This window comes from Podarcis liolepis, assembly GCF_965112155.1.
Source record: "Podarcis liolepis genome assembly, chromosome: 3".
In the NCBI taxonomy this organism is placed as follows: domain Eukaryota; kingdom Metazoa; phylum Chordata; class Lepidosauria; order Squamata; family Lacertidae; genus Podarcis; species Podarcis liolepis.
In genome coordinates this window covers 79,962,641-80,167,286 of record NC_139557.1, presented here as the reverse complement: position 1 = coordinate 80,167,286, position 204,646 = coordinate 79,962,641, and the positions used below count along the sequence as shown (strand labels likewise).

Genomic DNA, 204,646 nt, shown 5'->3' with positions numbered 1-204,646 from the left:
CACGGGCTCCCTGACACTCTCGTCTCAGACAATGGGACTGCATTTACATCAGGAGAATTCCAAACCTTCACGGTGCAGAACGCCATCCGCCACATCCGTTCGGCGCCGTTCCACCCTGCCACCAATGGCCAAGCAGAACGCATGGATGAACATGTGGGATGGAGCTGCCCACACCTCTGCAGCGCCTGCCCAAGGCTGTGGAGCCGAGCCAGGTGGGGAGCGGGATGGGGAGCTGCTTTGTAGCGAGCAGAGGGATTCTCTGCTTCCGGCTGCAGCAGTGGCCAGCGCCAGCAGCGCAGCTGTTCCCAGACTCCCGTTGCTGGGCGCCTGAGCCCAGTGACCCTGATGGGCAGGCGCTGTGGCGCAGGGCACCACTAAGCCAAATAGAGAAGACGGCCCTGTACAGGGAAGTAGGCAGAGGGCCTTCGCGGTAGTTGCGCCTGCCCTGTGGGCAGGAAATAAACAACTACCTGACTTTTAGAAGATATCTGAAGGCAGCCCTGTATATGGAAGTTTTTAATGTTTGATTTTTACCGTGGTTTTACAACCTACTGCCAATACTTCTTGTTAATCAGAATCCTGCGGCCTGCTTTTTCACAACAGGACTTAATTGCAGGACGAGAGACCCGTTTGCAAATTTCATTTCAGAAATTATACACTGGGCATTAGCGGATAAATATTTATGTCTAATCCAATCAAAGCAGAAGTAACTGGCAAAATGAAGACATGTTGTGATGAACAGCAGCAGAATACACAAAAGGTTTCCTTCAAACTTTTTTCCTTAAGGCTTTTTTAATGGCTAAATGGTTTAGCTATATATAGATACAGTGCAACACCACTGATCATTACATGGCCCCAAGGCTAACAAAAAGCAGAGAGTACTAAAGAGAAGAACAAAATGTCACTTCATAAATAGGCAGGTAAGAAGTTCAAGATTTTTCTTTTCTGCCATAGAATAGATGCCATGGAGAATCAGGGTCACTGGTTGATCACGATTTTGCAGAAGTCACAACAGAGCTGAAAAGCCAGTTTGATCTGGTTGCTCTGGAGCTAAAAAACAACAACCACCCTCTAGCAATATCTCATTTTCTTCCTCCTTGAGTCTTAGTTTATATAGCAAATGCCTTGTTAGAGTATGTGAAACCTAAAGTGTTTTTAAATGAAATTTATTTTGAAATAAAGCTAAGGCAACAAAAAGAAAGAACACACATAACAATACTCTTTTAAAAATACTAATAAAGGGAAAGGAAACTTGCCGATGATAGTCCTTGGTGGGCAAACATGTGGTGCAATTGCGAGTAAAACAGTCTAAGGAGAAATTTGCTGTGTTTCAATGTGTAAGTAATGTAGCCTAATCATAGTCAAGAAAAACAATTACTGTATACAAGTGCATTTGATTAGAATGTGAACAGAAGCTTGGGACTTCTCCACAGGAGATAAACAGAAACTGGGACAGTGTCAACTTTTTTAGAAATAGTATTCCTTGCTTTCTGCGTTTGCTGAGTAGTTTTGTAATATCCTCCACTTGAGTTCATCCCCAGTGAAAGTTTTTTTGGGGGGGATTAATATTAGTTACGGAGGGATGCGGGTGGCGCTGTGGGTTAAACCACAGAGCCTAGGGCCTGCCGATCAGAAGGTTGGCAGTTCGAATCCCAGTGATGGGGTGAGCTCCCGTTGCTTGGTCCCAGCTCCTGCCAACCTAGCAGTTCGAAAGCACATCAAGGTGCAAGTAGATAAATAGGTACTGCTCCAGCAGGAAGGTAAATGGCATTTCCGTGCACTGCTCTGGGTCGCTAGAAGTGGCTTAGTCATGCTGGCCACATGACCCGGAAGCTGTACGCTGGCTCCCTCGGCCAATAAAGCGAGATGAGCACTGCAACCCGAGTCGGTCATGACTGGACCTAATGGTCAGGGGTCCCTTTACCTTTACTAATATTAGTGACATTCAGGTGCAACTAATTTTGCAGAAACTTTCAGGGATGTGCTTCTCTTAAGATGAGGAAGCCAGGAATTTTTAAAAACCAAACCAGGACAAAATGCTTTGCTGCCACTTCAAGCAGCCTGTCAGCACTCCTTCTGTAATTTGGAACAGAATGTCATAGAATGATGACGTGTCTCTCTCTCTCCAGGAACCCCTCTGGGAATTATGTTATGTCATGACATAGTGCTATTTCCATGGGACATTGTCTACGATTACAGAGAGAATGTTACCAGACTACTGTGGGCAGCCAAGCCCAATGGGATAGTGAAGCTGGCAGGCGGAGGCAGTGGCTTCTTCCCAGTGGCAGCACTGCGCTTGTTGAGTTGGGAATGAGGTGACAAGGTCGAGAGAACTCCAGGCTGGTAAAGCTGGCCTTGCGCAGAGCTGTGGTGCTGCCACCGCAGAGCTTCCCTGACCTTGCTGACTCCTTGCTCCGTTCCAAAGAGCACACCTCAGCTGGGAAGCACCTCCATTCCCCCACCCCCAGGTAAACAGGAAAGTGAAGCTGGCAAATGAAGTTACACTTTCTTTCTCCTTTGACGTCTCGGAAGTACCACCCTACCCAAACTTTCTATTTTTAAAGAAACCATGAAGCATTAATTGACTGACCTGTAGTAGCACAGACACAAAGCTGGCAGATTTTATTTATGCAGACGACCTGCATAACTACGTGGGAAAGGGATGTTAAGCTCTGCCTTGCATACAGATAGCATGGCTGTATTCACACTCCTGTTTACTGTGCACTCGCTGCATTTCTAGTGCTGGGTTTTTAATCTGTATTAACACCTTATCTAATATGGGCAAGTAGCCTGTTCTTTGTTATAAAATACTTGATGCATTGCTTCTCAAACCAGATTCACGCCAGTAAGTCCTTAAGCCGTTCCTAATTTGCCAAGATTGCACCACCTTTGCATACGGTAGATGAAATATACTGGAGTCGAGAGTGGATTTCATGCTCTTTTTTCAGCTGTGATGTGTACATAAACAGGAATATGATACGAATGAAGTCGTGCTGATGTGAACAGCTAGGTTAGAAGAGCTGTGAAATGTACGGTGGGGGGGGGATAACTTCATTGTGCTCTAAGGTGGTACAGTGGTACCTCAGGTTAAGTACTTAATTCGTTCTGGAGGTCTGTACTTAACCTGAAACTGTTCTTAACCTGAAGCATCACTTTAGCTAATGGGGCCTCCTGCTGCTGCCGTGCCACCGGAGCACGATTTCTGTTCTTATCCTGAAGCAAAGCTCGTAACCTGAAGCAATTTCTGGCTTAGTGGAGTGTGTAACCGGAAGCGTATGTAACCTGAAGCGTATTAACCCGAGGTACCACTGTACTGTGAACACACGCTACAGCTTGCTGGACTTTAGAAGTTGAAAGGGACCTTGACACTTTTCCAAATTATTTGTTAACATCAGAACTTTTAAAAAGAGTGAGCGGGCTTTGGGGATTTATAGCTTCCTCTACCCATAAACTTTATAGCCTGTCTTTTCTGCTAGTCTGTTGGTGTGATTCGCAACCGACAACAAATCTGCAGGAAAGGCAGCTGGCTGCAGGACAGGGGGCACAATCCAGAGGCAAATTCTCCTATGCACATTGCACTGAGCTAAACAGGGCAGTTCGCAACATAAAAATACAAGATAAACACACAAAAGACAAAAACGAGAACAAGAAGCACAAGGACAGGGACAACAACCAACACGAACCAATAACTCCCACTCCCACAAACACATTTAAAGGGGTACTAGTGAAAAGACAGGTGGCAATGCAGCAGCGGCCTAACACTTTAGTTTTTGAAATGCTTTTCACCTGTTTGTTGAATGGTTGCAAATACTGTACTTGCATTGCAAAATGAATTCTGTTCTGAATCAAAGCAAGAAATACTGTGCCATAAAGAATGCATGAAGTGTCAATCATAGCCTTTCTCTGTCTACTTCCCTAGACCATAAGGCATTTTGATTTAATACTACCCCAGTCCTCATTCTGGATGTCTGAGGCACTGTATGTGAACAGTTGCTCTGCAGCACAAACCTTTGTATTCACTTTGAGCTACTAATGCACTTGCATTTAAGGGGATAAATCAGATGCTGAAATGAGCAAAAGGATGGCCAGGAGCTGCAAATTAGGGGTCCTTTTTTGGCTATATAAATGCAGTACTGATCTCTCGTACAGGAAGTGATCTCTGAGGAAGAAACTCTAGATAACTGCTCAGGATAAATGGCTGAAATATTCCAAAATCTAGAAAGAGAACTGCTGCCCAGGATAGTAAGCTTGAGAGAACCATATCTTGATACTGACTCTATAGGTAAGCCCTGTAAGGACACTTCTGTCTAAATTTACATTCAGATGCCCAATCCCTTGAGTAATCACGTTTTCAGCAAAACTCATAAATATTAAACCACACATTAAAGGAATTCTGACGTGGTGTGCTACTTTGGGCATTCTAGCATGTTATTCCACATAAATAATGAAACAAAAGATGTGTTTCATATCATATCCCAAAGCAAGGCAAAAAGGATCAATTCAATTTACTTCTATCTGGTACAAATTAGTTGGGTTTTTCTTCCCTCCGCTTCTTCTCACAAATAAATCACAAAGATAATGAGTATTGCAAACAAGGACTTACAGAAGTGAAACTAATCCATATGCATTCCTCATGGGAGATTTAGATGAGGAAACAGTGCAAGACTAGATTCTGTGGACCAGTCAACGTTGGGCACATTTCAAAAAAGGGCTCCATGTGCTTAAGCCCACGGAAATCAATGACAAATCCCATCTAATTCTGAGTTTGTGGCCATGTTCTTCAGGTCATAGCCTCATAGAGTGATGAGAATAATGGAGGACAAAGCAAGTTGCCTTCCGAATTCAGATTCTAGAAAATCTCACAACGGCATCCTAAAATTGCAGATCACCTCCACAACGTTATTATCTGATTTCATCCTTCAACCTGCACTAACTGCTATGAATGAAATTAGAATGATTCATTCTATTTTTTAAAAAATATAATCATAGGAAGGAAACACGTTCATCTAGAACAGGCATCCCCAAACTCGGCCGTCCAGATGTTTTGGGACTACAACTCCCATAAACCCTAGCTAACAGGACCAGTGGTCAGGGATGATGGGAGTTGTAGTCCCAAAACATCTGGAGGGCCGAGTCTGGGGATGCCTGATCTAGAATGTTAAGATTTGCTACAGATGTGCAAAATACTCAAATTTTGTGTCTTCTGGAGATGTTCTTGTAGTGTTTACATACATAAATGTTGTAGAACACACCCCAATTCAGTTTTTAAAAGGTGGTCAAGCTGGCTTGTTTAATAAAACAAAACAAAACAAAACAAAACAAAGTTGTTAAAAACCAATAAAAATAGATCCCCCAGAGTGGCAGAATGAAACAGATATGAAACACCAGAGAAGTGGTAGAATGCAGAATACTTTGCTGACAGGTGCTTTGTGGAATGAACACTATGGGAATTTTATGGCTTGACCGGAGCCTATTTGTGAAAGTTGTGGAATATGTGTGCTATATAAATGGCTATTATCTTCTGAAAAACTGCATGATATCTAACTAAATCATATGCAGAGTGGACCCATTGGAATCAGTTGTCTTGAGTTATTTGTCTTGATTTCAATAGGTCTTTTCTGAGTTTGACTAAAGTTGGATATCAGCCTGTATAAATCCCCCCCCCCCAAGAAATAAAGATATGGAGGGTTTTATAAACCCCTAGATTTGTACAGAGAATACCTGCCCTGGCCCTTGGTTGGTTGACTGGCTTCCTTCAAAGTTGACTTTCATGTGTTTTATTTCATATGGAAATAAAACACATTTGCTTGTAGGGTTCTGAATCCTGTTTATCAGAGGAAAACAATAAAGTGCAGAGCTCATAGCAGGAACATAAGAGGCTGCCCTATACTCAATCAGAACACTGGTCCATTAAGTTTGGGAATTGTCTACACTGACTGGAAGAGATTATCCAGGGTTTCACTCTGGGGATATTCTCTACCTGAACATACTGGGGATGGAACATGGGGAAATGTTCTGCCACTGAGCTATGACACTTCCCCAATTAACTAGAAACACATTTTAAAGGTTAGATCCCTGAACTGCAATGAATCTTCTAGAAAGACATATGGCTAACTTACCAAAAGAAAACTAAAAATCAATTATTGGTATTCCAAATCATCAATCTTCCCCATGAGAAATTAAGCAATGTGTGTGCTGTGATTTGAGTGTTCAATCACGGAACAGTGAGAAGTTTAGAATATTTCACAAAGCACAACAGATCATCCATACTAATAATAAGTGTTTCAATAACATTTTGTGGTTTTTTAAATCAAGATATTGCTGTGTGTGTACCCAACTCTTCTCTTTGAAACAAGAAGACTCTGTTCAGAAAACATGCAGCACAGATACACATGGAACTCATTAAAATGAAAGCTAATGTAAATTAATCCAGCTGCCTGCTGAGAGCGCAGAGAGGAGAGAATTTGTTTATTTTGCTAATTGGGAAGTATTACAGCTTTCCAGGACCTTGGCAAGGACCCAAAGAGCTATTTAGGCATGCCTAAGGGCTTAAATGCCCAGTGAAGTTTTGGACTTTTTTTTAAAAAAAAGAAAACTTCTAATGCAAGGTTGATTAGAAATATGATGCGGTGCGGTGATGTAGAATCATAGAATCATAGAGTTGGAAGAGACCACAAGGGCCATCGAGTCCAACCCCCTGCCAAGCAGGAAACACCATCAGAGCACATGTATAAGAGGCACAAACCTAAAGCCCCCTTAATCATGTGATCCTTTGACCACTGAACTTTAAAGCAGCGATCCTACACACTGACCTTGGAGTAAATCCCATTAAACTTGATGGAGATTGCTTCTGAGTAGATGTGAATAAGATTACACTGCCAAGGGCATCCAACGACATAGCTATCGTTATCATTATTTACATTTAGACAATTTCCAAAGTCACAACTTGTCAAAAACAAACAAACCCCATCTTAGGCAGATTATTCATCCTACTTTGTGATTTATGCATTTGTTCAGACACTACCATCAGGTAATCATTTGTATGAATCAACACAGAAAGAACTTTTCTATCACCCAATGTATTTGGCAGAGTCATCAAGCATAGGGCAATTCAGGTGATGTACACACAGCATGATTAATCATCATTCCCTCCACTATCAATGTTCAAAGATGAGTGTCATTCACAAGAGAGGCAACAGCAGGCTTGGGGAAGTATGAAAAACTTTAGGGAAAAAACCCTTAGGGGGTAGGGAAACCTCCCAAAAAGAGCTCAATGAAGACTGAGGGCAGCCATGAATTGAGGAGGGCGAAGTTATGGAATGGCTGGAATTCTGAACAGGAACACTCTACACTGTAACATTTTGTTGCGGTTTTGTGTTCAAATGTGTGTTATAAAATGTGTACATGCGTGTTACCCTATTTTTCGCCCTATAGGATGCACTTTTTCCCCTCCAAAAATGAAGGGGAAAAGTGTGTGCATCCTATGGGGCGAATACAGGCTTTCGCTGAAGCCTGGAGAGCGAGAGGGGTTGGTGCGCACCGACCCCTCTCCCTCTCCAGGCTTCAGGAAGCTATCTGCAAGCCGTGGGAGCCCGCAGGAGTTCCCCCGGGCTCCCACGGCTTGGGCAGAGCTGCCTGCACCCCGAAGCCCCGGCTCGCTGAGCAGTCGCGCCAGGGCTTCGGGTAGCTCTGTGCAAGCCGTGGGAGGGCTCCCCCGGCTTGCGCAGAGCTGCCTCTTATCCCGAAGCCCTGGCGCGCTGAGCAGTCGCGCCGGGGCTTCGGGTAGCTCTGCGCAAGCCGCGGGAGAGCTCCCCCGGCTTGCGCAGAGCTGCCTCTTATCCCGAAGCCCTGGCGCGCTGAGCAGTCGCGCCGGGGCTTCGGGTAGCTCTGCGCAAGCCGCGGGAGGGCTCCCCCGGCTTGCGCAGCACTGCCTCTTATCCTGAAGCTACCCGAAGCAACTGCCGGGGCTTCGGGATAAGAGGCAGCGCTGCACAAGCCGGGAGAGCCCTCCCGCGGCTTGTGCAGAGCTACCCGAAGCCCCGGCGCGACTGCTCAGCAGTCCCCGCCCCGGCGCGCTGAGCAGTCGTGCCAGGGCTTCGGGTAGCTCTGCGCAAGCCGCGGGAGTGCTCCCACGGCTTGCGGAGAGCAGCCTGTTCTGGGGGCTGTTCTGGGGGCCTCGCACCTTGGGGGGGAAATAATTTTTTTCCCTTTATTTCCCCCCAAAAAAACTAGGTGCACCTTATGGGCCGGTGCGCCCTATGGGGCGAAAAATACGGCAGTTTGTTTTCTATCTGCCTCTCACTCCAATCAAGTTACACATTTTCCCCTTTTTAGGATCACTGGATAACAGGTGAGGCATAAATCTTCAAAACAAAGTTAAAAAACTGCAAATTACAGGCAATTCCATTGTTCAAAGGCAAATGAGTAATAAATAGTTATAGCTTAGCTAGTTTAATGATGAAATATAGTTGAAAAACAGCTCACTGACATCTAACAGGTATTATGGATTCGTACATCCCAGCGCCATGCCTGTTGATTCAAGGAATACGGCCATGCCTGTTGATTCAAGGAATACGGCTCAGAGTTCAGAAGCATACACAATGCCTTGATCTTTATAACCTACATAGCAATATTAGTTTAAGTAGGACAGATAAACGAACACACTACGTGTCACATTTATACAAGCCGAGTCACCCTTAATACTTGATAGGAGCAATTCTCTACATACTTGGAAGTCAGCTCTAGAAAGTTGGCTACCAACTTATATGGCTTTAAAAGAGGATTAGACAAATTCATGGAGAAGGCTCTTGATGGCTACTAGCCATGGTGCTTATGCTCTGCCTAGACAGGCGTCTGGTTGGCTACTGTGAGAACAAGATGCAGGACTAGATTCATTAAGCTCTTATTTCCTAGGAGCAGCAGCTACTGCTTCTGATGGCTGTATAGTACCTTCAAGACAAGAGGAAGCTGACTACCAGCTGCTGATAAGAAGGGACAGTGCTGTGTTGTCCTTAGGTCTTTATGTAGAGACTCCCTACAAGGTGAGTGAATGGTTTAACAGAACTTACTTCTCATGAGGCCTGAGAGCCTGCATAGAATAGCAACAAACCTCTCCAACCAGGCTACATCTCTCAGTCAGCTCTCCTGGGGCTGGTCTCCTAGGTTGTGTTTCTCTTCAATATAGTGCACTGTTTAGTCGTTTAGTCATGTCCGACTCTTTGTGACCCCATGGACCAGAGCACGCCAGGCACGCCTGTCTTCCACTGCCTCCCGCAGTTCGGTCAAACTCATGTTCGTAGCTTCGAGAACACTGTCCAACCATCTCGTCCTCTGTCGTCCCCTTCTCAGGGTCTTTTCCAGGGAGTCTTCTCTTCTCATGAGGTGGCCAAAGTATTGGAGCCTAAGCTTCACAATCTTTCCTTCCAGTGAGCACTCAGGGCTGATTTCCTTCAGAATGGAGAGGTTTGATCTTCTTGCAGTCCATGGGACTCTCAAGAGTCTCCTCCAGCACCATAATTCAAAAGCATAAATTATTCGGCGATCAGCCTTCTTTATGGTCCAGCTCTCACTTCCATACATCACTAATGGGAAAACCATAGCTTTAACTATACGGACCTTTGTTGGCAAGGTGATGTCTCTGCTTTTTAAGATGCTCTCTAGGTTTGTCATTGCTTTTCTCCCAAGAAGCAGCAACTTTTAATTTCATGATTGCTGTCACCATCCACAGTGATCATGGAGCCCATGAAAGTAAAATCTCTCACTGCCTCCATTTCTTGCCCTTCTATTTGCCAGGAGGTGATGGGACCAGTGGCCACGATCTTAGTTTTTTTGATATTGAACTTCAGACCATATTTTGTGCTCTCCTCTTTCACCCTCATTAAAAGGTTCTTTAATTCCTCCTCACTTTCTGCCAATATAGTGCATACGTTACACAATTGTCCTCATCTACCTTGTGGACTTTCCAGGTTAACTCCTGTGGGCAACAGGATGTTGGTTGGGCAGATCCAGCCTGGTTCTTCTTGGGTCAAGAGTGCACTAAATGGCAGCATTAAAAAAAAAGTTGCCTCCAAACAATCCACCCAGGGATTGTTCATCATATATTGCTTGCTTGTCAGCTGCCGAGGGAATATTTAATATAACCTTAAAAAAAAAAGAGTAGTTCTCCTTTTTATGGACAGGAGCCCAACGCAAAATATTAACCTTCCAGACAGAGGGCAAGCAACCACTCTTTCGACCAAGTTCCTTCCACACAAACACACCCAGTGCCAGATTAACGTATAAACTAAACAAGCTATAGCTTGGGACCCTACTGTCTTGGGGGCCCCCCAAAAAAATTAAAAGAAAAAAAATGTACATTTCTTAAATATAAGATAAAAAACAAATAAAATAAAACCTACATACAGCAACAGTGTTTTGTGTTGTGTAGGCTCCTATTTGTTATGTGTAAATAGCTTTAGATACCTATTAGGTCCATAAATTACAATATAGCATATATTCAACACACAAAACAGTGGCAATTTGTTGTTGACAAAAGACAGCTGGACCTATAAAGAGCCCCATTACCTCCAGTAGCTTAGGGCCTTATCAAACCTAAACCCGGTCCTAAACAGCCCCCTTCCCTAACTCGAATTAAATTCGCTCAGGATCGGATTTAAACTCCGACGGACTGCCGCTCGCGAGGGGAGCCCCCTGGAGTTCTCCCCGCTGACTTTCTCGCTGCCCGCGCGCTCTCCCGCGCTTTGCATTCTCCCCGGGGTAGCAGCACGAGACGACTCCACGCGTCGCGCCGGCCTTTCAGAGCAAGGCGCCTCACGACGCCCCATGCCAGCTTCTCTTCAGGCGGGCTGGCGGGCCGGAGGCGGGCCCAGGCCCATGGCTCCTCCCTTCCCCGCCCTTGTGGCGCCAAGAGCGGCCGCGGCGGGAGCGCTTCTTTTGCTGGCTCTCGGACGGACTCGGGCGCCAGAGCCGGGCGCTGCTGCGGAGGCTGCGCTGCGGCGGCGACGGTGGTGGTTGTGGCGACATGTGAGCGGAGTTTTTTGCGCGCCAACGCCGAGCGATGTACTCCGGGAATAGCAGCAGCAGTCGCAGCAGCCTGCAGCCGACGCCGGGGGAGCAGGACTCGGAGCAGCAGCCGGTGCAGCCGCCGGACCCGGCGGCGGGGCCGCCGTTCAGTGCCAGCACCTACGAGCTGCTGGCGCTGCTGCTGGCCACCATCGGCATCCTGGGCTTGTGCAACAACCTGCTGGTGCTGGTGCTGTACGCCAAGTTCAAGCGGCTCCGCACGCCCACCCACCTCTTCCTGGTCAACATCAGCCTCAGCGACCTGCTCGTGTCGCTCTTCGGCGTCTGCTTCACCTTCCTCTCCTGCCTGCGGAACCGCTGGGTGTGGGACGCCGCCGGCTGCGTGTGGGACGGCTTCAGCAACAGCCTCTTCGGTAAGGGGAGCCGCGGAGGGAGAGGGCGCCTCTGGCCATGTGCAGAGAGACGGGGTCCAGGCGGGGAGACGGGTGAAAGAGGAGCTCGCTGTATGCTCTGTGTGTGTGGTTCCAAGTTTCTGATGTTCCCCAAGGATGCAGATCAACACTTCTGCCTTTTCAGTAAATGAATACTGAGGAGGAAAGAGAAGGGTGCCGTCCCCCTGGCAGCCCATTTCTCCCACTTGCGCCTCCCGGAATAAGGGACTGCCCTTCCTCCAACCAGCTGGCCTCTCTCCTGTAATCCCTTCAGGTCAAGTCCTGTATGGCCTCCTTTTCTTCCCTCCCTTTCCTCGGATTATAATCACCGGACCCATAATGTGGTTTGAGAGTGAGTGCAATCCCCCTCACGTTCTGTCAAAATTAGATGATGCCTCTGAACACGTGCAGAGTTCTCACAGTTCAGTGCTAGGAAATGGAGCTTCTAAGGAATCGGTAACCTGAACGTTATTCTGGCAATATAGGTGTCTTTTGGCTTGAGCTAGAAACTGCCATAAATGCTGCACATCGCCCCCCACCCCACCCCACCCCACCCCCTCTTATTTTCCACTTCATGTTTGTGTTCCCTATCTGATTCACTATGCATGCTCATTCCTGATCCTGCAGGTGGTATCACTTTCATTTCACGCCCAACCTTCTGATATGCAGATTTTCTCCTTTCTCCTCTAGCTTCTTTGGGGTGTCTTCCCATCTCATTAGGAAGGGTGGGGGGGTAGTTGTAGATCCATGAAGCAAGAATTGTGTAGACCCAGGACATCTCTTTGCAGAACACTGGCTGAGCGATGGTACCTGATCACTTTGGTCTGCAGTGCTGCATGCATGGTTTTGCTTCTTATTTGTACAAGTGGTACTGAGGGTTGTGCGCCAGTTGCCTAGATCTGCAGAGCCTTCAGGCTTATGTCTTTGTGGAAATGTCCTTACATTCCACTTAATGGGACTGAAAATTATCCCACACTTCATTTTGCCGTGGAAGGTAATCAGTTTTGTAGGTGCGTTAGTAACAAGAAAGGGATGCTGCTTGCAAATACAACATTAGGCAAGTCTGGCAGTTTTGAAGTGCTTGGCCTTGTTTATTAAATAAAATTAAAACAAACATGCTAAATTAGACCACTCTTTAGGGTACCAGAATATATCCTGATGCAAACTGAAAATTACCATATGCGGATTTGCATAGGATTTTTTTTTCTGGGGAAAAATCCGGCTCAATTTTTTTTCCTTCTAGAAAACCCACATCCCTTCATTCCACACAGTTCAGTGGCTGCTTCCTGTGCCCTTTCTAGACCTCCTGTGTACACAATCCCAGGTGTGGGGAACCTTTGACCCTCCAGATTCTGTTGAACTAACACTCTCATCAACCCCAGCAAGAGTGGCTGATAGCCATGGATGATAGGAATTGTAGCTTAGCATCCTTCGGAGGGGCAAAGGCTCCCAACACTTGCCATTCCCTGTGCCCCATAGATCTAACCTCTCTCTCTGACCATCATTCCATTTTACAAACATCCCCATTTTAGCATTACCCCACGAACACCCATCCTTTCACCATATCTTTATTTTGCCAGGAACACACACCATACCTGTATGTGATCTAGGGCAAAAGCCCCCCAAGGAATAACTCTCACCACATTTATGATGCCACCGACTTGCATTTGCCTCAATCTGGTCCCCCCTTCCCCACTTAAGTCTTGTGTCTTCATTTGCCCACAGGCACCCATAGTTCCTCTATCAATCAGCTTCCATATCATGCACACTGTTTGTAAGTGACCTCTGCAGCTCCTGCTTGACAGCTGAACTTTTGCTTTCCCTTTAAATCCCTACAAAAGCTCATCTTCTCTATGAGCCTTTTGACTTAATTCCCGATTGCCATTCCTAACTGTAGCTGATACCAAAACTTCCTCTCTACCCTTGTATGGCCAGTTATCTGTATTAGGGTGAAAGTTCCTTGCAAGCAGGTGATTGCCTTGTTGTTACCTATTCAACTCTGGAAGGCCCTTGTGTACACTGATGGTGCTGTAGATATCCTACTAATAACAGACTCAAGCTTTGAGGGTAGATCCTCAAGATCAGGCTTGGGGGAACATCAATATTTCCACAGGTTTTAGATGCTTAAACTTTAGGGGGGGAGCTCTTAAGGGGAAGGGAACCCCAAAACAGCCGAATGCTGACTGAGCATCCTCAGTGGCCATGGAATGCTGATTGACAGAATGAAACGGAAAACCAGGTGGATGGAGCAGGAGTGAGGAACCTGGATCCCACCAGATGCTGCTGGGTGATACTCTCCCCCCCCCCCGAACTATTGACTGTGCTGATGGACCCAGTGGCGTAGCGTGGGTTGTCAGCACCCGGGGCAAGGCAAGTAATTTGCGCCCCCTAACCTGTGGATTTGCGCCCCCTAACCCTAACCCCCAGATGTTGCGCCCGGTGCAGCCGGGCCCCCCTGCATCCCCCACGCTACGCCACTGGATGGACCGCTGCTTCCTGACCCCAGGAATAGATGGGATGGCTGGCTGGAACCAGAATAGGATCTACTCCACATTGCCTCATTTTGTATTTGGTCCCACTTGTAAATAATTTCAGGGCAAAACCACCTGCATCATTCGCCATTTCTTTTCTAATCTGCTACTTCCTTGGCAATTTCATCTTCATTTTTCTCGTCTTTTCCTCAGACCCATCAGATACGTTCCCACCTCCTTTCATTCATATTTCCTTGCGTTTCTACAGCACCCAGGATGATTCACAACATCAGTGTTCAATCTATTGAGTACGTTTTTCCTCATCTTCAGTTGATTCCCCACCCCCACCCCGAAATGAATCACAGGCTGCAGCTGTTGTGATTCAGGTGTCTCTATGAACCAAAATCACACAATTTTGTTTATATGTTTTCCTTCCCGAAGTGGAAAATGGGTGAAACTGCTGAAGAACAAATCAAACAATGCTAGTGGAAATTTGCTTCCCCTTCTCTGAAGCCATTTGCAGAGACATGTAGTTATTAAACTTCATTTAAATTGGTGTCTTCGGTAGAACGGAGTATGCCTTTTAATTCATTAAAACACACACACACACTCCCAGGTAAGATAGCTATCCCCAGATTTTTTACATTCACTTGACATGCCAGGAGTCTGTAGCTATTTTTGTAGAAAAGCTAAAGGTACGTGCACAAGGAAGCCATTTGTGATGACACATGTACCACATCGCTGGAAAGCAGTCACAACCTCCTCCTAACTCCTGTGTGTTTCTATGCCTGGCAAATTCCTTTTGAAGGAATTTAGGAGCCAAAGCATTTCCATGAAAAGCAGGGCTGGTGTCACAGAGTGGCCTTCCTGGCCTCAGTGTGTGGGTCCCAGACAACACCCCTAACCAGCTCTGCTTTGCACAATCTCTGAGTGTTTTGGCCTGGCTGAAATGTGTCCTGATGGTGCTTCCAGCTTTCCTGGATGGAAGATAGAGAGAGTTGTGTGTGTAGAATCTAGCTTACTGCACAGAGCTAAAATTAACACTTGATGGTTTGCCCACGGTTGCCTCTGACTTTGGCTGCTGCTGGTAGCGGTGGAGCAAGCCAATCGGGCGTCTGGGGCGGCACGCGTGCCCAGCTGCCTGCAGGGGCGGAGCCAGCCAGGGCAGGACGCTCTGCGGGGCCTCCTCCCACTCAGCTGCCCTACAGCTGGGGGGTGGGTAGGCAGCGGGCGGACCATTTGGGCAGTGGGGAGCCTGTGTGCACCCAAGCCACCACATCTTTCCCAGGCTCGGGTGTGATGCAGGCCCCGCGGTGGGTGCCGCCTGGCATTTTGTCACCCCCCTCAGTGGTGACACCCGGGACAGACTGCCCCCACTGCACGCCGCTTCCTCCGCCCCTGGCTGCTGGTGTGCAGCCCCCCCAAAGATTGTCCCAGAAAGAAATGCGGCCCTTGGCCTGAAAATGGTTTCCCATTCCTGATGAAAAGCCTTATTTTTTAAAAAAGAATGCCAGCAACATGATGGCTGCATGCACATAATATTGGAGGTTTCCGTACCCATGGAATGGATTCCTACGAGGGCTGTTCGCACACAGGTGGGCATCACTTGGTTTCTCTACAGTCAGTTATTCTTGGGAATTCAGAAGCTCCACATGATGCATTTGTTGTTTGTGTGTATAGGGAGTGGGGAACCTGTGGCTCTCCAGATATTGGTGAATTCTAGTTCCCATAAGCCCTGCCGGCATGCTCAGTGGTCAGGGTCCCATTGAAACGAATGTGATTTGCACAGACCATCTTCAAACTCATGTGCAAATAGGTTCTATGGGCCTGCTAATATAGGAACTTAAAGGTGAAGTCCCTGATTCTCACTAAAGGTTATCTGCCCGAGGAAGGCAGCTCAGCTAAGCCTTGCTCCTTCACTCATTCATAATCTATATTCCCAATCCATGTGTCAGCTGGTGCTAATTCTAGGCAAATGCATTTATGGATGCTGTCTTGGAGTGCTGTTGCTTTTACTGCCTTAATTGGAGTTGTCAGCTTTTAAAAAATGCGGAATGGTACCTAACACTTTATCCTCAAAAGGACTCAATCTCTTCTTGTACCATACAGAAAAGCACAAATTGTTCTAACGTGCTGTTTTCTGCATTGTGGCAAGAAGCCGTCATCTCCAAGCCACAACTCCCTTTAGAATGTATCTCAACTGCTTTTTGACAGTCATATATCGGAAAGGAATTAAGTCTCTTCTTAGAAATCTCATTTTAGATAGAAATCTGACTTCTGATTGTTGATTGGTTGGGATGCAACATTGGCATCTGCCGGAAGTTCAGTTGCCCACTTAAAAGAGGCACACCCCTTATAGTCCAGGAACATATCATACAGACTGGTGCAAGTTAAGGCTGCGGTTGTAAACACAGTTGCAAAGGGGGTAAACCCAATGGAATGCAGTGGGAGTTGCTTCCAGGTGAGCAGGTGAAGATTTGTGCTACTTGCCTTTGGAAAATAAGAAAATAAACTCTCTGACTACAGTAATGATAATGTACAGGGACACTGTGGCAGTGCTTTTATAATGAATGCAATTCATATAAACAACAGTTGCAGTGACCCAAGTTTATTCATCTTTCCTTGGTTCCTGGCACATGACTGGACATTTAAATAATGTTGATTCTGCTCTCGAATATTTGCCACCCGTCTGATGTCTTTGAGATTAACTTCAGTAAATAGAAGCGGGGAAACACAGCCGCTTTACCCTTTCAGGATATGCTGCAGGGTGTATGGATACCATATTGAATCATTTTTTTAATGAATCATTTTATATGTAATCAGCCATATTGTAAGATGCAACTTGACGGCCAGTGGAGGGAGACAAAGCTTTCATCTTCACATTGAAAACAATTCAAGGACACTTTTCACTATTATTTTTTCTTTTGAACTTAACTGACATGGGGAACAGCTTCTGTTTGTTTAAGGAAATGTTAATAATTTGAGTTAAAGAGGACTGCAAGGATCCTAACCACCATCCCCACCCAATCTCTTGTGCTAAGGTGGTCTCTTCCATGCTGCACTTCTCCCATCCATTAAGTTCCTCATCTCAACTGTTACTCAATTTCTGCAATTCTAAAATCAGTGATCAGCTGCCCCGTGTCAAATGTGCCTTTCTGGCTCAGGGGTCCATTTAGAAAAGGATCCAGGAAGCATAAGCCAGTAAATTAGGTACTGTTAAATAACCAAGTTCTTTCGTAAGGATATAAAGGCCAGTTTTACAAAGTTGTATTTAGAAAGTAGGTCAGTATGTACACACAGGCACAGTGATGCGTAAAATTAACTTTCCCATAGAATTTTTCACTTAGTTGGTTTTTTGCAGTTGAAGAGTGGTAGAGCAGCATCTTTACATTGTAGAACGGAAATAGAAAGGTGGACATAGCTGTTCGCTAAATCCAAAATTGAGTCTCCTGCTTTAATGCATTTTTTCCTACTGCCATACAGCTAGAAAATCACTTCTGTTGTGTCACTCTATTCAGGCCTGACTCTGCAGGAGCAGTAAGCTGAGGTGCTGAGGGAGCTAAAAGGTGGTAGGGGGTTGCACAGGCATGCATCCGACACGGCTTTTGGCCCATGGGCTGCATGGCGCACCTTGCTCTTTTTCCCATTTGGACCCAACTATTCCTTCAGCTTCTGCTAATGATGCTGGACCTGTCATATGCAGAATCGTACTGTCGGCATTGGCGGGCAGTGACCCTCCAAAGTTGTAGACAGGGGCCTTTTTCAGCCGTACCTGGAGATGCCAGGGATTAAACCCGGAACCTTTTGCAAGCGAAGGAGATGCTCTGCCGCTTTCTGGAATTTGGAGGTGGGTGTGGCAAAGTGCATGCAACGCTACTGAGAGAATAAGGAATTAATAACTGCAAAAGGGGCTATCTTCCATTCCAAGGTAGCAGGGGAAAGAAAGATCCCTAGGTGCTGTTTGTGTTGCTTGATAAGGAGGTCTGCATCTCAGTTGTGTTCTGTTTTAAAATAAGCTGTTAAGTTCCTTTAGTAAGTAGTCACATCTGTTCTTACTGGAAGCCTGAGGGTACCTCCAATTCTACCACAGGCTTTTCTTTTTTGAAGGCTTCATTTCCAACTTCCAGGGGTGACTTGGGCTGCACTCACATGGCAGCTTATTCCATTTCCCTCCATTCTAAGTTCTGCACTATATTTGAGCTTTCACGGGAAACAAAATGCACTTGCAGAAATATAGCACAGGTTTAGTGCTCATTGCCATCTTATTTGCTTCCAGAAAAAAAAAGCTTGTACATAGCATGAAAATGCGTGCTAAACTTGCCCTATGTTGTTGTTGTTTAGTTGTTTAGTCGTGTCCAGCTCTTCGTGACCCCATGGACGAGAGCACGCCAGACACTTCTGTCTTCCACTGCCTCCCGCAGTTCGGTCAAACTCATGTTCGTAGCTTCGAGAACACTGTCCAACCATCTCGTCCTCTGTCGTCCCCTTCTCCTTGTGCCCTCCATCTTTCCCAGCATCAGGGTCTTTTCCAGGGAGTCTTCTCTTCTCCTGAGGTGACCAAAGTATTGGAGCCTCAGCTTCAGGATCTGTCCTTCCAGTAAGCACTCAGGCCTGATTTCCTTAAGAATGGAGAGGTTTGATCTTCTTGCAGTCCATGGGGCTCTCAAGAGTCTCCTCCAGCACCATAATTCAAAAGCATCAATTCTTTGGCAATCAGCCTTCTTTATGGTCCAGCTTTCACTTCCGTACAGCACTACTGGAAACATGCCCTATATTCCACTGTATCTCTGGAAATGGCTTTTTTGTAATGTGAAAGCTCAAATATAATGCAGAAATTAACAGTTTGGGAAACTGGAATAAACTGCTATGTGGATGTAGCCTTGAATTGGCATTTCTTTTTGCGCATTAGACTTCATTTTCCCATTCAGCTTCCAGCCAGCAGATTTAAGGTGGCTTACATGTTTGAGCATATCAGGATGCAGATTACAGCGTGTGGCATATCATTTCTTTGCCATGTATCTGGACTGTGACTGATTTCAAAAAATCTGGGCAGTGGGATTGTTAGTAAAAATCTTTCCCTCGGAATCACTGCTTACTATTAGTTCCATATAACGGTGAGCCAAGAAAAGGTTGTTGCCTCATTGCCTTACTTCCATGTTCCTTAATATTTGAAGTGAAAACAACTATTTCAAGTATGACGTATGTTGTTCTTCTCTTCAGTGACATTTGTAACCATTGCATGGTTCCTACTTTGTTCTCTTCTTTTGCCAGCTTTTGTTGTTAATGGATGAGACACTGCTTTATTATTATCATCTGAAGAGTGCTTGGAACCAGCATGGTGTATTAATTAGAGGGTTGGACTAGGACTGTGTGGATGCAGGTTCTGGTCCTCAATCAGCCGTGAAGCTTGCTGGGTGCCCATGGGCCAGTCTCCTCATTTGGACACAATGCGAAACATTACGCCAGTCCTCCTCCAGCATGGCTACAAGGATGAGTTCAAAAGCTTTTGTTTTCATTTTAGGTTAACCGCAGATTGTGACAGCCTGCATACTAGGAGAAACCTGCTCATCTTAACTCTGGCTTGCTAGAACAAATCCAACTTCAGATCCTAGTTTATGATGCCAACTTGTTTTAAGATCAACCACAGTTTAGAGTGCAAATGACATACTAAACCACAGTTAATCTAAAACATGCTTAACGATGCTGGAGGAGGAGAGGGCAGGGCTTGTGAGCCCACTGGATGATAAGACAGTTACATCTTCAAGGTAGAATCAAAAGGACTTATTCTCTGTTTTGGCAGTGGAGGAAAACATGCCAGAAATCACAGAAAGCCCTTTGCCTATGAGCAAGCACCTTTGAGCAGTAGGAGCTATCTGCAGGAAACAGTTCTCCAGCAATGATTTCTGCAGTCAAGTCACTGTGCACTGTAAATAGCTGCCTGGTTACTCTTAAGGACAAGGTGTATTGCAGTTAGAAACTGTTCAGTCTAACAATTTTTGCTTGCGGGAATCAAGTGAACTATGGAACTAGGCTTGTTTGTCCACTGTATGTAGGGCAGTACTGCATCCATATGCAGAAATGGATTTCTGTGTGTCCTTTACCCAGGTACTCTGCAGAGGCCTAAGCCATAGCATTGATATGGGGGGGGGGGAAGTAAAGGGATTTCAGAAAAGCCAGGGAAGTCCAGAAGCCAAAGGTAGTGCTCAGTTGTTGACGTACGGAATTTAATTGGGCATGGCTTTCATTGAAGCCTGTAGAGCACTGCTTGTGTTGGAAGACTGGGCTATATTTAGCTCTGGCATCTCTAAGCCTTGGGAAGCTTTGGAGCATTAAGAGAGGTGCTGGCAGCAAGCCTTGTGCAGCCTTCAATCTTTAAACTAAATGAGCACTGCTCCACCAAGAAGAGGACACTGAGCTCCCCCAAACAAGTGCCAGCTTCTTTTTCTTGGTTGTGATACATATCTAGTTATTCGAACCTTAAGCTAGAGCTCCACATTTACTAATAATAATTTCAGGCATTTCATAGAATGATAGAGTTGGAAGGGACCCCGAGGAACATCTAGTTCAACTCCCAGCAATGCAGAAATAGGTAGCTGTCCCTTATGGGGATCAAACTTGTGACCTTGGCATTGTCAGCAGCACCACATGCTAACCGACTGAGCTGTCCATGGGAGAAGAGCGGCGGGCGAGAGATGATGATTCTTAGCCTTTCCCCCATCATCGGCTCTGGATCCATTCCAGTCCGGCTTCCACGCTGGTCATGGGACCGAGACGGCTCTGGTTGCCCTAACGGATGATCTTCGTAGACAGCTGGATCAAGGTGGGTCGGGGCTGCTGATTCTTCTAGATCTGTCAGCAGCTTTCGACATGGTCGATCACGAACTTCTGGACCACCGCCTTGCCGACGTGGGGATCCAGGGCACAGTCCTTCAATGGCTGCGCTCATTTCTCTCTGGTCAGGGACAGAGGGTGGCGCTTGGGGGGGGAATTGTCATCGCACCACTCCTTGGTGTGTGGAGTACCTCAGGGTGCGATACTCTCCCCAATGCTTTTCAACATCTTTATGCGCCCCCTCGCCCAGCTTGTCCGGAGTTTTGGGCTGGGTTGCCATCAGTATGCTGATGACAACCAACTCTATCTGTTGATGGATGGCCATCCTGACTCGGCCCCAGACACACTGACCAGATGTTTGGAAGCTGTGGCTGGATGGTTACGTGGGAGCCGGTTGAAGCTAAATCCTTCGAAGACAGAGGTCCTGTGGCTGGGACGGGACGATATGGGTTTGGGGGGGGGCAACTCCCATCTTTTGCGGGGGTGCAATTAGTGCCAGCACCGTCCATTAAGAGTTTGGGTGTAATCTTCGACACCTCCCTTTCCATGGAGGCGCAGATTGCAGCTACAACAAAGGCGGCATTTTTCCATCTCCGCCAAGCTAAGCAGTTGGCTCCTTACCTCTCTCGCCCTGACCTAGCCACTGTGATCCATGCGACGGTCACCTCCAGACTGGATTATTGTAACTCGCTCTACGTGGGGCTGCCCTTGAGACTGACCCAGAAACTCCAGCGGGTGCAGAATGCTGCAGCGAGACTCCTTACGGGGTCTTTGCTGCGAGATCACATTCACTCGGTGCTATACCAGCTGCACTGGCTCTCGGTGGAGTACAGGATCAGGTTTAAGGTGCTGGTTTTAACCTTTAAAGCCCTATACGGCCTAGGACCCTCGTACCTACGGGACCGCCTCTCCTGGTATGCCCCACAGAGAAACTTACGGTCTTTAAATAAAAACATCTTGAAGGTCCCAGGCCACAGAGAAGTTAGGCTGGCCTCAACTAGAGCCAGGGCTTTTTCGGCCGTGGCTCCGATCTGGTAGAACACTCTGTCACAAGAGACCAGGGCCCTGCGGGACCTGACATCTTTCCGCAGGGCCTGCAAGACAGAGCTGTTCCACCAGGCCTTTGGCCAGGGCACAGCCTGACTCCCTCCCTCGGCAATCTTCGCGGAGCTCTGGCCCAATGGTTGCCAGTGGCTTGAATTAATTAATTTTATAATGAATGATTTTAGAGTGTTGTTTGTCCTGTACTTTTGTACTGTTTTATTGTTGTTAGCCGCCCTGAGCCCGGCTTCGGCTGGGGAGGGCGGGATATAAATAAAATTTATTATTATTATTATTATTATTATTATTATTATTATTATTATTATCTTCTGGTTCTCTCAGGCAACCCCACTGTTTCCCCACTCCTAATCTTGGAATGAGTGTTCTTTGTGACAGTTGTAGGTGGAATAGGGAGAAGTGTCCAGAGGGTGGGGTAGGGAAGGAGAATTGGTGCATGGCGGAATGATTATTCACATCCCGCCTTATTTGAAAGCACTGAAACCAGAGAGGACAGAGATGGCAACACGCAGAGGCAGAGCTGGATGCTTTTTAGGCAACAGCAGGCAGAGTGCGTGGAGCACCCATGACTTCTCAACGCTGTTGCTTACTGAGAGCTTACTCCACACAGTGTTGGCACAGCAGCGGAGTCAGTTTGACGCTGCCTCTCGCTTCCTCTCGGTAGGAAGCCAGGTGAACCTGTCTCCAGATTTTGGGCTGGGGAGTTATAAAAACCTGAGCACAATCCATAAAGCCACACCTGGACTGCCCTCAATTTTATCCTAACCTTGCCCTCCACCCAATCTTTTAAGAAAAGTTGTAAGTAGCTAAGGGGGCCAGCATGGGGGCTTGGAGAGGCAAAGGAAGTACAAGGGTACTGTTTTGAGACTTGGACTCCCCCTCCCTCCCTTTCTTGCTTCTGTGAGGTGTTTTGCCCAGCAGCCACAGAGCTGATATTTGTGGTGTGTGCTAGCATGTGGCTATCTATGACAGAACTTTTGTAAGAGTTCTGGGAAGATGCCTTCTTGTCCTTCCGGTTTGCCCTAACAATCTGGCCCTGCACCAAACGGCACCCAGCTAAGATTCATTTTTGGTGCCCCTCCACCCCCAAAGTTGTTCAGCTTTTCAATTTTGTATCACAGTTGTCGTCTGTTCCGTGACTTTGGTGCTCCATTTTGTGTGCGTGATGTATCTTTGTCATACAAGATGATGAACCTGCATGCCGGTATCTAAAGTTCTGTGTTTATTCATACCATATGAGCTGTTTGTGCTGCTTCTTTCAGCTGGCGAGTGGATGGTTGAGTTGATAGACCATGACAGATGCTTCCAAGCATGGGGCTACAGGCAGTCACCTGCCCCTGAAAGCCAACCCTGTGCACTCACCCATGCACAGGGCTAGTTCAGCACATACGAATGAACTGAGAAAAGATGACTCATCTTGACTTCAGCATGTAAAAAGTGGCTGTTTGCATTTGCCTTTACTTAAATTTGAATGCCTGCTTCGTCAAGTGTGCCTTAATTGACTCATGAGCTCCCTACTGGGGCGAGGGGTCGGGGGGAATGTGCATCTTTTCTCATGTAGCAGATGATGCACATGCTTTGAAAACAGAACTTTGGGTTATTTTTTCACGTGTTAACATGTTACTGATAGCAAGCAGGCTGCACTGGTTCATGTAGCTGCTTCATGTAAAGTTGGGAAATGGCCCAGACCCAGGATGCACAACCTTTTCAGCCATGACATTTGATGCTGGCTTGTGTGCATGAGCATGCGCGCGCACACACTCCCACTCCCACTGCGCATGCAGGGATGCCACCATCACTTGCCTCCTCTCAACTCCCCAGGTGGGAGTTGCTAGCAGTTGTGCTTGCCAGGAAAACATGGGGTGGAGCAAGCTAGACAGAGAAGCAGTGGGTGGGGGGACAACTGTGGTCTGAACAATGTTTGCTGTCTAGAACGATCTTTCTATTGACTGGAAGTGCTGTGTTCAAAGAAGGCATCAATAACAGGCACTCTGGTGGTTTTGTTCCATCTGGATCTTATTGCGAGTCCATCAGACTGTCGTGGGACACCTGCTGAATTCATGCTTCCCTTTTGACTTCCCTTTTACCGTCTGCTGAATAAGCCTTTTCAAAGTGTGTGTGTGTGTGTGTGTAGCAGTAGTGGGTGTCATCACGACAGAGCTTGTCTGAGACTGCTCGTAATCTAATGCCTTTTCTGAATTTGATTATAAGGGGTAATGGTTCTAACATAAGGTTACTGGGTTTTTTGTTTAGGTTTTTTCTTGAGCTAACAGGTTATAAGTGATAGGTATTCTTTGACTACTAATAGACCTGTCACCAGCAATAGTTTTCAATGTTTGATGCTTTGCTGTGTTTTTATTATTTTGCAAGTCACCCAGAGTGGCTGGGGCAACCCATTCAGATGGGTTGGGTATAAGTAATAAATTACTGCTATTATTATTATTAACATAAATTATTTGCTTATTCAGTCAATTGGATGTTTTATTTTGACCATATAGAACTAGGTATACAGAGCAATGAAACAAGCGCCACAAATCACAAGGCTGCATGCAAAACCAGAAAACGTATATTTATTGGCTAGGAAATTCTTATGGAACACTCTCCCTAAGGAAGCTCTCCTGGTAATCTATTCTGTACTAAGTGAAGATGTATTTGTTTTTCCAGGTATTTGGATGTGCACTATTAGTTTGCCTTATAATAGTGATATTTGGTTTTTGTTCCTATTGGGGGGGGTGTGTGTTTATTTTTTAAAGTGGTTTTTTGTGGGGGGGAGGGGTGAATGATTTTAGCTTAATTGTGTTTTTCTACAAAGTACCGGTACTTTGTTATTACAAAATGCATCTCTGTATTGGGGATAATTTAATAATCTAAACTAAACTTTTTATTTATGTCTCCCTGCAGGAATCGTTTCCATTATTACTCTCACTGTCCTGGCCTACGAACGCTACCTTAGAGTAGTCCATGCAAGAGTGATTGATTTCGCGTGGTCTTGGAGGGCAATCACATATATCTGGCTGTATTCCTTAGCTTGGACAGGAGCACCTCTCCTAGGCTGGAATCACTACACTCTAGAAATTCATGGATTAGGTTGTTCAGTGGACTGGAGGTCAAAAGAGCCCAGCGATTCTTCCTATGTCCTCTTCTTCTTTCTTGGCTGTCTTGTCACACCAGTTGGGATCATGGCTTACTGCTATGGACATATTCTTTATGCGATACGAATGGTGAGTTAATTCAAGCAGTAGCTTTTCACTAGAATTCATTAGAAGTGGCCAAATGCAGAGTGATCAAAATGTGATTTATGTGGATAATAATAATAATAATAATAATAATAATAATAATAATAATGTATTATTTATACCCCGCCCATCTGGCTGGCTTTCCCCAGTCACACTGGGCAGCTCTGAACAGAGTATTAAAAACTCTGTAAAACATCAAACATTAAAAACTTGCCTAAACACGGCTGCCTTCAGTTGTCTGCCTGGTTCCCTTTAACCTCACTTCTCACAGTAAGGGAACTGCCAGAAGGCCTTCGGCGCTGGACCTCAGTGTCTGGGCAGAATGATGGGGGTGGAGACGCTCCTTCAGGTATACTGGGCAGACGCCGTTTAGGGCTTTAAAGGTCAGCACCAACATTTTGAATTGTGCTCGGAAACGTACTGGGAGCCAATGTAGGTCTTTCAGGACTGTGTTATGTGGTCTTGCCAGCCACTCCCAGTCACCAGTCTAGCTGCCACATTCTGGATTAGTTGTAGTTTCCGGGTCACCTTCAAAGGCAGCCCCACGTAGAGCACATTGCAGTAGTCCAAGCGAGAGATAACTAGAGCATGCACCACTCTGGCAAGACAGTCTGTGGGCAGGTAGGGTCTAAAGATATTTACAAAGGAATACATAAAATCAAAATTGATGGAACTTATTTCCAAGTAATCATGCTTAGTATTGAATTGTTAAACCACTGAAATAGATTGTTCAAGATTTAACAATACAATATTATTATATACTTGTTTTAATAATGCAGAAAGTCACACTAGGTAATTTTACATGTATACAATCACATGTATATGTGTGATTGTAAATAAAATCAATAAATCTATAAAAATTGCTAGTATTAGTAATTACAGGGACTCTATAGGGATTGACATAAAATTGCTGTAGCTCAGTACATAGTGAGTTTCTGCTGTTAGTGTTTTTGTTGGTGTAATTGGACAATAACAGATAACAAAATAAAAGGCTCTGTGGCACCTTATAGACATAACAATTATTATGGCATACGTTTTCATGGACAGGAGGTAACTTAATCAGTAGTCTTCAAATTTATTCCAAATTTGTTAGTCACAAGACTCTGATTTTGCTGCAGTAGATTAACACAGCTATTTCTCCAGAAGTCAGGGCATCATCAGAAATCTTATTTAAATGAAGCTGGTGAGAAGGATGATGCCTTGATAATTTTTGAAACGTGGTTAGCTGTCAAATAATAAGACCACTTACAACAACATTCTTCTCTCTGAAGGATTTGGAACTGAATGCTCTTTAAAATATGTGCTGTTTGATTGTTTTTCATTATTTTTCTTTGCAGCTTCGTTGTGTTGAAGATTTGCACACTGTCCAAGTGATCAAGATCTTGAGATACGAAAAGAAAGTAGCTAAAATGTGTTTTTTAATGATGACCACCTTTCTTATCTGTTGGATGCCTTATGCAGTGGTCTCCCTTTTAGTAGCCTATGGGTATGGCCACCTTATAACTCCAACAGTGGCTATTATCCCATCTTTATTTGCCAAGTCAAGCACTGCCTACAATCCAGTTATCTATATCTTCATGAGCAGAAAGGTAAGCAGCTGAAAAACAGAGTTACGGTATTTACTGAGGCCGAAAGGATCACATCTAATGCATTACGCAATAGAGGTGGTCTTCCTCCCGACACAAGCACAACATGGCAGAAATTACACATAGTATTATCTTGCATCTATGGGAAAATAGGCAAGAAAGGCACAGAAGGCAAGACTGACAGAATTTCTTTGGGGAGAAAAGGAACAATGAAACTTGACCAGGATAAAGCTTCCTAGTAATTTAACAAGGGCGCTGTTCCTTTTACCACTAGCACCATACATAGGCTCAAAGCATGTCTGGTGGATGTCCTAGTTGCCGTCCTTGCATCCAGGGCACTGATTCATGAGGATGAAGAGGATGTGCTAGGGAACACTTGGAATTGTAAGTCTACCGTGAGCATACAAGGGAGCCACCCTAGTTATTTGGGTTTCCACCAATTTCGACTCAGGAACATGAAATGAAGCTGAATCATTGGAAGGTTCAGAATGGTAGACAAAAGTGCTTCTTCGCATAGCACATAGTTAAACTGCAGGATACATTCCAACAGCAGATAGTGATGTCCATGGATAACTTTAAAAGAGGATTAGAAAACTTAATGGAGGCTAAGGCTATCAGTGGGTACTAGCCACAATGGCTATGTTCCGCCCCAACTGTTGCAGGCCATATTCCTCCTTGGATACCAGTTGCTGGAAACTGCAGGAGGGCCAAACCGCCTTGCAAAGCCCACTCTATGTGAAGTGCGTTACAGTAGTAAAGTCTGGAGGTGACAAGGGCATGGACAACCGAGGCAAGATCTGACTTCTTTAGGAAGCGTTGCAGGTGGTTCAAGCTAGTAAAAGGCACTCCTGGCTACCTGCAGCACCCAAACTTCCATTCAGTCCTGTTGTGAAAACAGCAGCATCCCCAAACTTTATCCAATTCTGTGAAGGACAAGATGAGCACCTCTGCACAGGCTTGCAGGTTCTCGCACCACTACTTCTGCTTTGTCTGGATTAACCTTCAGGTTGTTGTTCTTGTCTAATCCAAAATAGCCTCCTACTACCAGTTTAGAAGTCCACAGGCTGTCAGTGGGAAAGAGGTAAAGCTGAATCCCATCTGCATGCTGATGAACCTTCAGCCTAAACTTCTGGATGACTTCTAGCAAGTTCATATAACATAAGGGACAGGGTGGAACATGTGAAACAGCTGAATGGGATGGAGGCACCCCGTAGACAACTGACAGTGTGGCAGAACCAGTGACAGAAGTTTTCTGGAATATTATGCTATGTGTAGATTAGGATAACTTGTGTTGAGGAATTTTCATTACAAAGTTTTCGGCTGCCCTGGGGAGCAGTCTAAATTTAGCATGTTTATTATACTTAAATTTAGTAAACAAAGTTTAAAAAACTTTGAAATTGCCAGGCTTGCTCCATGACACTTGCCTAATATTGTATTTGCAATTGGCATTCATTCATTGCTGCAAAAAAGTGTACAAAGTTGAAAACTTTCTGTGGAAAACTAGACCACCAGAAAATCTTTCGCCCTACACCACTGGGTGGAACAAAAGTCTCTCAATATGACTGTTAGGGTGCCTCTGATCCTTAATGGATTGTCAGTCCCTATCACTTTGCCTCCTAAGCTCAGCCCATGGAGTACATGAGTATACCATGGCAATTCAGAATTAGATATATAGTAGTGACTTCGGGTGGGCTTTATAAAAGCTACTAAAATATGAGCATGCTAATTCATCCATGGGGATTAAGGAGCGGAGTTTTCCTTTGACAAAATGAGGCAATCATTTTGGCTGTTATCTGTTCTGTTCTGCGCCTGGATCTTGCATTAGCTGCTACTGAAGTCTAAATAGGTTAATAGAAGCAGCTGAAATTCATTATGACTGATGAAGTGCTGTAGATCCCCCCCCCCCGCTGCCGGATGGTATTATATATGCTAGATAAGATCTAATCCATCCTAAGTCAAAGAGAGGCCAGTTTGCATTAGTGCTTTTGCACCCATTGAAAAGAAATTCCTTTTGGGGAGTTTTCTTGCTCACTCTTCACCATACGGTTGGCTGATGCAGTGGCCAAACATATGGAATTATCCTATAATGCAGGAGTAAGAAACCTCTGGACCCCCAGATGTTTTTGGACTCCGACTCCCATTGTCCCTGACCACTGGCCGTGGTCAGATGGGATTCGAGATCCATCACCTAGAGGATCACTGGTTCCACCCCATTCCTGTTCTAATGTGTTGGTGCAAATCAAGATTGTCACACGTGCAGATACCTGGTCTGCTGCCAGCATGAAAACTGAAAGTACAGCTTCTCCATGTATGTCTGGGAACCTATTGAAGGAGAGTTATCAAGCCACTGTACTCCAGTGTATCACATGAGTGTAACACTCAGCAGGCTCTGAAAACTGATTTTATATGGCACCTATGTCATTCTTGTATAGGTAGTGTGAAAGTGTCGCTTTCTGAATGACGGGTTTTCACTGTAATTTGCTCCCCTTGCAGTTTCGGCGATGCCTCATGCAGCTCTTCTGTGTCCGCCTCCTGAGGTTCCAGAGGCGCTTGAAAGAAAAGCCAGCAGTAGGGAACGAGAAACCGATAAGGCCCATTGTTGTGTCCCAGAAGGCAGGCGACAGGCCAAAGAAGAAAGTGACTTTCAGCTCTTCCTCAATCATTTTCATTATCACCAGCGACGACACACAGCAGATAGACCACAGCACGAAATACGCGGGCACAAAAATAAATGTAATCCAAGTGAAGCCACTATAGGGGCTCCTGGGATTTGAGCAGACTTCTGCTAACCAAACTGTTAGACTATCTTTGTGGCACAATTAGTAAGAGCAGGCACCGTCTTTCAGAAGCAAGATGTGGAAGTAATTCAGACTGCAATCCTTCGCTTGTGTACCTGAGAATAAGTCCCATTGAAATCATTGGGGACTACTTCCGAGAAGAAAAGTGTAAGATTGCCCTGCCGCCAGCCTCAAGCTCTCTGTAACATGTTAATTGTTGTGGCAGTACTGAAACAATGACACATGGCGGATGGGCGGGTTTTTATTTTATTTTACTTAGAATATTTATTTTTCCATATCATGTCTTGATCACCTACCTACCTATCCCTTGCTGCACTGTACACGAACCAGGGAAATAAAGGAGCTTTTAAAGTAGGCCATAGTTCCTTCAGCAAGGCCTCGCTGATTTATTTCTTTTTAAGCAATGTCTGGTGCTGTATTTTAATATGGTGTGATGTCACAAGCCGGTTTGAGCCCGCTTGGCAGCCTCAAGCACTTGTCTTGAATTCAGTGTAGGGGTACATATAGGCAGTGGCGTGTTTTTTGGGGGGGGGGGTTGTAGGCCAAGCTTCCGCCTCAGGTCTGAACAGGTGGCAGCTCAAAAGCAAAATAAATTGGCTCCTAAAGGAAATTGTATCTTAGTGGTGTGGCATTCCCTGCCCCCCCTTAAAAACTGAACTGATTATCTTTTCGAGAGCTGAGATAGTTAGCAACTGGCATCTCCCTTACAGCCGCCCATAAGAAGTGCTTGCGCTGAATATATTTAAGCAGAGAGTGGTAGCGCTTCAGGCAACTGCGAATTCCAAAAGGTGCGTGAACATTTGTTACAAGACATGGATGATGCTGTAGTGGATCTTCTCTGAGGCGGGCGCAGAAGTTCAAAACGAATGAATGATTCAAAAGGGCAAACAGTCAAAAGGGCCTAAGGGCCAAACTATATGTGAAGCTGGATTCATGACTGAAATGCTGTGTTTTTATTTTATTACTAACAGTTGGGAGGGGGGATTAACCCTTCTCCCACTGCATTCCCAACAAAAATCATAGTGACTCCACTTTGAGGAGAGGTTGCAGTACTTGTGGTTTCTTAATTTAGAGAAAAGGTGAGTCAGAGACACATAAAAAATTATGCATGGTGTGGAGAAAAAGGACAGCATAAGGTTTTTCTCCCTCATAACCCTAGGATTCATGGACATCCAATGAAGTGCTTGAAATACTGTATACTTACATTACTAGTTTGTATAACTACATACTGAATACAATTAAATAAGGCTAAATATTTAAAATAGGAAATAATAAGCAAAAATATATACATTAAAGGAATGCTACTATAAATGTAGTACCCCTTTGCAATAGTCTCTAACACTTGTCATTCTAATGCAGAGAAGTGAGTGGATGGAGGACTTGGTTGTATTGCAAAGCCTTTACTGTGGTGTTTATATATATATATAGTTGGAAGCTGCCCAGAGTGGTTGGGCAAACCCTATCAGATGGGCAACATATAAAATTATTATTATTATCTATTATTATTATTATTATTTTATTTTATTTGGCTTCTAGAAACATTGCATCCTCTCTGCAGGATTCCTATGAGTGAAGTTGAGGCCATACACTGTTTGGTGGAAGGCAAGGTTGCTGTCACCGTAATAGTGCCCCCAATCACATTGTTTTCCTAACAGGACTGGCTGGCAGTCAGTTACATAGGACAAAGTAAAGGGTGTGCTGGGATGGGAGCAAAGCCTGCTTCCTGTCTCTGGTCACCTCAGCGACTGGGGTCCCAGACACCCTTCTGTGTCTTTATCTCTCTGCTGGGTTCTAGCTCTTGGAAAACGGAATCTTGGTAAATGAAAATGTATCTTGTCCTTTACTAACTTTGATGTTCAGGTTGTGCACATCATTGCTTAGGTAGGCAAACAGCCTACACAACCACAAACACAAGGTCTCAGCAGGCTTGGGAGAACCTCAATGACTGTAGATTTGTTTGTTTGTTTATTATATTTATTTATATCCTGCCTTTTTCCTTTACACTAACTCAAGGTGACCTGCAGATGATGATGATGATAATAATATAGCAGAGGGAAATTAAACTGAGCCTACTCCCATGCCAAAGTGACAATTATGGCAACTGCACCATACCAGCTCCCTGACATATGTGTGAATTTATAGGGAAAGAGAATCCAAATTAACTGGATGAAACTAGAATGATGGGAACACAAAGGATCCAGAGTGCTGTTGCTCAAACCACATAAATAAATAGTGCACTGCCTATGTGGGTTAGTTCCTGCGGCTTTGTGGGGAGAAAGTTGATGTATACCACCATCTGCTGGACACCATGAGGTAATTAACCCACAGTCTCCTTGTCCTGTGTGGAATATACAGAAACAAGTGAAACCTGCAACGAAATGCTGCAGTGTGTTCTCCTGTTCCAGATATTCCTTTCCTTTCCCTCCTCCTCGTTCTCCAATGCCCTCCCCCAAGTAATCAGCATTCTGTAGCTTCTGAACACACTCAAACTACACTGGGCTGTTTTTTGTGCTGGCTGTTGACATCCATCTGTCTCGAGAGACAATGGAGTGCACTTCTGGAAGTAAAGCCAACCATTGGGGAATCACAGCACCTGCTGTGGCTGCAGAGACTGGTAACTTGTATTTGCCACCTTCCACGTTGTTTTTGCTGCTTTGGCAGCACCGAAATGACCTCTCCAGGGGGCAAGCCTGGGCAATGTGTGTATGGAGCTCCTGGGCTGGCCAGATGACAAGACTTCTCTCTTGGTCTCACGGATGTGGTCCAAAGGAAAGCAGAGCAATACATTTGGCACCAGCTTGGCTGCAGGAGTTGCTGGAAGGAGGCGTACAAGGTGCCACCCAACCGCCTTTTCTTCTATAAAAATATTTTCCACTTCTGTAACCTTGGGATTACTCCCCCTGACCCTGCTGAGACCTCCATTGTATGCCTGGATGGTGCAGTTTGGGCTAGCAGGGATTAGAAGAAGAAGAAGAAGAAGAAGAAGAAGAAGAAGAAGAAGAAGAAGAAGAAGAGTTTGAATTTGATATCCCACCTTTCACTCCCCTTCAGGAGTGTCAAAGCGGCTAACATTCTCCTTTCCCTTCCTCCCGCACAACAAACACTCTGTGAGGTGAGTGGGGCTGAGAGACTTCAGAGAAGTGTGATTAGTCCAAGGTCACCCAGCAGCTGCATGTGGAGGAGCGGAGATGCAAACCCGGTTCCCCAGATTACGAGACTAGTACTTGAAGAATTACTATTAGTATGTATTGGAGTAACCAACATGGAGCGCTTCGGCCCTTCATCATCCCTGACCACTGGTAATGCTTCTTGGGAGTCCATACACATTCTGACAGGTTTAGCCACCTCTGCAGAATGCCTCATAATATTACTTACTGGGGATTCAAAGTAGGAGAGGCTGATATAACCTGCTTGCGTGCTTCCCATGGACACCTGGTTGGCCACTGGCAGAACATAACATTGGCTGAGATTGGCCTTTAGTCTGATCCAGCAAGGCCCTTCTTATGTCCTTATGGGAGTCTGCAGGAGGGAAGAGTACAGAGACTGGGCCACCAATCACAATAGTCATATCAATAACATCCATATTATATCCCATATAGCCAGCTCCCCTCAAAAAAACCAACAACAAACATTTGCAGGCTTGCAGACACTTGTGGACTTCTGGGAAAGTTTTGTGGGTGCCAGTCACAAAATGGTTGCAGTGGGGCATTGGAAAAGTAAGAACTCCAGAGTTGAAAAGAAAAAGATCCTCTTCTATTTGCATGATATTAATATGGGATTTCTCCCTTCAGATGTAGGTCTCCAAAAATCATAGCTCTAGCACATGTTTGCACCACCATGGCACAAAACACGGATCTCTGGGTTTTTACAAGGCACCCCCCCCACCAACAAATTAAAGATAACATTGATGTCTCTGCCTGACATTATAAAAATTACCAATCCAGTATTTACCAGATCTGCTGTGACACAAAAGCATGGAGCAGGAAGCATGGATGCCGATGGATCTTTGTGTCTTTGCATGGGCCCCTCTCCCGCAAACCAAAGAAGACATCTGTGGACACAGATAGGACCTGTGTTTTGATGACAGTTTTCAGGTTTTCCTTGTAAAAACAAGGTCCATGAGGTTCTGTGCATGTATGAGGCTGAGAGACTGGCTCAAGGTGAACATTCTGGCTAAATGAGGATTTGAACCTTGTCTCCTGGGTCCAAGACTTGAACCAGCCTTTGCCAACCTGATGCCCTCCAGCTGTTTTGAACTACAACCCCCAGCAGTCCCAGCCAGCAACTAGGATTGATGGGAGTTGTAGTCGGGGGTGTGTGTCAGGGCAGAGAAGTGGATGGCACCAGAATGGTGAAGGCTGCTCTCACCACCACGTCACACTAGTTGAATATGATGCATTTTAAAATTAAACTGGTTTTAAATAGGTGAAAGAAGACAGCGAAGAGGAAAGATACTCTAAAGAAGAGAATCAGTCAATTGTCTGTGGCCTCTGTGCTTAAGGAGGAATGGGAGCAGTTCTCTAAAATGGACGGTGTTCTTTTAGTACACGTGGCATTAGTTAAATCTGTATATTTATTTATTTAGATTGCATTTACATCCTGCCTTTTGCTCTAGGGGAGCTTGAGGTGGTGTCCATGGTTCTCCCCCTCCTCATTGAATGCCCACAACAACCCTGTGAGGAAGGTTAGGCTGTGAGTGACTGACTGGCCCAAGGTCACCCAGTGAGCTTCATGGCTGAGTGGGGATTTGAACCCTGGTCTCCTAGGACCTAGTCTGGCACTCTAACCACTACAGTACACTGGCACTGTAAAGATGCCTGTATGCAGGATTACTGCATTGCGGGGGGTTGGGTATTATTATTATTATTCCCTGCCCATCTGGCTGGGCTTCCCCAGCCACCCTCAAGGTCCCTTCCAATTCTATGATTCTAAGTATATCTGTGGAAAATAAATATTACCAGGACTTTTCATGTTCCATAAGTATTTAATTTGATTTAAATGACAGCTGAATAGCAGGACATTTGCAAGAGACATTGGGAAGTTTCTGCACCTTAGTTAATGGTATTTTATCATCTTTTGCTGAGAAACGAATTCTTATAAGGAATGCTTCATCAAATAACCTTCTATACTGTGTGCATAAGTAAACTACAGAGAGAGAACTGTTTCTCTCTGTGCCCTCCTCTGGTTCCTGCAGCTCCGCTATAGTCCACACAGACACCTGCGATAACCGCAAGAATGCTATTAAATGTGAATCGTAACAAATTACATCAGATTCCTAGCATGCCGCAGAGTTTACTAAAGTGCAGGATCTCCCTCTAGTGGCAAATGGATCTCATTATAGTAAGCAACAAAATGTGTGACAGGAAGAAAACAAATAAGGTGACCTGCATATTGATTTTCTCACACAAAGCTTGCTCTGATGTTAGACTATACGCAGTCGTGTGGTTAGGTTATACAACACTTAGTTTGCTTGTGTGGAGTTCACACACCTTTCCATTAAGTATTTGTTCATCCCACAAATTTCAGTGCCTTTCCCCACTACTCTGCTAACCACAGAAAATGATGTTGTTGCACTAGGGTGACTGGGCTCTTTAATCCATTTTAATTGTGCAAATCTAAATGTTTGGTATGCACTTGAATCCCTCCCACAGAATACTGACAGTCTGGAGGCATCAAAGAAGATATCTTTTATTTAGTCATAATTTTCTGGTTTAATACTTTGGATATGTTGGTTTACAGAGGGTGATCTGTTTTACTGGTTGGCTTCTAATTCAGAATATGCTGAAAGTCTGAATACTGTTAAATCCAGCTCCAATAACAAATATCATCCCTACTTACAGACTTGTCTAGTCTACCAGTTTCCTACCGGTCTGAGTCACATATATGATGCATTGGCAAAATTAGAAGAATCTCAAAACCAAGTCCAAATCAACAGCTAACAGAGGATACCAACTGTGAAATAAGGAGAGACAAAAATCAGAACACACTATCACCATTGAAAATACTGTTTAGCATCCATGAAATGGCAGGGCCTGGACTGAATATTGCTAGTGTTCACAGGAGATCGTGACATGGAAACTGAACCCTGAAAAATTACAGCTCTAGCAACTCACACTGGTAACTTTCAATAACCATGCATTCCCAAAAGGGAAAAATATGGACACTATGTGGATAGTGTCATTATACGGTTTAATCACTAGGTGGCACTGGACTTAGTTGTATCTGGGTGGTGTCAAAAGTTTCCTGTTGCTGTTCTGTTTGTGTTACAGACAATAGAGTTCTCATCTAGCTTTCTGGCTGGTGTGTGGCCTTTAAGCCACAGCTGGTGAATGTTTGGCTCTCTTGATGTTGTTGGACTACAACTCAGATTTCCTGACCGTTGGCCATGCTAATTAGGGCTGATGGGAGTTGGAGTCCAACAACATCTAGCGGACCACCAGTTCCCTACCACAACTCTAAGCCTTCCATGACAGACAGTGATTTACCATGAATAATAACAAGCATGGTAACTTGGGAAATTGAGCATTTGCCTTAGGAAACATGCATCAGAATCACATTATTAGTGTCTCTGTAAATACAACCAAAGTTAGGTGAACCAGGCAGAAACCTTCTGGATTTTCTTCCCTTGCAATATGGGAACACAGGTTTCCTTTACCAGGCGTTTTGGCTTCCAAAAAGGCAACAGCTGCTGAATTAAGTAAGGATTATGGGCTCGATCCAAAGAGTAGTTTAGTCATTATAAAGCTAGCAGGAGCCGTGTGTGTGTGTGCGCGCGCTATTGTTTAAAACGTCAGAACTATAAATCATTCCTCCTTCAGTGCTAACTAGCAAGCTTCCCATAGGAACAGATTGTCTTATAAAAGCCAATGCTGGCTCCATGAGCTGGGATGAAGAAGCATTGTTAATTGCCGAACACTGTTTCCTTGCATACCAAAAGGTATTAGGTTCCCCAACCTGGTTTGTTTTGTTTTTGTTTCCTGACACTTTTATAAAGTCAACAAAATCAATGAATTCTCATGGGACATGTAAAAAAAATTGGCAAGCAAAATGACCGAGGGGATGGAGAGGCTCCCCCATAAAGAAAGATTGCAGCCCGTTCAAGGTAAACTTGTTGAACTGGTCAAACCATTCCCTTTCTTAAGAGGAAACAGTCCTAACTTGCCCATCTCCATAACTGAAGGGCTGACCATGTTGCCATAGTGACCACTAAGCGATGGTGCCCTCCAGGGGGAGGGGTAGTCATTTCTGTACCCCCACACCTGACTGGAGACGACATTATCTTGTAAGCAGAACAGCAGCCAGAGGATTTTTTGTGGGAGTTTTTGGCTGGGATAGAAGCTGGACGTAACGGCTGGGCTTTCCCTGTGGGCTGAATCCAAAGCTATGGCTTTGCTGGGGGTTCTTCCCTGGAAACCTAACACAGAGGCAAGATCTGGAACGTTAATGCTTGTGAGCCCTTCCTTCCTTCCTTCCTTCCTTCCTTCCTTCCTTCCTTCCTTCCTTCCTTCTTCCTTCCTTCCTGTACTTAGCTTGTATACAAAAGGACCCCTGACCATTAGGTCCAGTCATGACTGACTCTGGGGTTGCGGTGCTCATCTTGCTTTATTGGCCGAGGGAGCCAGTGTACAGCTTCCAGGTCATGTGGCCAGCATGACTAAGCTGCTTCTGGTGAACCAGAGCAGCGCACATAAACGCCGTTTACATTCCCACTGGAGCGGTACCTATTTATCTACTTGCACTTTGACGTGCTTTTGAACTGCTAGGTGGGCAGGAGCAGGGACCGAGCAATGGGAGCTCACCCCATCGTGGGGATTCGAACCGCCAACCTTCTGGTCAGCAAGCCCTAGGCTCTGTGGTTTAACCCACAGTGCCACCCTAGTTTGTATATAAAGGTAAATGTAAAGGGACCCCTGACCATTAGGTCCAGTCATGACTGACTCTGGGGTTGCGGAGCTCATCTCACTTTATTGGCCGAGGGAGCCGGCGTACAGCTTCCGGGTCATGTGGCCAGCATGACTAAGCTGCTTCTGGCGAACCATAGGTGGAAATAAAACCAGCTATCCCAAAGACACCACAGTCTCCATTGACTTTCGTATCAAGGAAGCTGAACCTAGATTCAGCACTGAAATCCCTGGAGTCTCTTTGACCAGAGTTTGGGCTGTGTGCATGCAACAGTATCAATGATACGATAATCTTTATTGTCATTGTCCCATACAGAACAACGAAATTGAGAAATCTACATAAGACATTCAAAACCCAACAAGCCTGCTATCCCAGCTATCCCAACCTGGTTAGCCCCCTAAAAACTCTGATACCCCATTTTTAAATACAATATACAGACTCCTTGCAATGCGTCTAAAACCAAAATCGCATTTGGGTAGAAACTGTTTCTCAGGCGTTATCAACCATAACATATCAGATAAAGTGACATGAAAAAGCAACACCCACCCATCCTAGGAACACGAATTTGTGAACAGACTCTTATAACCCTGGCATGTTTGAGTTCAGTGGGTTCTCCCTCCCCAAAGTGTGATTATTTTAGTTACCCCATTTTGTTCTCTCTCCAAAGCTACTCCCCACTCTCACCCCATGGCAGGTCTTTTAGAGGAATTAGGTAAATAGGGCAGAGTTGGGCAAGCATAGTCTACCACTGGGAAATCATTGTCAAGCTCTCTCCTGTTGAGGAAACTGTTCATTGGAAGTGATGGATTTGGCACTTAGCACATTGCACATTTGTGTGTCACCTTGTGGCACATGCTAATAGGCATTACATATGCAAAGCTTTTGAATAGCTATATTGGGTAACAGTCCACGTACCTTGGGATCCCAGTTTCGTTTCATAACAAATCAAGGAAGATTGGCTCTGTCATCGCAAAAGAAAAGAAAAGAAAAGAAAAGAAAAGAAAGTTATTTTGTAGCAGCTGTGCTTTGCTTCACGGAAGGTCTCTAAAATCCTGCTGGAATTAAACATTACAAAATTAAAACTCATCCCAGTAATGAAAAGCAGTGTATTCTCACACAGACCCAGGCAGTGTGTTGATAGACGCATCTATATAATTGAGCCTTGGAGAAATGGATGTCAATATTCAATTCTGTTTCTGCCCCCTCAGAGACAAAAAAGAATTGTACCAGCAGAGGTTCCTTCACAGCTCGTGTCATTGTTTTAAAAACTGTGTGTGTGTTTTCATTTTCACTTCAAGGACAACCAGGGCCCACAGCTCGCAAAGATGACCTTTAATATACACAAACCACAATAGACAAGCTACACAGAAAATGCATTATTCAGCCAAGTCCCTATGATCTGCTGTTGACAACCATTTGAAACTTCATAAACCCTCTCCTCTCTCCTCCCTCCTCCATCCATTCACCAACACCAATTCAAAGATCCTGGCTTGTATTAAGCCAAAAAATTCCCCATTATGATGTAACATCTAGTTTGAAGCCAACTAACAAACCAGGAAAATTTGCTGAGATCAAATCCTGGCATATTTATTTTTTTTAAACCCACATGAAGCCAGAATTCATGGAATGCATTCCTTAACACGGATGCTACAGGTAGAAATCATTACTTTTTAAATGTCGTAGTCCTTTTAGTCCTACCCAAAGATACTTTTGCCACAAGATACCTTGATGCTAAACACTGTACATTAAAATAAAGTTGAAACCAGTTATTTCCACCTTATTTTGTCTAACCAGTAATGCAGCCCTATGCATGAAAGAAAACGAGGTTTTGCTCTTATGTACAATGCCAACAGAAGCAACTTAGCCCGCAAAAGCCTTACCCTCTCTCCTTCTGTATGCTTTTGGGATTTGAAAAACCAGGTGGCGGAATTTCGGATATATGAATGATGAGACAAATGCTGCAGGGAATTGAGACTGGTGGTTACAGTAAAGACCACTGTATTAATCGTAGCGGTATAAACGCGTAACCTTAGGACATTACTGCTTACTCCACATCCAGTGCACTCCCTCTGCTAGTTTTTGAAGTTGTATTCGCATGATGTTAACCAGAGACAGTGTGGTGTAGTGGTTAGAGAGCTTATCTCAACCTTGGGTCCTCAGATGTTCTTGAACTACAACTGGCCATGATGGCTAGGAATGATGAGAGTTGTAGGCCAATGACATCTAGTCCAGAGGCTAAGAAATGCTGGGTTAGAGTGTTGGGCTAAGACCTGGGAGCCCAGGGTTCAAATCTCCACTCAGTCATGAAGCTCATTCACTGCCTCTCAGTCTAACCTACCTTAGAAGGTTGTTGTGGAAAGGAGGAGAACTATATAACACCACCTTGAGCTCCTTGAAGGAAAAGTGTGATATAAGTAAATTATTATTATTATTATTATTATTATTATTATTATTATTATTGTCCCATTTCTGACGTGAACAACACTGCAACACATTGCGAGGAAATGACCATGCCCTATTTTCGGCTGTTGTGAACATACCCTCTTGTAGTCAAGTCCTATGCATGTGGAAGTAAATCCCATTTTCATAAGTGGGAAGAGGTGAAAGAAAACCAAACTCAATGGCCTTTTGGTCCCATCAAGCCTTACAATCAAACTGTTGTATAAATCACCATAGCAATGAATCGGCCATCCCTCTGGGGGAACATTCGTAAATCATTGCACCTATAAGGAAGTAAGGAATTTTGAATCATTACCTGCAAGTCACTCCGAAACCTTATCTGCAGCAAATATTTTTGTTGATAAGCAGAGAGTGCAACCAGCAATTCAGTGTAATGCATATGCGTTAAACAAATACACAGACAAGGCAGAAGTGAGGAAGTGGGTTAGGACAGGGGAGAATTGAGAAAGAAGCATTTTCTTTTATTTAAACCATTTCTATACCACTTAACTACTATTGTCTCTAAGTGGTGTACAAGGAATACAATTCAGAACAAGTAAAAACCCATTAAAACTTGAAAACCAGGTTTCAGTTAAAATGCCTGCTGGATTAAAAAAAAAGTTTTCAGTAGGTGTCAGAATTTCAGCAGGGAGAGGACCTGTCTGTCTTCAGCTGGAAGGTTGTTCCTTAAAACATGCCAGTAGGTTGCAGGATATCAACAGAGGAAAAGCAGCCACCCACAGAGCAGCAGTGGGTGTAGCTCTCCAGATGTTGCTGGACCCAAACTCCCATCAGCTCCAGTCAGTACAGCTAATGGTCAGGGATGATGGGAGTTGTAGCCCAACCAAGATTAGGGGACCCACAGGCTCCACATCCCTGCTGTAAGCCAAAGAGGGAGCTGTGTGCAGACTAGAACTGGCTTCTGGCCTGTTCTGCAGGATTGCCTTATCCACAAAAGTAAAGGAATTCATTACAAGAAAATTACTGTCGTCGTTTCTCATCTAACCTTTCTTTCTTTCTTTCTTTCTTTCTTTCTTTCTTTCTTTCTTTCTTTCTTTCTTTCTTTCTTTCTTTCTTTCCCTCCTTCCTCTGCTCACACCATGTTGCTAAAACCATAAATGCCTTGCGCACTGACTGAAATGGGGGAGTATGCACATACTGTATCACAAATAGAGTTTTTAATGAGAAATGTTTTAAATGCAGATTTTCCCCCCTAAGTCTCATGAAAAACTACAGGCGTCTCCCCACTTATATTCCTGGGCACCATGCGTATATGTGAAATCACATATAGTGGGGAGCACCATCTAAAGAGCTTGTAAACATCATCTAAACCTCCGGAAACCCACAAAAATCCACCATAATCACTCCCTTCAAACTTCTTTCCTCAAACTCGAACTCTCCACAGGCCTCAAAGCTCAGTTCAAAGGCTCCCAGCGCCTTTCCCCACTCTTTTTGCACTGCTTTTGCAGTTCCCCCGTTCATTTCAGACTATTTTTGAAGGTTAAATTCATACATTTAATTATTTCCCTGCACGACGCATGAGTCAAACACACATAAGCGGAGGAACGCCTGCAATTAGGTTTAGAGCTTGTCTGACTGAACATACTGAAAATCCATGAAGTTATTCTCAACAGAAGATATCAGCATACAACTTTGCAGTGCTTCCTGGTTTTTGCTACCTTGTCCTCAGGTGCTGCTCTGCCCACAATGAGTTAAGGATATTGGTTAGGTGCTTGCAAAATATGTCAGTGAGGAGTTAACACAGAATACCTAACTTACATATTTATATTAGTAAATGCCCATTACTGTTATCTGCAGCTAAGCATGCTCACAAAGTGTACCTTTCATGTAAGAGGTAAAAAGGCTTGTGGGATTAAGCCCTGCACGCTGCTTGATCATTTTGCTAGCTTTAAGGTTACCACTTTTGTTGAAAAAAAGATTTCCCGAAAGCACTTGTTTTCAGACAGTGTTCTGGGGAACCCCAGGCTCCCTTTGAAGCTCATTGACAAAAGCTCTCTCAAAGACAAGATCCACCTTGGTTGGACAATCTGCCTCAAAGGAATGCTTGTTCTGAACTATCAGCCTTCAAGGACTGACCTGAAATTGATCAGAAAATGATTTTCTGAATGTTTTCTTTTTCAAGCTCCTCCAGAACTGTTGGGGAAATTCAGTTCTTATTTGGGAGGAAGCCTCCCCATATTTGCAGTCTGTGAATTTTAGGTGTGACTGCAGATCCAGGGTTAATATTTTTGGGGGAGGCCATTTTAGCTCAGCCCTACAGTCATTCCCTGTTCTGTGCAGCTGCTGGAGAAGGATTATTGTGTTCCAGGATGAGCACTCAGTTACAAGAATTGTTTCAAGAACGGAAGGGGACTTTCAAGATCATCTGGCCCATCCCCCTTCTCCATGCAGGATCTAAAATGCAGCTACAGCAACCCTGACAGGTGGCCATCCATTCTTCCTTTGCCTAAATTGCTCCAGGGAAAGAGGGACCATCACTTCCCAAGGCAGCCTGTTCCACTCTCAAGCAGCTTGGGCTATTCAGAAGTTTCTCCTAATCCTGGACCAAAACCTGCTTCACTATGGTTTCTACCCACACAGGAAATTAGAAGTCCCAATAGGCTTGAACACATCACTTGATGAACCCCATAGTGTATTCCAGAACAGGGATGGAGAACCTTTTGCAGCCCGAGGACCATGTTCCTTTCTGGGCAACATTCTGAGAGCCACATGCCATTGGTGGGTGGAGCCAAGGCAAAAGTGGGCAAGGATCCTGATGCGAATTTTACCTTTACACCCCCTCCCTTCCTCTCTCTCTCTGTGTCCTCCATCCAGGGAAGCAAAAAGCATGATCAGAGTTCAGTGACAAATTGCAGAAAGGCATAAAAACTCAAGAGGACTGGTGAGGGATGTGGCCTGGGAAAAGTCTTGAGGACCAGACAGAAAGGTTTGGAGGGTCAAATTTGGCCTCTGCGTCTGAGGTTCCGGAACATTCTCTAACTGTGATGGAAACATCACTTTCATTTTATTTAGTTAGGGCATTTCCAGCCCACCTTTCCAGTTGTCACAAAGTCCCTCTTTGTTTTGAACAGGGGAGAGAGCATTTGAAAGCTTCTCGTTCTGTTTAAAAGCTACATTGGAAAGAAGCCACACAACTGGATTCTTATCATTAGATGGCGCTAGTTTTATTCCTGCGGGAGAGTATCTAACTGATGCTCTCCTAACTGCAATGGCACATCTCGCCTCTGGTAACATCTATTGTTTGGTTTTATTCCACAGACAGGAGCTACTTATCCTGAAAATAATTATACATTTTTCTTGTCCTCTAAAATTCATTCTAAACTGATGTATTTTCTGTGTTTAAATCAGCACTCCGACATCATCAGTAAATGAAATGTTTTGCTTGACTCTTCTCACTCACTGATGCAGTTGTTTCACATGAATTCTAGCTGGGCAGCCACTACATTTTGTGGGCAAATGTACTTAGGAAAGGCAAGCGGAAAGCAAAACCTGATTCACAAGGCTGCATCAGCTCTTTTTCTCAAAGACTGGTTCAAAATTATGTCTGCCTCCATAGGAAAGCTTTTGGACCAATCCTGGGGTCTTAAGCACTAGGGAAATGTTCTGTGTCAGAGCTACAAGAAATATTTATGAGCAGGATACTGGTTTGAGCAGGCTGCTGATAATGGATCTTTCCTTTAAATAAATGCATATGTCCTGTTCATTCTAACATTATTATGAGGAAGCTTCCTTAAGTACTTTGGAACTCCCTGCCTACTGAAACCAGGCAGGCGCCTTCACTGTATTCATTTTGGCACCAGGTGAATACATTCTTATTTAGGCAAGCCTACCCAGAAGTTCATGGGACATGGGTGGCGCTGTGGTCTAAACCACAGAGCCTAGGGCTTGCCGATCGACAGGGTGAGCTGCCGTTGCTCGGTCCCTGCTCCTGCCCACCTAGCAGTTCAAAAGCACATCAAAGTGCAAGCAGATAAATAGGTACCGCCTCGGTGGGAAGGTAAATGGTGTTTCCGTGCGCTGCTCTGGTTTGCCAGAAGTGGCTTAGTCATGCTGGCCACATGACCCGGAAGCTGTTTGCAGACGAACGCCGGCTCCCTTGGCCTATAGAGCGAGATGAGCGTGCAACCCCAGAGTCATCCACGACTGGACCTTACGGTCAGGGGTACCTTTACTTTTACCTTTACCCAGAAGTTCAGAAAAAAAACCTGTGAGTTGTAATTTATTTTAATCTATTCTGTTGTGGTTTTAACTTTCTTTACGTTTAAACTATAGTTTTTAGCGGTTCTGTTATTATGTTATCTTTTTTGTAAACTGCTTTGAGGTTTGTTCTGCAACCAGGCGTTATATAAATTTCATGAAGTAAATAAAGAAATCACAAATAGGAATAATTCCAAAAGCACTTCCCCTAGACCTAAAGGCAGTGATTTTTTCTGAGGGGACACAGGGGTATGCATACTCCTAAACATTTTGTTAATCTTTGTACTTTTGTCCATTTACAGTATTTATTTTTTCCAATGTGAACTATAAAATGGTGATTTTCTTGAGTCAAAATGAGAGTACCCCTAAACATTTTTTTTTAGAAAAAAAAGCACTGCCTAAGGAGATAGGTCGGCCATTGCCCTTTGACTTTCTGATACACACATGGAAAATAAACACTGTTGTTTATGTTTATATAACATGCCTCGTGCCTCACTCATGTAGTTGCCTTTCTGGAGCACACCTGAAAGTGTCATGTGATTCTCTGAGCATTGATATGAAATGCCTCTTCAAGTACAAGCTTGTCCATGGCATACAAAATTAAAAGCAGAACTGTAAATTCAAAGTGTGTGATATCTTTCCTGCTTATGAACACATTTGGAAGACTACTTTTCTCACTTTCACCATACAGTGGTACCTTGGGTTACAGATGCTTCAGGTTACAGACGCTTCAGGTTACAGATTCCACTAACCCAGAAATAATACCTCAGGTTAAGAACTTCGCTTCAGGATGAGAACAGAAATCAAGCAGAGGTGGCGGTGTGGCAGCAGCAGGAGGCCCCATTAGCTAAAGTGGTACCTCAGGTAAAGAATAGTTTCAGGTTACGGACCTCCAGAATGAATTAAGTTCTTAACCTGAGGTACCACTGTACTTTGAAATAAAACTTAGGAGGGCCAGCAGCAGCCCGATCATTTGTTCTATGGGTTATATCCAGCAGCAGATGGGTGGCCAGCCAGCCTTACGCCAAAATGAAACAGAAGCAGCAGGAATGTGCTTTTGTGCATCAACATGAGAGCAAATGGAAGAAAGTGCATGGTGTGTAGATCAGAGCAAAGGGAAAAGAAAGCCAAGAAAGGGGGTGGGGAGAATATGGAAGCATTAAAAAAAGAACCCACCTCCAATACTGAAATGACTGCTTGTAAATTATTAAAGCTGAAAGAACTGTGAAATTCCGCTTTTCACAGCTTCATACTGTTTTTTAACAGCCTTGGGCTTGAAAAATGGAAATCAATGAAGTCAAGTTTGCACTTTTCCTTGTAGTGTCAAAGTGTCAGGGAAGAGCTGTATTGGTTGAAAACCCCTTGGATCCACTTCTCAATTATACCGTGGTTCCTTTATGCTGATGTGTCAGAGACCTTACAGGCAGAAATAAATGACAATGGTATTGATTCTTATATCCCCCACCTTTTTGACAACTGGAGCTGCCTTTGAAAGTTCTGCTTTGGTGGGTGAGAGAAGTGTATACTTTGCCTTGCTCTTGAAAGTGGGTCATTGCTGGTTAGACTACTGCAATGTATCGTATGTAGCGTTTACCATGACCATTTTTTACTATTGTTAAGTTGTGGGCGAACATATCAGACGACACAGCGATTCTTCCAAAGCAGCTCTTTATTTGTAAGCTGGAACAGAACTGAACTGAGGAGCTCAGTCAGCCTGCTTATATAGAGCTCCACTAGAATGCAACGGTAACCATTTTCTGTAACTAGCCAATTATTGAACATCACTTTCGATCCTTCATTTGCATACAAACTATCCAATCACTGAACGTCACTGTAATGGGAATTGGGGTTGCTTGTGCGTAAACTGCAAACTGCTCCAAGCTAGTCGTATAGCTAAAACTTTCCCTGGTTTGACAGCCCTTGAAACGCGACTGTCTTAGTCACTGGCAGAATCCGTCAGTGGGCGGGACCTAAATTTCCTCCAACATAAAAGTTGCTTGACTCCAAGTCTCCTCCTAGATTCTCTACGTGGAAGCCTTCTGCGCAGCGTGGGCGTGCCAAGCGGAGGTCCTGTGCTCTCTCCGCTGATTTCACTGGAAGAGTCTCTGAGCCTCCGCTCCGCAGTACTCTCCGCCTCTCCTTCCTTCCTGGTGTCCCCTGGATTTCCTTCCCCAGCGGAAGCTCTTTCTCTCTCCTTGCTAGTTCCCTCCCCTGCATCACTGGAGCGTCTTACCTCTCCACTTCCCTCTGATGGCAGTTCCCTGACAGTCACTTTCGATCCTTCATTTGCATAACTATCTACAGTATCCCCCTGCTGGCCCAGGGTGAGAACTTCAGTACATTACAACTATGATCATTGGTTTTATTTTTACTATGACCATTTTTTACTATGACCATTATGTACTAGCTGGAACAATAAGTACCAGTTGGAACTAGCTGGAACATTAAGTACTAGCTGGAACTAGTTGGAACATAAAAATTGGCTGCAGGGATAAGGGTTTCAGGATTCAAGGACACAATTTAAGCAATTCTGCTGGCTGTGCAGGTCTGTTTTGCCAGTGTATTCCCTGCATGGTTGATGAGCAGAGGGTTCGGTTCTGCTGGCTGCAGGGGGAACATGCTGGTCCCCGCCCACCAGCTGACACCACCCAAAGGTATTAACTGATGGACAGGTGAATGTGGTTTGGGGAAAGTGGTCCTTTGGGCCAACGTGGACACCCTGGCAGGTGTAGATTGTCCCATGGGCTAGAGGTTCCCAACTCCCAATTTAAAACTTAGAAGCAGAAAAGCAAGACCTAGCCATATTATTGGATTAATAAGCAGACACCTTTGGTGAACTTGGGATGTTCTGAAATCAAGGGTGTGCATCGCAACCAATGCAACTGCAGTATAAAGGGAAATATTACCATGGTTTAAACAAAAAGAGCCCTTTGGTGGCCTTTATCCAGGGCAAGGACAGAATCCACTTGAGTCTACATCAAGTCAAAGGCAAGAGTTGAAATATATTGCAGGTATTGCAGAAAATGTCCTCTAACCCTCTCTACACTTTATTGTCTAGTGCCCAACCATAATTAATCCTCTGTTTCTCGCCTTGGTATTTTAAACAGAATATGAGAAGGCTTAGCCGGATGTCCAAAACACCAGACGACAGGAAGACACCAAAAAGCAGCTGTTGTTTGGAATACTTACACGAGAACAGTGTGATCAGGCAGTTAAGCTGAAAAGAAATAATTGGTCCTTCAGACCCCATTTTTAGCAGGAACAGTTGAAATCGCTGGGGAAGAGTGAAGTTGTTTCACACGTTTTTTTCTGACTTGTTGCCCTGGGCCTTCCTCCCTAAACAGGCTATTTTAATTTATTTATTACATTTTAGATCTCACCTTTCCTTCAAGGAGTTCAAGACGGCATACATCTCACCCCCCACCCCATATTATCATAACAACCCTGTTGGTTGTAAATCCTTTTGGGCAAGATAAAGTAATTATATATATATGTCAGGCGGAGAGTTGGTGGCTGGCCCAAGGTCATTCAGTAAGCTACATGGCCGAACGGGGATTTGAACCCTGGTCTCCCATGTCCTAGTCTGATGCTCTAGCCACTACACCACACCCAATAGCTCCAGGATGCCAGGAGGATGGCCTTCTCCCTCATGTGTGCCCACATCAGAAGAGGAATCTCTGATCTTCTGCATACCTTGAATTTTGGAAACAAGGCTGGTGGGTACAAGGGGGAATGGGTTCTGTGGAGGAGTATCGGCTTTCCATACAGAAGCTCCTAAGTTCATTCCCCAGTAGTTGGGAAATATTCCTGCGTTGCAGGGAGTTAGACTAGATGATCCTCAGGATCCCTTCCAATGCTATGATTCTATGATGCCACGGCCTCCATTAGGTGAGAGTCAAGAAGCCACCGGCCATCTAGGCTCTTTATCTGGTGTGGTTTCGATGTTCAAAAAATCCACACCTTGTGCACTGGTGCACAAATGTGCAGTTTCTACCCATGCTTGCTAGTGTCAATGGAGTGTATCCAAGGTTGGCACCAGGGTTGAAAGGGCACAGGTGGGCATCCCCAGGGCACACAAAGTGAACCTACCAGTGGTGGGCAGTTTAAGGAAGGTGGGAGAATCTGGGAACAGGTGGCAGCACTCAACCCAGGGCTATACATGGAAGTAAGAAGAAGAATTTCTGCAACCATCACATTCATTGCACCAGAACACCTTTGGGGCCTGCCATAATGGCAGCTGCTGCTCACTACAGAGCCAGGCTAAGAACGCCCCCCCCCCCTTTGAGCCACATTGAGCCTCTGGGGTCAGATGTCCATGCCCCATTCTAGGTGCTGGCACTGGGCCTGAGTGGGTCATGGTGGTTGCAAGTAAAGGTAAAGCACCCTTGGACGGTTAAGTCCATTCAAAGGCAACTCTGCGGTTGCAGCGCTCATCTCGCTTCAGGCCGAGGGAGCCGGCGTTTGTCCACAGACAGCTTTCTGGGTCATGTGGCCAGCAGGACTAAACTGCTTCTGGCGCAATGGAACACCATGACAGAAGCCAGAGTGCACGGAAATGCCATTTACTTTCCCACCGCAGCGGTCCCTATTTATCTACTTGCACTGGTATGCTTTTGAACTGCTAGGTTGGCAGGAGCTGGGACAGAGCAATGGGAGCTCACCCCATTGTGTGGATTCGAACCGCCGACCTTCTGATCGGCAAGCCCAAGAGGCTCAGTAGTTTAGGTACTGTACATGTGCAGCCGGCATGAGTAACCCCTTTGTGGGGAAGGAGCTCCCTGGCATCTCTAGGTAGGGCTGGGACAAGCTCCTGCCTGAAACCCTCAAGAGAGACTGCCAGTCACTGTAGAGAAGAAGAAGAGGAGGAGGAGGAGGAGGAGGAGGAGGAGGAGGAGGAGGAGTTTGGACTTAATATCCTGCCTTTCACTCCCCTTAAGGAGTCTCAAAGCGGCTAACAATCTCCTTTCCCTTCCTCTCCCACAACAAACACTCTGTGAGGTGAGAGGGGCTGAGAGACTTCAGAGAAGTGTGACTGGCCCAAGGTCACCCAGCAGCTGCATGTGGAGGAGCGGAGACGCGAACCCGGTTCACCAGATTACGAGTCTACCACTCTTAACCACTACACCACACTGGCCAATGGTCTGGCTTGGTCTGACATTCACCTCGCTACTCACCACCGCTGTCCTTGCACAAGGTGCTATTTGGCATCCTCAAAACAAAACTCACCAGGGAGGAATGACAAATGTTTGTGATTACTGCAATGCAAAAGCTCTAGTGCTTGCCTCAAACGCCACATGTGCGCTGAGGAATGTCCCATCTACAGAACTCAGTGTTTGCACTGGGGGCCACTTCATGTGCCTCTGAACCCTGGATTGAGGTGGACATAAATACTGTACAGTGGTACCTCGGGTTACAGACGCTTCAGGTTACAGACTCCGCTAACCCAGAAATAGTACCTCAGGTTCAGAACTTTGTTTCAGGATGAGAACAGAAATCACGTGGCGGTGGTGCAACAGCAGCAGCAGGAGGCCCCATTAGCTAAAGTGGTGCTTCAGGTTAAGAACAGTTTCAGGTTAAGAACGGACCTCCAGAATGAATTAAGTTCTTAACCCGAGGTACCACTGTACTTAACAAGTAATTTACAAACTGTGTATCTGAAGAAGTGTGCATACACACGAAAGCTCATACCAAGAACTAACTTAGTTGGTCTTTAAGGTGCTACTGGAAGGAATTTTTTTGTTTTGACTATGGCAGACCAACACGGCTACCTATCTGTAAGTAATTTACAGAAAGAAGTCTATATTGGCTTAGAAAAGAATGAGCTCTATCTCCTGTTAAGTGAACTGAGCATACTTTCTTGCATGAAGCTCCAATAGCACACACTGAATTTCCTGTATGTGCAGGAGGGCTGCCGAATCAGGGATGTTCTCATTAGCGTATTTACCAAAAATCCCCTTTTCAGAAGCAAAACTGTGATGAATCATTGAAAATTACATGCTTTCGCACTGATTAGCCAACGTAAAATCCTGGAACTGCAATTTAAACCTCTCTGCTTCAGCAGAAGCTTGTATAAAAAAATAGATAAATTACTGCAAACATACATGGATCCTTTGCAAGTTTTTTCTAATGATGGGCAAATAGTCTAATTTGACACATTTGCATAAACCACGCACCTGTGTTGGCTGCTTAGTAGTGCTTTTTAAATTTGTCTTCCAGCATTTTTCCTGATTGCTTTGACATCGGGATAAATTATCTATTATTGGGGGAGGGTACCTTTTAGTGGAGTATTACAAATGAGGTTTTAATTGCTTGAAAGCCAGGAAACTCCAGAATAAGCGACACAGCAAATGGAGACAGGGTGCCTTTTAATGTACACAACATTCTGTAGTCACCAGAAAAAAATCAGTGTTGTTTCCAGGAATTGTTACATAGCTCCAGTTACAGGAGGACAAGAAGACATACCAATTGGATAAATTTGTTTCAGTTATTTAGTTTGGTTATTTATTCATTACAAAGAAACTGATTATAAATTTCCCAAGGCAGTTTAGAACTTCATTTAAAAGCAACACCCACACAATATAAAATGTAACTAATCAGTTTTTAACCTACTCACCAGGAATGCCAGCTTGGCCCGGTGAATGTGGGTGCCAGGGGCAATGGGTGCATGGCCCTGGTGCTGAAATTTGTGGGTGCCCGGCCCCTTCATGGGGAATTTTGTGGGGCCCAGGGAGTCAGGACTTCTGCTACGCACCTAAAACATTTAGTAGCGGATACATTCTGTGTACCAGGTAATCATTTGGTAATTTCTAACACTTCAACTGCATATATTCGACAAGTTTCTTGCTTTTTTAAAAAAAATCCAGAGGTGCCCCATGCACAGATTCATTTCTGGATTGGCACTTGCATGCCAACCTGGATCACAGTGGCATCATCATTTTTTAATTTGTATACTGTCTTTCTATCTTACAATACTCAAGGCGGTTAACAACAACAACAACAACGATTTATTTATACCCTGCCCATCTGGCTGGGTTTCCCCAGTCACTCTGGGCGGCTTCCAACAAAACACTAAAATACAATAACCTATTAAACATTAAAAGCTTCCCTAAACAGGGCTGCCTTCAGATGTTTACAACCTCACAGTTCTTCCTCCAGGACCTGCTCCCTTATGAGGACTCCTAGGGTCAGAGGATGGGGCAAGGCAGGTGGAAAGAGGTCTTGCCTGATGGAGTCTCTCCCCTCACAGAACGAGGATGCATGATGGTGCAGGGTGAGAAAATTGTGACCACTTCACTCTTCCCTGCTGCTGTTGCTCTAGCAGGAGCTCCGGCATGGTTTGGCTTAGCTTTACATCCAAACCTGAACTTGTAGCTTCCTTCCCCAAAACAAACCATGACCTGTAAGCTAAGAACAAACCTTTGTTACAGCTGATAGCTGAGCTTTCAGCCATGGCTTAGCTCAGGCTTCCTCAACCTCGGCCCTCCAGATGTTTTTGGCCTACAACTCCCATGATCCCTAGCTAACAACAGGACCAGTGGTCAGGGAGGATGGGAATTGTGGTCCAAAACATCTGGAGGGCTGATGTTTGGGGATGCCTGGCTTAGCTCCTGGTGGCAGGAGGGTGGGGGAAACAGCCACAGTTTTCTCATTCTGCACAGTCCAGCTTAGTATTATGTGCAAACCATGCCATTGTCTTCTGCTGGATCTTCATTCCCACCTAGCATTCCATATGTGCTGGATATTTCCATGTTCTTCTGAACCAGCCACGACACCCAAAACCTGTTACGGATGGATAAGTAATAAGTTTACACTTCTTTTAGCAATCACTATGGCACCTGACTTTGAGAACTAAGCTCCTCGATTAGGTACACATTCTTTCGGATCTCATTTCTTTGCAGGGGCGGGGGGGGGGGGGGATATACCTCTTTCACCAAAATGCCAGTTCACAGAAACAGCAAATGAAGTGATAAAATTGTAGCTGTTCAGAACAAAAGAATAACAACAACATAAAACCCTGCACAACTGAATGTTCTTCCATATAAAAACATAGAAAGTTGGAGTGTCGGGGAACAGTTGTAGCTGACCCTTCTCCCTGAGACACTTCTTTTTTACATGCAGGAAGTATTTTTTTTTTCCAGGGAGAAACATTCCATAATATGTTTCTGCATATGCAAGCTGAAGTGCCATGGTCTGGGACTAGACATGCATTGGCAAAAAGAAGAACTGCATAGACATGACTGCAAAGCAATTTCCCCAAACCATAACACATTTTTTTTGCATGTTGTTTTGACTAACATACACATCTTTGCTCACACCTTATCTCGATATAGGCATTTTTTCTCATGTTCACAAATATGTCCTCTCCATAGAGCCAATGGTGTGTCTGGCCCTGAGGATGGGGAGCGTCATTCCAGCCCCCCTCCCCACGTGTCACATGGCCACCTCTTTCATGTGGATAAAATCAGGTTACCAGATTTATTTTCAGTGAATCCAGGGACACTTTTCAACTTCAGTCAACTTCAGTGGATTTTGTCAGGGGACTGATTTGTAAATCCGGGAACTGTCCCTGGGAAACGGGGACATCTGGTAACCTTAGGATAAAATGCAAAAGGAGTGCAGCTGTTTCTCGCTATTAGCCTGCAGCAGTGTCATGGGCCAAGAGTTAGCTTCGCCTGCTGAACAGCAGCCTGAAGGGGGAGAAGGCAGAGTGACTCCTTCAGCTGATCAGCCTTCACAGAGGAGAAGGCACTGGCAGTGGCGTAGCGTGGGTTGTCAGCACCCGGGGCAAGGCAAGTAATTTGCGCCCCCAAACCCGTGGATTTGCGCCCCCTAACCCGTGGATATGCGCCCCCTAACCCTAACCCCCAGATGTTGCGCCCGGTGCGGCCGGCCCCCCTGCACCCCCCACGCTACGCCACTGGGCACTGGTGAGAATCAGCTCTCAGCAGCAGTCAGATGCTGGAAACTATACCTGTGGTTCCCAGTTCCGTCTTGCTGCTGCATGCTCTCCATCTGGACTCTTGGCTCTGTGATCATCTGGATTCCCTGATCTCTGGACTGTCTGACTTTGCATGTAAATTCTGCTCCCAGGCAAGTGTTCTTCAGAGACTCCTAGCCCCTGCTTGCTCAGCAGCGGGACTCGGACAGGGCTACAACAAAAAGAAGAAATGGCAGAAAGCCTGTATTTGGCTGAAAGCATACCCTCCAATGTTTCTCTGATGAAAATAGAGACGCCCTATTCCATAATGATAATTTTACTATTCATACCCCACACATCTTATTGGGTTCCCCAGCCGCTCTGGGCAGCTTCCAACATATATAAAAACATAATAAAACATTAAAACAAACTTCCCTATGCAGGATTGCCTTCAGATGGTTCGGCTAACTCCATACCCTCCAACATTTCTCCAATGAAAATAGAAACATCCTAAAGCAAAGTGGGACATTCCAAGATCAAATCAGAAACTGGGATGGCTTCTCTAAATTGGGGACGTCCCTGGAAATTAGGGACACTTAGAGCATCACATGAAATCAATCAGGCCTGGTGCCAGAGGTCAGATGGGTCAGGCACCAGCAAAGAGTCATAGAGGCTTAGAAGGTGGGGGCAAGAAATGGTAACTGGAGTCCAACATCTGATGGACCACAGGGTCTTCACCCCTGGGGATGCCAATGTAATAAGCAAGTTGAAAATAGTTACAATTTCTCATGCTGCTGGAGTCTGCCAACAGGCTGCTGCCAGCACAAATTATGAAAGTGCTAATATTAATTAAAATCTATTTTCAAGTATATTTCACAGTTTTGAACATGGCAGGAGGAAGTGCCTGTTACTCGTGTGAAGTGTCACACTGTACTCTGGAAAACAGGCAGGGTTTTTTTGTTTTTGTTTTTTTAAAAGAAACATTTTAAGAAAGAATCTAAGAGTGAGAAAGGATGCCCAAATTGACAGATTAAATACTTGCATTCATTGGAATCCATTCAGAGCAGCTTAGCATTGCTTCCCAAGGGGGGGTCTCTCTTCCTCATTCAACTTCCAGGTCCAGGCCTGCCCAGCTTCTGCAGAAGAACAACAGGATGGTTATTTTAATTTATTTGCAACATTTTTGTTCCACAAAAGGTTCTCCAGGCAGTGGCCAGCATTCCCCTCCCGCTGCTTTTACACCAAAAATTTACAAAATATACCATGGGATGAAATCAGAAAAAGAAATTGACACATCAGAATAAAAATAAAGGAAAACCAGGAACAGATAAAACAGGAATGCAAAAGATTTACAAAGGCTGGAAACAGATTAAAATGCTGCATTTAGAGAATATTGGGGAGAGGGAAAAGACACAGATGGGCCAGAGGATGTTCAAACATGACTTCCCCATGAATCCGAACATGATTTCCCCATGAATCTGCAGAAGATATAATGCATTTTTGTGTTTTTATAATATAAACTGCCCTTTGATTATTGGATGAAGGGTGGTGTATAAATTTAATAAAACAAAATAATTCACAACCCTGCACAAAGTTGGAAAAACAGCCCCAATTTTGATGGTTTGTCTCCACTGCATAGAGCTGTTCTTGAGTATTCTAAGCAGGGTTGGGCAATGTTAGCAAATCCAGAGAGGCAACCCTGTGATCTGTTGTAATGTGTGTTGGTCTTTCCACAGGGTGACTCAGAATGGACCCCAATTTAACACATAATTCCAGTGCACAGTTCATAGTAAACTCGGACAGCTGCAATTTGTCTCTGACTGCGGGACAGTGTAGGCAGAGCTTAAGATCAATGCCTGATTCACAGTTATTAACTCAACATCTTGCCATAATCCGAGCATCAGGATGTAAGAGAAAGACCTCGTTTGAGGGAGAGAAGAATCAAACAGCTTCACAACAGCATTCTTGCAACTGTGACCAATAAATAAATAAATACAGATTGCACACTGAACCGTATGAAATTACGGGTTTCAAAGAGAACAAATGGTTTCTCTTACACTTGTGGCGTGGCAGCAGTGTCAAGCTAGCAGTTATGCCCAACCGTTCCCTGTTTATCTTCTCTAAAATCCTTGCCAGAAAAGGAACCAAGTTGCTCGATATAGAACAAAAGAACTAAGAGGGCAATTAAGCCTATAACCCAAGGACTGCCAATGTGGTACCTCTGGGTGGCACAGTGTCCCCTCGCCCACTGAAAGTAGGTTTGAAGAACCATTCCACTGTATCCAATAAAAAGGTTGCCATCTGTTTGAATAGCATGTGCGGTGCCTGCAACCAGGGGTTATTTTTATCCAGAACTTGCCAGAACTCAGTTCTGGCACCTCTCGGGTGGATGCCAGAACAAGGGAGGTGTTCATGGTGAGTTCCACCACCTCTGTTCCTAGACAAATATCACTGCCTACAACAATGGAAGAGGGATGCAGGTGGTGCTGTGGTCTAAACCACAGAGCCCAGGGCTTGCCGATCAGAAGGTTGGCAGTTCGAATCCCCGCGACGGGGTGAGCTCCTGTTGCTTGGTCCCTGCTCCTGCCCACCGAGCAGTTCAAAAGCATGTCAAGTGCAAGTAGATAAATAGGTACCGCTCTAGTGGGAAGGTAAACGGCATTTCCGTGTGCTGCCCTGGTTCTCCAGAAGCGGCTTAGTGATGCTGGCCACATGACCCGGAAGCTGTCTGCCGGCTCCCTTGGCCTATAGAGTGAGATGAGCGTGCAACCCCAGAATTGTCCGCAGCTGGACCAAACGGTCAGGGGTCCCTTTACCTTTACCTTTACAGCAATGCAAATGTGCTCATGGTTCCCCCCAAATTGTCAACCTCTGCTTTATACACTTATTTGGGACAATGGGGGAACGTGCCTTTGGCGGTGAAGTTCAACTGTTGGAAGGTTGCAGCATCTGCTGTGGTTGTCGAGACTGACACTGGAGAGAGATGTTTTGTTGCAGCTGGGGCAGACGAAGGCGCCCAGTTGTGCTGCTGCAGATGAGCCACAGTGCTTCTTCTCTCTGCGCTCCTCCCAGAAGTCATTTCTCCTCTGGTCACTGCTATGGATACACGACTTGACTGCCTGTCTCCACGCACTGCAGTCGTCTGCAAGGAATTCCCATACACAGGGCTGGATTTAGGTTTGATGAGGCCCTACGCTACTGAAGTTAATGGGGCCCTTTATATGTCCAGCTGTTCTTTGTCAACAACAAATTGTTGCTGGTTTTTTGTGTTGAATATATGCTATATGGTAATTTATGGACCTAATAGGCATCTAAAGCCATTTGCACATAACAAATTATGTATTTTATCAAAGTAATTGTTGAACTGAAATACAATTAAGAAGAAGTATATTAATAGTAAAATACAAATAATTATTAAGCTCTAACTTAAAATGATTTTTTATTCATAACAAACTTAATAATGCATTTGGCAATAACAAAAGTTCCTTTAGAAACACAATTTACAAAGACTCATAATTTTTTGGGGGGCCCCCCAAGAGAGTGGGGCCTTAAGCTATAGTTTGTTTAGCATATACAGTGGTACCTCGGGTTACAGACGCTTCAGGTTACAAACTCTGCTAACCCAGAAATATTACCTCGGGTTAAGAACTTTGTTTCAGGATGAGATCAGAAATCGTGTTCTGGTGGCATGGCAGCAGCAGGAGGCCCCATTAGCTAAAGTGGTGCTTCAGGTTAAGTACAGTTTCAGGTTAAGAACGGACCTCCAGAACGAATTAAGTTCTTAACCCGAGGTACCACTGTACATAAATCTGGCACAGCAGGGTTGATGTTGCCAGCCTTCATGCAGACATCTTTGTGACACAGAATTGGTCTGCCATAGGAGTCAACTCCAGGGGGCTGTGTGTATTTGGACACCCATAATAATATAATTTTGGAGGCTAGGCACCTACAAAGCCAGAGAGAGGCAGCCAGCCAGCCTCTGCAGTGCTGCCTTTGAGAAAGAAGCAGTTCAGCTCCATCCTCCGCAGATAGACAGCGAGTCACCCTTTTCCAGGGACAGCTGCAGTCCTAGGGCACTCTTACTTGTCAGTTCTTTGAACTCAGCGAGGCTTACTTTGGAGTAAGCATACTTATTGCAGAGGGCTGGTTTTTGTCATCAGCTTTACAGAATCATTGCGATGAGGCTGGAGCTGTTTAAAAGGAAGCCCAGGTAAATGACACAAGGTGGGACTGGAAGATAAGATCGCTCTGTTCCATTTGGAACAGTTGTATCTTATAATGGTAATGATTTTATCTGGGGGAGTGTTAAATTGTATTTGCAGTTGCTGTAACTCACGTTGGAACCTTATGGTGAAGGTTGGGTAAGAAATCTTATTCAATAGATAAATAAGATCAGAGGGGTGGAAGGAGTTGTTTCTGCTTTATATACCACAGAGAAAGAGGGTGAAAGGAGGACAGAGGGCAGGGCAGGGAAAAGCAAAAATTTAATAATAATAAAAAGCTAAGCAAAAATTAATGGGGATGCTGTCCTCAATACTGTCTGATGGTGAGCTGGGACTCTGAGGTCCAAGAGTGGCTCTTTCTTCTCACATAAGAGAGGGATGAGAATGCTCAGATGGTTGTGGCCTTGTGAAGGGTACAACAGAAATTATATAAGAGTCTATTTAGTACAAGTAATACAACGATTCATATTTCTCTCTCTCTCTCTCTCTCTCTCTCTCTCTCCCCCCTCTCCATAAAATGGCTACCACAAGCAACAAAAGGGGTTGGAATGACAAAGTTGAGAGATTTCACTGACAATGCTGAATTTTATAAAGTGATTTGCCGTCTTCCTTACCCACAAATGGATCTTCCATTATGATGCACTGTAGGGTTTCCTTCCAAACATCTAATGATATTCAGGCCTTTTCCCAGCAGTATGGAGTATCAGTACCATTTTTGCTGCACATGGAAGCCATTTTGTGCTGGCACCTCTAGCACTTTTGTCAATGTGAGTATAAGCACCTTTCCTTTCCTTTCCATATAAAAGCACTGATAGCACAAGTGACTAGATAATTATCACCTTTTAAAAAGCGCTTAGTCAGTACAATGGATGGCCACTGGTACCGGGAATTCCCAAAGCAGATTGTGCTACACCGTCAACATGTCAAGAAGGTGCTTACACCTCTACGCACATTCAATGTTAAAGCACATTCAATAAGATTACGTCTGCCCCAGCGAATTTGTAAGTCCTACTTGGTTGTAGGACACTATCCAGCATAAGCTCTCTATAGATGGGAGCAGCCCTTGCACATTTCCCTTTCATTTCAGTGGCCCAGATTCAATTAGCCAGGCATGCTAGCGAAAGACAGCACAAAGGCTCCCACTAGCACAAGACTTTCTTCCTCTGTCAGGAGAACCACCACATCTGTACTCGGGTGTGGGTGTGTGTCATCTAATCTGCTTGTGATGGCAGAATGATCCAAAGAGTGCAACGTTGGCTTCCTCCCAATGGGATTTGTATAGACCTTTCCACTGAATTGTGCCCCTAGTAAATATGCTTACTTGCTTGTGCTGTCTGCGCCAGATACTATAGCTTGTCCAGATACAGGGTGGAGGGCTCCCCGTGCTTCGGGCTGCAGGCTGCCGCCCCAAGCCTTGCGCGCCTGGCGGGACCTCCTGCCGGTCGCGCAAGGCTTGCGGACACCCGCCTGAAGCCTGGAGAGCGAGAGGGGTCCGTGCGCACCGATGCCTCTCGCTCTCCAGGCTTTGGCGAAAGCCTGCATTCGCCCCATAGGACGCACACACATTTCCCCTTCATTTTTGGAGGGGGAAAAGTGCATCCTATGGGGCGAAAAATACGGTATTTGTGTACCACTGGATCTGAAATCGTATATATCTGAATAGTTTTAGTTTTCTTCAATGAATTGTTTTCAGTGTTTTTATATACGGCATAAATTGCTTTGAGATGTTTCATAGGAAAGTGGTTAAAAAAGAAAATAAATTCCAATATGCCTACTACAATGTTCCTTGGTGCAGCCAGAAGAAACCCATCCCTCAAATTCATAGAATCATAGAATTGGAAGGGACAAGGGTCATCTGGTTCAACCCTCTGCAATGCAAGAATCTTTTGCCCAATGTCTCTGAGATTAAAAGGTCTCATGCTCTACCAACTGAGCTATCTTACTTACACACAGAACAATCATAGATACATGGGGGAATAGGCTCATATTGCTGGCCCCGTCCCCAATGCCCCATTCCCAACCTTAGCAAGGATGTCTGCAAAGTGATGTTTTCTGTGCAGGAATATACCACATTTTCCCATGTATAAGACGCCCCCATGTATAAGACGACCCCTATTTTTTTTAACCCAAAAATTAAGTTCTTTAGCTTTTTGGGGGGTGGGGGAGGTAACTTCCACCAATCGCTGACCTGCCTGCCCGTCACTGCCGATCGATTGCCGCAGCCACTGCCGATCGCACACCTTGCTGCAGCCACTAATTGTCTGCCTGCTCGCTGCCACCAACAGCCCACTTGCCCACTTGCCACAGCTGCCAATCACCTGTCCAATTGCCACAGCCGCAGCCAATCGCCAGCAGGCCTTGCCGCCAACTACCCGCCCCATCGCCGCTGCCAATCTCCTGCTTGCTGCTGCCATTAATCACACGTCCCCCCTCTGCATTCACTATCCGTGTATAAGATGACACCCAATTTTTGCCTAGTTTTTTAAAGCAAAAAGCATTGTCTTATTCACAGAAAAATATAGTATATATGTGGACAGCTCTCTGAAAAGTGTTTCTTGGGTGACACAGAATCCGCCACTGCATCCTGTGCCCCTGGTCTCTCTTTGCAGCAGTGGAATGGATGTTTGTATCTGGAGACTTGAGGGAGAGAAGACAAGGGCTGTTGTTATTAGTCTGTCCTTTTCTGTTCCCCCTTGTTATTTGGTGCTTATTTGTGCAAAATGCTCCATCAGAACAAAGGTATCACTATCCACTATGATTGTGTACTGTATCTTTAATTTCCCATCAGGAGAAGAGGATTTAGTAGTGATCCCATCGTCATTTTAAAAAAAGTTAACTTGAGGTTAGGACTGCACCGAGGGTGTCTTGCTTGAGGATCAGCACCGGCTTGTAAACCTTGATTTTTACCAGGTTCGAGGATATATCGGTAGGTTGGAGGGATTTGCACGAAAGCCACATACCTGCTGTTTCCTTCCAATGTCTATGTTTGTGCATGTTGCCAAGGAGTCCTTTTTATTAAGTGTCAAGAAAGAGGATGGAGGAAGCACTAATAAAACCATTTTACAGGGAAGTTTATTGACCATGTTGCACTGTAAAAAGAAAAAGAAAAAAAACAAGGTAAACCTAGTCAAAATCACACATAAAAAGGAAACAGAGTGGAAAGATCTCTACCTCAGGCCTTCAGCTGGCAAAACCAATATTAACTTTCCGTTCACAGGTGGGAACAAATGCACACTAGCTGCACCCCACCCCATAAAACCTTTATGTCAATCTTCTGCAACACCATATTCCAGTCAGCTATGATGAGGTATAGCCTGCCATGCAGTGGTTTCTCCCAACTCCTTTATTTAGTGGTGGTGATGATGATAAGTGTTCACTCTTTTGACTTTTGGGTTTGATTTACCCTGCTTGAATGACTAAGGAAACCCCCACATTTTGTTTCTTCAGATTATAACCTTGCTTGTGAACCAGCAAAATTCCTTTTTTTATCATGGCTATCATTTTGTGCAAATCGTTCAAAATCCAGCTTTTGGGAGCCCCAAGATACCAAATGGATCTGCAAGTGTTTGAAGCAACTTGCACCCTCACTGCAAGTGGTTACTCTTAATGGCAATTCCCAGTCAAGGACATTTCATAGAAAGATCTTCACAAAATGTGTTATTCAGGGCTGCTCTCAACACTTCCAGAGGACATCGTCACATATTTCTTTCCTTCTGTGATGCTGCTACAGATCACACACCCATAGGAACAAATAAGAACTTCAGATAGAGTACCTCTTAAGTATAAATAACATTGGATATCACCTGGTGAATTTAGATTAAGTGGCTTAATAGTAAAAGCATTGTTCCGGTCGGTATTGTGAAATTATTCAGCATTTAAGAACTGCAGTGTTTTAAAACTATTCCGAAAGTGCCAGCAGACTGACTTGGGTACTGCAGTGATTCCTTGATTTTATTTTACTTAAAAAAACAATGTTTTTTATGGAAGTCTATATATACACACACTCTTGAGTACAATTCCCTGTCTTCATCTAAAAGTATGAAAGTGGCTAATAAAATCTTTACTGAGTGCACAGGTCCTTTCCTCTCCTCTCTTTTTTTCTTGGTCTCAGAGTGTGCCCTCATTCTGTGAAGGTAGTGCATGCCATATATTATGCCATTATATTATTTCAGAACCAAGGTCACCCCCATTAGCAGAGTCCAGAATCACTGTTGGTATGTCTTGTACCCTCCCCCCCCCCCGAGAGAGAGAGAGAAAGAGAGAGAGAGAGAGAGATATGGGTTAGGGATGTGCTATTCTATTATCATTCCTCAGTGGGATCCTTCATCCCTTTTCACAGGAAAAGGAATTAGTAATGTTGGCCTCTCTTTGAAGGTCTTTTCTAGCTGCCAATAATTAGCTCTATAGCATTATGTTTCATATATATGTCTCATTTTCCTTTCAACAACAAAAAAAATAGGTAAAGTTTTATGAGCCAAACTATTTATACATAGCCAAACTATTGAGAGGGAAAGATCACTATTAATAGTGAAAGATCATAGGGATAAGTCCTTCTCATCTTATTTCAGATTTCAGTATGCAGATTTTACTCTCATGCCTCTTCCTAGGGGAAACTGATATGCAGCTCTGATCCTCTGCTGCAGGGGTGGCCAGCTCACAGCCCATAGATTCAATCCAGCCTGCCAGGGCACAGGAAGTCCCTCAACAGTCCCTGCAGCTTTATCTCACTATACGCTTTGGAGAATGTTCTCTAAAAGACCAGTACTGTGGTACCTCGGGTTACATATGCTTCAGGTTACAGACTCCACAGCAGCAGTGGGAGACCCCATTAACTAAAGTGGTGCTTCAGGTTAAGAACAGTTTCAGGTTAAGAACAGACCTCCAGAACGAATTAAGTTCTTAACCCAAGGTACCACTGTATCTCTCAGCCAGAGGATAAAAAGACTCCTCACTGCCTGGGTGGAGAGCCTCCAGCTACTAGGCTGAATTTGCCCAGCACAGATTCCATTTTGGCCCAGGAGGTCACTTTCCTCAAACCACACCGTCCTCAAACTACACCTAGCACATGTGGTATCAGGTGTGGGGCAGGTAGAGGGGCTGGATCAGCTGTGCAACTGAGATCCCCGTGGGGATTTCATGCAGCTAATCTTTGCAGAAAGCGGGGTTGGAATATTTGATTCAGCTGGATTGGCTTAGCAACTGTATTGAGAAGCACTGAGCACAGGACTTGCAAAGTGCTTTGTGCAGCGCTTCCCAGCAGCCAGTTGGTTGCCAAGTGCTTGGGAAACACTTTGCAAGCCCTGTGCTCAGCACATACCAAGGGCCAAGCATAGGGCTGGCAAAGCCCCTCAGATGCTGGGAGGTTGGGAAGTGCTGTGCAAGGAAATTAGACAGGTGGGTGGGACAGTCTACCTGTCAGTCAGCAAGTGGGTTGTTCTGCCCACCTTTCAAAGTTGGCTGCAGGGGTGAGGACAGATAAGGATCTGGCCTGCTGGCCCCAAACATGTTCCCTCCCCTGCTTTAGAGGATCTCTAAAGAGCAGGCAGAGGGATTTTTATCTCTGATCTTAGCACTCAGGACACTACAAAGTTGCTGTGGCTTGGTTTTAGCTGCATGGCCAGAAATGATGCCTTGTCAGTACATTTCATTTCTGGTAGGATGGGGGCAGAGGAGAGGCAGACTCTCTTACTGGATAGGCAGCACCTTTGCTCCCTTAGCAATGATTTTTGTGATGGTTGGGAGAGCAGCAACTGAGAGAACTGTCAAGCATTTGGTACTGTGTCACTGCCTTCCTGGCCCAAGAGACAAAATGAAAATTGGGATAAATGAGCATGTAGTTCAGGCAAACAGGATAAAACAAATAACAAAACTCCTGGCATACAAATTAATTCTCAAAGGTTGTTGTTGTTGTTGTTGTTGTTGTTGATGATGATGATGAGGTTGTTGTTGATTACTTGCCCTTCACCCTAAGGTCCCAGGATGGGTTACAGTGATTAAAACACAATGTTATAATTTTATAAATACATACATACTGGTTAGTTGGACTAATGGTTGGAGTAGGATCAAGGAGACCTGAGTTCAACTCCTTATTTAAATTGGGCCTCATTTAATTTACATCCTTGTTTAAATTAAATTGCATTGTGTGAAGGCACATGAGGCTAATGCCTTGTTGAAACAAGGTGGTGATCTAGTCAGTGCCTGGATGGGTGGAGGCCTGGAAACCACAACTACACTGCCTTCGATTCCACCATGGAAGAAAGGCGGGATATAATGAAAAAACAGGAATGTCAGTCCATATCTCTTAGCCCAAACTCCCTCACAGGCTGAAGGCAAAAAGTAACTTGTTACTAATTGGTTTCTTGGTGGAAGGCTGGGACAATAGTGCGATAAATAAATTATCAAGGCATTTAAGAGAAAGAGGTACATCTACATCCTGCTTGGTCATATGCAGCTTCCTCTGAAATATATTGTTTCAAATGCTGAAGAAAAATCAGCAGCCCAGGATTTCCAAACCTCGCAGAGCTGTGGTCATCTAAAAGGTGGTGATTTCTAGGAAAAGAAATGATGTCTATTAAAAATAACTGCCTTGTGAAGGGCAACCTTGAAATGTACTCTGATCATTAGACTCCAAACACTTGTAACCTTTCTTAAAGGGCAGAAGGTTATCTGTGTATCTAGTGCAGCTTCCCAGTGCTTCTGACTGTTGCATGCTGGGTGGGATGGGGTGTGTGTGTGAGAGAAGCAGAACAAACCAGCCCATTTGTTCTTTTAGCTTTTGATGTTGCACCGAAAGAAGCCTCTCAGTCCACACGAAAGTATGATTTCAATTACCGTATTTTTCGCTCTATAACACGCACCCGACCATAACACGCACGTAGTTTTTAGAGGAGGAAAATCCGTAGGTATGCCACCTGTAGGCATTCCCTCCATATCACGCACAGACATTTCCCCTTACTTTCTAGGAGGAAAAAAGTGAGTGTTATGGTGCAAAAAATACGGTACTTATTTTATCACCATGCCATCTCTTCTTCCTCAGAAGGGGCAGCAGCACAGATACTTTGCCTACAAGGACCACTCAGTCAGTGCTGAGAACACCTAGGTCACAAGTTTGATCCCCAACTGGGACATAGTCCTGCATTTCAGGGGGTTGGACTAGATGACTAGATGTGTCCCTTCCAAATCTACAATCTATGATTCTGTGAAAGGTAGTGGAGGTGGTGGCTGTGTTAGGATATTTCCGTTCCACCTTAAAAGGGAGCAGGCTTTGGGAGGATCAGAGTCTGCGCATGTCCTATTCACAGGATGTTTATGTTCTGATATTTCTTTCGGTTTTGTCAGTTGGCCAGAGATGCTGACACAGAACGGTCACGTTTTCTTTTGTTCTGTTAAATGCTAATAAAGTCTGTAAATATGCTCTTCTGCTCTTCTGCGGTGCAAGCTTTTGACTGTGCTTTCTGCTGAAAGAGGGTGCACCAGCCTAGGAATGCAGCCTGTCTATTTCCTAAGGCTTTGTGCCCCTAACTGTTGGATCTGCGTGACTACGGGATGGATCCTCCGAACTCCGGCTTGGGGGCCATGATGGACGTTATCTCCCTGGCAGTTTCCCAACAACATGGTTTCGGGCCCAGATTCACGGCACCTACATGAGAGTAAAGCTGCAACAGACTGCGTTTGAGAGGTATGAAGTGGGGAAAGCGAAAGGAAGGGACGCTTTTCTGTTTTACCTCGGCAAGGAGCTTTTGATCTCCGGCAAGGCTTAATTGGCCTGGGAGCTGCGCCAAAAAGGCTTCGTGATTAATGGCTGCCAAGATAACGAGTCTCTGAGTTAAAATAGACTCACGGCTAAAGTAAAAGCTGGAATGTAGCTTTTCCAAGCTGATGGAGATGCTCAGTGCCCTAAGTTGAATGGGCAGAATTATGAAACCTGGGCAAAATGGTGTGAGAGTTTGCTGCGTCAGTTTGGGGTATGGCATACCGTGTTTGAGCCCCCCCCCCAGTTCCTCTGACAGAGAGATGGAAAGCCGCTCATTCGAAAGCGATAGACGTAATAGTCCTATCCGTATCTCTTGAGGAAATTAAGACGCTAGCTGGCAACACCACTGCACGTGGAATGTGGAATGCTTTGTTGAAAGCTCACAAGCCAATAATCCCAGCCCAGAGTTTGACTGCATCGGAGGTCCTAGCTGTTTCCCAGAATGCGAGTGAATGCAGGGATGCTGAGGGCACCGGTTGCAAGCTGCAGGGGGAGCTGACCGTCACGTCATCCCAGGCAGCATTCCAGCCTCCAGGGGGAGCCAAGGAGTCGGCAGCTGAGAGCTCTGTTTCTCATGGGAACCAAGGTCAACGCCTTTGCAGAGGCCGGAAAGGCAAAGGTAAACACACGCAGGCGTCTGCAGATGGCCAGAAGCAGGGGGGTGAGCTGCAAAAGCCCACGCCAGTGGAAAGCAAGGTTTTGCTTGCTAGCACTGCTTCACCAAAGGCTAAATGCACGTCAGCTGGCCAGGAGCAGCAGGGGGGCAAGCTGCAAAAGCCCACGCCGCTGCAAAACAAGGGTTTGCTTGCTGTAAAGACTGCTCCAACAGCCAAAGGCAGATTTATTGTTGATTCAGGTGCCAGCCGCCATATTTCGAAGGACAGGCATCTCTTTATCTCCTTCAAGCCCCAAGAAGGTGAGATCCACCTGGCTGATGGAAGGACGTTGCAAATTGCAGGAGAAGGGACTGTGAAACTTGCAAGTCTGCACACTACCATCAGTAATGTACTTTTTGTTCCAGGAGCGGCGAGCAACTTGTTGAGCGTCCCACAGCTTACTGGGCGTGGTTTTCAGATTTCCTTCAAGAGGAGCGTCTGTGTCATCAGTAAAGGCAAAGAGGACTATTTGCATGCAAAGTTTATGGATGGTTTATTCCATATAACTTATGATGACACTGTTGCTGTTGTGTCTAATGCTGATTCTTGTTGTGTTGCACAAACTAACAAAGTTCTTCATGCAGGTTGCATTCATGATGCGCATCGAAGATTTGGTCACCTCTCTTGGAAGGCACTGGCCAAGATGCCAGAGGTGGTTGAGGGTTTGAACATCAAACCCTGTAAATTTCACATGAAATGTGTATCTTGTGCAGAGAACAAGGTGAAGGTTGCTCCAAAAGGCAAGGAGTCTAGCAGGCAGGCTTCCAAACCCTACCAGCTAGTGCATGCGGACCTGGTTGGTCCACTTGCGCCCTCTTTAGGAGGAGCAAGGTACTTCATGATTCTGATTGATTCTTTTTCCAGGTTCATTCATGTGTTTTTGCTCGAACAGAAATCGCAAGCGTTTCCAAAGTTTAAGGCATTCTGTGCTTGGTTGGAGAATGTGCACGGTAAACGTATTTCTTGTTTTTTTACTGATCGGGGCGGGGAGTTTACTTCTCAGCAGTTTGAAGCTTTCCTGACTGAGAAGGGAATCCAGCATGACATGTCAACACCCAGATTGCCATGGATGAATGGGCTTGCGGAGAGAGCAAATCAGACATTGCTGCAAGGAATCAAAACCTTGTTGCATGATGCCAATCTCCCTGATAAGTTTTGGGGGGAGGCTCTGGGGAATTTGGTTGATACCGTTAATCGCAGATTGTCATCACCCATTGGCTGTACCCCCTATGAGAAGATGTTTGGCAAGAAACCCAACACCAAACACATGAAAATCTTTGGTTCGGACATGTGGGTACGCACACAACAAACCAACAAGCTTGGGAAGCGTGGGGCACATGGTTTGTTCATGGGGTACAAAAAAGGTGCGTACAGGGTGTGGATGCCTAACTCTAAGTCCATTAAGTTCACAAGGAGTGTTGAGTACAATCCTAAGTGGGGGGAAAATGTGGGAATTTTCCAGAGTTACCCCGAGGAGGATGAAGGTGATGTCAAGCAAGCAGCTAAAGATGAGAAAGCTGCTGCTGCTGCTGATGAGGATGAGGATGATGATGATGATCAGAGTTCGGATTCCAGTTCAGTGGGCGGCGCTGCTGCTGATGTCAGTGACAGTGATGACACAGCAGACTACAAGAGCGCACAGGCCTCAGTCAGACCATCTGATGCGTCTGACAATGAACTGGAAGAACCACTGTTCACCATTGGTCATTTTTCTCCTAAGAAAGAGGAGATGAGTCCAGAAGACTTGCGTCTAGTACGTAGGTCTGAAAGGGTGACCAAAAGCAGACCTCCAAAGAGGTATGCTGATGAGTTTGCTAAGACAGCAACTGCTGTTCTTAGTAGCTCAGAGAAGGTATGGGAACCTTCAAGCTTCAAAGAGGTTCAGGAGTTGACCTCTAAAGATGCTGAGCCTTGGCTTAATGCCATGAAGGCTGAAGTTGATTCCTTGAACAGGAACCAAACTTGGGAACTGGTACCGGTAGTCCCAGGAATGAGACTGGTTGGCAGCAAATGGGTCTTCAAGGCCAAGACAGACCAGAATGGCAAGGTAGTCAGACACAAAGCCAGATTGGTTGCCAGAGGTTTTTCACAGGTACCAGGACAGGATTACCACGAGACCTACTCTCCCACAGTCAAATATGAGAGCATTCGGCTGATGCTCAAGATTGCTGCGGAGGAGAAACTGCATGTTTCCCACCATGACATTAATACAGCTTTTTTGTACGGGATTTTGGGGGAGGAGCTGTACATGCTTCCACCTGATGGGATGGAGATACAGAAGGGAATGGTCTGTAAACTGCGGAAATCCTTATATGGTCTCAAGCAGAGTGCCAGGTGTTGGAACACAAAACTCACTGAGACATTGCTTTCTCTAGGTTTTCACCAGGGCAAAGCTGATCCATGTGTGTTTGTCAAAGAGGAGGGGCAAAACAAACTGTATTGTTTATGTTTTGTTGATGATCTTCTGATGTTTTGGAAGAATCAGGCTTTTTATCAAAGCACCCTAGCTCAGCTGAAGGAGCACTTTGACATGAAGGATCTTGGTGAGGTATCCAACTATCTTTCTCTGCAGGTGGAGAAGGACCAAGCAGGTAATTTTCTGGTACACCAAACACAGAAAATTGCTGATGTGTTAACCAGGTTGAATTTGGTTGATGCAAACCCAGCAGACACACCGATGGTGACAGGTTACCAGGTAGACAGTACTGCTGAAGCGTTTTCTGACACAACGCTGTACAGATGCATTCTAGGCAAGCTGAATTTCATTGCCAGATGTTCAAGACCTGACATAGCTGTAAGCTGTAATCTGCTTAGCAGACATGCCAACAATCCTACGGTTCAGGATTGGAAAGCTCTGAAGCGCATAGCCCGCTATTTGAAAGGGACTATGCACTACAGGCTGAGGTTCACCAGTCAGAAGACTGGAGGTCTTGAAATCTTTGCAGATGCAAGTTTTGGAAGTGACACCACGGATGGAACAAGCACTTCTGGAGTATGCTACATGTACAACCACTGCCTGTTTGACTGGTTGTGCAAGAAACAGACAACAGTGAGCCTAAGTTCCTGTGAAGCAGAACTCAATGCTCTGTCATTTTCACTCATGGATTGTGAATGGTTGATGCAACTGTTTAAGGACATCAGGATGTCTGTGAAATGTCCTGTACAAGTGTATCAAGACAATAGATCGTGTTTGGCTTTGCTGAACTCGGAGAGTTGCAAGCAGAGAACCAAGTACTTGCAGATTAAGCTACATCGTGCAAGAGAGTGTATTCAGAAAGGACTGATTCGGGTGTCCTACATGGCAGGAAATGAAATTCCTGCTGATCTGTTGTCTAAGGTTGTTAACAAAGAACAACTTAAGGTTTATGTACAAAGGTTGCAATTGGGTGAACCACAGGTACAACAGGTTACACGGAAAGGGGGAGGATGTTAGGATATTTCCGTTCCACCTTAAAAGGGAGCAGGCTTTGGGAGGATCAGAGTCTGCGCATGTCCTATTCACAGGATGTTTATGTTCTGATATTCCTTTTGGTTTTGTCAGTTGGCCAGAGATGCTGACACAGAACGGTCACGTTTTCTTTTGTTCTGTTAAACGCTAATAAAGTCTGTAAATATGCTCTTCTGCTCTTCTGCGGTGCAAGCTTTTGACTGTGCTTTCTGCTGAAAGAGGGTGCACCAGCCTAGGAATGCAGCCTGTCTATTTCCTAAGGCTTTGTGCCCCTAACTGTTGGATCTGCGTGACTACGGGATGGATCCTCCGAACTCCGGCTTGGGGGCCATGATGGACGTTATCTCCCTGGCAGTTTCCCAACAGGCTGTTTGTCAACATATGTTCAAGAAAGTGTTCACTGTTAACATCTCAAATAAAAGCATTCAGCTTGCATGTGTTGTGTGTTACTACCACATGCATCAGGGGTCAGCAAACTTTTTCAGCAGGGGGGCCGGCCTGCTTGTGGTGGGCCGGACTATCTATCTATCTATCTATCTATCTATCTATCTATCTATCGGGGGGATCACCAAATTCCTATGCCCCACAAATAACCCAGAGATGCATTTTAAATAAAAGCACACATTCTACTCATGTAAAAACACCAGGCAGGCCCCACAAATAACCCAGAGACACATTTTAAATAAAAGGACATATTCTACTCATGTAAAAACATGCTGATTCCCAGACTGTCCGCAGGCCAGAATTAGAAGGCGATTGGGTCGCATTGCGGCCTCCGGGCCCTAGTTTGCCTACCCATGACATGCATGCTGTTGTTGTTGTGTATACATTACTGTTGGCTGTGGTGGAGGGAGAAGAGAAAAGGTGGTAGAAATACAAGTTGATCTATCCATCTTCACACAAGACGCATTATTTTAGGAGGTGCCTTATTCAAGTGTCTAATATCTATTTATAGATAAGGATTTTCTGCTCATGGCATAGTGCAGCCATATGTAAGTAATCATAGTTTTAGGTGACATATTCAAGATAAAATGGATTATTTTTCACTTGCCTAATCTGAACCAAGCATTTGCACACAAAATCAATGCAGTTAAAAGAGCTTATGCTTCCCTCCTGCTTTTCCAGTGCTTTTTGCATTAAGTTGGGATTCTTACCCAGGTCCATAGTGACTCAGAGCACCCTGCCCAGAAGATGCGGGGGGGGGGGTATATGGGGAAACAGTTACATGTTACTAGCAAAGGTGAGCTGTCATCTGACACCTTAAATAATTGGAAGCCAAGATAAGCTTCCAGATTTTCAATCTCAAAGCTCTGTTGTGGCTTCTTGAAGGGTTGACATATCTGCTGTCAATCATTAGCAGATGTCTACATATGGGTACTGCCTCCAAAACAGATGGCTTCCAATGATTGGCTTCTTGGATAGCAGAACCAGAGTGCTCCCATTTGTACTTGATGCCATCTGTCACAATCCTTGAAGTGACAATGTGGTAGAACCTAAGTCTATTCCAGGGTAATGTCTGGGGCTAACACCGTGCTGGTGGATGGAGCTCAGATTCCATGTTGGAGATAGCTGGTGTGTTTGTATCTCCTATGCAAGGAACCTACAGTTTTGGGGTGGTGTGTAGTCTTTAGCTCCTCCATGGAGTCTGTGTATCAGGCCATGACCCCATGAGAAACCTCTAGCTTGCATGCTCTTACACATGAGACCCAACTCTGAGAGCATGGACTGTACCTTAAGATATTATTGCATAATATATCCAACTTGAATCATATTTGAACTGTGGGTGGAATCACTCATGCACATTCGCCACTCATTTGGTAATGTTTTACAATCACCACACAGTGCTAATGCAGATAGATCCAAATGTTCTGAATGTAGAAGACTAGACTGTTTTGCCTTGGAGACTGGTAACTCAGTGCTCACCTGAGCTCACTATCAATGCTAGTTAAAATAATAATATTTAGAAGTAGCAGTATATAGAAGCGTAGAATTGTAGAGTTGGAAGGGGCAGCTGAGGGTCATCTAGTACAGCCCCCTGCAGTTCAGGAAGCTCTATATATCTATATAGAGGCAGTGGACACGACTGAATGACAAAACAGCAACATATCTATAGTTATACCTATATCCTGCTAAGGGACACAGGTGGTGCTTTGGTCTAAACCACTGAGCCTCTTGGGCTTGCCAATCAGAAGGTTGGCGATTCGAATCCCCGCAACGGGGTGAGCTCCCATTGCTTTGTCCCTGCCAACCTAGCAGTTCAAAAGCACACCAGTACAAGTAGATAAATAGGTACTGCTGTGGTGGGAAGGTAAACAGAGTTTCCATGCTCTCTGGCTTCTGTCACGGTGTTCCATTGCACCAGAAGTGGTTTAGTCCTGCTGGCCACATGACCCGGAAAGCTGTCTGTGGATGAACGCCAGTTCCCTCGGCCTGAAGCGAGATGAGCGCTACAACCCCTTGGTCGCCTTTGACTGGACCTAACCATCCAGGGGTCCTTTACCTTTACCTATATCCTGCTATCTCCAGGCATATCCCTGTTTGTTGGATGCTTAACCATGCAGAGCTCTTTTGCTGGTGTACAGATCACATTCAGAACAGCAATCCACACTCAAGACTGTCTCCCAATGGGGTGGATCTCCCTTGCTATATCGTATTATTTGTCTTTGCCCAACAAAAGGGGCCCCTGCTGAGCTTGATTGGAAGAAAGTCTTTATTGTCTGTAAACCTAAATATTTTCTTAAGGGTGTCAAAAAATGGGCAATTAGTTTTTGAATGAAATATAATAACATGATTAAAATGCTTATTGGCTCTGGGAACAGTAATTTTTAACAGCATGAATAATTATTGTTTTAAGTGCACACTGCAAGCAATAACATGTCCCTGCTAACATCATCTGGATTAAAATCTAGACCCAAATAATGTTAACTATATATTTTTATATTGCTGCTTGTTTTAACAAGACAGATGTATAAAACTGAAGAAAAACCTTATAGGCAAAAGATTTCAAGGATCTTGTTTTTCTGTGAGAGCAAAAAACAGAATCAGGACCAATTCAAATTCTTAAAGGATCCTTTTAAAAAATCCTATTTGAGAATGAAGTTTTCATTTTAAAACTTTAGCAAGAATTCTATGCATTTTATCCTTCTATAAACATACATATGATATTTATCATATTGATACAACTACATTTAGTAGTTGTAGCAATATTATAATCTGTCCAATCATAAAAATAGGACATAAGAACAAGCACATTTAATGGGAATAATATTTCGCTCCAGTAAAAGGCATCCATTTCGGAAGTAATTCTGGATTAAATTTCTTTTACTCTTTAGATCAATAAAAATAAATAGGGTGCTGATGCAACTGCAGTTAAACAGTTTTAATTCCCATTGATTAAATTGGAGGTGTTAAGGCTTGAAATCAAATGGATTTATAAGTTCTCTTGTAGCTGGGCCACGCTCTGTATTTGACACCATTGATTTGTAATTATGTTTGTCATAATGTCAGAGAATGGCACTCATGTGTTTTGGCAGTAGCTGCATGTCATATTTGTTTACAACCTGTATTATGGGGGAAATTATTTTTGTGTCGATCATAACTTGTAAGTTTTTCTTTAATTTGAGGGCTATAGTTTAACTTTGTGAGCTAAATATATTTGACCTTGTTTTGGGATTGTCATGCTTTCACAAAACCCCAAAATACAATTCTCATAACCTTTTTGTATCAACATGTCCATGGCAAGCAAATTTGGACCTTGACGCTGGGGGAGATTGAGTAAAGGAACGTCCACATTACATTGAGTTACACCATAGGGATTTTTTAATTGTGTATATTTTCCCCAAATTAAATGATAGCTCCCTTCTCCATCACCAATACGACCTTGTAATTAGATTGTATGATATTCTGATTCTGGTCTATCACTGTATGACTCAACTCACTTTGTAAAGGTTTTCAACAATATGATGAGCTGTGTTCATGGCACATAGCAGAATATTTACTGGCCTGTTACCATACAGTCTGCACCACAGGAAGGAAACTTATTCTTTTCTTATATAGCAGCTATGATCAAGAAATGGTATGTTAACTGGCCCTAAATTATGACCAACAAAACAGAAGTGAAGAACAGAAGGAAATATCTCTACACCATTATGGATGCTAGCTAAATAAATTATTTTGTGGTGTGGCATCTCTTTCCATTTCTGTAGTTCTTTGGGTGCAAAAAAAATGTCACATTGTGCTCAAGTAATTATATACCATATATTTAGAGCCAAGAATACAAATATATATCAGAAGGTATTCTTCTGAGAAAAATTGACCTTTCCCTTTTCCTCATGCCTAAGGTCACTTTGCAGAATTTTCTCCAATAGTCCCCGGCACCCCACCCCCTGCAGCTGCCATTTCCCACCCATAATGCCCTGGAACCAGGCTAGATCTTGAGCATTGGGGAGGAGGCAGAATGGTGGTTGGGTTGCCAACATAGTCACTTCTGCCATTTGCTTGGGGGCTGGATCCCTAGAAGAAAACAGAAGTTGTGTCACTGCTAGTGGTGAATCCCAACACTGAAAAATTGCTGGGGAACTCCCCCTTTGCCAGGAGAAACCACTCCCCCCCCAGCCCCCAGTTTCTCTGCCAACCAATACAGTGGAGAATGTTGAGGAGGCATTTAGACACAACTCTGCTTTGTTTGCCTTAGTCAGCAGGTGGATATTTTATTAGGCCACTCTAAACTGAAATCATGCAAAAACAAGCATACTTCCCCCTCCTAGTTTGTCTCTTGTATTAGACTATATTCAGAGAGATCTACAGAACAGCACAGTGTTGTATATGAAACCATCTGGCATTCTGGCATAGAATCAGGTGGTTTTTTGCAAACCCAGAGGATCAGGTTTCATTTACAGAACAGAGGAGCGTCTAACCCTCCTATCACATTCAGAGTTTTTGTTGAAAGCCTCAGAAAACAAGAAAGGGCGGGTCTTCGCTTGTTTACTCTTAGAATGGACCCTACCCAGCTTCAAAAATAAAAACAACACATTTTTGTTCCCATTTCGACATCAGCTGAAAGCAACATAGCTGTCAGCATCAAACTGTTACAACATTACAACCTGAACAAGTGGAGCAAATAAGATAATTGGATGCACTAGATCTGACAGACTACTAAAACGTTATCACATCACGCGTTTGCTGCGTCCCTCAATTATTAGCTAGCAACAAGTTTGGCAAAACTCCTCAGCATTTGCGCCTGGAGTAAAGCGCCAACGTGGAAGATTGAACTGAAGAATTCCCCCTCTACTCCCCAGTGCCAGGCTTGGCAACAGCTTAGTGGGGCTGCTGCAGCCACAGGGAAAGGGAGTGCCTCTGGGCACGCACAGAATGTCAACAACAACAAAAGGCGAGATGTCCGTCCCCCCCCCCCCACATTTCGGGGACTGCGGAAGGGCTTTCTGAAGAAAAGGCATCGGAGTCGCGCCTTGAAGTTTCAGCAGCCCGAGCAGCCGCACGCCACGGATGCAAAGCGACCAGTGGCGTAGCGTGGGTTGTCAGCACCCGGGGCAAGGCAAGTAATTTGCACCCCCTAACCCGTGGTTTTGCGCCCCCTAATCCTAACCCCCAGATGTTGCGCCCGGTGCAGCCGGCCCCCCCCCCTGCACCCCCACGCTACGCCACTGAAAGCGACCTCCTTTCCCACTGCAGCGCCTTCGCAGCTTGGGCTGCTTTAACGCAATTCTACACCCTCCCGCCGCCCCTTGCTCCGTTCTCCGGGTCCTCATGCTGCCGAAGTCCCCGTCAAGGTTATTGCCCGACCCGCGGGCAATTGCAGGCGCTAGTAGGCGCTCAGTGAGCGAGAGCGCGCGCGCGCTTCCCGCTGGGGAGAGAGAGGCGCGCAGCCGCTGCTGGGGAAGCAGCAGCAGCAGCACCATTGACGTTCCATTCCCCCACGTGACCGGCGGCCTCGCTCCATTCCAGGGAGGGAGCCTGGCTGCTGCTGCTGCAGAAGCTCGGGGGGAGCCGCAAGCTGTGGAGCAGCGCTGGCGGCCCCAGCCCCCCGGAGCAGCCGCGCCGCCCGCCTTGTTTGTGTGATGAACGAGCCTGGCTCTTGGCCGTCCGCTGCCGGCTGACAGAGACCGCCTCGGGGGCCAGGCAGGCAGGCAGGCGACGAGGAGAGAGGCGCCGCCGCCGCCGCGTGTGACCTTGGCCCAGGAGGTAAAGAGCCCAAGGCGGCGGCTAGCGAGGGAATGTGGGGGGCTGTGTGTGTGCGCGCGTGCGCGTGCCCGCGTTGTGTGTGGAGCCGGGCGAGGGGACGCGGGAGGCGCTGTCCGCGGTGCTGAAATCACGCGCCCAGCCTCGGCTCCTCACTGCAGGGCAAAACAAGCCCGCCTGCCATTTGCAGCCATCCGCCCGCTGGCGGGGAAGGGTAGGGGCGCCCGAGCTGGGCTGGTGCCGAGGCCGGAGGGCTGAAGGCGAAACAGTCCTTTTTATTTTTATTCAAGTCTCTGCCATCTCTGAATGGGGTCGCATTCTTCCACGCAGAGTGAGGCACCGCGCGCTCTTCTCGCCGCTGTAGCATTGTAGAGTGGCGAGGGACCCCCAGGGTCATCTAGTCCGACCCGCTGCAATGCAGGGATGGGTTTTCCGTTGGAGACTCGAACCCACGATCCTGAGGTTCAGAGTCTCGTGCACTACCAGCTGAGCTCTCCCTCCAGTCCAGCAACTGTTTCATTGGGGGGGGGGGGAGGCACCGGATGGATCCTGCTGGGGAGAGAGAGATGCGCGCACGGCGGGGGGGGGGGAGGATGTTCGACAGGCAGACACGTGTGTGTGCCCGCCTGCGTGTCGCAGAGGGAACGGTGCTGGGCTGGCTGGTTTGCGTTTAATGAGGCACAGAAGGAGCTTCGCCTCCGAGCGAGCAATTAGGAAGGGCTGCAGCCGGAGGCTGTTCGCTCCTTGACTCCCGGAGCAAAAGGTGGCGGCCAAGTGGCCTGCTTTGGACGGGAGTCGAGGGACCGGCGCTCGCTAGAAGGGTGCCTGCATCGCCTTGGTTCTCCTTAGCACACTGCTGTAGCCTTTCAAAAATAATAACAATACTCTAAACAGCATTGGAAAAGTGTAGGGTTGCCTTATTTATAGGCAGAGGGGAAAAGGATGAACTGGGTGGCCAAGGGGAAACGGCTACTTTCCCTCAAGGCAGCAAGTGGGGCAAGGTCACAGGGGTGAGTGAACGTGGCACTTGGAAGTACTCTGTTGGGAAGTCAGAGCTCTTAATCGTCAGCATCCGGAAGGGACCCGCCAAAATCTCTGACTGAGATCACTTTCATTTTCAACAGAGGCAAATTGCACTGCAGAAGACTTGCCAGCAGACCAAACCATTCAGACATGGCACAAGGAAATAATTATGGACAGAGCAGCAATGGGGTGGCTGATGAATCCCCAAATATGTTGGTGTACAGAAAGGTAGGAAGCTTTTAAATATATATATATGTAGAAAGAGAGAGAAAGAGACTTGGAGTGTGTGTGTGTGTGTGTGTGTTTGTGTGTGTGTGTGTTTGTGTGTGTGTGTATATATATATATATATATATATATATATATATATATATATGGCACTTAGGCATGCTTTTGCTCTTTATTCCCCCCCCCCCCAATGAAACTGGTATTATATAGTGTGAGAGCAAAGCCATGTTGTGTAACAATCACTTGATAGCAGTTTTTCAAGTGTAGCTGCTTAACCGTTTGACATCAAGTTTATTCCAGTGTTGTTTACAGTGAAAAGAGCTTGTTGTATATAGTGGAAAGAGTTATGTTGAAACCCATGATCCCACTCACTCATCATCCATTTTTATGCTATGAAATGACAGCAGTTTGTTGTGGAAGCTTATAAATAATTTGAATATGTGAAAGTGCTCAAGATTACAAAAAAATATACTTATCATTCCTTGCAGATTGGATTCATTTTGCTAGAAGTACTGAAACATCTCTCCAGTTTTAGGTTATTTTTTAATTTGTAGACTTTAGACATATTGCATGGGAAGAACTTCCAGAGCAGTTGTCGAATTAGTTTCTTGAAGTCAAAAGAGCAAGATCTCACCGCACCTTATATGGCATTTAAAATATTAAGTCTTTTATTTCCAACAAATCTTAATACATTTCTGATGCAAAAAAGAAAAAGACTAAAAGAGGAAACACCTGTGGTATGTAGCTAGATGTTATTATTGTATATCTTACATTTCTCCCAACTTGGGTGCCTGACATAAGTTTCCTATTCAAGATGAGGGGGCATAACATCCATGAAAGACAGCTTAAATTCATTAAATCATCTAACTGCTTTTTGAATACTTCACCTGATACTGGTTACAATCTTTATAAATGAAAATGTCCATGCATAGTTATAGTCAGTGGTTGTTTTTTTTAATGTTTAGGGGCACTCTCATTTTGACTCAAGAAAATCACCATTTTATAGTTCAAATTGGTAAAAATAAATACAGTAAATGGACAAAATTACAAAGATTCACAAAATGTTTAGGGGTGTGCGTCCCCCTGTGTCCCCCCAGAAAAAAACACTGGTTATAGTTTACAAGTAGGTATGGAAACACAGGCAAAATATTACCCAACATTGCTTGGTTCCAAATTTGTAAAGCAACACTGAATGTGCACAGGGGGTATGGTGGGTACAAGCAGAGCATTATTTCATTTCTGAAACACTCAAAAGATTAAACAGCAAAAGAGCATGGCAAAATGAAGGTTTAGAAGCAATTTTGCCTTAAGAACATAAGAAGAGCCCTGCTGGATTAGACCAAAGCCCCATCTAGCTCAGCATTCTGTTCTTGCAATAAACAGCAAGATGCCTATGGGAAGCCTACTGCGGAGCAGGAGCCTCCCCAGCTGTGCCCCCCACTGATATTCAGAGGTGCATTACCTCCAATCCCCATCCTAGTTGATAGTCATTACTACAACTTGTAGTAGCAACTGCCCTAGTTTTAACTATGGACTGTGTGAAGAGGTAGTTAACTTTTGTCTGCCTTGAATTTTCCACCATTCAGGTTTGCTGGATGGCCCTGGGTTTTCAGATTATGAGAGAGGGAGAGAAACCTTTCTCTGTCCACTTTCTCCATGCTGTGTATAATTCAACACACTACTGTCACATCTTCCCATAGTCATATCCCCCCCAACCCCACACCCCTAAAAAGCCTGTAATGTTGTAACTTTTTTCATAGAGGAGGTCCTGCAACCCCTCAGCCATTTTGGTTGCCCTTTTCTAACCTTCTCCAACTCCTTTTCAAGGTGTTGTGACCAAAACTGTACACAGTATTCCAAGTGTGGTTGCATCATTGATTTCTATAATGACATTATGAAATTGGGAACTTTCTTTTCAATTCCTTGCCTAATGATTCCTAGCCTAGGGTTCACTTTTGTTCACAGCTGCCACGCACTGGGTCTACACCTTCATCAGTCTGTCCACACAGAGGCCCTGAGGTCTCATTCTCAGTCATTCACTGCTAGCTCAAACCCCCTTAGTGTATATGTTAGATTAGGATTTTTGTCCCAATGATGAGCATCCCTTTACACTTCCTTACATTGAATTACATTTGCAAGTTTAATTTTTAAGAGATCCCTTTTTGTTTTAATGACCATGAACAGTTTAGTATCATCAGCAAACCTGGCCAGCTCACTGATCAACCCTAACCCTAGTTCAGATGTGCACAAGTTAAAAAGCACAGGTCCAAATACTGACCCTTGGAAGACTCCACTTTCTATATCCCTCCACCAGGAGAGCTGTCCATTTTTCCTTGCTCTCTGCTTCTGTTCCTTAGTCAGCTACTGATCCACAAGAGGAGCTGTTTTCTTATATCACGACTGCTAAGATTACTGATGAGTCTTTGGTGAGAGATTTTATCAAAAGCTTTTTGAAAGTCTAAGTACACAGTGTCCATTATGCCGCATGACTTTAAAGCTAGGTGCTTTGTGGCAATATTTTTTCCTTATACCGCTACATTTTTGCATACGTTTGGTTCTGCTTCGTTGTTGAATCTCTTCCAGAAATGTCTGATGTATTGGAAAGCACAATTATACAGTTCATTTAATAGTTTTCTGGTATGATTCCCAAGAATACACAGCTAACATCAGTGTTTTGATATAACCTTTCACTTCCCTCTGCAATTGCCATTTAATTCCTGTAGATAGAAGGAATTCTTTTTAGAAATACCTCATGACGCGCCTGAATATTTGTGGTGATAGAAGATCTCTGTAAAGGTTTGATGGTTTAATTTATGTTTTAAAAGCACATAGTTTATGACAAAGTACAAATATGATATGGCTGTTGGTATGATAAGATGAAGCTAAGAATATAAGAGGAGAGAGTTGGAGTCAATCTACTTATTCTGCAGAATGAACTAAACTGAACCACAAGTGGGAAGGTCATGTGCTTGAATGCTGCCTCTTATTTTTTAAGTACCCTCTTGTAAAACAAATAGAAAAGATTCCCACTTTCGTGTAGCCATCTCTCTGATGTCCTAGTTCACAGGATGCAGAGAGCTGGTTACATGGGGCAATGTTCAAAATCACAGTCCCCCCACCAACCTGCTGTCCAAATTTCTACCATCTTATTCTGTGTACGGTGTAGAATTGCTCCTAAAGGACAAACGATTGCACTCTCTCTGTATTTTTGAAAGGTTACAAAATGCTTATTTCAATAATCTCGGCTATGTGTTGCATTTTGTAACTGCAAGGAAAGCCTCCTCTGGTTTCAAAAGTTTAACAAAAAAATGTGCACACCTTATAATTTATCATTGTGCTTAGTGAAAAATTTTTATCGGATCACACTCTGTATTTACAAATGACTATTTATTAATTTAAAATAGTTCTACCCCACCATGTTTTCAAAGGAAATTTAAGGTGGTCAGCAGATGAGCATGAGGTTGGTGGTGGTACAAAAAAAAAAAAAAAATCCAAACTAAATCCAGTGCAATATAGCATGAATTAAGAAATCCACCAGTCAGTTAAAATAAACAGAGCCTAAGCCAGCACAAAGTTCTTTAATCATCCAAAAACCTTGTTAATAAAACATGCCTATTTGAGATGCCTGAAAGAATACAATGAAGAGGCCTGAGACATCTTGATTGGCAGAAGGGCTTCCATGGGTGGGCACCCCAGCGGAAGTAGTGCGAAGTCTAGTGGACACCAAACCCACCTCATGAGGTGAGGGGAAAGACAAGAGGAGGTTTCCAATGATGGTAGTCCTTTCCCTTGTAGAAAAATAGCAAGGGGTGCAGTTGGAATGACCCCCCCCCCAGTATCACCCCAAATCTCCCAAACCAGTGGGCACACCTGCACTTCTCTTAGGCATCCTGATCAAATTTGCAGATGACACCAAACTGGGAGGGGTGGCTAACACCCCAGAGGACAGGATCACACTTCAAAACGACCTTGACAGATTAGAAAACTGGGCCAAAACAAACAAGATGAATTTTAACAGGGAGAAATGTAAAGTATTACACTTGGGCAAAAAAAATGAGAGGCACAAATACAAGATGGGTGACACCTGGCTTGAGAGCAGTACACGTGAAAAGGATCTAGGAGTCTTGGTTGACCACAAACTTGACATGAGCCAACAGTGTGACGCGGCAGCTAAAAAAGCCAATGCAATTCTGGGCCTCATCAATAGGAGTATAGCATCTAGATCAAGGGAAGTAATAGTGCCACTGTATTCTGCTCTGGTCAGACCTCACCTGGAGTACTGTGTCCAGTTCTGGGCACCACAATTCAAGAAGGACACTGACAAACTGGAACGTGTCCAGAGGAGGGCAACCAAAATGGTCAAAGGCCTGGAAACGATGCCTTATGAGGAACGGCTAAGGGAGCTGGGCATGTTTAGCCTGGAGAAGAGGAGGTTAAGGGGTGATATGATAGCCATGTTCAAATATATAAAAGGATGTCACATAGAGGAGGGAGAAAGGTTGTTTTCTGCTGCTCCAGAGAAGCGGACACGGAGCAATGGAGCCAAACTACAAGAAAGGAGATTCCACCTAAACATTAGGAAGAACTTCCTGACAGTAAGAGCTGTTCGACAGTGGAATTTGCTGCCAAGGAGTGTGGTGGAGTCTCCTACTTTGGAGGTCTTTAAGCAGAGGCTTGACAACCATATGTCAGGAGTGCTCTGATGGTGTTTCCTGCTTGGCAGGGGGTTGGACTCGATGGCCCTTGTGGTCTCTTCCAACTCTATGATTCTATGATTCTATGATCTCTTGGATGTTGCAGAGAGCAGTTCTAGTCCTGGGCCTGTAGCTGGGGGTGAATGGGATGGGACTAAGCACTGCTTGATTCCTGCTCCATGAACACAAAGAGCTGGCCAGCGTCACTTTGGAGCCCCATGTTCTAAGAATTTAGACTGGGTTTTTTTTAAATGCCTAGACAAGAAGATGAAAACACACACTAGCATGGTTTCTATGAGCATCTCTCTCAGCTACCCCTTCATAACATGTGTTGACAACTATGTATGGGTTTACATGAGTTCCTCATTCCTAGTGTGATGTTATTTGGGCAAAAAACCAACAACCATATGTCAGTCAATCGTTATGAAATTTCTTCCAAGCTGTTTCCTTCCTTTATCTGCCCGCTTCCTGCCTGCAGCTGAGTTCTTAAGTGAAAACCCTCACTTTGGAAAATGGCACATTGCATAGTCTTTTCTTCCAGATTTGAAGATACTTGCATGCCAGGATACTTGTGCCTTGAGGGTAAGCTCTGTCTTTTAATAGAATGCCAGCTGCATCACTCTCTTAAGATGCCATTCTCGTTATAAAATAACAAAAAAATCATCACATAGTTGTTTTAGGAGAAAACATATGTTCTCTGCTTGCAGTTTGTGACTGGTATGAACAAAATTTTAGAAGTATTTATTTAGTGTTTCAATTTTTTTTTAAAATTCCCCCCACTCCCTGTCAGTAACAGGGAAGAATCTATCTGGATTACTGTAAGACTTTTGTTTAATTGCTTCCAGGCAAATCTTTATTGTATTTTATTCTCTAGCGTTGGTTTAAAGTAGCATGTCAAAAATTATGAACTCTGGCTTTATAGCGTTGTTTCCTGATCTATCAGCTATTCAAGCTTCTCCAATCAAGCTTCTTCAACCTTATCAATTGCAGGATAATGACTCATTAATGGCAACATTGTTAATTTTGACCTTGGTTCACAGTGTTTGGTGCTACCATTCAATACTTGGGCCACAAAACAGCAAAGAACAAGGCACCTTTAAATCGACAGAAATCAGCAGGCCCAAGCACACTTTTATATCACTTCTAAGAGTCTGAATTACAATTGCCAAATGTTTTCATATGTGCAGAGCCAACACTAGACTGCATATGTCTCTATATATGAATGGTGTTTGAAATCTGCTGATCTTTCCCCTGTGATAGCACCAGTGGGCTATTTAAGCCCATTGAAGCCAGGGTGGGATCAGAATTATTTCAACCCATAGGAATGTGGGGCTCAAAGCAGGAACTGTGTGAGTCTGGCTTGAGTTCCCTGCTTCCTTTGCCACCAGGACATATAAGGGAAGTTGATGTGGGACACTAGTGTTACAGTCCATAGTGCTTCTGGTTCTGGGAATACCAGGTCGTCAATCACAGGAGTCAATCCTGGGAACAGTCATAGCTCAGTGGTAGAGCATATGCTCACATGCAGAATGTTCAGCTCCTCATATCTCAGCCAAAATTTTTGTTTGAACCCTTGGAGAGCTACTGCCAGTCAGTGTAGAGTAGACTATACTGAGCTAGTTGGACCAATGTTCTGAGTCAGGAGAAGGCAACTTCCTGTGTCCCTAAGGGGCACAACATTCTCAGTTCAGCTGCACCCCTTTTGTTTGAGCATCCCATCACAGATGCCAGGCTACGCTGCTTGTCTGTTGCAGCTACTTACTAGCCTTGCACCTGGATGTTTGATATTCTAGGGTACCCCCCCAGTTTTACTTTCTTATGTGCTTCTTATTAGGCACTTGCATATGGTATCCCTCTGGTTATTGTTTCAGTTCCTGCTGAGCTGACTCAAGTATTTTGTGTATGAAGAAAGCAGGAGGTGAGCCCAATTTTTTGGCAGCTGCTAATCTATACCATCCTGGTCAGCCAAAGATTGGCATTCTTGACTGAAGGAGATCTTCTTTATTTAAGAAATCAATGCTAGTTAGCTTAATGAAGGTATAGTGGGATGGCTGAGGAAACCTGAATGTGTTTACTGAACTTTCAGAATGGATATAAATCTAAATTTTCCGTATTCAGCATCAACCCAACCATCTTCATGGTGAGTGTTATTCGTAGCTGATTAAATTAGTGGGAAATTAGGTCAATGCTAAGTTAAAAGAAAACAAACTTATGTTCCCAGTCAGTAGCTTAGGGGAATTTTTAAAAATGTTTATTTGTGTGTGTGTGTTTTTTAAAAAATACTGCCCTTTGATTTTTTAAAAAGCCAGGGTTGTTTACAATACATCATCAAACAAAAGAAAACAACAAGAGGAGAACAGTTGACAGGCAGTGCTAAAAACAGAAATAAAACAACAGAAATAAAAATATATAGGAAATACATCAAAGTCTGGCAGAAGAAAATATCTTGGCTGGTGCCTCACTGGCTGTGAGTTGTATTGAATGCTGAGTGAGCGGAGTTCCACTCATGCAGTGGGCTTTCCCTTCCTCTTCTTTGCTTGTACAGCCCTTAAGTATGTTCCTGAGGGGTCCCCCAGATCTCTGGAGCAGATTTTGAGGGTGCAGAGGAGGCTGCAGGGGAGAGGAACAGGAAGTTCCATCACATAAATAGAAGTCTATTGTGTAAGCAGAACTACAGTGTTGGGTATAAGCCAGTATTTTAGGTGTCAGGTGAACCTTCCTGAGGGTGGAACAAGTTCCACCCTTTTCCCTTGAGACCTGCTCTGTTCAGTGGTGCAGTAGGCAATTTTAGACCTTGGACTTGATAGTCTTTCTCTCCTTTTAGATGGCAAAAGCCATGTGTATTATGTCAGCTGTCAAAGCACCCAACAAGCATTTATCTTCTGCCCAATGCCCGCTGCTAATGCATACTTCTCAATTGCTTCTGCATTCCTGATATGCTAGAGCAAAAAGAACAACCACAAAACAGTTTGCCAGCCCCGATTAAAAATAAATAAAAACACTCTGAGCATGTTAAACTCACTCAGATCATGGCACCATTGTGGCAGTAGGAATAAAATAAAGTTTGCTTCTGATACCTTCATGCAACAATTTTGGGAATAAGCTTCGCTGGGAATGAGACCATTTTGTTGCAGAAAAGAATATGCATATTTCAAAAGTAAAAATTATAAAATGAACATTTGTAACCATGCATGAGCCTGGCCCCCTGAGTATGATTTTTTTAAAAAAGAAATAATAAGAAAGATAAGATGTGGTTGCCACCAGTATTAGCCTTAGTGGGCCCCAGGATGTTCATGCCAACCCAGGTACAGGTGCCAGTCCTATTTGCCACTGCCCACACACTCTGGACAGTCATTTGGGGGCCCTTTAGATTGTGGGGCCCTATACATGGGCCCCTGTGGTTCAGCCATAGCTGCAACGCTGGTGTCATGCGCAGGAAAACAAAGTCAATGGACTTTGCCTAGTTCTGCCTAGTTGTGGCCTATAGCTTTGTAGTATTTCAAGGACAATGACTGGAAATAGTGTTATCACAGATGGCTTTCCACCTCCATGGTCGAATGATAGCAATGGCCTGCTCCTAGGAGCTATTAAAAATGGTGAAGTTTGTCAGATCACTTGCAAAGACTAACATGTGCAATGTTATGACTTGGGCAGGTAGACTATGATAGGAGCCAATCCAATACACTGCACAGCCCAGCAATGTAGGCCAGTGCTCTTGTACTAGCAAGTGGCACAGCAATAAGTAGACTAGATGGTGGTAGATGGTGGATAAGAGCAGAAGGTGAGAATGGCTCATCTGTGCCAACTGGTGGCTTTTTGACTGCAAGAGCATTGGCACTGGGGCTGTGATTGTGTTTGACAGCTACCATACATTTATGAACTTCTTGCACTTGTAGCCATTTAAACATAAGCAACTGCATGCACAATCAAAGCTATACATAGCTAATATTTATAATGGCAGAGGTGTAATTTTGGTATTATGGTATTATTTCACAGTGACTTTGATATGGAGAAGCAGTTTCCGGGTGCTGTGCAATTGTATCTTATAATTTCATATGGTTAACATGTTACAGCTAGTGTAATAAGTTACTTACCCAAATTGTTATTTGTATGTGTGTTTATTTTTTGAGGTGGAGTGAGGTTCATGCCATGGAAACATTGACGATCTTGGTAATTGATTATTGCTGTTGTTACTATTAGTTAGATTAATTGCCCGTCTTTCACCATGGGGGTCCCAAGGAGTGCTACAATGATTTAAAAATACAATGTTAAAAATACAGTATAGTTATTCTGCAGTCTGCAGTTATTCATTCATTTCACTGCAACTTGAATTATGTAGCATTCTTTGTGTTCTACAGGATTTTTTCCGTTGTACACACACACACACACACACACACACACACACATCATGTGATCAACCTCTATATTCTGATGTGTCATCCAAAGTATCAAGGACTTTGCGCACCTCCTGAGAAAGCAATATCTTGGGTATTTCTTTTCATTCCACATTCCTAGCATAACCCTTTTCCCACAAAGGTCATTGAGGCAGAACTAGCTAGCTCTTTAACAATGTATGTGCAGAGTCAGTAGAGAGATGAATCTAGTCTGAAAACAAACAAACAAACAAATGGATTGGCCATATAGACCATTGACATTTTAGCTGGTGATTATCTCACTACAGTACTGCACAAAACAGTATCTCTGAAATGAGTACAGATTTTACTGATCTCAGATTCACATAAAAACATAAGGCTTTGCTCTTAGGCTGTGTATTCTGCATACAGTGTGATCCCACTACTGCTGTAGAAAGCAGTGTTAGCCACAATTCATATCTCTCCTGTGTTGCTATTATTATTAGTTTATTTAATTTATATACCACCCTTCATCAAGAGACCACAGGGTGGTTTATAACACAAAATGCATAATATAATAATAGTAATAGGGGGTGGAGACAGTGCCCCCCCGAGCAGTTTCAAACTTAACTGAGAGAAAAAATAACCTAGCTGCACTTTACACTGGTAATAAGTACTCAGCCTTAGTCTTTGTCGCTTGCAACAATCCAGTTAGGTGGCCACAGATGCTGTCCCTCAGAATTTCTCCTCTGCAATGCACTCTGCATATGCTGTTAACATTTCAATCAGCCAAAGACCTGGTTGAAGAGAAACATTTTTGCCTGGCACCTAAAGGTGTATGATGAAGGCACCAGTCAAACCTCCCTGGGGAGAGCATTACACAAGGATGCATAAGGTATGACATTTCTGGGCTTTAGGAACATAAACCCCAAATGCCTTCCTTTTGATTTTGCCCTAGCACTAGGCTGAAGAGAAGAATCCGTGGCAGTAGAGATTAGAGTTCCCAAGCAGCTGTACAGCATAGCTGTAGGCATGTCAGGAAGTTTAGCTTGGCTAGTGGCAGCCTACTGTGATTTTATTTGGGGCAAACCCTTATTGAAAAAGAAGCTCCACCAATAAGGAAAAGTCTCCACCACCATTCCGTAGAGATCCTTCATATAGGAGCACATAGATATAGAGAGAATTATCTGTAAAGTGCTGGTGGAATAAAACAAAATCGTCCTCAATCAAATTAACACTTCAAGTTTATAAGTCAATGTTTAATTTTAAAGATCCTATGAGGAGGAGGCAACTGTAAGTTAGAAATCTGCCATGTTAATTGTATATTTGTTTGATCTATTGTCCTCTCAAAATGACCGCTTGCCTCTTCATCTAAAGTGTAAATCAGGTATAATAGAAAACCTAGCAATCTAGTATCTTAGCAAGTTCATCCAGTTGTTCCACAAATAGCTCACAAGTTTATTCTTCCATATATATCGCTCTGAGAACTTTTCAGTCCCTAGTGTGGTTATATTGGCATGCTTCCATGGTTAGCTAATATTTTTAGACTGAAATATATATATAGGATTCCCCTCCCCACTTCAGAAAGGTTATGCCTTTTTATCAACAAAATAATCTTGGAATGTGGAGAGAAGCCAAGTGTGTTCAGATGAGGGGATGTAGTTCTTGCCATTATAATGATATCCGTAGTCCTGTGAACTTTGGTCTTCCTTTTAAGGATAGTTTTGAGTGACTATTGTCTAAATATGAAAGAATTCTAAAACAGTGACCCACTGTTTCCAACACATTAAAGACAATCCCTGCCCCCATCCGGGGTATCAGTTGGTATGATTTGAGAGGTTTGATGGCAAAAATATGTTAGGAAGCATCCACAACTTCCCCTCTCATATGCAATTTTGTCTGTCTGTCTGTCTGTAGTGTATATATTTGTAGCCAATGGTGTGATTTTTAGCAGAAATTTTACTTGTGGAAGGGAAGTGGAGCCAGGGGTCAATAGGGAAAAGATAAGCAACAGTGTGGACACAGAGGCTTGGTTGGTACCTAGGTTTGGTTACAGGACAGCAAAGGAGCTCATGGTTAGACTAAAGACATCACTGAAAATGTTTTCTTTGAGGAGTGAGGATTGTGGCATCATACAGTTTGTTCTGGAAGATGAGCTGGAAGGACAGAGTCTTATGATGAAGCAGGAGACTTTCAGATAGCTAAAGGTGGTGGAACTGGAGGTGCAAAGTTCATTGGTAGGTATGTTATTAGGGTTTAAAGGTAGAGATATAAGCAGGGGAGCCTATAGAGACCACTGAAAGTAAGAATAAGGAACTGAAGGGCATAAGAAGAGCCTTGCTGGATCAAACCAAAGGCTCATCTAGTTAAGCATGCTGTTTTCACAGTGGCCAACCAGGGGTCTTTGGGAAGCCAACAAGTATAACTTGAGCACATTCACACTCTCCCCACTTTTGATTTCCAGCAACTGGTATTCAGATGGTAGACCATAGCCATTATGGCTAAGTAGACTTCACCTCCTTGAATTTGTCTAATCCTCATTGAAAGCCATCCAAGTTGGTGCCCATCTCTGCATCTTGTAGGAGTAAATATGTGTTTCTTTTTGGCTTTATGGAACATACCTTTGTATGTGATAACATGGACAGAATCTAATTTGCATATATGAAATGACTGGCAGACTCTCAGAACTGACTCCATTGGAAAGTACTGTGTTTACATAATGTAAGACAAAATGAACGTGGTTTGAGGCCCATATAGTTGTGATGGCCTTTTAATGCATATAAGCCATTACTTCATTATGAGTCATCATTAATAGCCAAGATTCATTCTGTTATATTGTAAATGAAGTTTTCCTTTCCAGGCCCAGGACTTTGGTTTAATGTGAGGCTCAGTTAATTCATTTTGCCTAGTGTGGTTGATGCTGCTTCATGAGGTAGAAATTAAAATGATCCAAGTGCCTAAAATTTATTGTAATCTAAAATGTATTTCTGCCTCATAAGAATATTCATTTGGCAAACCCAGGTTCCTTGTATGCTGATGGTTAATGAGTCACAATTAGCCATAATTTAATCATCACGAAAATAAATGTATGCTTTATAGTGCATTTGCATTTAATGAAGTCTGTATCCCAGCCAGAGTGATTGTTATCGTGAAGTATGCCATTCATGAGTTAAATTCTATCCTGATTGTATTTTTTCTCTCATATAAACCACACTATTATTCCTGGAACTTGTAGATTTAATTTTCAGCAATAAAACATCTGAAATAGTAGATGTAGAATTTAACCAGATATTATCGCTTGTGCAGCTGGTGTATATATGTATCTCTCATTCTGTTTGTTCCCTCAACTATATATATTGTATAATCAGAATGAACAAATGACTAATTGTTTTTGAGAAATGGGGAACACTAAGAGCCAATCCATTTCCCCTCCAGTCTTCCTAGAAATCACCAAAGCTGAACAGATAGCCATGATAGCTATGCACAACCTCTGGTATCAGAGGCACTATGCAGTATTTATGCCTATGAATACCAGGCCCCATCTGCACTTTTCATTTAAAGCATTATCAAACATTTTTAAATTCATGGCTTCTCCCAAAGAATCCTGGGAACCATTGCTCATTAAGACTGCCGAGAGTTGGTAGGAGACCCCCCTCATAGAGATACAATTCCCTGAGTTCCCTGGGAAAGAAAGATTGATTGTTAAACTACTTTGGAAATTCCAGCTCTTTGTGGAGAACCATTTCTTTCTTTTTCTTTTTTAAAAAGTTATCTCAGTTAGTGGCCATCACTACTTCTTGTGGCAGCAACTTCTACAATTTAAGTATACATCATGTGGCCAAATATTTTCTTTTGTCTTCCCTGGATATAGTTCAGGATTCACAGTCCCAGTCAATTTCATTGGCTCAGCCAGAGTGCTAGTGTTTCTCTCAATCAACTCTTCCATTCATTTTGTACTTTTTGGTTCCCCCAGTTAGCTCCCCCCCCCCCGAAGAAAAAGCTCCAAAACGCTTTAGCCTTGCTGATAGGGTTGGGTAGCTTTTCTTTCTTTCTTTCTTTCTTTCTTTCTTTCTTTCTTTCTTTCTTTCTTTCTTTCTTTCTTTCTTTCCCACCTTTTTCCCTAACAGGGGACTTAAGGGGGCTTACAGACAAAATAAGAACAGCTAAAACATAGGGGGAAATCATTAAAGAACAATTAACCATTAATAGAATTATATATATATTCTATTAAAAGTGTACAGAGAGATACATAAAGAAGATAACTAACTTCTTTGCTAATTTTAAATGCCCTTTTATGTTCTTTTTTTTCCAAATTTACAATAATCCTTTAGAGACATGAGAGTCAAAAGATCTTTACAAGTATTTGAAATGTGGCAGCTGTAAAGGCTTAAATAATGGGACTATGAGGCTTGGCACTATAAATAGCACCGTATTTTTCAATGAGAACGTGCTCATAATTCAGTCCCTATGCAGTGATAATAAGGTTTAGTTTTACAGTTCTACTTGTGGGTCATAGGCAGTTTCTAGATGCCCGTGCCTAGAGAATATGTTGGTGTTTACATCTTCTGCATGCAAAGACAGACTCCATTGAATTGAGTGGATTGAGTCCACCTACCACAAAACTGATGAAAATATTTAAATATTATTTAATCATTGCTTATAATATAGTCAGTTACCACATTTTTTTATATAGAGTTCTATAGCCAGTAATTTGTAAATAAACCATCATTCTGGCACTTCATCATAGTAGGTCTGCATTCATCATCCTATTCATCAACAGTTTTACAATGTAATTCTATGTGCGTCTACTTCAAAGTAAGTCTTGTTGAGTTCAGTGGGACTTCCGATCTTGCGAGTGTATAGCGGATTGCAATTTAAGTGAAACATTCTGATCAGAGAGCTATTTTTGCACAGTGGGCATAATTATGGGATAAAACATTTTCTGGTTTGCATTTTGCAGGTCGGGGGACAAAGACTTGCTTGCACTTGGAAATACAGCATGTCAAGGATGCAGCTGGGCTTGCTTCCTATGTGCAGAGAATTTTCAGAGGGAGCAACATTCTAGCTTGCATCCCCACCTATAGCTTTAATTTTTTAAAAAAATAGTCTAGTAGAAAGAGTGATAAAATGAGATAGTGTAAGACAATGCAACTCTTGTGGGTGTCAGTGGGGACTGTTTGATATGTGAAGAAAGCACACTATTTGCCGTTGTAGTCTCTGTGTCTTTCTCTGCTTCAAATTCCTCCGTGAGGAAAGATGGTGAGAAAAACTGCAGGATACAAGACCCACAGTACAGACCCATCTGCGAAAGCCAGATGGCATCTGCATCCATTTCCCCAGTGCTTTGGTTATTAACACCCCCCTCCCAGCAACACACACTCCATTTCCTCCCAATCACCAAGGGAAAACTCATATGCTGAAATAAGAAAGTACAAGACAGGCACTGACCTTTATTGATGCAATGAAAGTTTTCTTTCTCACACATACTCCCCTCTCCCCAATTTCCATAAATGCGGCCATTCAGATTAAAAGCTTTTGTGAGGATAACCTCCCCTCCCCCCAAATTAAGGATGTCATGAAATACTTTGTTCAGCACTATCAAGTAAAGTCTAGCCTCTGGATTCTGCAACAGATCTAAAAAACCTATTCTCCCCCCCCCCTGCTCCCAACTGAGAAATTTTATATTAAAAGCATGAACAAATCTTTAGAATTTTGTTACATTTTATTCTTATGGGTAGATTTTTGTGCAAATCATTTTGAATAAATGTTTATAGCGGATTAATGCATGAATAGTAGGGGCTTGTGCCTTTTGTTAGCCCAATTCTACAAATATCATCCATTTTTGAACTTGTTATATAAACTGCTGTAAATGGTGGGTGGAAGGGATCGAAGGATCTCTCAGTTTCTCATTTTTTCAATCTTGGAATTCAGTTCTTTACATTTCTGCTGCAACGTGTGAATTAATCCCCCCTTCACTTATCCTTTGTTTGAATTCTTTTTAGAGAAGCTACCCTGATCCAGTTAGGGGCCATATGCACATATAAGAAGGTTTCTGTAGGTTTTCTGAAGTTACAAACAACTGTTGATTGTGTAGTCCCAAAGCCTTATCCATCAGCCATGACATAGACTTGCCCTGTTCAGTCACTGTTAATTCTGAAAACATACCTAGAGAAAACAAAGTTTGTGATGAAATTCACATCTAAAGCAAATCCCCTTGTGCCAGATCCTGGACCCTTAGAGGGTAGGACAGATTAAGATTGCTACTAGCACAGCATAGCAAATCATGGGATAGGGCTTTAAGTTTTTATACACCTTCAGCTGCAATATCTCAAGTAATTCCATGACTTTTTATTCAAAAGTAAGGCTCACAGAGCTCTGTGAATCTTATTTCCTTTTTTTTTTTTAATGCATTTTTATTGAAGTTATACACAAAAAAAAACAGACATATAAGAAAATACAGAGAAAAAATTACAAAGAAAAAAAGAAAGAAAGAAAAAAGAAAAACCACACATCCGAAAAAAGAAAAACACACAATCTGAACTTCCCTCCATCCTTTTGATAAGTATCAAATATCTCCTTCCATTACGTATTTGATTTTCAATCTATAGTCTTAAATTCACTCGCTGGTCGTATTGTTCTAACCCCGTCAGTTCACTTTAAGCATTTATTCCAATATATTTCCAAAATTTACTCCAATTTTTCAGAAATTTCTGTTCATCCTGATCTCTTATTTTACCTGTTAGTTTATCAAGCTCAGCATAGTTTACCATTCTAATCTGCCAGTCCTTTATGTTGGGGATGGTTTCCACTTTCCAATATTGTGCCAACATAATTCTCGCTGCTGTGGTGGCGTAGAGGAATATCGTCCTATCTTCCTTTTTAATTTCTTTATCCATCATTCCCAACAGGAAGGCTTCAGGCCTCTTGGGAAAGGTATACTTAAATATTTTTTTAAGTTCATTATAAATTAATTCCCAAAAGCCTTTCACCTTTTTACATGTCCACCATAAATGATATAGGTCACCCTCCACCTCGCCACATTTCCAGCATCTCTTATCCTTTAATCTATACATTTTGGCCAATTTCACAGGGGTGTGGTACCATCTATATAGCATCTTCCAGATATTTTCTCTCAGTGCCATACATGCTGTGAACTTTATGTTACAATTCCAAACCTCTATCCACCTTTCAAAATCAATATTATAACCAAAGTCAATTGCCCATTTAATCATTGCCTCCTTCACCTCCTCGTCTTTTGTGTACCACTCTAGTAATATATCATAAATTCTGGACAGGGTTTTATTTTTGCCTTCTATTACTTCTATATTAAATTTTGATTTTTTATCATCAAAACCCGCCTTCCTCTTATCCTCTTTTAACAAATCATTCACCTGGTGGTATTGCAGCCAACCAGTGAATAAATTTTTTATTTCTTCATAAGGTCTAAGTTTGGGCCCTTGGTCAGTTTTTCTTAACATTTCTTCATAGGTGGCGTTTATCTCCTCCATATTTGTTTTCTTGATCGTTAAGGCCTCTATTGGTGAAATCCACCATGGGGTCTTTCTTTCAAGGAGGTTTTTGTTCCTTTCCCATGCTTGATATAATGGTCCCCTAAAAATATGGTCTAAGAAACTCTTGTGAACTTTCACTTTCCCATACCAAAGGTACGAATGCCATCCGTACCAATTATTAAAGCCTTCCAGGTCCAGTAGCTCTCTATTCTCCAGTTTTATCCAATCTTTTACCTAATATATACAAGCCGCTTCATAGTATAAGCTTAGGTCTGGGAGAGAAAAACCCCCTCTTTCTTTTTTGTCTATCAAAATTTTCATTTTTATCCGTGGCCTTTTCCCCTGCCAAATATACTTTGCCAAGGCTCTCTGCCACTCTTTACATTGTTTTAGGCCTTTAAGTATGGGGATGGTTTGGAATAAAAATAACATTCTGGGTAGAATGTTCATTTTAACAACAGCTATCCTCCCCAAAAAGGAGAGTTTCATCCTCCCCCAAATTTCCATGTCTTTCTTTATACTCCTCCAGGTAGCATCGTAATTATCCTTATATAAATTTATGTTCTTAGCTGTAACCCAGATCCCAAGATATTTCACTTTCTTAGCTACCGCAATTTTGGTCTTTCTTTCTAGATCTATCACTTCTTCCTTTGTTAAGTTTTTAACTAACATTTTGGTTTTGTTTTTATTTACCTTAAGTCCTGCCACGGCTCCAAATTCGTCAATTTTTTGTAAAGCTTCTTTTACGCTGTTTTTTGGGTCTTCTAAGGTTAGTACAATGTCATCTGCAAAGGCCTTGATTTTGTATTCCCTCTTTCCTACCCTGACTCCTGTGACTTCTGTTGCCCCCCTCAGTCTCTCGTTTAGTATTTCTAATACTGTTATAAATAATAGAGGGGACAGGGGGCAGCCTTGTCTAGTTCCTTTATATATACTAAAATATTCTGTTGTGGTGTTGTTTATTACCAATTTTGCCTTCTGTTCCTTATATATAGCTTCTATGCCTTTTCTAAATTTCTCTCCCATTCCCATCATTTCCAAACTTTTCTTCAAGAAATCCCACGAGATGTTATCAAACGCTTTTTCAGCATCTATGAATACCAAGGCCGCTTGTCTATCTATGCTCATATCCAAATATTCAATAATGTCTATCAAGTTCCTTACATTGTCCCTTAATTGTCTCCCTGGGAGGAAGCCCGTTTGATCTTTATGTATTCTGTTGTTCAAAACCTTTTTTAATCTTTCTGCCATTATATCTGCAAATAGCTTATAATCATTATTTAGTAGTGAAATTGGCCTATAGTTTTTCACTTCCAAAGTATCTGCCTCTTTTTTGGGAATCAAAGTAATATATGCTTCCTTCCAGGTATTCGGGATCCTTCCTTCCTGAATCTTATTTCCTATTGAATGTGTGTAGCCTTGTTAAACCTACTAAACCTTGTCTAAGCATTGTGTATGTATTTATATACAGCTTAATATTTTTTTAAAAAAGTAAGAAAACAACAATGCAACAAAACCTGCATTTATAACAATATTGTAAAAGCACATAAAAATGCGTAAAAGGTCAGGTCATATGAATCAGGGAAAGCCTAGGTAAAAACTTACTACAAGGAAGTAAGCTCAGTAGGTCTTCTTGCCCATTAAGTTAAACATGCATACTGCAGAGGATTGCACTCACATCTAATCCTCTGTTTCTTATAATGTGTTTTGAATGTGGTCACTTTCTATTTTTGCTTCAATTTCTTTTGGCATCACAGCTGAGGCTCACTCTTCTGTAAAACACAGTCGCTTTCCATAAAAGGGTCCTGTATTCCATGCTGTTTTGCACATGTCAGTTTTTCATCAGAAGAAACAATCTGAAATGTTGTGTTGGTGTTTCCTCCGCTCCAGCATCTGGTGATACTTTATTAACATCCTTATGAAATGTTGCATGGCAATCTCTGGGATTTTGATAGCTTAGGCCCAGCCTTTTGAACAACACTGCTGCAAAAAGTTATCTCACTAATGAAATTATTCCAGCAGAGATGCTGATAAGGGTTCTGTTGCACTGCCAGCTCTTTCTAGCTATTGTTGGGAGGCAAAGGCATTCAAACTCCTGACTGCAAATTAATCCAGCTATGTTTTTCTAAGATGGAGAAGGAAGTTTCAAAAGGAGCATAAGGTGAACCTCTTGCGGTTCAGCTCTAAAGTGACCAACTGCTTAGGTTTACAGTACCTCGGGTACCTCGGGTTACATACACTTCAGGTTACATACGCTTCAGGTTACAGACTCCGCTAACCCAGAAATAGTGCTTCAGGTTAAGAACTTTGCTTCAGGATGAGAACATAAATCATACTCCGGCAGCGTGGCAGCAGCAGGAGGCCCCATTAGCTAAAGTGGTGCTTCAGGTTAAGAACAGTTTCAGGTTAAGAACAGACGCCTGGAACGAATTAAGTACTTAACCCGAGGTACCACTGTACTAGTCTTTCTTTTCTGTTTGCTTCTGTGCATTTAACACAGAGTTTGACATTTAGCAGGTGAACTTTTTCCTGCAATGGAGTTACTTTGATAGGGAGAAATTGGGCTGCTTATTTTTTGCCTTTTGGATCAGTCACAAGTACAGACCAGGAAAAGATCACTGTTTTCTTGTTAAACTTCTAAGCTGTATGCAATTAAAACAGCATTCTTATTTGTATTTTTTCTCTAGACCAGGTTTCCAGTCCTCAAGAAAATAAGTAAGATTTTGTACCTTTATCTGCTTGAGATAGTTGATATGCTATGTGATATTTCAGTGAGTTATAATTAAAGTGTAGAGAAGCACCATTTCTTTACTCAAGAATAATGCTCACAAATGTAATCTGCAACATGATTTTATGAAAGGCAAACCAGTATCATAAGAGGCAAGAGAGAGGCTGTTTCGAATTGGCTCATGCCCATTTCCTGAGCTTCTGAAATCTTCATCCTTGAGTGTTTTGTAGGCATGTGCAGTTATTAGAGAGTGGAAGCACTATATCTGGGATAAAAATGCTGAGGTAGAAAAAAAAATGAATTTTCAGCCCTGGTATGAAGAAATATGTGTAAGAAATGGGGTCAGGAAAAGCTTAGGAAGAGTGGTTTGTTTAAAAAGGTGATCTGATGCTATATGACAGAGATATAAATGTTGTTAGACTTCATCAGCACCAGTTAGCATCACCAATGATCAGGGATGATGGAAGTTGTAGTCCTGCAGCATTGGAAGGACATGACATTGACTATCCCTAATGCAGGGGATAGGAATGTTGTGGTATTATAAGCCTTGTAAAAAGGGGGATGTGGAGATTGTAGCTTCAGAGAAGCTTCTGTTCTTTTGAATAAGAAAAAGAATTGTGAATTTAACCAGGTCTGTGACTATTTTTGAACCTCAGCAACTGCAGCATTTAGAGCGGTAGCCGTTGTCAACAGCAAAAATAAATCAAGTGCCTGCCCTGGACAAACAGAAAATAAAAGCAGACTCAAATGCAGCAGCGGGGAAGCCAGTGCTACCTCTCTCCCAGCCATAGCTTTTGTGTTGGTGTGTTTGGAGATGTAGCTGAAGAGACTGTCGCAATACATGTGTCATTAGTTCTTAAGGGGCAGATGAATGAAGAGTTGGTCACGAGCCACTGTAATTCATTTTTTCAAGGTTGGGTGTCCAGCTGCCACTGCGAGGAGAAAGCAATGTTTATGTTGATTAACTAAGCAGTAGACCTTTGAGGAATTGCAAAGTACTATTTTCAGAATAGCAGAACAGCAGCATTAGCAGGTAAAGTAGGGGAGCTGGCTGTCTTCCACCCACTAATCAGTACTTGCTGATCTACCAAGAGACACAGCAAGGGAGATGAGTCTCCCCTCTAAAGACTTTTAATAAATGCAACACTTCATTTCTGGGCAACGCCGTTTCCTTTTTTGGTCCTAGAATAGGCACTAGCTGTTGTCATTAACACTGAATAAAAGTCCCTTGATTGGCCGGGGTTCTAGCAGAAGAAATGGAAACGGTCCCCCCTGCCCCAGCCTCATGGCCTTACGAGTGCTGATTTCCTTTACTGAGCCTTTTCAGTTCTCATCATTAGACAAAGTATTATAATATGCTTTGATGTCCTGTTAATTCACTGTATCTATTTTGGGGCACTTTCTGAAATGGACAAACTATTGAATTGCATTATATAGCTTTTGCCGCCTGAAAGCTGCCTTTGAAAATGAGCTGTTTCTAGTTATAAGGTTGTGGGGAAGTCAGACACATGAATAAACATTGGCAAGGCTGTCCATCCAAATGTAGAAATCCCTGGAGGATGCCCTGAAGGTGGAGCAGGTCACTCACAGCCAAGCAGGCTCACTGAGCAAGTACACAGGCAGGGCTGGCTGCTAAGGAGGTTATTTGTTCTGACAGCAGTTTGGTATTCCTTATGGTAGTGATGTCAGCACATTTAGATTGTGCGGAGCTTGGTGGATGCCCCACCCACAATGGGAGATGAGTTGGCTTGAGAGCTGGTGACTAGCCTAACCTCACACATGAGCTTCATGGCCAAGTAGGGATTTGAACCCTAGTATTTCAGGTTCTAGCAGGGCTAGGCAAAGGCATTTTGGCACTTTTGTGTGCTCACCTCACCAGTGAAGAAGGGGTGAGTGACGATCTACATTAGGAACAAGTGGGGAGTGAAGATCTATATTGGGAACAAGGGGTGGGGTGAGGTGAGGAATCAAAGCAACTTTAACTGATGGTTGAAGTGGGATTCAAAGGCCGCCATGAGGCTGGGTAGGGGGAATGGGCCTGCTCTGAATCTACTTGGGTGTGTGCAGAGCCCAGGAGATCCCAGAGGGCAGCCTCTGCCATTTCCTCCCTAGGGTTGGAGGAGACCAGCAGTGCCTCCTATTTGCCAAGAGGTAGCATGGGGGGAGGGGCTGCCAAGGAGGTGGCAGATGTGGCCCCCAAGGAGTGGACCACAGCAACTGCTGTGACAATCAGATTCTCTTGACCCTACTGAGAACTAGCTGAAGTTTCCAAGCTGACTTCAAAGGCGGCCCGACATAGACCACGTTAAAGGTGCCAGGTGCTTCTTGTGGGAAGGGAGTTTCACAACTTAGGGGCTGCCACAGAGAATGCTCTCTCCCAGGTGATCACCTGCTGAGCTTCTGAGAGTGATGGAACAACCAAGAGGACACCCTCCAGTCTCAGCGCACAAGAGGGTCTGTAGGGAAGGAGGCACTCTTTTAGGTATTTGGGGCCTGAGTCTACATCTGTGGAACATCTTAAGCCTATGACCATGAAGGTAGAGAATTCCCCCAGCACCACCCTTCTTAAAACTCCCATCAAGGAAGGACAGAAACTACTGTAAAACTGTGGTTCCTCAAACCAACCCAGACAGGTGATCCAGGATATAATTATTGATGGTATTCATAGGTGTTGAGAAGTTCAGGAGAACTAATAGAGTCATCTCCCTCCGCCCACCTCCATTCTCTAGCACTAGACAACCTAGGCTGTTTCCATCCAAAGAGCAGACCTGAAACTGGATAGAAATGGAGCCAAGTAATTGGCCTCTTTTCAAGACCACCTTGGAAGAGGTCATGACTCACTCTAACCACTTGCCTGAAAAAGGCAGGTTTGAGACTGGGCAGTAGTTGTCCAAATTAGTCTTCAGAATCAGGCTTCTTCAAAAGTAATGGCAGGAAACCCTTCCTGTTCTGCCCCATCTAATATTGTCTGCAGATTGCTAGAAAATATCTATACTTCTCAGACTATGTGACTGCAATATAGATGGCAATCAAAATTGGTTTTCTCCACTGCTTAGTACAACTGAAACGTTGCAGTGCAAATAGCTTTTAGATCACCCTAACAGGCATAACAGTTCAGCGATAGCAGCTTGCATCACTGCTGGGAGTGATTGGCAGTGCCCCCCGTGTTGAACTTTTTATATTAAAGTAAGAGTTCTGAGCACAGTTGTGACACAGATCTGGCAAGGTTTACCGGATGACGAATGCAGGCATTAAGTGCAGTGTGTAAGGATGTGGGTTGGTGCTGGATTCATTAGTCTCCTTCTGGAATGCTTTTACCATGACAAGAAGGCAATGAAGCAAACGGGGGGTGGGGGGTGGATAGATGCTCTTTATTTCATGTAAAGATGATCTGTTGTTGATTGCTTGCACTTTTAGCAAAAATATTATTTCCTGCTATTTGGTTATGCCATTGCATTTTTTTTCTTTAAAGAAAAGCTCACCTTATTAACTAGGAAGTACATTTGTTCAAGGGACACGGGTGGCACTGTGGTCTAAACCATTGAGCCTCTTAGGCTCCTGCCAACCTAGCAGTTTGAAAGCATACTAGCATGAGTAGATAAAAGTACTGCTGTGGTGGGAAGGTAAATGGCATTTCCGTGAGCTCTGGCACTTGTCACGGTGTCCTGTTGTGCCAGAAGCAGTTTAGTCATGCTGGTCACATGACCTGGAAATCTGTCTTTGAGAAAACGCCGGCTCCCCTGGCCTTAAAGCAGAGATGAGCGCAGCATGCCATAGCCGAATTCAACTGGACTTAACCACTCAGGGGTCCTTTTTACATTTATTCTCATTGGGGATGCTCTAATCCTGCAACTACCAGCTATTTGGAAATGGGAGTATCTTTGCCATTGATAATAAAATTATTACTATCATTCTTATTCATTGATTAATTTACATACTGCTCAATGCCAAAATATGGTTTCTAAGTGGTTAAGTGGTTTGAAAGTATAAAAACCAATCATGCAAACATTTAAATACAAACCTCCATAATTAAGCTACACAATAAAACAATCCCATTAAAACATAAACATCCATAATTTAAAAATGCAATGAAACAATCTCATTAAAACAGAAGACTTGGGTTGAGAGATCCAGGGAATGCTTGTATCAACAGATGCATTTTCAAAGGCCTGCAGAATGCTGATACAGATGGGGCCTTTTGCATTTTAGCAGGGAGTGCATTCCATGTCACTGTCACCACTGAAAAATCACACCTCTACATCACTGCAAGCCATCACAGGATTAACCAGATTCCATTTGCTGAGGGACGTATTATCTTTCAGGTAACTTAGTCTGGAGGTGTTTAGGGCTTTACATGTAAGTAACAAGACCTTAAAACTGGCCCATTGATTAATAGGCAGCCAGTGGAGATCCTTTGGAACAGCCATGATATATGATATATGATATATGTACTGTAAATATATGTTGCGAGTGCTCCAATTGGAGAACAGCCTTTACCAAAGATGTTGTGGACTTTGAAGAAGCACGAACTCAGGGTGAAAAGGAGAAACGAGCTAAGAGGAAGGCACATTTGGCAAACCCTCCCTGTGATCAACTCCCACCTGGAAACCTATGTCCCCACTGTTAAAGAATGTGTGGATCCAGAATTGGCCTCCACAGTCACTTACAGATTCACTGTTAAGACCGTTTTCATGACTTGGCTACGAGTGATCACCAAAGAAAAAGACTTTAAGTACATGTTGAGATAGTTTTTAACCCAGTCACGTTCAGGAACCTTTTTTAGGAGTCAGCAGCTGGAGTACTACTTAAGAACATTCCTGACCCCAAATCTGCTGCTGAGGGACAATATTTGCTGATAATTCACTTTGAGGGGATGGGGAGGTCTAACACACCACTCTACATCACAACCTCAGTGTTTCTTCAGCATTTCTTCCGCTTAGAACTAGTTACTCTCTCCTAGGTTTATGTATATACCAGCAGCGGCTGCCTGCGTCAGGTCCATTATACCACCGGTCAACCTCACTGGTTTCAACTGAACTTCTTATACCCATGTTCGTCATGTGCTTTGATAGTGACCTGCAGGAATCTCTAGCATTCTGGTTCGGCTCAGAGCTTGGGGAAAGCTCTCGGAATATTTATGTAACCCTTAAGCATGAGAGAACTGAAGTGTATTTCTGTTTACATTAGTCAAAGCTGCATTCAAACATGTGTTTGTTAGGAGAAATTAACACTAAAATACTGAAAATTTTTCATACGGATTTTTTCTTTTTTTGCTGTAAAAATGTGGATAACTTAATTTAAGATGAGAAAAATGTAGAACTGAGAAAACCAAAACTGACAGATCTCCCAATCCCTAGATTTTATTAATGTAGGGAACTTGGTTGCCATGTGAGTTTTGATAACTGACCTAAATTTGTTTTTATTACATATTTTCTTGTGTAAAACAAATAAACATGGAAAAGTACATATAGCACCTCCATTTTGAGAGCCAGTGTGGTGTAGTGGTTAAGAGCAGTAGATTCGTAATCTGGTGAACCAAGTTCGCGTCTCCGCTCCTCCACCTGCAGCTGCTGGGTGACCTTGGGCCAGTCACACTTCTCTGAAGTCTCTCAGCCCCACTCACCTCACAGAGTGTTTGTTGTGGGGGAGGAAGGGAAAGGAGAATGTTACCCGCTTTGAGACTCCTTAAAGGGAGTGAAAGGCGGGATATCAAATCCAAACTCTTCTTCTTCTTCTTCTTTCCATTCATAGAGTCGTTTTCACAATCTGTTTACATTCGGTATGATACACTGTTGACATAGACATTATGCAGTTGGGGGAAGAGATAGGAGAGAGGTGGAAGGAATAATGATCTTTTGTTCTGATTTAGAACTACCTGTCTCCAAAACTGAGGCCTCTCAGAAGGGAGTGTCTGTGTGTGTGTTTCCTGCCTGCCAATCATCAGGATTCTCCTTGGCCTCTGAAGAGTTTAGCTGTTATTTCCAAGGCTATCTTGAAATTAACTTCAGTAAGCTCAGTTTGTTCTGTCCACTTTAATCAGGAAAAGCTATATTAAATGGTATCTGCTGAAATAGCCAAAAAAAGTCAAAGCCGAGAGATTTCTAAAGTAGGACTCTAGAAAAACAAAAACAACCCTTGAAATTTATTTAATCAGGAAGTTGTGTCACACACAATACTTTGTATATTTATTGAGGATAAACTGGCCTTGCTTTTAGGACAGAACATTAAATGGCAGATGCTTACAATTCTAATACCAGATGCCGGTGATGGCAAGGATTTATGACCTAAATACGTTAAAATAATTTCTTCCTTTAAATGCACATTCATGTGACTTCATTGATCTGGGTGACTGGGATGGGGCTTACTGTCTCTGAGTATAATCTGAGTCTTCACTTATATTTTCACTATGAGCAACACAATTGATGAAGATAAATAATCAGATTCTCTCACTTTCTGTAGTTGAGGGGTTTAATCTTCTTTTCACTAAAAAAATTCTTCACTTTTCAAAGGCTACTAGCTAATTACACTGGGTTTATTAAAAAAATGTATGTAACTGTGAGTAAACAGTCTTCATCATAAACTAAACAGATTCAGACACATCAATTTAGTTAGAAATGCTGTTGTGGTAATCAATGTATAATAGGAATTTATCCATCAGGCCAAGATAGAATGGCCAGGAAATAATATAGTACATGGTGGGGCAGGAGGAGAAAGTCCTGTTGTACAAGTGGAAGTTGTTCTGCTCACACAGTTATTTAATTGATGTCATCCTTTATTATGGAGGATAAAAAGAGAGAGTGTGCAACTTTTATTTAAAAAAACTTTTTGCAGTAGCACACATCAGTATTTAAGACAAAGATTCCCGAAAGGTGGTGGTATGACTCAGGGCTCGGACTCCCCATTCTTGTGGGAAACGGCTATTTGATGTCCCTTTGATGTCCTGTTCTACTTGGAAGTTCCAGCACCAGAGGAACCCAGAAGGCTAACACCTCCCTCGCCTGAAGAGGTTGTGTTGCCCTATTCAGACTTCTAGGACTCCAGCTTAAAAGGCAGCATCAAGGTCTTCCACACCACCTGAGTCCAAAGGCGGACTCCCTTTAAGAATAGAGACTCCACTCATCAGGGATGGCTACAAAAAAGGAAGCTTCAGATATCCATCTAGGTGCAGCTTGGAGCTTTCCAGGGTGCTGCCCACCTTGTTTCTTTGTTTTTCGGAAGTTGACTTTTGATTTGTCTAACCTTCCTGATTTAGATTCAGGTAGGTAGCTGTGTTGGTCTGACACAGTTGTAATAAAAATAATAAAAATAAAAAATTATCCAGTAGCACCTCATAGACCAACTAAGTTTGTTCTGATATAAGCTTCCGTGTCTATAAGGTGCTACTGGACAATTTTTTCTTCTTCTTCCTGATTTAGACTTTTATGTGTTGACTTTCTCTTTGCTGGAACTTGGCCTGTGTTTGACATGAGTCTGCTCTGTGGACCAGGACCTGGTGTCCCTGGATTCAGTGTCTAGCACTAGCCCCCACTTGGCTAGGACCCCATCGCCCAGCTGGGACAGAAAAGGTTATTGGCCTAAACAAATAAGTGAGGATTGAGCTTCCATAGATATGTCATTGGAGCAGAGCAAAGAACCATGTTAGAGAAATATACAAGTTAAAGAGACAGCAGGCCCATGGCTGCTGCTATTATTTATTTAGGTTTCTTGTTTGTCATTCACCACGAGGTTGCAACAATATAAAAATACAATGTTAAAACAAATGACAGTTGAGAAAATAGGGTGGGTCAGATGTCATTTACATGGCTATACCTGTCTTCTTGGCTCCCTAGTGCCTCTCCCAGCACCTTTCTCTTCCTTCCTTCCATCCATCCATCCATCCTCCTCCCCCTGGGTCTTGTGTGAGATGCACAGGCACTTTATATGACTGGTTTCTTCAGTTAAATGAAATATTCATATAAGATGAATATTTTATCTTCTGGGCTCTTGACTTCTGGAATAACCCTGTAATTTCTCCTGTGGTAACTGAGATGCTCAATTCTGCTGATGTACTCTGTTTCCAAGAATGAACTCGGATCAAAGCAGACAAGCCTTGAAAACACTACTTCATAAAAAAAAACCCTCTTATGCATATGGTCAGGTGTGCCTCAGTTCTCCAGGCAGTGAAAACTCCAGGGAACACAGAGCATACCCAGGTTCTGTTTCACTAGAGGCTCATGGTGTTTTTGTGATAAATGGTTTTATATGTATGTAGGAGTATATAAACACACACATAAGTGAGCATAAGTGATGTTCCAAATTCACTGGTTCCTATTAGGTTTTTAAGAGCACCACCAGCAGCATAGGATTCTCACAGAGAGAAACTCAGCTCTCTGTGGGCCTCTCCAGACATCCTTTTCATCGCATATTCATTTGTGCTCATGATGCTATCAGGTCAATCACATGCGACCCTGCTTTCAATACTGTTTACGTCTGCAAAGGTATTGGGTCACTTGGACTGCTTCATTTACAATCAATGTGTATTCCATAACTCCCTTCCGAAATCCCATAATTTTTTTTATACCACAAATGTTCTGGCTTATTTTTGTCCTGCTTTTGCTGCACTGTAGCTGCTCCGTGCAGCAATAATGTGGTCACACTGGAGAAGCATCTCCGCACAAACTAAAGCAAAATAAATCCAGCATGTTGCAAATCACAGTGCACAATACAGCTGCAATCAAGCTCCAGTCTGGAGGGAGCTTTAGTGTCTCCTCTCCCAGCCTTCCACTTAGTCTGAATTCAAATCTGCAGACTTATTTTGCACACTTCCCCTTGGGCAGGTGGTACACCAAAGGATGAGACATCTTCCCACCTTTCTGGACCATTCACAAATGTAGCAGATGAGCTGATAATGATTAGTTAACAAAGGAACATGTCCTGGCAAAGATCCTTCACTCTCTTACAGTCAGATCTTTTACAGCCTATCACTGGATTCGAAGAGATCCTGTGAGACCCTCCAGACCCATCCCAAGACCTGTAACAATATTGCATGCAATGCACTAATCTGTCTTGGTTCAAAGAATAACCTTTGTAGCTGGAATCGTAGCAACTATGAATAAGGTTTTTCATTTCTTCCTGACTCAGCATTTCCAGACTCTTAAAGTACTTATTTTTCAAAGGAGCCCCCAGTTAGAGTAGACAAAAACCATACACCAGTCTGTAAATTTTGTCCCCTCATTTGCAGCTTGCCCAAGAGAGCATTATCAAATCTAAGAGGCAGCATTTTAATAATACCTGTTTAAACAAAAGTGCTGTAGCAGGTGAGCAAACACTGATATGATTGCAGTAAGATTCTGTAGGTTGGGTTACAAATATTATCATGTAATGCTTGAGGGGTGTGTTAAAGTCAATTATCTGAAAAGAAATTCTCTGGAAATAGGAACTGCTTTTATTTTTGTGTCACTTTCTCCCCCTCTTTTTTTTTAAATAGAAAAAAACGCCTTTTTGTTCTTTCTTCTACTACTTATAGTTACTTTTGCTCATAAAAGAAAACTTTGTAGGAGAAACAGGTTTGATGTGGGGTTTAACAGATGAAGGTGGTAAGAAAGCAGCAAGGGGGGAAATTGCAGGTGTGAACTGGTGGGCTAGAGTTAGAGGCACTTTGAAGGATTGGTAGATGCTGGACACCTTCCTTCTACACACATTCATGTGCTGCTTATCATTTACATCTTGTTTCCTGTAAACAAAAATGGAAAGTTATGGGTTTTTTGGTGTGGTTTTTTTGTACCTCAGGCAAGTTTATTATATTGATGTAAAAAAAGAAGAAGAAGTCCCATGTGGATTTTCAAGCAAAACAACAACAAAAACTGATTCAGGAAAACAGATTAAAGTGCTTTTCTCCTGACACTACACACATGGCTTGTTTTGGGACACTGCACTAGCCCAAGGTACAATGGAATTCAACTTGGGGTTGAAAATACCCAGTGAAATTGCCTGTGTCAGTCTCTTCGTTTTTCTCGCAAGTTAAAACTGGTTGCTAGACTGGGCAGCCTAAAATGGAAAATGTAACCAAGTGAGAGAAGTAGGAGCTGGAGGGTAAAGGAAACAGGACAGACTTGTCTGGGTAACAATAAAAGTAGACTTTGAGGAAGAAGTCATAAGGACCTTAGAGCATAAGAAGATCCCGACTGGATCAGGTCAAGAGGTCTATTTGACCCTGCAATCTATTCCCACAGTGGCTAGTCGGATCCTTATAGGTAGCTCACAAGCAGTACACGAGCACAATAGCCCTTTCCACACTTGTGGTTCCCAGCAATGATATTCAGAAGCATGCTACCTTTAACAGGGAGTTAAGGTGTGGTTAAAAAATAAGGAAAGCCGCAAATTGAAATAGTCTATCACTTGATTCATTCTCGGGTTTAGAAAGCAACAGAGAGATAAATGTACTGAGCTCCACTAATACATTTTTTGCCAGAGCCAACCCTGACAACATTGTGCCTCTGGCTGCCTTTCAAGTTTAGAGTAAAATGGCTCATTGCCTACATGCATATGGATTCCAGGTTTTGCCAAACTGGCTTGTGAAGGATAGGAATAGAAACACCCCACAAAGCTTCATTTTGTGAAGCTGCCAGATGAGTTCTACCATAGATGCTTGCAAAGGGCTGCTTTATGAATCGTGATAGCACTGATACAAACTACGCTGGGCTGGAGTTTGTTGCAGTCATTGCTCATTTGGTTACTCATCAAGGCCTTTTCTTTGCTCACTCCTCTTCAAGATCACCCAGTACATTGTAAGTGCCTGGACATGTCAGTATATCAACTGGTCAGGTTATGACTGGGATCGGCAACCTGGAACCTGCAAAGTCTCTTGTTGGTGCCGTGGGGAGGTGCCCTGGACACTCTGAGCTTTCATCTTTAAAAAAGCAAGACACACTTTGCTTGGAAGGAAGTTGTGTGTGTGTGGGGGGGGGGGAAATGCGTAGGTCTCTTATAAGCAATTTCTGTGAAATGAGAGTGAGTGTGATGTGGCCACCTTCTAGATCAGGAGTTGTCAACCTGGTCCCCACCGCCCACAAGTGGGTGTTTCAGGATTCTAGTTGGGCTCTATGGGGTTCTACGGCACAAGCTAAATCCTCCTTCCATTGAGCACTGGTGGGCAGTAAGGAAATTTTACCATCATGAAAGATGCATTAGTAGATGGTAGGTATAAAAAGGTTGCCTACCCCTGTTCTAGATGTTTCCTGGTACTGAATAATTCTCCCTGTTGCTATAAAACAGCACCAGCACCAGTGTGTGTGTGTGTGTGTGTGTGTGTGTGTGTGTGTGTGAGAGAGAGAGAGAGAGAGAGAGAGAGAGATAGAGAGAGAGAGAGTGTAAAATAAATATGTGATCTCCACAATCAAGACCTGGCAGGAGTCTTGTTTCTCCTTCATTCAGAAAAGTGACATAGCAATCTGAAAACGACTAAATTACAACATCATGGGTGCCTTCATTTGGTAAAGACATGGTTGAAGTCTCTGAGCCAGCTCAAAATGCAAAACAGTTGTGCACTAACTCAGTTTCTAAGCAATGTGCAGAGTTCAAAGTGGCAATTTTCTCATTTCAGACTCTTAAGCGTCCCATAAGTGACTGCAAGCACATTTTGGGGCAATTCATAACCATAGTGAAGTGTATAATGACAGCTCCTATAGCCATGACACCATCAAAAATCCAGAGTCGTGCCACTAGGTTTCTGTATATCTTCCTTATCCAACACACTGTTTAAAACTCCACCTTAAAAACACAGAAATACAAAACAAACTACTAATAAAAGGCCACAAGTAAGTTTATGGGGCATGACTGCAATCCTGTGCATTATCTGGGAGTAAGTTCCACTGAACTCAGCAGTGCTTATTTCTACTGTGTAGGTTCAGTTGCCATGTACATTTGCCCATTTAGCAGAGAAGACAGCTTGGACAACTGCATGGTAGAAGTGCTTTCTTTTTACTTGAGAAGCCATTTTGATCAAAGCTTCATGTGCAATCTTGTTTATGGATGTTTTTTTTTAATAATAATATTTATTAGTTTTCCAACAAATTGAACACAACTTGTTTATGGATGTTTGGAAGAGGAATGTTTATGTCATTTGCTGCTGAGCAACATATGTCATAATATGTTCTATCTGTTGCAAAACCATAAGTGAGCTACTCGTAGGTTCTATTCCAAGTATCTTGGTATTGCCATCCTGGCTTTCCTTTCGTGTTTGGCGCGCTAATGTTTGAGGCCTCTCGCTCTCCCTCAGCTAAGTTTTCTGCCAAGGAAATTGTAGCAGAGAATCCTCTTGGCAGCTTCATGAGCAATAGGGTGGTGGGCTACTGGTGGCACTCACCTGACCTTCAGCAGCTAAGTTGCTGCTGCTTACCAGAAAGGAGAGCAGGTCAGCCGAAATAGTGGGGAAATGGGCATGGTGCAAATGCACTGGCAGGAGTGCCAGATTGGCTCTGCCACTGCATTTGCGCTGTGCTGGCCTCCCTGCCACCTTGCCCCTCTACCTCTACCTCCTGGTAAGTAGCAGCCAGTCAGCTGCTGGAGGTGAGGTGAGCACCCCCACCCACCACACTGCCGCTACTGTCCATGAGAACAAACATTTAAATTCTGCAGATCTTTTAGATGAGTTGCTCACATTTTCTTGTGGAAAATCGATTTCTATGATGAGGAAAGCCCTGGATCTGGATAACCTGACATGAAGGCAAGTGACTTCTTCATTAATCCTGGCACATGAATCATATACATGCTGCTTTCCTTCAGTGATAAAGCCATGAATCAGAATATGCAACAGTTAACATACCGTATACCATGGCAGTAAAAGCAGTAAATCAAAGGTCAGAACATCTTTGTGGTGCTTAATCTTATCAGAATAAAGGTCTTCAACATGGCCTGGAGCTAATTACAGCATATGGTTATTTTATCAATTTGATACAATGACAGGTCGATATCACAACAAGAAAATACACAGTGTTAAAAAAATTAATTAAATCAGTAGCTGCTATCTGTTTCCTCCTTAGAAAGCTCCCTTCTTGAGGTACTGGGTGGCTGTGATATTCAGTTAAAATCATTTCCTAAATATCCCCGTTGCTATAGCAGCCGGTGCTGATGATGACATTAACATGCAGCGCACTCAGTGGAAAAAGATTTGCTAGCAAGTCATGGAAAATGGTCAAGTTTGTCAGCTTGTTCTCAGCCCACCTACAAAACAGCTCATTATGCAAGATTTTTAAGAAGCAAGGGATTTGTTGTAGCTGGCACAGCCAGAGCTGTAAGAAGGGATGAAAAAGAAGAGGAGAAAGCTACCAAGTGCCTTTACCTCAGGGCAGATTTGCACACATTCTCCCAAGGACTTGTCTTTCTCAGGATGCTGCTGCCCAGCACACAGGCAGGCAACACATGTGCAACGCAAGGTACCATGGCTAGTATCTTAACTCTCACACCTCCTTTTGCTATAGTAGTAGTAGTAGTAGTAGTAATAATAATAATAATAATAATAATAATAATAATAATAATAATAATAAATTTATTAGTTCTATCCCGCCCATCTGGCTGGGTTTCTCCAGCCACTATGGGTGGCTCCCAACAGAATAATAAAAAGACAATAAAACATTGGCCATTAAAAATTTCCCAATTCAGGGCTGCCTTCAGGTGTCTTCTAAAAGTCAGATAGTTGTTTATTTCCTTGACATCTGATGGGAGGGTGTTCCTCAGGGTGGGTCCCACTACCGAGAAGGCCCTCTGCCTCGTTCCCTGTAACCTCACTTCTCGCAGTGAGGGAACCACCAGAAGACCCTCGGAGCTGGACCTCAGTGTCTGGGCAGATTGATGGGGGTGGAGATGCTCCTTCAGGTACACTGGGCCAAGGCTGTTTAGGGCTTGAAAGGTCAACACCAACATTTTGATTTGTACTCGGAAATGTACTGGGAGTCAATGTAGGCAGTGTTATATGATCTCGGTGGCCACTCCCAGTCACCAGTCTAGCTGCCGCATTCTGGATTAGTTGTAGTTTCTGACTCACCTTCAAAGGTAGCCCCACATAGAGCACATTGCAGTAGTCCAAGCGGGAGATAACCAGAGCATGCACCACTCTGGTGAGATAGTCTGTGGGCAGGTAGGATCTTAGCCTGCGTACCAGATGGAGCTGGTAGACAACTGCCCTGGGCTTGCACCTCCATGGACAGCTGTGAATCCAAAATGACTCCCAGGCTGCGTACCTGGTCCTTCAGAGGCACAGTTACCCTATTCAGGACCAGGTAGTTCTCCACACCTGCCCACCCCCTGTTCCCCAAAAACAGTACTTCTCTTTTGTCAGGATTCAAGCTCAATCTGTTAGCCGCCATCCATCCTCCAACTGCCTCCAGACACTCACACAGGACATTCACCGCCTTCACTGGTTCTGATTTAAAAGAGCGGTATCATCTGCATACTGATGAACACCCAGCCCAACTCCCCTGATGATCTCTCCCAGTGGCTTCATATAAATGTTAAAAAGCATGGGGGAGAGGACAGAACCCTGAGGGACCCCACAACTGAGAGCTCAGGGATCTGAACACTCACCACAACACCGTTTTCTGGACACGACCCAGGAGGAAGGAGCGGAACAACTGTATAACAGTGCCTCCAGCTCCCAGCCCCTCTAGATGGTCCAGAAGGATGGTATCAAAGGCCGCTGAGAGATCCAGCAGAACTAGGAAACAGCTTTCACCTTTGTCTCTAGCCCACCAGAAATCATTGAACAGTGCGACCAAGGCAGTTTCAGTCCCATGATGAGGCCTGAATCCCGACTGGAAGGGATCCAAATGGTCTGCATCCTCCAGGCGTGCTTGGAGTTGTTCAGCAATCTCCAACATGGGGGGAAGAAACTAGAGCTGCTGTATTAAGCTGCATAATCAAATGAAGGCTTCAGTCCTTTGCACCCCCTCCCCTAGCCCTTGCAGCTTCTCATTTAAGTTGCTGAGGACTGAGATCTTCTACATTGCAAAGCCTATGGCATACTGGTGATTTGCAGCTTATGCTTTTAGAGACAGCTGTAATTCTCCTAAGAAAATTGTACTTTGGCTGAATCTGGTTTGCCAGAGTGTGTACAAACAGATCTGCAGTTGTGCTGTGACTTCTCCCCATGCTATCCAGAGCTTTACAGCAGCTGGAATTGCATCTTCAATGAAGTGACTGAAAAGGTGACCTTTTGAGTCTTCTGGTCTGTGTGCCAAGGTGAGCAAGAAGCACATTCATGAACCAGCAGCTTCTAAGGCGAGAGGAAGCCCAAGAGCATTTTTACTGTAAACGTCCATTAACATCCCTCAGCAGGGAAGTAAACATTGCTTGACTGAGCGTTTTACTAGGTCAGAGCAGAGTACGAGGGAGTTTGTGCTCTGCCACCAAAGAACTGTAGTAATTTCTGGAGAAAGCATCAGGGCACACACCATTTAGGAAAAGAGAAAATAAACATTTAAAAAACCCTCATTTTGTTATCCAGCCACACCTGTTAATTGTCATTTGCCTTTCCTTACTGTATCTGATGTTCAGTGTAACATTAATAAAGAGAGCATAGAGATTAATTAGTTTATGAGAATTCACTCACAGGAAATTAAACACATTTTTGAACTCCATTCTCAAAGATGGTTTCCCATCCTTTTATAGATTAGAGTTGATTTCATTTTAGAAAATACAGAACTTTGATGCTTGCTGCTCATTATAAAGTTTGATTTTCAAGGAAATGCACCAGCAGTTGATATTTAAGATCTAGATATTCTGTATTGTGTTACACTTCTGAAGGCTCTTTTCTTTTTTTGAAGAACTATACAAATATGGATCAGGGTTTCTCGTAGCTGTGAGAATGTTTAAATGTTTAAGAGATATAGTGTATTGAATAGTCCTAAATTTGGACTAGGACACTAAATCCAATTCCTTACCTTATCCCTGAAGTTTACAAGGTGACATAGGACTCGGTGTCTCTCAGGCTAACCTACCTCACAGGGTTGTTGTTGTGAGGAGAAAACGAAAAGAAAAAGTATGTTACAAATGTAATGTAATAATTAAAATGCATCTTTACACCTCAGCTCTGCTTGATCATGTGGTAAATCACTGTTGGTGCTGTTATTTATTGATGTATTTTATTTCAGGCATTTATACGCTCCCTAAGACTTAGCATTTCTAAGTGGCATGCATTAAAAATGAGCCATACAGAGAATTAAACAATAAAACCACTTGGGCCCCAAAGAGGAGGTGTGATCTAGTGGATCCACATTTCTCACAGGGTTGCTGTGCTGCCAAAGGAACAGCTGAACTGGGCTTCATTCTCCACAAGACAGCAGTAAACTTCTAGTTATACTGTAGCTATCGCCAGCCTATTCAGAGGCCTAAAAAGTGCTTAATCAGAACACAGGAAGGAATTGAGTATTTTAAAAACATGCTTAGCAGACTAAAGCAGTAATGCCTAGTAAATAATCATAGGTCCTCAGCACAAAATGGTTCTTTTGCTTAGAGGGACACAATAATGGTAACTTTGAACTGAAATATTTGAACGGTGATCACTCTTGCTGCCATGCTGTTCACTTGGTTTGTTATTATTATATTTTGAAATACTGCTTTGTACAAGTACCGTATGAAAAATCATAGAAACTGTTTGAAAGGGCTGTCCCCCCCTCAAAGTAAGAATAATAATAGAAACTGTTAGCAGAATTGTATAGTGACTCTCATTGCAAGAGTTTTACTGTAGCACCTATGGTTGCAGAGGAGGCTGCAGTCCTATATCGTATTTTTCGCCCTATAGGACACACTTTTTCCCCTCCAAAAATGAAGGGGAAATCTGGGTGCGTCCTATGGGGCGAATGCAGGCTTTCGCTGAAGCCTGGAGAGCGAGAGGGGTCGGTGCGCACTGACCCCTCTCACTCTCCAGGCTTCAGGAAGCTCTGTGCAACCCTCGGGAGACCGGCTCCGAGGGTTGCGCAGAGCTGCCTGCAGTCCCCGGCTCAGCACAGCTCTGCGCGGCCATCGGGAGCGGGGTGCTAAGTCCCGCCCCGCTCCGGATGGCAGCGCAGAGCTGCCTGCCGTGCCGGGACTGCAGGCAGATCTGCGCCGCCATCCCGAGCGGGGCGGGACTTAGCGCCCCACTCCGGATGGCAGCGCAGAGCTGCCTGCCGTCCCGGGACTGCAGGCAGCTCTGTGCCGCCATCCCGAGCGGGGCGCTAAGTCCCGCCCCGCTCCGGATGGCGGTGCAGAGCTGCCTGCAGTCGCGGGATCAGCGCACTTCTCCCCATCGCCAGCCCCACAAGCTCGGGGGACAGCGGGGAGGCAGAGCGTGCCTTCCCACTGTTCCCCGACCTGGTTCTTCCAGCCACGCACCTAGGGGGGAAATAACTTTTTTTTTCTTTATTTCCCCCCCAAAAAACTAGGTGCGTCCTATGGGCCGGAGCGTCCTATGGGGCGCAAAATACGGTACCTTCTTACCTGGGAGTAAACCCTACTGCATTTCAGAGAGATGACTTCTGAGTAGACATATCCAGGACTGCAGTGTCAGGGATTTCTTTCTGTTTGAAGTTAACCACTTTCTCTAGTGATCAGTTCAGAGTATGTCTCTTTTTTTCTTGGTTCATATGTCTATGGAAGACATATAATTGTATGACAGAAAGCAAATTATGTGACATTTATATATTTATTATTATGCAAATAAAACCCTGCCAAATCTTCATAATACTCTACAAAATAAATCCAATGTTCCACAACCATCGTTTTCTGATTACTACCACTATGTATCACATCAGTTTGTCCATGTCTGTGAGCTGTGGATTTTTCCAGTGAAGAGCCCGCACAATTTTGGCCATAATTTATTTAACTTATTTTATTAAATTTACATCATCCCCTTCCTCCCAAAGGAGCCCAGGGAAGCAATTAATAATTAGAAGTTTTCAGGTTATGAAAGCTAATTTATTTTCTTTTTAACATAAATGTTTTGTGTATTTCAGGGTTTATGCACTTAGCGTGTAGCACCATATTTCAGGAGGAGGAAGTAAATGAGGGGAATAAAATATAGATAAAGCCACACGGTATCACGTCTTCCTTTTCTCTGCATCAAAAATCCATTCATCTATCAAACCTATTAGAGGAGAACGTTGCTGATTATAGAGGCAGTGTTTTGCAATTTTCCTTGGGACTTGTTTGTTCTTCAGTGTTAACATCTTTTTAACAGATTAAGAGTGCAGCCATAATCCCATGATATAGATAGCTGGCGATGGGAGGGGGAGGTTGTACAATGTCATGTAGTCATATTTCTACCAACCTCTCCCAGTGGACAGGAGTGTTATGAGTGGTGAGGAACTCTACCCTGGTGCATGGGCAATTTCCCTGTTAGCAGTAGCCAGGAGAAGAAGAGTTCGGATTTGATATCCCGCTTTATCACTACCTGAAGGAGTCTTAAAGCGGCTCACAATCTCCTTTCCCTTCCTCCCCCACAACAAACACTCTGTGAGGTGAGTGGGGCTGAGAGACTTCAGAGAAGTGTGACTGGACCAAGGTCACCCAGCAGCTGCATGTGGAGGAGCAGAGATGCGAACCCGGTTTCCCAGATTACGAGTCTACCGCTCTTAACCACTACACCACAGGAGAGAACCCTGAAACAGGGCATTTGGAGTGGGGTACCAGGATCTTCGAATCCCCTAGGAGATCTGATCCTTCGGCTCCAGCCAGGCTTACTGAATCTTTCACATTTTTGTTTTGTGGATTTCCTCTTGATCGATTCTCCTCTAAATTGTATTGGATATTTTTAAGCAGTGAAAAACATTGGTAGCATTGTAGTGACATTTGTAATGTGAAATTGACTATGATAAAACAGGGATGCATAATAGCTGGAAAAATGATAATATGCAAAAAAACAAACAAAAACTTTTAATTTAAGAACCCATGGGAGGGAGGGAAGGAAGTAGGAAGGTTCAGGGAACCTTGTAATTGGATATATGTAAAGGATAATATGTATAAAAATGTGAAAACTAATAAAAATTTATTTTTTTAAAAAATAAATTGTATTGGATATCTCTGTTTTCAAGGTCTTTTGGGATGTTATGCTCTTGTAACTATGAATTGTATGTTTTGATTAATTGTTTAATGGACTGTTACCTGATATTTTTATATTTGGGTGGTGTGGTGTTATTGAGGTGTGTTAACTATTGAGATGTTACCAGCTAATTATTATATTATTTTTTATATTGTAATTTTTGTGTCAGTTTGATGTAAAGCACATTGAGTATATTTGGAAAGGCGGAAATAAATAAAATTGACAATAGACGACTGATAATTAATTTAGGTGATATTTGTTTATGTATTTATACCATGTTGTTGTATTCCAACTCCTATCAGCTAGTGTTCAAGGATGATGGGAGTTGTAGTGCAGCAACATATGCAACCCCCAAACAAGTTAGACAGCCCTTCGTTATGCAAACATTTCCTTGGTGGCAGACAGACTAATGATGTATTTCTTTAGAAAATGCAATTACTTTCGAACTAGCACAGGTGGAATTAACCAGGTGTACATTCTCAGTGAGAGAAAATGAAGAGCAAACTGAGACTAGTCAAGGTAGCCCCAGGTCTTATTCCACTAGGAAATCAAAGATTTGCTGTTGGGTACCGAAGCTAATAAGAGTCTGGGCTGATCAGATTGATAGTAAATGGGAGGGAAGAGAGCAAATTAAGGCAAGGCACACATGCAGATGGTCTATGGAAGCTGAACCTGCCAGTTCTAATGAAACTCTGCAAAATAGTTTGCATATCCTTTTTGTGTGTCTCTTGCTGTTCCGCAAAATGGTTAACAACAGTTTCAGTGCTGGGGGCTTGGGAGAATCTCTTTGCTCTTAGTATAGCAATATTATTTAGGCATTCGTCACACATCCTGCTTTTCAAATAGGCCTTAATTTCTGCAGACATAAAACTGTTAGTTGACATTCAGCACTTGATGGAGGTATCGTGGTGGCAATGGCATACAATTTGTAGAGTTTATTGAAAGACATTTTCAGTTTTTCGGAAAGATAAAGCACTTGGTTCATTGTAGCACTTTGTATTTGTGTCTCTCATTTTTATATCTCTTCTCAAAATAGTCCAAGTTTTGCTTCAGATCCATCATAGTACTGCAGTGATGAGGTTTTTTTTCTGGATCAAGAAAGTAATGGCTTTGGGGACTGAAAGCACCAACCCTATTCAAAACATTGTAGTTGGCTGCAAATCTTAAAATCACTAATCGCGCAATTGACAATAGATAAAAACACCTTAACTTTAAAAATATGGAGTACTATTCAACAGAGTAGATCCATTGCTTCAATGATTTCCACTTGCGCAACAGAACTACCCTGCCTCTCCTCTCCCTGTATGACCCCAAAGCTCTTCTGGGGTTTCCCCTAACCCACCAGAAATATTTGGCAAGGGTGTATGGGGCAAAGAGAAGGAGGGGAAGTTGTGTTGTGCAAGTAGAAATCCTTGTACAAGCTGATCTACGTAGCTGACTGTTACCCATGATCTGTTTTTGGATACATACATTCTGCTGTGTTCAATAGCAAAGCTTTAGCAGTTTTGGGATGCAATAGACTCTCTTTTATTCAGTTGGCATATTGATGTGATTTCCCCCCTGTTATAATCTCTACATCAGCCATGGTTTTGCTGAAATTCTTCTCCTAATCCTTCAGATACTCCAGTTTTCTAAGAAAGCAAACATGAGCCATATTGTAATCTGACTTCTGCAAATAATCTGCAACCACTTTAAATTCAAGTTGCACTTCATTAAAAAGATTCAGGCGGAATGTAAAGCCTGTCGATCTGGTATAGACTACCCCATGCCTCTTCACTCCTTTGCTGAGGCAATACAATTCAGAGGCAATACAATTAATTACAGGCTATGTTGCTTTAACGGCTAAACAACCATGTGTTTTTGGTGAGTGGGACCGACTTCTCAATTCAGCAATTCTGCTTGCTATTTCTCTTTGTAGTGAAATTTAAATGCACCTAAGTATGGGGTACAATTATGTATAGTTGTCGAGAAGACTGAATAAGTTTGCTACAATATCTATACATACTGTATTCTTACAGAGAATTAGATTAATTCTACCTCCTGTAATTCCCTGTGGAAAGAGAAAGGCTTTGGAGCAGGCAAATCAATTCACCCTTTCTAGGTGAGGCCTGCAGAGCAAGAAGATAGGAGAAGTGGGGGCAAAGGGAGAAGGCCTCATAGGCTGGCCTGAAGAGGTGGCTCTGGGTACCTAAAAGAGGCAACTCTGATGGACCTCTTCCCTGGAACACCCTTTGCATGAGAGCCTAAGGGTGGAGAGATGGACTCACTCAGGGTCCGACACTCAGGTGAGCACTGAGGAGAGTCATGCAGGTGTATAAGCAGCTTTCTTTTTCATTAGCACCAACACTCATCCATTCTTGTAACACACCCGGTGTGACTAAATGACACCACACCAGTATCAGGTGGGAACTGGACTCTTCCATTAAAGATACATTTCCACATACCACAGGCCTTTTCCATGGCCTCCTCTTTTTCTCTCTGCCCCATCCCATTTCATGCTGTTCACAAGCAGTCATTGGCAGCCAGTGACTCTCTCCTCTTTTGCAAGCTGTCCACACTTCTGAGCTGCTTCTGCCTCCTCTATCTTGATGCTGCTTCTGAAATCTTTCCCACCTCCTGCCTCCTGCGTGCCAGCTATGCCTTTCCCATTGCACCTCTCTTCTGTACTGCCCAAGGGCTATAGCTCAGTGGTAAGAGCAACTGCCTTACATGCAGAAGGTCCCAGGGGCAATCATTGGCTTCTCCAGCGAGGACTTGGAAGGACTGGAGAGCTGCCGCCCATCAGTGCAGACAATACTAAACTAGATGGCATGTCTTGATACAGTGCTGCTTCCCTGATGCTTCCCCCATGGCTCTTAGCTCAGATTATTACGGCACAAACAAGAGAATGCTTTTCTTTTGGTTATGGCATGCATTGACACAGAGTCCTATCATTTAGGCTCTCTGTTAAACAAGGCTATGGAAAGAGCTACCTGCCTGATACCCGGTTTTGCTCATGGAAAAAGATAGGTGTTCTGCCTTTTAAATGGGTATGAAATAATGAGGCTTTCCTTGAACGGTAAACCCCTTGGCTGATCTGGGCACAGCTCCAGTTATCTAAAGTCCTCAGATCAAAAGAAGCTGACATGACTCAGACATTAGTGCATTAATGTGTGTAGAGGGGATGCCTCTGGAGAGCTAATGTGCATCCTAAAAAGAGAGTTCAACTCCACACTGGCAGAAGCTGGATCTATAAACAGCAGCAGAATGAATTCTTCAATGTCCTGAGGTTGTGCAGGGTGCTGTCCTGTTTCAGACAGAATATCACATTTTTAAAATTCTGTCCCATATTAAAACAAAACAAAACAAATCAAAGCTTGCCAGTACACTGGTACCAAGAGTTACACACACCTCGGGTCACAAACATTTCAGGTTACAGAATCCACTAAACTGGAAGTAGTACCTCAGGTTAAGAACTTTACCTCAGGATGAGAACAGAAATTGTATGGCAATGGTGTGGCAGCAGCAGCAGGAGGCCCCATTAGCTAACGTGCTACCTCAGGTTAAGAACAGTTTCAGGTTAAGAACGAATTAAGTCCATAACCAGAGGTAGCACTGTATGTATAAAAGGCCAAGGTACAATCTTTATCCCTGACCTGCTGGTTTTCTACTTGCAGGTGTGTCCCCCTCTCTTCTTTCACACGAGGAAGCATTCAGAATGGTGCAGTCTCTTGTATTCTCCAGTGGAACAGTCTGTTTTACCACCTCATGGCAGCCATCTCATTCTTCTGCATGTATAGGACAATCCTTAAATCCCTCACAGGGATACAGTGTGGCCATTGACCAGAATGGTATCAGCCCCAAAGTATCTCTTAACAATGTTGACTTATTTCTGTAATGTTTATGATTAGCCCGTAATCTCAAGGTACGTAGTACAGTGGTGCCTCGCAAGACGAAAATAATTCATTCCGCGAGTCTTTTCGTCTTGCGATGTTTTCCGTCTTGCGAAGCACGGTCCGTCACAACTGCACCTCTTCAAGCGGCTTTAAGAAAAAAGCGCAAGACGTTTTCGTCTTGCAAAGCAAGCCCATAGGGAAATTCGTCTAGCGAAGCAATGCAAAACTGAAAAACCCTTTCGTCTAGTGAGTTTTTCGTCTTGCGAGGCATTCGTCTTGCTGGGCACCACTGTACTTTTTAAAGTGGATATAAAGATGTAGGACAATCAGCACAAGGAAAGTGAAAGGAATAGTCCCTAAAGCAGTATGCCCTCTTTAGATTGCAAAAGCAATTTATGTTTTATTTTTTTCCAGCTCTTTTAACTTTTCCCAGTAGATGCACCAATACGACTCCAATGATGGCTCCATGCAAATCTCACAGCATTTTATAAAGATCGGTGAAATAAAAATCCAGAACCTGTCACTGAGATGTAGAATATTTCTTTTAACTTTATGGATCCTGAATCGTGGTGGGGGGCATATATTACAATATAGATTTTATCTTTTTAACCCATCAGCATTTACTGATGCTTTAACGATGTCTTTTACTGATGTCTTTAACGATGTGTTTATGGGCACATTTTGTTGATTTTGTTCTTATATGTTGTATATTGCCTTGATCTTTTTTTAAATGAAATTGCAGATGACAAACAAACACATCTCTAGGAAGGACCAGGAGAGAACTCCGCCAGTCAATTTAGACAATAATGAGCCAGATGTACCAATGGTCTGAGTCATTATAAGCCAGCTTCCTATATTCCTAGCTGATGACTGCTGTTCGTCAAAGCGGGGTTTTAAAATGTTGTTGTTGTTGGCTCGCAAGTGTGTTTGTGTGTAATGGTATCCTCAAGAAATTTCACATCTGAGATGTGTCGTTCAAATGGCACATGGAGCAGGGATGGGGGGATGTCAGCAGCATGCACAATACCACCTAAGTTGTGACAAAGCAAGAGTTGTGGAAAGCGGCAGAGCCCACAGCCAGCTGCCTTCCATAAACACTGGAGCACTTGTGACAAATGGGCCCCTAAAGAGTTGTGAAGCATAAGATGCAGCCAGCTATGAACAGACATAAAACTGGTTCTTCATCTCGGTGGCTCTAGAATGCCTCACTGATCATTTTTAATGAATTACATAAATGGTCTTTTGTAATGCTGTGCCTGCGCTGTCAGCGGAGGTTAATAGTATTCCTTGCAACTTCCATTAGACTAAAATGATATACATCACTGGCCAGTCCACAACAACTGTTTTACGGGAAATGCAGTTTTTAAGTGAAAGCTTTGTATAATATTATTCAGCTTTTGTTTTTATTGGGGGTTTCAAGGATGTCGTCATAGTCGCTTGTCTGATGTATGTGTATATTGTCAGAATTAGGGAAAGATCTCTCTCTCTCTCTCTCTCTCTCTCTCTCTCTCTCTCACACACACACACACACACACACACACACAATGGCATACATCAGTCTTTGACAACCTGGTGGCCTCCATATGTTATATGGTGGGAATTGTAGTTCAGAACCATCTAGAGGCTACCAGGTTGTCAAAAATGTCCGACAGTTTTTCTTAATGTCACCACAGTTTATTTAGTACATTCTGACTCCTGTATCACTGGTAGCATTATGACACTTAGCACACATATAACCACCGTTTCTCACTTTAAATAAAATCATTGGGGGGAAAGAACACACATTTGCTTGAAATATTTATGGATATTTAAGTTCTGGATATTTAACTTCACAGTCTCCTTCCAATAGTCATTTCTGGCATGGTTTCCTAGTTTATTTCCTGCTCTGTGCTTATGTGGGTTAATCTTTTTTTTATTTTTGTGTGTATAGTATTTATGTATTGTAAATTTAGGGGGGGTTGACCCCTGACAGGATTACGGTTAAAAGCCTTCCAGTCCCAGCCATATGGCTTCCCCTCACTCCACCTCAAATCCGGTAATAATAAAAGCATTTGTTAATTCCCAAAACAGTGTGGAAGGGTTGGTTTAAAACAGTTTCCTCCAGACTGTTGTGACTACACCTCCCATCAGTCTCTGCCAGCCTGGCCAAACTGACTGGGGCTGATGGGAGTTGTAGTCACAAAACATATGGAGAGCACAAGGTGGGCAAAAACTGGTTTAAGGGAACAGAGTAAAAAGCTCAGATAGGCTTTGGCTGTTCAGCCTTTTGATTTTCATTGTATTAAGCAACCAAAATGTGTGCTTCATCATCTCGTGCTACCTGTAATGACCTCAAGCATTTGGAAAGTATCTGTTATGAGCAAGGAAGACCTCTCTGGCAATTTGGTACTCTGCCTATACAGTGGTACCTCTGGTTAATAACTTAATTCATTCTGGAGGTCTGTTCTTAACCTGAAACTGTTCTTAACCTGAGGTACCACTTTAGCTAATGGGGCCTCCTGCTGCCGCCACACCGCCGTCGCACGATTTTTGTTCTCATCCTGAAGCAATGTTCTTAACCCAAGGTACTATTTCTGTGTCAGTAACCTGAAGCGTGTGTAACCCGAAGCGTCTGTAACCCCAGGTACCACTGTATTAGATACCTAACCAGTCACAAGTAGCTCAAATTCTGGTGGCAGTTCAGAAACTCGGTGTCAGGTATCCACCGCAACCAGCAGACACTTTATAACAAAAATATTAGCAAGCTCTAGCAAACAACTATTAGGGCAGCAACAAATGCTGTGCAACAAGAACATTGGCTTTATTTTTCTCTTTGTGAAGAGCAATGAGAAAAATCAATAAAAATGCTATATAACCGCTGGCAGTTCAACCGGTCCTCCGTGTAGCACAAGAAGAAGAAGAGTTTGGATTTGATATCCTGCCTTTCACTCCCCTTCGGGAGTCTCAAAGCGGTTAACAATCTCCTTTCCCTTCCTCCCCCACAACAAACACTCTGTGAGGTGAGTGGGGCTGAGAGACTTCAAAGAAGTGTGACTGGCCCAAGGTCACCCAGCAGCTGCATGTGGAGGAGCGGAGACGCGAACCCAGTTACCCAGATTACGAGACTACCGCTCTTAACCACTACACCACACTGGCTCTCAATCCAGAATTCTCAACCTGGAAGGAATATTTCTTTTATGGAACCTATTTATATATTATGCTTAGCCTCAAGGTTCCCTGGTGTTTAATTTAAATATGTTGTTGTTGTTGTTTACATTTGTATACCACCCTGTACCTGTAGATCTCAGGGCAGTTATCATATAAATGCCGTGGAGGATAGGATTGCAGCCTATGTTGCCTACCCTTCAGGCATTTGTAGAGATAGAAAGTAAGGTGAGCTTCATAGGGGGGTGAGACTGGTGGAGATGATGGATTGCAGTCGATGCTGCACTAGCAGGTTTCCACTGGTATAACAGGACTTCCCTTTCCTCTCTGCCCTCTGCTCTGGAGCGTCGCCCAACCCTCCAGAGCTGATTTTGAGTGAATGTGGGTGGTGGAGGCAGCTCTGTAGCAGAGCACAGAAGTCCACTGTGGCAGCGAACTTGTCGTGTTGGATACAGCCCATTGTCCTGCCGTATAACCATAAAATTAGGCACTACCTTGCACTTTTAAAGGCAAAAATGAATGTGGCCTTTCAGAGCTTTGACCAATTCCAAGGAAGGAAATTCCGACAAAGCATCAGGGAGGACTTTCTGACAGTAAGTGCTTTTCAACAGTGGAATGGTTTCCCTCGGGAGGCCGTGGCCTCTCCTTCATTGGAGGTCATTAAGCAGAGGTTGGGGAGGGAGGGCACCTGTCATGGATGCTTTAGCATTGCAGGGGGTGGTCCCTTCTAACTTTACAATTCCATGATTTGAATTTAAACTCTCCCTTTTAAAACCAAGGTTTCATACAGTATTTGGAATAATGGCATGAATGCGACTTGTCTGGAATTATATGTCGGGTGTTCTGCTTTGGAAATATAAGGTATTAATTGTGATGGGAGTGTTTTCAGAGCACTCTATAGACTTCAATATTCAAGACTTTGTGAACAGTGTTTTTATTTAATTCAGGGGTGGCTAACCTGCGCGCCTCCAGAGGCTGCTGAATTGCATCTCTGTCACCCTGGGGGCATTGGGCATGCTGGTTGAGCTGGTGGGAGTTGTGTTGAGCAGCAACACCCAGGGAGCGATAGGTTAGCCACCTCCGATTTAATTCATTAATTGCATATCATTTAAGATGATAAACAAGCAAAATATTATGTATTTAAATATTTATAAACTACACTTTCGTAAGAAATATCACAAGGCGGTATACAGCCTAAGTAAAAATACAAATTCAACAGAGCAGATTTAATGTCTAGATCTCTGAAGCATCCTATTGTGTGATGTTTTGCAAAGAAGCAAGAAAAATGTTCTGGCTTCTTCTCAGAGCCTAGCAAATGGTGCTTTCATTCTTAGCAGGAAATGTTCTGAGACTAGAACACATCAATTACGGATAATAAACTTGAAATCAAGGCATTTCTAATATACAGACAAAAAGTTCTGGCATAGACGTTGCTTGAGCTAAATTGCTCTTTCAATATTTTGCTGGTGTACCTATTCAACAGTTTTTATGTATTAGAGACTTGTCCAATTGTCTCCAGATAATTGTACTAGCTCACCCCCACCCACTTAATAATCATTCTCTACAGGCAGATGGTATTTGGTACCAGTATTTATGATAATAATTTACCTTTCTGAATAATTTGCTCTGAGGCATTGAAAAAGCAAAAGCATCTCAACTTGCTGATTTTGTCAAATGCTGAAGGAGCAAATTAGCAAAATGGAACTTTCTCTCTGAGTCGTAGTGTGTATAAATCTATGGGGTTCAATCTAGACTTGGCACTCTACTCAGTGGGACTTAAGTAATTTGGAGTTGCCCACATTCCCATTCCCTAAATTAGTCAAGGGCTATAAGTGCATTTCATGAATTTCCTATGGTCTGTGGATTCCCTAGTTTTCTGAAGCACCAGTGCAATTTAGAAATTTGTCATTATTTTTTTATTCATTTTTTATTTTTAAATTCTAGCTCACCTCTCTTCTGTCATGGAACCCAAGGCAGCACACTAGTGGTTCCCAGGCAGTCTCCTATCCTAGCACTGAGCAGGTCCAGCAAGCTGATAGCCTCATATGCTTTCAGACACTACTCTGGTACCATTTAATAAGTTAATAAGTTAATGGGAATGTTTAATACACTGCAACCCGAGATTATAGCTGTTCTCTTTGCATCTCATAGGATTCATCCCCCTCCCTTTCAGTTAACATTGCCCTTAATAATTTTAGTATTGCATACTTTAAACTGTCTCAGTAGTGGGATAGTAGAAACAGTTTCATCTTTGGTATTCGTCTACTATAGCTTATGAGGTACATGGGTGGCACTGTGGGTTAAACCACAGAGCCTAGGACTTGCCAATCAGAAGGTCAGCGGTTCGAATCCCCGCGACAGGGTGAGCTCCCGTTGCTCGGTCCCTGCTCCTGCCAACCTAGCAGTTCGAAAGCGTGTCAAAGTGCAAGCAGATAAATAGCTACCGCTCCGGGGGGAAGGAAAATGGTGTTTACGTGCACTGCTCTGGTTCGCCAGAAGCGGCTTAGTCATGCTAGCCACATGATCTGGAAGCTGTACGCCGGCTCCCTTGGCCAATAAAGCGAGATGAGCGCCGCAACCCCAGAGTCGGTCATGACTGGACCTAATGGTCAGGGGTCCCTTTACCTTTACCTATTATAGCTTATAGAGATTTAATATTCTTGTAATTACATTCTTTATGTCTTTAGTGTCCGCTATTGGTGTCTAACTTTGGGGGCACATACTGTATGGCCATATTCTATAACTTTGTATTTTAAATAAAGAAATAAAATTCCAAATGTGTGCATCAGCATGCTACATACCATAGAATGCATGGGGAATTGTGGATGTAAATGGAGGCTGCCATGTACAGTTTGCCTTTTTGATCCAATAACGTGTGTGTGTTTGTATGGGGCAGCTGTCCCTCCCTCCTCCACTAAACAGCTGGTGGGTCAGGTGGGTTTTGAAAAAAGGCACAGTCCCAGCTGCTGCATGCATCCTTGTTTTTGGCTTGGAGCCAGTGTGTGTGTGTGTGTCTTCGAACTGCCATCTGTTTCTGCCTTGTACTGCATGCCATCGCTTGTGTCTCAGGCCTAGTTCATGTCATGCAAACAGCAGGGGCAGAATGGTGGATTTCAGAGGATAAAATGAGCAACCTTATGTGTTCTGCACCAAGCTTCCTGGAGAAAGGTGAGATACAAATGTAATAAATAGGTAATTAAAATAATATTAGCTTATAAGGTAATAGAGTTGGTTGTTTCACCTTTAAATAGAAATTGCATTTTATACACCCCAGAAGGAACTGCCGAGTAAGTGCTAGAGTAGATGGTTAATAACTGGAATGCCTGCTAGCATTTTTCATAGAATAACCTTTCACTTTTCCTATGAAATGTCTTTGAGCAGGCATGGGGAAGTTTTGGCCCGCCAGATGTTCCTGAACTACAATTCCCACCATCTGTGGCCATTAGCCATGCTTGCTGGAGCTGATGGGAGCTGTAGCTCAGGAACACCTGGAGAGCTATAGGTTCTCCACGCCTGGCTTAAGAGTCTTTCAGTGCGACACACAGTATGCACTCCTTCTGAAAACATCCACCACAAAACAAGCATTTCTTTTACTGTAAGCATGGCATCTTTTTCAAGGTTGTAGAAAATTCATTGACTATGCTGAAAGGATAGCCAGTTAGTTTTGGTGTGATACTTGCTGCATATTCTTAGAAAAGAGTGTTTATATGTGTGTTACTGTTTTCAAATGGTAGTGTTGCATTCTGTTATTATAGCAGCAACAAAATTATTAGGTAATGCCAAGCGGGGGTGGGGTGGGTGGTGGGTGGAACCGGGACCAGAAGAACAAGCTGATTGTCATTCAGCTAATGTCATTCATGTTAATGTACTTCTTGACTAGGAAATGTATCTCTCTCTCTGTGTGTGTGTGTTTGTGTGACATATAAAATTGCACTATCTTCTAATATGAGGTCCAGCTCCAAGTGCCTTCTGGTGGTTCCCTGATTACGAGAAATGAAGTTACAAAAGGTTGCCATATTTATACAAGTAAAATTCCGGACACAAAAGTTGTTGAGCTTTTTTTGTCTGTTCCAGGCTTCCTCAACCTTGGCCCTCCAGATGTTTTTGGCCTACAACTTCCATGATCCCTAGCTAGCAGGACCAGTGATCAGGGAGATGATGGGAATTGCAGTCTCAAACATCTGGAGGGACGAGGTTGAGGAAGCCTGGTTAAGACTACCATACATTGTTTTCACCTTCCATTGAATCATGGAACCTTGTGGAGAGGCACTTACACTTGATTGCTTTTCTTGGAACATCTAAAACTGCAACCACCAGCTGCCATTTTTTCTTTTTTTTTCTTCTTTATGACTATTATGCTCTGTTTTACTTGCATAGGTATGCTTTGTTACTTGAAATTAAAAATCATTTTTTTAAAAAACAACTACAAGATAGCTCCACATTGTGGTTAATGTCATGTGGTGGGAGCGCACTGGAGGCAGAGTAAATGGTAATTTACAGAATGTAGAAGGTAAAAGATGGGATGTTCAACCTGGGGTAAAAAATTGAGCAGTTTTCTCAACTATGTGAAGGAGCTTTACCTGAATATCTGTAAAAACAGAGGGATGCTCTCAGCCTTTTGATACAGAGAGAGAGATTTTCCAAATATGGAATGACAGTGGGGGCAGTTCTGAAAGGAGTTGTAGACTAAGGCATCTGAGGAGACTAGACTGGGTAAGGTTGAAGAGTGTGAAGAAAACACAAAGCTCAAACCACATATTACGGTAATCTCTGTTTTGAGCTTGCTGCACTTTGCTGCTCTGCCTACCTTAGCATGAGGGTTGCACTTCAGCAGGAAGAATGTCTTGAACCCTTTCCTGTTTGCAGAAATCCTGCATACCTGTGTGTGAGTCTTGAGCTTGCTTCTTGCCTCTAGAGACTACTCTACTTCATCGTTCCCCTGGAAAACAACAATTTGGAAAGGCCATAAAAAGGAATTACAGTAGTCAATCGTCAAGTAATTTCATCGATCCTCATGCCCACAACAACAGTCCACTTCTCTCTTTCTGAACATTGAGATTGATTCTCTTTTCTGTGCTGTGTAAAAGTCACCATTATGGAAGAGCGTCTGTGGCAGAGGATGTAGAAAGAATAGCTCATCTTCTTTTGCAAATGCATGTCTTGTAGGGCATGGAGCATTTCTGTTGACTTCAAGGGCTAATGGAAGCTTCACTACTATATATTTATTTCTCTTTATTATTAAGACTTATACCCCACTATTAAGTAGTGGGTGGACATAGCAGACAACACAGAGATTTCTCCAAGTAGTTCTTTATAAGTAAGCTGTAACTGAACTGAACAGCAAACAGCTCAGCCGGCCTGCTTTTATAGGCAGCTGGCTGTCAACATGTAACAACAACAGCCCAGGGTTTCCCGCCTAAATTAACTTACGTGGACCTGAGTGAAAACTATATACACAGGGTGAGAACTTCCATACACAACACTCACCATTTTAATACACATATATTACTCAGGGCTGCTTTAACAATAATTAAAGTCACAAAAGTAAGTCACAACAATAGTAAAGCAGAGACAGCCCTGGCAGATAAAACACAGTCTTCCATAAAGTTGCTTCAGCCAGGCAAATTGTCATCACACTGCAATAAAATAACAAGACTGCAAGACCCATCAGGCTGGATCAGAGCATTTAGTTTAGCATTCTGTTTCCAACGGTGACGAGGCTAGATGTCTCTTGATACCCACAAGCAGACCATGTATCCATTCATTACACTCTGACAGCAGTGGTGCATGTGAGAAGGGGTGGAGTGAGGCAGTGTCAAGGTTGGGGGAACTTCATGTTGGCAGTAGCCTAGAGTTTCTCCAACTTCCGTCCTGCCACACCCCCGCCTTGGGTCATGCAGTGCTGCTGCCACCAGGAGGGTACCGCTATCATTCCTCCAGCACCATCACCTATGCACTGTTGCTGCATTCTGAATGCTTAAAAGTTGAAAAATTCTGAATGCTTAAAAGTTGGTTGTACAGCCTTTTCATAAATATACAGTCCTCTTCATAACTAGGTAATTATTTTGTGATATATAATGACTAAACAACGTTGAACAAACAATGCAAAATTTGAACAAATCTTTCCAGTTGCGCCCTTGTCTAAGTCACTGATGAGCCATTCCTATGACTTATGGGAGTTTTCTGTCCACTGTTGGGTTCCTGCACATGCATAGGATGGTAGCCATGGGGGCTTGTGCCCTGCCCCCCTTAGTGATGTTCCAGAAACAGTCCCCTGACATTTCACCTTTCCTTACAGAAAACATCCAAAACATCTGATTTTTTATTTTTTTTTTGCTTGTGGAGCTATGAAGAATTACAGGCACACAATACTCTCCTCAACTGCCCACTAATAAATTAATGAAACCATATAACTAAACATGTTAAGCTGCCTGTTGTTGTTGTTTAGTCGTGTCCGACTCTTCGTGACCCCATGGACCAGAGCACGCCAGGCACTCCTGTCTTCCACTGCCTCCCGCAGTTTGGTCAAACTCATGCTGGTAGCTTCAAGAACACTGTCCAACCATCTTGTCCTCTGTCGTCCCCTTCTCGTTGTGCCCTCCATCTTTCCCAACATCAGGGTCTTTGCCAGGGTGTCTTCTCTTCTCATAAGGTGGCCAAAGTATTGGAGCCTGTCCTTCCAGTGAGCACTCAGGGCTGATTTCCTTCAGATGAATTGATATAGGCAGTCCATATTTCCGAAGAAGTATCCAAACCATTTTATAAGCTATACATTCAAATGTAGAAAGGGCAATGAGACCTGTTTAACTCCCCTGGCCATAACATTTTTAGCTTTGAGTGTGCACATGTCAAAGCTTACTCAGGATGGAGCTTTCACGCAATCCACTTCGTATTGTGTGGTACTTGCAGCAATTTCGTGAGAAACATATTTCTACCCCATGCAAGTCCAGTCAAGCAGACAGAGGGAAATAACATTAAAAGCAGTTACATGAATTGGGCTCCAAGCTGAATGTTCAGCCCTTGTACTTCATATCCACCTGACCATTATGTGAATTAGATGTTTGACTTACTCCAGAGAGTGAGACTGGTTACAATTCACTGATTGTTTGGCTGCGTATGGGGAAATAAGTTTTGTGAACCAACGTGACTGAAGGAACATTTACCTCTCTACAGCGTCCTGAATTTATTGTAGTAGCAAGTGACTCATCTCTAGGACACCCAGAGTTCCCTCTCTCCTTTAGCACTTTCCTTGCCATTTAGACTACACATCCATATTCAAGGTTGTGCTTGAGATCACAGGATTACCTTGAAGAATATATAACAATTGTTGGCTGGACAGCAGCGTGGGTTTCAACCTTAACTTCAGAATGTATTTAGATCACACTATCTGCTTTTATTGTTTCATTCAGAAGTGTAAAAACAGCCCTGGTCTTTTGAAGTGAGCAGTGGTGGCTCCAGGATGGTGTGGGAGTTGAGGAGAGTGGAATAGGGTTAACTAGGCGTTCACTACATAGCATGCAGGTATGTATCTAATGTTTGTCTTATTAACTACAGGCCCAGAGGGAATCTTTTATCAGGAAAGCAATGGCAAGGAGTGAAGATTTACCTCTTCTCTTCCCAGTTTGATTGGAATGAAAGCTATAGTGGTACCTCTGGTTATGAACTTAATCTGTTCTGGAGGTCCGTTCTTAACCTGAAACTGTTCTTAATCTGAGGTACCACTTTAGCTAATGGGGCCTGTCGCTGCAGCTGCCGCGCCGCGCCGGCGTGATTTCTGTTCTCTTCCTGAAGCAAAGTTCTTAACCTGAGGTACTATTTCTGGGTTAGCGAAGTCTGTAACCTGAAGCGTCTGTAACCTGAGGTACCACTGTACTAACATAGTAGCTGGGAGCCTAGGCGAGGGGGAATTCCCTTTGGTGCCAAAAGCTAGAGATGTAGCTGCATGCTATGTATTTAGCAACTGTCTAGTTTGACCCAATAGACTTCGGTGGTCTAAAGAAAACTGCATTTGGAATGTAACCTTTTATGTTGTGATTGAACCATTCTCCGTTAGGAGAACTTGAGTAACAAGTACTTATTACTATTGGAAATTTATGATCTAGGACACTCCAGTGGTCAATGTGGGTGAAAAATGGCAGTCACTGGGCCAGGAGACTTACTAGAAAAGCAACAGTTCCTTCCCCACCTCCCCCCACCCCACTTTTAAGGTGCCACCTTAAAAAGGTGGGGGAAAGGTGGGGAAGGAACTGTTGCTTTTCTGGTAAGTCTCCTGTCCCCCAATTTACCCATCCCACACCCCCATTTTCACTAAAATAAATAAATATAAATTAGATAGGTTATAAATTAGATAAAGCTTTCAGCTCAGCTCTAGTTACAAGTTAAAACAGTTCGTTAAGAAAACAGGCAAAGGGTCCATTTTATAAACACATACAAAAGCATTTCAGCAGAGGAGATTTAGGTTCGGGGTTTGCAATATATGTAGCTTGTTTTGGAATTCAAGAAGCTGGTATGCACGTCTCACAATAGTATCCTGGCTGCGCTGCACTGCAAGTTGTTTGCAAGTTATCCTAAGTTAAACAACAGCAACAATTTAAGCACTGAGGTTAGTTTAAGGGATATGTGTACACACACTGTTTGGAGAAGAAGAAGAAAAAACTCTATGGAGCTAAGTGGAGGATTTGCTGGATCATAATCATAATTATTTTCTTCATTGTCATAATGGGAATGTGTGCATGTGTGCATGTGCACAATAATATTGTTACCTTTGTTGAGCCAGAGTACAGAGAATTATATACAAGATCATTTGTAAATCTCTTGCTCTAGAGTTAAATCTCATTGAACGGAATGGGGCTTCCTTATAAGTAGGCGTGTATAGCATTGCATCGTAAATGTCCAGCTGAACTGGGAGAAAGGATAATAATCTGTTTTGCTTCTGGACACTCATTCCTTCCATGATCATGTCTTCCATCCACACCCCTCATCTGTATGCTGCTTACCTGGAGTCCTGCTTATCATGGATGGCATGACCCTGGAGAGGAATGGGTGAGAGGACCACAGAGGAGATGCTGATGCCTTTTTTCAGTTCAACGGGAGATTTAAAGGGTAATTGGCAACTGAGATTTTCTTTATGGGTTATGTATTTTTGCTGGGCATAGATAAGCTATGACATAGGCATTGTATTTCTTAATTTTTTAAATGAAGATATAAAATGAAACATCTGCTCTCATAATGCCTGGCCAACCTCTGTCTATTTTATTCATAGACGCCTTTTGGCACTCTAGCAACTGAAAGATCAGGATGTCCATAATTCAGCTGAGCGAAAAGAATAACTATGATTAAAAATGAAAACAGACTTGAATACGAAATATGAGACAAAGCCGTAGAGGAATAGTTGCGTTATTCAATCTTAGAATAGAACATCTGAATGAATGGGAGCATCCCTGGCTTCTAAATGTTTACTTCTCCCTTGGATATTCTCCAACGGATCTTATGTTGTCAAACAGTTGTTCACATATCTACCATTTGTTTAGGGGCAGGATATGCAAGGCTGTATAAAAAGTGCCATTAAGGTTCTTGTTTGCCATGTCCTCTGCTTTGCCCTTTGTACACCAAGGTCTGTCACATTGTCACAGAAGAAAATTAAGGCTGACACTATCATTGCTGAGCATTTGTTATTTCTCATGCACTCCCACATTGGCTGGAACACTCAAAGGATCAGAAGAATATTGGGTTTGAAAATGTCCTCTGTATTTAGGTGGTCATTAGCTGGATCGGCTCCTGTATGAATCTGGATGAGTACCTGTTCTCTTCTGCTAAGATGATAGGCCACACATTAGCAGCTTCCCTTCTCAAATGTAAAGTCGAAAGGATAGCTAGAGCTTCTGGCTTCTTTTGTTGTAATAAGTTGTAATAAGTGTATTATTTATTAACATTATTTATATGCTGCCTGATAACAAACTATAAACAATTAGAAATAATTAAACTAATAAGATTTTAACATTACGAGATGAAGAGCAATGCTGTGCTACACTTGATCCAGTATTTCTAATGCATTCATTTTATCAGCAATACATTTTTCTTTTTGTGAAATGGGTTGCATTCATTTCCAGGCAGGCTTGGGAGAGACCCTTGTCTGAAATACTGCCAGTGGGCACATATACATCAGTGAGATGGATTGATCAGATATCTGCTTCCAGATAAGGCACCTTCTTCATCCCTGTGAAATAGCTTTCACTGGCCATTGTTAATGGAATAAGAAAATGCAAAGGGTGCTCTTGGTAGTTGGGTTTTGTATGCAAATTTGCAAGAGCATAAGACTTGCTAGGTTGGCATGATTTCAACCATTCCTTTGGGAAATTTGTGTCAAAAATGGTCTACCTTGATACGGGACCTTCTTTTACTAGACACTGCTTTTCTTTTTTTGCTCTTGCAGTTTGAAAACTAAACCCCGGAGCTGGCAGCACGATAAAATCCCAAGCCAGCATAGCCTAGTTTGCAAGAGATCTGAGCTGGAGCTATGAATAACTTGGAGGGTTTTCTTTTTTTTGCCATATTAAGTTATTAAAATTTAAATGGATAGAAACGCACATAAACACATAGGCAATCAAAAGGGGAGAAATATATGGGCAAGCAACTTCAAAGTGTTGCCAAGTGTCGTGAAATTATTGTGTCACATATTGCGCTACTTTGGCATTAGCCAACTACTAACTGGCGTGACAAATCCCCAGCATGTGTTTGGCTGGAACTGGAAGCTTACACTGATATGACAACTCAGGCAAGCTGCTTTTAACATTCTGATCACAACTGTGGAAGGCGACAGTGGTGCCGTTTGGACTAGACCATTGCAGGGGCGGGTGGGGATGAAAGTCCAAGCCTTGCTTATGATCAAAATCAGTTTCCTCCCATCCCATTTGGAAAAACCCAAGAAGCCTTCCTTGTTGCACCTGCTCAGCTCAAGCCCATTAAGTGAAATGGTCATGTAGCTGAAGATACAACCTAGTTGAGTACACTGGCTTTGATCCAGAGAAGAGTTTAGAGCAATAAATATGGCAAGTCCTTTCTGTCTTCTGTGCTGATGAGGCTTCTGAATTTCAAAACCCTGTTCTTGTTTTTAAGACAGACTTTGATGCACTGTAGGGGGAAAGATTTTTGGAGGATGCTGTCTCTGACATATGTTTGTGTGAAGGAGTTGTGTGGATTGTGGCCAAAGATGAAATCTCAGGGGGAATCCCGTTAAACTAGGGACTGGATGCTAGTCAAGTGGGTGATTAAACTGACTGATCAGTTGTGGCATTGTCTACATCTGAGACAAATATTGTCAAATATTCCATGAAGCCTAAAGTCTGAAAGAGCAGTATAGGAGCACCTGCCGAGTTTCCTTCCAATATTTATGGAAGAAGCCAGGCTGTTATGTAAGTGTTAAGAGAATGACAGCTGATCCTCACTTTTGCAAGATAGTATGTTGTGCCCTCAGCTAGCCATAGCTCTGCTGTCTGGTCTGGGATTGAGTTTGTACACATAACCTAAGAACCCAAAAGACTTTGAAGTTATACCCATTTTACAGCTCTGAACATAACTTGACTTGAGTCCTTGGTAGAGGTTGGGTTGGAATCCTGATGCCTTGTGTCCAAGGACTCAGCTAGATTGAAAAGAAAAAGCAATTTATATGTGTTGTCTAGTCCCCCCCACCTGTTTTCCTTGTTTTAATTTACAATGCATTTAACTGAAACACTTATTTGATGTGTCAAGATCCAGCCCAGGTCTTAACACCTCAGTCACTAAATATCAAAATTAATTTGAAATAAGAAAAGAAGAAATGTAATTTCATATTGCATTATGCTACTCAGTTATCTTTTGATTTTTCAAATGTTGTCCTAACTAACAGAGCGTTCCTAAGGGAGGGGTGATAAAAGACAAACTGATTACTGCTTGATATCTTCTGTCATCATATCTTTGATTATAACAACCTCTTCTGTGCTGCTGAAGTGTTGTTTTGTTAATCAGTAGCTATATAGCATTGTGCTTTTCAAACCACTATGCACGGGTGCTTTTAACAAACAGATTTCCCTCCTATGTACATTATTCTCAAGAATAAGTGTATATAAACATGGTTATCCCACCATATATCCCTCTGAGAGTGCCATATGTAAGTATTTATATTCTTATGTTGAAAGAGTTTAATGTAGGGATAGCTAACCTATGTAAAAAAAATGACTTTATTTCCTATCAACGCCAGTCAGCATGGCCAATTATCAAGGATTATGAGATTGTATTCCAGCAACATGTGGAGGGCCACTGGTTACTCCTGCCTCCTCCCCCCACCGCCTTTATCAGATGGAGGATAAGTACATATATTGCTTCATTTGTGTGCACAAATCACAATTTTTTTAAAAAAAGTATTCTAGAATTGTTCAAACAATACCAATAGTTAAATGAGATGCTATTGTAAACACTTCAAAACAACAGCTCCCAGTGCACATATAATTCCAACCTGCCAGTGTGAACTTTTGTAGGGAAAAATGGTGCATAAATATTGTAAATAAATTTTAAGGCTATATAGGTCAAACACACACAGAGAGAGAGATTCAAGGAAAAAGAATAGTATCTGGTAATCCACCATATATTATTTCTCACTGACCTCCTGAAATAACAGATTTTTTAAAATGTGTAGCCTAGCTTTCCTTCCAAGGAGGTCAAGTTAGTGTACTTAGTGTACACTAACAAGTACTTAGTGTACACGAACAAGTTAGTGTACTTAGTGTAGCCCCATTTTATTCTCACAACTACCCTGTGAGGTAGGTTAGGTTGAGATTTGGTGGCTGCCCCAAGGTTACCCAGGGAGCTTCATGGCTGAGTGGGGATTTGAATCTGAGTCTCTCCAAGGGCTGGAAAATGTATTGATACGCCGTCCAAAATTGGTTTTAAGTCCACATTGTGATAACGGTTTCATAATATTTGACATGGTGATATATCACAAATCACAATGTGTGTGTGTGTGCTCTATGTAAAAAATTGTGATATGGGAAAAACTGTGAGGCCAGTCATCACTTCTCTTACGATATTTGCTGCCCCATTGCTCTGTACTATAAAATAACAGTTGTAACAAATTGTTAAAGGTTTTTTTCTTAAGTTGTATCAGTTTTAGATGCCTGAGTAGTAGTGGTTGCCAGCACATTAGCCCATTCACATTCTGATTTCAGACATGGTGATATTTTGGTATGATGTTTAGCTGGTGATATATTGCAATATTGAAAACCAGTCCTAATCCAACATTTTAACATCCAGTAAACATGAAATCCAGATTTTCTGACATTTACTGGAAGCATAGGTGTCCTTCATCTGTATGTGTATGTCTGCTAATTTCTGTTGCAGCTCTGTGGTGCAAACAGCAGGTTGCTTATTTGTTGCAGATCTCTCTCTCTCTCTCTCTCTCTCTCCCTCTCTCTCCCTCTCTCGTTTAATCTCAGCAGCTATTTTGCTCCTTGCACACATGAAGGATTTGTAGCCTTCTGAAACGAAAGGTTCAGACTGAAATGCTTTGCTGCATTGTCAGAGCTGGTCTGGTTTAAACAGATAAGGAGATAAATGAACCACAAGAGGCTAAATGCCAAGCAAAGCAAAAGGAGCTTATCCTTTACAGTGGAGTTTAGGAAGCGAACAGCGGCGTATCAGTAAGGGAGGAAATTTATGCCAGGGAACAGCTGCCACTCCCCAGATTAGACTACTTGATCAAAACTAGAAGAAGATTTCATTGGATTGCCCCAATTAAGCTATTACACATGTTCCATTGTTCTAGGCACTGAGTGGTGGAGAAGAGATTTGGGATACAGGCAGGAGGGCCTAATGTTTTGCAGAAGAAATTAACGCATGTTTGTAAAGTAGAAAACACAGAAACTGGGATTGTGCATGATGGAAATAGAGCTGTGAGCCAAAAGGTACTCGGTTCAAGGGGAACATATTCCCCAGCTAAGCATGCAGCCTCCATTTTGTAAAATAAGATCAATTCAATGCCAGGAAAAGCCTATTATACAGCATTAATAGGGAGATAATGTGCTCTCCTAGCCATGTGACTTATAGTGAGGGTGATATTTGATGTGACCTTGAACAGAGAATGGTGGGCAGAGATTTTGTAGGTTCACCATTGATGTGGGTTTCTGTTTCCTGGTTTTTCCTAACCATTGATATGTTGTAATATACACAAATGTGGGGCAGTTAGTCAGTGGCTGCTGGTTTCATTTTTCAAACCTCTCAACTTCTTCCCAGGCTGAAGACTCGGGCTGCTTTCAAGGGAAGCAAGGCTAAGCCCTTATATGGGGACTTAGGGGGTAGGCAGGCAGTTACTGAAGGTTTTTTAGGCTGAGGAATGGACAGTGGCAGAGCTTCATGCTCCGGCACCGGAGGGCGGAGAGCAGGCAGGGTGTGGCCTGAAGTGAATGCTCCATCTACAACTGTCTTCATGTGGAAGGCAACAGCTGGGAGACAAGACAAGCCTCCCTAACCTACACTTTCTGAAACAATATGAGAACTGAAACACAGCCATACTTTGAAATGTGAAATTCTGCAAAATTTGCACTTCTTCAGCCACAAGTAGTGTACAGAATGTATATATTATTTATTATCGTTGTTAATTATTGAATCCATACCCTGTCCTTCCTCCCCAAGGAGCCCTTTGCTAGGACAAAGTGTGCGTGAAAATACATATATTAGTAAAAAAAAAAAAAAAAAAAAAAGCTATACAAAAATTGTTTGTTTTATACGGAATTGTTTTGCAAACTTGTGTATAGTAGGCACAATTGCATAGAAACATTAGGAGAAAGTCACATTAAAATACAGATGAATTTTCAAAACAACTTTAAAAAATGCACCCTAGAATCATAGAATCATAGAGTTGGAAGAGACCACAAGGGCCATCGAGTCCAACCCCCTGCCAAGCAGGAAACACCATCAGAGCACTCCTGACATATGGTTGTCAAGTCTCTGCTTAAAGACCTCCAAAGAAGGAGACTCCACCACACTCCTTGGCAGCAAATTCCACTGTCGAACAGCTCTTACTGTCAGGAAGTTCTTCCTAATGTTTAGGTGGAATCTTCTTTCTTGTAGTTTGGATCCATTGCTCCGTGTCCGCTTCTCTGGAGCAGCAAAAAACAACCTTTCTCCCTCCTCTATGTGACATCCTTTTATATATTTGAACATGGCTATCATATCACCCCTTAACCTCCTCTTCTCCAGGCTAAACATGACCATGATGTAGAGGTGTGGGGAACTGAAGTTAAGATTGGAAAAATGAGACACTGAGAGTAACCACAATTGACAGATTTATCCATATATAGTTCCTACATATATTTAAACAGGATGGGGAGTGGGGAGCTGAAATTCTAAATCAAGATTTTATCTGTGTAGCAATCTGATACATATTTTGTCATTCTTTTTTTATTCTGTTGTGCTTAAGAGAAAGAATGAGTTGGAATGAGTCAGGCACCAGTCAACTTTCTCCAAAACTCACACAGAACAACATATAGAAGCTCAGTAATGTTTCTGGGTAAACCAACCGTCACAAAAATTAAAGCATACAATTGTTTGAACTGTCTTAAAAGATACAAATCTTATTTCACATTCTCCCCTTCTTTTCAGAGTATGATGACCATGCACAACAGGCTGCTTTCTGTGTAAAAAGCTATGTTTTCATGTGAAATGTCTTATCTGAGAACCGTTGGTGACAGATTGGGACTCCACGACCCTCCCCCAAATTACTAATCTATCTAATTTATGTGGATTAGGCAAGCCTTTAAACAGAAAGTTGAGGTTTAGATTTTCCAGGTTCCATACTATCACAAATGCTGTCCTTGAACATGAGAAATTTCAGCGAACAGTTTTCAGTGCTTTTAAACCAAATGTTTGGTTTCAGAAACCAGCCCTTAAAGCAGCTAACACTGGACTACTACTTTTATAAATGACTTAATAAATGTTTTGTATTACTACATTGCTCAGCTCCAATCACCTCATAGGGGACATGTTCTTTATGGACAGTGTGTGTGTGTGTGTGTGTGTGTGTGTGTGTGGTGGATTTATTTGCAACTGCTGTCAGTTGGAAGACAGAAAGTGGTGGTGGACACACAGTGATTCTTGAGTAAAAAGTATTGGTTTGGCAGTTCCTTAGGCTCTGTCCCTGACTTTCCCTTCAGTTCAGAGCTATGTCAGAACCAATTTAGTGTGAGTTGCTGTGAGTCTTTTTGTACTTGGATGAGAGTACTCTAGTATAAAATACATGAGTGGTACATCAGGTATGTATCAAACTGCTATATTCCATTCTCCTTAAAATATAGCCTGCATGTATTTTAAGGATGATGAAGGATAATAAGCATAATTCATGTGCGCATCTGCTGTGTATTTTGTACCTGGGCATTCATATCAGATAGGAACTAATCCTCAAAAGTCCACTATACAGAGGAATACTTCAGCCATAGTCAAGACTTTGCATGTGAAGACAGTGGATCTTTATGCTGATAACAAGCTGCTCTGAAAACTACTAATCTTAAAAGTGGGGAACACCGAAATACCAGCACAAAACCCTACTAGGCTCCTGGAGCTAGTCATAGTGGATGGTCACTAGACAGTGTCACCTTTATTCCTCTGAACCTGCAAGGCCCTGGGTGACTGAAAGAAACTTGCTCTTGTAGAAGCTGTGGGAGAGATTTCTTGTTTTGTTGTATAGCTTTTCACCATTTCATCATACTGAACTTTTCATAAACTTCACCTATCGGATATCTCATTAGAAACAAATGTAATTTTCAGGTGCTGGTTCTTTTTTTCTGAGAAAATCAGTTACGTCTCTTCACATGGTAATTGCAGTGATGCAATTTGTTTGTTTTCTTTCTTTCTCTTTTGCCCAGATGGAAGATGTCATAGCTCGTATGCAAGATGAGAAAAACGGGATTCTCATTCGTACAGTCAAAAGTTTTCTTTCCAAGATTCCCAGTGTCTTCTCTGGTAAGGTTCAAAATATACCTTATGTCCTGTTGGAAATGCATTGGCTGTAACAGATATATGTGGACGATGATAGCTCAAACACCAAGATAAAACACAAAGCAAGCAAGGAAGTCATTAGCTCCATGATTCTGGAACCATCTGTTGAGCTGTGAGCATTGTTATGTGTATTCAATTAAATAAAATCAAGAGAAGATGGCATTGCCACCATTCAGGAGTTCCAGGGGACAGGCACAGCTTGTTGATGTAGAGCTAAGAGTCCCAGGTGTGGGTGGGCAGATTAAGGACATTAATGGAGCGTCTGCACCTGACAAACTGGGAGATAAGGCCCAAGGAGGGTGTGGATCCGAAAAATAAGGAGAAGACAAAGCAGAAAGTGAAGGAGTTGGAGGAAGAAAGCTTTCCCTGCTGGGCTGCTGGATATTCTTCAGCAATGGGTGCTGCTGCCGCTTTTGAACTTGAGTCAAGCTCAGCTCCTATCCACCCTTCCCTTCTGTCATTGGGGAAGTTGGGAGCATAATTGAAACTGTACCAAGAGCTCCCCCCCCCCCAAATATATATATAGCAGAGGCCCCAATTGAGCTCCCCATACATTGCATGCTGTGGTAGTGCATTATCTTAACATCTGAGCATCTGAAGCGGGATCTTTGGGAATACAGGAGCAAAAGACTTGTACATTGTATGTGTAATGTGCTTTAAAGAAAGAGAAGTAGGGAGGACCAGAGAGGCTTGCGGATGCAATGAAGTGAAGGGGAAGTGATGAGTTTTTATGTACGGGTATGAACAACTGTTGAGAGGCGAAGGAGGAGTGAAATTGATTCACATTATTTGGTTGCTTTTGTGTCTTTAACTCAAAGCATTTGAGTTAATAAAAATTGTCGCTCCTTGATGCCAAGGTGTCTGGAAGAGCTAAGGCTTTGACAAGAAAATGACTTGCAAAATCAGATAAAATAAACTAATGTTTATTTTCTCCCAAGATATTTGGCGGAAGGAAAATAATCCTTTTAAGATTAAGCCTCCTCAACTGCCTGCTGTTAGATCCAATGATGGGATTCCCTCTGGGGACAAGTCCTCCAATTTTATCTATTGATAAAATTGATAAAAGTGTTTATATGCCCTTGAAACACAATTCTCCTGTTGTACAGATATCCCTGTGCAAATTCTTAATGACTGATAATTAAATTAGCATTCCTGACAAAAATCCTGCCTACAGCTTCTCTTCTAAATACATTTATAACTAAACCCTAATTATTCAAAGTGAAACTATGATGGAAATAATGTTTTCATTTGATGTTAATGGTACCCTAGAGTTGAATTTCCAAATCTACCCAGCTTTAGTTCTAAGTACTTTGGAACCAATTCAGAATCTACTGATGAAATGCACTTTGCATCTTTGTTTTGGTGACCTAAATTTCAATTCTACTCATTGCCCAGGTGGTTAATCTAAATGTCTAAGCAAATGTCTACTTTGTTTGCTCAATTTCTTATAGGATTTTTGTCGCTTTTTTCATGGTAGGATAGTTATACCACAGCAAGCTCAAAAAAGTAAGATCAGGGGTGGAGAATCTGGGCTCTCCTGATGTTGTTGGACTTTTAACTCCCATCAGCTCCAAACAGCATGGTCAGTGGTCAGTTGGTCATCATAGTCAATATTTGATGTTTTATCATGTTTTTAATATTCCGTTGGGAGCTGCCCAGAGTGGCTGGGGAAACCCAGACAGATGGGCAGGGTATAAATAATAAAATTATTATTATGGGCATTGTTGTCAATCAACATCTGGAGAGTCACAGGAATCCTGGGGGAACATATCCCAGATTTTGCTGGTAGCAAACATGAGGGGAAATGGATCACTTTCACATTTTTCACAGCCTACCTAGGATAAAAGCTGCTTCACTTATCTCAAAATGTTTCATTTCAAGTTTGTCAATTTATTGGCAAGATGGTTATAATGGATAGAAATTACCACAGGATTTCCCTGCTAGACAGACTTCGTCAGTAAACTGAGGATGTGACTTCTTCATTTACTCATTAGAGAGGCTTGTTAATGTTAAAATGAATGACTGGCCGCAGTCTCATCTTGGGATCTTTCCCTTTATATCCATTGCAAAGTTAGCATCTAGGCCGTGAAGCAAACTGGCATTCCTTAATTCTCGAGAGCAGCTGACAGGAAAGCGGCCATTTAATACCTTAATCACATGAAACAATCAACAGAGATAATCACACTGATGAGTTTAGGTGTCTTCTTGTCTGGTTCTGATTAGAATATCAGTAATAAGAGGAGGCACTTGATTTATGCAGTCCAGGTTTCATTTTCGGAGCTGTGATTGCAGGCGGAATGGCTTGAACTAATGATAAGTGAAGGAAACCTGATATATTAATCAAAGAAATGATGTATAATAGCTTTCTATGCTTGATATTGTTAGATAATGTACTGTAGAGCATTGCTTAAAAACTATTCCACAGCTCTTTAAATGCATGTTAGACACCATGGGCTGGATCCAGACTTGTGCCCCATCCATCCCAGCACTTTAAACAGTCATGGCAAAGAATTCTAGAAAATGTGGTTTGTGAGGGTGCAGAGTGGTTTAACAATTATCAATCCCCTTTCCCAGGAAACTCTGGGATTGCAGCTCTCTTGGGGTATTCTAACAACTCTCAGCACTACAGTTAAACTACAGTTTCCAAGATCTTTGGGGGAAGCCATGGCTGTTTAAAGTGGTATGGTAAAAGTAAAGGGACCCCTGATCATTAGGTCCAGTTGTGCCGACTCTGGGGTTGCGACGCTCATCTCGCTTTACTGGCCGAGGGAGCCAGCGTACAGCTTCTGGGTCATGTGGCCAGCATGACTAAGCCGCTTCTGGCGAACCAGAGCAGTGCACGGAAACGCTGTTTACCTTCCTGCCGCAGTGGTACCTATTTATCTACTTGCACTGGCATGCTTTTGAACTGCTAGGTTGGCAGGAGCAGGGACCGAGCAACGGGAGCTCACCCCTTTGCGGGGATTCAAACCGCCGACCTTCCGATCAGCAAGTCCTAGGCTCTGTGGTTTAACCCACAGCGCCACCTAAATATTTAGTGCCATTGGGACCTTAGTGATACTTTACATCCCATTGATTACGGTGGATCTGCTCTAATCATGACCAAGCCTAGATCCAAATTAGCATAGCAAGCTGCCTGATACAAAGGCACACCATTGGTCTCTCCAACACAATGAGCTATTCAGTACCTTGACCAGCAGTGACTTTCCAGGTGTTATGAGTTTGGGGGTGCCAGACACCTATAATCCAGCAAGTGTTAGAAATTAATCAAGACCTGGAGTGTTAAACTGGATGCCAGACATGGAACCCCTGGATTAAGCAAGTGTTAAAATATAACAGGCTAGCCTCCTAATGAGGTAAATGCCTGGTGTGATGAGCCATTTAAAAAGCAAAGGAAAAGTGATGTCCCATTAAGAAAGCTATGGAGAGGGGGCTCTGTGCCAAAGACAAATGGATGGGACCCCTTCTCCTGCCAGAGTTCGGAGTAGAGTTTCCTGTGATGTGACCTAAGGAGGAGGTGATAGGCTGGAAAAGGCCAAGAGAGAGAGCGAGAGCGCATAAGAGCACACATTGTTTGATTTCCGCTCAAATCCAAGGCTGTGGCTATGGGAGAAGCAAGATCTTCTTGGGGTGTGAATGCTGTGAGCCCCTCCATCATAGGTTCAGGTTGTATATACGTGTAAATAAACCATATATTATAAAGACACTGCAGTCTCCACTGTGCCTCATTTTCAAAGGAAAACATAGTCCCTGGGTAAGTGCCTGGAACCCCTGGAATCTCGCACCACTCAGAGATTGGGGTGGCATGCAATACAGGGTATCAGGCGGGGATCTTATGGGGATTGAACCAGGGATTTGCTTTCAAAGCAGATGGTCTACCACCAAGCTAGGGTCCTCACCCTCACCCAATCCAGTAGTTTATATATCTATTTTTCTGATGGGTTATATATATATATATTAATTTAAATGAGGTTTCACAGTTCAGCACAACACAAAAACAAATCACCAAAGCGGGGGGGGGGGGTGAGTGGGGAGTTATTGTGGTGTGGCTGGTCCTTCAAAGCAATCTGGATTAATTATACCTTTGTGTTTATGATCCCATTTTGTTAAATTAAATTATGCACTCTGATTCGATTTAACCCCAGTCTTTTGTTGAGAGAAATTTCCTGGATCTTCTTGCAGATGAGACGGGGTTAATGACCATTAATGGGGGCATTTGTCAGCTGAGGGCTTTGAAGACTAGAGAGTGTAAATTTGAATTAAATGATTCAGACATATTCAATATGGATTAATTGATCTGTAATGAAGTCACATTCCCAATTAATGCAGATTCATTCCTCCTGTGCCTACACAGCCTTGGATATCGCTTCTGGAAATTATACTGTGAAAACTGTTTTTGCTAATTGAAGGGCTGAATAGAGAGATCCAGGCATACACTGGGCCTTCCCAGGCTCCCCCTCCTGATGCACCCCCTGTGCCCCCCCCCACAAGCTGAGGGGGAGCTGCATATAGCAAGTTGCTTATTGGATGATCCCACTCCCACGCTTGCGGTCACAGCTGAAGCAATAACAGGGAAACCATCAAACAATTGTCAACATGGGTATATATTAGATGAAGGTTGTGAAGGAGCACAGTTGGTTTAATTCAGTCATTTGACATTCCATTTACAAGTTTGTTGGTAGGGCAAATACCGTAACACCACGCAACACTGAGATTTGGGAGTAAATTCCAGAGGGGTCATTGCATTAGTCTGTTGCAGCAGAAACATTAAAACATTTTGGCATGAGCTGTTGTGATCTAAGAGATGCCACCTCTTAGTACCTGGAATACCTATTGTAAGAAATTTGGTGGTCTTTCAGATCTCCAGTGGTCTGTCGTACAAATATAATTCAGTAGATGGTAACAGGCTCCGATTCTGGCTTAGTCTTTGGCTTCTTATGCACTAGAATTGTAAGCTTCATCCATCATGCACCACTTTCTGGTAAAAAGAGATGTCAGTAAATCCGTAGTGACATGTTAGAATGCTGTTTACGCTTGTGCTTATGGGAAACATATGTTGCATGATTTCCCCCCAAGTGCTGTGTAATTTATATCTTGTAAAGGCAAACAACATCCATTCATGCAGATCTGTGATATTTATTCAAGGGCCATTGAGGAATATTCTCTCAAAGCTTTGATTGGCTTGGTTAAAGTTTGCCACAAAATGTTTGCCCTCCCTTTTATAACAGTCATTGCTTTTGTTCTCTTCAGTTTGAGCCCCCAGGTTGGAAGTCTTAGATCTCACAATAAGTTTTGTTTCACTTGCTTGTGTTGCAGAAAGGTACATTTTTTTGTATCTCCCTAAGATTGCTGAGTAAATGTACATGAAGTGCTTTGAACGCTTAAACAAAGTAATATATAAATTGTTGTCATAACAACCTAAGGGTACAATCAAAAAGCTTAAAATCACTATTTTGGGGTTAGGTTTTCCCAAAAGCTCAACTAATTGGGTTTGTTCCGAAAAAGAGCTTAACAATTCTGGGGCCTTCCTAAACTTTGCGGGTGTTTTACTTTTTGGCAACCCTAGTTGGTACTTATATAACAAGCAGTGGTGACAGAGGTAGCAACATAGCTCAGTCAGTAGAGCTTGATGCTCTTAATCTGAGGGTTTTGGGCTCAAGCCCCACGTTGGGCAAAAAACTCTTACATCACAGGGGCTTGAATTAAATGACCCTCGTGGTCACTTCCATCTCTATAGTTCCATGATTCTGTGACAGGATACAATTACTATTTTTTAGAAGATAAGTTTAGATTTCACCCTACAATCTCAGTGTGTCCCCGGTGGGAAGACTTTCTGGCCTGTGATTAGTAATAGCTGAATACTGCTTTCGTTAAGTGAAAAGCCTTCCTTTAAACACCGTTAGCATTCAGAGATGATTTGGCTCTCCCAATTTCATTTTTAAAGAGTGGACATAAATTAGCATTGACCCTTTAATAGTTTACTTCAAAGCCAGAAACTAGTCAAGATCAAGGGTCACCTGTGTTTTCAGAGAAACCAAATGAAAATTGTGCGGGTTGGGGTGGGCACACCAAATCTCATTAAAAGGTTTTGTTTGAGTTTGCAATTCTTCATTTCTTATGATTACTTTCCAATCCAGCGGATTGAGCCATCTGGAGCATTAGCAGAGGAGGCAGAGCAAATAAACTAATGGAAGTCTGTGACAATTTTGCAGAACTGTCATCACAGACTTAAATGTAACTTATTAAAAATGTCCTTTTAAAGTATTCTGATGGGAAGACATCCATCTCTACTGTTAGTACCCATTAAGAAGATATATGCCCCACTTTACTGTTGGTAGCAGCAGCAAATTAACCCTAGTGTGTAGTGGCGCAATGGGTCATTGTGTCTACCTGTTAACCAGAAGGTTGATGGTTCAAGCTCACCTAGGAACGGCCGTGGGCAGGATTCTGTGACAAAATGAATCTTGAAGCCTGCTGGTCTGCCATTGACTAAAAGAAAACTGCAGATAGACTATGTGAATGATTTGTGGCATGCTTCATTGAGAAATGTGCAGTTTGAATCACAATTTCTGCCCAGAAAGCTGTCTGTGGATAAATGCCGGCTTACTCAGCCTGAAAAGCAAGATGAGCGCCGCACCCCATAGTTGCTGTTGACTGGACTTAACCATCCAGAGGTCCTTTACCTTTTCCTGAGTGAAGCCTTTTGGCTCAGATTGTTCCCATGGACATGAGTGCAGTTCTAGAATATCATTATGTGCATGCGCGCGCACACACACATTTTCTGTTACTATTTTACACAGGCAAGCAAGCACGTTGTTGGATTAAATGACCCTCATCATTTATGTTGCTGTTATTGTTATTTTAGTTTGTAGAAAGACTGACCATTAAAAGATGGTGTTGATTTCCCTCTCCCTGCCTTGTCTCTGGCTCTTGAACATTCCCAAGTGCAGTGAAGGGGGAACCATCTTCTTTTCCACCCCAGAATTGCAACCTTTCATGCTGGTGGCCCATAAATAGTATAGGTCTACAACTAGATTTATTCAAGTTATCTCTCCTCTTTAAAATCACCATGAATTAATGCTTGCTCTGTGCTCTGAAGAAGAAGAATAAAAAACACGAGGACCTTGTGAGTCAGCCACTGATGCAGAGGCACATTTAATGTTTCTAGGTAAATGGTATCTGTGTCTCTCAGCCATCTGTTCTCTACATTATGACGTATGCAAGGCTGACTGATCTTGTTGGCTGAGTCATCTTGTTGATGCTGCCCCTGTAGTTCCAGGTTGTTTCAGTCTGATAAGTGCTTCACACATTGAGCTGGTGGCATGCAGTCATTTCAACACCGGGGCAGGCTCCAATGGTGAGAGTCTTCTCCCTGCCCCACAGTAACCAGCCCTGGTGCGAGTTAAAAAGGTCTGCGGGTCTTTGAAGGGCGCTGCAGTTGCAGTTCTAAGTTCCTGCACTCAGATAGACTGCTCCTGCTGGATCCTCCCATCCAATGTTGCTGCTCAGTATTATTTGTCTCCTTTGCCACAAGCAACATGAAGTGTTGGACCTCAGGCATGGGGGCTACTTTGAAGCCACAATGGTCCCTCACCTGGTGCTTAGGAAAATAATAATGTTACATGAGAACCCAGGGCAAAAGAAGTAGCCTTTGCTCATCTAGCTCAATGTTCATTTACAATGGCTGGCAGCGGTTCTCCTGGATTTCAGACAGGGAGCCTTATCACAGCCCTACCTGGGGATTGTACCTTATACATGCAGAGCAGACACTCTACCACTGAGCTATGACCCTTCCCCAGTGGATGATGATTGTGGTTGACCACAGTCACCTTCAAGACCTATGTCAGTTCACAACCGAACCCAAGGTGGGTCCCTGCTGCAGCTGTCCCATTGCCTAAGTGGTGGGTGACTCATGATTCTGCCACCATGGCAACAGGGACACAAATGTCTTACAACTGGATGGATTACTCTGCTGAGCATGTATGGCTTTACAGCACCGTTTGCAAAGCAAGTGCTCTATTACTGAGCCTGGCTGGTGCAAATGCCATGAACCTGTGGTTCTGGTTAGCTCCTGGTGCCTCCATACCAATCATATGCTTGTGAGATGCTGCATACACACTTCTGTATACATCTGCTAAATTGCTTGGTGACTCACTATGTATCAAATATCAATTAATGTATCAAATGTATCAATTAAGTGCACCTTTATCCAATCTGCACTTTGTGAAACACCAAAGTACCACCATCCTTCAAAGTTAATGTACCCCTGAAATTTGCAGTGCAGTTCTCCAGTCCACCAACATGTGCAAAAAGGGCATATATTAGAGGAAAGTGTGACAGGAAATTGCTTTGCAGAAAGGTGTATTGCAAAAAGGCCGACTGCATACAAAAATGTGTATTTTGAGAGAAATTTGCACTAAAGCGTGTCCTCCCTCAAAGAGGGCACATGTTGCGGTGAAACCTGGAGACTGATCTCCTGTGTTGTGGGTGGGCATATTGGACAAGCCACAACACCCGATTGGTAGGTCCCTCTTTGCTGGGTTTAATCTGGCCAATGGGGTGCAGCCTAAATGGATTGAGGGACCTATATATGCCTATGCATGTGACCCAGGACTTCCTCTTTCAGCACATGCATCGGAACACCCGCCCACCTCTCCCTATATTTAGCGTATTTTGTGATTGACATTGCTATGCCGTCGTGTGTCGTCTGTTGTTGGGATAGGGGCATGGCAGGAATTTTCCCCACTTGGCTGATTGGCTGTTGCCATTTGGGTTTTGCCTGCCACGTAGCAAATTGTAAGGTTGCGGATAGGCACTGGTTCAGGTGATAGGAATGGGAGAACGGTCTCGCCATCCCTATGTGAAGGGTATTCCATTAAAGGAATCCAGGGACTCAACTTGGTTTGGTCAACCCCCCAGAGGGGGTTGTGCCCGTGCTTGAGTCCAGGGGAGCATCTGGGGAGTGGACATTCCCGGGCTTTCCGCCTACCTCAGGTGTTCACCCTTGGCTGACCTATGATAGAGCTCTGGGTCAGCGCTACCTGCAAGGGTGCAGGGAGCTAGTCGAACCAGAGCCTATGCAACCACTCACTTTCTGTAATCAATAAAGTTGTGGCCTAAATTCTGCCAAAAACCAAAACTAAAATTTGAGTCAAATGTGTCTTTATTTAGTGGGGAGGTCTCTGGGTCTGAACACGCAAATTCATAAGAATTTAATTATTGTTATTATAAATTGCTGCAGGATTGTGGGGAACTGAATTTAATATGTGGAAATGAGAAATTGAGAGAATTAAAACTGACAAATCCAGCCCTGTTGTCAATGAACTCATAAATTGAACAAATAATGTAGCCCCATCAAGGGTGATAAGCGAGACAAGAAAAGCTCTGATCTTTTCTCTGTCTTATGAAGAATGAGACTTAAATATTTGAAGGCCTTTGGCCCTAGAGACCCAGGTTCTAGACCCTTTGTTACTTGGTCTATAGCAGTCTAAATGGACACCCCCAATGTTTTGGACTGCAACTCTCATCAGCCACAGATAATAATAATAGTTGTTGTTGTTTAGTCGTTTAGTCGTGTCCGACTCTTCGTGACCCCATGGACCAGAGCACACCAGGCACGCCTGTCTTCCACTGCCTCCCACAGTTTGGTCAAACTCATGCTGGTAGCTTCAAGAACACTGTCCAACCATCTCATCCTCTGTCGTCCCCTTCTCCTTCTGCCCTCCATCTTTCCCAACATCAGGGTCTTTTCCAGGGAGTCTTCTCTTCTCATGAGGTGGCCAAAGTATTGGAGTCTCAGCTTCAGGATCTGTCCTTCCAGTGAGCACTCAGGGCTGATTTCCTTAAAAGCTTTTCCAACTCTCCTTGATCATGCAGAGGCCAAAAGCGGTTGTATGTTTCGACCGCAGAAACAATTACTTGCTCTGTTTTGCTGTTATTGTTAGTAGATGGTGGGGGAGATTCAAGCTTTGACTGCTTTACTCTTGGAGGTGAACAACTTTTCTCAGCAGATCTTGGTCGCTTGCCATGACCCATTTGTCGCTGTCTCACTAACTACGAAGGTTCAAAGTAGAGGTAAACGGAGATAAAAGAGATAAAAGAGAACTTATCTTTATGGACACAACTCCTCTGCTACTCCTCGTCCACTGCTCAACATAACCCAGTCTTCAAGGCGGCGTTACTAATCAGCAGCAGGCTTTCTCAGCAGGGGGTTTGAATATCCTTGTTGATACGTATATGGCCCCAACAGGCCAACCATAGAAGTGAAACGATTAAAAACTTCCAACAGAGGTAAAATAATTTAAAAGTCAAATGAAAACAGCTATAAAGACGGCTGTAAAAGGCCATAAAAGGCAATAAAAGGTTTGTAATCCGGAGGGTTCACGAAGGAGAAGTTGTTACAGCCGCCATCTTCTTTGGCTCCTCCACTAGCTCCAACGATTTCCTTAAGAATGGATAGGTTTGATCTTCTTGCAGTCCATGGGACTCTCAAGAGTCTCCTTCAACAACATAATTCAAAAGCATCAATTCTTCGGCGATCAGCCTTCTTTATGGTCCATCTCTCACTTCCATACATCACTACTGGGAAAACCATAGCTTTAACTATACGGACCTTTGTTGGCAAGATGATGTCTCTGCTTTTTAAGATGCTGTCTAGGATTATCTAGGTAATAATAATAGTAATAACAATACTAATTTAGTTACACCCCGCCCATCTGGCTGGGCTTCCCCTGTATTCTGCTGGAGTGCACCAGGTCAATTAAGGCTGGTTGATAGGGTTACCTTTAGCTAGTCATCTTTTCCCTGAGCCTAAGCTACCTCACAATGTTGTGTGAATAAGTTATTTGGTGATGGTGAGGTGCTCTCCTGAACTCCTTGCTGGGGGAGCAAAATAAAAACAGCAAATCTTTCTCATTCTACAGGATTATTCTTTATGTGTCTAGAAGTGGAACATAAGAAGTTCTGCTGCTTGAGACCAGCACGGCTAAGCCCATTCTTTCTACTTTCCCATATCATTCTGCTTTGCTTCTTGTATGTTCGGTAATGCACAATTCTTTTCACTTTTGCATTCCGTTCCCTGTGATTTTGTTCCATCTATTTATCCTGCCTACCCACCCACCCACTACTTGCCATCAACCATGTGCATTCTTTCACGCCCCCTCTCTGTGTGCAAATTTCAAGATGATCTGTGTTTGCGTAGTCGCTTGAGAGCTAGTCATTAGGGACTCAGCCATCCGCCTCACCATTTAAGCTAAGGCATAAAGCAGGCCTACAGAACTTGTGATTCAGGAAGCTGCATGCACCAACCATGTTGGTGAGCTACATGATAGCTGCACTTTTTTCTGGTCCCCAGCAAACTGCAAAAAACAAGAGTTGTTGATGGGCCATCATAGATGTCTGGAGCTTGGTAGGACACAAGTTCTGTACACCTGGCTTGGAGCCAAGGGGCTGGAAGCTTGCAGGAACTGCCTTATACTTCCATACCACTTGCTCCAAATTTTTGTTTGGCATGATATATTTTTCCATATGTAGCTCTCAGCAGGGCTCACCACAAGCTGTGAAATGGAATAACCATTCTTAATTATATACTTTATGTAAAGCACCCCCAATACAGTAAAGCAGGGATGGCTAATCTACAGCCCTCCAGCTGTTACTAGATTACATCATTTACCATCCCTGACCAGGAGTCATGACAGCTCAGGCTGAAGGGAGTTAGAATCCACCTCAGCAGGAAGGAGTGCTGTGTGAAGGTCACACTTGAAGAGCCAGACTCTTTGCCTGAATATAAATTTATAGCCCTGAAATGTTAAGCACTTCAACTGGGATGCTTCATTTTGGAGACATGGCCCTATGTTTTATAACAGTGACTATCAATGATACATAAATGATGTGCAAATAATTCATTGCTGTTATAAGAAATCACGAGCAAATAGATCACCGGATTAGTTAAGCCTAGTTATCAAACTTTAAATTGTTATATTCCAGAGTTTTCAATCAAGTGTTGTGAGAAATTAATCTCTTGGTGGTAATTAGGTTGAAGAAATTATCAGTCTTGATGTGACTGTGCACTTAGGCCCTGGAGATAGAAGTATTATTAATGCCAGCCAAACTTACAAACAGTGAAATGCACGCAGATGGTAATTTCCAGGCTCCTGCAATTTTGTGTGATTGTGCCTAGTACAACGGAGGACAAGGAATAGCTGCTTGACTCCTATGCTCTTCAATCTGCCATAGCAACAGGATTGTTTAAACAACATTGCCCAGGATTGGCAGAACAATTCAAGGTGCAGCAGAACAGAACAAAATGTCTTGGAACAGGAACGCTCCCCCCCTTTTGCCTTTCCATTTTGTCACTGACCTTCATTGTACACTCACAGACAAAACAGGTTGGGGAAGTATTAGCTATGTGAATTTGGTGACCAACCAATGAAGAGAATGGATTGCACTGAGAAACGAAACAACAAGGTGTCATATGTTCCAGTTTTAACTGGATAGACCACCCTGGTAAAGTGGGGGCTGCTGTCAGATGCATGTCTGCTCTCTCGCCTGTGTACAATGTAGGTTTTGAGGCATTATCTTTCAATGTAAAATAGGACCATAACTATGAATATCTAGGATAACCATAAAAATCTAATAACCCTTTGCTGTGCTTGTCTGATCCTGCATTCCGTCTTTGACAGCAACTAGCCTACACAGCTCACAAAAAGTGCTTTGATGTGCTTTGAAGGTACATTGTGTATGGAGGCTAGATCTTGCCCAAGCTGGACTTCCCAGGTACTGGCTTGGTGACCCCCACCCAGATGGACCAGGCCTCCACTAACTTCATTCATGGTGTAGTAGAAATGAAGTGTGGCAATAGCACATTACAATGCTAGAATACTAAATACTGGACTACAACAATAGCAATTCATCATTTTTAGTCACGTTTCAAATGTATCCTCTCAGCGATGTATGCTGATAATTTGGTGGGCCATCAGCTGCAGGGCCCCCCAATTCTTGAATATTGCACTTACCTTTAATCCGCCACTGGGTGCAATATGCAAGAACCAGGTCTACAGCCAACAGTCTCTAGCCCAGAACTTTCCAGACTGTCACAACACCTTAGTGTGTCAGAGGGGAATTTATGGAAGGTCTAAAAATATACCAGGTTAATCATCACTTTAATTCTGTGCATCAAATCTTTTTTGTTGTTGTTTAGTCCTGTCCGACTCTTCATGACCCCATCGACTAGAGCACGCCAGGCACTCCTGTCTTCCACTGCCTCCCGCAGCTTGGTCAGACTCATGTTTGTAGCTTCGAAAACACTGTCCAACCATCTCGTCCTCTGTCATCCTTCTTCTTCTGCCCTCCATCTTTCCCAACATCAGAGTCTTTTCCAGAGAGTCCTCTCTTCTCATGAGGCGGCCAAAGTATTGGAGCCTCAGCTTCACGATCTGTCCTTCCAGTGAGCACTCAGGGCTGATTCTATCCTTAAGAATGGATAGGTTTGATGATCTTGCAGTCCATGGGACTCTCAAGAGTCTCCTCCAGCACCATAATTCAAAAGCATAAATTCTTCGGTGATCAGCCTTCTTTATGGTCCAGCTCTCACTTCCATACATCACTACTGGGAAAAGCATAGCTTTAACTATAAGGACCTTTGTCAAATCTTAGAAAGCATTTTATTATTCGATGCTCAAAGGGGGAAAAGACTGATTAATATGCTAACCCTGGGGAATAATATAGTGTCACCATTAGGACTTAAGAGAAGGTTACAGACCAGCATTTGTGGCCAGTCAATGATCTACCATCGAATCTGACATTGCAAAACAAACAAAAAACAAATCAGCATATGAGGGCATATCTATTTTCTTTGTGCAAACAACTACCATAAATGGTCATGCATATTAGATGACCCACTAGTCTCGTCCTTTGTCGCTGATAAAGAAATCAGGCAAACTGGATTGCAAATACTCAGCGCACTGGTGGTGTATATTGGATCTCCACCATCATGATTGCTACCAGTATTCAAAGCACCAAGGGGAGGGGCATTTTCAGGGAAGAATTAGTGGGCTGGAGTGTTTGACCCTTCCCCTGTCTATCATTTCTGCTTTGCAACCCCTATCCAATTTTGCCTCAGAACATGCATGACAGCAGGAGTTGGGAGCGGGGAATGGCTGGGGGAAATGGGATGGAAGGTGTAAAGTGCCATTCTTTCTTCATTGCAAATTCCTCAACCACTACTTCCTCATTAGTGACAAATATAGGTCTGAGAATCCTATACTTGCTGCCATGTGTCCAGTTCTGCCCTGGTAGTAGTGAGAACTGGGGAAAACCCTGGACCAAACCACAGCTGCTGGTGGTGCTCATTCCAAGATTTCCAGCACCTTGGGTAATAATTAGAGATATCCTCACTCTGTTTCTCATTTTCCCAATCCTAAGTTCTTCACATTTCCACATCAATTTGATTTTTCTTTTCTTTTTAAGTCCTCATGAAAATTCACCAGCGATTTATTTTGAATTTCTGCTAATAAACACATTTTTGTATGAATTCGTTCCTAATATGCATACATTTATTTGCAAAGCAATTTCCCTTAATATAATGTTGTTTTGGTACTATTTTCAATGAATGCACGCTTTACCTTAGCACAGGCATTTTTCTACACATTACGTGGCTGGAGAATTGCATTGAAAAATTAAGAGAAGCGTGAATTTCAAAGGATGAGTGTGTTTCGGTTCGCGTATCATTCTGCAAAGTGCGAGTTAGGTTCACCTTTAAATGCAAACTAAATTGATTTCCTCCCCCATCCCTAGTAAGTATGGCTTACTATTAGGAAGTTTTGCTCAGAACAGTGTAAATGAACTAACCCACTCAAAAAGGAAAAACAAAAAGCAAGCATGTAGCCAAAATCAATCCTATGTGCGTATGCCAGGCCCATTGTCGTCAGTACTGCACAAGCTCTTCTCATGTCACAATTTTGCCCTTTAAACATCTATGCTTGAGTGCAAGATTGCTAAGAATAAAATCTCAAATGCTTTATCAAACATTTCCCTTAACCTTTACAAGCAAACAGGTTTTCAAATGGTCTTGAGGAATCTTGCAAATGGATATATTTAAAAATATGTGCAATAGATTATTAAGCCTGGAAACTAATATAAACTGTGATTAGCTTAATTACACAGCAAAATGCGTGGCAGAAAGAGAAAACAAGCCAAGTTTACATCAAATGTGTTGTGAAATGAAATTCAGGTCTGCTTTTCTGTAGCTCTTTCCAGACAATAAATAACCATTGTCTTGTTCTTAGCCATTACTCACACTCATCTTGGTCTATCTGTAGTAGCTAGATGTATAAGAGTTGCACAACAGCTCAGATGTGACCTAACATGTTTTCATCTGATGTCTTCCAAGTACATATTCCATGGGGGACAATAAACTAAAAGGTAGCATGTCTAAAAATAGATGCGGGCAAATGACCATCTTGTAAAAGATACAAATAATGGCCTAATAACAACTAACCCATTAATACTATATAACACAAACTGCACATTCAATAAATAAACAATTAGGCTGCAATCCTAAAGGAAGAGAGAGCTGAATAGTAGATAGACCACATCATCCAGTGATAAACTGTGAGGGAAGAGTGGCGCTCTTGTGCTCCTCCACAAGAATTAAAAATACTCTTCCATCTAGTAATCTGAGCGTTGCCAGGGATAGTATCCTTCAGCCTGGGTAAACAGGAACATTTTCAAAATCATCTTGAAAGTTAATAATGATGGAGACAGACACACCCCACCAGGGAAGGCACTCCAAAAATGGGGAACCACCACTGAAAAGGCCCTGTCACAGGTCAACACCAATTGGGTAAATCTCAGTGTCAGGAGCACCAACATCTCCTCATAGCATGGAGTTTGTGGCTCTCTCTTTTTGTGTTTCTGGAATGAAAAATTGACAGATATAAAACTGCTGTAGTGACAGGGCAAGCTCACTTTGTGGAGGTTTAAATAATCACATAGCACAGAGGAGAAAGGAGGTTCAGCCAGGAAAGTACAGAGTGGAGTACAGAGTGCATGGAGTTTGCCCTCCGCTCAGACATTTGCTGTACCGTGACAAAAATATCTTGAACTACATCTCTAAAAATAGAGGAACTTCAGAAGATTCTGTTAACAAAAGCTACAGAAAGAACATTCTCAGATTCTCTCGACTGCCCTGTTGAGAGTAACATTATAAAATTCAGAAGGGTCAAAATAAGCTAAGCTAAGGTCTCAGAATGAGAAGAAAATTCCATATCAGTCTGTTGAAGCACAAAAACAACAAAGCTTTCGGGCATCTTCAACACTAAAAAATGTATTCTGGCATGTGCTATTGTATGCCAGTGTCCACTTCTTCAGATGCACGAAGTCTTGTATAAGGGACTAACCAGGGCTGCAGTTGGACATGAGATTTATTGAGTAAGTTTTCCTAGTTATAATGCTAGCACTTCTGTACTGACTTCCAACACTGCTTTTTACACTGCAGTAAAAAGCATGAAATTATAATGGAAAACTCCCATGATTTTTTGAATTAACAGAGTTGCAAACTGATCCCCGCCCCCTGAAAATAATATGGGGATGAAAATAGAATGCTAAATGTCCAGTATATTCCACTAGATATCCAGGGGTGGCCTTTACATCATGAAGATAAGAAAATGCACAGTTCTGAGTCTCAGGCAGAAGTCAGAAAATTACAAGTGCCACTGATAATCCTTTAAATATATCAGAAATATCAAACTTTCTGAAGTCTTCCAATGGTTTTTCAGAGTAAGTCCTGTACACACTTACATGGGAGTCAGAACTATTGAACTCAGTGGGTCATACTGCTGTGTAGGAATGTGTCAGATTGCATTGTTAGGCACTTTTTGAGTTTTATCTCACTTCAACTGCTGAAGGAGAAAGGTGCCATTTAAATGTATTTAATAAAACCTGAACACTTATTCAATGTGTTTCAAACCTTAATCAGGGAAGCAAACTGTTATTAAGATGCTTTGCTACAGTTTTCTAGATTTCTCTGGGGAATAGCCAAATAGCCTTGAAATGTGCCATGTAATCAGTAAGGATTTATTATTATTTGCGCCTTGGGGCTTGTCACTTTTGTTTTCTCAAATCATCCCTCAGCCACAAACTCACAAGATGGTATTGACCAAGCCAGTATCCTCTCAGCCTCTTTTCCCCACCTGCCACCTGGGGATAAAAATACAGGTCTACCTTACAGAGCTGTTGTAAGCATTGCTGCCATAATATACACAGATCAGTTTGCAATGTCAAAAAACAGCAACAACACCATACTGTATTATTAAAAGGAATTTTGTGCCACAGTCTTAATTCATTTATTTTGTTACTTGGGGGTTAGCCCAGCAAGGCTTTAAAGAAATTGTCTTCCGGGTAATTACATTTAGGGACACAGGATTAAGGTGGAATGTTGGGATGTTGTTTCGACCATAATAGTTCAAGTTTACAGTATATTCTTGTAACTTATGATATTGTGAGCTGACCAAAATGCTATCTAGTGTTGCTTGGATGAGTTGGCACCACTGTCTTTGTCGTTTGATGTTATTGCCAAATAATCACTGCAGCATTATAATGGATGGTGAAGGACAAGTTGCCCTGAAGGCATTTTGATTACTACCATAGTTAATAATAAACATTTAACAATGGGATGGGACCTTAGCTCAGTGGTATAGCACATGCTTTGAATGAAGAAGGTCTTAGGTACAAGCTTTGACATCTCCTGGAAGGTCTGGGGGAGTGTCCTGTCTGAAACCTTTGAGAACCAGTCAGTCAGTCTGTGTAGATACAATACTGACCTGGATAGACCAACTGTCTAACTCAGGATAAAGTAGCTTCCTACATTCCTAACAGTAATAGCAACCTTCTTATAGCAACAGTAATATGTTAATATATGGTCCCAAATGCTTACGGTTGTGTGGGGATTGACAAACAGCTGAGGGAAACTAGTGCAAGAAGTGACTAGGGTGACACTACAGTACAAATATAACCTTAGCTATCAGAGATGCTCATATTTTTTTTTAGAATATGCTCTCAAGGATCATAGTGCTTGATGTCGGAAAGACAGCATGTTCTTACAGTTTAGGGCCCTCAGGTTTATAGTGACAGGGTTTGCTCTTTTAGGTGGCGCTTTCGAAATCCGGCATAACAAATTTCAGATGATAGATAGTCTTGGTTAGTGCATTCACATGAATGAATATGAGCCCAAAACAAGGTTTTGCTACAAACTTACATCTGTTCATCAGAGGTAACACTGCAACAATCCTAGTGGCTGCAACCAACTTCCCACATTTTTAGATTCATAGATTTCCAGGTCAGGTCAGTTGCAGGTTTCGTAAGTCTTACTCTAAGGTTATGTCAGCAGCAGTCTGATGTTAAATAGAGATCCACATAGAACAGTTCACACATTAATGAGAACATGAATGACAATTCTCGCAACTTATTTAATCTGGTTCTTATTTAACCTAATGATATAAATGGGTAACTGTGGCAAATGTAATATTCTAATTGTAGGTGTGTGGGAGCAGGAAATGTAGAATGGGGCACCAGCTTGTACAGAAAGTCTGATTAGCTGTCAAACTATAATAACACGGATAGATGGATGACATGTTCTTCTTTCACAGAAAAGTCTTGCAAGTATGAAATCATCTTGGCTAACCTTGCCTCTTTGTTCATATTAATATTTGCATGTAAACAGGCTGATAAAAAGTCATTCAGGCTGCTTTCCAGATAGTGAGTAAACAAGGAAACTGGCTCAAGTTCATTTTATGTGGCATGAAAATTGGCTAATTTAAGCAAATTTGCTATGCAAATACTTAAACTTCATCCATTGTCCAGCTGACCTCTTGCAGAGCATTGCAGTGTTTCAGAGACAGGAAAACAACAGGTGCTTTGTTTAATAAGTATGTCAACCATGTTGTTAGTGAAGAGCCCCGTTGAGGGGGCTTGAAGCTGAGGAGACTTATTGTACTTTAGCTGTTAAGGTACTTTTGTACCTTGAAACAGAAAGGCCACCCCACACATTGAAACAGACTTATGCATGCAAATTGTTTACACTAGGCTGCAAGTCATAAGCTAAGCACAATGGAGCTGGAGCACAACAGGATAGATACTGAAGGAGAAGCTCAGGTTGTAGCCTAGTAGACAATGGGAGAGTTTGCACAAAATGTTAAATTATGTTTTGGTGTTACAAGGATGAGCCACAGTTTACATACTGCCTCCCTCTACAACTCCTCCATTGTGGTCCCAAGGAGGAGACTGGAGGTTGGATGAAACATTAAAGTGTTGCTAAACTGTGGTTAAACCTAACCGGCTTGTGGACACAAACCAATTTCTTATCCTACGGTTTTAAGTTGACTTGTTTCAGTAACCTGTAGTTAAAGTTAACCACCGTTTGTTGGGTTCAAAAGAGATGACAAGTTGTGTGTAATCAAAAATGGAAATGAAAGCTTCTGAACTTCTCATCTTGGCCGTGTCAGGGGAGGAGGGGGAGCATGCAAGTCCGAGGCTTACCTAGGCTTCTTCTTGTATTGCTAAACTGTGACTAACAGTCACAAGCAGCTGTTACTGTTTTATGGGGGAGGTTATTGATGTGCAAATTGCAGAGAGTTACTGATGCTTTTTAGAGAAAAGGATTAGTTCAGCTTTTGCGTGGAATATAACTTGAGAAGAAAGGAGATGATGTGAAAACATGGCTCTGTTGTGACACCGTTAATGAAGGCTAATCAAATAGCCCCTGTAACTGAGCCTGCTGCTGTGCTTCCCAGTCTCCCCCTTCTTTTATGAGTTTCTTGCAACTGAGCTGTGAAAATTTGCACTCAGTTCACACACAAGAGCTGAACCGCCTCCAGGGAACAAAGGAGCTTCTTCACATATTTTTAAAATAGTAACCATATAAATACTTGGAACTACTTAAAGTGGCTTAACATTAGATTGGGTAGTGGTAGGGAAACAGACTAGTTACTTCACTTCTTTTAAGAACGTTCAGCCAAAGAAAATCATATTGTTCTTTTGTAGAGGCAACAGAAGTTTCATACCTGTTCTTAAGAAATTATTGTTCCTCATTTAGTGTTCTCAGCAGCAACAGAGAGGTGATCAAATCAAACAAGGCTCCTTTTCAGAACAATCCTTGCAGGAGGAGTTGAGCTTACTGTGAAACAAGTTCAGTTCAAGTACACTTGATAAGAGTCAGATGATGCTTGTGGAAAAATATTGCTCTCTTTCTAGTATATAGAGGAGGGCAGCCACCATTTACATTGCTACAAATCTCAGGGTAAGTATTAGGGTCTAACCACAGGTGCCATTAAGGGGGTTGTTATGAAGTGCACAGTGTGCATGGAAGTCTGCAGTTGCAGGCCAAGGCTTCGGGCTACCTCTGTCTCCACCGACTAGATTAAATGAGGACACAGCACACTTGTCCTGATCCCCTGGCATGCTACTTGGCAGACATTGTGCCAAGACGAAGTTCCATGCCCAGAAGCCAAATGACACAACGAAGTTCCATTTCCCAAAAGCTAATCCATACGACAAAGTTCCAAGTCCAGAAGCCAATCCATTCAGGCCAAGTCCAAAGATCAGGAAACACAGTCTGGGGTCAGTCCAAGTAAGGCAAGATAGTAGTTCAGCAGTTAGTCTCACAGTAGAAACCCATGAAGGTCCAAGGAAAATCCCAGGCGAGGTCCCCCAGCACGGGCAGTTGAGCAGACACAGTACCTCAGCTCTGTTGCTTTCTTATACTGTGTCTGCTGATTGCAGCATCTGGGCTTCATGAGGCATGTGACCTTCACCTGCTCTCAGCTTGCCCCAGCTGAGGAGTCACATGACTCCTCCCCCACCTGGCCAGCTAGTGAACTAGGCTGCAGGCCCTGGCCTGCCTCTGCTTCCTGGAGTGCCCTGTCCACTGTTCCCTACGCCTTAGGACCCGGCGTATTCATGGGGATGGAGGTCTCTCTGGCTCTGGTGATGTGTCCTGCTGCTCGGATTCCTGTGCACCAGCCTCTGCCCCCTCATCATCCTCTGTCACCCTGTGATTATTGTCGACTACGACCTCTCCTTCCCCACCCCCAGCTTGTTCCCATGTGACCCACTCCCAGCTGCACCCCTCACCAGAATCCTCTTCCTCCTCCCTGAAATCCTGCCAGTTCATGGCAACACTTGACCAGGACCCGATAAGGAAAACCAGGTAGGAGTTCCAGGTGCAGGTTGTTTAAATGCACCAGCAGCAGACCTGAGGGAAGCCTGTCTGCTTCATCATTCCTGCCCCCAAAGCCAGCCCTGCATCCAAGCTTGCCTGCCATTGGCCAATCCAGCACCTGATAGGTGGAGAGAGGATTACACCCCCCCACCTGCTCATGTAGGATCCCAACACCCAGAACTCCCTTGTCGGGTCCCTTGTCGGGTCACATGCCACTGGATCTAGGTGCACGTGGATTAATGTGGTCAAGGAAAATAAAATAAATTTCAAATAATTCTATTGCATTCAAAGGGAAGTAGCAGACTTATTAAAAATAGGTCTCCATAGAATTAATCGGCACATGTTTGTATAAACAACACACTAACAACATAGCCTAGTTTTAGAAGAGTTCACAAATACACATAGTACAGCTAGAATACACATAGTACAGCTAGAATGCAGTGAAATCAATCAGGGGAAAAGGAAGAGGAAGAAATTTGCTGAGACTAGGCAGTGGTGACTGGCACCCACTGGGATTTAAGCCAACAGTAGGGGGACCTGGTAGAAGTTCGTGGAGACAGCACAGACAATGAAGTCCATATAATTTATAATGGGGGTAGATTATATTGGTGTAACTCACCCCACCCCAAACTGTGCTTAGGAGCTGGGCTACAGCTGCCTGAGCTGGCCTCAGCCTGAAAGAGGGAAATTAAGCTTTAAAATATAGTTTGTCTTACACCACCCCTTTTTGGCTGTGTAATTTCTGCTGGGTTGCTAGGTCATTTGACTGGGCTGAACGGAGTTTGGAATAGCACTGATTCTTCTGCTGCCCCCCCCCTTTTCAGGACTTACCCTGGCCTGAGCTCATAAGTTGGCTGAGCTGGGATGGAGGACTTACACTGACATATCTCTGACTGATCCAGGAGTAGGGACATATTTTGTTTCTGTGAAGGTGCCTGAAACACTTATAAAAGCCCCGTTGAATTCCAAGGCGGAATTCTTTTTGGCTTTTCAAATGCTCCAAGTGAAAAGTATATTTATATTCTATACACAGCATTAGGATCCTCACATATATACAATTCTATGATTCTATGATCACATTTTGTAAAAATAGATGTATTTCTGGTGTGCCAATTTCCTTAACTGCTAGGTAACTCTTGATTTGCAATGACATAAATTAAAGCGGATCTTTTTATTATTGACATTTAGCTGTAATGGAAGGGTGTACTGATGATGCAAGAATAAATATTTTCTCTGCATGAGGGATAACTGTAAGACCTATATAATTTAGGAATCTTGTCTTGCTAGATAATTTTGCATAATCATTTTAGTTCTATGTAGATGCGCATTCATGTCGTAAAATACAGTATAAGCTTAGTGGAATCGTTTGGTGGAACAGATTTGCTGATCATAATCATCTATAATAGCAAACCCAAGAAAAATGAACCTTGTTTTTCCCATGATGTCTGTATTTTTAAAAAAGTCAAGTGAAATTGTGACTAAAAACATGCCTCCTATATAGGCAACTGCCATACAATATACTGTTAAATCCACATATAACCAGACATGCATAATGCTGATGAGTTTTTAAACTGTGTTAGTTTATCACTGATTTTAAATTTTTTTAATGTTTTAAATAGTTGTTTTAAGGTTTTTTTTAGCAATTTTAAATTGTTTTATTATTTTTGTAAACTGCTTTTACAAACTAAGCAGTGCATAGATTTTATGAAACAACAGTAATAAAATATGAAACACCTAAGATACTGTAATGCACTTAGTGAAGTCTGCATTGTACCTCTGATGTTAAGCTGGAGTACTTGAATTTCTTTAGCTCTTCTGAAGTCACTATGATTAAACTGCTTTAAATACATGAACAGGAGATTAACTGATCTGTGACTTGCCAACAGCTTTGACCAAAATATTCTCTCCCTAGGTTCATATCTGAAATGTTCTGATTTGAGTATCTACTTTGTTAAATCCACGTATAACCAGACATGCATAACGCTGATGAGTTTTTAAACTGTGGTAAAAGTGGCCCCTGAAGCTGACTTAGTCATTTTCTAACATGTACCTTCCCGCCATCTTTCCATTGTGTAATACATCGTCTGAAAAGTACAACAGACATTTGATTCTGTGGCCACCACAGAAATGACAAGCCCAAAAATACTCGGCATAAAGGAGATGTCTTGTGTGTGTGCGCGTTATGCCTTTAAGGGGAAGGTGGTGTCACCTCTGCTGTGAAGTGGGTGGACAAGTTTGTGGGGACTTAATAACCATCTTTGGTATTGCCTGTATTCCTTATTCACAACACAGGGTTATGCAACTGAAGTTCTAATTGGAATTTGCAATTAGAAGAGAATTTTCCAGCTTTTTTTGCTTAGCCAAAGTTTTGCTGTACATTTAGTTCATGAACTTACCCCCCCCCCAAATTATATAAGTTGCTAATGTATGTGCAGGAGCTGAGAAACATTGCATGGAGGGGGTACCAAATGGAGCAATGACTGAGAAAACTTCAGGACACATGCAAAAAGTTGCTCTCTACACCACCCACCCTATACATTTAAAGTGCATGGCTTCCCCCAAGCAATCATGGCAACAGGAGTTTGCCCTTCAAAGAGCTACAATTCCTTAGCAAACTACAGTTTCCAGGATTCTTTGGGAAAAGCTGTGTGTTTAAAATGTATGGTGTAGATGGGACACAAGAGTGCAAGAAACACATAGCAGGCCTCAGAGGTAAAGACAATGCACAACAGGAAAATCCATGAGCCAAGTTCAATCGCTAGATAGGAAGATAGTTGAGATTTTTTGGATTTTAATCTTTTTTTACGTCAAAGTGCAAGTAGATAAATAGGTACCGCTCTGACGGGAAGGTAAACAGCATTTCCATGCGCTGTTCTGGTTCACCAGAAGCAGCTGGCCACATGATCCGGAAAAACTGTCTGCGGACAAACGCCGGCTTCCTCGGCCAATAAAGTGAGATGAGCGCCGCAACCCCAGAGTCGGCCATGACTGGACCTAATGGTCAGGGGTCCCTTTACCTTTACCTTTAACAAATAAATAAATCAGGAATGTAGAATAAAATGCTGCACTGCTTTTTTATGGGATGCAGAACAAACTAACGGTGTCTGCAGCACAGGGACGGTTTTTGTAGGCAAAGGCAAATCTGTCAATTTAAGTTTTTCTCTTTCTCATTTTTCCAGTCTTAAGTTCAGTTCTCCATTTCCACACCAGTTTGCAATTTTTTAGTTTTTTATTTAAACAATAATTAAAGTGAAAGCCCACATCAACATGTGTGCAATAAGGTCAGTGTGGTACGAGGGCCTCATTGTGACCACAGTGTCCATGATAAATAGTTCTTTGACAATGGGAAACAGACATGTCCAGTTCATATTTTTCATTTTGTATTCCATGGAGCTTACTCCAAGGAAAGTGCAGATTGTCGCAGATTTAGGCAGCTTAATAAAAATGGGCACTTTTGGGGAAGCAAACTTTTCTTTTCTAGAATGTCATACATGTTTAAAGTATGGCAGCTGCATTTTAATTATTTTTCACATTTTTTTCTAGGTTCCGACATCGTTCAGTGGTTAACAAAGAATTTGTCTATAGAAGACCCAGGTAAATATATTGTTTTTGTTTATTGAACGCTATCCCCTTTGTACTTTTGGAAAGCTGTCTAAGCTTCCTGTTGTTCCCATTATAATCATAACACCATGGAAGATGGTTTCAGAGAGTTAGAGGATTCCAAAAACAGTAGGTTTTTAAGAAGTGGCACTCTGTTCTTGGAAACCTCTGTAGGAGTCTTTACCTTGAAATATTGAGTCACATGATAGATTTCCACAGGATTATCAGACCATTTTTGCAGGTTCCATGGATGGTTGGAAGGGGGTTTATGAAAACTTTGCACCCCTGTGAACTGAACTGACTTTTAGGCTCCCTTCCCTTCAGTGTTTGCAAGTGTGATGTTTACACACAAGGATGTGGACTTCTCACATGCAGTCCTGATCCTGTATTTAGGATCTTTGAACATCAAGCACTGAGTGTTCCCATAAACAAGTATCTGCAGTCTTAACAGAATCATGAGATAGCCCAGGTAAATTCTTTAAGCAAGTTTATTACATCAAAACCATAATTAGAATATATTTTAAAAATGTGTTCCTTGAAACAAACTTTCACAAGCAGCATGTAATTTATTGATTTAATGAGTTAATCTTTCACGCTAACAGTAAGAGTACATAGAAATAAAATATAGACTGACAAATGCAGAGTGATGACACATTTTATAGATGCATATATAAATGACTCCACCTTTAAAAATACCTTAACAGAAAAAGAAATCCGTTTTATCTCACCACAAGTAGTTTCAATGCAACTGGTCTTGGCTTAAGTAACTTTATATATGTATTCTCTTGGGGACAAGAAAAACACTTGAGAATATAGAAACTGAACAGGGCAAGGAGAATTTTATATAGCAATACTACAAAAAAGAAAATATTGCAAATCTCAGTGAGGTGAAGAGAAAAAAGAATGAGCGTTAATATCTGAAGCGTCATATCTAACAATATTGGGCTGGTCCCAAAGGTTTCCTTTTATTAATGGAAGTAGCCTCCAGTAATGAAAGAAACTTTCACAAATGGAAGGAATCTTGTGAGTGGAAGACTCTCTCTGTAAGTTGACTCAATTTTTCTGCTTATATTTTTTCTGTTGTTTGACAGGAAGCCTAAATTCATTTATTCAATAATAAGTAAGGAACAATAGGTCAATGCATTTGGCTGCTAAACAGAAGGTTGGTGGTAACTGGCTGACTGACTGAACCCAAAGGGTGCTCATCAATGGTTCCTCTTCATCCTGGAGAAGAGTGACTAGTGGGGTGCCACAGGGTTCTGTCTTGGGCCCAGTCTTATTCAACATCTTTATCAACGACTTGGATGATGGACTCAAGGGCATCCTGATCAAATTTGCAGATGACACCAAACTGGGAGGGGTGGCTAACACCCCAGAGGACAGGATCACACTTCAAAACGACCTTGACAGATTAGAGAACTGGGCCAAAACAAACAAGATGAACTTTAACAGGGAGAAATGTAAAGTATTGCACTTGGGCAAAAAAAATGAGAGGCACAAATACAAGATGGGGGACACCTGGCTTGAGAGCAGTACATGTGAAAAGGATCTAGGAGTCTTGGTTGACCACAAATTTGACATGAGCCAACAGTGTGACGCGGCAGCTAAAAAAGCCAATGCAATTCTGGGCTGCATCAATAGGAGTATAGCATCTAGATCAAGGGAAGTAATAGTGCCGCTGTATTCTGCTCTGGTCAGACCTCACCTGGAGTACTGTGTCCAGTTCTGGGCACCACAGTTCAAGAAGGACACTGACAAACTGGAATGTGTCCAGAGGAGGGCAACCAAAATGGTCAAAGGCCTGGAAACGATGCCTTATGAGGAACGGCTAAGGGAGCTGGGCATGTTTAGCCTGGAGAAGAGGAGGTTAAGGGGTGATATGATAGCCATGTTCAAATATATAAAAGGATGTCATATAGAGGAGGGAGAAAGGTTGTTTTCTGCTGCTCCAGAGAAGCGGACACGGAGCAATGGATCCAAACTACAAGAAAGAAGATTCCACCTAAACATTAGGAAGAACTTCCTGACAGTAAGAGCTGTTGGACAGTGGAATTTGCTGCCAAGGAGTGTGGTGGAGTCTCCTACTTTGGAGGTCTTTAAGCAGAGGCTTGACAACCATATGTCAGGAGTGCTCTGATGGTGTTTCCTGCTTGGCAGGGGGTTGGACTCGATGGCCCTTGTGGTCTCTTCCAACTCTATGATTCTATGGTTCAAGCTCACCCAGGATTCCTACATTGCAGGGGGTTGGATTTGATGATCCCCGGGGTTATTTCCAACACTACAATTCTATGATTCTACCTTTGGCTCATTTGATGCAGATGAATGGCATAAAATGGTCTTCTCAGGGGGACAAGTAGTGCTGGGGAGCAGACATCTTTTTAATGCATCTGTTTGTTTGTTCCATTTATGAATCATGCCATATAAAACATCTTGAAGTGATTTAACAAAGGAAACATCAATGAAACATAGATAAAACAATTATGCATATAAAAAATAATTTTTACTAACAGTGCCACTGGAAACAATGCCATCCTATGACTTAGTCCTGTTTCCATGGGGCCATTCTCATACCAATGAGGACAGCTGCTGGTCTGCTGCTTATTGTGGTTCCAGCACCATGTGGTGGCAAAACATTTTTTTGAGTAAAAGAGAGACTGTGGAAGCTTCTGCTGCCTTGTGGAACATGGTAAGCCCGTGCCCTTGAGAAACCTTAGAGTTTTCCCCAACTTTCTCCAAAAGTCTCCAATTCCCCCTGCCAGCTAATGGCCCTGTGGAAGTGGAGAGGCAAAGTTTCAGACCATCAGAAATTATAATATGAATGGAACAAATGGTTTTGCAGTACCTTAAGGACTAAGCATTCTAAACGACTACGATTGTCTACCATGGCTTAGTCCTAAATGCTCCTGCAGCTGAGTAGTGTCCCCATTTTCACCTTTGAAATGGTTGAGAAAATGTGTGCAGCTTGGTTAAGAACTTTTGTTAGCTTCTGTAATCCCACATAATCTCTGGTAAGCACAGGTATAAATCCTTCCCGCTTTATTTCATTTTTGTCGTGAGAGTGATTTGCAGAAGTGCGCATATAATGTAGGAAGCTGAAGTTATTTGTTACATGTGAGCTCTTGCTATTCTTAGGACTGCCTACCTGTGACTCCCTGTGCAATTTGACATCCATTTTCTCTCAGATTAAAGTAAATGGGAAATCCAATTGGAATTTAGCAAAGGGAATGCAAAACGTGAATGCTATTTGCCACTGCTCTCTTTTGCTGCGATGACCTTCTCCTCCTCAACCAGCAGAGCTGGTTCTGAGTATAGAAAAGCCTTCAGCTGGGAATTCACTAGTGGGTGGCAATGAGAAATGACTTTGCTATTACAGGATCTGAGGGTACATTGGATGCCATGGTTGTGCTTATAAAGCCAGCTGTGCTGTGAACATGGACCAGGCACTAATGGCACCAGTATAGAGTTTATTTCTAGATGGCATATGTTCCTAAATGGGAAGCATTGCCTGGGTGTGGACAAGCTATCAGTTAAAACACTGCTTTTCTATCACTCATTCCTAGCCCATCCATAATCCCAGCTCATTTTCCGCCTCCTTTGCCACTGTATAAAGTAAGTGCTACATAGATATAGTTATGGCAGGGAAGTTTTAAAATGCAACACAAACATTATCTGGCCATATTTATTCTGTTGCCTTTTTAGCCTGTGCAAAAATGTTTCCTCAAATCCTTTGCAGAGGCATCTAGCAATTGAGCAGCAAGGACCTTTTCAATGCCCAGGCTATATACTGCTTCACAGCTTTCTGCCGAGAATGGAGAGATCTCATCTTCACACTGCTGACATTCAGTGGTTTTGTGTTAATGTGTTAGCAGCCATGAATAGCTCTTACTATTCATACAGCTTGCATTTGTTTTATTTAACCTAAAATGATGGTGTTCCTCCTTTCATTTAGGAAGTATTTGCAATAGAATACTTTTATTATTATTTCTTAAGGAGCATGGAAGTTCAAGCTAGATTTTTCACTCTAGTTTCTTACTTGGTTCCACAGTGCCTTGCACACAACAGTACCTGGATATGTTTGATGCACCACCCCATTTCCTAGATTGAGAGTGGCTAAACTATATCACCATTGAAGAAGTGCCAAAACCACTCACACTTGGTGCATGTTGTGCTATCCTGTCATAGATAATCCAGAACCAAGTTTCTTGTTAACACACTTTGAGGTATTGCAGAGCTGTGGCTTTATTAGTGTGAACCAAAGCCAAGTTCCTAAGCGCTAATGGCCATTAGTTCCCCCACAAGATTTTATACAAGAACTAAAGTGCTCAGGTTTGTTCTGATAACTAGGATTAACTTGAATGCTTGCACAGAGATTGCGGTTCCATATCGTGCCAATAATTCTAATAAAATTTGTCGGCCTTTTCCCGTTCCCACCATAAACTGTTGTAGAGCCATCAAAGAACGTGGATGGCTGAATTTCAACAATTCATAAGCTGGAGTTTGCTTCCAAGTCTTTGAAGTAAACTTTAGTCAGACTTTATGAGATTTTTCCTGGAGTGAAGTGTTAGAAATTTTAAAATGAAAGCCTGTTCTGGTGCCGGCCTACCATGGGGTTCCAAAGGACATACGTCATTACCGACGATTTCCTCACTCTGATTTTTTCTGTCCCTGTGTAGGCCTCAACTGCACAACACTACAAAAATTAAATGCTTTCTGTCTTCCAAGTTACCAGTATTATGGCATCTTTGTAGAAGTGTTGTTGTAATGAAGGCTGTCTTTGTGTATCTTTTTGGTCTTAAAGGAGCTCATGGTGGAAAACATGAAATTATTTCATATTTTCTTCACTACACTTCTGCGCGAAGTGTTTTGAACACGGGTTTTCCCCTTGCAAATATACTAGCCTTTATATTGGCTTCCAGCCACCAGTACATAGCAGTCAATGGAATCCAAACACAAAAAACAAGGAAGGGAGCACTTGATGAGGGTGCCACGCATGATCAGGCTACCCTTGGTCTCAGATATTGATGCATGTGTTGGCCACACCCACCTCCAGCGCATGTACAATCCATGTCAGCCAGGAGGAGGCACTGTGTGAGTAGGATCCAAATTTAGCACCGTTGTTCTCTAACCAAACATTGTTTACAAAAATGCATATATTAGGGGGAAATGTGTATAAAAATGAATATATTAGCGAAAAGCACATACAAAACGGCATTCTATTAAGAGAAGCTACTTGCAAAAAAGAAGTATATGTTAGTCATAGTAGCATAGAATTGTAAAGTTGGGACACCAAGGGTCATCTAGTCCAACTATCTGCAAAGCAGGAATCTCAACTAAAGCATCCGTGACAGATGGCCACCCAACCTCTGCTTAAAAACCTCCAAGGAAGGAGAGTCAACCACCTCCCAAGGGAGACTGTGCCAAAACGGTAGACAAGAATGTGGCTATTAGAAGAAATTCACTGAAGAATTTTCACCCGTTTTTAAAAAAATAAATAAATTGCAAATTGCTGCAGAAACATGGAGAAATGAATTCAAGATGGGAAAAATGAGAAACTGAGAGAACTGAAATAGACAGATCCTTCCATCCCTATGCATGAAAGCCGCATCACATGTTCATGTTGTTGTTGTTTAGTCATTTAGTCATGTCCGACTCTTCGTGACCCCATGGATCAGAGCACGCCAGGCACTCCTGTCTTCCACTGCCTCCTGCAGTTCCATCAAACTCATGCTGGTAGCTTCAAGAACACTATCCAACCATCTCGTCCTCTGTCGTCCCCTTCTCCTTGTGCCCTCAATCTTTCTCAACATCAGGGGCTTTTCCAGGGATCACTGCCTTGTTGTGGCGAAAGGGCTTGAATAACTCAGAGGAGCTATGAGCTATGCCGTGCAGGGCCACCCAAGATGGATAGGTCATAGTGGAGAATTTTGACTAAACGTGATCCACCTGGAGCAGGAACTGGCAAGCCACTCCAGTATCCCTGCCAAGAAAACTCAACGGACAAAGATATGTTCATACTGAATGCCTAAAGATGTGCTTCCTAAGGCAGTGATGGAATAACCAATTCCTAAGGTTCCAGCAGCTGTTTTTACCTATTTACCATGTATGCACAGACTTCTGAGATACTGGTGGATGAATGCCATGACCCTTTTATCTGCTGGTACCAGAAGCATCAGCTGTGACATCAACTGTACGGATTGTGGTATTCATCATTTTAAAAATATCATCCCATTAAACTTTCAGTTCTAATTATATGCTAATACTAGTTTTAAAAAAATGTTCTTATGTCAGCTTGTGACAGAACTGGAGCAATGACTGAGAGATTCAAACCTAGGGAGTCTTTGAAAAATATACTATTTTAAGACAGCAATATTCTGGTTCTAAATATCATGGACAATTGCATACTGGCTAGATTTTTTAAAATTAGATAACTTTAAAGTAACTGTCAACTTTTAACTAAATTTCAAGGAAGATTTCTAGCTCACCTTGAGAAACCCCCTTCCTCAAAGCAAGGCAGAGAGGAGGAAGCCTCTACATTAGCAATAGAAACATTGTCTTGTGTGGTACCACGGGTTGTTGCCAGCAAAGTTTCCCTGTTAATGCTAGAGCAAAACCCCTAGAGCAAATTGGAGGGGGCCATGGGAGAAGAAGTTCTCTTATGCAGATGGAAATCCTTGTGCTAACAGGATGACTTTGTGGGGTACTAGCCCATGTCTTGCAGAGGCCCAGCGTGCTGCTTTTTTCCATCCTTCTGTGTCCCACATTCCTTTTCCTCAGACTTCCCTTTCCAGTTCATATCCATGATATTCAAAATGGAACCATGTCCATTTCCACCCCTCCTATATTTCCTAGCTTCCTCTATCTTCTGTCTTCCTATCTAGGATTTCTAGAAGTACCACAGACCTAGAAAGTGCCTAGAAAGAGTTCAGAAACCAAGAGATCAGAAACCAATGCATAACATGTTTACATTTAGCTTATCCCTTTTTAAGTTTTTTAGTTCCTATGAGCAATGTGTGTGTGTGTGTGTGTGTGTGTGTGTGTGTCTGTCTGTCTGTCTGTCTGTCTCTGTGTGTAAATATATAAACAAAACACTTTTCTTTATCAGTTCTATATGTTATGAGTACTATAACTGCCCTAGTGAGTTATTAACAATTTTACTGTAGTTATGCATTATTTAAAAGTGACCATCAATTTGCAAGAAGCAACCTCAGCTTCTGGGCCAAAACTTTCCACTGAAGGAAGGAAAAGAGTCCATTGTGAAAGGGGGCAAAGCTGCCTTCCCTTTTGGGGGCAGCAGGGAACATTCACTAAATACCCCTGCAACCTCCCTTCGGCTAGTGACAACCATTGGAGTCCCATTTATCCTCATGTGGAATGATACCTTGTCATGACATAGCTATGTTCTCAGCTAGCATCAGAAAATAAAAATAAGGCCTGATAAGCTGGGAGGGGCAGCAGTGAGTTTCATGCCTCCATGCCCTCTTGGAACCCCAAATGGAGAAAAGGGGCACATTGTCTATGAGCCCTAGGATTCAGCAATAATAATGGAGAACACTAGTTTGATAAGGCAGAAGGAACCAGGTGGCAAAAGTAAGGGTCAAGAACACTAACCTTGCTGTGAATAGGCACACTTCCCTCTGTACTCCAGGAACTCCCAGTTCTCTGTTCTAGTTTTGCCTTATAACAACCAAATACTATGTAAACCCTATTAACTGAAACAACCCTCAATAAAGAGTATGTCTGCCATAACCCTGAACTAAAGTTTTGTGATAAATCCCCTAAGCCAGCCATCCTGGCTGCCGAATAAAACTCCACACACAGCTCCTATGATGTCAGTGTTTCCAGCTGTGATTCCACTCAGCTAGATTAGCTCTGTGGTGGTTTGAGGGAATAGCGAAAACAGAAACACAAGTTTGGTATTGATTTGTCTTCTACAGGCATATTTATGAGTGTTCTTCTAGAGGACCATGGCTTTTAGTAATGGATCATTCTGGTTGTTTCCTTCAAAACACTTTTCAACCCTGGCACTCTTCTCCTTCCATTTTCTTAAATCTCTCTCCTCCCCCCACCCCCACAATGCCTTTTATTGGCATGTTTGTCCACAGGCACATTTTCTACAAAATCTCACAGATGAAATATGCATGACTTGCTGAGGCTGGGGTGGATTCTGGCAAGCCACTTTTGTGGCCTCATGAATAATGGTTGTCCATTGCAAGACAGAAGCGGGAACTAAAAATGCACAAAGCAGATATTCCAGATGGGGAAAACTCCCATCAAAGCCAGCCACATAATACACAGCAAGTCAAACTAATAAAAGCCACATATATCTACATGTTGCATTCATACCGGAGGATATTCGTGCCATTTGATAGATGAGAAACACTGAGGAGTCACTTCCAGTAAAGTGGTTAAATACACAGGTGTGTGCAGGACAACTCATTAGAGTGTGTACCCAGGGTTTTAATCTGTTTATTTCAATGAAAGAAGACAGAAGGGTGGACAACAACACAAACAAATATGGACAAGGAAGAGGTGAAGGGGCAAAAAGCTTATAGAACAATCACAAGAAGAGTGGTCAAGGAGCCAAAACAGGAGATTTTTTTCCTGCAGAGAAAAAGACCTGTGCCAAGCTGACCAGAAGAAGGCAGAAGTGGGCAGCACCAAAAGCAGGATGGCTCCTCCTCTGCCTTGCTTGTGTGCCACAAGAGCAGTCCCTCATCCTCACAGATCTCTCTTCACAAAAGGTGACGAGCAGAGCTCAGATAGAGGCATGAGATAGAGACAAGTGCAGGCAGATGAAAAAAGCTGGAATGGACCTGAAGCTTTTGCCTGCGGAGGAAGAGTTCCTGCTCCTTCCTTACTACCACTGCTGGAACCAATCATCCCACTTCTGCTTCTAGAGACAGGCAGGGCAGAAGCTACAGATGCATTTTAGAAAAATTCCAGCCTTTTTCTTCTTCCTGTCTCTCTCTCTCTGTCTGTTTCCTTTGATCCCACCATACATGCAGCTCATGTAATGTGATGGGGTTTTTTCTTTTCTCTGTGAACGAAACTTTGAGCCTAAACATGACTGAGCAGAAGATGTATACAGAACTGGATCGATGCCGACAAAGGCTTTTTCAACCAGCAAGTAAATAACACCTCCTCAGGCCAACTGCCATATCTCAAAACCATCTTTCCCAACTCGTACAACAACCCCCTTATAAATTTCAATCTTCCCTAAATGCTAAGCAAGCAAATTTATGCAGAAAAAGTAGAGCTTTTGAAGCCAAGGGGGAAATGTTTCATTGTCCTATGATAAAAAAACCCCTGAGTTATGTCTCAGTAATGGGAACCACTACCATCCTTGTGCAGTAAAGGTAAATAAATGCCCAATAATCTCACTTGCTTGGGTTGTTGGAAGTACACATTAATGAAACATCTGCTCCAGTTTGTCCCTGGCAAATTGAAAGCTTCTATTCATGAAATGCAGATCAAAGGAAATTTCTGACATGTAGCTTTCAGCAGCTATAGTAACTATGAAGCAAATGCTATATTTGTATTTTGGAAGTGGAAGCTATATTTATATTTCTAAAAATCATTATTTAGAATATGTTCCATTATGCTCAGAATATCATTCTGGAATGGCAATTGTAGATTGCTATTCAAGTATTTATTATCTGAATTTCAATATGAAAAGAGTCTGTCCTATCTCCAGTTCCAGGTGTTCCTTATGTAATTTGTCAGTAGGAAATTATATTTAAAAATGACCTTCCAGCCTCATATTAGTTCCCCTTCCTGAATGAGTGGTGTGTATGCTATTCTGCAGAAACAAGTAGGATGCCTGTGGTATATTGGTATAGTAATTGGTTGCTTGCACTGCTTTGTAGTTTATGTACATTGTTTAGGATGCATGCATAGAAAAGCAAGTAATAAATACTTTAAATAAATGACTGATCAATGATAGGGTGTCTATAACAAGATTCACAAGGGGGTGGAATGAGCTGCAGAGAGTTTAGGTGATAGTCAACTAAGTTTTACTCAGAGTACTGTAATATGAAGTTACACAGATGCAAATCTTGCTGAGATTTCAAGCTCACTGGGCCATGTGTTGGATTGCTTTGCTTGTGTATGGATGAACATCTTAGTTTGAATATCTATCTATCACCTATATTTTGGTAGTGGCTGTAAGCAGCCATTGCATTAGCAGCTTAAGGATATTCAGGTCTTTGATACAGGAAAATCAGCGTCTGGAACATTTTCTACCAAATTTTCTTATTCTTAACTCCTATGAAAGTCAAAATAAAAAAATTCCTTCCAGTAGCACCTTAAAGACCAACTAAGTTAGTTCTTGGTATGAGCTTTCGTGTGCATGCACACTTCTTCAGATACACTGAAACAGAAGTTGCCAGATCCTTCTATATAGTGAGAAGGTGGGGAGGGGTGTTACTCAGAAGGGTGGTGGGAATGGGAGATAGGCAGATAGCTGGGAGAGCCTGTTGACGACTATGAAAGTGGTAGCCTTACTCGTTGCTTTTTTCTGGGGGGACGCAGGGGTACATATACCCCTAAACATTTTGTGAATCTAAGTTTGGCCTCATTGAGGGGCAGTATTTCAATATGAGAAGGAAAATGAGAGTACCCCTAAACATTTTTTTAAGAAAAAAGCACTGGCCTTACCCATTTGTTTTCTGATAATTGGATGTATGCTGTCTTAATGAGGTCCCATGTTAAGAAAGAAGAGTGCACAATTTCATCTTCCTTTCCTCTCTCTGATTTATATATATTTTCCCAGTCTAAATTGTCAACAGCTGGTGAAATTTCTCTCAGAAGAATAAATGTCCAAACACTTCACCATGAAGTTTTTATTTTTATTTTTTAAGTGTTAATTGCTTTTGTTTCCCTCTGGCACAGTGGAAGCTCTTCATCTGGGAACATTAATGGCAGCCCATGGTTATTTCTTTCCTATCTCAGACCATGTTTTAACGCTGAAAGATGATGGCACCTTTTACCGGTTCCAAGTAAGTATTCCTGCTTTATTTCATTGACTTGACATGTAATAGCAAGGGATTTCTTCATTGTCAATACAGCAGACTTCTGTTCATGATGTGGTCCAGTATCAGCAGCAGCTACTGAAAGGGCATCTCTCCCCCAGCCACATACATAAAACACATGTGTTTGTGCTGGGAAAGGGGGAGAGGTGCCCTGATATAGCTAGTGGCTATAGAAGTAGCCATCTGCAAACACATCCCAAAGGAATAGCACACAGACAGATCCACATTCAGTTTCTGGCAGTGTTATGTACAGAGCTTTGTTGGAAAAGCATTAACTGGAGTAGTTTAAGAAGGTGGCCAAAGGAAGAGGAGGGATATTTATGGATACTTAGGAGAAGGGCAATAGCTCAGTGATAAAGTATTTGCTCTGCATGTAGTCAGTCCTTGGTTCAGTGCTCCACATCTCCAGATATGGATTAGAATCTGATTAGGAATGAATTGAGGCAATAGGAGAAGATATATTATTTAGCTATTATCCTTCCTTGCTCATATGAGTGAGATCAGCAGAGTACCATCCTTTGCAGCTTTAAACTTGAAAGCTAAGGCAAGACTGAATCACCTTCTAGAAACAATGATCCAGGATGCTTTAAGGCAGACTGCATTTTCCTAGTATGACTCCTTCCTCCCCCTCACTAAAAATATTAACCACACATGCATTGCTTTGTGAAGAAGTAAAAGTATTATTTACTTACATAATCAAGGTCTCAAGCTGCAGTTAAATAGCAAAATGAAGGCAGGTTTATAACTTCTATCTATGTTACAAAAGTACAAGAGATTCTGAGTGGCCCAAGGCTGAGGTATAGGCCGGTTCCTAGCTAGTCACTGCAAAGATGCTCTGAAGCAATCCATTGCGCCATAAATTGGCACCATACTTGCATTGGTTTCTCCTGCAAAGAAGAAGTGGTGAGAGTTTTCAGAAAAATATAGATAATTGCCCAACCTTATAAGAAACACTTGATTCTATGCACAAAGTTATAACAACATTATTTGGAGTATCAATTTTTCTTTGCTGTATGGCATTTAAATATGTTCAATTGATACTGCTAGCCACTCCCCAGACAGTTAATTTTAGAAGTCAAAGGAAATGTAGTATGCATGTTTATATTTTGTCAGACATAAATTCCTACATTCTTCCATTTTTGTTTTATTTTGCAGACACCCTATTTTTGGCCATCCAATTGTTGGGAGCCGGAAAACACAGATTATGGTCAGTGTGGATCTCTCTTCTCTTTCACTCCGGAGTCTTGCATTGTATGGATGAAAGTCTCATAATCGTCTTTTGCATTTAATCCGTCTTTTTCACTAAACTACTCCTGGCTTTACTTTTCAAACCCAGGTCAAGAACTGCTAATGCTGAGCTCAAGATTGGCTTTGGTTTACAAAGTTTACTAAGGCAGAGGTCAAATCTGCACACAACATGGGAATACAAAAATAGCATTATTTTTGCCACTTTGTAAATGTGCTGACTCAGAAATTAATTCAAAGGCAGGGTTGGCACCAGATGTAGGCATTGTTGGGCACCACCGAAGGCCCACTCCCCAGAAAGGGTCCTATGGCTAACCCCTAGATCAGCCTGGTGCTTTTGCTCCTCCTCTGTCTTGCTGTTACTGCCTGGTCACTGTTCAGCTATCCTGAGCACACAAGCAGCAACAAGAGAGAGGAGAAGATGAAGCTGCATTTTCCATTTGCCTTCTGCTCTCCCTTTGGATGGTTGTACAGTTTTGTCCCAGACTGAGATTGATTTGTGAACTGACAGTGGTGGCAACAGGAAGGAGGAGGTGGACCCACTCAAAGCATCTTGGCCAAGGGTTCTCCAAAGCCCAAAGCTGACACTGTTCACCGGTAGTGAATTTGACATTTGTATTTGTTGAAACAACAGCCAGCGATCAACTTAAGAATGCCCAAAGCTAAGAACTAATTCAGACTAGGTCACAGAGATGTGAATCTGTGCATGACCACCATCCCATGGCCACATTTGCTAATATCTTTCTAACATACATTAGGTATAAAACAGGTATAGGTAAACTCTGGCCCTCCAGATGCTTGGGACCACATTTCCCATCATCCCTGACCACTGGTCCTGTTAGCCATGGATGATGGGAATTGTAGTCCAGAAATTCTGCAGGGCTGGAGTTTGCTTATGCCTGATGTAAAATGTTACTTAGATGTACTTTTATTTCAATCTCTGCCCCATAAACAAAGCATAGGGGATCATTAGGTGACCTCTTGTAGTATTCTTGTGAAAGACAGCAAGAGTTCGAGAAGTTCACTGTTAAGTGGTCCATTACATTTCTCTTTGACATAAGGTTACGTTCCTTTTTGATATTTATGCCATGTATTATGCATGCAGGGCTTAAAAATTAAACTTAACATTAAATTTGAAACACATTCAACACATTTCAAAATGAAGCACCTTATTCATTCCACAAAATGAATATATAAATGTAAATAGGCACTGTCAAAAAACAACAACCCTGGCTATGGACATTTATTGTGTTGTACTGTGCCCAATCTATTATTGTGTTGGATTGTTGCCCCATTGTTCTTTCCTGCTTCACTTATATTTTCTGGACTATATACATGGCATGAAAGGAGCAAGTGGTTTTGGTTATAGTCTTAAAATTAATACTGCAGAATTGACAAAGTGTGTGCATAGTGACTGAGTAGAAATTTGAAAGGTAGATGAAAACAAGGAATCAACTTTTTAAATAAAGAAGTTTGGCTTTGGCACACTTAAAAATGATATGTTCACCAGGTTGTCAACATTATTTTTGGACGTTAGAAGTTTGTTCTTGCCTATGACCTGGGAGCTTAAATTTAAGGGGTTATTGAAACTTTTTCGTGCCTATCCCAGGTTCGCACAGCTCAGCTGTGAAATGCAAAGTCCTGGGACTCAAGCTCAGCTAAACAAATAGTTTTTCATTCCAAAGCAGAAATAGAAAACCTATGGCCCTCAATAAGTTGTTGAACTCAAAGTCTCATCAGCTGTGTCAGTATAGTCAACAGTGAGGAATGGTGGAAGATGTAGCCTATCCCTGCCGTAAAGCTAAAGTTGTATTAGTACTTTTGTGCCAGATCACCTTTTCAGAAGGCAGATTATCTCATAGCTTCAGCATCAGATGCAGTCCAACTGAGGCCCCATCTGCACTATTTAAAGCAGTATCATGCCAATCATGGCTTTTCTGAAATAATCCTGGGAACTGTAGTTTGTTAAGAGTGCTGAGTCTTGTTAGGAGACCTCTGTTTACCTCACAGAGCTGCAATTCCCAGAGTGGTTTAACAATCAATCCCTCTTCTCAGGGACTTAAGAGAATGGCAGCTCTGTGAGGTGAAGAGGGGGTCTCCTAACAACATTCACAAGAATGTGCAATGCACCAGTGTGCATACTCAAAACATACCACCTGGTCACTGAAGAAAGTTAGCTTTTCAGACTACAGTGGTGCCTCGCAAGACAAAATTAATTCGTTCCGTGAGTTTTTTCATCTAGCGAATTTTTCGTCTTGCGAAGCACGGTGTCGGAAAAGTTTTGGAAAAGCTTCAAAAATCACCAAAAACCTCAAAAAAGGCTACCACACCGCGTTCTATGAGTTGCTCCTCGAAGTCAAGTCGCAACTGTATTAGTGGTGTTAAGAAAAAGGAAACAAACTTGCAAGATGTTTTCGTCTTGCGAAGCAAGCCCATAGGGAAATTCGTCTTGCGAAGCAGCTCAAAAACCGCAAAACCCTTTCGTCAAGCGAGTTTTTCGTCTTGCGAGGCATTCGTCTTGCGGGGCACCACTGTATGCAGTTTACACTCGTTCTATATCTGCCCCTGTTTGCCATCATGAGGGTACCAGTTTATTATAGGTCTTGTTCCTGTGCTTTTAACAATAGCAATTGACTCCTCCACTCCATCACTTTATCTCTATGTCAGGAGAAACTTCACCTGCTAAATTCCCAGAGGAGTAGTTGGTCTCTTTCAATAGAGTCTCATGACCTTAAAGGCCAATTCATGTATGAGCTTTCATGAACTACCCACAGTCCCTTTATTTGATAACTGGAATTTAGTTCACAAAGACTTAGGCCATAATAAATCTTTGAAATTCTTGCATAGTTTTAAGTTTGAATGTATTATAGAATGATGCAGTCTGGTCATTTGTGGTGTGTGGGAAACGATAGGCTGTGTATTTAGAGAGAAATTCATAACACTAGGATAGGATTTCCTTGCCTTTTCAGAATTCACCCCCAAAAGCATGTTTCAGAATAATCCATATGGAATATTTCAGAATAATTTCAGAATAATCCTACTTAAAATGTAAGGAACAATTCTCACCAAGTATTCAAACTGCTGTAGTAACACTTTTGCTATCATGGTTTATATACTTGGTGAGATGTGCTATTTAAAACATTCCCCTAAAGAAGTTTATCCCAAGATGCATCAGGCTTCGTATTAAGCCCCTCCCCGCCCCCACCTCCAAGCAGCTAGAGTTTGGTTTTGGTTTTCTTCTGGCTAGTGATTTTCTGGTCAGTAGCCATTTTAGAACATTGAGAATGTGAAACAGTGGTATTGAATATCAAAGCTGTGAGCACATTTGCATGAGGACTTGGTTTTCAAAGTGAGAGGTGTAAAGTTTGCCAGCTGGTTTGGGCATAAACATAGATAGCTGTAACCAGGAGGAGATATCTTCTGACCATACAATGTACATTTGAAGCTTCCTTGGTGTTTTGTTTTAATAACATGAAATATAAATATATTAAATAAAATAAACGACATTTTAAACGCTTGTCAGATAGACAAAAACATTAGTAAATTATTTCCCATTTACTTAATAATAATAATAATAATAATAATAATAATAATAATAATATTTGAAATATTTTTAGGCTGCTTTACTTGGCAAAAGCAGAACAAAAATACAAACAGCGCAAAGTTTTAAAAATACAAACTGTAAAACTTAACAGCTACTTAAAACTTCAAAAGTCGGTGCTGTTTAAGTGCAGTTTAGCTGAGTCAGTTGTTGCAACAGAGCTAAATATATGGAAATCTGTGGGTTTCCTACTAAATAAAAGTATACAAAGTATAATTAGTCCACTTGCTTGTTTCTAGTTTGAAACCTCATAATTATCTGGTCTCTCCTGACCAAAAACAAAAACATATGGGATTTCCAGTGAGGTACAATTAAGCTGCTGACAGAGGAGGCGTGAGGAACCTTAAACATTTCCAAATAAAAACCTGAAAGGGGACTGTTATATTGGAGCAAATTTGTAATCTGCTGCTAGGAAAGGAAGGACCAAGAATCTCCCTTGCATATGGTCATGTGGAGGGATTCCCCTTAACAGAGAAATTTATAATCCACTGCAACATAACCCTGTGTGATCATTTTAATGGGGTGCCCCAGTGTAGCATGTACATTACCCATACAGGAGGAATCTAGAGTACACAGAACAGCTGCTGTATGTGTGAGCACCTTCAAAGCAATCTACCATGCATGGAGGGAAATAGGGTAATCCTGCTTGTCCACTGGATGCCGTTAAAGGAGCTAACCCAGTCTACTTGTGCAAAAAGGGGGCAGATCAGGGGGAGCCAAATGTACCTCCACTTGTTTATGTCCAGGTATTGCCCTCACTCCTGCATCCATCCATTCCTCAGTGTAGAAAGAAATGTATACCTGTGCACCACACCTTGGGGCCATGCATTACTTATTTAAATTCCCAAATAAATTATTATCGCAAAGAAAATGATGACATTTGTATTGGCTTTCTCTTTCCACTGAACACACACACACACACACACACACACTCACACTGTGGGCGCAGTCCTTTGATGCAGCCCATATGTGCTGGCTGCTTTTCAAAATTAAAACATCATCTGGCACTTAAGGAGAATCCATTTATTTTTATTCCAGTGAGCACAGAACCCCCTTAAGCGTTTTGAATGAGGTTTTGAGAATAAGGGACCTACCATTCTGCTTCCACCAGAATCAAAGGAAGCGGATTCTGCTTGCAATCTGGATAACATTTTGATTTTGAAAACCTATAAACACAACGGGGCTGTATCAGAGGACTGCAGCGGCATGAGAAAACAAGAAGACCCCTGAATGGCCAGGCCAAAGACTCATCCAGTCCAGTAGCCTGTTCTCACAAATGCCTACACGAAACCCACAAACAGGGCATGGATATGAATGCCTAATAACAATAACAATAACAATAACAATAACAATAACAATAACAATATTTGTATGCCGCCCATCTGACTGGGTTGCCCCAGCTGCTCTGGGCGGCTTTCCCCACTTGTGATTCCCAACAACTGGTATTCTGAGGAATATGGCCTTCATCACTGCAGGTAGTGTGTGCTGAAAGGAAATGAGAAGGCAAATATTACCACTCTGATATTATTATTTTCCCTGGTACTTAAATCAGTGCTTTTGCTGGTGGTACATGCCAGTGGTGGTACACAGTACCGGCACCTTCCCTCCCCCACAAATCAGAGCTCCGTGCCTCCTTCCCAAAGCCTAGGAAGCTTCTGCCCAGCTTCAGGAGGGAAGCATGGTACTGTGGCAGGGTCTGAGAGCCCTCTTACCTCCTTCCCCAAGTGCTTTCCGGCTTAGGGAAGGAGGCAGGAGGACTGCAGGATTCTGTAAGAGTCTCGTGCTTCCTTCCCAAAGCCCAGGAAGTTGAACGCAGAGCAACGGAAGGCAAATTTGTGTGCAGAAAAAAGCAAGAAGGGTGATTTGGGGTGAACCCTTCCCCCCCTTTTCTGTCCCAGATTCTGTTCATCTAGCAAAGGCATGAGATGCTCCTAACAGACTCAAGGGGGACATATTGGTGCCCATTTGGAGGAGATCAGCAGGAGGAACACAAGGCTGGGATCAGCCTGCACAGAATGTCCTCAAAAGGATACCTTGTTGCTTCTACCCACAAGTGCCTTTTGGCAGGTGCCCGCCCAGCCTCTGTGCCAAACGGCACCTTCCTTGGCTGGACTGCTCCAACAGCCAAGAAGGAGTCTTTTGCTCCTTTTGTGAAATCTCTCCACAGTTAAAACCCCACTCAAGGTGGCATACAGCAGGAAAAGATTTGTGCCATGTTCATTGCAAGATCTGAGAAGAGGCCCTATATATGCAGCTGCTTAGAGGTTAGGCATCCACGATCTCGCTCCCTGCTTCCCCTGCCCATTTAACTACTGAAAGGGGTTGTGGTCTGGATAGCACATGGACCAATATATTTTGAATGCTTTGACCCTGTCTGAAGGTCACTTGGCACTTTTACGTTGACTGGTGTATATCCCAAATGGAGAACTGTGAAACAGATGGACTCTTTTATTCATTTAGAGGCCCTTAACTGTTTGGAGGAATTTGTGACACCAAAAGGATGTGCTCTGAAGGGATAGGGGCTGAAGATTAGCACCTGCAAGCACTTGCATTTATTATGCTATCACAAGGAATTCATTATTTCTTGCACTTACAATGAAGGTGGCCAAGGTGTGGTAAATGTGTTAGCTTTTCTCTCTCCCTTTCATATATGGTGCTCCAACATAATTAATAACTCCACAGTGCCAATCCAGGCCACAGTCCATAGTTTCCATTGTTCAGGAGAGGGGCATTTTCTCTTGATTAAATGGCAGAAAGCAAAGTCAATAAAAAGAATTAAAATTCTAAAAACTTCTCAATCATTTACTCCCATCATAATCATGCACAGCCGTAGAAATCACTGAATCATTACTTTTGACATCCACTATATCTTAGGTAGAATCTACACACACATAAAATCCGTTCTGAAAATACTCTTTAAAAAGCGTTTTTAAAAATACATTGAATTTTCCATAAGGCTCACCATCGCCATCTAGTGTCACATTGTATACTGCACTTCAAACACACTTAAAACATTTTATTTGCAGCTGTATAGTGAAAAATAGCCCTGTTTGGATAAACCCTAACCTTTGAAACTGAAACATAGGATGGAGACACAATGCTCAGGAACCTCTGGTTGAATGGAAAGCATATTAAGCCTTTAGATCTTGATGTCTGGGGTTTTAGATAGCAAGAAATGATTGATTATTTTTTGTGTTCCAGCGGTTTACCTCTGCAAGCGAACAATGCAAAACAAAGCACGGCTTGAGCTAGCAGACTATGAAGCAGTAAGTACCTGGGGCCTTTCCTGGAACTGTCAGATAAATGAGACTCTGAAACTTAGTAGTGTGTACAGGGAGCAAGACAACACAGCACTGTTATCCTCATTGATTTTTTTACCCACTCCTAAAAAATACAGGTTCAGGAACTGTAACCCACATACAGGTACTTCAGTGGTACTTTAGTGTTTTGAAAATCCTGCAGAGAACTGCAAAACATGCAGCATTACATTAGAGATAGGAGTGTGACAAAAACAGAGATGATTTAATTTGAGCTTCCACAGAGTTGTTATAGTCTAGGTCTCTTAGAGGCTACAAGTTCAGCAATATACAAGGCTTTCAGTTGTACATGCAGTAGATCCCCAGGCTGGTCTGTGTTGATCCTGAATCAAAAAGCTGCATCACAAGACAGAATTAGGTTCACTTAAAGTATTGTTTAAAGTGGAGGGTGAATTGGTTTGTAGGTACACAGGTTGGAAAGCTGATGTACACGTTGGCTTAATGCCAACCTGTATATGAGCTGGGGGTGAAAAATGCACCTTACTTCAAACAATACATGATTGTGTTTTTCCCCCCTATGTAAATATTCACTGCTCATTTTTTTATAAAATTATATTGATCATATAATTATTATTTTTTAAGTATCCTCACTACAGACAGTATTTTTTTTTTACTATTCCGCAAAGCTAAATACTAAAAGGACCCTTTCTTAGTACAGTGGAACCTCGGCTTTCGAACGTAATCCGTTTCAGAAGACCGTTCGACTTCCAAAACGTTTGAAAACCGAAAATCAAAGGGCTGTCAGCAATTTTAATGGGGGGAAAAGAGAAATGCACCTCAGAAGCTGTTCGAGTTCCGAAAAATGTTTAAAAATTGAAGCATTCACTTCTGGGTTTTCAGCGTTCGGCTTCCAAAACATTCAGCGCCCGAGACATTTGAAAATCGAGGTTCCACCGTATTTTCCTGTGAGAGCAACTACACTTCAGGCTAGATTTTTAATACCATTTCATAGACAGATTCCTTTTCATTAGCCCCAATATGAAAGCTCACCGGAGGCTTGCAGCACAATCCTATGCATGTTTTACTCAGAAGTAAGCCCCACCATGTTAAGTAGCGCTTCCTTCCCAGTAATTGTGTGTAGGATTGCTGCTAACGTGTACAGGCCCAATTCTACTTTCAGCTCCAGGAGAAGAGCCTGCTTGTAGCTACAGTGCTGCATCCTGAACATCTCAGGCTCACCTTCTGCGCTACACTTTTAATTTTACAAGTTCCCCCCTGGATCTAAACATGTAAGGCTCATCTATCTACAATTTACTTCTGAAACAGGACAGAAGTGCTGAGTCTTTCTTGGAAATAGATCAGCATATGAATTTCAACATTTATTTATGTCACAACGTTTAGATGTAGGACTGACCTATGGGGGAAAGCCACCTAGAAACTTGTCTTGTGACCCAGCTATCCATTGTCAGCATGGAGGCTGCAGTGCACATTGAGAGCTTTCCCATCCAGTTCTGTGGAAGTGAAAGCTCTGGGCTGCAAAGCAATGCCAGGGGAATGGAGGATATAAGAGTCTCTGGATCAAAGGCCCTTGATATTGCATCTTACCCCATTAACAGGAAATCCTGTAAAATCAGAGGGGAATTAGGATGTTTCGGATGTGTACTTAAACAAGGAAGAAAACTGCTCAGATAAATTTATCTTAGGAACATTTCATGCTCCCCAAAGATCTCTCCCCAGGATCTTTCTCCTACAATCATTAGAAGAGGCATCTAATAAGAATTGCACACAACCATCACCGCCAGTATATCCAGTAGCTTGCGCACAACACGGCAGGGACTCACAGAGTGGATGAGTGACAATGTCTCAGCTAGAGCCGGCTGCCCTGTGGAACAGTCCGCCTGAAAATCCTATAGAAAGTCTTTAAAAGGCTACCCGAGGAACTTGCTAATATGTGGTATGTTTTCAGGAGAGCTTGGCCAGGTTACAGCGAGCATTTGCACGGAAATGGGAGTTTATTTTTATGCAAGCAGAAGCACAAGCAAAGTGAGTTCCACTGACGTTTTGTTGCTGGATTTGTCACCCACCATCTTAAGAGGTATTTCAATTTACATTCTTTGTGTTACATATCTACCTCACCATCAACAGAGTGGACAAGAAAAGGGACAAGATAGAGAGGAAAATCCTCGATAGCCAAGAGAGAGCATTTTGGGATGTACACCGGCCAGTGGTATGTAAACAAATGGATACTTGTAAGGTGGAGCATCAACATCTGTCTAGGATTTGGAGGAATATTATTTCTTCCTTGTTTATTTGTTTTTTGCTGACTTTGCTAGTTCAGACATTATACTTTTTGCTTAGTGAGCTGCTTGATCTAGTCTCACATACTCATTCTTATGCACAAACATGGCATGTTATTTGTTAGCTGTGAGGTCTCACTTTCCAGCTGGTAAGAACTTCTGAGATCATTGGGGTGTAAAAATATGTCCATGAGATTATAGATGGTTTGTTAGATCATGAATCACAGTGTCCTGTTTTACTCTTTAAATTTCCTCACAACTGGGGTCAGCAAAAAAAAAAATTGTAGCATCTAAAGCAGCCAGGAATTACCGTAACAGTTTCCAGTATAAAAACTACATTTTCACTTTTGTGGATATGTGATGTCACATTTAGGTGAGGAAAACAAGATTTGTGGAAATTGCCTGGGATGTTTTTCACACCCCTGTTCCTAACTTAAATTTAGACTATTTTCACACTGCCCTTTAACAAGGAACAATGGCCATTTACAGAGGGACTTTATATCTTCATGGATATAAAGTTAAATGGCTATGCTTGTGAACATTTAACTTTTTGTAATTTTTCATATATAAAAATCTTCATGTCATTGAATATTTTGGTGAGAAGAATTTGTTTGGGGTGTATTAAGAGAAGTACAGGAAGCAGGAAGCAGCCACAGATGGTGAGTGGAGTTTATGAGAGCATCAGAACAGAGCAGTGTTTTCTGAGCTTGGCGAAGAGCTCAAAGGGTGGGAAATCAGACCAAAGAAATACCCTGCAGAAGTGACACGGGTGGAAATTTGTTATCTCTAACCTGCCTCACAGGATAAATAAAACAATTGTGATGCATTAGGAGTGTTTGAAGGTGCTATCTTAGTGAACAATAATGAGCCCCATGCTTTTAAGTGCATGCAGGCAAATCAAATCTGTATGGCATGGAGGAAAGGTATAATGGCCTTGATCTTTAATGATGCTGGACATGGCAAGAACTGGAATCATTTCATGAGAATTTGCGTTAGGAAATAAGATGTGGAGATTCATGGTCAGACAGTTTGCCTGTGCCCATTTGGCAAATTCAAAACGTTGTGTAAGTGGAAGCTGGGCTCCTGAAATGTCCCCTTTGCTCACAGACAGCAACCAGGCCTCAGCCAGGGTCTGCTTTTCGTTTTACACAGGTCACACAGTAAAGAAAATCCATGAAAGGGTAGATCAGAAGGATTTAAAACCACACTTCTGTATAATGTCCCTGCGAACAAGCACATGATCTTCAGGAATCATCTGAGCTAGCATGCAGAACGCACGTTTTAGCACATTATCTCCAAAAATGTCTCAAATCCATTTTAAGAACAGCAGTACAAATTTAGCTTGTTTATAGAACATATATAAAGGGTACATTCATGCTTCTGAATAGAAATTTGATATAAAAATCAAAAAGAAGGCTCAAGAAGGAAAGGAGGTATGCCTTGTTTGAGGTATGCCTTGGACTGGGTGAACATGAAATAGAAGTCAATATAGGTTTAGAGATTTTACAGGCCATTTTATGACATTTTTCAATTCTAACAGTTTTTTAATTTTATTAGCAGTAATGAAACATCAAGTCAACTTAGTTTATCCACAGCATCTGTTTCCCACAATTTGCATTCATCTTGCAGACTGGCAAGCCCAATTAGAATGAGTGAGATGGCAGCAGTCCAGGAAGATGTGCTAATCCCAATAAAGTTTGTCCCCATAAAAGTAAATTACAGTGCAGTTAAATAGCTAAAACCATGCATTAACCCTTATTTTCCAAAACACTACATTCTTTTAACTTGGCTGCTTTCTGTGATGGCAAACAGAGTGTATCACAGAATGTCAGGTATCTTGATTTCTGCATACCCTGAGTAAATGTCAGTTATATGCCACCTTGGTTTCAACGACAAAGAAAAGGTGGGCTATCAGCCTCAAAAATAAATAAATAAATAAATAATAAAATAATAAATAAATAAATAAATAAATAAATAAATAAATCTGCTTCAAGAAACAAGATTATTGGATTGTTCTTGTTTTATTTTTTATTAGGTATTTTATTATTGTGATTTTATCTTGTGAACTGCCTTGAGACCTGTGGGTATAGGGCGGTATAATAAGAAACAAACAAACAAACAAGCACAATTTGTTGAAGGAGAGTGACAAAGTCAAATAGACATGGGTCAGCCATTAATTGACCATTTTGTTCTGATGATGGAAGAATTATTGGATTATGTTATATTGGGAGTTCAAATGCTTTTAAGAGAGAAGGGATGACTTCAAAGCAGAACAGGCTGCTTTCATGTCATTTCATGTCAGCTTTCTCACATTGATCAAGTTTGCTCTATTTAACTTCCCATGCAAGTTTTACCAAAAAAAGCCCAATGCTACCAAGGAGAAGTGCCGGGGCGGGCGGGGGGGGGGGAGGACTGTCTTCTGAAGTTCTTGGAAGACAGAGAGTGTCCAAAGTTCCTTTGAGGACACTTCCTAATCTAGCTAAGCAGTCCCTCCATCTGGATGGTGAAAAAGCATGAATGCCCATGCTCTCTAACCACATTTAACCATAAAGTCTGACAGAGCTAAAAAGTGTGGGTGATCTGCATGGTCCTGCCTCCCCAACCCACAGTCTTGAGAGAATATTGTTTGAATCATTGGTAGATATGGCTGCATTGCATGTTACACCCAAGGTGAGAGGATCCCCATCTTTGATAGCTCAGCGGTAAAACACATCCTTTACATATAAAGGGCTCCAGATTAAATCATTGTCTCTCTGTATTAGCCTTTGGCCAACCTGATGTCTTTAGACTACAGTTCCCATCTGCACCAGCCAACCCAGCCATACTGGCTGGGTTTGAAGGGAGTAGTACGCCTAAACAGCTGGAGGGCACCAGGTTGGTGAAGGCTGCTGTAGACTGAAGAACCTTGGGTAGTCAGGCAGGAAAAGATCAGGGAAGGCAGTGATATATACCAAGGGCCATTATTAACAAAAACTAGCATGGTGTGCTTAAAGAAGAAATGCAGAAGGAAGACCAGCTGGTTTTAATTGCCCCTTAACACTTAACTATTATGGTAAAGGAGGCACTAGCCTAAAATAAGAAAGTGCCCAGGGTGTTTAATTGTCCCACAATGTATCTCAATTAGTATGAGAGATTTTCCTGTGAAGGATCAGCAATTGCAACTAGAAGGATTTATTATTATTATTATTATTATTATTATTATTATTATTATTATTGGTTAGAGGTTGAGCCAAGAATGATTGGCTGGTGTGTGTGTGTTTTCACAATTTGATTATAGTGCTTAGCTAATAAATCTTAACTTATTGTCCTACAGTGTAAGTGATTTTTTCAAAAAAAATGATATATCAGATTTCTAGAATCTAGTCAGCCCAAGCGACAGCAGTGGTTAATTTGGACTGGGGCAGTGAGCTGATAAATGAAGCCAACCTTCCTTAACTCAAAGCCAAATTAATTAGCTATATATGAAGCCATCACATTTACATATTGATTTTGTGTTTTTCTTTTAGCCTGGATGTGTAAATACTACTGAAGTGGACATTAAAAAGTCTTCTAGAATGAAAAATCCTCACAAAACAAGAAAGGTATGTCCTAGTCTCTGGTTACCATTTACCATTTGTTCCTTTCCTTATAATGAAAAAACTCATTTTAATATTTCTGGGCATATATAGTGCCAAGAAGCTATTTCTAAAATGAAAGTAACTCTAAACTCTTATTTTAACAAAATAGCAAGGATTCTTTCCCCTGGATTTCTGTTATTGCATGAAAAGTATGATTTTGCCCACCCCCATGAGATGTAATAAATACCTGCTAGGTGTAGGTAATAGTTTAGCCAACTGAACCCCTTTAACTGTAATATAAAGCAAATACTTGCCCCAGGTGTTCAAAGTGGTAAACATATACTGCCCTACTCTCATTAAGAACAGCTGTAGTGGTGTGGTTTTGAGCATGTTATTTGACCTGCGACAACTCTCTGTCCTGCTGACAAAGGATAGGGTAATATTTATTCTGCAGTGGTAGACTCCACTGGTGAAAACCTTATATCCTGGTATAAGAAAGTGTGGGTGATTGCCTTATTAGAGTGGCCAGATTCAGTATAGGTTATTAAATATGTTAATGATGATTAGCACAATTTAAATCTGCAACCAACATTTAAAAGAATTTGATTGATTCATTCATTATGTCACACCTTCCTCTCTCCTCTCCCTCCTCAAAATTCTACATTTTCTACTGTATAAATATGCTCTCCATCAGTATCCATTAGTTCATCTATTTTTAATTATCTTACTATTTATTTTCTTTGTCAATGTAATGTGTGTGTGAAATATACTATATTTTGTACATGCAAAATTAATTTTTTAAGTTATTTACAAAACAAAAGCAAGGAGAGGTCCTGGTTCTGTTCCTGACATCTCAAGGAAGGATTGGGAAAGACTTTCTGAAACTCTGGAGAGTCACAGTGTAGACAATTATGAGCTGGAGAGACCAATGGTCTAACTTCTTATAAGGCAGCTTCCTATTATATGTGATAAAGTCCCCCTTAGCACTCGGCAGAATAATATAGAAGATCAAGCTATATCATCGTGAGAGAACTCAGCGGAGAGTCGGTTGGTCATCTGCATAACCTTATTATCCTACCATGTCACAAGTTCATGCGTGGCGTGGCAATTTAAAATATTGAAATGGGTCCTTGTAAAATGAATGTACTAAATGTTTCGTATACGTTTGTGCATAATTAGTCCACTTATGCCTACCAAAGCAGCACCAACATACCAACTTCTCTCTTTCTGTGTTTACATATAGTCTGTTTACGGATTACAGAATGACATTCGAAGTCACAGCCCTACACACACACCAGCGCCAGAAACTAAACCACCCACAGAAGAGGAATTGCAACAAGAGGTTTGCTGCGCCCTTATTTTAAACGAGGTCTCTTTAAATTCACCAGAGGTGGACCACATATTGCTTTCCATTACAGTATATGGGGATTCAGTTCTGACATGAATCAGAGCTAAGGTGAACAGATCCAGAGGGCAATGAAGTTGGTGCTCGATGCACAGAATTGCATAGGCGAACAGAACTGTGTACATGAGCATAGATTTGTGCATGCAGGACAGGGGCCTGCAATGAGGGGGGTCATTGGAAGGGGACATGTATGGGAGCAAGAGGGAAGTAAGTCCTTGAGAATGACATTGTATCACATCAAACCCCAATGTATTTTCCTGCTTAGTATTAAAAGGGCGTTTCCCTAAAATACATAGCAATCATTATTATTTTCAAAGAATATTATCAATTGCTTATAGGAATCTGCTGCCTATCACTTACATAAGAATCTGTGGAATTTATAGAAGCGGTGAATCCATGTGTGTGCAGACTTAAGCTTGAACATTCATAAACTGGAAGCGAGGCATCTTTGCATGCCCAGTTGCAAGGAGAGTCCTGATGGGCAGCGGGGGTCAACGCTACACACAAGGGCCCAGAGCATATGCAGATTCCCAATTTATCTTAGAGTCCAAATGAAATTCTACTTACTCGCACCTGACAAAGACAACTGAGCAATTATCCTCTTACCTTGGTCTTCTGTTTTTGCATTTTGTAGATAAAGTATTGGCAAATACAGCTAGATAGACACCGGTTAAAAATGTCAAAAGTTGCGGAAAGGTATGTATTACCTTCAATTCTACCAAGTTCTTTAGCAGGCATTAGGTTGTATTGACGTAAGAGTGCTGGGAGGCGTTATAATATTCTAAAAAATAAAACAAAATGACAGAGAGTAAGTTGCCCTATGCAAACAAGGTATTAGCAGTAATAGTAACAATTCTGTTGTGAAAATGTCAGGTTGTTTTTGTTTTTCTAGTTTATTGTCTTATACTGAGCAGTATGTGGAATACGACCCATTTCTGACACCACCCGACCCATCTAATCCTTGGTTGTCGGATGATACTTCTTTCTGGGAAGCAGAAGTAAGGTATGTTGTATGTGATCTGGACCTAGACCTTATTTTCAGGTAAACTGTTCTTCTGCAGCTAGGCTTGCTTAAAAAAAAAAAGTCAGTTTCCTAACAGAGATGGGGAAATAATATTTTTCAAGTTGAATCCCTATTCAGCTTCCCCTACCCCTGATGAAGGAGAAATCAAGGGTTAGGGTTTGGACATCAGTGCTTGCTAAACACAGGGCAGTCACATAACACAAAAAGGAAGTCTCTGAAGCAAGAAATGGGGAAAGATGGCCTGGGGGAGGAGTCATGGGCAGATCCTAAAAATATCGCAGCTTCCATGGAACAATCTCTATCCATACAAATGTACAGTGGTACCTCGGGTTACATACGCGTCAGGTTACAGACTCCGCTAACCCAGAAATAGTACCTCGGGTTAAGAACTTTGCTTCAGGATGAGAACAGAAATCGTTCTCCGGTGGCATGGCAGCAACAGGAGGCCCCATTAGCTAAAGTGGTGCTTCAGGTTAAGAACAGTTTCAGGTTAAGAAAGTACCACTGGAACGAATTAAGTGCTTAACCCGAGGTACCACTGTACTGGTAACGAAGCACAGAAACAGTGGAACTGAAAGCAGCACACTTGAGCACTTTGCTAGGTCAAGAAGCTGAGCTGATTCTACTTCATGAACCGCCTCTCTTCATGAACCGTCACTATTTTTATCTTCAGAAAAAGATCATTAGTCACCAGCCTGCTCTACAGTTGCAGTCTTGGGGTGTGTTTACTGCTTTTTACACATCATTAAATTAGCTTCAAGCCTAGTTACCCTTTAGGGCTACTTCACATGGCATGCATCACCTTTCCCCAAAATAAACCCAGCAACAAACACTCATTTCTGAGGGTGTATCCCTGCTTTTCTAGATGGAAATGATGGGGGGGTGAAGGGGGAGAAATGTTTGTAGCAGTCCCTAGACTAATCTCTCACAATTTGCTGTAAAATGCTGTCTTGGATAATAGAAAACTGACGAAACCATTAAAAAAAATAACTGAAGCCTTTTGCCTCTGAAAAACCTTCCCCCCTTTTCAGTAAAGAGCCAAACCAGCAAAGAGTAAAGCGATGGGGATTTGGCATGGATGAAGCCCTGAAAGATCCTGTGGGGAGAGAGCAGTTCCTCAAATTCCTGGAGTCTGAATTCAGCTCAGAGAATTTAAGGTAAGAAGGTTTTTGCATCCATTAATTCTCCCTTTCTTGATTTGTTCCATTATAAGCATAGAACTTAGAAACTAATCTTTCTGTCAGGACTAATTTAACCTTCCTGAGAATCTGGCCAGATTATTTTGCCAGAAATTGCAGTCAAATCATCCTATTAGTCATCCTTGTTCATAAGGTATTTCCCCCCATGTTCAAATGGCATTTAAGACACTAAATTGGAAAGGGGGGGGGGGAATAGAAGCTTTGCATCCATGTTTACAAGATTTAGTTAGCAGGATTTGAAATGTAGCTTCACAACTAATGTTTCCACATTTTCCTGTACAGGTTCTGGTTAGCTGTAGAAGATTTGAAGAAGAGACCGATGAGGGAAGTCCCTGCCAGAGTGCAGGAAATCTGGCAAGAATTTCTTGCCCCCGGAGCACCGAGTGCCATTAACGTAGATTCAAAAAGTTATGACAAAACCACACAGAATGTAAAAGAACCAGGGCGGCATACATTTGGCGATGCTCAGGTTAGCAGGATCCATTCATATAGATATATCCAAAGAAACTGCTGGCTAGGGAGATGTATAGCTGTGGAAAACTATGGACGGTTCTTCAGTCCACTTTTCTAAATGTACCATTGGCAGAGTGTTCAGTATTCACATAACATGCCATATACCTGATGTATACCATTTAAGGTCCATGAGGTCTGCTTTAATTATTCATTCACTTGCTGATTTTAAAAATGGGCACAATTCAGTCAAGCCTAAATATATTCCTGGGCTTATAAATACTTAGCTTTTGCCCCATTCTTTCCAGGCACAGGTCTCTGTTTAAAAGTTCCATGTGGTTTCCTTTAACTGAGCTTTCCCCACGAAAACCCACTCTTTAGCGTTCAATTGGAGCAAATGTTTCCCAGTGCAACTGGAATTTATGCTATGGAGAGTGGGGCCCCCTCAGGTCCACCTCCAAACCCATGCCTACTAGACCGACCAAGATTGGAAGAACTGAAATATAATTTTGCTGGGATGTCCCAGAAGACCCTGCGTTCCACCAAGGCTGTCAGTGCTACTCATAGTCATTCTCTCACAGCAGTGCCAGGCCACAATTGCCACCACCGACAAAACAGAAAGCTGTCTTTTGGTTAGAGGAAAGGCAAGTGGGGACATGATACAGGTGTATAAAATGATACATGATGTGGCAAAAGTGGATAGAGGAAAGTTTCCCTCCCTCATAACATTTAACATCCAATGAAGCTCAGTGTTACAAGATTCAGGACAGACAAAACAATATACTTCACTGGTTGAGTCTGCAATCATATCTCCTCCTCCAAGAGCAAAGAAAGAGAGGTCTGACCTTGTAGGGGGAGATCTGACCTCATACCCCCTCTCAGCTGCTTCAGAAATGTCTGCAGCCCTTGTCTTATTGATGTTGGAGAGACAACAGTAGACCTGCTGGCAGTAGGTCAGGGGAAGGCTTTGGGAAGGATCCGCAGTCTTTCATTCCCCCTACATAAACCGTAAAATGATGTTTGTGTGGCATGGGATATGTCAGTCCTGGATAATTTACCTCTATTTTCTGTCCCACTGGAACTTGTGGGAGGGAAATAGCTTTAAAAAGCAACCCCAAAGACTGTAAAGGGGCAGGGAAGAGGGAAAGATGCCATTTCCCCCTCCTCTCTGTCCTGTGTCAAGCAGGGCTCTATATCGGGCAGTTCATTTGCTTTGGGTTCTCCTTACTCCCCCTTGTGGATTGTTCTGTAAATAAATAAATAAAATATGTCAGCATTTTTTAACAGAGTCAATGATTGCCTAACAACCAGAGTTAGGAGAAGATTAATGGTGCGATCCTATATATATACACATGCACATATATGACACACACACACACTCAGGACTAAATCCTATTGAGTTCAGAGGAACTGGAAGACAAATGGATTTAACAAGACTTGCAGTAAGGTTTACACTTTTGCTCACATTTTTAATTCTATGCAGCTGTCTGCTCACGAGCTTCTCCAGTGTAGTTGGAAAGGAGTTCAGGTGACTCCATATGCATAGTAAAGGTAAAGGTAAAGGGACCCCTAACCATTAGGTCCAGTCGTGACCGACTCTGGGGTTGTGGTGCTCTTCTCGCTTTACAGGCCAAGGGAACCGGCGTACAGCTTCCGGGTCATGTGGCCAGCATGACTAAGCCACTTCTGGTGAACCAAAGTAGTGCACAAAAATGCCATTTACCTTCCCGTCGGAGCGGTACCTATTTATCTGCTTGCACTTTGATGTTCTTTCAAACTGCTAGGTTGGCAGGAGCAGGGACTGAGCAATGGGCGCTCACCCCGTCACGGGGATTCGAACCACCAACCTTCTGATTGGCAAGTCCTAGGCTCACAGCGCCACCCGTGTCCCCATATGCATAGTACTACATGCTAAACTAGCAGAGTCTCATACTTTGAAATGAATCTGAGACATGGTTGTTGTTGTTTTTTAAAAATAAGGGTGGTTACTACATCTGCTTAATTTCATCACAGACAGACAGAATTTACAGACAGAAATATTTTCTTGGTTGGAAGTAATTCCAGTTTTCATACGTAGAATGCTATAATGCATTTCAGAACTCTAATCTACATAGCAAATACTATTTTTATGCCACTAGATGGCTGTCTGTAGCCATGTTTTCCACAGAAGCATTCTTAATTGGCCTTATTGTGGGTGGCAGGTAGGCAGAGGATTGTAAAGGTGTTTTTGGTGTAGGGGATTGTTCTATATTTGCTTACAGGCCATATAGTTAAGATAGTTGATGGCACTGAGATGAACAGTTTTGCTTATTAAAAAGTAAATTCAATTCACTGGCTGTGGTAGATCTACTTAGTTAGAAATAAAAAATTGCAACAATCAACTAACTAGAGATAAGAGTTGCCTAAATACAAGTGATCCCTTTTTTAGATACAATTTCACCTCTCACAGACTCTGTGCCCTTAGCTTTAAGATCTCTGTTGCCTTGTTCCACCCTGTCTCTTGCCCTTTGTTATATCCCCAATCCTCCAATGCCGCTACCCTCAGCTTTCCAAAGGTGTCTTGTTTTCTGGCAATAATCTACCCATTCCTTGTTGGTATTCACTACATGTGAAACTTCATCCTTAAACATGGATGGTCTTGCTTCAAACCCCTCCTTTACTTCAAGGCCTTATCCGTATTCCCATAATCTTTATTTCTATCATGCACACTAATGGTGCACTTTTTTGGGGGGGGGAGGGGTGCATGCCCAAAAGTTCAGAATACAGTGGTACCCCGCAAGACGAACGCCTCGGAAGACGAAAAACTTGCTAGACGAAGGAGTTTTTCGTTTTCTTAGCCGCTTCGCAAGACGCATTTCCCTATGGGCTTGCTTCGCAAAACGAAGCTTGCCCCGTAAGCTCTGGGGGTAGCGGGGAAGCGCAGCGCATCTTCCCCGCTGTCCCTGGACCTCTTTTGAAGCAAGGGGCGGCGGGGAGAAGATCGCTTCTCCCCGTTGCCAGCCCCGCAATCTCCGGGGACAGAGGGGAAGCGATCTTCTCCCCTCCGCCCCTTGCTTCAAAAGAGGGGACAGAGGGGAAGGACCCCTTTTGAACCAAGGGGCGGCAACGGGGAGAAGCGATTCTCCCCGCTGCCCCTTCCCTTGCTTTAAAACAGGTCCGGGGACAGAGGGGAAGGCGCGCACGCCTTCCCGTCTGTCCCCGGAGATTGCGGGGCAGGCAACAGGGAGAAGCAATCTTCTCCCCGCCGCCCCTTGCTTTAAACAGGTCCGGGGACAGAGGGGAAGGCGCGCGGCGCTTCCCCTCTGTCCCCGGACGGTCTCCATAGGAACGCATTGATTGATTTTCAATGCATTCCTATGGGAAACCGTGCTTCGCAAGACGAAAAACTCGCAAGAAGAAAAAACTTGCTGAACGAATTAATTTCGTCTTGCGAGGCACCACTGTACCTATTTACATAGATCCTTTTCTGAGCAGAACAACTTGGCCTTTGATCATAAATTTCCCCCCCATTGCTATTGACAATGGCATTCTAAGGATCTGGAGATACAGATACAAAGATGCTTGAGATGGACTGAGCGACTCAGTCATCCTGCACATCTGGAAATCCACTACACGATAACCCTTTCTTATATGTGTATGCTGGAACTCCAGGCACATATCCACATGTGGAAGTCAGAGCAATGGATTATGTTTAGAGTTATCCCATAGTTGTTCCAGAATAGCAATATCCCTACTTAGCAAACAAGAGGAATACTGAATTGGGATCACTGTTGTTTATAGCCTATAGAAGGATACCCACATTATTATAAACACTACATGTCAATTACATGTTAGTGCCCTATTCTTCCCATTGCCCTTTGCGAGTCTGTCCTAATCTACAAACAGAAAAGTATCTAGATCTCTCCCAATGAACACCTCCCTCGTTCTCTTTTAATGGCAACCATGCCCACCTGAGCGGAGCTGGAACTGAATACCAGAGAGTTCTGGCTGGGGAAAAAGAGTCCTGCTACCAACCATCAGCTCTCATTGAATAAATTTCAACCACCCATTCTGAGCTTTTGACATTCCTTTGTCTAATCCCATCTGTGCTCCTCTAGCATTGCTTGAGAGCTCATAACAATAGTCCCAGACATGCCAATCAAACTCCATACAGTAAATATTTCCTATGTCTTTTGCTGGAACAACACTTCTGTCCATGCTGGGTGGATGAGACCATTCCCATTCGACTGGGAATGCTTTTATACATCCACGAAACTTTTATTCACATTGACATGCATACAATCAGCTGCAGTATCTCTTTTCTGTGTCCTGTCGAAAACAATCTCGTTGTGATTTAAAGTTTCCTATATTCCTTTAAATATTTTAGGAGCACATTTACAAATTGATGAAAAGTGATTCATATCCTCGTTTTCTACGATCCAGTGCCTACCAGGAACTGCTACAGGCCAAGAAGAAGGTATTGGTCCATCTTGTCTATGTCTTTCCAACTATTTCAGTGGTGGTTTCTCCTTGCTACCATATTGGCTACTTTTTCGCCTTGGGTAAGGTGCATATCTGGTAGGTGAAAAGTTAAGTTTGAGCATCACTGAAGGGATCCAGGCATATATCTGTTTTGCACTTTTGCATGACTGAATAAGTTACGCTAACCAATTCCATGTTGACATTCACATTGTCAAATTCCTCTAGTAACCAAAGGGCTAAATCAGGAAAATAGCTTTTAAGTAGGCCAAATATCTCTAGAAACAGTATTTCAGAATAGTGATTTTTTTTCACCTTTTTATATCTTATGAAACGATTTACCTTAAATGCATTTAAGACCCTACGGTGCATGCTTACTTGGAAGTAAGTCATAAGTGTGCTAGGATTGCAGTGCCATAAGCCTTTTATTCTCGGTTGACAGGAAATTCTGTTTCTTTTTTTCTATTAGGTCCATTGCTATATTCTTGTTAAAAGTGTATGATCTAGACCTAGTGCACGTTCATAGGGAGACTCCCTTGTGTAAACCCCATTGAAATGAATGTTGATACTATAAGGACAGGAAACAAATGATTTAGATCAACCGAAATCAATGGAGTGGCTTTTGATGTTCATTGATGTTTTGCTTTAGAAGACCCCCAAACTATATACGATGCAAAACACATTAGATTGTGAACTGTATATCTTTTTTGAAAATCTAAATAGCAGATGGGGGAAAGCAATCGGAATTGGGACGTTGGGAGTGCATTTTAACCCTTTCCTTCCCCACTATATTCCTGCCTTTTGAAGCTGCGATACACCATGGGAGAAAAGTTCCTCTCAACTTCAGTGGGCTAATTGCCGTTTCAAGGACACTTTTCTTGGAATAATGGTGGGAAGGAAAGAGCTATACCAGAACCACAGTCCCAGTACTGATTGGGGCTGCCATCCCTGCTATTCAGAGCAAGATATATGGAACAACGTTACATGTACTTTAGTTCTTACATTTAATAGCCTGCCTACAGAATAGCCTAAAACCAAACGACCTTTCCTCACCCATTCCAGTTACGTTGCTATTTGCATATCAAATAAGCGAAGATGTAAAACAAGCCAGAAATTCTCTAATTTGGGTGGTTTTCTCGTTTCTGTAAATGTCTGGCCATTTAATCAGCATCTCGTTGTTTTGCTTTAATTTTATGTGTGCGCGCGTGTGTATATAAATATATATAAAATGCCAGTTTGATCCACTTGCCAGAAATTTCTAACCAAAGGCACAGATCCCAAGATTATTGCATGCACCTGTGCGCCACCTCCCAGGTGATCAGCACTGGCAAAGTTGACTGGGCCATCCATCGGTTTAGTGGTGCAGAAACCGTGCAGGAGTACTGGGTGTGATTTCCACACCCACCCACCCTGCATCCAAGCCACACTCAGTTGCTTGTGTGGATTCCCATTCCGAAGGGACGTCTGGTCCTGTAAGCCTGCTTCTGCATCCAGATTGCCCTTCCCAGATCAGGTGAAACATTACAAAGCTTTCCTGTTATTTATTTCTCTACACGCTTTTACATCTTCTCCTACATTTGCGTTTGCTTTGTGATTTGTACATGAGCTTTGTGTTTTAGCAGCCCATTGTTTCTTTCTCCCCATCCCCCCATGGTCTGTTCTTTTCGGCTTCTTTTGTTTCCTTTCCCCTTTTTATTTCTTTTCTTTCACTTTAAGTTTGGAAACACAATGGACCGTCGAACATCTTTTGAGAAATTCACACGCAGTGTGGTAAGTTCATAACCTTGTAAGCCTTTCCGGTTCACAGACTTTCCTCAGGTGGTATTTGGGTGACAACCTGCTCATGTCACCAAGCACTGCTTTAAACACAGTCCTAGCCGAAATTATTTGGAATAGTTTTAAGTCTGCCTTCCGCAACCTGCTTCCTTCCAGATGTTGTTGGATTCCAGCTGCCATCAACCACAGCCAGCATGGGGCCAAAGACTGGTGATTATGGGAGTTGTAATCCAGCAACATCTAGAAGGCACCAGATTGGGGAAGGCTGGTTTAAATGGCAGGAGCAGCTTAAGCAGGCAAGATGGCCACACCGCTTTTCTGGAAACAAAATCCCATTCATTTCCTTTTTAAAAAAGAGAGAGATTGCTAAATTTTAAAGCAGTTGGATTTATTACATTTCACTCTACATTTTTTTTTAATCATGAGCCACCCCCACCCCCAAATGTTGTGTTTGTTTTGGAGGGGTTTTTTTTAAATGTGCCAATGACTTTTTCAACATTGTGCAAGTTCAAACTAAAGCATTCAACACATTTATTTTTGTAGGGCAGAAACATCCCAATTTTCCCATGCCATAAAAACTGTACACCAACACTGAGGGCGAGCACTAACCTGTTATGAAAAGAGGTAGAAGAACTTGAATTATACTTCAGTTTGTTGATACTGTCTGCTGAATCACGTGCATTTCATGTGTGTGAGTGTGTGTGTGCATAAGCGTACCGTATTATTGTAGCTTTTGCTGTGACAGCCAGTTGATGAAACCATGTATGCTGAAGTGATTGTTTGTACTGAACATCAGCAAAGATCATGGTTTTTGTTTTCAGTTGCTTCCTAAGAGATCAACCAGCAGCATGCTCCAATCAATATCTTTAATAACTCCCAAATAAGCAAGGCTTAAAATACAACCTAAAGTAGATTTAATGTCATGATAAAGACAATGTAGCAAGTGGAGTTCATGGATCACATTATCTTGAGTAGCTTTTGTGAGCTAAAAATAAAGATTTGGGGGTGGAGGAGGTTTGGATATTGATATTTAGGGGAAACATATATGCTACACAGTAATAACAGAGTACAGTATACGTTTAAGAATTCAACTGGATTTGGAATTTTTCATGCTCTCTTCCAGATCCTTTTCATTTCAATGGGCCTTGCACACTAAGATGTCTTTGTGTATTGTGCCAGCCACACCAAAATAAATCATTAGTGGGGAGTTTGAAACAAAAACCCCTATTTTTGCATGGTGGTTTTCCCACAGCATGTTATTCTGTGAATTCTGTTTCGTCTGGGGTGGGGTGGGGGGGGGAAGGGTCTATAAAGCCAGCATTATAATAAATTGAGATGTGTGATTGAAACTCACTTTTATAATTATAGGTAAACTGTTGAACAAAATCTGAGATGGATACAGCATTATCATAAATTATAATATGGAATCATATTATTATGGTTTATTCATATGCCGCTTCTTGGCCCAAAGGCCAGCCAAGTGGTGAACAGCAGATTAAAACAACATATAAATTACAATGCCATCAGTCAATCAAAATCAAAACATAGGAGGACCAGAAGGCATAGGATTAGAGAGTGAACCTCTGAGCTGTGGAGATTTCCTTTCTTGCAATGACTATGAGGATGTAACTAATGGAATTAAACAGTAGGCTCACCCGGAATATAGACAGAGAGGGGATGTCTCACTTTATAGCCAGCTAGGACCAATGATGGTGGGAGTCCAGCAATAACTGGAAGGCATTGTGTTGGCTACCCCAGAAACAAGCATGGCCCAAAGTCCACCAAATACACAGTCACCCTGTTGTGTCTGGCTGGAGCAGTTCAGGCCTTGGAGGTCTGGTATCCAGAGCCTAAGTAAATCTTGGGTTGGCCAGGGTTTGGCTGTCCACCCTGGCATGAGAGTGAGTTGGGGAAATTGCATCAGCACAGCACAGCAGGTTTGTCAGACATATTGCAGAGGGCAGAGGGGCTTCTCGGTAGTGGTGCCTGCTCTGTAGAATGTCCTCCCATCAGCTGTCAAGGAAATAAACAACTGTCTGACTTTCAGAACACATCTGAAGGCAACCCTGTTTAGGGAAGTTTTTAATGTTTGATGTTTTATCGTGTTTTTAATATTCTGTTGGGAGCTGCTCAGAGTGGCTGGGGAAACCCAGCCAGATGGGCAGGGTATCAATAAATATTATTATTATTATTATTATTATTATTATTATTATTATTATTATTATAATTATATCTTCATGGTACTGATGCTATGGAATAATAAACTTGGTAACAACTGTTCCAGTTCATATGTGACATATTCAAGGTCACAACTTTCAGCACATTTTCCTTCAATATATGTTAGCTTTTATCTCCTTTACTGAATTCCAGTGAGTCATTATGAAAAGTGGTGAGTGAAACTGCACTGAGGTATATGAGAAAGATGCTACTTAACCCCTCTGCTATCACCAACTATGCTGAAAGATGTCAAGAAAGAGGTTGTGGCCTTTTAAAAAAACAAAATATTGTGCCTTTTCTCTCTAACCCAAGGTAACTTCAGCCACACTCCTGCCTTTTATGAGGCATTCTTGCAGAATAGAACAGTCTTTGTTGGTCAAGGCCTTAAAACAGTGTCTCACCTCTGGGCTGCCGCACCCTGAACCAGTTGCCTTCCATGACAACTTAAAATACTCAATCACAGCAGCATCCTGCTTGCTAGATGATGCTGTAAGCTGCTGTGGCATGACAATAGTGGGTGCAGAGGGTGTCCACCAGGAGACAACATGGAAAGGGGTGGGTGTGTTCTGCACCCAGCAGTATGGAGGCACCCAGTTGCTGGATTCCAGCAGCCTGTATCTGCACTGGGTCACCCATCCACTCAGCAACTGTGTACTGGCTGCAGCACCCTGCCTCTGCCACCACCTCCTAGTGAGAAAGGTAAGGGAGCCGGGGGGGGGAGGGTCTACCTCTATGGAGCCATGCCATGGCCACCAGCCATTACTCAGTACACAATGCATGCAAAGGACACAAAGCACTGCAATACCTTTGTTCAGTCTGTCCCTATTATCTAAATTGAGACTGAGATATGGGGGTGTTTGTTGGGACATCTGGCCAGTGCAATTTGTCATAATCTTGAAAAGCAGTTTGTGGTAGCCAGGGCCATCTTTACCCAGGGGTGCAAGGGGTGTGGGGCACCCAGGCACTGAATTCTGGGGGGCGCCGGGCGGCCACTGCTGAAGTTGCCTAAGAGTATTGTATTGAGCTGCTATGCGGCAGTGGGGTCAGCAACACCTTTAACACGACTGATCTTGTGCCACCTGCATGCCAGGAGGAGGGGGAGTGACAGGAAAGAGGGAGAGAGAGACAGAAAGAGAACGTGCCTATCTAGCGATGGGAGCGCATGCATGGAGTCTTTACACTGACTCCCAGTGTGTTCTTTGTCTTCTTTAGGAAAGCTGGTTTTAAACAAAAACCCCAAAAACTCCTTTTTGAGCCGTGCAGGCATATTTATCAAATGATAATAGTGACATAAGGCATAATAAAAGTTAATTTGGGGGCTAAACTAAATTTGGAGGTGCTGGGTGGATCTTTGCACCCTGGTGGCGCATATGCTAAAGACGGTCCTGTTGGCAGCAGTAAATCAAATAGTAGCTTGATTTGTTTCAGCAATTCAGCAATTCGCTCTGTGGCTTCAAATCTTTAACTTACGGTATATTGCCGAACACACTGCAGGGGAAATGTTAGGTAGTTTTTATGGTATCAAGTAAATACAGACAGAGTGAAAACTGAAAAGCATGATGGAATTCTCTCAAGAATTCCAATCTCTGAAGTCTTTTGTTTGCTTGCTGATAACTAATGAATTCAATAGGATAAATTTCAATTGGATAGCTACAAATGGGTACAATGTGTGGCATGCTAAATGAAAAACCAAGCTGCTTTTACCACTAGACTTAGATTTATTCAGAGTGTTCAGGTACAGATCCAGGCATCCGTATATGTCACTTGAGTTCCTTGAAATTGATTATGGTACACTTGGTGATTTGGCAGCTGAACCAATTCAATGGAAGGCTTGCATCTAAGGTGATAAGGAACTTCCATGGTGACCTTTATCTGTGATGGCCAATTCAGACATGCATGTCATCTCTTGATATCAGCAGTCACCAAATGTTTAACCATTTGTTGTGAAACAGCCCATACAGGGTTCCTGGGTAAAATGTATTGATGTTACCTACAGTAAGGTAGGTGCTTCGCGATGAACTGGGTTTGCAGTGATCATGCCTCTATTTTCTGTTTTCTTTTGTTTGTCTGTTTTTTTATCTTCTCCTCAGGGGAAATCGCTCACATCAAAGAGATTAACCAGTCTAGTGCAGTCCTACTAAAAGGACCACCTTATAGCATGGAAGCAGACTCAATCATTATACATACTTTGTAGCTCACTAATTGCCTGAAGACAGAGGACAGTAGAACAAGATGTTGCATGAGCAAAGGACATGACTCGTTTTCTTTTGTGTATATCAAGGCATTACAGACTCCAAGGGACTCGCTAACCTTTCGATGCCTCCATTTTGAAAAACTCTCTGCTCACTTTCGCCTTCATATCAAGCTGGATCTGTGTCTTTTTGTTTCCTGCAAGCTGAAGTACAGTGAAAAAAGCTTCTCTTAGGCAGAGTTTATTCACAGTACTGTCAGTCGCAAACTGGAAGAAATGTAAAAAAACCCCTAAAAATAAAAAATGAATATATTCATAAATATACCTACTATGACATCACGGCTATTGCACAATAAATTAGCACAGAAGGTTCCATCTCACCGATGTAGTCACATCGAGAAAGAAAGTCTGTGTCTTTGTCTGTTGTCTGTATATTCTATGTTAATGTTTCTTGCATTTATTTTTATACCATATTTTAAGACAAAAAGAACACCTTTTACTCCAAATGTATTAAAGCTGATCCTTTCTCTGTAAATTTGTGTATGTTTATATTGTTGTTTTATCTTTCATTAAAATATGCAGAATCTCTTCCATCTGGTAAGTTTAAGTTCATCGGACTGGCAGGGGCAGCAACATGGTTTTTACTTCCTTTCTGTTTGGAGATGTGCACATCGTCTAAACCCACAGCTAAACTGCACTAGACAGGAAAGGCAAAGAACAGTTATGAAACTGTGCAGCAGGCAGAAAAAAACAGTATAAACATTTTATTGGTTTACTTGAAGCAATGATGGGGAAAACTGGCACCTGTTTCTGTATGCCTCTTAATGAAGCTTTTAAAGGCAAATGTACTCTATCTGGGGGAATGGGGGGGGGGGATTAATAACATTGATTTAAAAAAACATAGTGACAGGATTCCGGTACCAGATCTGAGAAGAACAGCCTTTGCCCAGCAGTTAATAAAACGGAGCCATTCAAAAGCAGTTAACATCAAGATCACACTGACTTGTTTTGTTTGCTTCAGAAAGGTGATACCCCCTGCATTTTATTATAAACATTTCACGGACAAGTATTACTCAGCCATTGATAAAAGCAGGGCTGGCCCAACTCCACCAGCCCCCCAAGTAGTTGCTATGGGCAATGTTCTTCAACCTCTGGAAAGCAATAATGTGGTACTAAATCTACCACTAATGCACTTTTCTTGTGTCAAGAACATGTTGCAAAATACACCCGCAATAAAGCACCAGGCCCTGGCTGGCCTTGTTACCTAAGGGCTGGGAGGAGTGATATTTTTGCGTGTCCCTTCCTCATCTT

At 42.7% G+C, this 204,646-nt stretch overlaps 2 protein-coding genes and 1 pseudogene across 8 annotated transcripts; all 3 read left to right on the top strand.

Moving 5' to 3' along the window:
* The first annotated feature begins 10,888 nt into the window (after positions 1-10,888).
* Positions 10,889-29,804, top strand: OPN3 (opsin 3). Its single transcript, XM_083496940.1, has 4 exons — positions 10,889-11,435; positions 24,716-25,035; positions 26,388-26,639; positions 29,130-29,804. Exons 1-4 carry the CDS (start codon positions 11,057-11,059, stop codon positions 29,391-29,393), a joined length of 1,215 nt encoding a protein of 404 aa, XP_083353066.1. The 5' UTR covers positions 10,889-11,056; the 3' UTR covers positions 29,394-29,804.
* Positions 29,805-74,889: 45,085 nt separating this feature from the next.
* On the top strand, positions 74,890-203,923 carry RGS7 (regulator of G protein signaling 7). Of its 6 annotated transcripts, none has more exons than XM_083496910.1 (19): positions 74,890-75,191; positions 76,313-76,439; positions 138,682-138,778; positions 163,572-163,622; positions 174,519-174,625; positions 175,814-175,865; positions 182,706-182,770; positions 184,728-184,804; positions 184,907-184,988; positions 188,565-188,639; positions 189,859-189,957; positions 190,655-190,716; positions 190,913-191,023; positions 192,076-192,201; positions 192,526-192,712; positions 197,060-197,149; positions 198,868-198,921; positions 199,471-199,551; positions 203,235-203,923. In XM_083496910.1, exons 2-18 carry the CDS (start codon positions 76,362-76,364, stop codon positions 199,543-199,545), a joined length of 1,488 nt encoding a protein of 495 aa, XP_083353036.1. In that variant the 5' UTR covers positions 74,890-75,191; positions 76,313-76,361; the 3' UTR covers positions 199,546-199,551; positions 203,235-203,923. The 6 variants fall into 6 exon arrangements, with proteins under 6 accessions (XP_083353036.1, XP_083353040.1, XP_083353039.1 ...); XM_083496911.1 differs by lacking the exon at positions 74,890-75,191 and adding an exon at positions 75,294-75,402; XM_083496912.1 differs by lacking the exon at positions 74,890-75,191 and adding an exon at positions 75,422-75,519.
* Positions 203,384-203,936, top strand: LOC310704025 (annotated as a pseudogene). Its single transcript has one exon. The product of its transcript is annotated as an uncharacterized misc_RNA (transcript).
* Positions 203,937-204,646: the final 710 nt, after the last annotated feature.

What these genes read in the sequence shown, in the direction of transcription:
- OPN3 (XM_083496940.1), top strand. Translation starts at nt 11,057, where the DNA reads ATGTACTCCGGGAATAGCAGCAGCAGTCGCAGCAGCCTGCAGCCGACG. An exon ending in CTTCAGCAACAGCCTCTTCG is followed by an intron (nt 11,436 to 24,715) that starts GTAAGGGGAGCC and finishes GTCTCCCTGCAG; the next exon opens with GAATCGTTTCCATTATTACT. An exon ending in ATATCTTCATGAGCAGAAAG is followed by an intron (nt 26,640 to 29,129) that starts GTAAGCAGCTGA and finishes CTCCCCTTGCAG; the next exon opens with TTTCGGCGATGCCTCATGCA.
- RGS7 (XM_083496910.1), top strand. Translation starts at nt 76,362, where the DNA reads ATGGCACAAGGAAATAATTATGGACAGAGCAGCAATGGGGTGGCTGAT. An exon ending in ATATGTTGGTGTACAGAAAG is followed by an intron (nt 76,440 to 138,681) that starts GTAGGAAGCTTT and finishes TCTTTTGCCCAG; the next exon opens with ATGGAAGATGTCATAGCTCG. An exon ending in ATACATTTGGCGATGCTCAG is followed by an intron (nt 192,713 to 197,059) that starts GTTAGCAGGATC and finishes TAAATATTTTAG; the next exon opens with GAGCACATTTACAAATTGAT.